This window comes from Ovis aries, chromosome X (genome assembly GCF_016772045.2).
Source record: "Ovis aries strain OAR_USU_Benz2616 breed Rambouillet chromosome X, ARS-UI_Ramb_v3.0, whole genome shotgun sequence".
Taxonomy (NCBI): Eukaryota; Metazoa; Chordata; class Mammalia; order Artiodactyla; family Bovidae; genus Ovis; species Ovis aries.
Window position 1 is genome coordinate 113,338,985 of NC_056080.1, and position 288,358 is coordinate 113,627,342.

The 288,358-nt window shown below is 41.9% G+C and overlaps 2 protein-coding genes, 2 long non-coding RNA genes and 1 other non-coding gene across 11 annotated transcripts; 3 read left to right on the forward strand and 2 right to left on the reverse strand.

The window, feature by feature from the left end:
- Positions 1–61,672: 61,672 nt before the first annotated feature.
- On the reverse strand, positions 61,673–130,272 carry SMARCA1 (SWI/SNF related, matrix associated, actin dependent regulator of chromatin, subfamily a, member 1). Of its 4 annotated transcripts, none has more exons than XM_015105052.4 (25): positions 129,971–130,272; positions 125,277–125,363; positions 123,345–123,511; positions 122,939–123,039; positions 122,731–122,831; positions 119,678–119,857; positions 113,826–113,981; positions 112,445–112,576; positions 111,024–111,092; positions 107,347–107,456; positions 105,783–106,009; positions 104,530–104,651; positions 101,938–101,973; positions 100,872–101,024; positions 98,814–98,946; positions 97,899–98,047; positions 96,353–96,472; positions 90,609–90,719; positions 90,237–90,350; positions 81,584–81,706; positions 78,784–78,916; positions 75,995–76,113; positions 75,658–75,870; positions 63,505–63,615; positions 61,673–62,403 (listed from the first exon to the last, which is right to left on the reverse strand). In XM_015105052.4, exons 1-25 carry the CDS (start codon positions 130,151–130,153, stop codon positions 62,332–62,334), a joined length of 3,222 nt encoding a protein of 1,073 aa, XP_014960538.2. In that variant the 5' UTR covers positions 130,154–130,272; the 3' UTR covers positions 61,673–62,331. The 4 variants fall into 4 exon arrangements, with proteins under 4 accessions (XP_014960538.2, XP_027819096.1, XP_027819093.1 ...); XM_027963295.3 differs by having other exon boundaries at positions 61,673–62,472; XM_027963292.3 differs by lacking the exon at positions 101,938–101,973.
- On the forward strand, positions 125,477–125,547 carry LOC114111843 (small nucleolar RNA SNORD112). Its single transcript, XR_003587581.1, has one exon. It is a non-coding gene; the product is annotated as a small nucleolar RNA SNORD112 (small nucleolar RNA).
- A 19,456-nt stretch (positions 130,273–149,728) lies between the features above and the next one.
- On the forward strand, positions 149,729–197,772 carry OCRL (OCRL inositol polyphosphate-5-phosphatase). Of its 3 annotated transcripts, XM_042242205.1 has the most exons (24): positions 149,729–149,936; positions 150,211–150,281; positions 154,645–154,724; positions 157,454–157,492; positions 165,440–165,550; positions 166,011–166,100; positions 166,808–166,928; positions 167,017–167,178; positions 168,446–168,547; positions 169,063–169,177; positions 170,247–170,363; positions 170,470–170,657; positions 172,635–172,746; positions 174,271–174,380; positions 176,613–176,748; positions 181,386–181,496; positions 182,106–182,271; positions 182,541–182,776; positions 189,658–189,681; positions 192,416–192,532; positions 193,443–193,527; positions 194,111–194,238; positions 195,006–195,117; positions 195,323–197,772. In XM_042242205.1, exons 1-24 carry the CDS (start codon positions 149,898–149,900, stop codon positions 195,445–195,447), a joined length of 2,697 nt encoding a protein of 898 aa, XP_042098139.1. In that variant the 5' UTR covers positions 149,729–149,897; the 3' UTR covers positions 195,448–197,772. The 3 variants fall into 3 exon arrangements, with proteins under 3 accessions (XP_042098139.1, XP_060264354.1, XP_042098140.2); XM_060408371.1 differs by lacking the exon at positions 189,658–189,681; XM_042242206.2 differs by lacking the exons at positions 149,729–149,936; positions 189,658–189,681 and having other exon boundaries at positions 149,984–150,281.
- Positions 197,773–245,371: 47,599 nt separating this feature from the next.
- On the reverse strand, positions 245,372–254,312 carry APLN (apelin). Of its 2 annotated transcripts, none has more exons than XR_003587364.2 (3): positions 254,211–254,312; positions 248,409–248,580; positions 245,372–247,829 (listed from the first exon to the last, which is right to left on the reverse strand). It is a non-coding gene; the product is annotated as an apelin (long non-coding RNA). The 2 variants fall into 2 exon arrangements; XR_003587366.2 differs by having other exon boundaries at positions 248,394–248,580.
- LOC132658851 (uncharacterized) lies at positions 253,599–283,187 on the forward strand. The gene is made up of 2 exons (XR_009598930.1): positions 253,599–253,827; positions 282,629–283,187. It is a non-coding gene; the product is annotated as an uncharacterized LOC132658851 (long non-coding RNA).
- Positions 283,188–288,358: the final 5,171 nt, after the last annotated feature.

Genomic DNA, 288,358 nt, shown 5'->3' on the forward strand with positions numbered 1-288,358 from the left:
GAGTATTCACAAAGATGTAGAAGACACAATCCTGCTCAAGATATTACATGAATCTTGCTAATCAGACTCCCCAACAAGTACAGGAGCCATAGAAAAATACAGAAGCTGATGAAACTTCTGTACTGAACTCTGGGTTATTTTCCTTTCTGTCTTGTTTTTTTCCCTGTCCCCTTCACTCCACAAATTTCCTGTCCCATATCTAATTCCTTGAACCACAGATCACGTTTCTTCTCCCCTCCTCAAATAATGACCCATTTTTTGTCCTTCAATATCTTTCCATCACTTAATGAAGATTTATCCCCAATTACCTGATACCTGGTACCTTCATCTATTCACAGGTATCACAGTAACCCAATCTCAACACATACACCACCAACAACAACAACAAAACAATGCAGCCTGTATTCTGAATTTTGAGACCAGGCAAATCGAAGAACTAGCAACCACTTGGTGGCAGCATACCCAAATTCAAATAGCAGGGACTATTTCTAAGTGAGAAAGAACAGTCTGAACTTACACAACTAAAGTTAGATAATGCTAGCTATGCAAAGTTAAAGTTAGAAAAAGATAACCATGTCACATCTATAAAGTAGTATCAGTTGTACCCAGGAAGACTGAAGTGAGAGTGTTGCAGTCCTGATAACTACAGAAGAGAGACACAGAGAATGCAAAATTTATTATGGGAGTAGGGAGTACACCCTCCAGGCTATAACCACAAAAAGAGCCCTGAGTCCTCATGTTTCAGTTCGAAATGCACAAAGGCTGTTATGCCTCCATATTCCCTTAGAGCAAACCGCAGTTAGACTAATAATCCAGACTATTGGAAACAATGATAAGCCCAATGAAAATGCATATATAGACATTTTTCTTTCTGGTATAATGGGTCATTAATAATAGGATGCCTAAAATAATACAAGCAGCAAATGTATGGCTTTGGAAACTGCACTCAAAGGGAGTCAAACCCTCCTCTGGGATTTGCACCAAATGTCAAATGAGCTCCCACTGATGCAAAGTTGCCCTCCTGATGCTCTTGAATTCTACAAAAACCCAGAGACTATATTCTATTCCTTAAGTAGCCAGAACAAGATCGTTATTAGCAGTCCGGCACAACAAACTTTCCCTGCTGTCTTTAGAAATATGGGGCTCAGAATAGCTTTGCAATTGGCCCCTTAGGCGAATTATCTCCAATTGATTAAGAAGTGCCTATGCTTTGCATCCTAAATGTCTGAAAAACAAACGGCTTCTCCCTTTCTCATTCGAACTTTTCTATTTTTAGAGGAGTCAGTCTATAGTTTTCATCTATATTAAGACACCAAGCCAAGAAGTTCAATGGTAAAAAGCATGCTCAGCTAGCATGCATAAGGCCAAAGTCAATCACAAAAACATATTGAGCTCCTACTACGAACCCATTCCCACGCCAGCTGCTATAAGGGAGACAGAAAAAGTTCTGGCCTAGTGCCTGGACTCAAGTGTTGACAATCTAGTGAGGAGATCAGATTAACATATAAAACAATTAACTAAAAGACAGACTGTGTTTTCAGTTGGATGGCTCAGAGACTAGGTGCTATGGCATTAAGAAAAGAGGAACATGAATGTGGGCTAGGTTGTTGTCAAGAAGTGTGAAAGGTCTGAGATTTTACCCTAATTACAAGCTAGTAAGTTAGCCTGTCACAGTTTCATGAATATGGGTAGAAAAGTATGACACTCTGGGATTAGAGATGAAGGAGAATTTATTGCTCACAGCCATAGCAGTAGCATGCATAGCGGCATTTCTGCTTCGGTTCCAGAGTCCCAGTTCCCACAGGACGACGTGAAGAGGGCCAAAGGACACCTGCTTGTGAAGTAATTTGCATCACAGGAGAACCTTGAGTTTAGGGAACTCAAGCTATAGAATCTTTTTTCAAAATTTATTTATTTTAATTGAAGGAGAATTGCTTTACAATATTGGTTTGATTTCTGCCACACATCAACATGAATTAGCCATAGGTATACATACGTCCCATCCCCCTTGAACCTCCCTCCCACCTCCCACCCTTTCCCACACCTCTAGGTTGTTACCATGCTCCAATTTGAGTTCCCTGACTCACACAGCAAATTCCCTTTGGCTATCTGTTTCACATACGGTAGTGTATACACTTCCATGCTATTCTTTCCATTCATCTCACCCTCTCCTTCCTCCCCCACCCCATGCAATGGAGATGCAGATATAGAATCTTTTTATAATGGGTAATAAGCATGTCTGGCCTTTGCTCCAGAGGGAGATACTACCTCTTTATTGAACTTCCTCTTTTTTCCCTTTATAAACATCCTTGGAAAAAAAAAAAAAAAGTCCCAAACAATGAACAGTCAGCCACTCAATTGTAAGATATTCAGATACACAAAAAATTCAGTAGTTAGGCAAGGTTGCAGATCACAGCACAAACAACTTACATAAACCCACGTCCATTGCAGAGCTACAGGTCTTCAAGATGAGGGATTTCCTAAAATGGCTAATCAGATCCTAAGGGGTCCAGTGCTGCAAAGATCTTTGTCCAACAGGCTCATTTTGCAGACACGGAGACTGAGTCCCAGAGAGGTCAAGTGTTCCTAACATCATTGTGTTGTATGAATATCTCGTGTCCTAGGGCTGATTAAACAGGTATATTCTGTGCCCACTGTCCTGCTTTCCATAGTAGGCTACTGGTTGAACATCTCGTTAGAAATAAAATCACCACCTCTATCAGCTTTACACTAATGCATTGACATCCAGAGCACTCGTTAAATGAACCGTAAATCCAATACATGGAAGTCACTTTCTACTAAATCAAGTCAGGCTTCCGTCAGAATTAGCATTGTGATACACTTAATGCCTGCCATTTGCAGGGGGTCTCTGACTAGATCATTTTAGACAAAGAGAAAAAAAGGTGCAATCATAAAATAGTGCTGAGAACATAGGTCACACTGCAAGCATCCTATGCCAGAGCTAGGGCTTTAAGGATAATCATTGACTCACACGGACAGCTTAGGGAAGCCATCTAAGGGTTCTCAGTTCTTTGTTTACTCATCTCTTTGTACTTTATCACTGACTCCAGATCGGAACTGTCATAAATACTACTTGCTGTGTCCAAGAATACCTCTGGCCCTTTTCAGTTTGCATAGCAACAGAGCTGAGGAGGGAATATAAAAACGATCCACTACTAAAACAGAACCCGGGGCTTCCCTCATGGCACAGTGGACAAGAATCTGCCCTGTAATACACTGGTTTGATCCCTGGTCCAAGAGGATCCCACATGCAATGAAGCAACTCAGCCCATGCACCACAACTACTGAGCCTGTGCTCTAGACTCCATGAGCCGCAACTACGGAGCCCATGAGCTGCAACTCCTGAGCCTGTCTGCCACAACTACTGAAGCCCATGCCCCTAGAGCCCATGCTCTGCGACAAGAAAAGCCACTGCAATGAGCAAAAGCCATCACACTGCACTAGAGTGTAGCCCCGACTCTCTGCAACTAGAGAAAAGCCTTCACAGCAACGAAGACCAAGCACAACCAAAAAATACAAGAAATAAAAAGGAGCCCGAAGTATAGATAGACCTTCTTTTATTTGTGGGGAATCTGGATAAGAATAATAATCCCAGAGCAAGAAAGTTAATCAAACTTAAACATAGTTTCTACTTGGGTCTCATTAGGCCTGGCCCAGAAAGTCAGGAGCATGTATTGAACAAATGAAAAATCTACCTGTGAGTTTCTGATTTTGTATGCAAATCATGTCATGGTTTGAGAAAATATAGCTCTTTCCAAAATCAGGAGTATACTGGCATATAAAAGCCAAACACGGAATGAAGTTATGTTTGTCCCTTGGCCCCCACCATCATTTCCCACCTCTAGGCTACCAATGCTCTAAGGCTGACTAAAAAGTCGTTGCCATATGTGTGAGTGTGTGCAGACTCAGTTGTGTCTGGCTCTGTGCAACCCTATGGACTGTAGCCCACCAGGTTCCTCTGTCCACGGGATTCTCCAGGCAAGAATACTGGAGTGGGTTGCCATTTCCTTCTCCAGGAGATCTTCCCAACCAAGGACTGAACCTATATCTCCTGCATTGTGGGCAGATTTGTGACTACTGCGCCACCCAGGAAGCCCTCATTGCGTTATGTTACTGGCTATAGATGAATTGACTTGTTTTGGCTTTTACTTGAACAGGAAACTAGTGTTGAGATCAAGGGAGATGATAATTGCATCATCATCGCACCTGGCAGTCCACACCTGAAGCATTCAGCTGCGGGCACCAGATGTAACAAGCAACTTTGAAAATTAGAGTTTGTCCAGAAAGGAGTAAAAAATATGATTAGGGGGCCTGAGATTCTGAGCCTTTGAGGACTAGTTGAGGGAACTAGAGATGTTTAGCCAGGAGACAACTTAGTGGGAAACTATTAGTAGTGTCCTCAAACCTTGGCAGGGTTATTTTTTTTTTTAGGGTTATTATTTTTAATAGACACTTAGTCTGGGTGGCTCCAGAGAACAAAAATTGGGCTACTGACAGGTTGAAAAAGAAAATAGAAGTTAACTCTGTAAAAGAAAGAATTTCGAAATAATTGAAACTATCTAAAAATGGAATGGGAACCAAACAGGACAGGATGAATCTTCTGAATAGGGCTCATTACACTTACAGGATCTGGGAGTTAGGACCTTAAAGCGGCATGCTTCCACTAAACACCGGGACACTCCAGCCTCTGGTGTAAGAACAGTTCATCTCTGAACAAAAAGCCCATATCTGACAAATAAAACGCTTAGTTTTTTTTTTTTTTTCCCTAGAGACTTAATATCACAGGGCCATAGGATGTTGGAGAAAAGAGACTTCTAAAATCACCTAAGCTTCTGATTAAGTCCATATTGCACACCCTTTGAATCAAGGGTGCCCAAGAAAGTTGCAAAAGAAATACCTGAGGACAACTTGAGATGTTACATCAACTTATATTATTCTTCAATCAAAAAATGGGCAGAAGATCTAAATAGACATTTCTTCAAAGAAGATGTACAGATGGCCAAAAGGCACATGAAAAGATGCTCAACACCACTAATTATCAGAGAATGCAAATCAAAACTACAATGAGGTATCAACATACACTAGTCAGAATGGCCACCACCAAAAAGTCTACAAACAATAAATTCTGGAAAGGGTATGGAGAAAAGGGAACCTTCCTACACTGTTGGTGGGAAAGTAAAATGATACAGCTGCTATGGAGAACAGTATGGAGGGTCCTTAAAAAACTAAAAACAGAACTACCACATGATCCAGCAATCCTACTCCTGGGCATATATCCAGAGAAAACCATAATTCAAAAGGACATGTGCACCCCAACTTTCACTGTAGCACTATTTACAATAGCCAAGACATGGAAACCCTCTAAATGTCCATCAACAGAGGCTTGGATAAAGAAGTTGTGACAAATATATACAATGGAATATTACTCAGCCATAAAAACAATGAAATAATGTCACTTGCAGCAACATGATGATAATCAGTAGAGATTATCATACTAAATGAAGTCAGACAGAGAAAGACAAATATCATGGTATCACTCGTATGTGGAATCTTATTCTTTTTAAAGATACAAATAAACTTATTTATAAAACTGAAGCTAATAGATACCGAAAACAAACTTATGGGTATAAAAGGGGAAATTTGGAGGGGGAGGGATAAATCAAGAGCTTTGGATGAATACACACTACTGTATATAAACTAGATAAGGAGATCAGCCCTGGGTGTTCTTTTGGAAGGAATGATGCTAAAGCTGAAACTCCAGTACTTTGGCCACCTCATGCGAAGAGTTGACTCATTGGAAAAGAGTCTGATGCTGGGAGGGATTAGGGGCAGGAGGAGAAGGGGACGACAGAGGATGAGATGGCTGGATAGCATCACCGACTCGACGGATGTGAGTCTGAGTGAACTCCAGGAGTTGGTGATGGACAGGGAGGCCTGGCGTGCTGTGATTCATGGGGTCACAAAGAGTCAGACACGACTGAGCAACTGAACTGAATTGAACCAACAAGGACCTACTGTATAGCAAGAGAACACTACCCAATATTCTGTGATAACCTATATGAGAAAAGAAACTAAAAAGAATGAATATATGTATATGTATAACAATCATTTTGCTGTACTGAAACTAAAACATTATAAATCAACTATACTCCAATAAAGTTTAAATATTTTTTAAATGTACATAATTCTTGCCCTTAATTCAAATTGTGGTGCTGAAGAAGACTCTTAAGAATACTTTGGACTGCAAGGAGATAAAAACAGTCAATCATAAAGGAAATAAATCCTAAATATTCACTGAAAGGACTGATGCTAAAGCTGAAGCTCCAATTCCTTGGCCACTTGATGCAAAGAACCAACTCATTGGAAAAGACGCTGACGCTGGGAAAGATTAAAGGCAGGAGGATAAGGGGGCAATAGAGGATGAGATGGTTGGATGGTATCACTGACTCAATGGACATGAGTTTGAGCAAACTCTGGGAGATAGTGAAGGACAGGGAAGCCTGGAATGCTGCAGTCCATCGGGTTGCAAAGAGTTGGACACAACTTAGTGACTGAACAACAACAATTATATATACTCTTAAGTCCCTTTAACAATAAATTTTTTACTTTTTTTCTTTGCGCCATGCTGACAGTGCCAATGGTTTCACCCTTTGCTTCTTTTAACATCTTCTATCAGTTCACTGGCAAGCCAAGGTGACTTGTAGATCAAGTCACAGCATCTACTCTGCTCTATAAGCAAGAGCCCCTGATACCTGTATGAATAATGCTCCCTGTAGCTCCTATTCAGAGAAGGCAATGGCACCCCACTCCAGCACTCTTGCCTGGAAAATCCCATGGATGGAGGAGCCTGGTGGGCTGCCGTCTATGGGGTCGCACAGAGTCAGACACGACTGAAGCAACTTAGTAGTAGCTCCTATCGGACTATAGACACTTCTGAATATCTTCCATACCCTTCATCCAGCTCTCTGGCCCAGGCAGTATACTGGGCGCTTCCCCTCCACTACAAAGAGCCCCATTGAAGGTATAGCAACTCTAAACTCAGGGTCTAGCCCACAAAGAACCAAGGAAGTAGATCTTCTCTGTCTCGCTACATTTTCCACCCACGTAAGTATGCTGTTGCTGTTCAGTCGCTAAGTCATGTCCAACTCTTTGCAACCCCATGGACTGCAGCACACCAGGCTTCCCCGTCTCACACTATCTCCTAGAATTTGCTCAAACTCATGTCCATTGAGTCGGTGATGCTATCCAACCATCTCATCCTCTGCAGTTCCTTTCTCCTCTTGCCCTCAATCTTTCCCAGCCTTATTGATTCAGGACTTATTTGCACAGTGAAGAGAGCGAAATTAGGACATGCATGTGGCTTCTCAGACTTTCTCACAACACTGACCTAGAGGAGGAGAACATTCTTCCTTTGTGTCTTATCAAGCCTGGTTGTTGATAAGCTAAAGCAGGAGATTTAAGGAATTTAGAAAAATCCTCTCTCAACAATGTGACGCTTTCAAGACTTATCCCCTAGTACAGAATTCTATTTTGAATGTCAAAAGCTGAAGGATAATGTTTTCTTACATATTTTATTCTCAATCTTTTTTCCCTTGGGGCTTCCCTGGTGGCCCAGACAGTAAAGAATCTGCCTGCAATGCAGGAGACCCAGGTTCAACCCCTGGGATGGGAAGATCCCCTGGAGAAGGGAATGGCGACCCACTCCAGTATTCTTGCCTGGAGAATTCTATGGAGAGAGGAACCTGGTGGGCTACAGTCCATGGGGTTGCCAAGAGTCAGACATGACTTAGTGACTGAACACAAACTTGCTCTGAGAAAAGGAGTTGACACACTCATTCACACTCAGGTCTTTGCCACCGAGTGACTAAGATTGAGGCATTTCTCCTGGGGAAAATTACAACTCAGTATATATCAACTTTAGAAACCGGAATGGCTTTATAATTAGGGGGTTGAATTTAAGACTCAGGTCTTGTCTCCCAGCACTTGCTAGGGATGTAATCTGGGGAAACTTATCACTTTGAGCTTCAGGCAAACTCATCTGCAAAATAGGGGAATAATAGCACATACCAAGCACCGATGTTATAAGGATTAACTGAGTTTGTTCTGTTAAAATTCCCAGCCCCAAATCTGTCACACAGTGCATGTTAAATATTTATTTCCCCTATTGCAAAGGTATAATTCAAGTTTTATTTTTTAACCCATAGGTGAGAGGAGTTTGGGGAAGTCCAGAGGCCCTTCCCGTTCCTCTGAAATTGTGTCATAGAAACACCTTATATGTAAACAGCCTTAGCATCTTATAATTTTTCACATAACATAGAAATTCCTTATATATGTAGCCTTAGCATTTCATAATTTTTCACATAGCATAGAAATGCCATATATATACATAGCCTTAGGCTCTTAGAATTTTTCACATACCTTAGCTCTTTCAATCATTTTAACAACCCACAAGGGAGGCAGTGCAAACCTTGTTAAGTGCTATTTCACTGGATAGGAATGCAGGTCTGGGAAAGTTGAGTCACTTTGCCAAAACTGAGGTGTTTTGCCTTTTAATCTAGAATTATCTTCTGATGGATAAGATCATATCTCTTGGTAGTCATGCTGGGATAGAAACCAGTCTCCTCTATAATTAACCACATGGAATTTTTTCTCCTCCTCCTTTCCCCACCACTAGGCTGCTCAGTTTGGGCAGTTTTCAGGGATTTGTCAAGGATATTTTTTAAAAAACGTCCTTTTTATATGAAACTTACTTCTGTAAAAGTAACAAAAGGTTATCTCCTTTGGTATTGATAACATAATTTTTATTGTTGTTTTAAGTGATATATTTTGCAAAGTAAATTTTTCAGTTGTAAATGTCACTCCATGAGGAATACATTCCTTCCACAAACCTTTGCTTCTGGTGTGTCTCATCAGGGATATGGTACCCTCTTGGGTGTCTCTGCTTCACTGATTGTCTTGCCCACCAGAAGGTCTACCTAAGGATCAGGCCTGTGTCTGATTTAATGCTGAAACCTCCAGCTCCCAGCACATGGCCTGGCCCACATGGTGAGGAACTAAGCCAATACTTGTTAAGTAAAGTGATCATTATACAAGGAGAAAACTGTTTTATTCATTCAACAATAATTAGAGGATGGTCCCTGCCCTCTAGGAGCTCAATGTCTACTTGGGAATGTTTCATAGCCCCTCATTCTAAGATCCTGGAGATCAGTGGCTGGGTTTTAGTCATCTCTGTATCCCCATCACCTAGCGTAATTCTTGGCACACCCAGTGCTTCTTAAACTTGCCCACTTAACTACCCCTAATGGTAGAGTAGATACCTATTCCTGAAGGAATATAGGGACCTACTTTGAAGTGCCTTTCACAAGTAGAATTTCCTTGGAAGTCTTGTGTTCTACTCTTAAAATTCATATAAATATTATACTATACTCCACAACAGTGATTTATACTTTTAAAAAATGCTTAAAATTACTTATTGCCAAGTAAAAAATATGCTCCAGAAAGATGCTCCTACAATGCTAACTCAAACATCCATACAAGCAGGTTAGATGCTCTAGGTTCAACTTATCAGGCTCAGTGGAGGGCTTGAGGGAAGTTTTCATGAAGGACCTGGTCTTTCCTGAGGCTAACTGGCACAATTAGGAGTGAGGTTGAATTGTGCTTAGACTTTTGCCTAAAAATGATTTCCCAGAAGGTCCTCAAATGTCAAGCTTCAGTTGGCAAACTATGCTACACTCCAGAAGCAGGGGAACATAGCTTTCCTTAAGGGAGGAGAAGCAGGGAGTAGGGATGGTGTAGAAAGGAACTGGTCTACCTGGGGGCATTTTGCTTTGCACCAGTTGGAGAACTCCAGTGGTTTAGTCGCTGGCCCCATCTGAAAGTATCTGCTCTGACAGCAGTGGACCTGAGTGTGTCACAGAACCATACTTAGCTGAAGGGTGAAGGGACATGGCAAATGAGAAAAGAGCAAAAACAACCTAAAAAGAAAGGGCCATGGGGGTACTACTTAAAATTGTTGTTCTACAGAGAAAAAACAAACAGAAATACCAGTTAGGATAAACTAAAGAAAAATACAACAGTTTTCAGGACCTATGATTCCAAGGCCAGTTTTGTTGTTCTATTTTCTGGCCCTAGATTAAGCCCTGATCACAGTCCTTCCCAAGTTCCCAACACAGACTATAGTCAGAAACCTAACCCCAAAAGTCATGTCACGAAGTGAGGAGTTGGCCACAAATAGGATAGCTAAAATAAGGTGAAAGATGCAGAAGAGACCAGCACTTCTCAACTTTAATGTGTATATCAGTCACCTGAGAATCTTGTTAAAATGCAGATTCAGATTCAGTAGATCTGGGATAGCTCAGCATTTTTACAAGCATCATGCCTGCAAATCCAAAGACTACATACTGACTGAGTTGCAAGGGTCTAGATGTAGACCTCTTCTCACTGATGCTCACCTCCTAGGTTCATTCTTTCAATGTTGATAGTCCCTATGTGAGCCCTTGAGATTTCAGAGAAAAGGTGCAATTTGAATTTATAGCAATCAACTTTTACTCCATGCTATCTTTACACTTAGGTGCTTTTTATTGAGCATTATGTACTGTAAATAATCCTGTCTCCCAGGGCTAAGAAAAATACATCTGGAGCAAAAGAACACAGGCAATAGAAACAATAACAATTTGGGCAAAAAATTATCTCCTAGTTACTAAGGCTCTGTGATCCGAGACACTAATACAAACCTAAAAAATGTATTATGAGATCAAAGGAATAAAATGTATGTTATCTACTATTTTGTAAGTACTCTCTTTCAGATATTGACAGAGACGGTTCAGTTAACACAACAAGCAAGGGTGGTCAGGGAAAGACGCTAAGCATGCTGCCAAGCACATCATAACTCTTCAGCAAGTAGTAACCTCTCGGTAAATCTTCAAACTAACAAAGACAGATTTCAGAAAGGCAAGACTGGCTTTGACAGGAGCAAGGATATATAATGGGAACCAGAAAACTTTAGAAATGTAGAGGAAGACTGTGTCAGCCAGGGTTCTTCAGAGAAACAGAACCAATATATTATATACTATATTATATGTAAAAGATATTTATTGTAAGGACTGTCAAGTCTTATATCTGTAGGCCAGTTTAGCAGGCTAGAAGCTCAGGCAGGAAGTGATGCTAGTCTCAAAGCAGAGTTTCTTCTTCTCCAGGAAAATTTTGTTTTTGCTCTTAAGGCTTTCAATTAATTAGATGGCTCCCACACACATTAGGAGAAGGCAATGGCACCCCACTCCAGCACTCTTGCCTGGAAAATCCCATGGGTGGAGGAGCCTGATGGACTGCAGTCCACGTGATCGTGAAGAGTTGGACACAACTGAGCAACTTCACTTTCACTTTTCACTTTCATGCATTGGAGAAGGAAATGGCAACCCACTCCAGCGTTCTTGCCTGGAGAATCCCAGGGTTGCAGGAGCCTGATGGGCTGCCGTCTATGGGGTCGCACAGAGTCGGACATGACTGAAGTGACTTAGCAGCAGCAGCACACACATTATGAAGCATAATCTCTTTTACTTAAAGCCAACTGACTATAGATGTTAACCACACCTACCAAATACTTCACAGCAACATTTATAATAGTGTTTGATTAAATAATTGGGTAATAGAGTCTAGCCAAGTTGGCACTTAAGTTAACTATCACAAAGACTATTCTAGGTCATTGTTTCTCAGCCCTGGTTTCACATTAAGATCACCTGAAAGTTTTTTTTTTCTTTTATCAATAAATACCAAAGCCAGACCTTACTCCCAAAAGATTCCATAATTTTTAATAGCTTGTCATGCAGTTCCAATGATTAGTGCAGTCAGGATGGACAACCACTAATTTAGAGACCAAGTCTCCTCATTTCACAGATGAAGATGATGAAGGCCAAGATGAAAAAAGAAAAAAAATTTTCCCAGCATCACTTAATAATCAGGGGACAGGTCTGGGATTCCTAATAACCCGGTATGTTCCCAACACTAGCTCTGTCACCTTCAGCTCCTGACTAGGTGAATTTACAAAAAGATTTTCCATAACATTATACCTTGAATTTTGCTTGAAAATAATTTGGTATTAAGATTGGACAGAATAGGCAGGGCGGTATAGGTAAAACAAGAGTGGCCATGAAGTGATTATCACTGAAGGCAGGTAATGTATACATGAGGGTCTTATATTATTCCCTTTACTGTTTTATTACTCTGAAATTGTTAGCAATACTTTTAAGATCAAAAACAAAAAAGGGAATCCCATACCATTGTCTATCTCCACACCAAGGCATCAGCTGTAATTAACTGACTTCCACTGGATTTAAAGAAGCCTCCCAACTTTTCAACTCTAAAACTGGAAGCATAGGAGAATGGTCTGTCAGTAATCATCATTTCCTTGTAACTGTAATGAGTATTCATTCCTGAATATAACCTGTCTTTAAAATAATAAATAAATAAAAATTTATCTCATGTTACTAACAAATGGGAAGAAGGTGCCTGTATAAAACAAGCTCAGAAGCAGAAGATATTAATAAGAGGTGGCAAGAATACATGGAAGAACTGTACAAAAAAGATCTTCACGACCCAGATAATCATGATGATGTGATCACTCATCTAGAGCCAGACATCTTGGAATGTGAAGTCAAGTGGGCCTTAGGAAGCATCACTACCAACAAAGCTAGTGGAGGTGATGGAATTCCAGTTGAGCTGTTTCAAATCCTGAAAGATGATGCTGTGAAAGTGCTGCACTCAATATGCCAGCAAATTTGGAAAACTCAGCAGTGGCCGCAGGACTGGAAAAGGTCAGTTTTCATTCCAATTCCAAAGAAACGCAATGCCAAAGAATGCTCAAACTACCACACAACTGCACTCATCTCACATCCTAGTAAAGTAATGCTCAAAATTCTCCAAGCCAAGCTGCAGCAATACGTGAACCGTGAACTCCCTGATGCTCAAGCTGGTTTTAGAAAAGGCAGAGGAACCAGAGATCAAATTGCCAACATCTGCTGGATCATCGAAAAAGCAAGAGAGTTCCAGAAAACATCTATTTCTGCTTTATTGACTGCCAAAGACTTTGACTGTGTGCATCACAATAAACTGTGGAAAATTCTGAAAGAGATGGGAATACCAGACCACCTGACCTGCCTCTTGAGAAATCTGTATGCAGGTCAGGAAGCAACAGTTAGAACTGGTCATGGAACAACAGACTGGTTCCAAATAGGAAAAGGAGTATTTTAAGGCTGTATATTGTCACCCTGCTTATTTAACTTATATGCAGAGTACATCATGAGAAATGCTGGACTGGAAGAAACACAAGCTGGAATCAAGATTGCTGGGAGAAATATCAATAACCTCAGATATGCAGATGATGCCACCCTTATGGCAGAAAGTGAAGAGGAGCTAAAAAGCCTCTTGATGAAAGTGAAAGAGGAGAGTGAAAAAGTTGGCCTAAAGCTCAACATTCAGAAAACGAAGATCATGGCATCCGGTCCCATCACTTCATGGGAAATAGATGGGAAACAGTGGAAACAGTGTCAGACTTTATTTTTTGGGCTCCAAAATCACTGCAGATGGTGATTGCAACCATGAAATTAAAAGATGCTTACTCCTTGGAAGAAAAGTTATGACCAACCTAGATATTATATTCAAAAGCAGAGACATTACTATGCCAACTAAGGTCCATCTAGTCAAGGCTATGGTTTCCCTGTGGTCATGTATGGATGTGAGAGTTGGACTGTGAAGAAGGCTGAGTGCCGAAGAATTGATGCTTTTGAACTGTGGTGTTGGAGAGGACTCTTGAGAGTCCCTTGGACTGCAAGGAGATCCAACCAGTCCATTCTGAAGGAGATCAACCCTGGGATTTCTTTGGAAGGAATGATGCTAAAGCTGAAGCTCCAGTACTTTGGCCACCTCATGAGAAGAGTTGACTCATTGGAAAAGACTCTGATGCTGGGAGGGAATGGGGGCAGGAGGAGAAGGGGACGACCGAGGATGAGATGGCTGGATGGCATCACGAGCTCGGTAGACATAAGTCTGAGTGGAATCCGGGAGATGGTGATGAACAGGGAACCCTGGCGTGCTGCGATTCATGGGGTCGCAAAGAGTCGGACACAACTGAGCGACTGAACTGAACTGATCTTAGTGAGTTGCAAAGCACTAGACTGGGGTGCACATATTAACCACGGAAAGATTATTCTGCTGTTGTTGGATGAATTATTTTACAGATGTCACTTAGGCCAAGTTAGCTGATAACATTATTCAAGTCGTATATAACCTTGCTGATTTTCTGCCTACTTCTTCTATTCATTATTAAAAGTAGAGTATTGAAGTCTCCAAAAATTACTGTTGAATTGTCTATTTCTTACTTTAATTCTGTTAGTTTTTGCTAGATGTATTTTGGAACTGTATTGTTAATATATTTACAATTGTCTGCCTTCCTGATGGACTGACCGTATTTTCATTGTAACATAGCCCACCATCTCTAGTAATTTTTTTTGTTTTAAACTTTATTTGTCTAATATTAGTAAAGCCATCCCAGCTCTTTTATAATTGCTGTTTGAATGGTATTAATTTTCCCATGATTTTACTTTGAACTTATTTGTATCATTGAATCTAAAGTGTATCTTTTGCAGACAATATATAGTTGGAACTTGTTCACTCTTAATCCAAGTTAACAATCTCTGCATTTTGGATGAAGTGTTTACATTAATGGTGATTACTTATCGTGTAGGATTGATGTCTGTCATTTTGCTATTTATTTTCTATATATTGTACCTCTTTTGTTCTTTTGTTATTCCTTTAAAGCCTTCTGTCTTAAGTGAATATTTTCCAATATACCATTTTGATTTAATGATTTTATTTTTAACTATATTTGTGAGCTATTTATTAGTGGTTTTTCTAGGATTTAAAACATTTTTTTTTAATTATTCAGTTCAGTCGCTCAGCCATGTCCAACTCTTTGCAACCCCATGGACTGCAGCACACCAGGCCTCCCTGTCCATCACCAACTCCCGGAGTTTACTCAAACTCATGTCCATTGAGTTGGTGATGCCATCCAGCCATCTCATCCTCTGTCATCCCCTTTTCCTCCTGCCTTCAATCTTTCCCAGCATCAGGGTCTTTTCAAATGAGTTAGTTCTTCACATAAGGTGGCCAAAGTATTGGAGTTTCAGCTTCAACATCAGTCCCACCAATGAATATTCAGGACTGATCTCCTTTAGGATGGACTGGTTGGATCTCCTTGCAGTCCAAGGGACTCTCAAGAGTCTTACCCAACACCACAGTTTAAAAGCATCAGTTCTTCAGTGCTCAGATTTCTTTACAGTCCACCTCTCACATCCATACATGAATATTGGAAAAACCATAGCTTTGACTAGATGGACCTTTGTTGGCAAAGTATTGTCTCTGCTTTTTAGTAAGCTGTTCTGGCTTACTTTGTCATAGCTTTTCTTCCAAGGAGCAAGAATCTTTTAATCTCATGGCTGCAGTCACCATCTGCAGTGATTTTTGTGCCCCCCACCCAAAATAAAGTCTGTCACGGTTCCCACTGTTTCCCCATCTATTTGCCATGAAGTGATTACTAATTATTAATTTATTATTTTTTTACTGTTCTGGGTCTTTGTTGCTGCATGGGCTTTCTCTAGTTGCAGAGAGTGGGGGCTTCTCTCTAGCTGCAGTGTTCCAGCTTCTCGTGGTGATAACTTCTCTTGTTGTGGAGCACTGGGCTCAGTAGTTGTGGCACACAAACTTAGTTGCTCTGCAGCATGTGGGATCTTCCCGGACCAGGGATCAAATCAGTGTCCCTTGCATTGTAAGGCAGATTCTTAACCACTAGACCACCTGGGAAGCCCTACAACATATATCTTAACATAGTAAAATCTACTTACAGATTTTTAATAACTTAAATCTAGTAAAATATAGAAACTTTGCTCCAATAAGCTCCCTTCTTTCCCACCTTTATACCATTACTGTTATATATTATACATCTATACATGTTATGAACACAAAATATATTGAGTAATAATTATTGCTATATAAATATTTTAAATAATTTAAGAGAATACAGGAGAAAAATACAGAATCTTTTATATTCACCTTCCTATTTACCATTTCTGGCACTCTTCATTTCTTCCTACAGAATTGAGTTAATCTGGTATCATTCCCCCGCCTCAGAATAGAGCTATTCCTTGTCCCTTGCTTTGTGCTATTGTTGTTATAAATGTTGCATCTATATATAATTCAAACAATATTCTTTTTAATTGGTATTTTATGCAATGGTTTTTTTTTAAATCAGTTAAGAGAAAAAAAGAGAATATATGTTGGCCAATCCCATATTTAGGAAGCCAGACTTCCTGGGTTTAAATCTCTCTTCTGCCACTTACTGGGGCTTTCCAGGTGGCACAGGGGTAAAGAATCTACCTGCCAATACAGGAAACGCAGGAGATGCAGGTTTGATCCTAGGGATGGGAAGAGTCCCCAGAGTAGGAAATGGCAACCCACGCCAGTATTCTTGCCTGGAAAATTCCATGGACAGAGGAGCCTGGTGGGCTACAGTCCATGCGACTGCAGAGTCGGACACTAATGAGCACAAGCAAACAACAGCCACTTATTAGCTGTGTGACCTTGGGCAAGTTACATAGTTTCTCTGTGCCTCAGTTCTTTTACCTGAAAAAAAAAAAGATATAATAGTAGTACCTACTCTATAAGGTTTCTCTGCTGGTATGAAATGAGTTAATTTTTTAAGTGTTTGGAAAGGGGTATCTACTATATATGTTTGTTAGACACATAAATTGCCGGCTGGAAACTAGTACAGCCACTATGGAGAACAGTGTGGAGATTCCTTAAAAAATTGCAAATAGAACTACCTTATGACCCAGCAATCCCACTCCTGGGCATACACACCGAGGAAACCAGAATTGAAAGAGACACATGTACCCCAATGTTCATCGCAGCACTGTTTATAATAGCCAGGACATGGAAACAACCTAGATGTCCATCAGCAGAGGAATGGATAAGAAAGCTGTGGTACATATACACAATGGAGTATTACTCAGCCGTAAAAAAGAATTCATTTGAATCAGTTCTGATGAGATGGATGAAACTGGAGCCGATTATACAGAGTGAAGTAAGCCAGAAGGAAAAACACCAATACAGTATACTAACACATATATATGGAATTTAGGAAGATGGCAATGACGACCCTGTATGCAAGACAGGGAAAGAGACACAGATGTGTATAACGGACTTTTGGACTCAGAGGGAGAGGGAGAGGGTGGGATGATTTGGGAGAATGACATTCTAACATGTATACTATCATGTAAGAATTGAATCGCCAGTCTATGTCTGACGCAGGATGCAGCATGCTTGGGGCTGGTGCATGGGGATGACCCAGAGAGATGTTATGGGGAGGGAGGTGGGAGGGGGGTTCATGTTTGGGAACGCATGTAAGAATTAAAGATTTTAAAATTAAAAAAAATAAAAAAATAAAAAATAAAAAATAAATTGCCGGCTGGGAAAGTTACTAGCTGTGTGATCTTAGGCACCAATGTCTTCATCTTGAATATAAGGACGATAGTACCTACACAATGTGGTTAAACTTATACATTCATGATAGGAGTACAAATTGTAGCTAGGCTTTTGGAAAACAATTTGTCTCTATGTATAAAAATCTTTAATTTTTAAAATTGAACAACTAAGCAAATAAATTTCTATAGCACTAGAAGTAATCTGAAATATGGTGGTAGTGGGGTATTTTTCCCATGAGTGGAGTCATTGTGAAAGAATTTATAATAACAAAAAGATGGAAGCAGCAATAGAGGAACTGTTACATAAATTATTGTACATTCATTCAGAAGAATATTTTACAACCATTTAAATGACAGTAATAAAGTGTTATTATAACATGGAAAAATGCTTATATAGCTATAGGAACGTCACTCAGTCGTGTCCGACTCTTTGCGGCCCCATGGACCGCCTACCAGGCTCCTCTGTCCATGGGATTTTCCAGGCAATAGTACTGGAGTGGATTGCCATTTCCTTCTCCAGCGGATCTTCCTGACCCAGGGATGGAACCCAGGTCTCCCGCATTGTAGACAGACGCTTTACCGTCTAAGCCACCAGGGAAGTCTGTTATACAGCTATAACCAGATAATAAGCTATACATATAGTAATATTCTAATTATGTTAGAAAATGATATTCCTATTTTTTAAAAACTTACCAAAATTATAAGAGTGATTACTTGAGACAACCAAACTAAATTTTTCTTCTTCTCTAATTTCCAAGCTGTCTTTTATTTTTTTCAATGTAGGTTTAAATCATACTAACTTCTGCCTTGTCTTCATGACAGACTTCATGTGAGGATTGAATGAGACACTGATAGGTATGAAAGTGCTTTGTAAACTCTCACATAACAATCTTATGTAAGGTGTTATTATTTCATAAAGAGTTATGTGCAATCTGAACAGACACACATCTGCACTAAATGGCATTTCCGGGTAGGGCTTTGCACATTTCAACATCAGGACACACACAGAACATGAACATGTTTGTTGGCATACTGAGGAGAATGAACCAGGTTGCTTGCCACCAGAGCAAGTGGTCAGGCTTCTGGCCAACCCTAATCCGACCTGAGGGTGAGAGGACCAACACCAAATGGAAATCTCTGCTCTATTGGCCTTACACTTTCTTTAAGAGAGGCTAGAGTCCAAAGATCCAACACTTTGCGCTCTTGGACCTTTCACTTTACCTCTCCTTTACAAATAGAGATATCAATGTTCCTTTCCTTCCCAGTCTCAGAGGCTAAAGTGAGTATCGAGGGGGGTGGTGGATGTCAATGTGCTTTGTTTGGAAATAAAAAGGACAGGGACTTCCCTCGCAGTCCAGTGACTAAGATTCCGTGCTCCCAATGCAGGGGGCCCAGGTTTGATCCCTGGTCAGGGAAGTAGATCCCTGGTCAGGGTACTAGATGCTGCAGCTAAGAGTTTGCATGCCACAACTAAAGATCCCACACACCACACAAAGACTGAAGATCCTGCATACCATAACTAAGCCCCAGTGCAGCCTAAATAAATAATAATAATTTTTTAAAAAAGAGAGAGAGAGAGGACATGTGGTGGGTGCTATTATTCTTTCACATTTAAACCCCAGGGAGGGCTTCAACATTAGGGAAGCCAGTGCGTTTTTAAATGAGACACATACATTGCTCATTTATTCTACAAGTGCTCCCTGTTCGCAAAACACTGCACTAGGTATTGAGAATCAAAATTTCCCATTCTCCTAAGAAAACACTGATTTGTTCTTTGGCCACAGCAACAAGGAACCCTTAGAGCCAATTTTAAACCCATTTCTTTGGTCAGTGACATGGGGTACCAATAGTCAGGCTTCTGAAAGCCAACTGATCAGTGATAAACCCATGCCTGAGAAAGTCAGCCAGCCCACAGCAGACACACTCCGGTTACTACATTACTATAGCTAAAGATGCCAAGTTCCTAAGTATTCTCGCTTCTGAATTCCACCAATCCCTGAATTCTGTGCTTTCCAAAATTCTATATGAGGTAAACTCGCTGCTTCTCTTAGAGCATCTACACCTTACAAGTGAAGCTCTCCCTTAGTTAAGCAAGCAATAGACTCAGCTTTTGGTTTCAGTCATTGAGTATTAGCCTTCAACATTACCAAAAGTACTAAAAGATGTATAAATGATCCAAAGGTGGTCTCTATATATTAGCCCTATGATGTTGACTTCTTCATAAGCAGGCTGGGATCTTTCGGTTCAAAAGCCAATAGGCATGGTGGGGGTGGAGGGATAAATTAGAAGTTTGGGATAAACATAAACATTACTATATATAAGATACACAACCAACAAGAACCTACTGTATAACACAGGAAACTCTGCTCAATAGTTTGTAATAGCCTATAAAGGAAAATAATATGTACATATAACTGAACCACTTTGCTATACACCTGAAATTAACACAGTATTGTAAATCAAGTATACTTCAAAAAAAGCCAATAGGTAGAAAACTCAAATTTTTACACATTCAACTGTTTCAAATATAGCCCAAACAGGGAGATACTTAGCTATTTAGAGCCTACTTGCTTTGCATACCCTGCAAAACCACACCTAACATCTGCTAGCCACAGGTCAGATAAACCTTATCACTATAAAAGACCACAAGCTACTGAGCTGTTAAGAGCTCTCTGACTCAGAGGCTTCCCAGCAACATCACCTAGATCCCTTCAGGCTCCTCTGTTTATGGGATTTCCCAGGGAAGAATACTGGAGTGGATTGCCATTTCCTTCTCCAAGGGATCTCTGACCCAGGGATCAAACCTGAATCTCTTGGATTATAGGTGGATTGTTTACCCTCTGAGCCATCAGGGACCTCTACCATTTAAAGCTGTCAAATTAGCACCCAAATCAATCTCATTGTGTGTTACTGCCGCCTTATGGCCATCCGCTTTTCCTTAATCAGCCCAGACAGGCCCTCAAGCTCACTACAAGGAAACATCAGGCTGGCTTGGCTTTCTGCCCTCCAGGAGTTCTCACGTTGATGGCGGAGTTGTGACAAATCCATTCAGAAAGCTATAACAAACCTAGACAGCATATTAAAATGTAGAGGCATCACTTTGTGACAAAGGTCCATCTAGTCAAAGCTATGGTTTTTCCAGTAGTCATGTACGGATGTGAGAGTTGAACCATAAAGAAGGCTGAGCACCAAAGAATTGATACTTTCAAACTGTGGTGCTGGAGAACACTCTTGAGAGTCCCTTGGACTCTACAAGGAGATCAAACCAATCAATCCTAAGGGAAATCAGCCCTGAATGTCCATTGGAAGGACTGATGCTGAAGCTCCAATACTTTGGCCACCAGCTGCAAAGAGCTGAGTCATTAGAAAACACCCTGATGGTGGGAAAGATTGAAGGCAGGAGGAGAAGGGGGTGACAGAGGATGAGATGGATGGGTGGTATCATAGACGCAATACACATGAGTTTTAGCAAACTCCGGGAGGTAATAAAGGACAAGGAAGCCTGGTGTGCTGCATTCCATGGAGTAACAAAGAGTCAGATACAACTTAGCAACTGAACAACAAAAAAGGTCAAACACAGCTACTAAGTTTCCCAGCTGGCAATTTATGAGTCTAACAAACATAGATGGTAGATACTAGGTGCCAGGCCCTCTTCCAAACACTGTGGCCAATTGATGGATATAAACCATTGGTGATCAGATTTGGGATGGAGAAAGAGGTCACCTAGGGCAGGAATGTGTCAGGACTGGCTTTCTGGAAGAGGTGGAAAAGGAATTGGACAGTGCAATGACTAAGTAGCAGAGAAGGCACTGGCAACCCACTACAGCACTCTTGCCTGGAAACTCCCATGGACAGAGGAGCCTGCTGGGCTGCAGTCCATGGGGTCGCTAAGAGTCGGACACGACTGAGCGACTTCCTTTTCACTTTAAACTTTCATGCATTGGAGAAGGAAATGGCAACCCACTCCAGTGTTCTTGCCCGGAGAATCCCAGGGATGGAGGAGCCTGATGGGCTGCCGTCTATGGGGTTGCAGAGTCGGACACGACTGAAGCAACTTAGCAGCAGCATGACTAAGTAGAGAAAACGTTTCTAGAAACCAAGAGAAAACAGGTCAAACCACTCATCAAAGAGGCAATGTTTTAAAATTCTAAATCTTGAAAGGCCTAGTAGACCTAGATTCCCTGACATGGACCAAATACTGAAAGCTAGTTTCTACCAAGTAGATCTGGGTCTAAGTAGTATCTCAAAGGTTTTTTTCCCCTCCAATGGTCACTAGAGTACCCTGGTAGCTCAGCTGGTAAAGCGAAAATGCTGCACATGAAAATGATCACAGGCTAAGTAATGTGTGGATCATGATATAGAACAGCTTGATGACCCATCTGTCTTCCTGGGTCTAAGTAACCCCAGAGAGAAATAACCTTTATAAACATAGAAGAAAGATTACATCCCACCATAGCTTTTCAAACACAAAAGAAATGCTCATAAATATTCTTGGATTTCACTGGTAACAGCAGTTGCTCACAGGAAAATAAAACCCTCCTTCCCCTGCTGTCCCCAATCTTCCAAAGGCATCCCACTGCTCTGATCAGGTTATCCTCCTTGAAACAAAGTAACTTTTAATAAAGTGGGTTGCTGGCAGGGAGAACCTGATATGATCACACACCTGTTATAATAGGATTTAATTCTACTTCAGATGTGCTAGTTTTAATAAAAAGGGATTGAGCAAATCGAAAATAAATTACATTGAAAGGTCAAGCTTATTGCTTGTACAGTTATGTTAACTCCCTCACCAACACTTTTAGAGACTATTTATGAGACCTTTTGATTTGGGAAAGAGGGGTATAAAATACATCTACAATTTCCCCATTATTTGCAGCAGTATTTCATTTTCAAGCATCAATTCCAAGCACTTAAGTATGGCATTCTTTAAAGGGAGTAAATCTAAAAAGTATGAGTTGTTTACAGAATGCTATTGTTCAATATATTAATAAAACAAGCTTTCCTATCCAGTGGAAAGTTAGAAAAATCTTTCCAGAGTTTATGCAGCATGCTAATTCACTTGAGCACATGTAGAGTATTTATTAAGAATATGTTGGCTCCCAATTTGAATGAATATATTCCTGTGACATAGTACCTCCTCTGCTAGAGGGAAGCCTGATTGATTTACTAACTAGGGATGATTTACTAACTAGGGACCAGTGATCCACCCAAGATTGTTTTCCTGATCTTTATAATGGGACATTCAAGTAGATATAGTGAATTTGTTTCTTTGTTCAGCTTCAGTTCAGCTAGAATTGTTTCCATATGTGATTCCAAATGTCCTTCCCTGTTCCCAGGTTGATTTCATAATCCATCCATCAACCATAACAGAATGTTGAAGAGGAATTCTCCTAGTGCCCCAAACTGCTGACTATGGTCCAAAACTGAAGATAAGTAATAAACAATAATAATAGCAAGTTTGCCTGACATTTATTATGTACCAGGCACTGTACTAAGCAGTTTATAAAGCTTAATCCAATTAGTCCTCACAATGACCCTAAGATATCTATATTATTATCTCATCATTATCCCCATTTTATTTTCATTTTTTTTAATCTTTTTTTTTTTTTTACTTTATAATTGACATGAATCCACCACAGGTGTACCTGAGTTCCCAACCCTGAACCCCCCTCCCACCACCCTTCCCATATCATCTCTCTGGGTCATCCCAGTGTCCCCATTTTAGAGAAGAGGAAACTGAGGCACAGAAAATTTAAATGATCTGCCCAGGGATACACAGTTTGTAAGTAGAAAATTCAGAATTTGAACTCAGGTGCTCTAGCTCCAGACTTGAGGTGCCTTATTGCCTAGATTGTCTCATAATCTAAAGAGAGCCACCAATAAATGAGGCCAGATATTTTCCCCAGAGCTTTCTGGACACACTGCCATCTTCTATCCTCTACTACTCTCCACCTCCAGTCTACTCCCCTGAGGCCTGGAGAAAGGGAGAGAGCAATTTATTAGAATTTTCAGCTTGGTGGAAAAGGAGAAAAGGTTTTTCTCTTCCCACCACCAAAACAGGGCATGGACCCTGGGAAGTAGGGCACGGACCCTATGAAGTAGGGCATGGACCCCAAAAGCAGCTTTCATAGATTTGAGGAGAAACTGTAAGAACAGGAGACTGGGATCTTCAGACTGGTATCACCCGACAGGATGCTTGAAGAGTGATGGTAGACCCTGCATACTTACTCTCATACCTTTGGGTGCAACAGGGTGAGAATCCTTAAGAGAGCGTGATATAGATTCTCTAAAGAAAGAAGTTGTGGGTGAATATTGAGGCTAGCCCTATTACTCACCTGGAGATTTCTGAAGGCAGGTGACTTGCTGGAATACTCCATCCCAGTAGGACATGAAAGGATTGCAGTGTAATGTAACTTGGAGGAGAACAAGATGATGCTCTGACCCACAGATCTCCACTGTGCATGAAAGTCACAGAAAAGGACCACAATAGTTATGTGACTCCACCCGAAGGAGCCTGGAGTAGAAGAGAAGGAACCTGAGTGCTACCCAGAAAGCTTCAGGGCCGTCAGTCATGGCAACCTATCTAGTGAAGGGGTTAGGCACATGGGCTTCTGGGAATGACTGTGAGAGACCAACTGCCCCTCTCTAAGCGAGTTCTTAGTCACAGAGGACATTTCAATAGAGCTAGCCACCCCTCCCATGGAAGTCACATATGCTGCCTCTGTTCCCAGATGGTAGCCCAGCAGCAGCAGCTACCCACAAGAGCTAGAAGCAAATCTAAGCAGGGTGAGGCCAGGAGCATCACCTCATGCCAACAGACAGCTAAAGTAGAAAGCAATAGCGAAGGAGCCAAAGGACAAACAGGAAGGGGAAGAAGACAGAGGAGGAGACGAATAGCACCCCCTGCATCTGCTCCTAGTTCTCCTACCCACCCATCTAGACTGAAATGTAGTAGAAACAGGGTATCTCTGATTTAGATATGGGATAGGAATTTTTAATAGACTAAATTTTACTCACTGACAAGGACCAGAAGATTATGAAATAAAAAAGGAAATCAACAGGGTCTTCCATGATGGTCCAGTGGTTAAGACTCCACACTTCCAACACACAGGGCATGGGTTCAATCCCTGCTTGGGGAACTACGATCCCACATGCTGCATGACCAAATAAATATTATAAATAATGTTTTTTTTTTTAAAGGAATGAGAAGTTGCTATATAACACAGGGAGCCCAGCCTGGCACTCTGTGATAATCTAGAGGGGGTGGGGAGGGGAGGGAGACTTAACAGGGAAGGGATATATGTTTAATTATGGCTGATTTGCATTATTGTACAGCAGAAAATCAACATAACATTTAAAGCAACCCCCCCCCTCAATTAAAATAAACTTTAAAAAAGGAACTCAACAAAGCAAGGTTGGAGTCAATGTTCAGAAAACTTGAAAACTTTACATGTTAATATTCTACTAACTTAATATTTCTGAGTGAACCAGTTACACCAGAATTGCATGGTGGAGGTGGAGAGAGGAACGGGTGCCCCTTCCACAGGCTACTGTAGGAGTGTGGAAATTACTCTTCCAGCCCTTCACCTCAAAGATTACAGGTCTATGTAAACATTCTGACCCCCTGGGGTTCATTTTCAGTCTGCTGTTCCTGGATTTATGAGCAATTGGTGTTGTCCAGACCATCAACCTAGTGGAGAATACAATCACCCAGAAAGCAACAGGAACCAATTCATCTGTCTCTGACTCAGTCCCCACGTGCAGAATTGGAGGAACTCTAGCCCCATCCACATACTTCCTTCTGGCTCAAGTTAGCTATGGTGAAGAACAGAAGAGGAAGCATCCTTGGAGTGTTTTGCAACTTCCACCTTAGACTGTATTTCCATATATTCCTGGAGACCAGGTCCTGAACACTCTTTCTGGAACCAACCACGTGGTCACTGCCCAAAGAGCCTACTGCTATTCGCTGCTTCAGCACTCCACCTCCATGGCACCGCTAGCGTCCTTGTCAGCGCTGTGGCAGGGCTCTTCTGTATCGGCACTCTTAATCTCACACAGAAACACTACCCCAGAAGGTGCTGCTACATTCCAGATATGATGTGGGAGCCTGCTCTCCCTCAGACTCTGACATTTGTCCCAGAGGAATGTGCCAGCAGTTCATATGAGTGTCAGCCTACCATGATGCCCTTGCTAATCCCTCTCCACACCACAGCATTTTCCCCACATTGGGTTTTATTCTCTCTGTTACTGAGGTGAGCTCCTAATAATATTACGTCTGTATTTAGCAAGTGCTCTGTGGTCAAATGCTGTGATAACTGTATTATCACACTCAATCCTCAAAACCACTCTATTAAGCAATTCCTGGTTGAGATTAGTTTTGCCTGGAAAAAAAAAAACAAATAAAAGGGAAGTAATAACGGTTTAAATAGCATGGTGCTTCATTTCCTCTCACATCCAGGTAAGACTGGTATGATACCCGCTGTGTCAGAGGCCTAGATTTCTATTCCATTGCTCCATCTTGAGTCTTGCTTCCAATTCCACTGTCATTTCACAGTCCTAGCTGGCTACTGGGGCTTTAACTGTGATGTCTCCATTCCATCCAACAGAAAGTGGAAAAGTAATGGGAAGTGTTTGCCCCTTCCATTTAAGGACATTTCCCACAAGTTGCACACACTGCTTACAATGCATTGGCTAGAACCTACTCACATGGTCACACCAAACTGCAAGAGTGGCTGGAAAATATTGTCCTCAATCCTGATGACTATGTGACCAGCTAAAGAAGTGGGGTTCTATTGCTGATGAAGAAAAGGCAATATATTGGGGGAACAATTAAAAATATCTGCCATAGGTAGGTACAAGGTTCCCACATATGATTGTACACTTTGTGGATTTAGAAAAGCAGAAAGATGGGAGATGAAATTTAGCCAGTGCCCACTAATGAAACCAGAGAGCCATAGGTCAAGGTTCAGTGAATCTAGAAGGAGTGCCTTTCATATTAGTTTAAGCCATACGAAATTATCATTCTCATAGATCAAAAACAATGCAGTATCAGCAATTTCATATAGTTCAACCTAATAATATAACCATACCACTGTTCTGCCTAATGGGGAAGGAGTCCTTATATCCCTATGGCTAATGGCTAAATGTTTTAGCAATCAGCTCTCTGGGGGCAAAAGCCCTTATTTGTAATATCTGCTGATTTCCATGAATAAAATATACTCCCACCTCAGTCAATCTCAAACCTCCAACTTGACATCACTGAAAACAGTCAGGAAAATATATGCAATAACACAAAATTATATAGCTATTTCCATATACAAATATGGAATTAATCTCAAGAGCATATAGAAATAAAATGTAGTAAAACAATTAGGAAATGATGAGTTTTGCACATTTGTTTTCAATACAGTTTTTAATAAGTTTATATAATTTAATTTTTAGCAATGTGTGTGTGTGCTCAGTCTCTCAGTAGTGTCTGAGTCTTTATGACCCCATAAACTGTAGCCCACCAGGCTCCACTGTCCATGGAATTTTCCAGGCAAGAATACTGGAGTGGGTTGCCATTTCCTACTCCAGGAGATCTTCCTGACCCAGAGATCAAACCTGAGTCTCTTGTGTTTCCTGCATTGGCAGCCAGATTCTTTACCACTGTGCCACCTGGGGAGCCCAATTTTCAACAATGGCTATGTTTAAAAATTGGCTTGCAAAATTTCCTGAAAAGTTAACATTGGTTCTTGTGAGCCAGAATGAGCCGGCTCCAGCATACACCCTTGGCCAAAGATCATAGTCCAATCATTCAGTCATTTGACCTGCCCAGAAAATTCCTTGTTTTCTTCTGTGAACCAATACTAAGTCATCCACCCCTCCAGACTTCCCGACATAGATGAGTTAACTGAATATTTATTGCTTGCCCTATACCCTTAGACCTCTGTCCATATATCAGCACTTATTTAACCTCTTTTATTTATCTTTTCAGCCTATACTATCCCTTGGAGTAATAAAATCTGTTTTTCTCTATGTGGCTACAGGTTTTATGCAACACTGAAGTTTTCAGAACTATCTCTAAGCTTTAAATAAATGATTATACTTGCTTTGGTTTTAAATGATATTATGCCTCGATGGGTATAGCAGTGACTTTAATACAGTTTGAGATGCTTGCAGTTGAGCCTAGTGAATTTTTAATTAGGTATCAATCAAATAGAGAGACTGGTTATAAAACATTATTTTCCAGTAAAGTCAGCAACATGGTAAATGATTTTATTGGTAAACCATGAGTTTCTTTACATATTTATTATTATTATGTCAATACAGTTTTCCTCTATCTGTGTATGTATAGCAGTTGACAATATCAGCCACATTATTAGTTTGGTTTCCTCTGCTTAGCTAGCTTTGCAGTTGTGGTAAGTGAAGTCTGCATTCCCTATCTCAGCACTTTTGAAGAAGTGGCAGTTACAGTAAAACTTATATTAACTTGCACCCAAATAACAAGCCCTCTGTTAACTGAAAATTTTCTGAACTTAGCTCTTATGAAAAAAAAAAAAGAAGCAATTATGTGAGGATGGACTGACAAACATTTTCCCCCCAGAAATGTCTGGCACTAGTCTATTCAACCCAATTTCCTGTACTATCTATTTCCATCTTGAGTTCCAGGAAGTAATGGGTGATCAGCACCTTGGCCCTTACGAAAAGCCTAGCTCTCTAGGTGCTGTGGGGTTCGAAAGAGGCCGGGAGAAATTGACATTTATTCAACGACCTCTGTGAGCATCCCTGGAAAAACTATCAAGAAACTGGTAACTATGATTCTCTTGGGAGGGAAACTGAGTCATGGGGGGACAGTAATAACAAGGAGGCTTATTTTGCACTATAGCCCGTTGTGTATGTTTTGAAATTTTGATCATGTACCTATATTACCTAATTGAAGAAATTAAACATTGTTTTAAATGTTCATCATGTTCTTTACATGATCTAATAAATTCCCATAATGACCCTTTGAGATAAGGATTGTTATCTCTATTTTTAGAGAGAGAAAACTAGAGCTCTGAGAATTTAGGTCACTTGCCTCAGCTCACACTAGTTAAGTAAGAGAACCAGAATCTGAACAAGGTTTTTGTTGCTGTTATTCAGTTACTAAATTGTGTCTGGCTCTTTGCAACCCCATGGACTGCAGCATGCCAGGCTCTCCCATCCTTCACTACCTCTCAGAGTATGCTCAGATTCATGTCCATTGAGTCAGTAATGCTAACCATCTTATCCTCTGCCACCTGCTTCCCTTTTTGCCTTCAGTCTTTCCCAGGATCAGGGTATTTTTCAATGAGTCAGCTCTTCTCATCAGGTGGCCAAAGTATTGGAGCTTCAGCTTCAACATCAGTCCTTCCAATGAATATTCAGGGTCAGTTTCCTGAACAAAGTTTTTATGTATGCTCAGTTGATCAGTCGTGTCTGACTTTTTGTGGTCCCATGGACTGTAACCTGCTAGGCTCCTCTGCCCATGGAATTTTCCAGGCAAGAATACTTGAGTGGGTTGCCATTTCCTACTCTAGGGAATCTCCCCAACCCAGGGATTAAACCCATGTCTCTTGAGTTTCCTGCATTGGCAAGCAGATTCTTTATCACTAGTGCCACCTGGGAAGCCACATACCTCACTCCAAAACTGTTCCCCAAAGAAGATGAAAACCCAATATTTATATTGAAGGACAATCTTGTTGGAGAACTAATACATAAAACTCTGAAGAATTCATTACTGTATCTCATTGATTCTAAGAAACACATTTTTAATGTTCTGAAATTATTAGGATGTGTCTTCCAATGGATGGCATGCTGTCATATATTTAGTGGGGTTTTATTTTTCTTAGTGATTCAGTAGATAATGGCGTGTTTTTTCACCAATGGTATCTTGAAGTCAGTGAAATATGGTTCCAATAGAATGTAGAGAATGGAAAAGTCAGTGGCTCCAAATGACAGCCATTCCTCATGTCCAACTCCCTCCAAGTCCAGAAAGAGGTCCCCACCTCAGCAGATGAACTTTCGAAAGGACATGTGAACAACCTCCACTGGGATTCCAATTTGCACCCTAAAAATGTTTGCAAAAATTTCTTCCCTGTGATATTGGTGGATAATTAACCACCTTTGAGCTCTGAATCCACACTGAGGATATCCACAGCACTGAGAATTTTTCTTTTGAAAACAAAAGGGAAATCAATTTCAGCCAATTCAGTTGTTGCCATTTTATGAAGCTAAGGTGCTCAATGTAAATTAATGTTTTGAATGTATGCCTTTGATCAATAGGTGTAATTATCGATTGGAATCACACAGAGCCGAAAGAAAACCAATCATTGCTGACACTATAGGCTTTATACCATGCAGATAAATCCCAAACACATCGACTTTGAGCTTGAAGCTAAGTGCCGCCCCCCCCCCCAACTGCCGTGCAACATTACAAGTCAACTCTTAAAAAGAATGCAAACATGTTCACTCTTGGCCTCCCTTCCTATGCAAACTCCTCTGGATTTTTAATTAAAAAGAATCCATATACCAGAGTGAGGCAGTTGTTCCTGACTGGTCACTTGTCCCGAAAGTGACTAATATAGTTCCTCATGCTTAGTAATGATATGGCTGCCAGGAAGTATATATTAAGCAGAATATATTGATGTAGAGTCCTCAGGCAAAGCTAGCCTGATTTTATTATTCTTGGAGGACCACGACTGAACAAAAATGACAACTGCAGCCCCTACCCCCAATCAAAAAGATTAGCCTATGAGCTTATTGTTTGTCATTGTCAGAGCACACAGAGGTCTTTTCCTTCTTAAGCCCCAGGATCCATTCTAAGTCCCAGGTCAGTTTCCCATGCTCTCAAGACTCTTTGCAACCCCATGAACTATCTCCATTTACAGATGAGGAAACTGAAGTCCAGAGGTGATACGTAACCAGTCCAAGGTCACAAAGCTACAAAGTGGTGACCAGGGTTCGAACCCAGATCACTGATTCCAGTGCCTATAGAAGCAAGATCTCTTTATTTTCTCTGCCACATATCTTAGATGCCATGCTCCTATCCTCCCCAAATGTCACCTTCCATTCTCTTTCATGGAGTTCTGCTAACTCCTCAAGCCTGGCCATTAGGTTGACACAAATACCTAGTTTCTTCCATCCAGAAGACCCCAAACAACCAGAAACAAATGATCATGGTAGGAAATTAAAATTGAATCATCTGGTAATAAAGGTACAGGATCCGTGATTTCAAGATTTAAGACCTAATATTGGCAGCAATCTCTCAATCCAGCACCAATACCATTGAAATATAGAGGAATCCTTGAAAGACATGAAGCAGGTGGGATGGTATTAGCAAAACCACAGCTCATGACACAGGCAGTAAAACTCTGCCCTGGCAGATAAGAGCAGTATAAAGAATGCTCCATGCACTCAGGTGGTGGAGTCAGGAAGGGCCCTCCCACCTTCTCCTTCCACAGGCCAGGTAGTAGGAACAGTAGTGTCTGTATCCAGGTGGGATCCATGAGTATGGGAGCTAGAATCCAAGAGACATCAATGCTTTAGGTACAAGATTGTCAGATGAATTACAGGACACCCAGTTCAATTTGAATTTCAGATACGCAATGAACTTTCCCCCTCATAACTATGCCCCATAAATTGCATGGGACATACTTATACTAAAAAAGATTCAGTGTTTGTCTGAAATTCAGATTTAAAATTAAAAATTCTAACATTATAAGATTTTAGCATGCAATATATGCATGCATGCAAGCTCAGTTGCTCAGTCATGTCTAACTTTTTGAGACCCCATGGACTGTAGCCTGCCAGTCTCCTCTGTCCATGGGATTTCCCAGACAAGAATACAGGAATGGGTTTCCATGCTTTCCTCCAGTAAATCTTCCTGACCCAGGGATCAAACCCACATCTTTCATGTTTCCTGCATTGGCAGGTGGATTCTTTACCACTGAAGCCTGTACAAAAACATAATGCCCTGTAGGCCATGTTGATTGCTCTCAATGCAATAAAATTGGACATCAACTACAAAAGGATAGTTCCTTAAAATCTTTCTACCTGGAAATTTTTAAAGAGCACAATTCAAAATAACTCTTAGACTAAAATATAAGTAAAATGGCAATTATATTTAGAGTAGAACTAATCTCAAAACATATACACAATGGAGTATTACTCAGCCATTAAAAAGAATTCATTTGAATCAGTTCTGATGAGATGGATGAAACTGGAGCCGATTATACAGAGTGAAGTAAGCCAGAAAGAAAAACACCAATACAGTATACTAACACATATATATGGAATTTAGGAAGATGGCAATGACGACCCTGTATGCAAGACAGGGAAAGAGACACAGATGTGTATAACGGACTTTTGGACTCAGAGGGAGAGGGAGAGGGTGGGATGATTTGGGAGAATGACATTCTAACATGTATACTATCATGTGAATTGAATCGCCAGTCTATGTCTGACGCAGGGTGCAGCATGCTTGGGGCTGGTGCATGGGGATGACCCAGAAAGATGTTATGGGGAGGGAGGTGGGAGGGGGGTACATGTTTGGGAATGCATGTAAGAATTAAAGATTTTAAAATTTAAAAAATAAAAAACTAAAAGATAAAAAAAAACATTAGGAATGGGTGCTCAACTACATTACTTATCATAGAAACACAAATCATAACAATAACCGTTATATAACCATATAAATATTTATCAGAATGGTTAAAGTGAAAAAAAGAAAAATACTAAGTGAGTTATGCAGAGCAAATGAAAATCTCACATACTGCTAAAAGGAGTGTAAATATTTAGTAAAATTGGAAATAAACACCTGAATACATACATACCCTAGGATCCAGCAATTCCACTCCTATTGTATATACCCAGTGGAAATGCATGCATGCTGCTGTTGCTGCTGCTAAGTCGCTTCAGTCGTGTCTGACTCTGTGCGACCCCATAGACAGCAGCCCACCAGGCTCCCCCGTCCCTGGGATTCTCCAGGCAAGAACACTGGAGTGGGTTGCCATTTCCTTCTCCAGTGCATGAAAGTGAAAAGTGAAAGTGAAGTCGCTCAGTCGTGTCTGACTATTTGCGACCCCATGGACTGCAGCCCACCAGGCTCCTGCATCCATGGGATTTTCCAGGCAAGAGTACTGGAGGGGGGTGCCATCGCCTTCTCCGAAATGCATCCATATGTTTACCTAAACATATATATGAGATGGTTCAGACCAGCTTTATTTGTTATTGCTAAAAACTGGATGGAAAAAATCCAAATATCATGAATAATAGAATCGAGTAAACTGTAATGTATTTGTACTCAGTCGCTCAATCGTGTCTGACTCTTTGCAGCCCCATGGACTGTAGCCCACCAGGCTTCTCTATCCATGGCATTATCCATGCAAGAATACTGGAGTGAGTTACCAAATGTAAATGGGGCTATGGACAGTAGAGGGCATGATAAGGCTCTTGGGTTCCTGGAAGACTCAGAATGTCTACTAAAAAGCAGGCCTCATTATTGTTGTTCAGTCGCCCAGTCATGTCTGACTCTTTACGACTCCATAGAGTGCAGCACACCAGGCCTGTATGTCCCTCACCATTTCCCAAAGTTTGCCCAAGTTCATGTCCATTACATCCGTGATGCCATCCAGCCATCTCATCCTCTGATGCCCTCTTCTGCCCTCAATTTTTCCCAGCATCAGGGACTTTTCCAGTGAAAAAGCAGGCCTGCTTACTGCCATTTTCCTTGTGCTTCCAACAATATTTTTTCTGGGTCTATATGATGACTCCTTGGTGCCACATGATATATAACTTCCTTTTTGTGCTATTTTTTTGCTCATCTAAAGAGATCTCTTGGGAGTGGATAGGTGCCTAAGGAAAAGGAAGGCAGGTGCTCTCATTTGTAAGCAGTCCAGTTTGGCATCATGAAGCACTACCTAGTGTTCAGCTCACATGTTGTTTAATAGGAGGCTGACTTTTGTCTTTTAAAGGACAGTAGGCTACCCTGGATATTAGGTAGAAGCTTTGAAAACATGGCATTTGGAATGAGTTGGGATATTCACTCTGCCTTTCTCAGAAGGCTGGCAGTGGGGCCCACCTCTCTGTCAACTGTGGTGTGATTTCCTTACTATAGACCTCCGGCTCAGGAATCCAGGAAGATCTTCTTTCAGCCAGCAGCTGTTGTCAAAGAGCTGGAACTAAGGCCACAGAGGCCTGACTAGAAAGCTACCTTGTAACCCTGCTAACCTGCCTACTGGTTAAAAAGGCAGGACTCTTTCTCCAGACCTTGAAACTGGCTCCCCCTTCTCATTAAAAATGAAATTCACAGAATTTCAAAGTTCATGAGGTTGGAATGTTCACTTGCTGAAACTGGCTCTTAATGTTCTCTCACTTCTCATCTGTGTCATCCTGTGTTCCAGCCTCCTGCCAGAATGCCCGTAATGCAAAAATAATAGCCCCTTCTCAGCAAAATATCTTGAGGTTCATGAATGACAAATAGCTGAAATGGGAGAGAACCTTATCTTAGTTGACTATGTAAGTTTAAAATGTGTCATCTTTTATTTTTAATTATCTTTTCTCTTTTAATTTCCCTAGTGGATTTTACAGAATTTAGGTAACCATAATTATAAATCAAAGGGAAGGTCTTCCCTAAAGAATAATTGGCAAGCTTTTCAACCATAATCATCTTGACCAAACATCTAATCATCATACATAATCATACCCTTGGCATTTGTAAAGATTTTCCAAGATCTAAAGAGATATACCTTTACATAAAAGGTATACATTTAAATAAAGATATACATTTAAATAAAAATATAAAATGAAGGAATTATGGCAAAGTTTTGTATTGTCACTATATTTTGTTAAGCCTTTTGAAACATTATAAGCTCTGATATATGTATGATTCATTCACTTATGTATTCATTCAGCAGATATTTTTAAAGAACTTACTAAATTTCAGGCAGCAGGTTACACACTGTGGTAGGCAAAATGGGCTCTGTCTGCACTGAGCTTATGGATTAATTATGAAGATATATTAATACAACTAAAGCAGCAACTGCAATAATATGTGATGCATTCTGTAAAATGTTAACCCCTCAAGGAGCTGTGAGACTATGATAGAGGGACATTTCTCCTGGACTTGGGAGTAGGAATGGAGTTAGAAAGACTTTCTGGTAGTGGGGAAATTTCAGCTGAGCTAGAAGGATGAGTTAGTCTGGCAGTATATGGACAGATGGGAGTTCCAGTCTGTAAAAACCCATACAACAAGCTAAAGCTGTGAGGCTTTGAGTAGGGTATGGACCGGGAACTGAATTAAATTTGTTATGGTTGGGTTATTAGTGTAAAAGAGAGAGTGGTCTGGTTTAAGCAAATGATGTTAAGTAAGAGGACAGAGACCTGGTCATGAAAGATTTTCTAAAATGTGTTAAGAAATTTAGACATTTTCTTTAGGCAATGGGAGAGCTACTGAAGGCTTTTGAGCAGGGAAGTGACATGATCAGATTTATGCTTTAAAAAGCACACTCCAGCTTCAGTGGAGAGAACTGACTGGAGGGGGGGGGGAGAGTAGAGGCAGGAGACCAATGAGTGAATTGCAGTAGTCCAACAGAGAAAAGACAGAGGGGAATGGTAGTCCATGGTGCAGTGATGGAAATGGAGAATAGTGGAGAGATTCAAGAGATATTTGGAAGACAAGATGAATAGGACTTGGTGATTGAATGAATATGGGAGGGGGGAAAAAAGGTGTCAAGGATGAGTCCTTGATTTAGGCACAGAACTCTGGGTGGTTGATGATGTCATTCACTGAGATACAGAACACAGGACAAGGTGTGAACTTGAAGGGCTCTGGGGAGGTGAAGGAGATGTGTTTAGTACTGGGAATTCTGAGTTTTGCAGCACCAGTGGCATATCCAGATGGAGATGCCTAATCAGTAATAGAGGAGAGGCTTGGGCTGGAAATAAAACTTGAGAGTCACCATCATTGCCTGGGCAGGGAATGTAGAGCACCAAGTAAAAAGGGTTGAGGCTCAAGTCCTGAGATATCCAACATTTAAAAATCTACATGTAGGAGAATGAGCACCCACATGAGACTGAGAGGGAGAGGCCAGGAAGAGGAAAATTAGAAGAGCTGTATCATAGAAGACATAGGAAAGGAGTGTTTGGCAAAAGGGAGTAGTGAACAATGTAGTAAGCTGCTGAGAAGCCAAGCAAGATGGGGACTAAGAAGTGCTCATTAGATTTAATGACAAGGAGATAATTACCTGTCCCCATATCTCAGGTGGGTTCATCTTGATCTTGCCTAAATTCAACCAAAGTATTTTCCCTCTTGTTTGCTTTACATATTGGGCTTCTTTATATAAGATTCCATTTGAAGAAAAAATTTCATGGATTAAAAATAATCTAATGGAAACAACAGGAAATAGACACTGAACTAGGAGTTCCAGGTTCAGCAGAAATATTAGTAATGCCTTTCCAGCTCTAATATTCTGTGATTCTATCCTCTTAAGATACATTTCAGTCTAGACTTATCCTATTTCACTAACATTATCTTCAAAGAGTTCCTGGGCCTTCGACCCTATTAGTCAGTCTCCTTTTATTGTCAACGTCTTTTTTCTCTTCTCTGACAACCAAAATTCTTCCAAGTCAAACTCTTTCAAAGGTGAAAAAGTTCACCTTCTCTGAAATGCCTTTCTTGACTTCAAGTGACACTGATGGTATGTTCCTCTGCCCTCACTTTAGCAATTATCGCATACTACTTCTACCTTAACGATTCTGTTTGAGATATGTCAGTCTTATCACCCTAGTGAGACTATAAATTCTTTTAGAGCAGCAACTATGTATTTACTTGCCTATCCAGTCCCACATGCCAGACACAGGCTATGTGCTCACCAAGTACCTAATAAAAACTATTTTCTCCTGAAACTGGTATTCAGCCTTCCTTTTTAGCTCTTAAGGCCATAAGACTAAGCCCCACTCTCTGTTACTGGTGGTATGCTTATTGCAAAGGATCTTCATTCCATGGCATTTCCCATAGTTAATGGGGTGAGACAGGAAGATGTCAATACTTTAGTTGTAGTAAAGCACACAAAACAGACAAATGCCATAGGGAAAAAACAACAGCAGTTACTGTGCTCAGGAATCTGGGACCCTTATCAGACACACTCAAACCCCAGCATGGGCCTGGCCTTGAGAGTGAACATTTCTCACTGAGAGACACTGATTTTTAAAGGAGGTCATCTTTGAGGTCATAGCTACTGGACTTTGGCCTCATATTGCTTTAATGGGGCCAATATAAAAATCATACATTTTTTAAACAAGGGCTGTAGGAATAACTTTGCCTTGGTTTATGATGCATTTACTCTGGAAGAGAAGCAGGTAAATATGGTTGAGACTTTCATTAAGCTATAAAAATTGATGGAGCCAATTATCTCCCTCTAAAACTCAGCCAATGTAAGGAGGAGAAGAGAAATGCCTTGAAAATGGAAATGGGACGCAGATAGAGCGATGAGTGGCATCAGGCAGCTCTGATTTTTCGAATGGCTCACAAAAAAGAGAGGGTCCTTCTGAGAGAACAAAAGTGGACTGAAGTCAGCTTTTACTAAGCATCTTTGGGCCCTAGAGGTCTTTGTGTCTAGTCCTTTTGGGGATAATATTAAAATACAGCATTCTTGTTCCTTCCTCTGTAGAATGCTATAGTATAGTTGGTGGAGCCAAGATAAAGATAACTCAAATAACAAAAGAAAATTTACAAAGTGTTACTAATGGAATCAAAATATAAATTAGCTTCAGGAACCTAGGAAATGGGGTCTTGAGGAATTACATGATGTGTGTGTGTCCAGTGTGTTTCCTCTTGTGCCATAGTCTGGGAAATGGAGCTTCATCTTGAGGAAGTGTGTGAACTAGAATGTGGAGGAAATGGAGCATTCGCTGTAACTATATGAGCAGTGGGCACAAAGGCAAAAATAAAATAGGGCATGTAAAGAAAAGGATTTTTAAAATCAGGCTATTTAGACCAGTGGGTCTTTGTGAGCAAGGCTGGAATTGGGGAGTTGGGCAAACAGGCATGCAAAGGTTGATAGTGGGGGAAAATGTTGGATTGATCAGTTGAGACTAATGGAAGGAGAGCTTTAAAACTCATGGTTAACATTATAATAGTGAAAGACTGAAAGCTTTTCCTCTCAGGTCAGGAATGAGACAGTGATGCTAACCAGCACCAATTCTATTCAACATTGTCCTGGTGGCTCTAACCCAGTTGATCAAGCAAGAAATAAAGGGCATCCAGATTGGAAAGAAGTAAAACTATCTCTAATTTAAGATGACATGATCTTGTACATAGAAACACTAAGGAATCCACTAAAAAATCTATTATAACTAATAAACAAGTTCAGCAAGGCTGCAGGATACAAGATGAATATACAAAACTCAACTGTATCTTGATGAACAAAGAATGAAATTAAGAAAATAGTTATATTTACAATAGCATAAAAAAACAATAAAATATTTGGGAATAAATTTTGAAAGAAGTATACTCCAAAAACTACAAAGCATTGTTATTGAAGGATATTAGAGATCTAAATAAATGGAAAAATATTCCATGTTCATGGATTGGAAGATTTCAGACTGTTAAGATGTCAATATTCCCCAAAGTAATCTACATATTCAACAAAATTCCTATCAGAATCCCAGATGATTTCTTTACAAAAATGTAAAAAATGATTATAATATTAATGTATTAGAATTATAATAGGGAATTGCAAACTTCCCAGAACAGCCAAAACAACCTTGAAAAGCAAGGACAAAGGAGGAGGAGTCAAACTTTCTGATTTCAAAACTTACTAAAAAAATGGTAATCAGGAAATCAGGACAGTCTGGTACAAGATAGACATATTGGGCAACAACCACAATAAAATAGATAATTTGGACTTCATCAAAATTTAAAACATTTGTGCTTCTAAAGATGTCATGAAAAAAGTGAACAGAGAATCAACAGAATGGGAGAAAATATTTGCAAGTCATATATCTGATACTTCCCTGGTGGCTCAGACGGTAAAGTATCTGTCTACAATGTGGGAGACCTGGGTTCAATCCCTGGGTCGGGAAGATCCCCTGGAGAAGGAAATGGCAGCCCACTCCAGTACTATTGCCTGGAAAATCCCATTGTCAGAGGAGCCTGGTAGGCTACAGTCCATGGGGTAGCAAAGAGTCAGACACGACTGAGCAATTCCACTTTTTCCAATATCTGATAAGGAATTTGTATCCAGACTATTTAAAAACCCTTATACCTCAACAATAAAAAGTCAAAATAACTCAGTTTAAAATATGGTTAAATGACCTGAATAGACTTTTCTCCAAAGAAGGTATAAAATGGCCAATTAGCACATGAAAAAACACTCAACATCATTAGCCATTAGGGAAATGTAAATTAAAACCACAATATGATACCATTTCATACCCCCTAGGATATAATAAAAAAGATATAAACACTAACAAATGCTGGGGAAAATATGGAGAAATTAGAACCCTCATACTTTCTGGTGGAAATGTAAAATGGTACAGCCACTATGAAAAACCATCTGCCAATTCCTCAAATAGCTAAATATAGTTGTCATATGACCCAGCAATTCCACTCCTAATTATATATACCTAAGAGGAACCAAAACATATCTCCACACAAAAGTTTGAAGACAAATGTTCACAGGAGCATTATCCATATAGCCCCGAAGTGAAGTGAAAATTCAAGCGTCCATCAACTGATGAATGGATAGAATATATATATATATATATATATATATATATATATATAAATCATCATACAAAGGAATATCATGCAGCTATAAAAATAATGGAGTACTGACATGGATCAACCTTGAAAACATTTTTCTAAGTGAAATAACAGTAACATCAGACTACATATTTTATGATTCCATTATTAAATGTTCAGAGGAGGCATATTTAGAGAGACAAAAGCAGATTAGTGAATGCTTAGGGATAGGGCAGGGAGAGGGAAAGTAGGGAATGGTTACTAATGGGTATGGAGTTTCTTTTAGGGGGAATGGAAATTCTAAAATTAGATTGTGGTGATAATTACACAACTCCAAATATACTAACAACCATAGATTGTACACTTCAATTGGTGAATTATAAGACATGTGATATCTCAATAAAACTGATATTATGAGTTGAATTGTGTCTTGAAAAAGACATGATAAAATCCTAAGCACTGGCACTTGTGAATATGACCTTATTTATACATAGGGTCTTCGCAGATTTAATCAAGTTAAGAGAAGTCATGGGGCTTCTCTGGTGGCTTAGTGGTAAGGAATCTGCCTGCCAGTGCAGGAGACATGGGTTCAATGCCTAATCTAGGAAGATCCCATATGATGCAGAGCAACAAAGCCCATTTGCCACAACTACTGAGTCTGTGCTCTAGAGGCTGGGAGCTGCAACTACTGAAGCCCAGGTGTCCTAGAGTGCATGCTTTGCAACAAGAGAAACCACTGCAATGAGAAGCCCGTGCACCACAATGAAGAGTAGCCCCAGCTTGCCACAACTAGAGAAAAACCCATGCAGCAACAAAGACCCAGCACAGACAAAAATAAAGTAAATCATTAAGTCATTTTTTTTAAGATGATGTCATTAGGTTGGTCCCTAATTCAACATGACTGGTATCCTTATAAGAAGAAGGAAACCTGGACAAAGATAGATACACGGGGAAAATGCCATCTATGCCAAAGGCACAGATTGGAGTGACATAGCAGCCAGCCAAGGAACACCAAGGGCTGATGGCCACTACCAGAAGCTAGGAAGAGACAAGGGGTGATTCTACCTACAATCTCAAAGGAAGCATGGCCTTGCTAACACCTTGACTTCAGGTTTCTAGCCTCCATAAATGTGAGACAATCAATTTCTGTCATTTTAAGCTATCTAGTTTGTGGTACTTTGTTATAATAGTCCTAGCAAAATAATACAGCTATTTAGAGCATAAAAAAAAAAAAAAACACAGAGTTTCAACTAGTATGGGATCAGAAATAATACTGGAAGAGTTCCCTGGCGGTCCAGTGGTTAGGATTCAGTGCTTTAACTGCTGTGACCTGGGTTCAAACCCTGGTTGGTGAGGTGTGAAAGAAAGAAGCGAAGGAAGGAAGAAAAGGAAGGAGGCAGGGAGGGAGGAAGGGAGAAATAACACTGGACTAAGAGTTGACCTCAATTTTTGTCCCAGTTCTCTCCTGACTCACTCTGTGACATTAAGCAAATCACTAACTCTCTGAGCATAAGTTTTCCCATTTATAAAGTTCAGGGATTGGGCTGCATAATCATTAAGGTCCCCTTAAGGATGACATTCCCCACTATTAATAGAGCTCATTCATTTTACAATTCCAAAAATGTTAGCATGAGGCTCCAAATTCATTTGAAACCAATAAAAAGTAGTGAAATATTTTATAATCAAATTAACTCCTTCCATCTTGAAGCTCTTTTGCTCATCTTGAGATCTCACCAGAACTAAAATCACCCACATTTTTTCATAGCTCCTACTGGACAATGAAATCATTCCCCAACCCTTGTGAGACATAATATATTAATAGTTTCTGAGACACAATTTAGTTGTGAATTAAACTCCATTTGTCCTTGGAAAGTTAGAATTTCCCTTCCAGCATTGTGTTTATATAAAACTTATGTGATACCCATAACTAAGCCTCATTTAACCAAAGAAAGAAAAGCAGCATTGTCCTAGTTCTTGTTCGCCTTGTATTCAAAGGTGCTTTATGTATTTTCTAAACCATTGGTTTTGATATACATTAAATAAATCTTGCGCTGATCTTCCTTTCATTATTAAAAATGTACAGAGTACTGTTGCACAGCATAGCAGGTGTTCAAAATGACTTCTCCCTCCCCTTTCTATATTTTAAAGGCTTGGAACATAATACTCTTTCCTTTATGTTTCCTTATAACTTCCTGTTATCTCTCCTGTGGTCCTTTCTGTTTGCAAAAAAAAAGTCTCTGGATACTCGACACTGGCAAATTCCACTGTAGCTCAAGAAATGGAGAATGCATCAGTTGCTGAATTGTACACATGCCATAAAAAGGTATTTTCTTTAATACATAGCTGCATATGAAGTTTAAACTAACTTCCAAGATCACCACAAACTAGCAGAATGTTTTTTCAGACTGAATATTCAGGAAGCAGTTTTATATTTAGCTTCAAAATAATGAACTCTAAGTGCCAATCATTGGTATTTTGACAAGTCATGATGGTTTCTATTTAATATTTTGCCTGTTGCACTTATGATTACAACTTACTGTTGTTAAATTTGTATAAAAATCTTTTATCCTGTAGGTATTTACAAAATGGCATTTTCAATTTCAGGCTACAGTAGTTTTGCATTCATTCATTCAGTCATTCAATCATTCAGTAAGTATTTGTTGGTTATGATGTGAAGCGTCACACAGACTGACCTTTTACAAATTAAAACTCATTTCAATACAATACATGAATGGCTATTTAGAAGAAATCCAGAGTGGATCCTTCTGTAAATAATAATTTGGTAAATGTGAGGTCAAGTGGGCTTTAGAAGGCATCACTACAAACAAAGCTAGTGGAGGTGACGGAATTCCGGTTGAGCTATTTCAAATCCTGAAAGATGATGCTGTGAAAGTGCTGCACTCAATATGCCAGCAAATTTGGACTCAGCAGTGGCCATAGGACTGGAAAAGATCAGTTTTCATTCCAATCCCAAAGAAAGGCAATCCCAAAGAATGCTCAAACTACTGCACAATTGCACTCATCTCACATCCTAGTAAAGTAATGCTCAAAATTCTCCAAGCCAGGCTTCTGCAGTACATGAACCGTGAACTTCCAGATGTTCAAGCTGGTTTTAGAAAAGGCAGAGGAACCAGAGGTCAAATTGCCAACATCCGCTGGATCATCGAAAAAGCAAGAGAGTTCCAGAAAAACATCTATTTCTGCTTTATTGACTATGCCAAAGCCTTTGACTGTGTAGATCACAACAAACTGTGGTAAATTCTGAAAGAGTTGGGAATACCAGACCACTTGACCTACCTCTTGAGAAACCTATATGCAGGTCAGGAAGCAACAGTTAGAACTGGACATGGAACAACAGACTGGTTCCAAATAGGAAAAGGAGTACGTCAAGGCTGTATATTGTCACCGTCTGCTTACTTAACTTCTATGCAGAGTACATCACGAGAAACGCTGGGCTGGATGAAGTGCAAGCTGGAATCAAGATTGCTGGGAGAAATATCAATAACCTCCGATATGCAGATGACACCACCCTTATGGCAGAAAGTGAAGAAAAACTAAAGAGCCTCTTGATGAAAGTTAAAGAGGAGAGTGAAAGAGTTGGCTCAAAGCTCAACATTCAGAAAACAAAGATCATGGCATCTGGTCCCATCACTTCATGGGAAATAGATGGGGGAACAGTGGAAACAGTGGCTTACTTTATTTTTGGGGGCTCCAAAATCACTGCAGATGGTGACTACAGCCATGAAATTAAAAGATTCTTGCTCCTCGGAAGAAAAGTTATGACTAACCTAGACAGAATATTAAAAAGCAGAGATATTACTTTGTCAACAAAGGTCCGTCTAGTCAAGGCTATGGTTTTTTCAGTAGTTATGTATGGATATGAGAGTTGGACTATAAAGAAAGCTGAGTGTCGAAGAATTGATGCTTTTGAACTGTGGTATTGGAGAAGACTCTTGAAAGACCCTTGGACTGTAAGAAGATCAAACCAGTCCATCCTAAAGGAAATCAGTCCTGAATATTCATTGGAAGTACCGATGTTGAAGCGGAAGCTTCAATACTTTGGCCACCTGATGTGAAGAAATGACTCATTGGAAATGACCCTGTTGCTAGAAAAGATCGAAGGCAGGGGACGATAGAGGATGAGATTTTTGGATGGCATCACTGAGTCGATGGACATGAGTTTGAGTATACTCTGGGAATTGGTGATTGACAACAGGGAGGCCTGGCGTGCTGCAGTCCATGGGGTCTCAGAGTCAAACACGACTGAGCGACTGAACTGACTGACTGAACTGATTATATTAAATATTACCATATTGATCAAAATAACCAGGATGGTGTGTACCATCTGAAAATCAACTTTGCCAGTCAATACTCTATATTCAAAATGTTCACCAGTGCCTGCCAGGCCCCAGACCTGTTGTGCAACTGCCCTATCCTTAGCCCCTGCTGCCCACCAGCCATGTTCTACACGATATTACTCTGCTCTGAACTGGCCACAGTCAACAGGACTCAGAACAGACTCACAATCCAAAGGCTGAAAATCCCTAGGCCAGCCAGCAACCCTTTTTGGCTTGACACAAAAAGATAACCTGGCCAGCCAATCCAATTCCTAGTATTAGCAATTGGAGTTAGGAAACACAAGTAGCTGTTGGTCCTTTCCTGGAAGGAATGGAGAATGGGAAAGGTGATAAGAAAAGGATCATGAAATACACAAGTGTCAGCAATTCATCACAGAACTACATGTGGACATCACAACAACCAGGTGCCAGGAGGGATGGGACACAGGGAGACCTCTGTTTGGGAATGACAAATATAGAGGTTCCCAGGCACACAAGTAACAGAAGACCTAGAGAAATTCTCCTGGATTGAGACTACCACCAAAACCCCACTCTTTTTTTTTTTTTTAATTTTTACTATTTGGAAAAACAAAACCCACTTCTACTTGACCACCAGAGGCCTGATTCAAGTACCCTAAAAGAACGGGTTTCAAAGTGTGATTCCCAGACCAGCAGCATCAACATCACCTGGGAACTTATTAGAATGCACATTCCCATGAAAGCAGGAACTCTGAGGGTGAAGCTCAGCTGTCTATGGTTTATAAGCCCTGCAGGTGATTCCAATCCAAGCTCCAGTTTGAGAGCCCAGCCCTCAAACTGGCTTGGCCAAGAGTGCCAGGGTTACCTGCAAATGCACTGCTGCTGCCCTCAGGGCATCTCAGGGGTAAGCCTCCCAGAGGCAGACCTCCAGTGGGTCAGATTTGCTCATCAAGGAAGTCACTTCTTTGCAGTACATGTATGCCTACCAGTTCCAGTGTAAAACCCACCACTCCCAAGCAGCTGCTGGATGCAGTATATACTCTGAACCAGGAGCCAGACAGGCCCAGGAATTGAAGATCTGAAGATGTCACCTAGGAGTTCTAAACACTGAGTCTGACGAGCAGCTTTTAATGTGTTCTTTTCATATTGTGTGTGTGTGTGTGCTGAGTCACTTCAGTCGTGTCTGACTCTTTGTGACCCCATGGACTGTAGCCTGCCAGGCTCCTCTGTCCATGGATTTTCCAGGCAAGAATACTGGAGTGGGTTGCCATGCCCTCCTCTAGGGGATCTTCCTGGCCCAGGAATCGAACTCGCATCTCTTGCATTGTCTCTTGCATTGCAGGCAGAGTCTTTACCACTGAGCCACTGGGGAAGCCTTTACTTCTAGATGAAATTGGGTTGTCCTTCTCCTGGAAGTTGGGGGAGCAGGTGTTTGTGGCTGAGGTGTGATAGGGAGACCCTTCTACACAGAGAAACTTGGGTCCCGCATGTAGGAGAAAGGTGTGGAGGAGCTGGAAGGCTTTAAGCAAATACTGAAAATATATTTGCTCCATTCATGACAAAGGTTGGAAGCTGGGACGAGCATAACAAAGGGTTATGAGTGTTCACTGAGTGCCCAAGGCTGGGAACGGATGACGAAGGGTCAATACGCCCGGCCTTGAGGCGTTCGAAGGCTTCCTTCTGATCACCTGTTTCTGAGAGCAAGGACTGTTGTTTCATGATAAGACTCCCTTTAGAGTTTCGCCAAAGCTATGTTATGGCTTGGGCGGTAGGAACTGTATTTTATGCTTGAATGTTTTAATGTTTATCTGGAATGGCTACGTGCAAGTCAGCCTTATGCTCTATTCCCTGAAAATTATAAAACTACACAACTGGATAATAAACTTTGTCAGTCCACTAGAGGGTGTCCCTGAGTGTCCTTTTCAGAGTGCGGTTCTCCGAGCCTTACAAAAGGTTAGTGGACCAGCCAGGCAGCAACCAACCAGAGGGACATGCCTGTTACCCACAGCCTGCCTTTACTATCTGCTGCTCAAGCTGCCAAGTTTTTAATATCACATGACCTTGTCCTCTAGCCACAGGGTGTGCCCCCGACCTGGGTGCAATCAGGTCAATCAAAACACTTACCTACAATGTGAGCTGATGTAGAAGAGGATCTGTATACCTACTAGTCTCCCACTCAGAAATGTGAAGGCTGAAACAGTTAGAAATGACAGCTGAAGCTTCCCAAAAAGGCCCTGAAGAGAAGAATCTATGAAGAGTCACAGCAAGGCAAACCGATAACAAACACAGAACTCTCCGCACAGCACGGGCTTCTAAGACCTAAAATCAGTTGGCCATCCATTAAGGCCATAATCACAGAAAGAAGCAGATACGGAGAATGACAGTGATAGGGACATCACTGTCAGACATCATGGAGTCCTGGAGAAAGATGGAAAGCAAAACTACCTGGATTCCTGATGGCTTTTTGTGGTGAGGTGGTCAGAGTTACTGGAATGCCTGAGGAGGGGGAGGGCTGTTTAAATGAATTTGAGTGTAAGAGCAGGTGAAGGCAATTAACAGGATGCTTGAGACCCAGAGTCTATTAGAAAGACAAAGAAAATAAAAGAAAGAAAGAAATACATGCAGACCATCAGAGACAAAGTGCCTACAGCTGCAAACCTTGAAAGGCTTTCTGTTGAGATAGGGTCATGGCCACAACCCCTTCTCCCAGGAGGTTAACCCAAAGCCCAATTAAATGAAGAATGAATAAATGAGTGTACCAATGAATACATAATAAATAAACACATTTTAAATGAATGTGTAGGTAATGACATTTGTCAGGATAGAGAGAGGGGACTCTGGCCAAGGTCCAGTGACAGCAACAAAGCTTCCAAGATCAAATCACAATGAGAGTACAAAGAGCACTGTGGGCCAGACCTTGTCCAATAGAATCAAAGAGGAACTGAAAGACTGAGTCTGTGGGGTGGAAAATCCAGGAACCAATTTCAGCCCGGCTCTTCTGGCATCCTGAAGAAGAGTTAGTTAACATTTTAAAGAGCTCATGTTCGGATTTCACACCATTTTTTACCTTTCCTCAGGAGTGGCCTGGGTGGGGATCTCACTCGGGGCCCCTGGAAGTGATGGAGTGGGGACATTCTGCCCCGGACATATCAGTTCAGTTATCACACGTGGCAACGCACAGTCCAGCACCAGCCATGGCTTCTGGGGCAATGAAGGAATCACAAACCTTGCCAAATTCAGTGGCAGCAAAAGTAGCATGGAAAGCCTGTTCTGAAACAAACAACTTAGCGTAACAAAGGCGGAGGTTTCCAACCTCAAAAGGGCTTATGCAAATCTTGGTCTAGTGCCAAGGGACAGGCACAGGCCCAGACAGAGACCTTGGGAAACCCTGTGGGGCCTTGGGGCATTCCCAGATAGTGCAGGACATTTGCTCCGAAGGCCTCTATTCTGACCCTGCCATTTTTGACCCCTAGAGCACTTTTGTTCTGAATTTTGTTCTTTCATCCACCCAGAAAATGGACCATTCAGGTAAGAGGAATTCAATTTTACTAGGAGTTTAATCCCTCTATTTCAACTGTTTTTCTTCTTAGAATGTATAAATAGGGATTTGATGCCTTGAAATCAGCTGAGCCCGGGAGAGGTGTGCTAACCTTCCCACAGATAGAGGTGGCACATGTTGCATTAGGGTTTCTTCTCAGAGTACTCCTGCTTTACCAGTTTATAGCCATGATAACCTCAAGCGCAGTGACTGAGAAAAGAGGGGAAAAAAAAAAAAAAAGGCAGCCTCTGAAATCTGAAAGCTGATGGCCTGGTGCTCACAGTTAGGCCATGTTCTTCTTCCACTGGACATTTTAATAAGTTCACATAAAACTTCAAACAAGTATTGTTTGAATGTGAGACAAAGAAAGGACACTTCATAATTTTGTCTTAAGCACAAGGTCAAAGTCACTGTGCTCCAAACAAACTACCAAACATCACTCCCTCTTGGCTAAATGAGGAACTGCTATTTCTTTACCATTTAGATGTAGTGGTCCCCAATCTTTTTGGCACCAGGGACTTGTTTCATGCAAGATGATTTTTCCATGGACCAGGGTTGTAGGGTGGTTTCGGGATGATTCAAGCACATTATATTTACTGTGCACTTTATTTCTACTATTATTACATCAATTCCACCTCAGATTATCAGGCATTAGATCCCGGCAGTTGGGGACCCCTGATTAGAGCTGTATCCTTTCTCTAGCCTGCCCTCCCTATAAGAAAGATTTCAATGAGATACCCAGTCACAGAATCATCTCTGATTCCTGACAGCATCAATCTAGAAAGAACCTCTGCTTCCTCAGACCCTCCCCCTACTTAACCAAAGCCCAAATCCTTTAATAAGTAGGTTCTTTCTGCTATCCTCTCGCTGAAAGACCCCCATGGCTTCCCAGGGTGTGCATTCAGCCTCTCTGTAGCAAGCAGTAAACCCAACCTGATCAACTACAGATGTGTTTCTGGTGGGCTTTAGCTGAAGGGCATTGCCTTGCCCCTAACATGCATTCTTTTAATTGATTTGTCTTTATTGCTTGTTTATGTGTGTGTGTGTGTGTGTGTGTGCGTTTTGCATGGAAGGTGGAAAGACAGAAAGTTTCAGTATTGTATTTATGATTTTGTAGAGGTAACAGAGTTTCATATTGAGTGTAAACTATCTACAAAAGGTTTAAGAAGAACAAATAACTAGTCATAATTATATTAGGAGAAACTGCCTGTTTACATGTTGTACTATGATAAGGAATGTTACTTATAAACCATGTGAGTCCGTTTTAATGAAATTTTGGTGGTATTTTAACAAAATGGCTGTCAATGTGGGAGCTCAGGGATGCATAACATTTTTTCCCACTTTAAGTAACGGTAATTGCAACTTTGATTTAGGAGGATTTGCCCCAAAGGAGAATGCCAGGAACAAATCACGGGTGGGAAGATTGTATTCACAAGCCTTGGATGTGCAATAGCAGAGATCCATCCTTAAGAATGGGGAAATTCTAGGACATCTGAGGGGAGTTGCACACAATTTCCTTGTGGGATCACCAAGAAATTATCAATTTCAAAGTCTTAATAATAAATATAACTGGTAGAACTAATCAACACAAAATAAAATGGTCATCACCCTAATACCAAAACCTGACAAAGATGTCACAAAAAAAGAAAACTACAGGCCAATATCTCTGATGAACATAGATGCAAAAATCCTCAACAAAATTCTAGCAATCAGAATCCAACAACACATTAAAAAGATCATACACCATGACCAAGTGGGCTTTATCCCAGGGATGCAAGGATTCTTCAATATCCGCAAATCAATCAATGTAATTCACCACATTAACAAATTGAAAAATAAAAACCATATGATTATCTCAATAGATGCAGAGAAGGCCTTTGACAAAATTCAACATCCATTTATGATAAAAACTCTCCAGAAAGCAGGAATAGAAGGAACATATCTCAACATAATAAAAGCTATCTATGACAAACCCACAGCAAACATTATCCTCAATGGTGAAAAATTGAAAGCATTTCCCCTAAAGTCAGGAACAAGACAAGGGTGTCCACTTTCACCGCTACTATTCAACATAGTTCTGGAAGTTTTGGCCACAGCAATCAGAGCAGAAAAAGAAATAAAAGGAATCCAAATTGGAAAAGAAGAAGTAAAACTCTCACTGTTTGCAGATGACATGATCCTCTACATGGAAAACCCTAAAGACTCCACCAGAAAATTACTAGAGCTAATCAATGAATATAGTAAAGTTGCAGGATATAAAATCAACACACAGAAATCCCTTGCATTCCTATACACGAATAATGAGAAAGTAGAAAAGAAATTAAGGAAACAATTCCACTCACCATTGCAACGAAAAGAATAAAATACTTAGGAATATATCTACCTAAAGAAACTAAAGACCTATATATAGAAAACTATAAAACACTGATGAAAGAAATCAAAGAGGACACTAATAGATGGAGAAATATACCATGTTCATGGATTGGAAGAATCAATATAGTGAACATGAGTATACTACCCAAAGCAATTTACAAATTCAATGCAATCCCTATCAAGCTACCAGGCACATTTTTCACAGAACTAGAACAAATAATTTCAAGATTTGTATGGAAATACAAAAACCTCGAATAGCCAAAGCAATCTTGAGAAAGAAGAATGGAACTGGAGGAATCAACTTGCCTGACTTCAGGCTCTACTACAAAGCCACAGTCATCAAGACAGTATGGTACTGGCACAAAGACAGACATATAGATCAATGGAACAAAATAGAAAGCCCAGAGATAAATCCACACACATATGGACACCTTATCTTTGACAAAGGAGGCAAGAATATACAATGGAGTAAAGACAATCTCTTTAACAAGTGGTGCTGGGAAAACTGGTCAACCACTTGTAAAAGAATGAAACTAGATCACTTTCTAACACCGCACACAAAAATAAACTCAAAATGGATTAAAGATCTAAATGTAAGATCAGAAACTATAAAACTCCTAGAGGAGAACATAGGCAAAACACTCTCAGACATAAATCACAGCAGGATCCTCTATGATCCACCTCCCAGAATGCTGGAAATAAAAGCAAAAATAAACAAATGGGATCTAATTAAAATTAAAAGCTTCTGCACAACAAAGGAAAATATAAGCAAGGTGAAAAGACAGCCTTCTGAATGGGAGAAAATAATAGCAAATGAAGCAACTGACAAACAACTAATCTCAAAAATATACAAGCAACTTCTGCAGCTCAACTCCAGAAAAACAAACGACCCAATCAAAAAATGGGCCAAAGAACTAAATAGACATTTCTCCAAAGAAGACATACGGATGGCTAACAAACACATGAAAAGATGCTCAACATCACTCATTATTAGAGAAATGCAAATCAAAACCACAATGAGATACCACTTCACACCAGTCAGAATGGCTGCGATCCAAAAATCTGCAAGCAATAAATGCTGGAGAGGGTGTGGAGAAAAGGGAACCCTCCTACACTGTTGGTGGGAATGCAAACTAGTACAGCCACTATGGAGAACAGTGTGGAGATTCCTTAAAAAATTGCAAATAGAACTACCATATGACCCAGCAATCCCACTTCTGGGCATACACATCGAGGAAACCAGAATTGAAAGAGACACATGTACCCCAATGTTCATCGCAGCACTGTTTATAATAGCCAGGACATGGAAACAACCTAGATGTCCATCAGCAGATGAATGGATAAGAAAGCTGTGGTACATATACACAATGGAGTATTACTCAGCCGTTAAAAAGAATTCATTTGAATCAGTTCTGATGAGATGGATGAAACTGGAGCCGATTATACAGAGTGAAGTAAGCCAGAAAGAAAAACACCAATACAGTATACTAACACATATATATGGAATTTAGGAAGATGGCAATGACGACCCTGTATGCGAGACAGGGAAAGAGACACAGATGTGTATAACGGACTTTTGGACTCAGAGGGAGAGGGAGAGGGTGGGATGATTTGGGAGAATGACATTCTAACATGTATACTATCATGTGAATTGAATCGCCAGTCTATGTCTGACGCAGGATGCAGCATGCTTGGGGCTGGTGCATGGGGATGACCCAGAAAGATGTTATGGGGAGGGAGGTGGGAGGGGGTTCATGTTTGGGAATGCATGTAAGAATTAAAGATTTTAAGATTAAAAAAAATAAAAAACTAAAAAAAAAATAAAATAAAATGGTCAGTGTCTAAGACAGCACATGCTAAGATGTATTAGAAACAAAAAACTGAAGAAAAAAAAAAAAAAACATGTCATTTGTAACACTGGAAACTGAAAACTGACCTGAGAAAGTTTAGACTTGGTGGAAATAACCACAATAGAAAAACATAGCAACTTGTAAAACTGCACAAGATAAAATTTGTTATTTACTATAATTTTACAAATAAAAATCACAGGTTCTCAAAAATTTTAGACACATAAACTTTGACCCGAGGAAACAGACTTTGATTAAAAAAAAAATAACATCCACAGACTATAATTTACAAAGCAAATTTTACTATGAAAAAGTTTATTGATAAAGCAAATCCTTACTGTGAACTTAAAATGAAACTAATGAATCCCAAAGAAAATATTGATACTTTCAGTAGAATAAAAATACAAATGGAAAAAAAAAATTGGTACAGTTTAGAAAATCAATCAAGGACTTTAGTTGGCTTAAGGGAATTTGTTTCAATAAGAATTGGCCCAATTAAAAAAAAAATCTATGTTGGGGTATTAGTTAGGATATAGATACCTATGACAGTCCAGATACCAATGACAACAAAAATCAAAAAGAGTGGCTTAAACAGATGGAAAACTATTTCTCTCTCAAGATACAGTTTGGAAGTGGGAGCACCCAATGGCTAGTCAGTTAGTTCCATGGTCATCGGGGACCCAGGCTCCTTGTATCCAGATGCTACACTATCCTTAACATGCCTCCACATTACTCAAGGTGGTTACTCAAACTTCAGCCATAATAAGCACATTCTAACCAGCAGGAAAGAGGAAAAGAGGAAGAAAACCTCTTCTTTTAAGGACACTTTCCAGGAGTTGCGATGTCACTTCTGTTTACATTTCACTGGCCAAACTTTAGTATGCAGCTATACCCAGCCACAAAGGAAACGGGCTAATGAAGCCTTTTAGACAACTGGTGATGTGAACAGCTGAAAATATAGTCTTATTACTAAGCAAGAAGTAAGAGATGTATGTGCTGTGTGTGCTCCATCGCTAAGTCGTGTCTGACTCTTTGTGACCCTTCGGACTGTAGCCCACCAGTCTTCTCTGTTCAGGGGATACTTCAGGCAAGAGTGGCTTGCCATTTCCTCCTCCAGGGGATCTACCCAACCCAAGGACTGAACCAACATCTCCTGTGTCTCCTGCATTGCAGGCAGATTCTTTACCCACTGAGCCATGGTGGAAGCCCCTTAAGACATATATAGGGAAGCAATTATCAGTCTCTTTCTCTTTTAGCATAATGGTGACATATATACATCCTTGTACTCAGAAATGGGGAGTCCAAATGTCCTTGTAGGCAAATAGATAAGGGATCCAAACTAGGGGCTCAAGAAGACTACTAGTTCAAGCGGCAGAGTAAAAAGGCAGGTGCAAAATATCTTGATGCCCTTCACGGACACATCAGGAAAGAAGGTTCTAAGTGATAGACTCTGGACTTTTCATTGAGCTGTGTACAAGGGGATTCCATGTTATAATTTGGGATACTCCTAGAGGACTGTTATTCGCACACTAACTATAAATCAGGACACCTCAACAGAAGCTCGTGGTAGATTCTTGTCCACCCACATCTTGTATTTAGACCTTTGGCCATGTAACTTTGCAGCACCTCTCATCAAGAAGTGGAGTCAATTTCACTATCCTCTAAGTTTGGTCTGGCCTTGTGATATGCTTTGACCAATAGAATCTAGTGTGGAATCCAAGACTGGGCCTCAAGAAAGCCTTCTAAACTCCTGCTCTTCTTTAGGATCCCTGCCAAGCTGCCATGTGAACAAGCCCCAGATAACCTACTGGATGATGAAGCTAGCCCCATTGCCCAAGCTTACAATCAGTCAATTCCCACAACTCGAGCTATTTAGCCAGTAGCTGACCATAGATATGTGCGTGAACAGAGCCAAGACCAAAAGAACCACCCATCTGAGCCCAACCCAAACTGCCAACCGACAGAATTGTGAGTTCAAGGAATGGTTATTTTAAGCCACTACATTTTAAGAGTGGCTGGTAGGAAAAGCTAACTGATGCAGAGCCTAAGTAAAGTAAAGCTAAACCAAGCTCAGTTACCCTCAAAGCCTAAAGCTAATTGTGAATATTCTCCTTAATGTATTAAACCCCTGCACCCTGGGAGGTACAGCCACTAGTTAACAGGTCCAAGAGGCTCAGGTATCTTGCCATGTATCTTCCCATGCTCCAGTACCTAGCATTGTGGAAGATCTCCACATGAAGAAAATTACAGCACCCAAGTTATTCACACACAGTTTATCTTGCCTTTTTAACCATAAAAGTGAATCTTTTAAAAACACAGTGTGTCCATATTTAAATTTTACCAGTAAATGTGCATTTATAATAGCATATGAAAGCAACACTTTTTCTCCTACTATCATGACTGGCAACAGTTGCCATCTCCCAGAAGAGAAGACTCAAAATACTGTGACACTCTCACATAATGGGCCATTGTTCTCAAGGACTCAAGTTCACTGACAAACTGTCTTACCAATAATCACAAAATATGGTAAATAAGAAATCCCATTTAGGTGATATGATTCTCACGAGAAGTTGTCAGGTTGGCATTCTGTAATGGTACTTCTCGTGACATTTTGTGGTCGTCAGTGTTCCAGCCATATATCAACATTAAATCAATCACAGGCTATAGAAACAGAGCTGGCTACAGAAACTGGATACCTAAGCAGTGCAAGCAGTGTCCATATTGGCCTCCAGGGGAAGGGGTTCAAGGCTCCTCTCTGATCCTCTTCCTATCCTCTTACACAAGTCATGGCAGAGTGCTCAACTTATGGGTTCAGTTCAATTCAGTTCAGTCACTCAGTCATGTCCGACTCTTTGTGACCCCATGAACCACAGCACACCAGGCCTCCCTGTCCATCACCAACTTCCAGAGTTTACCCAAACTCATGTCCATTGAGTCGGCGATGCCATCTAACCATCTCATCCTCTGTCGTCCCCTTCTCCTCCTGCCCTCAATCTTTTCCAACATTAGGGTCTTTTCAAAGGAGTCAGCTCTCTGTATTAGGCGGCCAAAATATTGGAGTTTCAGCTTCAACATCAATCCTTCCAATGAACACCCAGGACCAATTTCCTTTAGGATGGACTGGTTGGATCTTCTTGTAGGCCAAGGGACTCTCAAGAGTCTTCTCCAACACCACAGTTCAAAAGCATTGATTCTTTGGTGCTCGGCTTTCTTTATAGTTCAACTCTCACATCCATACATGACTACTGGAAAAACCATAGCCTTAACTAGATGGATCTTTGTTGACAAAGTAATGTCTCTCCTTTTTAACATGCTGTCTAGGTTGGTCATCACTTTTCTTCCAAGGAGTAAGCGTCTTTTAATTTCATGGCTGCAGTCATCATCTGCAGTGATTTTGGAGCCCCCAAAAAATAAAGTAAGCCACTGTTTCCCCATCTATTTCCCATGAAGTAATGGGACCAGATGCCATGATCTTAGTTTTCTGAATGTTGAGCTTTGAGCCAACTTTTTCACTCTCCTCTTTCACTTTCATCAAGAGGCTCTTTAGTTTTTCTTCACTTTCTGCCACAAGGGTGGTGTTATCTGCATATCTGAGGTTATTGATATTTCTCCCAGCAATCTTGATTCCAGCTTGCACTTCATCCAGCCCAGCATTTCTCGTGATGTACTCTGCATAGAAGTTAAATAAGCAGGGTGACAATATACAGCCTTGACGTACTCCTTTTCCTATTTGGAACCAGTCTGTTGTTCCATGTCCAGTTCTAACTGTTGCTTCCTGACCTGCATATAGGTTTCTCAAGAGGCAGGTCAGGTGGTCTGATATTCCCATCTCTTGAAGAATTTTCCACAGTTTGTTGTGATCCACACAGTCAAAGGCTTTGGCATAGTCGATAAAGCAGAAATAGATGTTTTTCTGGAACTCTCTTGCTTTTTTGATGATCCAGCGAATGTTGGCAATTTGATCTCTGGTTCCTCTTCCTTTTCTCAAACCAGCTTGAACATCTGAAGTTCACGGTTCATGTACAACTGATGGGTAAGATTCCTGAACACCTGTTGAACCAGTTTCTAGTGGGTGGAGCATTAGGAATATAAACAATCCCATATGGATGGAAAGACTGTTTCTGGATTCATTCCATCTGGAGCTGGTAGCTGTGAGCTTTTTGCTCATTGGAGTGGCAAATTCTGAAGTTTGATTTTGGCTTACAGGAAATGCTAAGCCATTCACCCTGCTTTACTTCTGAGTTGCAGGCTGCCTCTACCCTAAGCTGCCTTGTGATCAAGACCAGCTCAATAGAGTGCTGAACTAGGGTTTGGAGCCAATGTCGCAGTTAACAAAATGTTGCTTTGCAGTCTTTTGACACTCTTTTAAGCATATGTATCCTTTGTAGAACAGCAAGAGTGGTAGGGCCAAGGCAAGATAAGTATTCCTGAGTTCCCTAGCCTACTACTACCGTAATTCCACCTGTTAATAACACCTGGACCTTACCTCCATCCCTAATGCTAACATGGTCTCAGCAGACAGCAGAAATATGTCCTAGAAACTGACATTCATAGGGCAAGGTCCCACAAAAGAGACTGAAGTTGTCCTCAAACTACAGAAGCAGTACTGCTTCTGTAAACCCAAGCTATAATCTCCCATGTGTAATAGGCAGGTGTTGGTATTGGTGCAAATAATCATTTTAGGAGCTAGCCTTGTCCCTGACTACAAAGTTCGGGAGCAGGAATGTCTCTAACACAACCTAGGTCTCCCTACAAGAAGTGTGTGACATTTTGGGCCTATTAGATGGTTAGATACAAATAATCATATGGCCAACTAGATGGCAGGTCCGGGGGTAAAGAGAAAATGATGAAGAAATGAAATTCTGGTGGTATCATGTGCCTTCTCTGAAGTTTTCTGAGTCCCTTCTCCACGCTGTGTTCTCATGTTGACTCTGATTTGGGCATCCTCTAAATTATAATCTACGAATTTATAGAAAGATAAAAGGATAGAGTAACAAAAAATAACCATTAGTGGTCTGCAAGGTTTAATCAGAAGACAGTATATGCCCTGCAATGGTTTTTCCAATCAGGTATCTTCAGTGAGCATTGGCCAAGCTCCAGTCATGGCTGTGGATTTCAGAGATTTCCACTGTGGGATGCAATCATTGCAGGGAGGTAGAGATCACTAGTACAAAAGAATCCAGGTCTTTATTGCCTGGGGAAGGTAGCCTCTTGCCCTGACTTTGAGAATTGAGGTGGCCTGGACATAGTGGAAGGCCCTTTACCAGGTAGCATGATTATAGGATATTTTAAATGAACTAAAATCTCTTGTCCAGGAGATAATTTGAGCTGTAGGAGTGATGGGAGGCAAACTAGGAAAGAGGAAATTAAGAGAAAGAAGAAACCTTGAGATCTCAGAAACCAGGATGGATATATATGAAAGGAAAAAAGGACACACCTACAAGGATACACCCAGACTTAATTGTAATCAGCTATCATGAATGTAAAAAGCCACCTATCCAATATATACTGGGAAATAGTAGATGGAATACCATGCCAATATTAAAAGAAAAATGGGTAAATTATATTTTGGTAATGCTCTTATATGGCCAGTACAAAAACTAAATGGCGTTTAGAGACTTACAGTTGATTCTACAACAGAGACAAATAAGGTATCAATCCTAACTGATGATGACTGTCACACACCAAATACTTTAGCCAAGATGAGACGTTATTCAAAGATATTTTCTGTCTCAGATATAGCAAATAGGCTTTAGTGTCTACCACTGAAGGGGATATTAGTTCAAAACTGTATTAATGATGGAAGGTAGACAGTTGACAGGAACAGTACTCACCATCACCCTCCCATAGGTATATGGAGACCCTAAAAATAGGCCACATAATTTGATAGTCCAACACATGGACACATCTAGTATCAGATCACAGAAAGATCAGAAATTAACTAAGCATGTCTTAGGGGCAATATGGAAAGCAAGGTTGAAAGTCAAAAGAAAGATATAGCTTGAGTCTGACTTAGAGTGGCCTAAATCAAAGTTCTCCCAGTGGGAAAGCAATGTATTGGGGAAGGGACAAAACAATCAGGTCACTAGACAGACCAACAGATGGGGGAAAAAAAGCCTGTTATGACCAAGTTTCTGTAATGGCTATATGGAACAGTACAGTGAGACAGGCCAACACTTAGTCCAGTTACCTCAATGAACCACTGCTACAGGGAAGGGGCACCAACCAGCATGGAAAATGCTTGAGAGAGACAACAGCCTGGATACCAGCTCTGGCCTTACCAAAAATTTGGGAAGCTTTTAACCTCTTCCTGGTAATTCCCAGGACCATAGCTATTGGTGAGATGAAAAAGTCTCATTCATTAACAGAGAGAAATGAGAATCCAATACTTTGTACCAGTGCAAAATATCCTGGGCCAGTCAGGTCACACACTAACTGTCCACAGAGGGTTAGATCTTCTAGGAATCAATGATATAATATCGATCATTACTCTTCTTAAACACCCAACACCTTATTGTGAAATAACTAAGGGCTAAGAAGAACAGGGAGAAATATCAATAACCTCAGATACACAGATGACGCCACCCTCACGGCAGAAAGTGAAGAACTAAAGAGCCTCTTGATAAAAGTGAAAGAGGAGAGTAAAAAAGTTGGCTTAAACCTCAACATTCAGAAAACTAAGATCATGGCATCTGGTCCCATTCATTTCATGGCAAATAGATGGGAAAACAATGGAAACTTTATTTTGGGGAGCTCCAAAAATCACTGCAGATGGTGACTGCAGCCATGAAATTAAAAGACGCTTGCTCCTTGGAAGAAAAGCTATGACCAACCTAGACAGCATATTAAAAAGCAGAAACATTACTTTACCAACGAAGGTCCATCTAGTCAAAGCTATGGTTTTTCCAGTAGTCATATATGGATGTTAGAGTTGAACCATAAAGAAATCTGAGCAATGAAGAATTGATGCTTTTGAACTGTGGTGTTGGAGAAGACTCTTTAGAGTCCCTGGCCTGCAAGGAGATCAAACCTGTCCATCCTAAAGGAAATCAGTCCTGAATTGGAAGGACTGATGCTGAAGCTGAAACTCCAATACTTTAGCCACCTGATGCGAAGAATTGACTCATTTGAAAAGATCCTGATGCTGGGAAAGATCGAAGGTGGGAGGAGAAGGGGACAACAGAGGATGAGATGGTTGGATGGCATCACCGACTTGATGGACATGAGTTTGAGTAGGCTTTGGGAGTTGGTGATGGACAGGGAAGCCTGGTGTGCTGAAGTCCATGGGGTCGCAAAGAGTCAGAGACAACTGAGTGACTGAACCGAAGAAGAGCTATGCATACAAGGGGTTTTAATTTGGATTTCCTCGGAAGCAGACCCTGAGACAAAGATTCTAACGCAAGCAGTTTCTTCATGAGTTGGCCCCAGGAAACAGTCAGACAGGAGTGAGGAAGTGAGAGAGGGAAATGAAAGCAGTCAGTACAGAGCTTGTTATCAACACAGCCACAACTGTGGCCGACTGGAGCTTCGTGCCATGGGTAAACTCTGGGGAACAACTTTGTTTGAGATTTGATGGCAACTGGAGGATTTCAAAAAAACACCTGGAGAAAAAGCATGAGGACCCTAGTCTCATCACTGACACCGGCCCAGGAATCTGAACAAGGTGCGCTGGCTACGGCACCATAATGGACCACAGTGGAGAGCTTTGCCAATAATTGGGAAATAATAGCACTTTATTTGGGTGACAGTAGATATTATAGTTTCACCAGTTAGGTTTTCAAGCCAAACACCCAGCAACTAAGCTGCAAAGATTCTAGTTCAGTAACTTCTCTTAACTAGGTCTCATATAATGGACCTAATTTGGGGGCATACTTCATAGGAGAATGTGTAATTTGACAAGAACCCGGGTTTTCCAGACAGCATAAGCACGTGTACGCTGGGGAGCCAGAAGGAATTGTGTGATAACGACTGAGAGACAAGCAACTATGATGCAAATGAGAGACTGGTGAGCTCTCTATCTTCTTGTGATTTTAGAGTATCCAACAGATCAAGATAGATGCTTTACAAAGGCCTCTGCGGGAGCCTGGGGGTTACTGGAAACCCAGAGTCCCTGGTTCCCTCCTTGCACATTCTCTAAACAAGCAATCAGGTTAGGTCCGATTCCAGTACCATCTATTAGACCACTTTTACTGGTGGCCTGGAGCACTGTGCCTCTGTCAAATTGCATTCATGGATACAGCACTCTTCCACTGCTTCTGGTCTCTGAGCAGCTGACACGGTAACTGACTATCCTGTTCTTCCAATCCAACACGGCAGTCAGGTCCAGGGTTACTACCCCAACAGCCCAGGCCTCTGGTGTGAAACAGGATTTATTTGTTGGGACTTTTAACTTTTCTATGATGGTTTAATTTCTCTGTGGAAAATTGACAATCAGAGGGGTTTCCTATGGAGACTTGGGGCATTCTGCATTCCCAACACCGTATGGTTTGGACTGTGCTATCATCTGCTTGTTCACTGTGTGGACCTCCTTGGCAGGCTACATTCACCAGAGATGCTGCACATAATCTAGGAGAGCTGAATTTCCCATCTCTTGGGTCCAAGAAAGAGCCATATGGCCAGGAAAATGGTCCCATGAAAAAGCGTGGAAGAACTTACCTGCAGATTTTCTCTCCTAAAGTAGATAGCCATTACCCCCTTAGGGTTAATGGCTAAGTCATTACAGCTTAGTCATTACCCCCTTTGGGTTAACAGAAAAAGAACAAGAAGTAAAGATTGTTACATGTCCGTGAAAGAAGTTCAAAGATCCTAATTGTACCTGCTCCCATCCTGAACCTTCATTTCTCCCCAAGAAATGCTGAACTGATTGATCAGAGTCCAAGACCCTAATTGGGATATTGTTCAGTGCACAGAACTTGTGGGTATTAATAAGACTCTCTAATGTATAATTTTCTCCATCTCAGATGACTGGAACTTTTAATTTCACTGGAGTGGAAAATTCTGAGATTTTATTTTGGATTTAAGAGCTCTGGATTGTAGTTTGGAGCAAAGCACCAGCTAGTGAAGTATGACTTTGCTTACCTTTGCCTCTTTTGTGAACCTTATAGCAAGGGTGGTTAAGCCAAGGATAGATTTGGATATCTCTGGGTTCCTTGACCTAACATCATTGTAAACTCATCTCTTAATAGCAACCCAGTTTCATCCAAACCTTCAACAGAGTACAAGTCTCCTAATAGTGGAAACAGTAAAAAGAATCCAATCAGGAGCACGGCAGTAAGAAATATGAAATCTGGACAATGGAAGAGTCAAGAGTCTTCAAGACTTGGAAGAGTCCAGCAGACGATGGGTTGTCATTCTAGAAGACCTATTCCTATGTTGCAGAACCCCAACGACAATGAGGATGTGAAAGATGCTGACTTGCACCAAGCTTTGCCAGTGGTACACTAAACAGAGTCGGAGAGGAAATGCAAAAAGATCTTGGGTCAGGGAGAGAGCAACTCTTCAGTTGTCCAGATTTTGTTTTAATAACAAACACCACCATCCCACATGCCCAGCTTTACTTAACTGCTATGCATTTCACACTAGGCTCTGATCCATTTTCCCTGTTTCCTCATAACTTGATCTTGACTCTGATTAAGCACACACTAACAGTTTTGTGTGACAGCCCCTGTGGCAGAGGCAGTAATGTAAGGCATTCCATTTATTCTCCTACATTTGCCAGTCCTCTGGCACATACACAAGACCATGTGACTAGTTTTGGACAATGAAATATAAATGGGTGTGACATCTGTCTCTTCTGGACTGAGGCAATAAAGAGCCTCTATGTGATTCTCCAGACTCCTGTTCTCCTATGGTGGCAGCTGAATAACCCACATGTTCTAGATGGTACAGATACGAAACATGGGAGCCTCAGTCGGACTGGAGCCTGGAGTGACTGTGTGGAGCAGATCTCCTCCCATCTCACATCCCACTGGCCTGTGTGGGGGTCTGTAGTGTGGGAAAGATAGAAGCTCTTGGTATATAAAACCTCGGATACTCTGTCTTGTGAACTGAGCATACTTGCATTCCTATGGAAGACCTCCCCCTTTCTTCTGCATGCATGCTGCTTATTTCATACTCGCAACTGAGTTGTTAATAAATCTACGTGTTATACCCAGACTCCCCTGAACTGGCTCTATGTGATAAAAGATCAGGCACAAGTCAGCAAGCAAAGCTTTAACTTTCAACCAAATACATAGTTGTGAACAATACAATTCAGTAAACACAACTATTTTCTACTGCACAAAACACAGGAAATAATTAAATTTCTTATAGACATTTCTTTATTATACTTTCCCACTTGAATATTTAGAGAATAATTTAAATGTAATGCATACTGACAGCAAGCACAGTATCAAATATTAGTTTTTTTAATAATTTTCTGTTCTCACCCTTTATTCCTTTAGGAAAAAAATATTTAGATGACCTCAAAGAAACAATTATTATGCTAATCACAGTATGCAGTAACACGTACAAGCCCATACTCAATAGAAAAGAAAGCAACAAAGAAGTGAAAAAGTCTTTCTCCTCAAATCATTTTAATTCATTTTTCCACAGCCATATAAATTTAAAGTATGAAACAACAATAATACAGCTATAGAATCTAGGTTCTCTTTCAAAGCAGCGGCATATAAAACATAGAAAAGCTAAAACCTCAGCACAAGCTTCAAAAGAACAAGGACTGAGAGGATTTAGATGAAGACATGAAATACACAAAATACAGTACACAAAAATACTAGAATGCATAAAATCTAAAGCTACACATTTCAGGTAGAAAGCATTGTAAAATATATAAAATATGCAAGAAATCAAAACCAAATTGATTTTTCTTAGAGTACCATGAATACACTGGAACTGGCAATTAGCATTTGAAGATGGGAACAAGAAAATAGCAGTTTCCCATTTAAAACTTTATTTCTAGGCTTTAGGATTTCACCTTCTTGACATCCTTCTTTCCAGAGCTCTCAGTAGCTGACTCTGCTTTTCTTTTCTGTGACTAAAATGGAAACAGATTTAATGTTCTGCTCCAATATGCACATTTTTAAATGGCCCAACAATGTTAAATCTAGGATGTAAATGCATCAAAAAAAAATTTTAACATGAATATTCACTTAAATGTTATACTCACAGTTAATGTTCTATATAACCCAACAAACTATATAACCCAATGTAAAATAACCTCCAAACATGTTTTCTTGTTAAGAAAAGACATAAAATACCCATCAAAAATAGTCATCAAGTTTCTACTTACACATGATACTAAAAATGTATGCTTAAAGAACTACTTAATACTTAAAATTTTCTGGGAAAAATGTTAATTATGAGTGTATTACTTTTGAAATGTTATGATAGATGCTAAAATACCATATTTCATATATTCTATGATGCACACTTGTTTCCCACTTTAGCATCTCTGAAATCAGGATGCATTCTGGAATTGATGACAAATCAGTTACTTGGCAGCAGTTTTTCTTAGTAGCACATAAAATAATGCTTTGTCTTACAATGGAAGGCATCTTAGACTTGATGAAATATGGTAGTTTACTTAACCACACTCAAATAATATGTTAAAGAGTACTTGAAATTCTAACTATACAAGGCAACCTGACTGAGTTAAAATCATCTTACTATTAACAGTTAACTTATTACCAAGTAAATCAAGTAAAGCTTTGCTGTCTCCTCAAAGTTCTTATTTGTATTCATAGTTCCACAAAGATCAGAAAACTTATTTGATCAAATCAGAACTCTCAGTTTCAACCTCAGCCCCACCCCACCCCACCCCTCTTCTACTCCCCATGACAACTCCAGTCTCAGTTCAGAGGATTTTACTTGCATTACACTTCTGCTTAAAAGTAATGAGAAATTTTTAAAAATACTGAGCCCTGTTACTAGGGAGTTCCTAACCGTATACGCTACAAACAGATAGGAAACACGTGGTTGTAGTGTAATTCTTTTTCTGTCAAAAACAAATCAGCATTTCATAAAAACCAGTCTTTATAATAGGTATCACTATAGCATTAAACATAATATAGGCATTTTAATTATGTAAAAAAAAATGGGATCTACCTAAAAGTTAGGAAAATGCTGAAAATTTTACCATTGGAGTTTTAGTTGCCCGTTTCTTCTTTTCTGCTCTCTCTCTTTCCTCAATTTCCATATTTTCTTTCTCAATCAATGAAATCAGAGTATTACAGCGTCTCTGGAATTCCTGAACCAAATAAAGAAGACTTTTAATTTCTGCAACCCAGGTACAACCTTCAAAAAGTGGTAATTGTTCGATTCTATCACTTCTGTGACAGAGAATTTTCTAAATTGGTATTCTTCAGAACAATATTCAAACAGGCTATATTCCACTAAATATATGATAAGTGGATAAATATCATTCAGTGGGAGAGTGGGTAAACTGTGGTACATCCATATCATGAAATACTGCTCAGCAGTAAAAAGGAAAGAGCTATTGGTATATGCAGAAACCTAAATGAACCCTATCTGAGTGAAAAAAAGCCAATCTCAAAAGGTTACATAGCACAGTGTTCCATTTATATAACAAATTATTAAATGACAGAAGTTTAGAAATTGCCAGGGACTAGAAAAAGGGGGTCAGGGGGTGTGACTTTATAGAGCCAGCACGAGTAAATCTTCTGGTGGTGCTAGTTACATGTACCTATGTGTGATCAAATTGTACTGAACTACACACTCATGAGGGCACAGCAACCCACTTCAGTATTCTGGCCTGGAGAATCCCATGAATAGAGGAGCCTGGCAGGCTACAGTCCATGGGGTCACAAAGAGTCAGACACGACTGAAGCAACTTAGCACACACATACACACTCATCCACACACACAACCATGTGCACACACACCCACACACAAGAGTTCATCTATAACCAACGAAATCTGAATAAGCTCTTTGGATTGTATTAATGTCCATTTTCTGATGTTGACACTGTCCTGTGTTTATGGAAGATGTTGTCATCTGGGAAAACTTGGTGAAGGGTGCATGGGCCCTCCCTGGACATCTCTTCACAGCTTCCTGTGAATCTATAAATATTTCAAAACAAAAAGTTAACAAAAGTCACATTAAAAAAATGAGGGGATGTCCTCTTGTCAAAGTACGATTTGGAAGTACTCAGCTTACAAAAGTCAGATTTCTTTTCTATAGGGATGCTCAGAGCCTTTAAAGTTCTAATAAGCACTGTCAACCACTAGGGTAGGAGATGGAGAAAGCAAGCAATTCAATCAGCCATTCAATCAGCAGAAGTCTCTTCTCAAAGCATACCTCGTGGGATCAGAGTTCTGAGGAAACACTGCTGCAGTTGTTAATTCAAAGCAAACAATAGCTGGAAAGATTCCACATTAACCTTGCCACTACCTATATTTCACTGCCAGCAAATCAATGCATCCAAACTATAAACAGCTTTTATGAACGTATGGTGAACGTTAAATATATGATTCATTAATATGGACGCTCATATATTAACCTGGTATATTTTGCTGTATTTGAAAGGTAAATAATGGCTTAATATCAAAGGATAAATAACATTTAAAGTGGTTTCTTTTTGCATAAGCAAAAATATTTGATAAGATATAAAATAGCTAAATGCTCAAATAAAAATGTGGATTTATTAACAATTGAGAACTCCAACCAAAAAGTGGTCAAAGTACAAGAATAGGAAACAAAATAACTTTAAGTGTCCAAATATTAAGAACTTTTTTTCACTCAATCAAAGACATGCAAAGTAAAACAATGATATATTTATCAAATTAGCAAAGACATGTTCACATGTGTGTGATATGTGCATCCAGTGTTGGCAATAAGATGGTGAAATGGAAGCTCTCATTCACTGATGATGGGATGTCACTGTGAAAAAACTGTGTCCTCCCCAAATCTGTAAGTTGAAGCTTTAACACCCCCACAACGTGACTGTGTTTGGAGAGAGGGCCTTTAAAAGGAGGTAATTAAGGTTAACCAAAGTCATAACGATTGAGTCCTTCAGTGTAAGGACACAGGAAGAAGATACCATCTACAAGCCAGCAAGAAAGGCCTCACCAGAAACCAACCCACCTGGAGCCTAAGCCATGAGAAATTGTCACCTCATGTGGGTACTGTGTTATGGCAGCCCAAGCAGACTAAAATACTATCTTTCTAGAAAGAAAATTGGGAACATCAATGATGTATCCTAAAAATTTCATATTCTTTGAATGAACAATTCCACTTCTAGATGCTTAACGTAAGGAAATAGATATACACGAAGATTTACAAAACAATATTTACAGCAATGTGCTTTTTAGCAGAGAAATACTGGGAACTAAATTTTTGCTCATTTGGAAATTATGATATACGTATAAATACATCTTAGTATATACACACATACACAATAGAAATAGCTGGGAGAGACCTATGTGCAGAGTTACTGGTGGTTAACAGCATCTATTTCTGAATATAGAATCAATGGGAACTTTTATTTTCTTCTTTATACTAGCATGTATTTTCTAAATTTTTTTGTAATGAATATTGCAATCTGTAACATTTTTAAGAAGTGGCAAATTTTTTAAATACAGTTGTCTCCTTCCAAAGAAAAGCTAGAAAAATGGCATATAGAAATATTATCAACTATCCAAGCATCTTCTACTCTATAAAATTAAAGCCCAAAAGAAGGCAGAAAACCAAAGACAGTCTAGCCAGGAAAAAAAATTCTTCATTAACAAATTATTGTTTAACTATTAAAAATAACCATCCTCAATTACTCAAGGTTAAATAATTTAGGAAAAATAACATTGGAATTTTCCTTACTTACCAAAACAATAGCAGTATCTTTAATATGCAGACCAAACACTCTTCATAGCTTCATTCAATACCACACATACAAATTAAACAGCATGTTATTCAATTTATCTATTATAGAAAGGGCTAAGTTGACCCTGATGAGATTTGATTGTTGGTTTCTAGGGAGACTAGATAGAGTCTTTATGTGAAGCTGATTCTTGAATCATTAAGCTATAATACCCTCTGGCTATTATTATTCTCAATAAGTAATAGTTGCCTGTGACTGCAGATATCTTTAGATACATATTCATGGTTCATATGGGTGATTCAGGAAAAAACTAATACTTTTGAGACAGTTTCATATGCAGGGAAGTAGAATATCGCAAGATGATTATAAATAGACTCTATAATAAGTTCTTACCTTCATTCCTTTTAACCTGTCACTAACTACAGACAGAAAAATAATCTAACTCTCTGGAGAAAGGCATCAAGAAATGAGTAAGTCTGGATGTTACCTTCCTAGCGTAGGTAATGCCACTTTAAAGATACCAACCCCATCTTTTATTCACACACTTAAAGACTGCCTAACTAAGCAGATGGTATCATAAACAGAACACTAGCTAACACCAGAAATTTCTATAAAGAGGCCAGATTACCAATAAAACAGTGATTCATTTTTTGAATAACTAAATGACAATGAAATGATTCTGAGAAATTTTATGATGTCTAAAGCAATTTGATCTTATATAATTTCGTCTTTCACAAACATGTTCCCCCTAGATTCTTGTACTTTTTTATCTTCCTATTTTCCTTGGGAAGGAAAGTGGTTCACAGGGAGTGGTTCACATGGTCTCAAACTGTTTCCACAGTTCTGTGGTCTAATTATCTCCTTCTTTCACGATTTCCCTATGCTGGATTTAGGAATGAAATTGAAGGGAGAAAAACAGCACACAAGAGGAAGACAGGAGACACAAAAAACAAGAAAGACAACAGAAGAAAGTAGGAAAATGACAAATGGAAAACTGTTGTGCAGTGTTAATAGTTGTGGCCAAAGGAAAAAAAAAAAAGTACTTTGTGTTCACACATGCTCAGGAAATGCTAGGTTTTTAAAAGGTTAAACGAATTTTGTCATGGCAGGACTTCACAGAGCTCTTAGCAGTCTAATGTAGGTTGCAAGGGTCAAGGGCAGGGTTCAAAACCTTGTTTTGCATATTGTGTACATGCAAATCCTGGAACAATGTTTGGTAGAAACCAACTTGGAAAATGCTGTGCAGGGTAAGAGTGATGGAGAAGACTAAGTTTGAATCAAAATACAAAGAACCTAGAAGCTAGAAACAAAGAACTAAGCAATTTTACTTAATTCAGTTGACAAAAGGATCTCACTGATTATTTTTAAGCAGGAGGAGTCATGTAATCAAAGATATACTGTGTACTCCAAAATCTTCCCCTGATACAGAGTCTCAATAGGGGGAGCTCATAAAATTACAGACTCTCAAGATTGAACAAGACCTTTAAAAATCACTCAAGTTGATGCTGAATCTCTTCTACTAGGTCCTTGCTAATTAGCTGTCCAGCCTGTCTGAATTCTTCCAATGATGGGGTACTCATTACCTCACAAGATTGCCTAGCCCACCTCTGAATAAGTTTAAAATATCCCCTTGTGCAAAGCTACAATGTGCTACCTTATCGTTTCCAACAATTGGTTCTAGGTCTAACCTTTGCAGTCAGATTGAACAAGCTGATTCCCTCTTCTGTACAATCTTTCAAATATTACAAGGCAGCTCTCATGCCTCCATCTCAATCACCACCAGACCTGCCAAACATCTCTCCTTTAGGCTCAATAGGCTCCCCCTTTACCCATCATTCATTTAACATGTTTCCTAAAGGACTGTATAATGCTTATGTCTACCTTGGTTATATTATTTATTTTCTTCCAGTTTTCTTTTTTTTTATTTTATTTTATTTTTTAATTCTTTTTAAATTTTAAAATCTTTAATTCTTACATGCGTTCCCAAACATGAACCCCCTCCCACCTCCCTCCCCATAACATCTCTCTGGGTCATCCCCATGCACCAGCCCCAAGCATGCTGGATCCTGCGTCAGACATAGACTGGCGATTCAATTCTTACATGATAGTATACATGTTAGAATGTCATTCTCCCAAATCATCCCACCCTCTCCCTCTCCCTCTGAGTCCAAAAGTCCAGAACTGAAAGAGACACATGTACCCCAATGTTCATCGCAGCACTGTTTATAATAGCCAGGACATGGAAACAACCTAGATGTCCATCAGCAGATGAATGGATAAGAAAGCTGTGGTACATATACACAATGGAGTATTACTCAGCCGTTAAAAAGAATACATTTGAATCAGGTCTGATGAGATGGATGAAACTGGAGCTGATTATACAGAGTGAAGTAAGCCAGAAAGAAAAACACCAATACAGTATACTAACATATATATATGGAATTTAGGAAGATGGCAATGACGACCCTGTATACAAGACAGGGAAAGAGACACAGATGTGTATAACGTCCTTCCAGTTTTCTTACACATTCTTTAAATCAGGGGTCAGCACATCTTTTCTGTGAAGAGCCAAACAGTAAATACTGTCGGCTCCGCAGACCACACGGTCTCTGTCACAACTACTCGGCTTTGCCACTGCAGCATGAAGGCGTGTGGCTGGGTTCCAACAAAACTGTACAAACACTAAAATATGAACTTTGCATAATTTTCACATGTCACAAAATAGCCTTCTTTTGATTTTCTTTCAACCATTTGAAAATGTAAAAATCATTCCTGGCTTGCAGGCTGTACCAAAACAGGTAAAGGGCTGTAGTTTGCCCCTGGTTTAAACTAGACTTTAGATTGACTTTAAGCAAACTGTCTGCCTTGGTTTTCCATGTCTTTTTAATGGTTTATGATTCTGTTCAATGCAAAATCACCCAAGTCCCAACTTTTGAGTACTAGGACATGGATCTCTACCTTTATTTAATAAATGATGGGATGTTTACAGTAAGTGGCGCTGCCCTGTACTGTGTGGTGAATATCAATCACGCCAGGCACCAAGTTCAAACATCCTTTGCCCCAATACTCAGCTTGAAAGCATCAATTCAAAAGGCACAGAAAGCATCAGTAGACTTGAAGTGACTTATTGAAAGAGATTAAAGAGACTCCACATTACATTTCCTATGTACTAAAATCCTAGACACTAAGGCTGCCTAAGTCTAAATGACAGAAGGTCGGTGCCCACTACTGGTTCAAAGTCAAAAGCAGGTGAATGAGCAGGAGCAAAAAAAGTAAAGAAATTGCACTCCACATTGGCGCCTCAAAATTTGTAGGTAGTTCTACAAAGTCAGAATTTTCCTCTATAGGTCTTAGTAAAACAAAACTGGGAGGTTTTGTTTCCTTTGCTGTTTTGTAAAGTCCCTATACTTTACCTTCAGAATCAACACCTTCAACTATATATTCTGTGGTATATTTCCCAGGTTCTTTGTCACCTTGGAACCCCTCTCTTACTAACAAAAAGCAATGGCATTCTACGCTAAAATCTCAGGGCCCAAGCACACTGGCCATTATAATATAAAAATATCTTATATTTCTTAAGCAAGTATCAAATGTTATGACAGTTTTACCTAATTGTTCCTACTTAAACATCGTTATTTGTACAATGTCACGTCACTTCCTCGCAGGATAGCTGATGCTGCTATTTAGTCGCTAAGTCATGCCTGACTCTTTGCAACCCTATGGACTGTAGCCCAGCAGACTCCTCTGCCCATGGGATTTCCCAGGCAAGAATACTGAAGTGGGTTGCCAGGATAGCACATAAGCATAAATATTGAAAACAAACTCCTATTAGTGCATGTATCATATTTCAGATTGTTAGAACAATTCAGTCTTAAATCAAACACTACAGTTACTAATAAAACACATGATGTTTACAACTGTCTATTCAAACCAAAGCTTCAGGGGTTATAACCAACTAAAGTCCATCATTAGAGAAAGGTAGACGAAAAGAAAAGAAAGGAAGAGGAAAAAAGAACTCAAACCCATTGCTACATTTCTTCACATTCCATCCAAATGTGATCCAATGATAGGGTCTATGAGACAGAAGCCCACTGAAGAACCAAAGTTCCACACTCATTTATTCACTGAATGCCCACTTTGTGCGAGGTGTTATGCTGGTACCTTTAGATGTAACCATTTGCTCTTGAAGGTTAAGACAGCAGTAATAAAAAATGACTCTGGGGCAGATGGTAATATATTAGCCAAGGTGGGGGTGAAAACAGGAGGAACAGAGAAGAGACAGAGATAGAAATTTGGGAATTAGCCTATATGGGAGTTGAGGTAGACGTTTGCCCATTTCCACAGAGCAGTATTTCTATACAGTGAATCTGACCATGTCACCGCCCTCTTAAAATCTTTCAATGACTCCCCATTTCCTATGGAATAGTGATCAAAGTTCAACAGGGCCCCTGGTCATTTGGCTGCCAGCTCTTTCCTCATCTTTCAGGACTCTCCTACTCACACCCCAGCACACCAACCTACTTGCTGTTTGTGAATATGCTGAGCTTGTTTCTACCTTTGCACATGCCATTTCCATAGTCCCAGGGCCAATTCCTTCCCGGTCTTTCAAGGTTCATTTCCAAGAAGGACCTCCTCTGTGAAGCCATTCCTCTGATCTAACCCTTAAGGCAAAGTTAAGCACAACTCCTTCTGTACACACCTCTATATAGGATCTATTGGAAAATTAAGGCTGAAGAGGACATTTTAGTCTTTCAAGCACATGGGGAAATAATATATAGCTATAAGTATAAAAGAGTTGGACTGTGAAGAAAGCTGAGTGCTTAAGAATTGATGCTTTCGAACTGTGGTGTTGGAGAAGACTCTTGAGAGTCCCTTGGACTGCAAGGAGATCCAACCAGTCCATTCCAAAGGAGATCAGCCCTGGGTGTTCTTTGGAAGGAATGATGCTAAGCTGAAACTCCAGTACTTTGGCCACCTCATGCGAAGAGTTGACTCATTACAAAGGACTCTGATGCTAGGAGGGATTAGGGGCAGGAGGAAAAGGGGACGACAGAGGATGAAATGGCTGGATGGCATCACCGACTCGATGGACATAAGTCTGAGTGAACTCTGGGAGTTGGTGATGGACAGGGAGGCCTGGCGTGCTGCGATTCATGGGGTCGCAAAGAGTTAGACACAACTGAGCGACTGAACTGAACTCATAAGCATAAATATATTTTAACAATTCTATAGTCAAGAACTCATCAATAATTTTATATTTTACCAATTTTTTGAATAATGTATTAATTCATATCTTCACATTTCATTAAGAAAGTAATGCTCTAAGATACCAATATTAGCTGTTATCACACAATTAAGTACTAGTACATAAAATGAAAAATCATGAGTGGCCTTCCTTATAAAATTTCCTAGGCTACACTGCATAAGCAACAAGCAAAAGTGTCATTGTGACTACAGAATAGCTTGGAAATTTTTTAACTTGACTTCTGTTTTTCTAAAGTATCTATAAAGAAAATTCTTCTCTGACTGGACAGATAATTTATCAAATATCCTGTGCTTAACTAATAACTTAGTTAATGTTTACTATCACAGATAAACCTACAAAAAGGGAAGGAAGCTCATAAAAAGCTATAGCAATATTTTCTAAAAAGTCTTTTTTCTCCTACAACTCTAATGAGAAATGTCATGTTCTTAATTTTAAATAAGGAACACTTTCATTAATAATAAAGCTGTGATCTAAAAACAAACAGCAATAACATGAAATTTTTATTACATTGTACAACAGTGTGTAATTCTCTGAAATACTACCTAAAAAATTCATTTGAACTACCACAAAAGGCAAGGCAATTGTAATCACGAATTATTAATACTTTCATTCAACTCTAAGGTCCATGGCCACAGGATATGCACACAGAGCTTCTTGAGAGTCTAAGAGAGGAAAGAAAAAAACTCCGTAGAGTCTAAAAATTAAGAATATTTTTTGGCTAAAATGAAGAGTCAGAGCAACCTTGCCAAGAAAGTATAGTTGCTATATCAAGAAATGTTCTTTACTTCAGAGAGCCAAATTCTGCTTTTTATTCTTTGAGTACCTCAAAGAACTTAAGCAGGAGCAAGGACTTACTGATTAAACTCTGGATACTTTCAATATGTCCTTTCCAGTAAACTGACTAATGTGCTAGATCTTTTAGACTTCTCAGATTCTTTTCAAATATCCCAGTCATGTCAGTCTGTCACTAAATGAATGAAGATAGTGCCCTGAAATTCATTCAGTAAAAGGAATTAATGAGCTACTGTTGATAAAGGGATTGGCAACCTTATAGTATAAAAGGTACTATACAAAGTATTATCTTTTCTTCTTATAGTCATCCGGCAAAGATACTTCTAATTCCGATAGTTTTAAATGTCCTAAAACTAAAACCTCACTATAATACATTTTTTTCTTAGAAGGAAAATGGTAGGGCAATTCATATGCTCTGAGCTTAAAACTCTAAATTGATCATATCCTTCCTACTTGTTTATGTAGTTCAATAGAGACTGATTACTTACTTAAAGACCACACAATTTTTCAGAGAAAGAAATCACAATCTTTTTAGCACACAGAAATGGAACTAAAACTCATTTTCTCTTTTGTATAGCCAGCATTTTTTAATGGAAAAGAGCCTCACAGAAATTTTCAACCTTTAGCTGTAGGCTTTCAAAATGTGGCATATTCAGAAGTGAAGGTTCATGCCTTTAAGCATTTTAAGACTGTTAGTTAAGTCAGAAGCCGTGAATTCAGTAGTTTGAGATCTCTGAATAAAATATAACTACCAAAGTTTCTATTTTTTTTCTAAGTATTTCACACTATTTATTGGTGTCTCTGGGAAAGTCATCTTTAAGCAAGATTGTTTTTAAAGACAGCTTCTTTAGTAAGCCAAGTTTAAGGTTTAATCATTAACAAAATGTTAATTTGAACACAGTGACATACTCACACAATGAATCAAGTTATATCCTCTGTATTTTGGGGTTTTTCAATGAAGCAAATTATTTTAACTATGGAAATCACAACTGCCTCCTTCAAGGAGGAAGTTTCACTTCCTAGATTGTGAATGATCCACTATACAAGACCAATCATTTAAAATGAGGGGAAAAGAGATCATCTAGAAATAACAGTAATCCATTTTTTAATTCCCTAATGATTTATATTATCATGAAATATTCTAAAAAGATGGTCTAAATAGTCTAAATCCAGAAACATAAAAATTACCCATTAACTAGGAAGGAAATGATATAATGGAAAATTTAACAAAAACTCTGGATTAAAATATTTACTATGAAATAAGCTACTATACGTTTTTAAAGATTCTCTAGAAATCATAAATTCCACCTTCCAGAACATAATTAAGGACAGAATTGTCTTCGTTTTTAACTGGCAAAATAAGAGTTTCATCTTTCAGTCACATAAGTAGTTAATATCTACTCTTTGAAAAACATACATTAAAGATTTAAAGCTCTTGGTAAAGAAAGACGTAAATGTTTTGTAGAAAGATGGAAGAAAAGATTCTTTACAAGGGAGTTCAGAGACATCTAGTGGTCATTAACAATGCACTTGGTTTTTTCCTAGAAAATGAAATAAGGTTACATAGTTCTACAGTCATGTTCATATTACAAGTAATATAAGATTTCCCCTGCACTTCTGAATCTGCTTCACCCTACTGCTTTAGCTTAATGTTTCTAGAAACTGAAAACAGCATTAAACTCAACCTTTAAAAAGTAGTAAAATATCACTGAAATAATATACAAAACTCTGCAAATGTTCCATCACATAAAAGGGCATGTATGATTTAAAACACAATTCATCAACAAATGCAGGTGGGTATTTGTCTTTTACAAGCTGTTAATGCTGCTGTAAATTAGATAACTATATGCATAAAACCTCAAATGGCTAAAAATTTTAAATGCCTGGCTTCTGAAAGGAGTTCTCTTCTAAACATGGTCATAGATGCATCAAGCTAGAAGGCACCTTAAAAGGCCAACAAGCTCACTGACAAAGTCTTCAGACTGTCAAAATAGAATCTAATTTTCAAAGCTAATAGAAAAGCTATTCTACGCTGTTCTTCAATAGTCTATTTCAATGATCCAAAGAACCTGTCAAACAACTCTTCCCTCCAACATCAGTCCTTCATGCTACAGATTAATCCTCATCTTTTTTATTCTTTCCTCAGTTCTTTCTACTGTGTATTATTAACATTTCTCCCTCTTCCTATTCTTTTATAGAAGTACACCACTTTACATTCATCCCTATTACTGTCATGTAGCAAGGGAGATTCAATTGATTCATCATTACAATTTCTCTAGTTCCTTTTGTATTCTGGCTTGATCCAAGTTTGATCCAAACTTTTTGCTACCTCTCTCAGTATTACATATTCCATAAACTTGATAGACACAGTCTAATAACAATCCAGGAACACTCTAAATTTGTGTTAAGTTTTAACACAAAACATCTAATTTATAAAGCATCTAACAAAATTAGCACCTTCAATATAGCAAGTCAAACTTTTGTTTTCTTTTTATTCCATTTGAACTGAGAATATAAAATGGGTCAGACAAAATATCAAGCATAGCTTCACATCTCTATGAACTTTTGGCCAAAAAACATTTATGATAGAAACTAAAGAAAAACGTCCAATGTTTGGATTGTTGGTTTCTGGCTACTTTTAATGTTTTATTGTTGTTGTTCAGTCGCTCAGTCGTGTCCAACTCTTTTAGGCTATATGAATCTATTTTTGTATTAATTAACTCAACTAACAAAAGACTGACAGTGCCAACATTAAAAACATGTTGCATTTATTTCTGGCTTCCCTGATAGCTCAGTTGGTAAAGAATCCATCTGCAATGCAGGAGACCCTGGTTCGATTCCTGGGTCGGGAAGATCTACTGGAGAAGGGATAGGCTACCCACTCCAGTATTCTGGCCTAGAGAATTCCATGGACTGTATAGTCCATGGGGTCGGGTCGCAAAGAGTCGAACACGACTCTTTCCATACCAGCATTTATTTCCATACGGGCAAGAACACTGCTAAGCAGCATTAGGATTTAACAGGAACACAATTCACGTCAGAAAGTAACAGGAAATTACATCAAGCTAAAATAAAATCTCACATGATGTCTGTGACCTACTTTCAAATGGTTTAGAAACATAGATCTGTACATTAATAAATAGAAAATACAGATCTAGATTTCTGAATATAGCTGTGTTTCTGAATTTCTGAGTATAATATATAGATTCTATATGTATAGATAGATTCTATGTATGTAAGTACACACACATATATATGTACATATGCATATACTAGTAAGAGGAGAAAGCCAATGTGGCAAGTGTTAACAATTACAGAATCTAAGTGAAGGATATGGGACGTTTGAAATTTTTCAAAGTAAAAAGTAGGAGGAAATAAGCAAGAAAAGAATACATACCATGGCAGTTCTAGACTTGATAAACCAGTCAAATCTAAACTGAGGAGCATTCCGAACACACTGTCTCAATTCTTCATACACGTTTTCTCTATCAAAGCCCATTTTGTGTAACATACATATCAGGAATCTATCTTCTTCTTCAGTATAGTTCTTTCCTTTGCTAGTTCCATACTGAATACGTAACTGATGAAATGGAGCCTTGTATCTTGCAATCTATAGATTTAAACAAAATAGTGCTTCTAACTAAATGTGCGGTAATAATAAGTCAAAGCTAATCACCATTTAATCATCAATTGAAACAATCTATTGGTAATTTGACAATTAGGAAATATAGTACTTTAGCATCCAGGGCTTTCTTGATACTGATCCTTCGTTGAATTCTTGCTTCTCCACGTTCAATTTGAGCCATAATTTTCTCAATGTCCTGTAATTCATTGCAACGCTCCCAAAATACAGCTGAAAAAACAAGAGTTACTATTTCACACTTCTGTCATCTTACATAAATGAATCCAAGGAACTACAGAATGAAGAGTTAGCAGGAAAGGATACAGTGAACTTATACTGTTTATACTTAAGATTCAGAGTCATCAGTAGATCTAGACATATATATATATATATATATATACACACACACACATATGCTTCTGCTAAGTCGCTTCAGTCGTGTCCGACTCTGTGCGACCCCATAGATGACAGCCCACCAGGCTCCGCCGTCCCTGGGATTCTCCAGGCAAGAACACTGGAGTGGGTTGCCATTTCCTTCTCCAATGCATGAAAATGAAAAGTGAAAGTGAGGTCACTCAGTCGTGTCCGACTCTTCACAACCCTACAGACTGTAGCCTACCAGGCTTTTCCGTCCGTGGGATTTTCCAGGCAAGAGTACTGGAGTGGGATGCCATCACCTTCTCCGATATATACATATATATGCATATATATAGGGCTTCCCTGGTGGCTCAGATGGTAAAGTGTCTGTCTGCAATGCAGGAGATGCAGATTCGATCCCTGGGTTGGGAAGAACCCCTGGAGAAGGCAATGGCACCCTACTCCAGTACTCTTGCCTGGAAAACCCCATGGACAGAGGAACCTGATAGGCTACAGTCCATGGGGTCGCAAAGAGTTGGACATGAATGAGTGACTTCACTTTCACATGTACATATATACATATGTTCAATTATTAAATATACTTAAGGTATAATAAATGAGGGGTATTAAATACCTCTTTTCATTTAAAAGTAAGCCCTCAATAAGAAGGTTTTAGGTTAGCAATTTTCCTTTCATGAAATATTATGAAGCTTTTTTTCTATTTATTTATTTATTTTTATTTATTTGGCTGCACTAGGTCTTAGTTGCAGTAAGTGGGACACTCTATCTTAGTTACAGCATTGTGGGATCCAGTTCCCTGACCAGGGATTGAACCCAGGCCCCCTGCACTGGGAGAATGGAGTCCTAGCCACTGGACCACCAGGGAAGTCCCTATTATAAAGTTTTTAATTATCCATCTCAGATGACTAGAATTTCAAAAGACACTACAGATATTGATTTAAGCTATGCTTTCATTTGAACATTATATTCTCTAGCACAGCCCCAATTAAGCTGTCCTGAGTTAATCATCCTACCTGGCCTGGTGTCAATTTGAAGGAATATCTGACATAGTATCTTCTTTAATCAACTCTTTTTTTCTTGCAACTTCATACGCATTGATGCTTATTCCCCTTATCTTTTGAAGAAAATTCTACTTCAGAAACTTTCTCAGCACATATCTTTTTACACTATTTTCATTCAACTCTTGCTGCTAAAATTTAACTCTCTCCTCTATTTTACCCCTTTTTAAGTCTCCAAATGCCTTAAACTTATGCAGCAAATGGTAACAGCAGTAGTAATGTTATGCTGGTATCAAAGTAAAGAACATTCATAGACTTGATGTTATACTACATGAAATAACAACTCAATATAATCCATCTCTAAAGTCCCTGGCAATCCACCAGAAGGCTCTTTCACATCTCCAAAAGAAAAATAAAGTATCTGCTCCCTAATTAAACATACTTATTCAAGCACTAGCACTATAAATAAATTAAAAGTTGTTCCTAGTCTGTATTAATCCTTGGCATATTTATTTGTATTTCAATGTTTCCTCCCTACTATTTTTCACAGCAAAAATATAGAATTTCACTTGTTAGGCTAAGTAGGCTTTGAGGGGCTAGCACAGAAACCTAAACCTACTTTGTAACATTTCTATGGGGAGAAATGTTCTAGGTTCTATACAGCTACTGCTGCTGCTGCTAAGTCACTTCAGTCGTGTTCAACTCTGTGTGACCCCATAGACGGCAGCCTACCAGGCTCCCCTGTCCCTGGGATTCTCCAGGCAAGAACACTAGAGTGGGTTGCCATTTCCTTCTCCAATGCATGAAAGTGAAAAGTGAAAGTGAAGTGGCTAAATTTGAGAGCTCAACCTATTTGGACTTTAGAAACTTCCTATGTTCTACATAAAGAAAACTTACTACACATACTTGTCTATTTTAATAAGATTTCTTTTCAGAAGCCTTAGGTTGGCTGCACTGTGACATGGAAATCAGTATTTACTCCATATGCTTTGGCACATAATTTAGTTCTGGTCAAGACCAAAGACACAGCTGAGTAAGAGAGGGAGTTGATTCCAGGACCTGTCAACAGATTTATTTAAGCAGTCTTTTCAGATCTACTCCAGCTTGCCTGGAGTTAATGGAATTCATACAACCTCCCTGGAGCAAATGGAAACCCTGAGAGTGTCTAAGGATCTAAAAGAACCTGATAGGAATTCTCTACTTCAAGGACAACCTAGAAAAACACTAATTCCATCCACTGAAACTGAAGTCTTAGGCTTGACTTGCCCAGAAGATGATCATCCACTAGCTACCCTTGTTTTATCAGTGCTATACTTGGCTCTATTAGCTAACTAGCAGGGACAACAGCAATTTGTTTTTGTAAGTCTTATAATCTTTTCATAGAAATGCAATTATATTTTATACTTTCACCTACAGTTTATTCATAAAAGTCTAAAGGTCTCTGAACAAAGGTATAATTAAACTGACACAAAGAAATGCATAAGGTTACAAGTAAAACACCATTTTTGAAGTTATATATACAAACCTGAATATTCCATGACCTCCTCAGGGGATTTGCCCTCCACTTCTCGAGCTATATTATCAATGTCATCTCTTCCATATTTCTCATTAGCTTTAATGAACTGATTGAAATCTCGCTTAGTCCAGTTTGTGAATCCCTGTGAACAAAAAAGCAAGCATCATCAATAGAGGTTAAATTAACAAATCCAAATATTGTTCTATTTAGTTCTATACAACAATACATTAAAAACAGTTCAAAAGACAAAATTTTTCTTCTTATAAAATCCTAGGTATTTTTATGTTCGAATCAAAAGTTGAGTTAATGTTATTGCAAAAATAACTGCTTTTCTATCATAAAGAGAATATATTTCCCTCTAAGTACTAAAAACTGATTTATAGTTCTAAGATATTATATAGTTTTTAACTCCATATTTTATAGATGCCTACTACATTAAAATACAAATGCATGAAATAAAAATGCTAATATAAATGCTGAAGTCCTGGATATTCCAGTACTTCATTTTTTTCACAGACGTGTTCCCATGTAAATTAAGAAAAAAAAAATGTGGATGCTTTAAATAAAAAAAAATACATAAAGAAAAAAAGACTGAAGAAAATTTTTTATAACTCTTTACATCATTCCAAACTACTGTGAATAAATAATTTCTGTTCAAAATTATGTTCATAAATAAGATTTTTATAAACAGTGTTATTGGGCCCACTCAATTTCTTTCCTAAAAGGGAACAGTTTGACCAATCAGTGTTTTCAATCTCTTTGGTATTTATTAGCATGTCTCTGAAGTCACAAGACTAAATTTCTGTCTTCCATTCCTCATGTCCCAACCCACATAAATGTGATACCCTCAGCATAGCAAAACTCTATCCCTAACCTCTAGTTGATAAAGTTTTCTGCCACATTTTGTTCCTTTGTACTCCTGTGATTTTTTGAAAGATTAATTATTTAGAGCAGTACAGAAAAATGACTAAAGATGACTTCAAGTACTAAGAGAGGCAAAAACTTGATTTTGTTTCTAATTACAAACAAAAGCAATTCCTCAACTGAGACTGTATATTCACAATATGTTGTATATTTACAATATACTGCAAGCAAAGGAACATTCTAAGATCATAACTTTATTTTTGTGTTCAGGAAATAAATTTTGAAAATAAAACATGAATATTTAAATATTTTATTTTATTCTATGGTAAGTCCTAATATGATGGGGAAACAGTGGAAACAGTGTCAGACTTTATTCTTTTGGGCTCCAAAATCACTGCAGATTGTGACTGCAGCCATGAAATTAAAAGATGCTTACTCCTTGAAAGGAAAGTTATGACCACTCTAGATAGCATATTAAAAAGCAGAGATTACTTTGCCAACAAAGGTCCATCTAGTCAAGCCTATGGTTTTTCCAGAAGTCATGTATGGATGTGAGAGTTGGACTGTGAAGAAAGCTGAGCACTGAAGAATTGATGTTTTTGAACTGTGGTGTTGGAGAAGACTCTTGAGAGTCCCTTGGACTGCAAGGAGATCCAACCAATCCATTCTAAAGGAGATCAGTCCTGGGTGTTCATTGGAAGGACTGATGCTAAAGCTGAAACTTCAATACTTTGGCCATCTCATGCAAAGAGTTGACTCATTGGAAAAGACTCTGATGCTGGGAGGGATTGGGGGCAGGAGAGGGGGACGACAGAGGATGAGATGGCTGGATGGCACCACTGACTTGATGGACATGAGTTTGAGTAAACTCCAGGAGTTGGTGATGGAAAAGGAAGCCTGGCGTGCTGCGGTTCATGGGGTCACAAAGAGTCGGACATGACTGAGCAACTGAACTGAACGGTACTAAAGTCCTAATATTTAGCCAGTTGCAATTACATTTTCCAACTGAACTTTATGACTTCCAGGCATTTGGCTCAGAAACTTATGAATGTAATTTGTAAAAATTCATTCAATAAAATCACATGTTATAACAAAGAAAAGACCTATATAATTAATAAGATATAAATATAAAAATGAACTTTCAATAATTAATATGGAAAATTCTTAGCACTGTGCTTTGCATATTGCTCAAAAAAATTTGTTGAATAATAAATCTTGCTGGCTATTTTCTATACTAAGGTAGAACACATTTTTATTTATTATTTTGCAAGTACCTTTTGCACTGTAATTCTTTTTATCTTCTACAGATTATTTTAGAAGTATGTCACTCATAAAACTCATTAAAGCAACAATGACCAGAAAGCATTAATATATTGTTCAAATGAAAATGTTTATATTTAATTATTAGTAAATATAAATATTATTTAAATATTTAATAACTATTAACTTTTAACTATACAATGAGTATCTTTAAAAGTTTCAGAAATTTCTCACCACTGTATTAAAATTCTTTTCAAGAAAAGATATGAGGCATTTTGAGAATTATGAAGTCATTCCATAAATAAAAGATTGGTAGAGTATAATTTCAGAGGAGAGCTCATAATCAATAAAATAAATCTTTTAAGATATGCTAGTAATTATTGTCTATCAGGATTCATATGCGGGTTAAGTGACTTTAGCATAATTGATAAAATGCATGTCTTATTTCTAATAATTGACACATATCTTTCATTTATGTGTCTTTTAGTATTTCCAGTACTGTTTTATATAAGGGATTAAAAACTAGGGATCGTTCATCTAAATGTATGTCTACACTATGGCCCTGTGCTTTGCTGGTGTGTCTGATCAGGGTACCAGGCCCATACAATAAAAAATAAGTGTGATCTATATTTTCTTTTCTTCTACTGGTTGACTAGAAGTATTTCAATCACTTAAAATATTTTACTTGTGTGAGAAGTTTTTCTTTTTCTTCAGTCTCTTCTGGTGTAAGAGGTTCAGCTCCATCAATCTTTTTTTGTTCCTCTCTTTGAGCAACAGCTGGATTTGGGATATCAGGATTCCTTGGGACCTAAAGATCGAGAGATGTGTTATGAGTAAACTGTTGAGAGAAATTAATTAAGGGTATACATACTTGTATCAATATGTAGAGTTATTTCAACAGTAAATTATCATACCATGACACATGATTCTCTCCACATTTCTACTACCATGATATTACCAAAGTAAAAATTGTTCTTAAATGTGCCATGTGGTATTGTATAGTTAAAAACCCATTGCTAAATGCCACATTATATTCTAGATTTAATCATACTGTGGAACGAAAAAAATCCCTATGATATCGTTAATACATGGTAATAATATCATTATCCCCGGCACCAACATTATACAATAAAACCTCAAGCCCAGAAACAAAAAGTTTGGTAGTACGGAAAGAGTCCATATTCACCTGGCAATATAGACCAGGGTATAGAAGTGGCAAGGCACCTGAAGATTGCATCCAATGCTCTGATCAGTTCAGCGTGCAAAAAGAAAAGAGTGCTTTTACTGCCTGCCAGGGTATGGAAAGAGAGACCATCTTCACATAAAATGCAAAGACTGAAAGAACTGACAGAATAAAGAAGAAGCAAAAAAAAAAGAGAGAGAGAGAGAGAAAGAAAGAGACTATATATATATAAGAGGGAAGGGATAAGCAAAGCACACAAACAGCTGCGATGGGACCTGCAGTCAAGGGAAAAAGACTAGAGCAGCCGTGACCAACAGAAAGTGTAGTGTATACTATACATCTCTGCATAGTATAGAGAACTGCAATACACTGACAACTGAGAAGAAGAGAGCTCAAGTTCAAAAGACTGAGGACAGAAGCTCAGCTCTACAAGGAAGCAAGCAGTCAGCCAGTCATCTGTATGTCAAAACTGTAGCCCCAGGGGCCTCAGTGTGGCCCCATGAACACAGACAACCCGTATAGTTCAGCAGTATGGAGCAGCATTCACTGTATGGAGTGATAAACTAAGTTACTCAGCGCAAAGCCTCACATCATTTTTAAGTGCATCTGCAGTGACAATGCAGCACATTGATTTAGGAGGGCAGGTATATAACATAGATAGTACATTCTTTATAGCATTTCATTAAATATGGCAAGAACAGGATTGATGGGAAGCCTTCCACTGTTTGGAATGCACACCTAACATACATGACTCATCCTTCAGGGGTATCAGATACTCACGGTTTTACTGTGATATAATTTTAAATGCATATTAGGGTATATCTCTCTAATCATTATACATATTTCATAGCATTTCAACCACAGGGTTGTAACTTAAATGTTTTAAAAAACTATTGCATCCAGTAGTTGTTTAAATATGAAACCTACTAACTGGGCATTAAAAAGAAATACTGAAGGACTTCCCTGATGGTCCAGTGGTTAAGACTCTGTACGTCCAATGCAGAGGGCACAAGTTTGATCCCTGGTCAGGGAACCAAGATCCCACATGCATGGTGTGGTCAAAAGAAAATTTTTTAAAGAAATACTGAAAAAACAGATTCATTTGTAATCATCAGTATGAGACAATCAAATTAGTAAGTACTGACTAAATATCTATTTTATCCATAGCACTATGACAGGTGTTCACTGGAATATAAAAAGTAGCCAACATGGTTCTTGCCTACAAGGAGCTCACAACCTAGTTGTGGAACTCTGAGCTGTACTCTAAGAATTCTAAAGATCTGGGGGGATGGAAAAGAGAGAAAGGATATTCTAGGCTGGAGCAGTAAAGCAAAAACAGTGAAGGTAAAAACCAGAAGGAGCATATATGGAGTTTATGTTGAGAAGCGATAAGAAACAAGGCCAGGTGGAGACAGAATTAGAAGGCCTTCTCAAACCACACAGTAGGCAACAGCAAGCCACTGGAGATTACAAGGGAGTAGTGTTATATCACCTGTAAACCTTGTGCTGGATGGACTTAAGTAGGGAAGCAACTAGAGGCAAGAGAACCAGCTAAACTAATCTAGAAATGAGGTATGATCACCTGGCCTAGGATGATAGCAAGTGGAAATGAAAAGGAAGCTGTAAATTAAAAATGAAGTGTAGTTCAGTGATATGCATGGTTTAACATAACTTTTTTCAATAGCTAAATTCCACTGTTAGATTACCGGCACACCAGCAATTTCACTCTGAACTATTACAAAGACTTTTAGGAGCATGCTTACAACAGCTTTACTTACAAAAGCCAAAATCCAGAAAACAGTCCAGATGTCTGACAACAAAAGACTAGATAAGCAAACTGCTATTTCCTTACAATGGAATAGTACTCGGCAATAAAAAGGAATGAACCATTGATAATGAGACAACATGTATGAATCTCAAAAACATTATGCCAAGTGAAAGAAGCCTTACAAATATTATACGATTCCATTTCTGTGAAACTCTAGAACAAAAAACCTGATCTGCAGAGGGAAATAATATCAGAACAGCGAGTTTGTCTGGGGAGTGGGTTTGGGAGTTGACTGGAAAGATGCACTTTCTAGGGGACAGTAATGTTCTATATTTTTGTAGGGACTTCAGTTACCTGGGCATAACATTTGTCAAAATTCATCAAATGATACAGAAGATTTATATATTTCAATGCATATAAATTTTACCTTAAAAATCAAATAAATATTGAATTCTGACTAATGATATGCATATTGAAGTACTTTATATCTGCAACTTAGAAATGCATAAAAAATAAGGATATTCATTTGATAGAAAGCTGGAGAAATGGTTAAATAGGTGATAAAGCAAATACAGTAAGACATAAATTGGAGAATATATGTGGTGTTCACTGTATTATCATTTCAACATTTTTCTATATTTGAAATTTTTTCATAATAAAATGTTGAAAAAATTACAGACACAGCTTTAAAAGTTTAACAGACCCCTTAAATTGCTGGTGAAGTTACTTTGGCCTCAAATTTTAATTTTAATTGCGGAAAACCTATTTAATCTTAAGATATTGCTCTACCAAATAGCTTCAAACTTGGCATACCCAAAAACCCTTACTTAAACAAAAAATTTCACAAATACCTCATTTTTATGATAGAAAATGGATAATATATGCATACAAAATAACCTGCTTATTCCTATGTAGATATTCCCCAATACTAAAAATTCATCCCTTGAATTTTAATAAAGGCAAAATCAGAATATTACATTATACCCATTAGATTTTAGAATCCACTGCTCATATTTTTAATATAGCAAAACTTGAGAATGACATTTAATTTTACATTTACTATTTTAATTCTAAAAATTACTCAAAAATAGCTGCTAGAATTTTTTAATTAGAAATGACTCAAAATTCCTAGGTTCCTGTATCTCCTACAAATAATCTACTTCTTAGTATTTATTATTTTTAAAAGGTATTCATTTTTCACCTCATGAGGTTTTATGAGCATTAAGCTTCCCTCGATCTCAAAGTGCTATGAAAGAATTAAATAGACAAATTATAGGCCAAAAGACTAAACAGATACCTAGACAGTATCTCAAGTACTCACATTGTATATATCTCACTGATGGTCTCCAGCATACAAGAAGTTCTTAACATACAAGAAGTTATCTTTCAAGAAAACAGCTCAATTATTATTTAGATTTCTAGTCAGAATGTAAGGAATTTGTGATTAAGAGCTATGTTCCACGGAAAAGTGAAGAACTTTTTGGAGGGTCATGTTTCTTAGGAGTTTCAGCAAGCACTTCATAGAAATATGGAGTACAGAATTAAATGTGGCAACACACAAAAGGAAAGTAGTAACCTGAAATCAACTCACGTATTTTAGTTCTACCACAGCAAAACAGGTGGCCCACAATGACACATTACCAAAACTCACAAAGATCACAGAACTTCCTGCATTTGTCAAATGTTTATATCCACTTCTAAAGAATTTTTTACTGAAGATATATGTTAGAATGTTCTACAGCCTTCTTCAGCTTCTACTACGGCAAAACTCTTTCTGCAGGTCTTTAGACTCCATGGGACTTCTGGATACTCTGGATTTTTAAAATTCTGCAATTGAAATTTCAATTCAGTCACCTTCTTCCGACAGAAAAATTTCAGTGAAGAAGTAATTAAAAGTATTAGGGTAACTCCTTTAAGTCACAAGAGCAATGAAGCTTCGGAGTATGTCTAACTTGCAACAAGGTCAAAACTTAGACAGCACGGAAAACGGGCACATAATACACAGCTCTCAGCCAAGCGGTGAGAGTAAAACAACTACTTCTCTCAGCTTCAAATAAAACAAAACTCTTCAATTCCAGATCTTATTATCAACAATACTACTGTGACTTTGTCATGCTGAGTATGGAGCGGATAAAACACAATAGGAAATAAAAATGCAAATAAGCAGGCCCTGGAGAAAAATGCAATTTATCAACTGCTTCAAATCTACTGAGTCCCTCACTAGCTCCACCCCAAGTCACTACAGAACATGACTGTGGGGACTCAAAATGGGCAAAATGGAACCATGCACCACAGTGCCCCCAGCTTCACACAGAACCTCTAATCCCTGGGCTAACAATCATTTAGGAGAGAGGAGTCCCTTTTTGAGAGCTTAACTATGTACAGAATATCAGGAAACTCCACTACAATGGTCCCGTTTATCTGAGAACAAACTATTGTTCCATTCACTTTTGTGGCTCGGGTTGAGTTTTCTGGAGGTTTAGTAGGGGAAAAAAACATCAATGCTATATGTCCTTGAGAAGATATGCCCAACACTTATCAATACCACATCGTCCTTAACAGGAAGCTTTTGCAGATGATTAACATGCCATGCTCATCTGTCCATACAGTCGGCCCTCTGTATCTGTGGGTTCTGCATCCGTGGATTCAAGCAACCTCAGATCAAAAAATATTCGGGAAAAAAGATTCCAGAAAGTTCCAAAGAGCAAAATGTGAATTGGCTTTGGCTGCATGCAGGTAACTATTTACATAGCATTCACATTGTATTTATACCTATTTACATAGCAATTACATTGGATTAGGTATTGTAAGTAATACAGACATGATGTAAAATATATGGTCACATTTGCATAGCTTACATGCAAATCCTACACCATTTTATATAAGAGACTTGAGCATCCACGGATTGTGGTACCTGTGGGGGCTTCTGGAACCGATGCCCCGCAGATACTGAGGGACAACTGTACTCAAACACAAGATCCACCCAATTAAAGCACCCACCTTAGCTCAGGTCTGTAGCCCCTGGTAAAGAATGGAAGAGACAAGGTTCAGAAAGAACCAACATCCAGAATATTTTCTTCTTTGTCTTGTAAATCCTCAGCTAAGTATGCATATGGAGGACCAAGGGAAGTCTTAAGACAACACAAAGGTAATCCGGGATGGGGCTGAGAAGAGTTTGGGACTAGGAGTGGAATGCCAAGGGATCATTCTCCTTCCACCTCCACCCACCACCACACTCCCAGCCACCTCCATCTTTTCATCTTCACATTGTGGCAGCTTCCTGGCTGGTTTCCCTGGAGAAACTCACCATTCTCTGTGTTGCAGCCAGAGTGGTTTTTAAAAATGTAAAGCTGATCATACTCTACCTCTTATAAGTGGTTTGACCTTGAGCAAATTACTCAGGGCAAATTACTCAACCTCTCTATGCCTCAGTTTCCCCATCTGTGAAATAGGTATGTACTTCCAGGGCTCTTCTGAGAAGGATGAGCTAATCATTTTAAACAACTGAGGAGAGTAAGCAACACAAATAAAGACTAAATAAGCATCTGCTGTGATTATTCCATCACCCACCTACCCCTCTGCCTTAAAAGGCTTTCTTTTGCTCTAAAGTTCCACCGAATTAAATGACCTATAATTAATGTTCAATGCTCCACATGATCCAACTCAATCCACTCATCAGTCATTCTCCTCCTCACCACTCCCCAGCAACACTGGCCTTCTTTCAGTTTCTAAAGGGGCACTCTTCCTTCCTACAACACCTCTGTACCTGTGGCTCCCCAACCTAGTGCTTCTCTTCCACACTTCACTTGGCTAATTCCTATGCCTCTCTCTGATCTCAGCTTAAGTGCTGATCCTTAGAGACCACCTCTCTGACCTCCCAGTCCACATTAGATACCCACGTTATGCTCCTTCGTAGCACCCTTTATAAGCACTGAAACCAAATAAAGTCACTACTCTGTGCTTTCAGCGTAATGTCTGTGTCTCCCATTAAAATATAAGTACCATGTGTGAGGAACCCCCTTGTCTTATTCACCAGTTTATCCTCAGAGCCTGGCATAGAATCTGGCACAGGGGAGCACTCAATGAATATGTCTTAAATGAAAAACAGCCCTCCTTTCACTCACACTCCCTGTCTTGTCACTTCTCTCCAGGAGATGAAGAACAGATCACAGGAAGGTGCCATAGCATGGATTCCATGCCATCTTCCCTCTCATCACTCATCCTTTTCCTCTCTTCTCGCATCTTCCTCCCTGTCACCCTTTAAAAGTTGTACTTTCATTCCTCTCTCTTCTAAAGTTTCCTCTCTCCTCCATCTCCTTCCAGCTGGCCACTGCCCAACTGTTCATGTAAGACCCCCAACCCCTAACCAGAATTGCCTGTAATGACAGGCACTGTTTACATTAAAACCAGAGCTGTGGTGAGAATGTGGTGGGCACTATATTATCACAGGGAACAGAATTTCAGTATCTCCAAAGAAGGAGTATAAACAACTATATTAACAGAGGTGATTTTTTTATTGCTGCTACTTGACTACCACTTGGCTCACCTCCCAAACAACATGTCAAACCACTGCAAACACAGTCCTTATTTAGGGCTGCAGAAAGAAGCAGAGTTATGTCACATGCAGAAATAGCCCCGAATGTCTGAGTGGTAAGAGCATAGCATTTGAATGCTTAGAACCTGTGTTTGAGACCAGCACGTTTGGCAACTCTGTCAGCCACCTGACCTTGAAGAAGTCATTAAACCTCTCCGAACTTGTTTCCTCACCTATTATATAGAGGTGATAACAATACCTATCTCATAGCATTTCTTAGAAATCAAATGAAGTGGTAAAGTATTATTCAATTATAAGATGTTCTACACAGATATTTGGCTGATTACTAACTGAGGTCTAACATTTCAATTTGATTCTCCTCTCAAGTCTTACTAATAACAGTCAATAAAAGTAACAGAAAATAATCATCTAAAATGTTTAATAATCCCTAGTGGGGTCATGTATATTATGCTTACCTCATGAAATATTATTCACTACTTTATTAATTTTACTATTTTTATTTTACATTTTGAACCTATAATTTGTCTGCTTCTTCAAACGTATCACTGTTTTCCTTTCTTTGAAGCTGGTTTTATACCTGATCTGATGTTCAACCGCGAGTACTTTACTCTTCTACAACTTCCTAAAAAGGATTTTATCCAGTCCTGTTGGTTAAATACATTCAAATTTAATCACATTTCCCTAACCAGATTATAACTAACCACTTTATTTATAAACGTTTTCATTTATATTCACCCTAACTTTCTTGTTCCTATTTAGATTTTTCCATTTCCACTTAGATTCACCTTAAGTTTCTTATCCCTATTTAAATATATCTAAACTTTGATACACAAACAGCAAGCAAAACTTTTTTGTTCTATTTCAAAAGATAGTGCTCTAACTCTGAACAAATAGTAGAAACATTCCAGAGAGTCATTCAGTTCCAAAAAATGAACTAACTTATAAATATCTTATATATATATATGGAGGTCTTCTAGGCACATGACAGCTACTAATCAAAATGATTAGTAGTTCCATAGCTCCATTTATGATAAAGATTCACAATACATTTTAAAACACAGCTTCCAATTCATAAAACAAAAATCTTCATAAAATTATATTAGTGTTAATATCTGCATCATTTTGTTCATTCTATTGGTTATTATACCTTTGGTCATCTCTTTCCATTTACTAGGAAGCCAATTTCAACATAAAGAAATAGCCTGGAATGCTTAATCTCTCAGTGTGATAGCTTTAGTATCACAAACTTTAAATTTCACTCACTGTAAATAGGTTCCTATCTACCTATATAAATATGAAATTTGAATTCTAAAAGATCATTTTAAAATTCCACAATTCATTATCATATTTATCATTATTTTAACACCTAAGTGAACATAATCTACTAACCACGAACCGGGCTTCTATCAGTCTATGAGCAATCAACACGAAAATACTATTTCTTGGTCATTTTGAGGAAAATAATCAAAGATTTCTTATCATCTACCATACATTCACTTATATCTAAATATATACCTATTACTTATTCTACATATTCTTTGAGCACTTGAACACTAGCATTATTAAAATAAAATGAATTTTTAATATTTTTTAATATTTTTAAAATATTAGATAATTCTCCATTAATCTCATTTAGTGATGATATCACTGGTGACTGGGTAGTTTGATACTTTACTTCTAGTAAAAACCTTCTCTTTGGTTTTAAAAACACCACTATTTTTATTTACTCTTAGGTTCTCTCACATTAAAATGGAACACTTTCTAGTCTAGCTTAATACATTACATTAGCTTAAAAGATTATATTATGCTAATCTAAAAAACTGAAAAATTACCTTATAGCCTATTGTCTTCCTATAATAAAGAATTTCCTTTTCAAGGAGCTCAAATAAACGTGGTGGGAAAAATTGAAAATCCTGAACATTTGGCTGTTTTGGAGGTCGTGGAGCCTGTGGGGGAAAAAATGCATTACACACATTATTTGTTTTCAGTTCATGAAGTGAACTTATCTTTTATTATTTCTTATATATATAGAAAAATAAATGCAATGGAATCCATTCATAAGGCTAGGGCATATCAAGTACTTTTCTGTATTGTTATATTTTAGAGACTAAGATTTAGCACTAATATAAGTAAATCTGAATCAGAGACCATGCTACAAGAGAATTCTGCTATAGGACATGAAACCTGGCCTCATACTGCTTTACCTTTGGAACCTTCGGCTCACTAACACGTAAAGCCTCTCTGAAGTAGGCATCCACAGCATAGTTTGCTTTGCGTTCTCGTTTGGGAGGTTCAATCCATTCCACCATTCCAAGCTGTACACAAAAACAAGAATGCAGAGTTTAATTACTCCAAATTGTTTTATAAATATCCAGTACATCAAGGCTATAGAAGTGTGAGAAAACCAAAGCATTAGGAAGAATCAAAACTTGCTTTGTAAAACTCTCACTGGAAGAGACACATGCACCCCAAAAGAATCTGAAAAAATAACTAAATTATGCTGTACACTTGAAACTAACACGATATTGTAAATCAACTATATTCAAAACAAAAAGTGTTTTTAAGTCACAGCTATACATCACAAATTCCAAAACCTCATTCTATATAGCAAGTTTAGGTGCAAAGATGGTTTTGGTTTTTGTTTTTTTTTAAAGTATGTTTTAAGCTTAGCTCTTCCTTATTAGTAATTGAGAAGAATTTGTACAATCTGGTTAATATTTTATGTCAAAATAAATAGTGACTTAATACTGGAGGAAGACTAACATTGGTTCTGGTAACTCTGTTAAGTGTATGAATTAGAAAACAGTTGAAAAGCATAACATACTGAATATCAACATGACAGCCATATATCCCTTCAAATCAAGAGAAATTTTAAAATGAGACCTCTTGGTAAGGTAGTTGTGGGACAAGCCAGTGGAATCAGAAAGACTTGAATTTGAAACAGGTTCTGCCACTTTATCAACTGCATAACTTTGAAGAAATTATTTTTTCCATCTGTAAAATGGGAATAATAATAATACCTACCTGAGGATTACATGTGACCATATATCTGAAAGCATTAGGTAGACTGTCAAGAGCTAAATGTAAGCTATTATTAAACATCCAAAGTGGGGTGATTTGGTAGACAATGATTTGGTAGCATTACAAAACTTAATCCTGATATCAGCTAGAAAAAGTTATTTAAAAGTTAATATACAAATGTGACAAAATGAAGTTCTGGAGTCTGAGGTATGGTTTTCTAGCTCAGATATTTTTCTTGATTTCACAGTAACTAGCCTAGTGCCTTTACATAAAACTGGCCACTAATCTACAATTAATGGTCCCACTCTATTTGACCACATCTACAGGCTGAGCTTTAAGAGTGGATAATACATTTTAAGTATTTTTTAAGCTAATATATTTATTACCTTAAAAATAATTTTTTTAGTTAGCTTAAAAATTAGCTTAAAAATAATAATTTTAAAATAAAAGATAATACATTTTAAGGTACATTTTAAGAGTGGATAATAAACTAAGATGACTAGAATGGTTAGAAATCTACAAATTCTCAGTGTCTAAAGAAGTAAAGGCTAAAGTCAAATAAAATGGCAGTATCCACATATGGAAACGTCTGTGAGACAGAAAAAAACACTTCTTTGTTAGACTAACTGTCTCTTTTAACTCTGTAAGTTCGTAAGAGATGGATAGTATAATGTGAGTTTATGTAAAATGAGAAATACTCACAACAGTGAAATGAGCTGTGTTTTGTTTTTCCCCTCAGATGGGCTAATGTGAGATGACAGTAATGGAAAAGACATTTTTCAATAACCAATATTTTATTTGTCTCAATTGGGGTTAAAATAAATCAATAATAATGACTTTCTAAAAGTAATGTATCTGGCCATTTAACCTATACTTGTGTGAAGGTTTAGGTATTCAAATTTGAAACAAGTATTAAAGGGCAATGCCTGTACTTTCAAAAACAAAACAAATATGCTAAATTAGTTTTAGATAAGAGTACATTAATACAAACTTATTTAGGTCAATTTATTCAGAATCAATGTCAGCCACTGTGACTTAATTCATCAAGTATGGTTATGAACTAATGCAACTAGTTCAACAAATCTTATATGAAAATCTCCCTTACTGTGCAATTTCCATGATATGTATGAACAACATTTTTGCAGGTTTTCAATTCTTTTCAAAGGATGGTATGAACCTATTTTAAGAACCTATCTAAAAAATAACAAAACACATTATAATCTCAACTCAGAATATTCAGAAAAATTCTGATTTAATCATTCAATTATAAAAGTATGTCATCATAATTGTTATTAAAATTTTTTGTATCTGCACATCATTATTTTCTCAGAAGCACAGGAAAATATGTTATATTAGAAATGACAAATATTTTATTAAGCCTAATTTTCCCCTAAGAATGTAGATAAGATGCACCAGTGATGGTTAGACTCTTCACTGTTTAATATTTTCTACTTCAAAAAACACTCTTAAAACCAATAAGCCCACAGGAATAACTGCAAAATTAATTTTTAAAAAGTCACATAATGAGATCTAAAAAGCATATTAGGAAGGCAGTTGCTACACTGTGCATGCAGGCTATCACCTCCATCTCATCAGAGTAAACCATAAATGGTCTCAATTAAGGTTAGAGATGGAATAACTAGATAGATTTTGGTCAAGATACTAAAAACTAACCAGGAATAATGGTAGCAACAAAGCGCTATTACCATATTAGTTGCAATGCAAATTAAAATGACTCACCTCTCATTTTTCAATAAAATCAATATCTAAGAATAAGTTTTTATTATAAAAAATTCATTCTGTCAGTTTAAAAATATAGCAGCTTTATAGAGCAATTTCAGCAACAAAATAAAAATGACAGAATTGTATTATAACTAAAAAAATAAATATTCTTAAGTCCATGCTGATATAAATAAATGAGTATATAAATAAACGGGGAGAAGGGACTTTTCCTTACAGAAAAATCCCAATTAATAAATATAGATGGAATAAAGGAAATACAAAATTACCGTTAGGTGAACACCACAATAACTATTGTAAGCAAACTCCACCAAGAGATGCCAAAATCAGTGTGTAAAAGTTTGAGGAGTAGCTCCCCCCACCAAGATATCTATCAATTACAAAGAGAAATTCGGTAACTCTACAGTGGAAAAATCCAGCAGGCGCCACCTCAACAAAGTGACTAAGATTAAAGTTCCCAGTAACACAACATAGTGACATCATGTTCCCTGGTATGAAGTACTGAGAAAGACGTAACATCCCTTCCAAGGCATTCTTGCCAAAAATGCATAATCTCAATCAAATCATGAAAAAAAAAAAACCCAAAGTGAAAGACAAACTACAAGACAGCAGAAAAATACTGTTCAAAAGTGTCAATCTCATGAAAAACAAAGAAAGACTGAGAACTATCACAGATTAGAAGAGACCAAGGAGACGCAGCAATGAAATGCAATGTGAAGACAATGAGAAGACAAACCACAGACTGAGAGAAACCAATGTTTCATGTAAACTCTGAGAAGAAATAAATCGTCTTATTTAAAAAAAAAAAAAAGACAGCTGATAAAAGACTGTTATCCAAAATATACAAAGAACTCTTAAAACTCACTCAATAATAAGAAAACAATTGATCGGATTTTTAAATGGGCAAAAGATCTGAATAGACACCTCCCTAATGAAATATACAGATGGCAAATAAGCAAGTGAAAATATGCTCCACATCATCCATCAGTGAAATACAAATTAAAACAAAGACATACTACTACACTGCATGCTTGCTCAGTCGTGTCCCAGGTATCGAACCCACATCTCCTGCACTGGCAGGCAGATTCTTTACCACTGTGCCACCGGGGAAGCCCCATTCACGGCCCATGAGAATGTAAACAGTATGGCCATTTTGGAAGACAGGTTGTCAGTTTCTTACAAAATTAAACATTCTTACCATACAATCGGGGCTTCCCTGGTGGCTCAGTTGGTAAAGAAACTACCTGCAATGCAGGAGACCTGAGTTCTATCCCTGGGTCAAGAAGATCCCCTGGAAAAGGAAATGGCAACCCGCTCCAGTATTCTTGCCTGGGAAATCCCATGCGCAGAAAAGCCTGGTGGGCTACAGTCCATGGGGTCGCAAGAGTCAGATTTGACTTAGCAACTAGACCACCACCACAATGCAATCCAATAATCGTGCTCCTTGGGATTTACCCAAAAGAGTTGAAAATCTATATCCCCACAAAAACCTGCACATGAATGTTTATGGCAGCTTTTATTCATAATACCAAAACTTGGAAGCAATCAAGATGTCCTTCAGTAGATAAATGCATAAACTGTAGTACATCAGAAATGGATCTTAGCACTACAAAGAAATGAGCCATCAAGTCATGAAAAGATACAAAGCAACTTTAAATGCATATTACTAAGTAAAAGAAGCCAAGCAGGAAAGGCTACATACTGTATGATTCCAACAATATAATATTCTGGAAAGGGAAAAACTATGGCAATAGTACAAAGATCAATTGTTGTCAGGGGCTGAGAGGAGGGTGGGATTACTAGGCAGCACACGGAGGAGTTTTAGGGCAATGAAACTATCCTGGATGATATTATAATGGTGGATATCAATCATTTATAAATTTATTGAAACCCACAGACTGTACAATTCCAAAAGTGAACCCTAATGTAAATGATGGCCTTTGTATGATAATGATATGTCAATGTAGGTTCAACAGATATGAGATGTTGATAGTGTGGGAAGCTGTTGGGGGGTGGCGCAGATAGAATATGGGAACTCTTTGTATTTACTACTGCTTTTTGCTATGAACCTAAAACTGCTCTTAAAAATAAAACTGCTTTTAGAAACTGAAAAGTGGGATCCTGGATTGTAAACCCTGGAACAGGGAAAGGATACTAGGGTACTGGGGAAAAAGGTTAACTTTCTACACTTGATCACTGTAATATGATTAGGTAAATTGTTAACATTACAGTGAAAGCTGAGTAAAGGATATATGTGAACTCCGTACTATTTTTTTGCAATAAAGTCTAAAGCCATTTCAAAATTAAAAGTTTCAAAAATTACAGCCATAATTTCAATTTAAACAGAGAAAATAAACAAAATTTCCATTTTTTTCAAGGGAACTTTGTGGCCCATGAAGTATATTACAAGGCATTATTTTATGAGACCACCTGTAACAAAGTCCTTCCAGCATTTAACGTATATGTCAACAGTAATATTATTACTAAAATGTAATTATTACTAAATACTGCACATTTTGTTCTAATTGCTCTAAAATGTAATTATGACAACTTCCATTTGATTGGTGAAAACACTGATTATCTAAAGTCACTTGATTATGGTTACCAAGGGGAAACGGGAGGAGGGATAAATCAGGAGTTTGGGATTCACATATACACACTTCTATATATAAAATAGATAACCAACAAGGGCCTACTGTACGGCACAGGGAACTATACTCAATATTTTGTAATGACCTATAAGGGAAAGGAATCTGAAAAAAAATATATGTGTACATGTAACTGAATTGCTTTGCTGTATACCTAAAACTAACACAACATTGGAAATCAACTATACTTTAACTAAAAAAGATTTTAAAGTCACATAATTAGTAACAGAGTTATGATTTTAGCTTCAGAATCCAGCAACTCAACCAGAATCCTATACTACTTCTCAAAAACCAAAGTAGTGGTAGAGTAATAGCAGCAACAACAAAAATGATGATGATGATAGTGGTAATAATAATAACAATAAACAACCAGCAAAATATATTAAAGATATCCTGTGGATAAGATGATTTTGACCTACATCACTTCCACTCTATAGTAGAGTACTGTAACAGGTAAATGCCCATGTTTTGTTAAATATTTAATTGCTATAGGAAGAAATGCTAATCTGAGAATCTAATGGTTGACAGTAAAATGTTACCTTCTGTTTTTCTCTATAATCTTCTCCTTCAAACTTGTACAAACTTTGTTCAATGTCCATTCTAAAATTTCTCAGAGAAGACTCTCCCATTTTCTGCAAGCGTTCATTCATCTCTGCGGTCTAAAATTGAATGCATTGAAATTAGAAAATTATCACTGAATTACTTATAAAAATCTGTGAATTCTCTGTCTTTTAAAAGCAATTATTGATATGAAATATACAATCTGTTCATTTATAAGGTAATAATGCAATGCTAACATCAAACTTGAATATAAATTTAATTTAGCCCAAGTATTTTAAATATTTCAACGGTTCTTCTTAAGTGCTCTCACTAAGGCTTTCTCTAAAATCTTTCATCATTAAAAATGTAGCCCTATTATAATTTCTGCTGCATAATTTTAATGGGACACATGGTAATGCTAAAACAAAGGCAATCTTGGACTAAATAACACATCTGTACACTAATAGGAAACACAGTAATACAAGATTGCTCAAAATCCAACATATAACCTCAAATACCTGAAAAGATGCTCAATATCACTAATTGTCAGGGAAATGCAAGTCAAAGCCACAGTGAGATAGCATCTCACACCTGTTAGAATGGCTATTATCAAAAAGACAAGAAATAGCAAGTGTTGGTGAGGATGTGAAAAAAGAGGAACCCTTGTGCACTACTGGTAAGGTACAGCCACCATGGAAAACAGTATGAAGGTTGCTCTAAAAATTAAAAATAGAGCTACCATATGATCCAGCAATTCTAAATTCCACTTCAGGGTATTTATTTGAAGGAAATGAACTCATTAATTCAAAAAGATACCTTCACCCCCATGTTTGTTGCAGCACTATTTACAATAGCCAAGACAGGAATACAACCTAAGTGTCCATCAATGGATGAATGGATAAAGAAAATGTGGTGTATATGGATACAACGGAATATTATTCAGCCATTAAAGAGAAGGAAATCCTGCCATTTGAGACAGGATGGATGGACCTTGAGGCTATCATGCTAAATGAAATAAGTCAGGAAAAGAATGGAGAAGGACATGGCGACCCACTCCAGTATTCTTGCCTAGAGAATTCCGTGGACAGAGGAGCCTGGTGGGCTGTTTCAGTCGTATCCGACTCTGCGACCCTATGGACAGCAGCCCACCAGGCTCCTCTGTCCATGGAATTCTCTAGGCAACAATACTGGAGTGGGTTGCCATTTCCTTCTCCAAGATTATTTCTAATCCCATGCAAAAAGAAAGGTCGTAAAAAGCAGTCCTGATACAAGTGATTAAACAAAAAATTTACTTGGCTTTTAAGTACAGTAAATACCAATATTATAAGTATGAGGTATAAGGTCACTTGATTGTAAACTCTGGCCCTTAGTCTTTCTCACCAAAAATTAAACTGAAAAAATAAAAAATACTAAATTATCCCTAGATATAAATCTACAAATTCTTACAGAGAACATGTGTTATTTGAAACAATGCAATACAATAATTATGCTGAAGTATGTTGATTTTAAAGCAATTGATCAGGAAAAAAAGCCATTTTAACCTACCTTCTTTTCCCCTCTTTCCAGAAGAGTTGTAATGTCTTCATCTGTCAGCTCACTTTCTTTAGAAGCAAAAACATGGGTGGCTCCATGACGTATCATTTGCAACATTTCCTCTTTTGCCATCTTGTTAGACTGTTGGTCAATGAGTCTTCCTAATAATAAAAATAAAAATTGTATATATTCAATTATATTTCAGAGAAAGCATAGCATAATAGTTCTAATCAGACACTACTACATTTAACCATGAGTCTGCCTGCAATGCAGGAGACCTGGGTTCAATTCCTGGGTCGGAAAGATCTCCTGGAGAAGGAAATGGCAACCCACTCTAGTATTCTTGCCTGGAGAATCCCAAGGACAGAGGAAGCCGGCAGGCTACAGTCTATGGGGTCACAAGAGTCGGACACGACTGAGTGACTAAGCACACATTTAACCATAAGTAAAGCTTTACAGCAGAAAATTAGTGAACTTTGAAGTAGTTTTTTAAATGAATAACCCTGCAAGTTTTTCTTCTACCATACCTTCTCTTTCAATATGAATTTCCTTTTATAAAATTCACTTAAAACACAGGAGGACAAAAACATTTTTTCATCTTCAAACTTCATTTCTCAGATCAAATTTCTCTGAATGAAAAGGCACCCTCTAATACATATTTAAAATTTTTAAGCCAAACTTTATCTGCTACATAATATCAAGTTCTTCAAAAGACATGCCACTGACATTCAACTATAAGCTAGTGAGGTTAAACTACCTACCCCATATACTGAACACTAGGTTTCAAAATGGGGATTTTTTTTAAATTTGACTTTCTTCTCTAAGATTGCAGATTTTGGTCAACTATCATTAAAAGTAATCTCTTTTGAAGAAAACTGCATGTGTTTTTCCAAAGAAATATCTAAGTAAGTTTATACATATAAATACCTTGTTGTATGACAATTGAATCCAGTCTCAGTTTTATCTCTGCTCTTTCAACAATCCTTTCTTCAACAGTGTTGTCAGTGATGAGACGAAACACACGTACTGGCTTCTTCTGACCAATACGATGTGCCCGATCCTAGTAGAAAAAATCCTAATATAAGACACTGGGTATTCTGGATAAAATGTATGGTATAGCTAGCTTATGCTATAAAATTCTGAAAATAAAATTAGTTCCTGATCTCTCTAGACTGGCCACTTTTGAAAGAAGGATAATAAATATTAAGACTATCTAGAGAACCCTGGGAACAAATAAATCCACAAATATTCTACTGTATTATTAATGGAAATTTCCAGAAGGACAAAAGACAAAAGCCCTTGATAAGGTCTAAAAAGAGCTGAAAGCTTCTGGACTGAGTTACTGAGTAACTTTAAGCCATTAAATAAAAATATCTTCCACCCTAGCAAGGAGTTTTTTAAGTGAGGGGCAAAGTAGTTAACAAGGGTTGCTATGGTGGCAAAAGTCAGCTTTCTCTCATCAGCAAGCAGTTCTTTCTGCTTACTGAGGCAATTCAGCGATCTGCAGTAAAGGGTCATAAACATTAATGGGAGATTAATACCCTTACTGTATGGTCTAGAATTTAGTCCTGTGGTTTACAGTTGGTAAAGGTGACAGGTGGCAAGTTCAGATAACAGATAAACAGCTAGGGGGAGTATTTTTAAAAACCCCAGAAGCTCTCAGCAAATATGTGAAGGGAGAAGGGTAGCTGAGCAAAAGAAAAAAAAAAAAAAGCAAAGAAACAAGTTTCAAACAGCCCTGTACTAAATATAAAAACACCAGCACCAGTAACAGTTTCAACACAGCACGCTGAAAGAGAATGCAATACCCCTACACACATTTACATTTCAAACTCAAATCAGTAAATTGTGAAAGATCAGCTATACTCTAACACTTTTAAGGAAATGAAGTGTTGTCAACAGGTTTTCCAGTTCACTAACACTAATTTACCGGGACTTACTCCTACCGAGTCAGATCAAACACGCTAAAGTAGTAGTAATTGGTGCTAGTGGTAAAGAACCTGCCTGCCAATGCAGCAGACATAAGAGAGGCAGATTAGATCCCTAGGTTGGGAAGATCCCCTAGAGGAGAGCATAGCAAGCCATTCCACTATTCTTGCCTGGAGTATCCCATGGACAGAGGAGCCTGGTGGGCTACAGTCCAGGGTCACAGAGTCGGAGTCCAACTGAAGCAACTTAGCACCAGCAGCAGCATGCCAAAGCATGTGGATTTTAAAATGTCCTAATGTAAGTATTTTCAATTCTCTATTACAAAAGAAAAGGGAGGACTTCTAAGCTCTGCCTCATTGGCATATGATTTTGTTTCCAAAGACAGTCAATTGTCCCCATAATTCTGGGGATTTTGAATGCATAGCTATTCTGTATCTTTTTACTTCTGAAATTAAATTCACCTTACAACTTGAGTCACAGTGACTGAAGTTGTAGCTCTAGTTCAATAAATGATACCATGATTAAAAGTAAGAAAAGCTCTTTGAATTTTTTAGGGTGGAATAGTTTCTGATAGTGTCTCTAGGTAGCAAATGTTTTCCTGGAATATATTCCTTTGTTACATTTTCACCTTCTTGCTCCAGTTGTTTTATTACAGAAGTTAAAATCCTATCTCTCCCAATTTTAGTGCTAAGGATTTTAATATATTTAGTTGTTGAGCAGAATAATACTTAGAGACTAATTTTTAATCCCTTATCATTCAAACATGAATGTACCCTCTTCAATATTTAGGAATGGGGAAAAATTACATTTGTGTTTCATGATAAAAGCCAAAATCAACACAGAAATGCTACAGTTGGATTTGGCATCTATCTGTTTTCATTTCGTTTTTGCAATTAGCATAGCAACTTTTTTTTTCCAAAAAAAATCTATTTTAACATCTACCAAACCTCCCAAAGATTGCTACTACCCTTTCATCATAAATTACCTTCATGCTGTATAAATAGCAATAGTTTTCTTAACTAAGATAAATTTCTGTTATCATTAAAGATAACTAACCATAGCTTGCAGATCCACCTGTGGATTCCAGTCTGAGTCATACAGTATAACCACATCAGCACTTGCCAAGTTAATTCCGAGACCTCCAGCCCTGGTACTCAGCATGAAGATGAATTTGCTACTATTAGGAATATTAAAGGCCTCTATTGCTTCCTTTTTTTTAATTGATAGGAGATGGAAGAAAAAGAGAGAAAAATAAAATTATATTACCAGAGTTCTTAAGAAATAAACATTTTAACATGCATGCTCAAACCCCCACTTTGTAATATTCTTCCACCTTCAAAAATACTTAAGCATCTATCCATAAACTGCACTGTGTATACAGTAAAAAAGTATATTAAATAACGTAACTAATCTTTAGACACTTATACCAGTAAAGACAAACAATCACAAAGACAAATTTAACTAAGCAAGTGATAAATTGTTTTAAAATAAAAATAGTGAAAATGTTTTAATTGAGAGCTAAAATTTATTTAGGGGGTAAAATGTCAGATATCTCAACTTCATTCCCATTAATTTATGAAGGATTAATAAAGAAGATATAGTTTAGAAGACCAACCAAGAGAGGAAAAAAAAGTTTAGAGATGGGAATGAGAGCAACAGATAAAGGGGAGGTAGGTAGATTTACTACCATACGGTGAAAAGGAGCAAACAGGGAAGTAATGAGGAAAATCAGGAAGGTAATCCATGGATATTTAGTAAAGAGTCTTAAAAATTAATAGGACATTAATATCCTTACTATATAAAGATCTCAATTAATTAGAAAAAAAAAAACACTAAGACCCCAATAGAAAAATGAGGAAAAAAAAAAAGGACAGTACACAGAAGAACAAATACAAATGGCTAATAAACACAAGAATAATGTTCAGTCTCACTAGTCATCAAGTAAATGCAAATAAAAAAACAATACCATTTTTTGAAGATTAAAAGAATGATAATACTCAATGTTGACGAGGGGGCGATGAGACGGGCACTCTCATACATTGCTGCTGGGAGTGTAAATTGGTACAACCTTTCTGGAAAGCAATTTGGCAACATGCATCAAGAGTCTTAAATGTGTTCATACCCTTTGACCCAGTAATTCCACTTCTAGGAATTTATCCTAAGGAAATAATCAGAGATGGGCACAAAGATTTATGTAGAAGGACTTTTACTTAAGCATTATTTATAATAGTGAAAAATTGGAAACAACCTAAATGATCAACAACAGGGGGATAAATTATTTACGGTATGTCCACAGGATGAAACAGTACACTGAAATTACTTTTACGGTGATTTTTTTTTTACTAATATGGGGAAATACAACACAGTGTTGAGTAAAATGTATCAGGATACTGAACTTTATATGTAGCATATACAGTATAAAATTAATTACTTATATATTATATATGCATAGAAAGATCAGCCAGAACTACTTTTATTTTCCCAAAATTTCCTTGGCAATCATAGATCACTTTTATAATCATGAAATACAGGAAGTTCTATTTTTAAGGAATGGAATGGCATGGTCAAAAGCTGCAGGCAGAGAAGGCGACTCTGCTGCAGTCCATACAGCATGTAGAGGGGCAGTACAGAAAGCAGCATGGTGTAGTGAGAGGCAATTTGGTGTAGAGGAAATAGCAAAAACCTGGGTGTGAGTCATAACTCTACCATTTATTACACATGTGGTTCTCAGCAAGCATTTAACCTCTCTGGGACACAGTTTCAAGTGGAGCAAATTACTTCACTGAGCTGCTAGGAGAATTCAACTGGAACTATAAAGTTGCCTAGCTTATAGCTGTTGCTTGATAAATGTTAGCTCCTCTCCCTATAAAAGTGAGGTTAAAGTTAAGATAAGTCAAGGTTACAGAAGCTAGCTGAATTTAGCTATACCTATGGCAAATCTGAGTGCTATTGAGAAAGAACTGCTTATGAACAGCTCGTGAACAATTTGAGTAAGGAATCCAAGGTGGATTTCCACTTCTTATTGGGAAAATAGATGAAATGCTTATCTGAACGATGACATGATGGGAAGGCAGGATGTTTCCAAAATAAAATGAACAGCTCTCACTGTGCTGCATCTAAAGTCAAAACATGTGATTCCAACTCTCTGAAGGGAGAACATTATTTAGCATTTTAAGAGACCAGATAATTGGGGCATAATTAGGTAAAGTCCATATTATTCATGAGCAGAGAGATTAGTCAGAAATGCAAATTGGCTATTTGAGATCAGAAAGCACCTACTCTTCTGCTTTAATATCATCTTCATTCCAGGAAGAAGGGCCATCTTGAATGCTACTATATGGCCTATGCTTCATGTGGACTGGCAGAAATCCATTCTCAGGAATAAATCAGCAAAAGCCCAATAAAGTTTTGAGTTACCATTTCCAAGAGAGTCAGACTATAGAGCAGGGAACAGTGTAAGCTTTGAAATATCCTTATTTATAAATATTACCACAACTGTTTCCCCACAGTGGGTAGCAGGGAAACCCTTAATGTGAAAAGGGCCTATGCTTCTGCTATAGGAGGCACACAAGGGACAGAGTGCCCACTGCAGCGATGGAAGGACAAGGACATAGGCTGAGAGTCTCTGTGGCCTGAGAAGGGGTCCGAGAGCTGAGAAGTGAAAAGGCCTGTGTGCACTTTCATGACCTGTGATCTATACTACAGTGCATGGTACAAAAACTATGTTCATACCTATTCTATCCAGTGATCCTCACAACACTGTCAGGAAAACAAAAGCCTAGGCATTAATAGTACCCTTATAATATATACAGTTAAAGATACTGAGGCTCAGAGGATTAAATAGCTTGCACACATAATGGTGGAGTTGATGTTAAATTCAAGTCTTCAGAAACCAAGCTCAATGCATTTTCCACTATACCATGAAATCACGGTCTCTGCCCACAGCATGAGTATAGACTTAAAACAGAGGCCAAAGACAGAGCCCTGAAGGATCACAGAAAAAAGAAGATAAATTAGCAAAGCCCTCCCTCAGAAAAAGTGCTTTAAAGGGTTTTATATACATTAGACCCCTGATATTCATGAGAAATAATCTTAAAATCTGTAAGAATTTCCACGTTAACAGATACTGGGTGCTAGACAGGCTTCCTCATTAGCTAAGTGACTCATTCCTGCACACCAACCTTTTAGTCTTCCAAGATCCAACTGAATGATAAGCACCTGTACCTATGTCATTCAATTTCAGTTTTACAAAGTGTCTATTGAGATCATTTCCTTTACAAATTATTGTCTCATGAGTCCTTACAGTTGCTCATAAACTGAAAAAGTCTCAACTGTTCAACTCCATGAATAGCGAGGGTCTAATGTAGGAGGCAAATCAGACAAAGAAAATGACGTAGAATCAAGGGTCAAAGAGGAAGCTGAGAAACAGCAAGTCAAAAAGCCAGGGATAGCAGTGGTTAGAGGAGGTAAGGATGTGATGGTGCAGTGTCCTTTTGATAAGCGAGGATGTCTTTGAAAACCTTGGAAAGAATGATTTGTAAAGAGCCAGTGTAATGAAAGTCCAGCTGAAGATCTCAAGGACCAAAAGATGGTAGTGAGCAATTCAATGCAACTAGCTAAAGAAAAGGCCAAAATTCAAAACTACCTAATGATGAAAAATATGGCGTAACTGAACTCTGATTTTTCAAGTCTTGTTTTATTTTCTCTTCCTCACCTCTCTTTCTTCATGGGGGGTTTGTCCATCCAGTCGACAATACTCGTAACCACGCCACATACAATAATCCTCCAAAATGTCCAGCAAGCGTGTCATCTGGCTAAAAATGAGAACCCTTGAACCTAAAACATTTCACCAAAAAAAGGCAAGTTATTCAACTTATGTAAAACTAACTTGAAAGTTACGAAAATAAAGGCAAGCATCATATGCAATATAAATATTTAACACATGAACACTCATACCACTAACGAATACTAAGCCCCCTACACACATCTCTTCAATGGATACTATACAGAAGTATATATTTGTTGAGTTATACATTTTTAAGGTCTTCAAAATCCCACATACATATTGAGATGATTTAAAGTCTGCCTTTACTTTGTCCTAAGGATGTTTCTAGTCTCTCAGGCTCAGGAGGTACACCCCACATTGCTTTCAAGCTTCTCTTCCTAACATACAAGTCTGATTGTGTCATTCTCCACAGCCAAATCTTGTGCAATCACCCACACCAGCTTCAAAATAACCCAAAACCCATAAAGCATAGTTTAAATGGCCTTTTGTAATAGCCCCAATTCATCTTCCTAGACTCATCCACTGCCACTCTATCCAGATACCATAAGCTCCACATTCCCTTCTTTCACACCTCTGCTTCATTGCAGAGATGGAAAACCCTTGCCTTCCTTTTTTTCCACTGTTTACTCCTACACATTCTGCAGTGCTCACCCCAAATGTCATCTTTGTGAAGACTCCCTCAACCCCTAATATCTTGGCATATCAGAGCACTTATCAAAATGACTTGCAATTATGCCTCCTCACTGCACTGTGAGCATCTACAAGGCAAGGACTGTTGTCTTATGCATCTTTGTATACCCAGCCCATAGGGGCTTCCCAGGTGGCACAGTGGTAAAGAATTCACCTGCCAATGCAGGAGCCACAGGAGACAGGGGTTCTATTCCTGGGTTGGGAAGATTCCCTGAAAGAGGAAATGGCAACCCATTCCAGTCTTCCTGCCTGGGAAATCCCATGGACAGAGAAGCCTGATGGGCTACAGTCCACAGGGGCACAAAAGAGTCAGTCACAACTTATCGACTAAACAACAACATATACAGCCCACAGGACAATTCCTAACCAAAGAGTAAGTACTCACAATGTGTGCTGAATAAGTGAATGAATGAATGATGAATGACTAAGCAAAATGTTATTCATATACAATATTAAGTTATTTCACATTACTTTGAAGATCTGTAACTTACCCTGTTCTTTGAGTTTGGCCAATAGTTTATCAAGGACTACCATTTTACCACTGTTGCTAACAATGTGCTCATCAGTGGTGTAGGGGGGACCAGGTTCAGCACCATCAAACAGGTAAGGATGATTACAACACTTTCGAAGCTGCATCAGAATGTTTAAGAGTCGCATCTTGTCCATTTTGCCAGCAGAGTTTAAAACATCAATATCTTTCATCAGGATTTTTGTATACCTAAAAAATTAAACTATAATTAATCATCAACTATTATACAGGCTTAACACCATCAAGAAATGTCCCTTTGGAAAGAAAAATGTCCTTTTGATAATCTGCTTAGATTCCTATTTAAAGAAAAACAAAAAAAATCTGATTGGAGACTAAATCTGATGAGAAAAAAAACAAAAAACTAGCGAGGATTTGAGTATTTTAACTTGTGTGCTGCCTATAAACCGATTTCCTCCTGCTTTATCCATTGCTAAAAATTGCCATCTGTTGATAACAATTCAGACAACTGTGTACAATAATTATTTAATAACTACAATATTTGCTCAAAGTTGGCATCCAGCTTTTACTTGTTTGAGCTAAAAACAGTTGCAATTTCTTATACCTGTCTTCATAGGTCATTTTTTTCTGACACTATAAACATTTTTACTGCCTTTTCCAGACCTTCCCCCAGGAATAAAACAGATGTATGTATGCACCTGGGGAGTAGTAATATTTAATTCTAACAATAGCCAACTTGTACTGAGTGCAAGTGCCAGGCATATGAATCATCTTGTTAAATCTTCACAACTCTGAGATATGTACTAGGGTCACCACCACTTTACTGATGGAAATTCAGGCAGCTAAAAGAAGTGAAACAATTTATTCAGAGCCACAGAAAGGGACAAAGCAAGGGTTTGATCTTACTTCTGAGTCTAGAGAAATATGCTCTTTATCACTACCCTATACTGGCTTCAATAATAAAGAACTGTCTATATAGTATAAGTTACCTAATTTCATTTATATAAGCAACATTTTGCTTCTCTTATAGCATTATTACATTATTAACATGTTCAATTCATATCAAATTTATGATTCTGTGTGACTCCTCTTGTCAATTTCCTGTTTTGCTTGTATTTATCAAACCAATCCAGCTTCTATTTTTATAATATCTACAATCACTGATATTTTCACTCATTATTATGGTTATTACTATTTTCATTGATGGAAAAAGCAAGAATAACTAACAAATGTGCCAATGATATTATCCCCTTTAACTCTGACATCCTTCTTATAAGTATTATTATCACCATTTTACAGAAGGGAAATTGAGGTTACATAATTTGTCCAAGCTAAACAGTCATTAAGAGGCAAAGCATGGACTCAAACACAGGTCTACAGACTCCCCATACTCTATCCTAAAGGTTAAATAAAATACTCATCAACTTTATATTAAAATATTTGAACTACTTAACTTGGCACTTAAACCTAAAATGTACTTTCTGAACTAAAGTCACAATTGAAACACTACAAAGCTAATTTTTAATAAATCTTTATACATAAATTCTAGCAGAAATAAAATAACGCACCATTCCCGCTGCATTTTACTCAGTCCCAAGTAAATCTTGATTTCCTTTTTAGGAGGCAGACTCTTCTCCACATCAGTTTTTATTCGACGTAACAAAAATGGTTTTAAAACCTAAAAAGTGAGAGTTTTTATAAATGTTTATACAACATTCACTATTATAAACCATTTATTTCATTGATAACACTCTGAGGTGAAATTTACTTCTCACTGTATAATCTGAAAAACACTACCAACACCAGTTGCTACTTTTCTTGGTAAAAAAAAGAACCAAGTAATGGCCCATTAGCAAATCAGAATAGGGGGCCTAAATTAGACATCCATGATTTGATAGCACAAAAGACAATAAAAATTAAGACAACAAGATTACTGACTATTGAAAAAGTACCAAAAAAAACCTTTTTAAAATAATCTGCTGTCATATAATATTTGTAAACCTGAGAGGAAATCTGAAATCAGAGTATGAATCAGAGTGTCTCTAAAAATGAAATAAAAATTCAAGCCATTTAAAAATGGCTTTAAATATGTGAATGAGAAGAAAATGGTTCAATGAAAAAGAAGATCAGAACAAAAAGAAAAAAACATGAAATTATCCATGTATACCTACAAGGCAGATTCTACTACAAGAAAAAAACATCTGTAGGGCACCTGAATGTGCCAGACAATGTACCATGAACTTTAGATAGAGTATTAAATCCTTACAATAAGTCTCTGATGGAAAGACATTTATTTCAATTTTAGTAACATCACCAAAGTCACTCTGCTAGTAAATGGTAGAAACAGTAATCAAACCCACATCAGGCTGATTTACATTTAGCTCAGTCCCTGATTAGCAGTTGTAAACTGGGCAAGTTCTTTAACTTTTCCAAGCCTGTTTCCTCATTCATTTATCCAAAACATATAGATTTATGGTCTATACCTATGCTAAGCATTTTAGATGGGGGAAAAGATACCTATTTCCAAGGCTGCTGTGACAATCTGTGGTAGCACATAAGTAGAGTTTAACCACAACAGACATCAGTAAACTGTAGCTATTATTACTAGAGATCCATGGGAGGTAAGGAAAAGGGAAGTGTCAAAGAAGACTTCTGGTTTCCTGTTTGGGCCTCTTAAATTTGTCTAAGTTGCATTTTTAAGAGTTTAAACTGTCTGTGAGACATTTAGGCAGAACACGCACATGGCAGTGGGATATGTAAGTCTTGAGCTTAGGAGAGAGATAGGAGAGAGAAATTTGGGAGTTATAAGTATAGAGGTATAGCTGAAACTATGGGAGTGATCCTCCAGGAGAGCACATTTGAAAAAGGAAATCAAAGACAAAGCCCTGCAACACTAAACTTTCAGGGACAAAGAAAGAAAAGCCCATGATGGAGACAGAAAAGAGCCGCCAGAGATAAGACAAAATGTATCCCATCCCCAGACACTAAAGCAGGAAAGCACTTCAAGCAGGCATGGTTAGAGGTACTAAGTATTACAGAGAAGTCAGGGCACTGACCAAAAGGTATAACGAAAAATCACAAATACTTGTGAGGTTAAGTTTCAGTTGTATTTAATGGTCAGTGGATTCAGAAATGAATAGGACCCATCAGAGACAGAGTAGCCATTCCTCAGAGCTGACCAGGTTCCTGCTATGAGAGGCCCAGCTGTGCTGCAACTTGTATGACAGGATTCTTCCAAGATTTGTCTTCTACGCCTCTGCATTCTTTCAATAAGTTCCCTATTACATAAGCTCACTGGTTTCTGACTTGTTCTGTTTAACTCTAAATAAATATTTACATAACACATGATAACTGGTGGGGCTTCGAGTCAATAAATAAATTTAATGAGCAGTTACTCTGGACCAGGCACACGGGGCACAATGTGGTGGAAAACAGACAGGATCCCTGCCACATTAAGTTTACATTTTTCTGGGGGAGGGGGAGAGAAGGAGAGATGAGCAATACATGTTGTTGTTGTTGTTCTTTTTTTAATTTATAAACAAAGACTGAGATTCTCAGTAAAAACAGCAGACCAAAAAAAAAAAAAAAAGGCAAAACACATCTATACCATCTCACAAAACTCCACTGAGTCAATCAAAATTTAGTTGTACATTTTTAAAAAGAGTGAATACTGACTTCTCTGATAGTCCAGTTGTTAAGACTCGACATTTCCAATTTAGGGGGTGCAGTTTCGATGCCCGGTCAGCCGGGGAACTAAGATTCCCACATGCCACAGGCGTCACGGCCAATAAAAAAGAAGAGTGAATAGACGATTTGGTGGTGGATGAAGAGGGGAGAAACTAAACTTTCAAATAGCTTAGCCATCAAGGGAATAAACCAGAATCATAGCTTGAGAGGGACAGAGTGTTGAGGGAGTACTGTTCTGTGGATGTAGGGAGGAGAGTCTAAGTGTGGGTTAGGGTTTAATGAGGGAGATACTTGAGCATGTTTACATGTTGAGGGAGAAGAGCCAACATGGAGAGAGAGGTAGAAAATTCAGCCAATAAAAAGGAAAAATTAAGGAGAAAAGTCCCTAAGGAAACAGGAAAAGATGAGATCCAGGGTTCATGTTGGAAGAATTAGCCACTGCTCATGAATCTGAGCAAATTCTGGGAGATGGTGGAGGACAGAAGAGTCTGGCATGCAGCAGTCCATGGGGTTGTAAAGAGTTAGACACGACTTGTGACTGAACCACCACCACCAAGAGAAAGAAAACCTCTTCCACTCAAACAGAAGGTAATATAGATGCAGATATTCTTGGAAGATGGATATCCTTCAAGAGTTCCTGCCTAATGACTTTTATTTCCTCTTTGAGAAAGGAATGACGTTACTTGCTGAGAAAGGAGGACAGGGAACACATGCGTTAGAGGTCTCGGGAAGACTGGGGAAAGTCTGAAATAGCTCTTACAGGAAGTGAGAGAGAATACTAAAGAAAGCTACGAAGAAGGATCACCAACATCGTCAAATCCCAGAAGGGGAAGGTATTAAGGGAAAGGTATTAAAGGAAATCAAATCATGTCAGCAAACATGAAAATGTAGTGGTTCCAACCTGTACAGTGGGTGTCATCTTCTTTATCAGTCAGTATTGAGCAGCCTGAGTACAGAGCAGGTCAACTGCTAGTGGTAGAAGCTGAATTCAAACCCAGAGGATAGAGACACAGTTACATAATTGGTTTAGGGCTTTTAGGGCAGAAATGGCAGATCAAGAGAGCAAGAGAGTTTGAGATATTGGCCCCCAAAAAAGTGGTTCAAGTGATAGAGAACCTGCTCCTTGCTGGATACAGAAAATGTAACAATAGAAATGGGCTGAGGGATGAGGGTAAAGCAGAGGTCCAGGCACTGGATGTCCTTGCGAGATAACAGGACAAGTACAAAAGGAGTAACATGAGTGAAAGGATACAAGAAGGGAAAACTGGTATTCAAAGAATGCGATCTCAAGGATCCATGGAGTAGGGGAGAGTGAACAGCCTCTACGGGAGAGGTCAACACTGTCCATGGGACAGTGCCAAAGCAAAAGAGCTGTTCCACAGAGAGGCTGAGGATAGAGTGGGAGCACGCCTCCCAAAGAGGCTGTCAGAAAGGTTGAGAGAGAAAAACACTGAGACTGAGCTCAGAGGCACATCCACATGTTCCAACAGATTCAGTATGTTTTCCAGCTCGGTTACACACACGTAATTACTAAATTTTCCTGTCTGCTATTACTTACTGCGTGAAGTCTTTCCACAAGTTTTTGATCACCAAGACAATTTTTAGTGTCAAACCAAGAATCAAAGTCCTGTGGAGGGGTGAAAATTCTGCAGTAAGTGCATAGTTTTTTTTTTTTTTTAATAAATGTAACATTCTATAAATTCTTATATAACTCATATAGCAATAATTCATTTTAAAAGCACTGTCAAAATTATGTTAACTGTTATGGCCAATATTATTTACTTCTGAAAATAAATACTGGAGCAGTTAACAAAATTTGAACACCATTATACAGGTACTCCATCAGCAGTTTTTCTTTAAAAAAAAAAAAAAAAGGCTTTTATTAGGCTTCCCCATACCATAGCGGAGAAGGCAATGGCGGCCCACTCCAGTACTCTTGCCTGGAAAATCCCATGGATGGAGAAGCCTGGTGGGCTGCAGTCCATGGGGTCCCTAGGAGTCAGACACGACTGAGCGACTTCACTTTCACTTTTCACTTTCATGCATTGGAGAAGGAAATGGCAACCCACTCCAGTGTTCTTGCCTGGAGAATCCCAGGGACGGGGGAGCCTGGTGAGCTGCCGTCTATGGGGTCGCACAGAGTCGGACACGACTGAAGCGACTTAGCAGTAGCAGCAGCAGCATACCACAGCAGAATTATAACCAGTTAAGAGGAGTAGGAATAAGAATATAAAATGGAAGACATGCTAATGCAAATGTTAATCAAACAATAAAAATGAACAAAAGCAAGGTAAGGTATACAAATAAGTAGCTGAACTTGATACTTTTTATTATCAATTAATATCAGTAACGAGGAAAATCAAGCTCCAAAGTCCTTAAATCATTCAATTCTGTTGGCTGCACTGGCATAACCTTGTGTCAATGATAAAAACAGTATAAATCATATTTATAAAATATGTTGCTTTTCAAATCACATATTATAAGCTCTTTAGTACTCACCAAATGTTAATACCTGCAATAATTCAAGATTATTTCAATGACTCTACTTGCTAAACTAGTATGCAGAAACCCTTCCAATTTAATTAAAAGAAAATGTAGAAAGCATTATTCTGAACTCAGCCTACCTCATGTCATAAGTTGTGGTAGCAATGTGATACAGGAAAACTTTAACAGGATAATCTCAAAGCAAAGAAACTTATTTCTAAATATCCCCATTTGAAAAAATTTCTATTCAAGAGCTAAACCACAAAGAATCACAAATAAAAAAGAATTATCAATTTCCATCTATGGCAACCCACTCCATTATTCTTGCCTAGAGAATCCCATGGACCGAGGAGCCTGGTGGGCTATGGTCCACAAGGTCACAAAGAATCGGACACAACTGAAGCAACTTAGCACGCAGGCATACATTTTGTGTTTTGAAAACAGATGTCTGTGAACATAAGAAAAGTATACTTCAAATGCACGACTTAAACTTACTTCTGCAGAATTAAAGACATCAGGCAATAAAAAGTTGAGTAGTGCCCAGAGTTCATGCAGGTTATTCTGCAAAGGTGTTCCAGTCAGGAGCAAGCGGTTAGTTGACTTGAAGTCACGAACAATCTCTGAGAGCTAGAAAAATAAGTTATGTTAACATTGTTTTATTTATTAGAATGTTCAACATTCAGTTCTTCATCCGACGCAAAACATCTTTTGAATAAAAGTTGAAATAACTATTAATCCTAGTTCATGTGACATTGCCACAGTGAAGCACAGCTAAACAAAATATTATAGGGATTTCTACACTTACAAGAATGCAGATCACAGTCGCATCTGAGACCCTTCCCCCACTTTAAAAATTTTATTTTCTTCTATTTTCGGTCCACAGAAACAGTCAGAACTCTATGGAATCCAGGCTGGTCACTTTACAGCATAGAATCACCTTCTCCATGCCAATCATGTCCATCCACCACATCTCACCAACTTCTAACTTGGCCTGGTCACAATTTTTAAGCACCACACCTGAGCCCGTCTTCCCCGAATATCTTATGTTAACTTTCTAAATATAAAACCACAAAAATTAAAGCACAATAAGTAGAAATCATAGTCGCTCAGTCGTGAAGTTGCTCAGTCGTGTCCGAATCTTTGTGACCCCATGGACTGTAGCCCATCAGGCTCCTCCATCCATGGAATTTTCTAGGCAAGAGTACTGGAGTGGGTTGCCACTTCCTTCTCCAAGAAATCACAGTAATCTTATCAATAAAAGGCTCATTTTATATTGCTCTTAAATTAACAATTATTCTCTAACATGTATCCTCTTATCGAGTATTAACTACAAAAAGCACCACCTGGTGATTTTGCTTCAGTTCTGTCTCTGGTTCTCCCAAAGCAGACCAATGACCCAAAGAGAGGTTCATCATCATAACTGATGCTTTTTCTACTGCTGATGGAGTGTAATGGCAAGAAATATTGGTATTTTTCGGTGTTAACACCACACTCTAATTCACACAAGTCAAGTAATTCTAGAAAATGAGTTTTTTTCCTAATCCATAAGGTAGCTCCTCAATAAAAAATAAACCAAAGCAAATGACATTTGTACACCAAATATTGCAAAAATATTAAACACTGCAGCATAACAGAGTTATTTAGACGGCAACAGGTATAGTAAATGAATTTTCTTTACATTAAAAACTGGGTTCAATTTTCATTTATCTTGTAATCGATTATTAAAACTCCAAAATCATTTTTAAAACTGATTTTCATTCACATTCTGTGAATAAAATCACAATCTATCACTTTTTAAATTCTGAATAGAGAAAAGTAAACCAATAGATGTGGTAGTTAAAAGAAACTTTAATACAGATATTCAGAACTAGCTTACCTTAGATTTTTCATTCTTTATTCTGTGAGCCTCATCAATGACAAGGTATCGCCAGTGAAACTTTTTGAATACAGATTTTTCTTTAATTACCATCTCATAAGAAGTAACACAAACATCCCACTCTCCTGGCATCATTTCATCACGAATAAAAGCAGCCTGATGCAAAACAAAGTTCCTTATATTAGAATATGCTGACAAGATGTCACAGAATTAAAGCATCAAGAGACTATTCTAGAATCATTCGGTCTCATTCATTTTAGAGATAGGAATGCTAAAGCCCAAAGGTACTTTATGGTCAATTATCTGGATGACATGCTAATACTTCCATTAACGAAAGAGAAGCAAAGGTTTCCATTAAACAAGTACAGTATATTCAGTGAACTGGAGAAGGTCATATCACCAAAAGATGACAATTATTCTTCATACCACAAGGGAACAAAAGGACATGGGCAAAAGGAACTACTTTCTGAATACCATACTCTTACCAAGATCCAAGCACTAACCAACGTGATATCATTTTGATAAATGCTGCTGCTTCTGCTGCTGCTGCTGCTGTCACTTCAGTCGTGTCCGACTCTGTGCGACCCCATAGACGGCAGCCCACCAGGCTCCCCCGTCCCTGGGATTCTCCAGGCAAGAACACTGGAGTGGGTTGCCATTTCCTTCTCCAATGCATGAAAGTGAAAAGTGAAAGTGAAGTCGCTCAGTCATTTCGGACTCTTCCGACCTCATGGACTGCAGCCTACTAGGCTCCTCCGTCCATGGGATTTTCCAGGCAACAGTACTGGAGTGGGGTGCCATCGCCTTCTCCATTTGATAAATGAAAAAAGCTCAATATACATGAGTGATTCCAACCTTCTGAGATCTCTCCTAGGTTTCTTTCACTTTCTAGCAGGGATGAGTCATAAACTCTGTTAAAGGGTCATGAAAGCCCATTAGTGTTTTTGTGAAAATCCTAATGTTATGAGGCTACAAATGTGATTTTATAAAGGAGGCTTGCTCTATCTACTACAAGAATCTACTTTTTTTAAGTGAGACTGCTTAAAAGTATTTTTAAATCTTCATGTGGTCAATGTGCAATGTGACTGAAAGCACTTCTAATGTGTATTAACTGAATTCCAGATCATCTCTATCATGGGTTAAAACAAAACCAAAAAGGCTAACAAGGAGCAGCAAAATCTACACTGAGAAGGGGCTGATTAGTACTGTAAATCTGAAATGACAGTGCTCAAACATAACTAACTGTTCATCTCAAAGTCGTTATTTCATAAATTCAGTCGTGCACCAAACACACCAGGGACACTGTTAACAAATATTCAACGAGTGCCCACTATGTATAAAAGGACTGCCTGGACTGAAGGAGAGGACAGGAAAAAAAGTCTTCTGTAGATCTCAGCCTCACCCTGGGAAGTGGTCATAGTCAAAAAGTTAATTAAGACATTAGGGAGTTAGAGGCAAAATAAAAAGAACCAGAGCACCAGACCCCATCTGGTCCTGCAAATACTTTATCCTTATTAGAGTCTGTGAAATACTCAGTTTAATGGTTCCTCCTACAGTTTCACAGAACATACACATATTTTAATTTAAATTAGCTCTGCTTTGTAACTTGTGTAACTATTTGATAGTTTCAGAGTTAAATATCGACAGAACATTCAATATCACATAATCCAAAAGTTCTCATAGGTGACAAAAATTAAGGCCCTTTGAGATTCATTCAACATCACAGTCAGTAGCAAAACTAGAACTAAAACCAGATCTGTTTCCATGTCCATGACCTTTGATGCCTCTAGAGTAGAACAGGAAGGCATCAAAAACTATGTTTGGAGGACTTTCCTGGTGGTCCAGTGGCTAAGACTCTAAGCTCCCACCACAGAGGGTCCAGGTTCAATCCCTGGTCAAGGAACTAGATTCCACATGCCTGCTACTAAAGATCCCACATGCCTGCGCCTAAGATCCTGCTTGCCACAGCTAAGATCCAGTGCAACCAAATAAATAAAATGTTTTTAAAGAAAAGAATCACATTTAGGAATCATACCACTTCAGAACTACATTAGCTTCAAATAGGATCATGGTTTTCTCAAATAATTTCCTACCTCAATTAAATACTTACTGTAGGCTACATCAAATATTTTGTTACCAAATTGACCTCATAAAATGTTTACAGGAGGCCAGAAAAGTAAAAAGATCCAATATATCTACCCCATGCAGTACAAACGTTCAAATCTGTCTATAAGCAATGTTCCAGATTTTCTCTATACATAACATCAAACTTTAAGTGTTGCATATGGCACATTAATTATTTATGTAATTAACAATTACTGGTTCTCAAACTCTTTGACCATGGCCCACAGTAAAATTGTTTTTTAGGTTGTAATTCAGTATACATATGTGTTTGAGGACATGTTTTTAGAAAGAAACAATACATATTACATATTCTCACTCCTATTTTCTATTCTATCCTATCTCAGTGTTTCAAAAAATTGTTGTCACCACTCACAAAGCTGAATCCCAACCCATTAACGAGTGGTAACTTGCAAAACACCAACTCTGAAGGTTAGTTTTCATGATTAAGAAGTTTTTGAAGTCTCTAGAAGAATTTCAACCTCCCATGGGTTAGAGGTAGGGCGTGCTAAGTCTCTTCGGTCATTTCCAACTCTATGCAACGCTATGGGCTGTAGCCTGCTAGGCTCCTCTGTCTGTGGGATTCTCCAGGCAAGAATACTGGAGTAGACTCTCATGCCCTACTCCAGGGGGTCTTCCCAACCCAGGGATCAAATTTCTATCTCTTAATCTCTTGCATCATGCTGCATTCTTTACCACTAGCACCACCTGGGAAGTCCAGGAGTGATAAAGAGATAGGGCACACTCTCCGACATAAATCACAGCAGGATCCTCTATGACCCAGCTCCCAGAGTATTGGAAATAAAAGCAAAAATAAACAAATGGGACCTAATTAAAATTAAAAGCTTTTGCACAACACAGGAAACTATAAGCAAGGTGAAAAGACAGCCTTCAGAATCGGAGAAAATAATAGCAAATGAAGCAACTGACAAAGAATTAATCTCAAAAATATACAAGCAACTCCTACAGCTCAATTCCAGAAAAATAAATGACCCAATCAAAACATGGGCCAAAGAACTAAACAGACATTTCTCTGAAGAAGACATACAGATGGCTAACAAACACGTGAAAAGATGCTCAACATCACTCATTATCAGAGAAATGCAAATCAAAACCACAATGAGGTACCATTACACGCCAGTCAGAATGGCTGCGATCCAAAAGTCTACAAGCAATAAATGCTGGAGAGGGTGTGGAGAAAAGGGAACCCTCTTACACTGTTGGTGGGAATGCAAACTAGTATAGCCACTATGGGGAACGGTGTGGAGATTCCTTAAAAAACTGGAAATAGAATTGCCGTACGACCCAGCAATCCCACTGCTGGGCATACACACCGAGGAAACCAGAACTGAAAGAGACACGTGTGCCCCAATGTTCATCGCAGCACTGTTTATAATAGCCAGGACATGGAAGCAACCTAGATGTCCATCAGCAGATGAACAGATAAGAAAGCTGTGGTACATATATACAATGGAATATTACTCAGCCATGAAAAAGAATACATTTGAATCAGTTCTAATGAGGTGGATGAAACTGGAGCCTATTATACAGAGTGAAGTAAGCCAGAAAGAAAAACACCAATACAGTATACTAACACATATATATGGAATTTAGAAAGATGGTAATGATAATCCTGTATGCGAGACAGCAAAAGAGACACAGATGTATAGAACAGCCTTTTGGACTCTGTGAGAGAGGGCGAGGGTGGGATGATTTGGGAGAATGGCATTGAAACATGTATATTATCATATATGAAACGAATTACCAGTCCAGTTTCGATGCATGAGAGAGGGTGCTTAGGGCTGGTACACTGGAATGACCCAGAGGGATGGGATGGGGAGGGAGGTGGGAGGGGGGTTCAGGATGGGGAACAACACATGTACACCCATGACGGATTCGTGTCAATGTACGGCAAAACCACTACAATACTGTAAAGTAATTAGCTTCCAATTAAAATAAATAAATTCATATTTTAAAAAAAGAAAAAAAAAAAGAGGGCAGTAACCAATTAAATCCACTCTTTCTTGAAAACTCCCACAGACACTTCATGGAGCCCATGGAGTTCATATAGTAAAATCGAAAACCACTGGCATACATGTTGGTGATGGACAGGAAAGCCTGGTGTGCTGCAGTCCATGGGGTCACAAATAGTCAGATACAACTGAGCAACCGAACTGACTGAAGACATAATGAAAACACAGCCCAGATATTTCTCAATATCTATGATCTTCAAGAAGATTACAGCAAAACAAATCAGTAATTTAGAAATACAAAATTTTTATAAGGAATGGTATTACATTTAAATAATAGCAGCAATCAGAAAGAGTTCTAAGTGACTAATTTGCTACTGGGAAATATGAGGCATAGGGAAGAATCAAGCCTGTAATTCTAAATTTATGAGCTCAGTATTTCAATATTTAAATTATTTATAAGTTAAATTTAAATAAATTTAAGTAATTTTTCTTCAAGCAAAATGATAAGAATAAAATTACATAATTCATTATGTTACCACTCTTTTGAGAATATCTTTTGATAACCTATCTAAATATGTAAAATAGAATAAATCTTTACTCCAAACTATGTTCTCTGGAGGCAAATAAAGACCAAGTTTAATAATATGCTTTCTAAGCTGATTATTCATTTTGGTATTTTTGCATAATTCATTATTTTTAGATTAATTCAACAGTCCTAAAATAACTGTAGCCTACTAGATTGACAAATGGTTAATTTAAACAAGAACCCTTAATTTCTAATATTATCTAAGAATGTATGCAGACACCTATTCTTCTATTCAAAGATCAAAACTGAAAGCTGTGTCTATGCATAAACACAAAACACAAGGTTCTCTGTACAAGGAAAAAGGTTCCATTCATGTGTGTCTGCATGTGCATGTGTGCATGTAAACAAGTCAAAGTCAAAAGTAAAAAAATTAAACAAACTGAAATGCAAATTTATACACTTTTGGCATCAAAAGAGCACAAATGATAGAATCACTAAGATAGATGGTCAATAAAATACGATTTTTTAAAACAAAAAGTCACTCAGTGCAACTCAAAAGTGCTTAGATTAATGAGCTAGTTAAAAGTAAATGCAAATAAGCATAATAATGGATTTTCTGTTATGAATAGGTAATACATCTACCTCAGAAGAGTGTTGTGAGAATTAGCTCAATTAATATATGAAAAGCACTTACCTGGTACAGATGAACTTATCTGAAAGCAGAAATTGAGAGAGAAATGTAGAGAACAAACATATGGATACCAAGGAGGGAAGTGGGGGTGGAGTGAGTTGGGATATTGGGATTGACATATATACACCTCTATGTACAAAATAGCTAACTGATGAGAACCTACTATATAGCACAGGGAACTCTACTCAGTGCTGTGTGGTGACCTAAATGGGAAGGAAATTTTAAACAAAGAGAGGGGATATATGTATACATATAACCGATTCACTCTGCTGTACAGCAGAAACACAACACTGTGAAGCAACTATATTCCAATTTTTAAAAAATGTATAAATACATTGACAGAGATAAACACAAAAGTCGATAACAAGAAGTAAATGTGGTATTTTAAAAAAGCACTTACAAAAGAATCTAACACAGAGTAAGCACAACTTAAGTGTTATTCAGTAGCAGTAGTCAACTCAAATGTCTTTTATAGCAACAAAATTTAACCCCAGAAATGTTGTTATTCTTGATTGCCTTTTAAAACCTGTTTCTCACTTACTCTCGCATCCTTGTCTCCAACGAAACAAATAACACGAAGAGATGGGACCCATCGCTTAAACTCGTTCATCCAGTTGTGTAAAGTCGACTTTGGAACTAAAACCATGTGAGGTCCAGGAATGTTTCGGTAATGTTTCAGGTAACCAAGCAAAGCAATCGTTTGTAAAGTCTTACCAAGACCCTGCATTATCATCACAGAGAAAAAAATCCATAATCATGTTTTATTTAATGAAACATTTGTTAGTAGCAACATTACAAAAGATATCTGCCAAGTATCTCACATTGGGAAAAGTTAAAAGAATTTTTTTAAGTGAATAACCATTCCAATTCAATACTTAGGCTGAGCACAAAAAGAAGCCAAGAACTTGCAGTTAGAAAGTTGCTCAACAAAGCATTTTTCTATTTAGACTTTTACTCCTAAAGGAGTGAGCAACCCCTATCATTTTTTCTACTAGTTTGCAAAATTAGGAACTATGTGTATTTCACAAAGACACATTTCCTTTATCAGCCTGCTTGGTGTTAGTGGTGGTGGTTTAGTCACAAAATGTTGGACACGCGTAGCCCTCCAGGCTCCTCTGTCCATGGGATTTCCCAGGCAAGAATACTGGGGTGGGTTGCCATTTCCTTCTCCAGGGGATCTTCCCGACCCAGGGATCAAACCCGCATCTCCTAGGTCTCCTGCACTGCAGGCTAATTCTTTACAGACTAAGCCACCAGGGAAGCCCAGTCAGCCTGCTTAGATACCACTCTTTCTTTCCCATTGCCTTCAACATTATTACAGCCCAGGTTTGAAATATTCAGACTCTGCATCTCAAGAGGTCTATAGCTCTATACTCACATCTCATACCCTTGAAGACCTAAGGAATCATAAAAGAACAAAACAAAAGAACTTTGCAGCCAGAAAGGAACCTAGTCCAGGTGACTTTAAAAAAATAATAATAATATACTGAACACCCATGAACCCACTACGTAACCTACGGGAAAAGGAACTATGTCCTGTGTCACATGACCTTTTAAAACACTTTCTGACTTTGTCTCTAGTCAAGGTATATATTTCTTTTATAAACCTAAGCTAAAAGCTATTTTTATAGGCTTTATCCCGCCTGACATTTCACTTAGATAGATTTTATGGATGCTATGCATTAAAATCTTAAAATGAAAAAAAAACTTAAAATGTTTATACTCCTTAACCAAGTAATTCCACTTCTAGAAATACTATGGAAATAATCTGAGGGGTGCAGAAAACTGAATTACAAGGGTTCTCATAATAGTATTATCAGACATCAAGTAGATACATATATATCAACCAATATATACTATATACATATATTATATATACTATATATATATTATACATCAACCAATCCATACGAAATGAATAAAGTTATGTTATCTCCCTATAATTAATTATTATGCAGTAATTAACAATTATTTTTACCAAAATGTTTTAATTATGTGGAAAATATGTATGAATGTGAAGAAATCAGAATACCAAATCAAATATACAATATGACCTCAAAAATGAAAAATAAATAAAACCAGAGGAAAAAGACTAAAAAGAAATATGCAAACTGTTACGTATTGTTGTTTCTAGGTAATAAAAAAAAAACACTTACTTTAAATTTTTTCCTGATTTTTTCCCAAATTTTCTAGCATCATTAAACTTTCTCCTTTTTAATAATTAAAACATAACTGATATCAGCATAAATTCAACATGAAATATCTTTAGTTAATTCCTGTTTAGACAGGCTGCAGCCAAGAGGAGCTTGGGGCAAATAATCCTAGTCTTTCCGTTGTCCTGGAGAAGGAAATGGCACCCCCCTCAGGTATACTTGCTTGGGAAATCCCATAGACAGAGGAGCCTGGGGGGCTACAATCCATGGGGTTGCAAACAATTAACTAAACTCCTTCCTGCCTGAGCTGACTGCAGTTTTCAAGGACCTGCTACACACCTACCAGTTGCTTAGCCAGGGATGAGTACTTATGGAACCAACCACTACACTACAAGCTATGGAGCATAATTAGTCATGTGGCCCATATGGACAAGTGATTGCAAATATGGCTCCGGAGTCATTTTTGGAGTATCACTGCCCTTTCTTAACCCCTACCATATACATTTGGTCTTAAAATGTCAAGCCAAGTCTTCATATACTCCTCTGACCTGCTGAATTAGCATCTTACATGGCCTTACTTTTTCTCTTTGGTCATTTTTTTTTTTTTTTACACAGTGCGCCCTCAGAATCCACAGGTTTCACATCCAGGTATTCAACCAACCGCAGATCAAAATCCGCAGAGGGCCCAACTGTGCTATGCCATTCTACATGAGGACTTGAGCTTCCACAGATTTTGGTATCCACGGGGAGTCCCTGAACCAATCTCCCCCGTATACGGAGGGATAACTATACCTCCCATCAATCCTCAGCTCATTTCCTGACCCAGCTGGCACTCTACTATCAAGACTCAATACTGCTCTTCACTTTCTTGTTCTTTATTCCATCTATTCACAGTTTGTTTGATCACACACAGAGGCATTTACATTCACTCATGCATGCATTCATTCATTTAGCATTTGGCTTTTAGCCCCACCTCAGTCCCAAAAGGATTTCAGGTAGCCTACAATGAAAACATGGAACATAAATTAATGGTTAAAGAGAAATAAAGAGGGCCAAGGAAAGTAAAAGGTAAAGAATAGGAAAAGGCACAAAGGACACAATGGGCAGACCATTTAAAGTTACACAGATGTTCCATTTTGGCATTCACTATAGCTCTGAGCTCCTTGGAAGCCAAAGTGCAAATATCAACAAAAGTACAAGGAGGTTTTTTTTTTTTTTTAATACCATTTGAGGAAATTTCAATAACAAATTTAGGGGCCTGTAAAAGCATATGTTCCAGAGGTTAAACAATTCTAGACTTTACAAATACCTTGTATGTTACAGCTAAATAAAACATCTAGCCTCCAAACTCTGGGGCGGGTGGGAATTTCAGCTCAGGTATTTCAAATTTACATAAAATTATTGATAAGTGAGAATGTGTTTTTAGCTACCAACTCCTTACCATTTCATCAGCCAAAATACCATTGACTCCATTTTCATACAAAGAGATCAACCAGTTCAGTCCTCGAATCTGATAATCTCTCAGTGGTCCTCCTTTCACATCTGGAAAAAAAAAAATCAAGGCTCACATACTTTCATTAGTACAACCAAGTAAAATTTTTCTAAAACTAAACTGAAAACAAAAAACACCAACATGGTGAGGTACTTACAAGAAGGTGACACTTCAAATCTAACACATACATTAGATGTTTTCCGACTCTCTGAGAGGAGCTCTTCATCTTCTTCTTGTTCTGTGCGCCTGTGACGGTAGCTGAAACAGAAAAAGAAATATCTTCATATTCAATTCAAATGCTAAGTTGTCAATTAAGTCAGTATATTATGTTAATATCTTTTATGAAAAAAAGTTATCTAGAGTCTTGCATAAAAGTTGATAAAACCAGCTGACATTTTTATTGGTTGACTTCTACTGAGAAAAAAAAATATTGTCTCTAAAACATATTTATACAGGCGATAACCTTGTTTTTTAGATATAAAATCACACTAAATACATGAAGGAAGGCAAGTATGAAGGGCAGGAGGAAAGGAGGGAAGAAAGTTAGAGAGATGCCAACATACTCTCCAACAGAAATTAAGCTCTGCTTGTCATCTTTCTTTATTCGAGGGCGTCCCAATTTCATGTTCAGAGGAGATGTTGGAGATTTCTGCGCTGAAGGTTGAATGAAATGTGCAAAAAGCTCTGTCTGCTTCAGTAAAAATTCAAATCTCTTTGCTCGATCTGCTTTCTAATTTACAAGACAAAAGAAAAAGTAATGATTTCCTTTTATGTTCTTTCAAAATTTAACAATACACACATTGCACGTAATTTGTACTACACTCTAAGTACTTTAAACATACTAACTCATTTAATTCTTTTAATAAATCTATGAGGTAGTTACTAGTATTATCCCCATTTTACTGATGATAAAAATAAAACTGAGGCACACAGAGGATAAGTAACTTGCCCAAGCTCCCACAGCTAATAAGGAGAATTTGGAAATGGTATTTTCAGATTGTTTGAATAGAAGCCAAGTGATCTGACAGGCTTAATAAATGCCTCAATAAGTATTCTGCTTAAAGTATTGGGGTCAAAAAGCAAATTCTGAATGGTTTGGAAAGCCAAGAATTGTCATCTAGAAATAATTTAAACTCAGAATACAGTGTCATCTTCTCTCAAAATATTTTCAATGCTTTGGTACAATACATTTCTCTGTTCAAGTATAGTGATCTGCGGAATTGTGGTTTATGTTAAGAGTATATAAAGTTTCTCCCGAAAGTGAGGATTTAGAGAAAAAATACACACAAACACACACATATAAGTGAAACAGTTAATAACATTAGCAATTCAGAAGTGTATGTTATAAATTCTAAACAAATTTTAAAAGGTCATATAGCTTATAAAAATAAATGCAGTAAAATTTTTTCACTAAAAACATCTTAAAAGATCAAAAGACTATCATTCTAGATAAAGAAAAAAAAAAGGTGATTTTTTAATTCCCAGTCACTTTCTAACCACAGGGTAGACAATATTTGATTACCAATGAAGGATGCATAATTAATAACATAAAAATCTTCCAAGAATTCATTACCATAAATACAAGAATTAGACAAATACATTCAGACCAGTAGCTGGAAGGAGGCCAAAATCTTTCCATTTTATGTTATCCTCACTGGAATGTTGTTTCTAGAGTTGTTAAAACATTAACTTGTCCATGTTAGATGTGGCCTTAAGCGTTAAGGCACTGAGTTCTGTAAAATCACTACAAATGACCAAAAAATGTACTTTATCTCTACTTACTTTCAAAAACAACCCCTTGACAAAAAAAAAAAAAATATTCAGTTCCAACTGCCCATTTATTTCTCTTTTCAGTTAACCAAGTTCACTGGTTTTGAAAGATCCCAAGGCATGAAAGTCCAGTTAAAATTAAAGCTAAAATATGGGTTTTGGTGAGTAAAACTTAAATAATGAAATGTACAGCAAAGCACTAGGTAGGTGTATCTAAGGTTATATTGCTTAAATGTGTAATATTTTCATACACTGGGCAAATAGCCTTCCCTCAAAAACATATATTACATGTTTCATAATATGAAGCATTCATTCACATATCCAGAGCAAAGAGAGAGAGAGGAAAAGAAATACCAGGCTGGTTTTGTGACCTGCTTTCTCTCAGCCATACTGATATTGCCACTTATATTTTCACTTTGTGGATAAAATATTTCTAGCGTAAAATATCCTATTATGGGGTAAAGAGGGCTAAACAAAAATGAAGAGATGTGGCTTCTGGTCTCAACTATTCCGTATCATTTCTCCAATACTCTATTTCCTCATCTGAAAATTAGGAGATTCATTTATCCAACAAAAATCTATTATGATGGATTCTATATTACTTTTCAATTCTAAAGCCTATGATTCTGTATTCATCATATACAGACATGTATTTTTTAATTTTTCACATCTCCTCTATAAAAATCAACTACTGTATTCACTCTTCTACCCAAGAACATATTTACCATTTTCTCTTCATATTCTGGATCCATTTCCTTTTCAGATTTAGAAGCTTTAACAGCAAGTTTGAGTTGAAATGGAGAAACGTTTTTCTAGAATTTCAAAGAAAATAAATCATCAAATTGCAAAGCAAGGTCAGCATTCTCATTTGAAGAAAATAAAAAGTAATTAAATACTAAATAAATAAATCCACATGGGCCATGCATGGACCAATGATGAGAGCATGTCATGAACAGGGCTTATGATTAATCCAGTTCTGTGCACCTGAGGTCCAATTAAAAAAAAATCCAAAGAATCGTAAAGCCAGAGAAATAATACTAATTAAAAACCAAAAGGTGGGAAATGAGCCTTTGCACCTATTGTGTAAAGTGAAAGAAGTGCATAACCACTCAAGAGGACATTCAAAATCTAGGATATTTTCAACCATAAACCAAAGAATTCAAGGAAAGTAAATATTAATTCCAGAGGTACTTCTTTATGTAATGGAAACAAGCCAAACTTTCATGAGAAAAGACTGTGGTTTCTGCTCCTGAAAAGATGTAATTTTTAAATATTGTTTTTATATCTTAAATAGAACATTAAAACTTTTATGTACTGCAGTGTGATCATTTATATTTGAAACAATGAAATAGTAGTTTCAAACTTCTGGTTTATGTTAATTTTCTCCAACTGGACAGAAAACCTTTTAAAAGTATATATATGAATATCTTGTAAAGCAGTTTCTCATGGCTATTAACCTTTGATATTTAAAACACTGTAACTTAGTGAATAGCAACATAAATCAGCTACTTTAAAATACTGAAATTATCTAGGGGGTTATGTCATGTCACTCTATCCTTTTTAAAGACAAGCTTGTACTTATAAACAGATATGTAGAATATACCTCCATCCCTGTAAGAAATCAAGAAATAAAATAATACAAATATAAATCTACCCATTAGTACCAAAGTGGAGGCCATTCAAGTTTTAACACAGTCTGCAAAGTCAAAATACAAATCCGTGAAAACTGAAGAAATTATGTCCATTTGAGCATTGCTTTTTTTTTTTTTTTTCAGGAACAGCATGTTCCTGAAAGCTTGGGTCATAAATCAATAGAAGGATGTGATCTTAAACAAGAAAAATCTGGCTCCGATAGTTAATAAATGTTTTCCAACATTTATTAAAATTTCTATTTTGAGGAACTCCAAACTAAGATTATGGAATTTGACCCTGATCAGGGTTCTCCTTTGGAGCACTGATTAGATACTGTCCAGTTATTCTTAGCCCAAATAACAGCCGTCTTGATTTACAGCATCTCATATGTATATATGTGGGATGTTTTGAATGTAATTCTGGATGGATGAGAATAGAAACTACTAAAATGCCCTCAATACCACACTTTCAAACTGTCACATATGCTAGAAACTCTCTTTTATTTTCAAAGCAAAAAGTAAAAAAAGAAAATCCTTTATCATTCCTTGAAAAGCTAAATGAAATCTACAAGTTTCAAAAATTAACCTCTCCTCAAATACACAAGTATATATCTAATAATGCGGAATGCAAATTTCACTTACAGAAAACTAAAGCTTTAATATTAGAAAAACACTTGTTACGTTTTTCCTTACCTTGTAGTAGAATATCATAAAATTTTAATTCTATGATAATTAAAATTCCTAATTGTGAGCATTGCCATTTAAAGCAGTAGGCAATTACTTAATTGGCACTATCTTTCACAACAAATTTTAAAATACCTACCTTCAAAACCTTCCCATTTTTGTATGTGTATGTTTTTACAAATATACCTCTCATCCCAGAAAATATAAAAGGTAACTAAGATATTCTAATGAATTCCTTATGGGTTTTCTCATCTGGTAGTCTAGATGCTATAAGAATGCAGCACAAGGTCACCAAGATGTCCTGTTTAAAGACCATGACCTTTTTCTTGACATTTTCATTACCAAAAATACCAACTCCAATTGTCATGGTATTGGGTTATCCAACTGTCACTTAGAAAAAAGAAGTTCAAGAACCAGAAGGTAAAAAAAAAAAAGAAGAAGAACCAGAAGGTAAGCAAAAATACCCTTCTTAGCTAAACGTCAGAAGACAATCCACTCTCATATACTTTATGCATCGTGAAAATCCTCTCATTCAGAGCCTATTTTCTTTTATTTAATATATACACAATTCCAGCATGATTGATAATCTGGCTTCCCATTCTACAGAGAGTAAAAGCAGCCGCAAATGACCTGGGAACCACCATTTGAAGAAGACACCCTGGCAACAGCAAGAGGAATGGCCAAAGCCCAGGACTGAAACTTCAGTTCCACTACAGGAATAGCCCTTCTGCTGGGTGTTCAGGTGATTTCCCTCTCCCTTTTGGATCACTTGTAATTTTGTATGTTACATTTGTTTTATTTGAAATATTTTGTTACATCTATGTCCTTTATCATAACAGAGGATGAGATGGTTGGATGGCATCACCATCTCAATGGAGATGAGTTTGAGCAAACTCCAGGAGATGGTGAAAGACAGGGAAGTCTGGCATGCTGCAGTCCATGGGGTCGCAAAGAGTTGGACACCACTGAGCGACTAGACGCCAGTCTGACAACTGAGGGAGGAGATTGAAAAATTATGAAAAAAAAATCAACACAATATTGAAGTGTCTGGGAGATGGTTATTTAATTGAGGGGAAACAACCTCCTAGGTCTTAAATGCCTTTGTATCACTGTCAGAATACAATAACTGACACGCCTAAGAAAAAGGCATTTAATCTGCACTTTTAGGACACCAGTTAAAGCGTCAAGGCACCGTGTAAATATTTAGAATGGGGGGAGGTACCAGATTACTTTATTTGAAGGAATGGTACAAATGAAAGCACTTAAGCAGATGTTTTAGCTTTTCAGATTTTCAAGGAAATTAAAAAAGAAGTAGTGACTAAAGTAGTAAACTTCAGATATCCAGGAAGTAAGTTCCAGGCAGCATCTCATTTCCCTGTGCTGAACGGAGAGAGGAGGTACTATTAGGGCAATTTCTGATGAGTTATAGCAATATCTATGCCTCAACTCAGTGATTGTACAGGTTTTCTATTGATTCCCAATCTCTTCACAATCCAAAAAATTTAATACACCCTGGAAATTCGACAACCTTGACTGCCATACAAAAGACGGGTGAGTACTTACATTCGTCCAGTCTAGGGAATAAAAGACACCTAGACACACTGCTGAATTTCCCAACATTGATTTATATTGATGCTTGGTATTTGGCCCAGCTTTAATCACTGATATTGTCTTACCGATCCAAGTACCACATAGATCTTAAAATGCGTGTTTTCTATGGTTTTCACTTAGCACTACAACTGTCTTTCTGTTTAGTCAACCTTGTAATAGTAAAATATGTCACTTAAGCAACTGCTGAATTTAAAATTACTCTAATTCAGGGCGAAAGGTGTCAGTTTCCCTCAAAAGCTTTTCATTTGGTCGTATAGTATCATATAATGATTCAGACAAAGCCACTGGAGATCGCTAAAGCATAATTATAATTACCTACCTTTTTTTAAAAAATTGCGATATGTCTACTCGTAAATGGAAAAAAATCCAGCCATAAACAATTTTATTATACATGAAAAATCCTTATGCCCCATCCTGTTCTTTATCTTAATTTTTCAGCGAGTTTCCTAGTTTTTATTTGCATGTCTAGGTCCATACGACATATGCCTTATGGAGATAATACATATTTTTCTGGATCTGGCTTCAATGGGTGTCAGAGCGGTCCCCTTATGCACAGTAGCAGCAGTTCATCCTGGCGACGCTGGGTTTAAAAAAAATTTTTTTTTTTTTTAAAAACCTGCGTGTGTCCAGGAGCCAGCAGCGCCCACTAGGAAAGAGAGGCGGAAGCCTGGAAGGCTTGGGGCCGGATTGGGGGACCATTTGGGTGGCCCTGGAGTGAAACACTATACCGTCGGGGGCGGGGCAGGAGAGGGTGAGGGTGCACACGTTGGAAATTTTCCTAAGTCAGCGTCCACGGTGCCTCAGTTTGGGGTTTGGATTGGAAGGGGGCGGGGGTACAACGCAGAGAGCTCATTTTCTCGGGGTGACACCCCCGCCTCACTCAGCAGGCGGGGACCAAACGAACAAGAGATGATTTTTTTTCTTTTTTTCCCCTGCCACCCAAGGGGCCGACACTGCCAATCAAAGATGTAAAAGTCTCTCCTCTCTTCCTCCGCCTCCCCACCACCGGCACCTGGAAATTCAAATTTTAAAAAAATAAGCCTCCAGCAAACCCCCTTTTGCGCGAGTGTGGGATTGAAGGGCCCAGATTTCCCAGGCAGAGGCCGACGGGAAGGGGGGGAGAGAGAGCGAGAGGAGAGGGAGAGGCGGAGGCTTTTTCCTGCACGGCCCCATCCCCCACCCCGTTACCCCAGTTCCGGGAACGCGAAGGGGGCCGGGGGCTGTCGGGGGGCTCCCCAGCCCCCCAGCCCCGGGATAACGGGAACCAGTCACCCCGCGCCGCACCCGCGCCCCGCCCCCGCCCTCCCGGCGGAGAGAAGGGAAGGGGGAGGGGAGCGAAGCCGAGACTGTTCCGCCGCCCCCACCCCGCGCGCCCGCCCCCCAGCCCCGCCGAGCTCTGCGGTACCTGTCGGCGCCCAAAGGTCAAGGTTTGGGCCCCTCGGAGGGGCCGGGGCAGGATTTGTCCACCGCATACACACCCCCTTCCTATTTACCTCCTTCTTCTTCTCGCCCTTCTCCGTGGCCACGGTGGCTTCGGTGGCCGCGGTGGCCGCGGCGGCCGCTCCCTCCTCCTTAGAGGTGGACGGCCCCGGCTGATCGTCCTCTACGAGCACGATCGCGGCGGTAGCATCAGAGGCTGCCACGGTGCCTGCCACTGCGGCGGTGTCCGGCTCCATGGCGTTGGAGCGGGAACGAGGAGGGGGACGAGCAAGGGGACGAGGGCTCCGGGGCGGCGGCAGTGTCTGCACTGGAACGAGCTGGATGGAGCAGGGGTGGGGAATCACTCGCTTCCAACCCCTTCGCTCGGGCCCCCCTTCTTTAAATAACCCTCAACCCTGCCCCACTTCCGTCCACCCACCCTACGTCATGGCCTCCCCCCGTCACCCTCCCCCCTTCCTCCACACCCCCCCCCAACGATCGCGAGACTCCCCCTCCCCACTCGGAGCCCGGGCGGCCCCGCACAACCAACTGTTGCCTGAGCGTGGGGCGCGGACAGGGGTGGAGGCGGGAACCCACAGCCCGCGGCCCCCTGAAAATCTCGTTCCCCACACGCCCCCAACAGTCAGCCCGAGCTCCCCTCGCAGATGTGAGCAGAAGGAATCCTCTTCCCCTTAAATCTGCTCTTTGTACCTCGGGGCGCTCTCCCCTTCTTGCACAAAGAACTTTTCCTCTGCTTATAACTGTACTGTAGAAGGTCTGTCTCACCACTTGCAAGCCCAGAACCCCTCAGGGGACTGCCCTTTCCGAGGTCCCCAAAGAGGGACTGGTGGTCCCTTTCCCACCTTCGTAAATTCTGCAAAAGAAGCATTCCTTGAATCTCTTGATTGCAGCTGCAGACGTTCACTTTCAAGGCAAAGCATGACTCGGTCTGTTTTCAACTCTGCTATCTCTCAGATGGCCAGTGTACAGAAGCCCTTCTTTTGCGTTCACCCCTGAATTTTAAAAGTCCTGGGGGGCAAGGTCAAGGTCCACACAGAACCTTGGGCAATTCATGTTAGGTGCCTAATATTAATAATTAGATTGAGTTATTGTGGGTTTTTTTGTTTTATTCATACCCCTGTTGTTATTTAGTAGTAAGTCAACACCAATCATATGCATGATTGTGGATACAAAGGAATCTTGTAAAGGGTATGCAAATATCGTTATTAAATATTATTGTTTCTGTTTCTCCCCACGCATTTATTTTGATCAATAATGGGAAGATTTACATCTTAGTCTTAAAATTCAGTCATTAGGGGAAAAAAAGATAGCAAAACATATAGAACACAGTATACCAAGCAACAATCACAAACCTAAAATTTCCAAAAAGAAGCAAGTATTTTCCAAAGTGGAAAGAAGTCATGATTAATTTCCCTCAACACACCTTCCTAAATTATGAACCTGAAGTCAAGTGTGATTTCCGCAAAAAGAGGGAAAGCACACAATTGCCCCTTAAATACATCCCTTTTTCCTTGGGATAGTACCCTGCATTCATTTTTTGTTTTAAAGCTGTGACTCGTTAATGTCCAAAGATCATGTGACATTTCGGCTATTACACCTTAGTGTGAATGAATATGAGATCCTGTCCTGGGACTGGTTTTGAACAGAGAAAAGGAAAGAGCAAAGAACGAAACACAGAAGATGGAAGGAGTGAGCCACTGAGAAGAAAGGAGAGGCTGGTGGTGCTAGCTTTTCTCTGATTTTACTTTCATTATGTTCTTCTCATTTACTTTAGATTTTGCCCCCAGCGCCTACACATCTCACCCTGAAGTACACATGTGTACTATCCAACAGGTATATGGAGTCTCAATATTAAAAAATCGTCCTTATTTTTGAAGCATCAACTGCAATCTAAAAGTGGGATGGAATTAATTTACTTGACAGGTCGTTCTAAACACGACTTTTTAAAATTAAAATGTGCAAATGTATTAAAGAATGAACTGCAGAGTTTGAAGTGTCTCCAAATGATAGCTTGAAACTTCTAATTGAATATCCTACCGCTTCCCCACTAGCTGTTCAGTCTCTTCAGTCACTAAGAGTTGTCTGGTGGGAAAGTTCAAGAAGCACTGAAAGAATAATGCTATGGTACGTGCATCCACCTGACTTGAGAAGGACCCTTCCAGACAAGGGCAATGGAAGAGTTCCTTATCACCAAATTGCAGCTATGGGAGGATAGAATTCCTCTTTTCATTGCCTGGGGCATCCACAAAAAAAAGTCTCAAGAAATATTCCTTGTGTATTGATGTGTTCCTGCTTGCAAGGGTACTTTATTCGATTGATTTTCTCATTTCCAGTGTATGGTATTTCAGTTAAACTAGTGGTCTAAATGCACTTTTGTGAGGAGATGTGGGAAACTCACATACTTTCATAACACCTTTTCTGTAGGAACATGTATTCCCAGTTCCGAGAAAAAAAGAATTTAGAAATTAATTTGGGGGAACAAAGCATATTTGTATTTGGCAATTTTCCATGTATGTATTATGTGATCCTTCCTTTGCAAGATGACGTGGCTGAAAGTGCTACCAAGTATAAGTTTGGCTGGAAAGGTCAAGGCTTGGTCCACAGACCTTGCCACCGGATTCATGTAAATATTGCCCTTTGGCTTGTGGCAACAACTGCTATTTACAGAGCATGTACTATCCTTATTTGCAAATCTGTCTAAAATTCATTATCTGTAGACTTTGTTCTCGAGTCACCTTGTTTCTGATCCTACTCAGCACCTTGCCCTGTTTCTACTTTCTCCTATTATGTCTTTTCGTTTGAAATGGTCTTGAATTGTTCTTCCCTGTGGAGGCTGTAGAGCAAGGAAAGTTTTTATAGAGAACCGTGGAGTCATCTTTGAGAACCTCAAAATGAATCCTAGTCCATAGGACAGGACAATATGTCCTTTTTGGCCAACTGTGAACATTGTAGAAGTTATCCAGTAGTCATTTTCACCTAACCAAAGCGTGTCCAGTGGTGCTTTTAAATACTTTCATAAAGTTCATAAAGGCAAGGTCGAGGGCTTGGTGTTCCTTCTCTATCCTATATCTGAAATTCATCACTGAAACCCCAGTATGCCAAGAACCACATTGTGATCACATTGCTCAGTGTTCTTCAGAAGCTGGAACAAACACTTCTGGTAACAGTATCTTGCTTACCACTCTAGTGATCATTCTGTTCTTATCAGCAAGCTACTTCACGATTCTTATCAAAGACAGTTAAGCCAGTGACATTTTTTAAAATATGCAGTTTCTTTGGTACATTAAGGAAAAGGTAACATAGTAAAATGGCTAGTATGTCTATTGTACACTCTTGTATCAGGCACTGTGTTAGGCTCTTTATGTGTGATATTGCTAATCCTCCTGGTAATTTATGAAATAAGTATTTTATCCCTGTTTTACATATCAGAAAACAAAGAGGCTAAACAGCTCCTCTCAGGTCCCCCAGATAGTGAGTGACAGAAACCAGATTCAAAGCCAGACTGTCTGGCTCCAAACCTCATTTTTCCACTTCACCTTTACGAAGTTCTCTGTTTTTCACAAGGCTTCCTCGTTGACAGTAGAAATTATGTTGAGAAACAACTGAAAAATATTTCTGGCAATTGTCTTCATGGTGTTCACTCTCTGTTTATTAGAAGAAACTGTCACTTTTAAGACTTTGGTATTATATCAACCCAGATAATTTCTTTAGCTACACATAGAAGTTGTTTTAAGGTGGAAGTTAAAGACTAATTTCAGATTCTTCTTGTATCCAAATTAAATTCTGGGAACAGTAATGGACTCAGGACAGTTGGAATTCAGGGACGGGGGAAATCGAACAACTTAGATGTCCGAGAAGAAGCGTTTGGCAAAATATCATATAGTATATTCATAAATGGAATACATAGTGGTTATTTTTAATGATTATGTAAATATATATCTGACGACATGGGACTATGCTTCTAATGTATTGCTGAGTGAAAAAAGGCGAGCAGGAAAACAAAGTGACCCATTTTTGCAAAAAGAGAGAAAGAAATTATTTACATAAATAGATTTGCACAAAAGAAAGGTCTAAAAGGTACCACGCTAAATGTTAATAGTAGTTACAGCAAGATGGTGGGATTAAGTGTGACTTTTTCTTATTTTTTGCTTTTCTAATCTAATTTTCCTCCATGAAGGTATTCATACTTATATAATAAATAACATCATATGTATAAATCGCTTTACTGTACACCTGAAACTAACACAATATTGTAAATCAACTATACTTCAGGAAAAAAAATACTGAAAATAAAAAATCATTTTTCTCAGGTGAATCACAAAGCATTGCTGAAACCTGGGCAGGTTGAAATTATCCCTAATAGAAGGAGTAGGAAGTAGTAGACAGGGTAAGTAAAAAAACAGAACAATTTCACACTGAAGAGACAATGCAGTTATTTCATGTGTAATATAACAAAAGAAATATAAATTACTATGCTGTTTACAGTAATGCTACCTGGTTAAAGAACTGGGTTTTGTTGACAATATTTTAAGTTGCATATAAAAGAAGTATTTTACTTCTAAAAGTTATCACACAAAACCTAGCTCAGGAAAAAATATAGCCAGATTTTTTAAATAGTGAAAGAATTTTTTTACTTCTAAAAGTTATCACACAAAACCTAGCTCAGGAAAAAATATAGCCAGGTTTTTTAAATACTTCCCAACCTGAAATTCTACACACCCATGTATGCCCTAAAACATGAAACACAGGCTAAGTAATCTGAACTGGGTTTGCTAAAAAACAAATGGTGAATGTTAGAGGCAGAATAGCACAGTTATTACCAGCTTGGTCTCTATAGTCGAAAAGACTTGTAGTTCGAATTCTACCAAATAATAATAACCTCTCTAAGCCTCCAATTTGCAGCTGTAAAATGGATATAATAAAAGTCTACTTGAAATGAAGTGGAGGGAAGGGGGCCCAGGGGCTGGCTCCCCAGTGGTTTCCCCGCTCCACACATACCCTTCAGGTGTTATGTTGCCCTCTGTGATTTCTCCCACTTTTCCTCTTTTAATTTTGTCCTTAGTGTCCATTTTGGACAGATTTTATATGCATAATAATGTATTTATAGAACACTTCTCAAGGCTCTTTTTACAGCTTACCCACTCTGTGTGGAACAGTATATCAAGGATTATGATGACTGGCATAGAAAATGGATTATGTCCTTTCCAAAGAGCCTAGACCAGTGGTCTCAAAATTTCACATGCCAGCATTACTTGGAGGGCTTGTTGAACACAGATGGCTGGACCCACTCCCAGACTTTCAGAATTGATAAGCTTGGGGTGTGGCTAGGAATTTGCCTTTCTGGCAAGTTCCCAGGTGATGCTGATGCTGCTGGTCCAGGGACCACACTTTAGAGCCAGCGACCTAGAACAGAACTCAGCAAACTCTTTCTGTGAAGGACTAGATTATGAATATTTCAGGCTTTCTGGGCCAAAAGGTCTTTGTTGTAAACACTAAACTCTGGGGTATAGCATGAAAGCAGATATAGACAACAGGATAATCGTGAGGGTCCAAAAAATCTTTACTTATGGACACTGAAATTTGAATTTCATGTGATGACATATTATTCCTTTTTATAATTTCTCAACAATTAAAAAACATAAAAACCATTCTTAGGTCAAGTAAGTTAAAGTCGTTCATTTGTGACCCCATGGACTATACAGCCCATGGAATTCTCCAGGCCAGAATACTGGAGTTACACACTAGAGGTTACATATTGTATCATATTGTTACAATATGATATGTTACATACCCCCTTTCCCTTCTCCAGGGGATCTTCCCAACCCAGGGATTGAACCCAAGTCTCCCACATTGCAGGTGGATTCTTTACCAACCAGCCACCAGGGAAGCCCAAGAATACTGGAGTGGGTAGCCTATCTTCTCCAGAGGATCTTCCCAACCCAGGAATCAAACTGGGGTCTCCTGCATTGCAAACGGATTCTTTACCAGCTGAGCTACCGGTCCTTAGATCGAGGATCATATAAAAATGGGCATCTGGCTGTGTTTGCTGACCCCTACCTGAAAAAGACTCATTGTCTAAGGCAGATAAAACAAACACAAGCGGACAAGTGGGGGAAAGAGGCATAACAAAGCAATAAACATGTAAGTAGGTGTTTAACCTTGATAGTAACCAGGGAAATGCAGATTAAAACAGCAATGAGATACTACTATACATCCAATAGAATGGCTAACAATTTTTAAAGATTAACAATACCAAGAGTTGGTGAGGATGAGAAGCAATGGGAACCCTCATGTAGTATGGGTTGAGTGTGTACTTTGTGCAACCACTTTGGAAACCAGTTTGGCATTATTTACCAGCTCTGAATGCACATGTACCCTTGCATGATAGAGAAAGAGATGTGCCATCCAGATCCTCCTCCAAGGAAGGACATTCTGTGCAGATATTAGGAATGCCATCAACAGATAGCCTCCAGCTGCCAGCTCCTTGAAGGTCTACTTTAGCTGCAGAGAGTTGCTTTGCCCCAGGGTCATGCTCTTCCTAAGATGAATGAACAAGGTCAGAGTGTCAATGAGCCAGGCCAGATGCAGAGCACGTTGATGGGCACTACTTGTTCCACAGCTCCACACCAGGTTGGCTCAAGCTTTGTCGGACTTGTGTCACAGGTCACGTTCCCCCTCGGCCCAATCCTCCTTCCTCTGCCTTCCTTTCACAGGTGCTGGTCCTAATAAACATCTTGCATTCAACACCCCATCTCAGCTTTTGCTTCTGGATAGCCCAACCTATGACACCTTGGACCTAGAAATTTCACTATGATGATATATCCTAGAATATACCGTTCTTATGTAATCATCAAAATCTGTGTACAGGAATATTCATAGCAACTTTTGTTTATGAGAGCCAAATATTGGAGACCATGCAAATGCCCATCAACAGGGGAATGTATGTGATGTATTCATTGATGGAATATTATACTAATGAAAATGGCAGCTATATACATCTACATGCATGACACAATATTGAGTGAAGTAAGCAAGTTATAAAAGCATGCATACTGTATGATGCCATGCATATAAGCACACAATGAAGTAACAAAGCACTCAAAGTTCAAAAATAAGTGAGAGTATTTATGGTTACATTCATAATTGACAACTATAAAGAAAAGCAAATAAAATGATTAGCATGAAAATAAAGATAGTAGTAATATCCAGGAATGATCTTCAAAATTTTTAATGATTGTTATGATTCAAACCCTATTGGATAGATGCTTTTATATCTCATGAGAGTATGCAGGCTCAGTGCTAACATTGGTTTAATTCTAGGTGGAGAAAGAAGGGGTGGTCAGAGAGAGAGGCACTTGGTTTGGAGGTGCCTTCCAAAATGCTAGCAGTGCTTGGTTTCTTGACCTGGCTAGAGGTTACCTGGGCATTCACTTGGTAGTAATTTATTAAATTGTATACACACATTAAAAGCAGAAAAAATAGACATACTTTTATAGGAAAGCATGAATGCTTTATAAATGTTTACTTTTAAAAGTATAATATGGATGATTTGCATTGATATATGGAAGAAACCAACACAATATTATTTAAACAATTTTTTAATAAAAAATTAAAACAAACCCCCTGTAAAGCACTGAGGAGAGGGTGTGGGGAGTTAAGATAAGAATGATGAGAGCTCCTGCTTTGTTACTTCATTGTGTGCTTATTTGTTCTGTAACAATATGATACAAAGCAGACCTTGAGAAATTCCAATATGGTCTATAAGAGGTACACAGAGAGAAACATTGTTGTTCAGAAGAAGCAATATTCTTTTCCAGCTGAGAGGTAACAGGAGGAAAGCTCAAAGAAGGACTATTTGAGGTGAGCATTGAAGAGCAGTGACGATTCCAGCAGGTACAGCTGCAAGGGAGGTTGGGGGGAAAGGCAGCTTTCATGAGATGGAAGATGTGATTAAGAAATTAGACTGATGAGAGCAGCATTTCCCAACTTGTTTTGATGTTTAATATTCTTAGATGTTACAAAATGTAAAAAATTCTAAGTCACACATTATTTTTTGCAAGAGATACCTATACTGAATAACTACTGTGCTAGGTGCTAGATATACAGCCAAAGCAAGACAGACACAGTCATGGAGTTTACACTGGCTATATCAGGACTTAATTTCTTTCTACAGGCACTATTCTTCCTGAGAGCAGAAAACTATCTAGACTTATCCATGTAAATTCAATGTTTTGTGTGTGTGTGTGTTTCTGTGTGTGTGTGTGTCACTCCATGTTTGAACTCAGTCCCTCCCTCCTTCAGGACCTTCAAGTTGATTTTGAACTCTAGAGTTTATGTAAGACTAAAATGGCAGTGGTGAGGAGGCACGTCCACTTCTTGGGCTCTTGATCTATTCTGCACTGGCCTTCCCTGAGATGTACAGTCACCCTGTCATCCATTCCTTCTGCCATCTCTGAAGGTGGCCAACTCCCCATCAGGCTTCTAATGACCCCAATCTCTACAACCACCCAACACTGCTTCCCCTGGTCATAACTGCAAGACTCCAGCTTCTGTTTTCTTTTCCTACTCGCCTTCTTCTCAGTTCTGGGGCTCTCATCTTAGGATGGAAGGATGGATGGAGTGAGTAACATAACACGTCTTTCCCAGCAAGGATTCTTTCCAAATCTTTATGTCTTATATCGTGGACTGAGACATAGAACAATCTAAAAACCAGGAGTATGTTCTGTCCTTCTTTTGTGACATCTGCCTTGGAATGGAAACCATCCTCATGCGTCACTTCCTGCCTAAAAAGGTCACAGGGTTGGGACTTCCCTGGTGGCCCAGTAGCTAAGACTCTATGCTCCCAATGCAACAGGCCCAGGTTCGATCCCTGATCAGGAAACTAGATCTCATGTGTCACAATGAAGTTTGAAGATCCTGTGTGCTGCAACTGAGACCCAGTGCACCCTAATAAATAAATAGTGGGTTTTAATTTTAAAAAGATCACAGGGTTGAGGTTAGAAGAGGGCTTGGGTAATCTTCAGAGATCATCCTATTGGATCCATCATAGTATAGATTAAATGCCACAAATAGAAAAAAACAGTTTCAAAATGATTGGAATCCTTGAATTTTGTGCTTTAAAAAAATATCAGCTTACTTATTGCTTTTAGTAATTTTTGTGTTTAATCTTTGAATGATGACATTGGAAAGATGGTTCTACTTGGCAGATGTAGATATTTTTATTTCTGATAAACAAAAAACTGAGTTAAATTCAGCCATAACTCTATTTTTTTCTTTTAGGGTTTTCAAATTACTAGAGAAATCTTTAGGTGCCATGTAAGAATTTTGATCAGATAAATGGAGCCTAAGAGTCTGATGAGTATTACCTTAAGAATTTGTAGAATTTTAATCATTTTCACAGTCTGTATTTCAACATCAGCATCCTTTTGATTTGTTGCAGATATGTGTTAAACAGGTTATAGCCAGTAAAAAAAAAAAAAAATTAATACTTTAAAAAGGTCAAGACCAAGATGGCAAGTTAGAAGTATTCAGCTGGATGATCAAAGGAGCACCTGAATCATGAACACACCCATCTGACTGCCACTAACCACTGCACTTGTTCAGTTCCTAAGGGAAATATTGGGTAGAGCACAACATTTGTGAAAAGTGGATTTGGGAGGTAACTCTGGAAAGATGTGTTCAGGATAGAATCCTTTCTGATAATTTTTAACTCCAATTTCTGAGAGAAAGGAGGCTGGGCGATGTCAGACCTGGCTACGGGATTTGTGAAGCAGAAAGGAGATCCTAGTCAAGCAAAGCAAAATAGGGGAGGAGGGTGAAGGGAATTAAGAAACTAACTAAGGCATGGGAAATCCCTGGTTGCCTAGTGGTTAGGATTCCAGGCTTTCACTGCCATGGCCTGGGTTAAATCCAATGCACTGAGAACTGCATGCACAGTCCGGGAACTGAGATGCATGATTAAAAAAAAAAAAAAAGAAAGAAAGATAAAAGAAACTAAACAGGGCAGGAAGTGAAGTGAAGTGAAGCGAAGTGAAAGTGGCTCAGTCGTGTCCAACTCTTTGCGACCCCATGGACTATATAGTCCATGGAATTCTCCAGACCAGAATATTAGAGTGGGTAGCCTTTCCAAAATCACTACGGATGGTGATTGCAGCCATGAAATTAAAAGACGCTTACTCCTTGGAAGGAAAGTTATGACCAACCTAGACAGCATATTAAAAAGCAGAGACATTACTTTGCCAACAAAGGTCTGTCTAGCCAAGGCTATGGTTTTTCCAGTGGTCATGTATGGATGTGAGAGTTGGATTATCAAGCTGAGCACCAAAGAATTGATGCTTTTGAACTGTGGTGTTGGACAAGACTTTTAAGAGTCCCTCAGACTGCAAGAAGATCCAACCAGACCATCCTAAAGGAGATCAGTCCTGAGTGTTCATTGGATGCTGAAGCTGAAACTCCAATACTTTGGCTACGTGTCACGAAGAACTGACTGATTGGAAAAGACCCTGATGCAGGGAAAGATTGAAGGTGGGAGGAGAAGGGGATGACTGAGGATGAGATGGTTGGATGGCATCACTGACTCAATGGAGATGAGTTTGGGTAAACTCTGGGAGTTGGTGATGGACAGAGAGGCCTGGCGTGCTGCAGTCCTTGAGGTCGCAAAGATTCAGACATGACTGAGCGACTGAACTGAACTGAGCCTTTCCCTTCTCCAGGGGATCTTCCCAACCCAGGGATTGAACCCAGGTCTCCCACATTGCAGGCGTATTCTTTACCAGCTTAGCCACAAGGGAAGCCCAAACAGGGCAGGAATAGAGTAGCAAAGGGAAGGTGAGCTGTAGAGAGTTGGAGGAGGCTTTTCAGGGCCTCGTGCGTCAGAGACTAGCTGTGCCTAGTCCCTTCACATGAGTCTTTCTCACCCCAAATTCTATAAGGAATGGAAAGTGTAAATGGAGATACATAAATAAAAATGAGCTCTTTGTTATGCTGCTCTGCATGGAGCACAATATCTATGTTGGATTTGTGTATTAGAAAATCAAGGCTTTTCAAGTAGTGATGATTTAAAAATCAATGAATCATTTATGCCTCTGCTCAGTCTGTCTTCCAGCCTCTGGCTGCTGACTCACCTACAAGAATCTTCTTCCCCAGCCTCATCTATGTTAGGCAGGCTTGTTTTTGCCTTTGCAGGCCCTACACACTCTTTCTAGTGAAGGCTTCAGCCAGCATCATATTAAACATATTAAAATGCGTCCCCATCCTGCATTAAAAATTTATATTTTTGCTATAAATTTTTGAAAGGGCTTTTGTAATTTTGCTCTTGAAATTATGTGTCTGTGCATAACTAATTTAATTTATAATGGCTGTGATTTCTCCATAATCATTGTGCATACTTGGAAATTCTTGGGAAGTCAGAAGATCTAACCTAAAAATTGTTTTCAAAGACAATAATTTTTTTTTAATAAATGTAAAATTAAATAATTAATGAACTTGATAGAATGTTATATTTTGCGTCCTTTTAATTGAAATTATTTTTGAGTTTTTTAAAAGTATTTTACAATCTATTTTAAAGATCTCACTTTTATATTTTGAGAAAGCCCAGAAGTCCTAAGCACTTAGTTATAGTTGTTTGATGGATAAAGGCAGGCACTGAACACACATTTATTCATGTGTATGTGTGTTGAGGGGATGGTTATGGTGACAGTGAATGTGAGACTTGAAGCCAGAGTTTCATTTCTTTGAATTTTGTTCAATGACCATTTGATTCTTTGCATTGGATGCCTCTTGTATGTAAATACAAGTATAGGATATAAGACCTTTATTCAGTTAGGCAAAATGCCATCTGATGATAGATGAGAATGATCAGACCTATACATATTAAGGAATGTACTACAGAATTGACAAAACTTGAATTATTATCTATCAGAGATGAAGGAGATGCAGGGTTCAGGATAAATCTGGTTTCAAACCTGGTGACTAGATAAATAGTAGTATCATTAACAACCATAAGTAAGTCAGAGGGCAGTTACTGATAATATAATGACTTTGGCCATCTTACAGAAACGCTTAACACATACAGAATCCTATAACTAAGTGGGGTACTTGAAGTTATCCTAAAAAAAAGATGTACAATACTTTGCTGAAGTAGTAGGCCTAGGGAAATGATAAAAAGAATGAGTCCAGCTTGCCTTCATCCCCCTCTGCTGGCCCTAGGCTGAGTAGATACAAATTTTTACCCAACTTTGAATACATCCTAAACACCACTTCCGACTCCCTCACCCCATGACCTCTGCCTACTATACTAATCCCCAAGCCTAACGCACCATCTTGGGATATTTTCCCTACTCCTGCTTTCCATCTGCCAAGCATTGTAAGAGACAGTTAAAGACTCATGCTGCTTTGGACCACTATGGTAGTCCATGCCATCTGCCTCCAACTGGGCTCTTTCTGTCGCTCTAAAACCTTCATTAACTTTTCTGGATTCACTATCACTCTCTACCACTAACTGTTCCCTCCTCTACCTTCGTCATGTTCCTAAACCCTCTACTCTCAACTTCAGTTTTTCAGAAATTCCATCAGATGAAACGTGATCATTCAGGTAGAGCAGTTACCATAGTGCCTGACACATAGAAGTTTCTAAATAAAACGCTTAAGTTTGAATCCTGATTCTCCCATCAGCTAGCTAATGAGCAAGTTGCTAAACCTCTCTGACTTTCAGTTTTCTCATCTTGAAGATGGAAACAATATTTAGTATTCAGTTCAGTTCAGTCGCTCAGTTGTGTCCGACTCTTTGCGACCCCATGAATCACAGCACACCAGGCCTCCCTGTCCATCACCATCTCCCGGAGTTCACTCAGATTCACGTCCATCAAGTCCGTGATGCCATCCAGCCATCTCATCCTCTGTCGTCCCCTTCTCCTCCTGCCCCCAATCCCTCCCAGCATCAGAGTCTTTTCCAATGAGTCAACTCTTCGCATGAGGTGTCCAAAGTATTATCCAAAAGTAGCATAATGTAGTATTATACTATAATATAAAATATTATACAAAGTAATATAATATTATACTATAGTATAAAATACTATACAAAATTGCATAATATATAATATAATATTATACAAAGTAGCATAATATTACTACTTTAAAGGGATTTCCTGAGAATTAAATGAAAGTATGTATGTGAAGCCATGTAAAGAATGCCTGTCATAGGAATTCAGTGTTAAGCCACCAGGATTATTATTTTGTTATTTCTATTAAAACATCCACTTATTACTTTTAAAAAAAATCATCATCTCCCTTGTAAGAGACCACAGTTTTTAGTGTCATCACCTCAGTATATTTCCATTTCTTCACAACCTCTTTTTTTTTTTTTTTTTTTTTTTTGCCACTGCTAGGCTTGTGGGATCCTAGTTACCTTACCAGTGACTGAACTTGTGTCCCCTTCTTCGATGACTCCTCCTTTGCTTTAAGGAGGCTTCACATTTTGGCAAGAATTTTTGTTCAACCCTTCAAGCTAATTATACTAAAATTATATTTCATTCCTTTTTATTTCCAAACTCCCTCATTACATAGTCTCTTGCCTTCATTTTCTCTGAATACAGTCTCTCCTCAATTTCCTGTAAACTTGTTGCTACCCTCTCGTGCATGCTGCATGATCAGTTGCTTCAGTCATGTCTGACTCTTGGCAACACCATAGACTGTAGCCTGCCGGGCTCCTGTGTCCATGGGATACTTCAGGCAAGAATACTGGAGTGGTTTGCCATTTCCTTCTCCAGGGGATCTTCCCGACCCAGGGATCAAACCCGAGCGTCCTGTGGCTCCTGCATTGAAGGCAGCTTCTTTATCACTTAGCCACCAGGGAAGCCTGCTACCCTCTTATTGACCACTTATTGAAACTACTTATTTCATGGTCTCCAGTGAACTCCTTGACATATCCAAAGAGACTCTCTCAATTCTCATTTTCTTTGTCCTGTTTTCAGTGTTTGACAATGAAAACTCTAAACTCCATTTTATTTCTTTATTTTTCATCTTCATTGATTGCATACATTTTCAAATGTAGAAAAGTACATGGAATAACATAACCAATATATGTATCCTCCATTTAGTTCTATGGGCTTCCCTGGTGGCTCAGAGGTTAAAGCGTCTGCCTGCAATGAGGGAGACCTGGGTTTGATCCCTGAGTCGGGAAGATCCCCTGGAGAAGGAAATGGCAACCCACTCCAGTATTCTTGCCTGGAGAATCACATGGACGGAGGAGCCTGGTGGGCTACAGTCCACAGGTCGCAAAGAGTCAGACACGACTGAACGACTTCACCTCACCTCACCTCCATTTAGTTCTATCAAATCTGGCCAGATCAACTTTCAGACTGTGTTTGAAAAAATAAATATTTCAGATTATAGTTGATATTTCTTTTATGCCCTTCCCCAGTCTCAACCCTCTCCCTTTCTTGAATTTAACAATGATCATGCTCTTTCATGTTTATATCTTATTACTATTACATGTATGTAGCCATAAGCAATATATAATCTTTTCAAGCTTTATATAAATGGTATACTGTACATTTTTTTTATTTTTTCTTTATGCTCAACATCATATTTTTGAAATTTAACTCTGTGTATACATGTTGCTTGAGTTATTCATTTTAATTCCAAAATAATATTCAGTTTCATGAATACCAAGGTTCATTCATTTTTTCATTCAACTCCTGATAGACATTTAATTTGTTTCCTTTTTTTTTTTTTTTGAGATTACCAATCATGCTGCAATGAGCATTCTTTTACATGTATCCTTATGCACAAAGGTTAGAATTTTGCCCAGGTCTATAGCTAGAAATAGAATTTCTGGGTTGAAGGGTGTTATACAATGTCAAATGGCTCTTCATAGCAGTTCTATCAACCTACACTCCTTATAGCAGTGATCAGAGTTCTATCTGTTCTACATTCTCAACAACACTTGGTGTTGTCTGAATTTTTACATTATTGTCAAACCAATGATTGTGTAATAGTATCTCATAGCTTGAAATTTTAAAAAAAAACTTATTGGGGTATAATTGATTTACAATATTGTGTTACTTTCAGGTGTACAGTGAAGTGAATCTGTTATACAAATACATATATCCACTCTTTTTTAGATTCTTTTCCAATATAAGCCATTACAGAGTATTGAGTAGAGTTCCCTGTGCTATACAGTAGGTTCTTATTAGTTATCTGTGTTTTGTATAGTAGTGTGTATGTATCAATCCCAATCTTCCAATTTATCCTTACTGGCCCCTCTGTAACAATAAGTTTACTTTCTATATCTGTAACTCTATTTTGGTTTCGTAGGTAACTTCATTTGTAGCTTTCTTCTGGATTCCACATATAAGCGATATCATGCGATACTTGCCTTTCTCTGTCTGACTCACTCACTTGCTATGAGAATCTCTAGGTCCATCCATGTTGCGCTAATGGCTTGAATTTTTAATTTCCCTGAGTAGTAATGAGGTAAATCATCCTTTCACATCCTTTTGTCCTTTCATGTCCTTTGGATATCCTTGACTATGAATTGCTTAGTCATTTATTCATCTGTTTATTTTGGGCTGTGTCGGGTCTTCGTTGCTGCATGAGCTTTTCTCTAGCTGTGGCAAGTTAGGGCTACACTCCAGTGGCAGTGTACAGGCTTCTCATTGAGGTGGCTTCTCTTGTCTCAGAGCATGGGTTTTAGTAGTTTCAGTAGTTGCAGCCCCTGGGCTCTAGATCACAGGCTCAGTAAGTGTGGCACACAGACTTAGTTGTTCCACAGCATGTGGAATCTTCTTTGACCGAGGATCGAACCCGAGTCTCTAGCTTGGCAAGTGGATTCTTTACCACTGAACCACCAGGGAAGCCCCTTTATTCATATATTTTTTTCAGTTTTTCTTTTTCTTATTTTTCTGGGGAAAGGCATGCACCATGCAAGGCATGTGTGATCTTAGTTCCCCAGCCAGGGATCAAACCCATGCCCTCTGCACTGAAAGCATGGAGTCTCAACTATTGGCTCTCCAGGGAAGTCCCTGTCAGTTTTTCTACAAGGTTTCTTTCTTTTTTCCTCACTGATTTGTAGAGGTTCTTATACATTCAAGATACAAATTCATTTATTCATTTAATCAATATTTTTCTAGCATCTACTTTGTTCTAGAAATGGTTCTAGGTGCTGGGAATGCAAGAATATAAGAACTCCTGCCCTTCCAGAACTCACATTCTGATAGGGGAATGTAAACAATAAATGCAATTGATAAGTAAAATAAATTAATGAATAGTGAAAAATCTTCAGGAGAAAAAAATTAACAGGGAAGAGAGATAGGGGGTATGTGTGTGTGGAACTGGGAAAGGAAATTGTTGAATGGCAATTTTTAAAAAACCTTTATAAAATTTCACACAATGACTTTTATTTTTTTTTAATGTATTTATTTATGTATTTTTGGCTGTGCTGGGCCTTCGTTGCTGCATGGGTTTTTCTCTAGTTACAATGAGTGGGGGCTACTCTCCTGTTGTAGAGCATGGGCTCTAGGGCATGCAGGCTTCAGTAGTTGTAGTACAAAGTCTCAGTAGTTGCGGCTTCCAGGTTCTAGAACACAGGCTCGAAAGTTGTGGCACAGGAGCTCAGTTGCTTCTTGGCATGTGGAATCTTCCCAGACCAGGGATGGAACCCGTGTCTCCTGCATTGGCAGGCAGACTCTTCATCATTGAGCCACCAGGAAAGCCCCTGAACTGCAGTTTCAAGTAAAGTTGTCTAGGAAGACGTCTCTTAGAAAGTGACTTTTGAGCAAAGACCTGAAGAAGTTAAGAGTGCAGGCAAATCTCTCTGAAAGTGTTAGCTGTTCAGTCGTGTCCGACCCTTTGCAACTCCATGCCATTAACTGTTGCCCACCAGGCTCCTCTGTCCATGGGATTTCCCAGTTAAAAGTACTGGAGGGGGTTGCCATTCCCTTCTCCAGGGGATCTTCCCAACCCAGGGATCAAACCTGGGTCTCCTACATTGCAGGCAAGTGCTTTACCATCTGAGACACCAAAGAAGCCCAAGAGTGCAGGCAAAGTGAACCGCCAGTACAAAGGCCCTGAGGCAAGACTGTGCCTGGCAAATCCTAGGAATAACATGGAACAGTGTAATTAAGCAGAATGAGTTGGAGTGAGTGGTAGGAGAGTGAGTTAGGTATGACACCTAGAGTGTAGAACCTCATAGGTTATCCTTTGTCAGTTATAGTTACTGAAAATATGTTTTGCCAGCCTGTGGCTTGTCTTTTAACTTGTTGATGTTATCTTTTTTTTGCCTGTTCTGTGATTTATTCTATTCACCCAACAATATATACTGGCCAGCCTTCTGAATCAGCTAGTATTTAGAGACCTACCACTTTAATTTTTGCAGCTGCATAGCATTTCACACAGTATGAATGGACCATAGGTTCATTTGTATTTCTTTATATTCTTAAAAAAGAAATGCTCAGATGAACATTCTTGTACATTCTTCTTTGGAAACAGCTACATGTTAACCATATAGTAAATGTCTAGCAGTGCAATTTGTTTGTAACTAAGTATATGTGTCCTTTATATTCTGATATTGCCACGTTTCATACTTTCATGTTATCTTGAAGTGCATACATTTTGATATCTAATGTAGCTAAATGTGTCAATCAATTCCCCTACTTCCTCCTTTTTAGGGTCATAAGTAATCATTCCCATTCCCTAGGTCATAACAATATTCTCCTATTTTCTTCTGAAAGTTGTAAAGATTTGCTTTTCACAGTTAGATCTTTAACCCACAGGGAATTGACTTTTTTCCCCTCTATGGTGTGAGATAGGGATCTAATTTTATAATTCTCCATGTGGATTATCAATATTCCCTGCACCATTTAGTAGATAATCCATTTTCCCTACATTAATTTGAAAAGTCAAATATGCCACGTATCAACTTTCCATATGTGTGTAGACCTGTTTTGGGGCTCAGTATTTGATTCCATTGGTCTTTCTACCTCCATACCACACTGTGTTAATTAATACAGGTTTAAAGTCAGTCTTGATATATAGTTCATCATAGAGTCTTGTGAAGAAGGCAATGAGCACACCACTCCAGTACTCTTGCCTGGAAATTTCATGGATGGAGGAGCCTGGTAGGCTGCAGTCCATGGGGTCGCTAAGAGTCAGACACGACTGAGCAACATCACTTTCACTTTTCACTTTCATGCATTGAAGGAAATGGCAACCTACTCCAGTGTTCTTACCTCGAGAATCCCAGGGACAGGGGAGCCTGGTGGGCTTCCGTCTATGGGGTCACACAGTCAGACACGACTGAAGCAACTTTGCAGCAGAAGCAGCAGCAGCATAGAGTCTTGAACAAAAGAATCAGTTCAGTTCAGTTCAGTTGCTCAGTCGTGTCCGACTCTTTGTGACCCCATGAATCACAGCACGCCAGGCCTCCCTGTCCATCACCAACTCCCAGAGTTTACTCAAACTCATGTCCATAGAGTCAGTGATGCCATCCAGCCATCTCATCCTCTGTCGTCCCCTTCTCCTCCTGCCACTAATCCCTCCCAGCATCAGGGTCTTTTCCAATGAGTCAACTCTTCGCATGAGGTGGCCAAAGTATTGGAGTTTGAGCTTTAGCATCAGTCCTTCCAATGAACACCCAGGACTGATCTCCTTTAGAATGGACTGGTTGGATCTCCTTGCAGTCCAAGGGACTCTCAAGAGTCTTCTCCAACACCACAGTTCAGAAGCATCAATTCTTTGGTGCTCACCTTTCTTCACAGTCCAACTCTCACATCCATACAAGACCACTGAACAAAAGAATAACACAACTGAAACATTACTCTAGGAAGAATATTCTTATGACTGTCAACAGAGTAAAATGGTCAAATGAGATATCACAAGGGCTTACACTCCAGTGATGGCAGTGTGAATGGCAAGAAAACAAAGAATCTAAAAGTAATTCCAAAGAACATATTAATAAGATTTGTTGGCTGATTGGATACGGAGCAATCAGGAGAGCAAGCATATGGGGCTTCCCAGGTGCATGCATGCTAAGTCGCTTCAGTCGTGTCTGACTCTCTGCAACCCTATGGACTCTAGCTTGCCAGGCTTCTCTGTCCATCGGGATTCTCCAGGCAAGAATGCTGGAGTGGGTTGCCATGCGCTTCTCCAGGGGATTTTCTCGACCCAGGGATCAAACCTGCGTCTCTTCCATCTTCTGCTTTGGCAGGTGGGTTCGTTACCACTAGCGCCGCCTGGCAATGCAGGAGACACAAGCAAGCACATGGCTTTGAAATGTCAAACCTGCATCGCTGTGTGAAATAACCGTGGGTTTTTGTCATCCAATGTTTTGCCAACAATGAGTTATATTAGGCAAGGGATGTGGGCCAGGGATAATACATTTGGTGTTTGCCTGCTTACAAGTGAGCTTAAAGGGGGACAGAGAAAGCAAAGGTATGATCTCTGGGGATTTTTCCGATTTAGGGGGTGGAAGGATGGAGTGAGGTGGGAGGACATCTGAGCGGTAGGTCCAGCACGGTCCATTCTGTTAACCATAATAAGGATATTTTGAATGGAGGATGTGGGTCCTAGTGGCCCCAACACCTTTGAGTTATTTGATGGGTATGACTGTACTTTGTTTCTATGGCAACCTTCAAAGTCCCCCAAACAAGTCTGGCGTCACAGACAGCCTTGAAAACTTATCCCTTGCTGGACGTGGGGGAGACGCCCCCAGTCCGTCGGGTTGGCCTGCAGTTCCGCAGCTTGGCCGCAGGGGGCGGAATCTGCGGCGGCCTGGAAAACTGGCGGGGGTGGGAGGCGCCGCTCTCTCTCGGGTCAGGCTCCCGGCTCCCGGCTCTGGGCTCCAGGCTGCGGGCTGCCCGCGCCCAGCACGGAGCTGTTTCTCTAAGGACGCGCAGCCGAGGCTGAGGGGTGTGAGGACGCGGGAGGCAGTATCGTCGGATCAGCCCGCAGTCCGCAGCCCCGCCGAGCCTGGAAGCCGCCGGGATGGAGCCGCCGCTCCCGATTGGAGCCCAGCCCCTTACTGTATCCGCCTGAGAGAAGGGGGAGGGGAGGCCGCGCAGGGCGGGGGTGGGGGTCCGCGGGACTGCGGATCGCGGCGGAGGGGCTGCTAGGGGGCAATCGGGCCCCAAAGCCGAGCCGAGCGGGAGAGGGGGGCCAGCGCGGGAGGCGCTGCCTCGGACGCTGGGGAGGAAGGGTGGGCAGAGGGGCAGGAGCCTCTCGCCACCCTGCACCTCGGGTCCCCTCCTGGGCCGCGCTTGTAGAGAAGACCCTTGACTAGCGCCCGCATACTATCGAGGGTATGGAGATGAAGGGTCCTCTCCGGGAGCCCTGCGCGCTGACCCTAGTCCAGAGGAACGGGCAGTATGAGTAAGTAACCACCTGATACCCACAAAGGAGGGGAGCCTGCCATTACCTCCCAACCCCAAACCGCGACAAGCCACGCACCGTCCTCCCACTGAGGCCACGTGGGCAACAGGTTCGGCCCGGGTGTGAAGTGCCAGTGCTCTAACCACCTGGCTTTCTCCCCAAGTTTGCTCTGGCCTGTGGCTCAGGAAAGGGCTCAATGGGCAGGCAAGCAGGAAGCCTGGGTTCTTAGTTCCTGCCCCTGCAACTGACATGGGTTGTGTAATCCTGGGCTGGTCAATAAAGCTTTCTGGGTCTTAGTGTCCTCATCAGTTTAATAAAAACATGAACTGCCTTACCTTATAGCCTTTGGAGTTAACTGAGAGAATAATAAATATGAAAGTGGTTTACAAAGAAGTAAAAGTGTTGTAAAAACGCTTCATTGTTAACCTTCTCTTAATCTCATTCAACTGGTTCCTCCAGTCTCCCACCCCTTTATTCCATTTGCTTGAAGGCATATTCATTAATTCAGTCATGATTTTGTGTAGGCCAGTAACTGTTTCACTTACTGACTTGACTGCTAGAAAAAGTAATGACATGTATAGAAATGTAAACGACTTTTGGCCTTTCATCAGGGTGTGTTACCTCCCACTCTGCCTTGGACATAAGAGCTCAGTAAAGACTGTTGACTGGTTGATCAAAAGATTTTGATAAGCCATCACTATAGCTGCTGATCTCATTTCCTTGCCACTAATGTTTCATCTAAAGTATCTCTGATGACTATCCTATATAGGTAGGTCCCTATCCCTTTATGCCCCAGCCACCGCCCCTAGTTGTTGGCTGGTTTCTTGACATCAGTGAAGAATTGTCAATCACTTAAATCCTGCCATCCCCCAACAATGAATTCTGCTTAAAAACAACTTTTTTCAGCCCCTGCCTTTAGATTGTCCAGATTCAATCTTTGTCTATGCTGTCTAGTTTACAGAGAAGAAATTTCCATTAGCCTAGCCTGCCCTATTCTGAAACTCTTGGTGCCATTCAAACTGGATGTCAGCTGGTTCTATGGAAGTAGCTCTTCCCTAGATTCTGGTTGGTCAGTTCTGTTGATGTGATAAGTTCATTTTATTTTTCCCAGATTTCATCAAACTGGAAGACCAGTTTAATGAAAGTAAATTCAACAGAAAAGTGAATTGAAAAGTGGAACACCAGTACCACTTCCAAAGGCAAGAATAGAATGGGAAGATGTGAACCTTGGGCAAACCATTAAATTTTTTGTGCCTCGGTTTCCTCTTCTTTAAATTATGAGGATTAAATAAAAATAGCTACAGTGTTGAGATGACCACATCCCAGGATCTGGTCCCTTGGTTCTGTAGGTTTGGAACTGTTCGGCTGATAAGGGAACAAGCGGCTGGCCTTGAGAGAAACACCTCTTTCTATCTGGTCTCATATACTGGAAGCACTTTTAAACTTGCAGTGGTAGCTCTCCTGATTATTTTTATCTTCCCCCCTAGAGAAATCAAATTCTATGTTACAGTTCTGTATAAGTTATGAGTATAACACAAGTCACACTCAATGGCTTGATGTGTGTCAGGTACTCTTCTAAGCACTTGCATGAATTAGTTCATTTAACTCTCATGTGAGGATTGCTGTGAAATTGTAATATTATCATCGTCATCCCCTTTTCCTTGGTGTAGAAATGGAGGTTTAGAGAGGTTAAGTCATTTGTTCACAGTCAGGAAGTAACATAGCTGAGATTTAAAGCCATATAACATCTCAGAATTACATCATATCTGAGAAGTTTCTTTTGAAATCATTTATTGGAGACATTACATTATTGGAGACACCTCATACTGTCAAATCATCTGTATAATCCGTGTCTTTTGGGTGCCTTCTTTAGTTTTGTAGTTCCTGCTGTTAACCATAGGAGAAATTTACTTGAGAGACTAAAATTACAATTGAAAATGACTTTATTGCACACAAGGAATCAAACACTGACATTCTTTTTTTTCAAGGTAAATAGATTATGATGCAACCTGTTGTTTCATCTTTAACCTTCCTTAAACAAATCAGAGTATTTCCTAGGGAAATATTTGTGGACTTGACTTGAATTCCCAGCTTATGTTTTTTGATTTTGGGGGGGGTGGGTCTCATTTCTTTTTTAAATTGATATTTATAACATTATGTTAGTTTCAGGTGTACAATATAATGACTTGATATTTGTATACACTTTAAAATGATCACTACCATAAGTCTTTTTCTGTCTTTGTGCCACGTGGTATGTGGGATCTTGTTTCCGGGGCTAGGGATTGAACCTGTACCCCCTGTATTGGAGGCACAGAGTCTTAACCACTGAATTGCCAGAGAAGTTCCTTCAACATTTTTTTTCTTTTGATGAGAACTTTTAAGACATATTCTCTTAACAACTTTCAAATATACAGTACATTATTATAAACTATAGTCATCATGCTATACATTACAGCCTCAGGACTTAACTATTTTCTAGCTGGACATTTGTACCTGTTGACCCCCTTCACCCATTTCACCCACCCACCCCCATGCTCTGCCTCTAACAGCTGCCAATCTGTTCTCTGGGTCTTTGAGTTCAGTATTTGGGGGTTTTGTTTTTCTGTTTCACACATGAGATCATATGGTATTTGTCTTTCTCTGTCTGCCTTCTTTCATTTAGCATAATGCTCTCAAGGTCCATCCGTGTTGTCTGTTTTGTGTTGGTTTTTAACAAGACAATCCAGTTGAAACTTTACTGTTAATGTTCAACATCATTTCTGTATTACTTTACTTGGGGATTACATTGGTTTGTGTTCATTTTCCTTAAAGTAAGCTCTTTCTCGTTGACCATTATTTTGTCAGTCTTATCTAGTTTCTGGTCTACATCTGGGTTTATAGGACTCTACTCAACTCATGAACTTTGCAGTTTGAGAAGGACCTGCCCCCATATTCTTCTTTCTAATCACCTTAAACTATAAATCCCTGAAAGTTAGGCAAGTAGAATCAGAGCAGAAAAACGGCATTAGTACTTTTATTTCTCTTACTTCTATCTAAGCATTTCTTTCCCCCAAGTTACCCCTTCAAAGTTAACCAATTTGAAAAAAAAAATCAAAAAGCTAAAATGACAAGCCCCCAAAAGACAACAAAATAGAAATTAGGCCCTTCTAAAGAATGACTTCTAAAGTCAAAAGCTGACCAAGTATGTTTAGAAATTCACCTCTCTTTGTAGCTTAATTAAATGTTTATTCAACCAAAGTTATTGATCATCTATTAGGTAAGAGACAAAACTGAATATAATAGGGTCTTTGCTTTCATGGAGTTCAAATCTGAGAGATTCGCATGTAGTTTTTTGTATGTATGTATATAGTTATATATGTACCTGTAATGGAGTCTGTTAAGTGCTATATTTAAGGGACAGGCAAAGGCATGAGGCCACTAGTTCTGCCTGAGGTTACTTCGGAGGAGTTTCACAGGGGAGTTGATAGTTTGAGCTAGGTCTCAGAAGAAAAGAATAGTGCTCCTGGCTCAAAGAACCACCTGAAGAGTGATTTGGGGGAAGTTAGGAGATGTTCAGGATGACCTTTTACCAGTCAGTTACACCTAGATTCTGGACCACTAAGATTAAGTAGTAAGTGAAAATTAATATTTCAGGAATACATAGGAATTTGGAAATCTTGTGTTTCATACTGAGGGGCCAAGTTCAGTCATACTTACCAGAAATATTAGCATTAAATTGTAAACCATGATAAAAACACAGGGATATAAAAGCAATCTGGATGTGATATCTGCTACCTCATTGGTCACTGGATTATTTTGACTGATGCAGCTGGCTGGGCACCTCCTCTTACTTCTCCACGAACCTGTATACTTATTTGAAAAGATAGAATCATTCTTTGATAAAAGCCATGGGAATAAAATCAGAAAGCTAATTGATGAAATTTATAATCCATTTATTCAACAAATGTGAGGGACTGCTACATGCCAGGTGTTGTACTAGGTGCTAGAAATACTGTGGTGAAAAGACAGCCATAGTCCCTTCTCTCATGGTCTTCACACCTAACTGTTAGTTCTTCACTCTGGTATGCGTAATCTGAAGGTGTGTGCACTATAACTCATGCTCTTAAAATTGTAAACTGTTTTTAGGACATAGACTGTGTTCTCCATGGCACTGAACTGTGGGTATTCAGGTACTGATCATCACTAATATCCTTTTAGACCTCAAGCAATATCTACCATGATTCTCAGATCCAGGGAACAAGATCCAACAAGTCCAATAAATACAGACTAGATTTGTATAACAATATAGCAATGTATTTTGTTGTTAAATTTTTTTTTTTAGTTTTTCAGTATCTATTCGTTGATTCATTCTTCTGTTTCCCAGGCTAATAATCCGGTTGCACAAGAAGGAACAGCGTGTTCAAGATATCATTCCTATAAATAGCCACTTCAGATGTGTTCAAGGTACTAGCTTTAATTGCTTAGTTAGTTTTATAATGTTTTTTCCTTCGGTCATTATCTCATTGTATAATATCATACATCTTTAAATTTGTCACTGCACATAAAATGAAATGCATTACCCTCTGTAAATAATCTACCATTGAGAAGATGATAAATTCTTTGTCTAAGAGTACTGAAGGATTATATTGAAATATATATATTCTCACCTGCCACCCTGGCTGGGGTTAGAGATAGATGTGGTCTGTTACCTATGTAGGTAGTCTTTTATGCTGATGAACCTATATGTAGATTTTAATCACATTCTTGGGCTTAACTGATAAACTGCTCATTGTAAACTGTCAAGGTCACTTCAATTCACATGCATTCAGCACTTTCTCCCCACACTATTTTAAATTAAAACATTTGGCAACACGCCTTGCCAGATTGTAGTACCTTACACTCAATTGTGCTGATTCTCAAACCTTGACATTGGTGAATCATAAGAAAATCAACTCTTGGGAGGAAATACTTGGCTTCCTGCCTTCAAATTTGGGGAAAGGGAACAGAAAATCTGTTGTTTCATCTGCTACAATGAGACTCAAAAAATTGGGAGGTTTGTGTAGGAGGTGTTGCTTCTGTCATTTCACATTGCCCTAGAAAGGAAATTGATTATTAGAGAACAAATGCATTATGTTTCCGGTGGCTCCATTGGCTTATCAGACAGGCATTCTGTGTCGGCTACAGCTTCTTGGAAAACTTGAATCTTGCCTTGCATAAATTCTTTCTTAAACTACATGCAACTTTTTTGATCACAAAAGTAATATATGTACTGTAAAAAGTTGGGAAAGAGCAGAAAATTATAAAGGAAATAAGTAAAGTCAACGTCCTTCAGAGATAAATACCTAACAGTTTCCTTTTTTCTACACATGTAACTTTTAGGGTCGGTGGAGCTCATATGTATGTGTTTTTTGTCCATTCCATTTGCTATCATGTTTTGAGTGCTTTGACATGCTATTAATAGTTGTATACTATTCAGTTTTATGAGTGACCTCTACTGTAGTTATTCCCTGTGTTTGACATTTGAGTTATTTTTTGTTAGTATAAATAATGAATCTTCCTGCATGTCTCTTACTTCCTTAGAATTTATTCCTATAAGTAGAAATACTAAGTGGGCATGACTTTTTAAGAGAGCATGTATTAAGAATTAAAAATACCCACTGTGAATAGAATCCATATTGTGTAGTAGAATGAAGTCTTTTATTTAGCCTGCCCTGTGTAAGAGAGACATTGAAGGAGGCACCTGCATGCCAAAATAAGTTACTGTGGTCACCTCACTTCTGATAGCATAGTGCTTTTTGTTACATACTCAGCCCTTTAAGGAGGAGAAAAGCCAAAGACAATGATGTTAGTATCCTATTAACTCTATACCTTCTTTGTGCTACTTCTAGAATCTCTTTTACCCTGTTTCTCTTGGTATTGTCTTTAATAAGAAATAGATGGCAGATTGCTAGGTTGGAATCTAGGAAAATTTGTGTGCATGCACACAGTAATCCTCATGACAAAAGGAACAGATACCTCCTTGAGTTTTCACATCCTTTCTGTTTCCCAACCTGTACATCTATCTTGAAAAATCTATGAGTACTTGGGTTTTAAAGAATTAAAGTTACCAAAGAGCAGTTGTGAATTAATACCTCTGTCTTGAAGCACTGTTGTCCCTTGCTTCATTCATCATGCTAGTAAAAGTATTGAGACTATTCTCTAATATTAGACAACTTGGGGCATTATCAGTTCTTCTGTTGCACCTGAATAATGGAGCCAAATTACAATCCAGGCAAGTGAGGGAGCTAGAAAAGGCTGAGACTACTCCTGGCCAAGGTGGATCCAGACTCATCCCAAGGAGTCAGTGCCTGCGTGCTCAGTTGCTCTTTACGACCCCAGACTGCAACCTGCCAGGCTCTGTCCATGGAATTTTCCAGGCAAGGATACTGGAGTGGGTTGCCATTTCCTCCTCCAGGAAGGAGTCAGTACCCAGAGGGAGTACCCAGAGATTAACCAGCCAGGAGGGTCTGACAGGTGCCAATGGCCAAATCCAGGAAAGTCCAAGAGGAAGTGATGAGTTGGATCTAGACACTAGAGGTAAGGGAGGAAGTCTAGGTGAGCCATGGAGAGAAAATAGAACTTTGAACTTGACCCGTTTTATACTTGTTGGGTGTGGTAAGCCTTAGACCCACAAGTGTTAATGGTAGCCTGAAGATAACTTCAAGTATTCTGTGTTCCTGTATGGGGCAGGGGTGGAGGTAATGAGGTCATTGGAAAATTTTCAGAGACTAGATTTAAGAAAGTAATTTACCTCTAGGCTTTTGGGGTCACTTTCTTGGCTTTTTATAAGAATTATCTAAATGATACAGTTAGATTATATTAAGTTAGTGTGTTATAGTTGAGGGGAATTAAACTCACCTTCACTTGAATTAACATGTTATATTCCCTACTATTGTCATTGCTTGATTTGCTTTGAGGAATTCCATGTGATTACTTGTTCAATGCATTTTTGTTTTAGTTGAATTGCTTATAATCTTTAGGACACAGTGCTATTAAAATCCCCCTTTAAAAGTGCTAAACAAAAAAGCAAAGGATTGTTTTTAATGTGTTCTAAAACCTAGTAGTGGTGATTGAAAGAAGTAGTTAGGTTTGTACTTCTTTGGATTATAATGAATGGTTTTCTCTTCCCTGATCCTATTCTTCTTTTCCTTTAGAAGCAGAAGAAACTCTTTTAATTGACATAGCTTCAAACAGTAAGTATCTTTCTGAATGGAGTTGATTTTCATTCAACAAATATGTACTTGAAGACCCACTGTATGTAAGACACCTTTTTTGCACAACTTTTATCTTACCTTTTTATCTTATATTCTCTATTTTCATAAGGCAGCCATACAAATTAGTATTGCCTCCCCAAAACACTTAGCCTACGCTTAAGAAAAAGCAGGTGGCTGGCAAGAGTCTTTAAAAAGTTGAAAACGTGATCTGCTTTTCTGATGCTGAACTTCTTTGAGATACCAGTTTTTTGTTGCTATCAGTTAAGTCATTCCTGTGGAGTAGGAAATTGTAGGAAGGGCCGTAGAGTGTTTAAGGCACAAAAGGTTTATGAGGTTTTTTTAACTGCTATTATGTTTTAAGCTTTTTTCCCCTACCTACTTTTGATTTTTACATGTTAAATCATAATGTTTCCCTTAATTTATTATATTATTTGGGAGGCTACAGAGTCCCTTGTGTACCAGGGAAGTCTTTTTTTTTTTTTCTTAAAATAATTTTGGTCTTTTATTTAAGACCGTCTTCTCAAGGCATTTCTTTATCAGAGAGAACATGGTCTTCCTTCTCACTGTTTCCGTTCTCGCATTTTTTATCTGTTTGAAACAAATCATCTTAGACTTTCTGTGCAAGCTGTTCTCCATTTATCATTTAAAATTGTGCTTTGTTAACATGGGGAGGAAAAATTGGGCACTCTAATGCTACTGTATCTACTCTGTGGTTGCCGTGGGAAAGAGTATATGACGACATGAATCCAAATCAAATGGGGTGCTTTATCTCTTGGTTGAGTCCTTGGATGCCTGGGACTTGGCCCTTAGCTTGGGGCTATCAGTTCATACATAATTTTGCTTAGATATAGTCCCTGTCCTTGGCACTATTATTTTGTATTACACAGTTTAGGTACTTCTTCTGATTTGGATTTTATTATTCTTTCCTTTGGTCATAAATTTTGGAAGTCTTAAGGGCTGATCCTAAAAGGCTAAGCACATCCAACTTCTAGCTTCTACTGCAGATATCCAGGAGAGCAAGTAACCTAATATCTATGTCTTACTGTACTTAAAAAGGAGAAGGTAAGAGCAATACTAATAAAGCAAAATGTGAGCAAAGTTTGTTCAGCAGTGACTCACATTGGTGCTGAAATCTTCTGAAATTAGATACCTAAATGTCCTGTTCTTAGTATGGAAATAGGTATTTCCATAGCTGAAAAGTTAAACTGAGCTGTGCCTTTTTTCTTACAAACACCTAATTTATGACGTTGGTTTAGTTGGCCTCTCCTTCGTGGAAATTAACCATGTGTTGCTGTGTCCAGAGTTCAAGTTACTAGATTATATGGGAAGGAGTTAAGTAACCACTTGAAAAAAATCCTTCATTTCTGCCTATTTATTAATATTTGTACTGAAACTAGGTTTTTTCTTGATCCTTAGGCTTCACAGATAAACCTTTAGAGCACACAATATGTTGCTGGAGAAGACCTTGGGTTTGTTAAGCAAGGCTGATTTTACTGAAACTTTGTTTTCCCACTGTCTGGATGTTGGTATTAAACATTTTAAAATGTTTTTTCTGATTATAGAGACAATACATCCTTCATTAGGTACAATTTGTAAAGTTCAGGAAAGTTTAAAGTATCAAATTAAAATTACACTCCTGTGACCTAGAGATCACCACTGTAATTAACATTTTTATGTATCTCTTTCCAGTCCTTTACTTATATTTTTACATAATTGGAATCCTAATATATAGTTTTTATCCTGCATTTTCATTTAACAGATATTGTGACCTTTCCCATATCATTTAAAATAGTTTAAATGATTTTTAATGGCTAACATTTCACCATAGATATGCACCAAATTTTGTTAATTTAACTCCTTTGTAAAATTCAGTCACTGTCAAGGAACATGGTATATCTCTGCTTACCGAGGTTCTATCTCTCAGTAACACATTGTGGTTTCTTCATAGATAGCAAATATTTGTAGGTTAAGTATTTTTTGATGGATTTTTTTTTTGCTGCTATTGTCAGTGGAACTTTTTTTCTTTGGAAGCTTTTTTCTCTTCTATTGCTTACTACTAGTATACAGAGCAGCTGTTGGCTTTTAGATATTTATCTTTTATCCAGCCACTTTACAGAATTTTATTTTGGGGGAGCCTTTTATTTTCTTTTTTGGTTTTGATAGCCCTAGTCATCTGCAAATAATAGTTTTGTGTCTTTGTAGTAGCTATACCTGGAGAAGGCAATGGCAACCCACTCCAGTATTCTTGCCTGGAGAATCCCAGGGACGGGGGAGCCTGATGGGCTACCATGTATGGGTCGCACAGAGTTGGACACGACTGAAGCAACTTAGCAGCAGCAGTAGCTATTAGTTTTGATTCCTATCTCATTATACCAACAAGAATTTGGAGGTCAACGTTAAATGATGATGATGATGACATTTTATGTTTAGCTCCTGATTCCAGTGAGAATGCCTCAAGTGGTGCTTCACTGTTGAGGACATTATTGCTTATTGATTTGATAGTTTTATTTTTTAAAAATGTTAAGAAACTGCATATATTTCAAATTTGTATGAGTTTATTAAATTTTTTTGGCCATGGCATATGGGCATGTGGGATCCTAAATCCCCAGCCAGGGATTGAACCCACGCCCCCTGCAGTGGAAGCATGGAGTCTCAACAACTGGACCACCAGGGAAGTCCTTTGTGTTTTTAAAATGATGAATATATATTAAATTTTATCAAATGTCTTTTTAGTATGTATAGAGATGATTCTGTTGTTCTTCCTTTTTTGACCTATTGATGGACAGTATGATACTAATTCCCTAATACTGAGCCCTCTTTTATTCATTCTTCAACAAATATTTGTAGAGTGCCTTCTATTTGCCAGGCACTATTCTAAGTGTTGCACAATCGGTAGAAAACAACATAGATAAGGTTGCTGCTCCTGCTTTGGTTCTTGCTTCTGTGCTATTTGGTACTAGTGTCACATTGATGGCTATAATCCATTAATCCTTTCCATAAGCTTATGAATACCTCTTATGTGCCAGGCACTATGCTCTAGGGATACAGGGGAAAGCAGCATAGGCATGGTACCTCATGAAACGTAGTTCAAGAAATAGCTTTTAAACTGGTAATGTATGGTTACATAGTTACAGGGTTGTTGTTGTTGTTTTTTTTTTTCCCCTTGGCTTCATCACCCACAGCTTGTGGGATCTTAGTTCCCTAACTCGGGATTGAATCTAGGCCCTCTACAGCAGAACCCTGGAGTCCTAACCACTGGACTGCCAGGGAAGTCCTGATAGTTGCAGTTTTGATAAATACTATCAGGGAGAAATACAGAGAGTTGATAAGACTAAATTAGTCAAGGTCCTCAGGGAAGGCCTCTTTGAAGAAGTGACTTTTAAATTGAGACCAGAGGGGATAAGTAAAAGGTGAAAATGGGGAAGAGAAGATTCCAGGAACGTCATGGGCATAGGTCCCAAATTGGGAAGTAGCTTGATACTTTCTTTGAAATGAAAGAAGGCCAGGATGCCTGAAATAAGTCTCAGGCACTAAGGTAGGCCAGGCTAGGACCAGATCCAGTAGAACTGTAAGCCCTGATGAGGAATCTGGATTTTTAGAGTTTAAAAACTGAAAGAATATGAAGGATTTTATGCCTGTGTTGGGTTGCCAGGAGGCTCTTTCAGTGGTTTAAGCTAGAGTGCTAGAGAGTCTGGTGGCAGTAAGAATGGAGAGAAGTAGACAGATATGATAAATGATTTTGAAGAGTAAATCAACAGAGGTTGGTGTGGGGGTAGGGGGTAAGCTGAAGAGAAGTTGTCAAGGATGAATCCTAGGTTTCTGGCATGAATGTGGTTGGTGGTACCATTTGCAGAAATAAGAACATTGCAAGAGGAATGAGTTTTCCTGGGGTTTTAGCTATGTTTACTTTGAAATTTCTTTGAGACATTTCAGTGTAGATGATAAATTGGCAGTTGAATGTATACATCTGAAGCTCAGAAGTAAGGTCTGGGTCACTAGCACAAAGAGGGTATTTGAAACCATAGGAGATAGCTGTGCTATCAGTTATAGTAGCCACTAGTCATTTGTGCCTATTTAAATTAATTAGAACAAAATTAGAAAATCAATTCCTCAGTTGCACTAGTCACATTTCAAGTACTCATTAGCCACATGGGGTCATTGTTTACCATATTGCACAGTGTAGTTATACAGCATGTCCATCATCACAGGAAGTCCTATTGGACAGTGCTGATACAGAGTGAAGAAAAAGGTTTAGGATTGAACTCACTCTACTTTTTAAAGTTTGGGTAGAGGAGAAGATACTTCAAAGGGCACTAAAAATTAGTGACCAAAGAGAGAGAAATTAGATGAGTATGGTGTCATAGAAGCCTTTTAAAGAGACTATTTCAAGGAGGGATCAACTGTTGATTTCTGCTGATAGATCTGATAATATGACTGAAGAATATCCATTGAATTTAGCAATATGGAGATTATTGGTGACCTTAACAAAGCAATTTCAGAGGGGTAGTGGGAGCCAAAGTCACATTGGAGTGGATTAAAGAGCAAAATGGAAGGTGAGCAAGTAGTAACTTAACTATGTGTCTTTCAAAGCTTGACTGCAGAGGGGAATATAGAGATGAACTGGAGTTGGAGGAGGATATGGGGTCCAGGAAGGTCTTTTGTTTTAAATGAGAAGTTAGAGCAAGATTTATTTAAATGCTGATAAGAAGGAGACTATGAGGGAGAGGTTGAAGATACTGAGGGGAGGTGTCTAGAGAATGATAGAGAGGGTAAGATTCCTGAGAACCCAAGGGGTTGTAATTCCTCTGATCTTCTTCCTTGTACCAGAAGGGAAAGAAGATGAATAGAGATACAGGTAGGTTTTATATGATGGCTTCCATTTCCTTTGAAGTATGAGGTAAAGCAGTCTGCTTGGAAGAAAAGAGCTTGAGAAGAGTGGGATTCAAAGACTGACGATAAATGTGAAGTTGTGAATTGTTTTTCCAGATAGTAGTGGGAGACAAGTTGACTATGGAAACTTAGACTGATTCCTATCATACAGGGCTCTGTTGAGGTTAGCAGTCAATTTATAATGGGGTGTGTGTGTGCTTGTGTATCTGGTTTTACTCCCTCAGATATAAGTACAGAGAACGCAGTTAGTTGGATTTCTGAGTGTTGAAAGTTAGCCAGGTAGGCATTAGCCAGAACACAGTGAGTGGTAAGGCAGTTCTGGGTTTTTGCAACTGAGTGAAATGATGGCTTCTGTTTGACAAAAAGGAAAGCAAAGGGCTTCCTGGTGGCTCAGTAGTAAAGAATCTGCCTGCCATTACAGGAGCTTCAGGAGACATGAGTTCAATCCTGGGGTCGGGAAAATTCCCTGGAAGAGGAAATGGCAACCTACTCTAGTATTCTTGCTGAGAAAATTTCTTAAGCACAGTTGCAGGGTTAATGCCCTCACAAAGAAAGGGGGGGGGAGGGTAGTGAAAGCAAGAGAGAGTGAATGAATACTGAGAAAGTGAAGGGATCAGTGTGTCAGAGGTTCCCCTAAGAGCAGGTAAGTGGCAAGGAGTTCAGAGTGGGTATTTGAATTAAAGATTTATGAGGTGATGGTGTTTCTGTGACAAAAGATCCAGGGTATAACTGAGTAGTCCCAGTAAGACTGAGGGAGTAGGTGGCTGAGGTGGAGGGGCAAGGTCGTTGGATGAGGAAGTTGAAGGTGTTGACTGAGTTTTTGGTGCTAATTTTGAAGGGATGCAAAATTAAAGCAAAAGTGTGAGTTGAGAGGAAGTCTTATGAATCAGACCTGGATTCAGAAATTTCTGGGAGGTTGGTACATGGTCTCATGGAGGAGGGAAGGGAAAGCGCTGGCATAGTCCAGTGGGTGAGCCTCAAAGGAGAAGGGATTTTTCCTGAGGGAGGAGGAGAGGGAATGGTCTGGAGATGGCATTAGGACAAATAAGGACACCAGTCTTAAATTACGTAGCGTGTGAGAGACTATAAATAGCCTCTACTTCGGAGGGCCACAGGGGGAGCTACTCTCAGGGGCCAGCCAGTTTGCAGGTGACTGGTTTTCTGGATGCACTAGATCACCTGGGGGAGTGTTTTTAGAAACTGCCAGGGTCTGGGCTTCACCCCCAGAAATTCTGTTTGCTTGGCCTGGGGTGGGGCCCAAGTGTCAGTATTTCCTGAAAGTGCCTCTGGTAATTCTGATGCTCCCTGAGTTGAGAACTACTGAGAGATTCAGGGAGTATTCAGAGAAGTTGAGGAAAGAGGAGTGTTAGCTGATTTCAGAGGCCAGAAGGGCTGGCAGGGAAGAGAGTAGACAGTTGGGTGGAGGGGGTAATTTGTTCTCTTTCCCATGCAACATGGTGAGAGAGCATCTAGTGTTTTTTGTTTTGTAAGCAGTTTCTGGAATCTTCTGTTAAATGGGTCAGTTTATTTTTTTAAACTTGCTAAAATGTATCTTTCAAGATCCTGGAACAGAGAGAACACATGTTCCTGTTCTAAGTTTCTGTCCGATACAAACTGCTCTTTTTTTTTCTACTTTTAATATAAATTATCAGAGAAAGAGAGGACTATTTGTGTCCTGAAGGAGGTTTTCCCTGTATCTTGAAGGCAGTTCTAATTGACAGTCCTTATTCATGCCCTTTTTTTCTCCTTACAGTGGCAGCCTCATTAATTTTCTTATTGCTGGTCCTCTTGCATGCTTTTTTCCCCCATTTTAATCCTCTATGTTTATCTCTTTCTTCTGATCACTAAATCTGTGTATATAGAAACGTAAAGAAATGCAAAGAAAGAGTCAAAGATTCAGAAGTGGATTTCTACCATAAGATACTACGATTTTCATTTCATTTTCTCATCTCTGTTATTTACAAGTGTGAAAGAGTCCAGTTCTATAGTCATTAAATGCCTTCTGTCTGTGAAGTCTGATGTCATTATTATCAATAAAGTAACTGATGAGCCCAGTTTGCCTGGGGCTTTCCTGGTCTTAGCTTTAGAAGTCTTGAGTCCTAAGAAGCCCTTCTGTCCCAGACAACCCCGGGAGAACATTGAGAGTGTTGTGTTGGGTAAACCTTATGTGAAACCTCTCTTGCCCTCAAAGAGCTTATAGTTTCTAGGGCCATGAGAAAGCAGTATGTGTAATAAACCAGTTAAAATAAGAATATAAACAAGGACCTGGGTTTCCTGGATCACCATAGCCAGACAGTTGATACAGATGGTATATGTAAGGCTTTAGAAAAGGGGAGACAGTATGTTATATACATAAGAAACTGAAGTCCTAGGTAACTTTGCTTCTAATTACACTGTTTTCCAATTGGCTATACTTGAACCAGAACACTCATGGACATGGGTCATTATATTATTTTTGTGAGTTTTTTCAAGATGTAGATTTTTTACTGGAGGTAAATGAGGTATGGATGCTTCTTTTCAGAATAATTCAAGCAGCTCCCATTATGCTTTTCTTTTTTACTTAGCTTATAAATTCAGTTGCCTGAGTACAGTCTGTACCTAAGGAACAAACCATCCTATTTCCGTTTTTCCCTTCACACTTCAGAGATTCATATTATGTGATTTGGATTTGAAGTGGTAGGAATTTCCAGCTAGGAGCTGTGAGGGAGGTGGTTGGGGAATTGATCTTTTGCTAGAATTTGAAGGTTCCTACAGTGACATATGAGCAACATATCAGAATGTAGGAAACTATGATTTTATTATGCATCATGTCACTATATTGGGCTGCTCATTTACACAGTTCATTAGCCTACATTAAATTTTTCTCTGCATCACCCCCAATACCACCACCACAACGAATCCCTTGATCTTATAGGTATGCTTCATACATTAGAGGTCTGGAATGTTTGCTATCTGGATCTTCTTCTATTAAATTGGTAAGTTAAAAATATGATCCCAAGAAAACATTATATGTATATGGATTTCTATTCTTTTTAGGTGGCTGCAAAATTCGGATTCAAGGGGACTGGACCAGAGAGCGACGCTTTGAAATCCCTGATGAGGATCACTGTGTGAAGTTCGTCTCAGAAGTCCTTGCTGCTCAGGAAGGTGACTCAAACCTCAGCAGTTTTCTTTCTATTTGTATGGGACATGCATACAGAGACAGATGACTGTTAGCAGAGTACCTTGCCCATGGAGCCTTGATAGGTGATTTTTTTTGTTGTTCAGGAATGACCCCAGGGATAGGTTAGGGTAAGTCTATTCAGCTTTAAGGACCCTGAGTCAGTTTCCAGAATCTTCTGTTTCTTGCCATGGCCAGCTTACTGCAGACAGTAATCCTCCTCCAGCCCCAGATGGTCCCAGAGCTGCCCTCCTTTTCTTAGTCTCTTCCTTTGTGTTCAGGAATGGTGCTAAGTGAATGGCCTTTGGTGGTGGTGGTGGTTTAGTTGCTAAGTCGTGCCTGACTGTTGCAACCCCATGGACTGTAGCCTGCCAGGCTCCTCTTTTGGTTATGGTAAGTTCCATTCAGTGGAATGGTTGTTTCACTCTATGACCCCTATCTCTCCAGCTCAGTCACAGCTTCTTGTTCCAGACCAAAAGGAGTCATCCAGCTGGTACCAGAAATTAGACACTAAGGACAACTCTTCTGTTTTTTCAGGTACTGAAAAGATTCTTTTTTTTCCCCTGGTTGCTATGATGATTGCAGAGTCAGTAGATTTTACCTGGGCAGATAAGATAGTGTGGGGTAATGTCAATGTCAGATACCTTCTCCTGTGGAGTGGTTTTGGAATCTGTACTCACCACCTCATGTTCAGTCCTGTTACTTTCTGTGGCACATTAGCTCTTTTGGAGCCAGCTTAGCAGATGGGTAAAAAATGCAGACTCCAGGGGCAGACTGCCTGGGTTTGAATCACAGCTGTCTGACTTCCTAGTTATATGACCTTGGTCAAGTTACTTTGACATCTCTGAGCTTCTGTTTCTTTTTCTGTAACTTAGGAAGATTTTTTAATAGCACCTATCTCATGGGGGGTCTTTGTGACGATTAAATGAGATAGTGATATAATCCCTAATTATCAACCAGGCATTGTGCTAAAAGTATATAAATACTCGCTCTTTTAGTCACATTCCAAGTTAATGTAACTTACTAGTTATGTTTATCATTCTAGTTAATATGTCAGTGGTTCAGGGACAAATGTGCTTCTTCCCCTAGCTACGTTATCACTGTTCGTATACCTTTCTGTTTGGTAACGCTGCTGAGCAAATAGGGGTCAGACCAAAACCGCTGACCAAAGCAAAGTCCTATCTATCCTGAACAAGTTGGATGTTATCTTCCCCGGCTTTGACTCTGGGTTCTGCATCCTTCAGGGCTTCTTGGATTTGAGGATAATTTTTCATCTATGAATTTGGACAAGAAAATCAATTTGCAGAATCAGCCTATAGGGGTTCACCGGGAACCTCCACCCCCACCCCCTTCAGTGAATAGAATGTAAGTCCTGTGTTGAAACAGATTTCCCATGTGTGAGACTTCCCTGGTGAAGGCAGTTTCACTTCTGAATTGCTCATTTATTTGCTAGGCTTCCACGTGAAAAAGAAGCTTCTAACAAGGAACCCCCCAAAGTGACCAACACCATGCGGAAGCTCTTTGTACCAAACACCCAGTCTGGACAGCGGGAGGGTCTCATCAAACACATCCTGGCAAAGCGAGAAAAAGAATATGTCAACATTCAGACTTTCAGGTTAGTCTCTCTTCTACTTAAGGAGGTGAAACATTAGTTACCTTAGTTGGTATAGAAAAAATATTCTTTTGGTATTTAAGATATTAGTGTAATTAGCTTATTTCAGAATTAAAGCATAATAAAAAAGAATGGTGAGTTGATTCAAGCGCTTGTCTTTTTGCGGTCAGTAACCTACATATCCGCGATAATGCAAATGCTACAATTTCCCTTGGATTTTCTAATTACTAATAATACCACATCTACTAATACTATCCACTCTTAGAGAACGAAATCAAGCTCACATGTACTAGAGAATTGTCTCCTAGCACATTCCATAAGCAGGTGTGTTTATCTATCTGACCTGCTGAATTTCTTTTTGCCAGTACTGGCAAATTAAGTCCACTGTTACCGCTAGACCTTAATTTTCATTTTCCTACTTTGGTAAGTTAACTAAACGAAGTTTCACCCAATCCTCTTGATTGGGAGGCCTATCTTGAATTCTTTCCTCTATTATATTTTTCATTTCATTTTTACTTGTTGATATCCTCTTTCTTGGATTCACTGTGTGTGGCGTGTGGAATGGTGTATTGTGCCGTGTATCTCGATGTGCAGAGCAGCAACGTTTTTCTTTGTTATTTGCGAACAGCATGTACTCTTTTAGTCCAAGATTCCAGTCCCATCTGCTATCCCATTATGCCTCATTTATTCTAATTCAGTCATGACTATATCCCTGTGCTGAAGCCTCCAGTTCTTCAGATTCCCCAGGATGCTTATATTTGTATGTAAACAGTTAAGACAGTCATGAGTTTTCCCTTCTGCTTTCCCCCTTAATACTATATCTGTCTCAACAGAATTTCCTCCACAGATGTCCTTCTAATCCTTCAAGAAGTGAGTTTTTGGATTTAACTATGGTTCCTTATGGAACAGTTATCCATATTAGACATCCTTACAGAGTGAAGATACCTCTTTCCCATCCAGAAGCTCTCCCTTCAAATATGTTTGGATGGAATGTAAGAGGAAGGAAATGTGGTAGAGCCGTTAAATTTGTGTTTTTTAAATAGAAACTTGATTCCTTTCTGTAGGTTTACCTGCTGTGAAAGTTAGAGGGAATAAGCCCACTGCCTTTGCATTCTACAGGCAAGAAGGGGTTTTGGTATGTGTGGCAAAGCAGCTTGAGAAATTGCACTGGCTTATTGTGAATATACACTTGTATAGAAGTAATGAGAGAACTTTCTTTAGTTCATACTTTACCTTTGTTTCTAAATTATTTTTTGGTATTATGTATTAGATTTTTTGTTGGAACGTGGAACGTGAATGGCCAGTCTCCAGATAGTGGGTTAGAACCTTGGCTGAACTGTGATCTGAATCCTCCTGATATCTACTGCATTGGGTAAAATACATATCTGGAATTTCATTTTGGCTATGTGTTTGGTGTTACTTTATGTGACATTTTGCCCTTTTTTCCCCACTGTTTGTAAAAACCTACTGTAGACTATATATGAGAGCTAACTTGTGGGTCAAATTTGTGAGATCATAGAGGAACAGATATCTAAAATGGTGTGAGGAAGCATCTAGTCCTCTCAAAACCCATAGAAAACTATATTCTTCATAGAAACTGAGATCTGAGGTTAATTCTAATAGTGACTATTCCTAGGATATATAAGCAAAGCTCTGTTATCCCTTATGGAAGTTTTTTGTGTGTTTTGCTTGACCTATGCATATACTTGTGGGGGAGTCTTTTGAAAAGAAAACTACTTGTCCTTACTGATCACTTGAGCAGTAGAGCAGTTCTCTAAAATTCCTCTCTCCCACATTCCTTTTTTCACCTAATGTCTCAGAAAATGGGACAGGAGGTAGTCAGAGATAATTATGGGATGTAGATCTCACATCCTCTTGTTTTCTCAGATTCCAAGAGCTGGACTTGAGCACAGAAGCCTTTTTCTACTTTGAATCTGTGAAAGAACAAGAGTGGTCCTTGGCGGTAGAGAGGAGTTTGCATTCCAAAGCCAAGTATAAGAAAGTAAGCTGCATTTAATTATCTTTTTTAGTATATGACTAAATAGCACTCACTGGAAGTTACTCTGTTTATAGCTTGTTCCAAAAGAATGGATTAATTGAATTCTCCCCCATGTGTAATACCGGATAGGGCAGACTAATGCTTTTCATTCCTATTTCCTAGAAAAAAAATTCCCTAAGCTTCTCAATTCTATAGTTTCATTGCTTGGCTAAGTTTTAAGAGAAAGGAAGAATTTTACTGTGCTGATAGCAATAATTAACTCAAATGACATATAAGTGATTTTTTGCAACAAGAATTTAAGATTGAAATTGTTTGCTTACACGGTCAGAACTGGATGCTTTACAGAAAAGCAGTTTGAAGCATGTGGGTGCATTGGGTAAGCTTTAGAATTGGAGCAAGAACAGGAGTGTTGTGGAATTTAAATGAGTTTAAAACTTGGTTGTAAGTCAAGAGTAGAGTTGACTTTAGCAAGGTGACCCAATTTGTTGGTCTTTAGAAGGCACATAGTAGAGGCTACCAAAAGAGTTATTTTAATTATTCAGCTACCATATCAAGCCCTTCAAAAGGAGTCATCTGTCTGAGTAATTTTCATCTGCCCCTTCTTACACCTGATGTAGGTGATAAGACTGCTGAAGATGTTATTCCTCTCATATAGACTAATACATATTTCAGACATATTTCTAGTTCACAAAGTCAATAGGATTGTTATACATTTTATTAGGAAATTTACTAGGAAGGAGAGGCAAAAGGAACAAGCTGGGATAGAGGCTTTGTCTTTATTATTCAGCTTTTAAATACTGCTTACTCATGGTAGGCTAAAACGTGATTAAAATAATGAATCTAGAGCTGAGGGTACTTGTTGTCCCTGAAGACTTTTACTGGTCAGAGCCAGATTAGCGCTTTCCTGGAAAAATTTTGTTGCCTGTTTATGAGGTCCATTGGGAAATTAGAGGATTTAGATTCAAATTGAGGCATGATTATATCTTCTTGGTGGAAAATTACTTGTGGGAAGTTAGAGATGTGCAAAGAGTGGTATTAACACAAACCTCTTCTAATTTCCTGGAACTTAAAGGTTCAGCTAGTCCGCCTTGTTGGGATGATGCTCCTGATATTTGCCAGAAAGGATCAGTTGCGATATATCCGTGATATTGCTACAGAAACTGTTGGAACTGGAATCATGGGAAAGATGGTGAGTTAATCTGGAGTTGAGCTTGATTATGATTTCATGTCCATATGAAGTTCAGGTGCTCATTGTGTCTTTTGTACTAACTGTGAATAATTACTCTTGCTAACAGGGAAACAAAGGTGGGGTAGCTGTGAGGTTTGTATTTCACAACACTACCTTTTGCATTGTCAATTCCCACCTGGCTGCCCACGTGGAAGAGTTTGAAAGAAGGAATCAAGATTATAAGGACATCTGCGCACGAATGAGTTTTGTGGTCCCAAATCAGACCCTCCCACAGCTGAACATCATGAAACATGAGTGAGTGGTTAAGTCTTCTTTAGCCTTTGAGTAGCGGAGCTGAGAAGAGACTAACCATGATGAGAAACTATAGAAATGTGCAGAGTGAGAGATTACTGTTTTGGGATTGGGTTCACAAAGAAGAGGAAGGTACAACTAGCAGATGCAATGAGTCAGAGAAATTAGATTTGCTATCAGAGGAAAGCTTAGTTCTATCAGCGGACATCTGAGTATTGGTGGAGGGGGTCTGTCAGTTGTAATCAGTTTTCATTATTTTTTATTATAAAATAGAAATATTTATTATAAATATAATAAAAGGTGAAAGGAAAAAAATCCATCATTTCTTATCTCTGCTTTCCCCAGCCAGTCCCTCCCTCCAGAGAAAACCACTGTGGACAATTCAGTGTGTATCCTTCTAGATCTCTGCTGTCCAGTATGGCAGTCCAGTAGCCATAGGTGACTACTGGGCACTTGAAAGTAACTAGTCCAAACTGAGATGTGTGGTGAGCATAGACTATGCACTGAAATTATGGGGGAAAATGTAAACTATCTCAATTTTTAAGATATTGATGACATGTTGAAATGACAAAAGTTTGGATATATTGAGTTGAATGGAATTTGTTGTTAAAGTTATTTTCACTTGTTTCTTTTATTTCTTATATTCAGCTACTAAAAAATTTTAAATTACATTTGTAATGTGCATCCTATTTCTTCTGAATAGTGCTGTTCTAGACTTTTAACTGTGCACATGCACACACATACTCAGTATATAGGACTGTATTATCCTATTTTTTGTGAATTATTTTCCAAGCCAGTAAACATAGGTCTACATTATTCTTTTCACTGACTGTGAATCATTCAGAAAAGGGGCCATGGTGATTTAAAAACACCAGTGGTTAATATGAAAGGTTAGTGAATAATGGAATTTAATAAGAACAGAAACAAAAATCAGTTGAGGAATGGATTCTCAAGGAATCAGTTGAGAAAATAGCTGTGAGGAAATTAACACTAGTAATTGAAACTCTGAGAGGGTGATGAGACTTGGAATAAGTGGTTTGAGATAGGAATTAGCAGGAAAACAAAAGATAAATTGAGGGCTATTAGAATCAATAGAGAGTGGGGTAATTGAGGAAAGAGTAGGGCAAGATAGTGATGTTGGCCTGTTCATATTGTCTCAACATTTAGGATCATATGGAATTCTGCTTCACAGTGGTAAAGCAAGGCCTTGACATCAGTGGTCATAAAATTGACCTGAGATTCCATAAATTTATTTACCTGGGATTCCTTAAATTTCATGTTGCATCAAAGATTGGCAAGGAGACCCATTTAGAATTTGAAATAGCCTGTTTTGGTGCAGTCATTTCAGGGTCTCCCCTGTGGCGCTCTAAGCACACCTGGGGGTCTGTTGCTGTGATTGGGAGCCTGTGGGCCCCTGTGGGCTTGCCAGTCTTCTTCCTTCCTGGGACTTGGACTGTGGTTCCCGGGCAGGGGTAGATAGACTGACAACAGCAGAAAGCCCTGGACCTCTGTTCGCTAGTGGGCCCCGCCTGAGAGAGGTGTCATTCAGACTGTGCAGACCCTTGTGGAGAGCCTGTAGAACATCAGAGCTTGGAGAGGCAGAAAATGTTCAGATTCTCTTCCCCTAGAGACCTGGCAAGCAGCCAGGTGAAATTTTGAAGCTAGTCCAGCAAATAAACTACATGCTTTTCTGAGGCAGTTAACTCCTTGGCTACCGAGTCCCACACACACCCCATATTTCTCCATCTTTGTTCCTCATGCGTGCAGTGTCCGTCCTCCCACCTCTTTTCTCATCCCCTTGACCCTCTCAGGCGTTGATAGTACTCATCCCCAAAGGATAGTTAGCACTCAAACCCCTTGTCAGATAGTGATAAATGAATGCTTATCAGTAATCTACCCATTTTCCTTCTCTGCATTCTCCTCTCATTGACTTTTATGCTAATTACTGCTACTCTTACTCATATATTGCTTGATCCTCAGTGTCGTCATCTGGTTGGGAGATTTGAACTACAGGCTTTGCATGCCTGATGCCAGTGAAGTGAAGAGTCTTATTAACAAGAATGACCTTCAGAGACTCTTGAAATTTGACCAGGTAAGTAAAATTTTATCTTATAGGTTCTTTCTTACATAGCAGATAAAATTGTTAAGCCCCATGGGAAGTGTGTCTTAATCTAGAAGTAGATGGAAAGGTCTCATTGTCTTGGGAAAACATTGTGACTAGTGAAGCAGTGAATACACACAAGGTTTTTACAAAGTACTTGGATGGGAGGAGGGGAGATAATATTAGTGATAAATAGTCAATGTAACATTTATTCATTAAGTCTTTATCAAGAAGAGATTTCAGAGATTTGTATAAATGAGTTGGAGAATGGGTGGGGTTAATTGGAAAACACTTCCTGGAGGAAACAGGCCTTCAGCTATGTTGATGTGGTTTGGCAGATGGAACAGGGAAAGCTGCTCTATGATTACTTGGCAGGCTCAGCAACAGCTTGGAGGTAAAAGAGGGAGGCCCTATGAGGGGATTGGGGAGCATAGAAGAGAAGTTTGTCTGGGACAAATAGCACAAACTGTGGTCTAATGGGAACTGATCGAGAAGTTGAGACTAGCTGCTTTATAGATGTTAAAACTTGTCAGGGAAGCATTGATATGGTAGCATTTATATAAAACAATATTGAGGAACCTAGTTTTCTGGCAATTTGCCTCAGAACCTGGCACAGGACTTGGATTTTTTAGTTCAGCATATGGATACTGCTGCTGAAAGTGAATGCTTCTTATTGAGGGGAGAAAATGTTTCAAGTTGACTTGAATGTCTATTTTTTTAATGTCTTTAATCCTAACATGAGGCTTTTAACCTTCAGATATGGTCAGAATTCTGATGTTTTGCTGTAGAATGGTGTTTATAGTAAGCCTATCTTCACCCTGTCTACCTTCACATTGAAGTTGGCTACCTAACTTCTTTGCATTTTTTCCTCTGTCCTGCCTCCAAAGGGGGTACAATTGGCATCTTATGTAATTCTGGTGAAATACTTGAGTGAGGATAATTTTCAAAATGATCTCTAACTCTTACTGAATTTGGCTTTGGGAATTATCCAGTCAACATTTGTGTGCTTTTTTAAAAAAAGCTGTACTCAAACTATTATATATAGGATAAATAAGATCTTAGTGTATAACACAGGAAACTATGTTCAATATCCTGTTATTAACCATAATGGAAAGGAATATGAAAGAGAATATATGTATAATTGAGTCATTTTGCTATACAGCAAAAACTAAGAAAACATTGTAAATCAGCTATGCTTCAATAACTTAAAAAAAAAACATGCTAACTTCAGGGAACTTATGATTATTCAGGTTTCATTTTTCCATTGTACCCTGACCACCATTAGCAATAAAAAATTAGTGACATGCTTATATGAGCATCCTGTCTGTGGGTGAGTTTAGATGCTGTGGGAATGTCAAAATTTAATTCATAAGGCACAGAAATATTATCTATGTTCTCTGACAATTGCAAAAGATACAGAAACTAGATGCATAGAAAAATAACTGATCAACCTGATTATCACTTCTATTAAGATGGTGTTACCTTGGCTTATATGATACATTTTTCTATCTCTAGCTAAATATTCAACGCACACAGAAAAAAGCTTTTGCTGACTTCATGGAAGGGGAAATCAAGTTTATCCCCACATATAAGTATGATTCTAAAACAGACCGATGGGATTCCAGGTAAAATAACAAGAACCTCATTATGGAATAGGTTAAAACCTGATCTTACTTCTGTCCCTCTGAATTGCTGAGGGACTGGGAAGTTTGGGGGTCTTGCCAGAAGCAGAGATAAAAACGTAATGGCTCAGTGCTCTTAAAGAAGAGTTTTTAATTCCTGTGTACTCACAGGTGAGCTCATCTTGCTTGCTTCTGCTTTTGCTCAGTTGTGGCCGATTCTTTGCGACTCCACCAGGCTCCTCTGTCCATGGGGTTTCTCGGGAAAGAATACTGGGGTAGGTTGCCATTTCCTCCTCTAGGGAGCTCACCTTAAGAGGGTGTGAACTGCTCTGAAGTTTTATGAGCTGCCTGCAGTGCCTTATTCTCTCACCTCAGCAGACTGCTTATTTGATTTTTGCCTTCCTGATCTTGCCCCTATTTCCTTACCTAGTGCCCTATTCTGCTTCTTTGCCCAAACACTTTTTCATCTCTTTAACTCACGATACCAGATGTGAAAACAAAGCAGCATGAAAGATTTTTCCAGCACAGTGATTCTTGATCCTGAGTGGACATTAGATTCTCGTGTGTGTGTGTGTGTGCACACGCGTGTGCGCACGGCTGTGTGACTCTTTGCAACCCCATGGACTGTAGCCTGCCAGGCTCTTCTGTCCATGGGATTTTCCAGGTAAGAATACTGGAGTGGGTTGCCATTCCCTTCTCCAGGGGATCTTCCTGACCCAGGGATCAAACCTGTGTCTCCTGCATCCCCTCCATTACAGGTGGATTCTTTACCACTGAGCCACCAGGGAAACCCTAGAATCTCTTGGGGGACTTTTAAAAATACCAGTGCTGAGCCTGGCCTGCATGACCGCCAGAGGAGGCTGAGAATCCTGTCTAGTGAGGGGCTATTGATTTCCTGATCACCCCTAGTAAAGTGCCCCTGTTGGTGTGTGCCTGGTGGCTGTGTGTCTTCTTACTGTTTCTTCATTCACTATGGTTTCCTAGTTGTTTGAACCCAGAAGTTTGAAAGAAAAAGAGAATTCCCAGGCATCATCAGCTTCTTTAGACTTGGAGTGTGGGGAGGGAGGAGCCTGTCTCCCTGTCCTCTGAGGGAGGGAGCTGCTCAGCAAGTGAAAAGTGACCCTGACAGATCTTGTGCATGGCGCTTTGTTTCTTCCACTTGCCTGAGAGTCAACTGAAGAGCTACTGATATGAACTTTATTTGTGTCCCCATCTGGATCAGGTGTACACTGTTGCTTATTTTAATAGAATGATGAATAGGCTTCTTCCCTTCCTTTGGTATTCTTATAGGCTGTTATGTGTTCAAACTTGCATGTTTAGGTTTTTTAGTTCATCATTATTAGAAGCTCGACTTGTCCACAAAAGTCTAGGTTTAAAGAAACCTCTGAAAAAAAAAAAAAGAGGAAACCTCTGCTATTACCCATCTCCATTGATTCAACCCACTCTAGAAGTATAGGACTGGATTTTTAGAGTTCATTTGTTGTCTATCTGTTGTGAAGTGTCATTGCAGTTGATAGAGCAAACAAAGGGGAAGTATTCTGAATATAATCCTACCCTTCTGAGGTTATTTTAAGAAGGTGCTATTCTACTTTCCCTGGGGCAACATTATTGAAAATGTAAATCCTGACCTTAGGAGCACTGTTTACTCATTCCCTGATAGCTCAGTTGATAAAGAATCCACCTGCAATGCAAGAGACCCTGGTTCAATTCCTGGGTCGGGAAGATCCCCTGGAGAAGGGATAGGCTACCCACTCCAGTATTCTTGGGCTTCCCTTGTGGCTCAGCTGGTAAAGAATCTGCCTTCAATGCAGGAGACCTGGGTTTGATCCCTGGGTTGGGAAGATCCCCTGGAGAAGGGAAAGGCTACCCACTCCAGTATTCTGGCCTGGAGAATACCATGGACTGTATAGTCCATGGGGTTGCAAAGAGTTGGACACAACTGAATGACTTTCACTTCACTTTACTTCACTTCACTGAGCACCTACTTTCATCAGATCTTGTGCTAGGGGCTGAGAATTCAGTGGCAAACAAGACAGTCCCTTCACAGAGCTTGCAATAGAGTAGGGAATAGTTGAAGTCGTTAGGAAAGGAGAAGCAGATAACAAGGGGGCCGAACTCAGGTCTGAACCAGTGTGGTAGATATTCTACTCTTGCGTGGTATGTTCTCCTTCTAATCCCTTGCTGGTTTGTTGTTGTTGTTTTTTTGTTGTTTTTTTTTTTTTTTTTTTTTTGCAGTGGGAAATGTCGAGTGCCAGCCTGGTGTGACCGAATTCTCTGGAGAGGTATTAATGTTAATCAGCTTCATTACCGGAGTCACATGGAACTGAAAACCAGTGACCACAAGCCTGTTAGCGCCCTCTTCCATATTGGGGTAAACACTTGTTTGTTCACACAGTTGTTTGTTTGTGTGTTAAGTATCTATTCTTAGGGCATTATTCAGACTCAGAATGGATCAGTAATTCAGTGAACTATAAACGTTTTCAATTCATAACCGAATAATTGTTTGCAACATTGAGAAGTTAGAGCCCTTGACCCTCCTAAATGCTGTCCATATGGCCTTTTAATGACACAGATGTTTCTCATGCTGCATAATGTCTGGTAGCACCCTTCACCTCCTAAAGTTATTATACATAAAGAAGAGCTTGAAGCCAGGTTTTAAAGGATTATGAATAGCTTTGCATCAGAAAGATAGTGAAAAGTAGAAGCACTGGGAGAGAGGTTCCTGGTGGAGGGCTGGGGACAGCAGAAGCAAAGAGGCACAGACTGGTCAGAATACATCATCTGTATCTAACTCTAAGAGGCATACTGTCAGTCCTGCTAACTAAGATACTAAAGTCTTCCCATCCAGAAGCGTGGGTTTTTTTTTTTTTTATTGTTGTTTTAAATTTTATTTTTTTTATTGAAGGATAATTGCTTTATAGAATTTTGTTGTTTTTGTCAAACCTCAACATGAATCAGCCATAGGTATACATATATCCCCTCTCTTTTGAACCTCCCTTCCATCTCCCTCCCCATCCCATCCCTCTAGGTTGATACAGAGCCCATTTGAGTTCCCTGAGCCATACAGTAAATTCCCGTTGGCTATCTATTTTACATATGGTAACGTAAGTTTCCATGTTACTCTCTCCGTACATCTCACCCACTCCTCCCCTCTCAGGAGCACAGATTTTAAATTTCTCTTTAACTCTGTTGCATCCTGGGCTGGAATAATGGCCAATATTTGAATTGTCTTGTCTCCGTTGTGAGTAAAGTTTTTGTTTTCCTGTTGTATTCCTAGGTGTGTATTATTAGTACACAGGTTATATTCTGGGATCTTGTTGACTTAATTTAGTACAACTAGTACATTTAGATTATTCCATGTAGATTTTCCAGACCTGATGTCATATGATCTGACAGAATCTGTATAGGGCAATGCTTGATAGAATGGACCTTATAGCTAGGCTGCTTAAACTCTCATCCCAGCTCAAACTCTTTCTAAATGTAACCATGGAAAATCTATGCAACATCCCTTTACTCCAGCTTCTTCCTCTATAAAATGGGGATAATGGTATCTCCTCAAGAGGATTAATGAGTTCAGACATGCCAAGAGCACAGTGGGGTGGATTTCTTTCCTCTGTGCATATGTAAATTTTTTTTGACTTCTGAGATTGGTTCTCAGCAATATGTCTTATCTAGCTCCTGTCTTAGAGGGGAATGACTTTAGAGCATTTCCTTTATGTAGAAATTTAATTCTTGGTCTTAGAATAGATTCTAAATTTTATTGAGTCAATCATGACTTGACTTTCGTCCATTTTGATATTTTAAAATAATAATGAATAATAATAGTATGTGTTAGTCAAATAGTAGCTAGTATGTAGCAGACACCATGCTAGGCAATCTATACACATCTCATTTGCTCCTCACAACAATGCTTTGAGTTAAATATTTCTTGTTTAACAGATGTGCAAGTGAAAAACCAGTGAGTTTAAATAAACTTCCTTAAAAAGCATTTAGCTAGAAGAAGAGCTGAGATTCAAATCTTAAGCCTGTTTAATTCCCAAACTTACAGATGATCTTTCCACTACCCCTGCAAGGCCTCCAGAAGTCCAAAGAACTTACTGAGTACATATAGCTTCAGATACTACTTTTTGCCCACTTAATTTCTAGCTTAGACTTGTAGACTGCCATGTTTTCTTCATTTGAGTTCTCTTAATCCATTTTTAAAAGGATATCTTCCTCCCAAACACTAACTTTTTTAGTTTCATTAGCTATGCTTAGCTTTTCTGTGTATATTTTTTTCAGAACCTCAGAATATTTCTAATACTCCATACATATTAATTCAAAGCTCCCAGAAGGATATTTACAATTTTTCCATGCTTTCTGTGTGTTTTTGTGTATCTTTAATGTGGCTCAGATGGTAAAGAATCCGCCTGCAAGGTAGGGGACCTGGGTTCGATCCGTGGGTTGGGAATCTCCCCTGGAGAATAGCTACTCACTCCAGTATTCTGGCCTGAAGAATCCCATGGACACAAGAGCCTGACGGGCTATGGTCATTGTGGTCACAAAGAGTCAGACACAACTAAGCGACTAACACATACATATTAATGCAGAGCTCCTAGCAGGATATTTACAGTTTTTCCATGCTTTCTGTGTATATTTGTGTAAAATATATTATATCTGTAATAAAGGTCTGCCTTTCTAGTTTTTAATACTTTTTCAATTACACAGAGATGCAAACATGTTTTCTCTTTAAACTAAAAATAAGCAAAATTCACAGATAAAGCTGAGATCTTCACCTGTTCTAGCCTCCACTCCCACTTTTGCAAGGCCAACTATCCTTATGAATTTCTTTTCTTCCTAGACTAGCGCTCTCCAATAGATTTTCTGTGATGATGGAAATGTTCTAAATCTATCCTGTCCAGTCCAGTAGCTACTAGTTGCAGGTGGCTACTGACCACTTGAAGTGTGACTGAAATAACTGAATTTTCTATTTTATGTAATTTGGAATTATTTAAATGTGAATTTCCTCATGTGGCTACTGGCTGATATATTGGTTGGCACAGTTCTCAGTGTTTGCATTTGCTTTTCTGTTTACCCATACCCAATATGGTATTATTTGTGTGTTGCTGTGTATATATCATAAATGGTCTTATCCTATATGTGTCGGTATACAACTTACTATTTTTTAATTCAGTGGTATATTCTAGGATGCTATCCATGTCTTTCTATAAAGATCTAGCTCATTGTACTTATTTCTTAATTCTAATTTTGTTGGTAATTTATTTTTCTAAAATGGGTGTGTTAAGTGGTGACATTCTGTGATGACATTTTTCCCTTCATTACCCTTCATGTGCATTAAGGGTTTTGATCGTGATAATCCTCTGAGAAGAGCTTTGATTTTATTGGGTAACCACCCCATATTTTGGATTCTTAGGCATGCTATGATTAGAGGCTTTAAGAACCACATTATGTTTCTTACCACCATTCGCATCAGTGACTGTTAACAAAGGGACCAAGTGCTCAGGGGCCAATTAACTTAAGCCTTGCTGTGGGCTGGCTGAGATTAAGCTGAGATGGAGTTCCGACCCCTGCAATTGGTAATGGGATCTGTTGCATTCAGACTTTGGTGGATTTCAGAATTGCCTGAGAGCTTCAAAATGCATGGACCTTGTCCTCTAGAGATTTTGATCTGTGGGCTGAGGCATCTGTGTTTTTAAAACCTACCCAAGTCACATACCTGGTATGTTGGAAAGGGTCTTATGCTAGAGGTTCAGATAACACCTCTGCTGTTAACTGGCAGTGAGCAAATTAGTTGATTTTTTTGTACCTCGAGATTTTCAACAGCGAGAACAGTAATCCTTGCTTTGGTCACCTCACAGGTTGTTGTGAAAATAAGATGACACATGTAGAATACTTTTTGAAATGAAACTTGGAAAATGTTGAAGAAGAATTTAAGAAGTATTAAATTCCCCTTACCCTAATGATGGGTTACCCCTCAGTTCTCTAAGTATGGTTCAGATATGTAAAAATCTTTGAGATATTTGAGATACTTGGCTCAGCTTTGATTATTTTTCATGCTTTCCTTACAGCCTCTACTGTATGCATCAATCTGTTTTTTTTTAATTGAATTTGTAAAGTTTTCTATTCTGAAAAAGAAATCAGGATCTTAATAAGTGAAAAGGCTATGTTAATTTTGTTCATTTGGAGCATCGACTTGTATAAAGTTTTAACAGTAAAAAAAAAAGGCACAGCTGTGTCAGGAAGCTGAAAGTGCTGTGTCAGATGGGAGTTTTTTGATCTGTTAGTCAAAATGATTTGTTTGTCTGTTGTCACACTTTTACTCTGGGACATTTTGTATCAGCTGTTTTCTAAAATGGCTGTAGGGTCTATTTACTAACATACCTTTATCATATAATCTGAGTATCGATATTATGATTGTGCGTTGTGCATAACAGCTAATAGAGTTAAATGCTTTAGTAATTATTTTCTGCTATTTCAGTGCTTCATGATCATTGTTGGAAACAGGTATGTTTTGACACTGTCAATTTGTATAATGCTGGAAATAATATTTAAGCACAGTCATCACATTTTCTCCACCACTAAATTACTTAACAGTGGAGCAAAGAATATTCTTCCTAAATATTTATTGCCAAGTTTCTTAGCACAGAGGTGTAACTTTTCCAAGAAGTTAACCAATTAACCTTACCTCTACCTTGCAGTGTATGATTCTGTAACGCTTATTTAATTTCTGTTTGTTTTACTGACCTTTGAAAAATAGTTAGATTCTTCAAGATATATCAGTTGAGAGCACAGAAAACTAAATAAGGATCTATCTGGTTTTTTTTTTTTTTTTTTTTCAGATAAAAGGTGTGAATGAAATGAGATTTCAGAAAGTGTTTGAGGAAGTTGTTTGCACCACAGTTTATTTGAAATGATTGCTGTAATGACTGGTTTTAAGCCGTTAGGTAATCTCGAAGGAAGATGAGCTGTGAGCATGCAAGACTGAAAAGAGGGTTTGTTTTCTTTCAGGTGAAGGTTGTGGATGAACGGAGGTACCGGAAAGTGTTTGAAGATATTGTACGCATCATGGACAGAATGGAAAATGATTTCCTTCCTTCCTTAGAACTCAGCCGGAGGGAGGTGAGCATACCCAGCCACCCGTCTCCTGCCCATAGTGGTCAGCACAGGGGAAATCGTGTAACTAGCAGAGTTGTGAAGACTGTGTGAGCTGAAGGCAGACTGCCTCTGTTCCTGTCCCTGCGCTGCAACCTAGTAGACATATGACCGTAGGCACCTGTCCTACCCTCTCTGAGCCACAGTTTCCTTTTCTGGATAAAGGGACAGTTGTGAGGATTACTTGAGTTAATACATGCGAAGCCCTTAAAACAGCACTGGGCACAAAGTAAGCCCTCAGATGTTAGCTGCTCTTATTTAATATTTCAGATTTACTGGTTAATTCATATCTTAGGAACCAGAAGTTGATCATGGGATACGTGCCCTGATCTGAGGTCAGGTTATCCTCTCAGGATCCCAGGAACAATCAGTAACCTAGAGAAGTAGTGAGACGTGCCTCACTCCGCTGCCATTGTGAGAGGGGACGGTGGACAGCTGGCTCGCTTGGCGAGTACATCAGCAGTTAATAATGGTTAATAATGACCTTGTTCTTTATTCATATTCTCTATGGAATAATCCAACTGACTTTCTTCCCCTACTAGTGATGCATGTTTGTGTCTGTCTGTTATTCCCCAGTTTGTGTTTGAGAATGTGAAGTTTCGGCAACTACAAAAGGAGAAGTTCCAGATCAGCAACAATGGACAGGTTCCCTGCCATTTTTCTTTCATCCCTAAGCTTAATGACAGCCAGTACTGCAAGCCATGGCTTCGGGCTGAACCTTGTGAGGGCTACTTGGAGCCAAGTGAGTTTCCCCTTTACCATTGTCTCTGCTCGAGATGCACTGTCCCCTCGTGACTCCCATCCCCTCCCTTTGTTTAACTTCTTGTTTTCTAACCACACGTCTCTCACCTTCACTGTCATTATATTGGGGTTCCTCCCTTTTTTGTGTGTCCCATCTCTCCTTCATCACTTGATGATTTTTTTAGAGGACAGTTCTTCTGTTGGTTCTCATCCCCTTTCTGCTTTTCCACTGGAAGTTTCTGTTACTGTTTATCATCTCTTATATTTCAGATGAGACCGTGGATATCTCCCTTGATGTGTATGTCAGCAAGGACTCTGTGACCATCCTGAACTCAGGGGAAGATAAAATTGAAGATATTCTTGTCCTCCACCTGGATCGAGGCAAAGATTACTTCTTGACCATCAGTGGAAATTACCTCCCAAGTTGTTTTGGTACATCCTTAGAGGCTTTGTGCCGAATGAAAAGACCAATCCGAGAAGTTCCTGTTACCAAACTCATAGACTTGGTAAGAGGCATCGTAAAGCATGAATCTCCCTAAGATGGAAATTTAACAGTGCTTCAGTGATGTCCTCCTTGTCTCTGTGCTTTCTCTTTGGTCAGGGCTGATGGGAGGAGGTGGGCAGTGGACCACAAGCGGTGAATAAGAATGTCACTTTACTCTAGCACGCCTTTCATTGGATTAAGCCTAAAAGGAAAGAAAAGAGAGTAATCTGTAATTGACTCTTGTCGTGGCTATAATAGATAATACGAAGTTCACTGAGTGAGATTAAAGCCTCCCTTTTCAGAGATACAATGCTTAATTGTTACACTCTTCATATTTTCAAGTCATTTTTATATAAATTAACATGTATGTGAGGTCCAGTGAGGGGTAGGGCGATATTATCCTCATCAAACTTATAAGAAAACTGAGGCACAGAAACAATAACCTGCCCAAAGTGGAATAAGTTAGTGATGAGTCTGTCACCCAGATTTTCTCAGTCGCAGTCCAGAGCTTCTCACTGTATCATCATATCTGATCCAAGTCAAACTTGGCTGTTTGTTGGAGCCAAGACCATAATGAAGCACAGGGTACCTGCCTCAGAGCCCCTCGGGGTCCTTACCTAGGTGCAGGCCCATCCCCCTCCTCACCTGCAGCAGTGGAATCAGAATCTCAGGGTGCAGGGTCTGAGGATTTGTGTTTTTGTCTGCATCCCAGATGGTTATAATGTGCACTGAAGTTTGATGCAAGTTTAATATGACTCAACTGGAGAAAAAAGAAGAAGAGGATTTTCATTTCCCAACACCAAGCTATGTCCTTATGGAGGAAATGCTTATTACCTTCAGGAACATAAATTATTTAGTAACAACTGTTAGGAGAAGGAAATGGCAACCCACTCCAGTATTCTTGCCTGGAAAAGTCTATGGCCAGAGGAGCCTGGCAGGCTGTAGTCCATGACGTTACATGACTGAGCATGCATGTAAGAGGAAGGTGGAGGGAGATGGGTTGGTAGCAATAAACTGGTAGAACTAAAAAAAAAAAAAAAAAAAGAACCTTTCTTCTAAATGAAAATATTATATTTGTGTGCAGACCTGTCTGGGAAGTACACTCGGTCTTTTACCAAAGAAAATTAAATGATGTGACAGCCATATGTCATCATTACCACCAGTGTTCACATTGATCCTTTTGGCTTAGCTGGAGCAGTGATTGTATCATCTGGCAGGGAAGACTAGACCGGCGGGCAGGCTGCTGGCTTGTCAGAGTGTGATCTGTTCTGTTGCCGTGGAATTGTTGTAGCAATGACTCAGATGGCAGATTAAAACCCTTGAGCTCATTCACAGCGTTCTTTCTTGGAATTATGCTTGTTTCCCTAGAGCCCTCATGACTGCGTGTATTATTTTTCATGATACTTATTTTTTTCTTCTACCATCATATTTCAGTGTTTTAGATTTACTATTTCACCTTTTAGAATATAATCTAAATGAAGTTGTTTCCCTTTCTTTTTCCTACCACCTTGCCTCAATCCCAAACGCCATTTCCCAGCTTTCTTGTTCCCAACTTTTATTATGAAACTGGCACATGTGCAGAAGAGTTGAAAGAATGGTACAGTGCACCCACATGCTTTCCACACATATACCGACATATACCTTTTTTTTGCTATGTTGTTAAAAACTAAGTGGTCATGTGTCACTTCCCAGTGTACACTTTGACCTGCTTCTCAAGAAAAAGGACACTTTCTATATCAGCACAATGCCATTATGACACCTAAGAAAACTAGCCAGTCAATATTCAGATTTCTCCACTTGTCCCAATAATTCCTCTCATAGCTTTGTAAAGCCAAGATCCAATTCAGATTCATGCAGTACATTTGGTGAGGCCTCTGCAGTCTCTTCTAGAGAACAGTTCTTCCCTTTTTTTCTTTTGATGACGTTGGCTTTTTAAGAATCCAGGACAATTGTCCAGTCAAGGGCCTGCCATTTTAAAAATTTGTCTGATTGTTTCCTCTTAATGATTTTTTAAACTTATACTTTTGTACTCCCTCTAACTGGAACCTTTTGCTCAAAGTTGGCTTAGGCACTATATACTACCCTTTACTGAAATTGTCCCATCTTAATTAAAGGGATGGGAAGGAGACTTAACCAGCATTTAGGAAGGTTTCTTTAAGATATTATCAGGTAATTCAGCCACATTTGACCATGAATAGGAAGTAGCCAAAATCTTTAGTGGAGTTAATGGCTCTGTAGGAAGCCTTTTTCCTTCTTTTTGTGCACGCATGGTTCAGAGTTTGTTTGTTTTTTAAATAGAACCCTGATCATTTTTTCTTACGAAACTATTGAGTTCTTAAATTGTATGTGTGTGGTCACAATTTATTCTGTTTAAAGCTTTAATTTTGTAGGATTTAGAGTCCTGATTCTTTTCACAGCCTGTTGCATTTAATTATTATTAAATTCCTGGATCTCATTGATGAGGAAATTATCCATATTAGTGTGGGGCAACAAACAAGAAATCTAAGATTGTCTGTACCCCATTTGTAATACCTTCCCATGCTGGTTTGGCTTGATTTTGACCATCTGAAATGCTTCAGTTTGTTCTTGCTTATTGCAAGACCCAAGATGATAGTTCAAATCCCATGAGATGGTACCTATTGTCCTTTTTTGTATTATTTACTCTAAAATTTGAGTGAAACTAGACATGAGTTCAGTGCCTGTGTTGACTCTCCTGTGCTGTTTTCACCAAGATTCTTCTGCTACATGCTCTTCCCTGCAAGTGCAGAATAAACTAACTGGTATAAATCCTTTTCATTCTCCCTGATAGTGACTTTGCCGCTACTAGAACTGTTAGGATTAGCACAGGCGACAAACAGGATAATCTCTTTGTAATTATCTTTATTCTTTTCCAGAATTAAGGTAGATTTTTCTGGTTTATTAAGTAGTGTATACTCATCAATATGTATTCATTGTATATTTAATACAAAGTATTAGAGAGTTTATTGGGTTCCTATAATTCAGTGGTGATGAAATTTTACTTGTATTTACAGTATGGCTAAATTCTAAACCGAGGTTAATAGGAAGTTTGGTTAGAGATCATCTAAACATTAACTTCCTTTACTGGGGCCCATGTTCAATGTGTTTGGTAAGTCAATATTTTGGAAAGTTATTTAAAATGAGTCATTTAGAATGTGGAACTTGTAATTTATATTAACAAATAGATTCCTTTCCTGTGCTCCTTACTCAAGCCCTTATATGCTATAGAAGCTTATTGATTGATGAGCTAATTTCTGTGCAAATCAGTCTCAGAATCAGCCTATTTTGGTGTGTGAAGCTGACTAAGTAGGGTGGGAATGGGGGATGGAGAGTCTTGAAGTCAACAGATGAGTTTATACTGGAGCCAGAGGGCATCTAGACCCATCGGAAGTCTTTGATGAGTAGTATGTGGTTGTAAATGGTCACATTAGTAGGTGGTTATAAATAGACACATTTGGAGGGACATTCTAGTTTACATGTAGATTGGACTAGTGGGAAAGGAGACTAGGCTTGAACCCATCAGATTTAGCTAAAGGTTCGGCTTGTAAATACAGAGATGGAAAAAGTTGAGGGATGAGGGAACCAGCTGTATTTGCTTGGGGACCTGTCTATTAAGGGCTTTTCTGGCCACTCAGATGGTAAAAAATCCACCTGCAATGCAGAAGACCTGAGTTTGATCCCTGGGTTGGGAAGATCCCCTGGAGGAGGGCATGGCAACCCACTCCAGTATTCTTGCCTGGGGAATCCCAGTGAACAGAGGAACCTGACAGGCTACAGTCCATGAGGTCGCAAAGAGTCGGACACGACTGAGCGACTAAGCACATCACATGTCTATTAACAGAACAATATCAAAAATCTGAAATAGCATGAATAACAACTTGGTGATTAATTTGTTCCCAGTGATCTCTTTAGCAGACATTTATTTTGTCTTTCTGACCTAATGACCCATTTCTTATCTTATGAAGTTTAAGGTTTGTGTTTCTTTTTAGATTTCACATGAATGAATCCTTTCTAGAACTTCAGTATCTGTTCAGTTTTCTGCTTTTTATTTTTAAATTTGAATCTGCCTCTAAATGACTTTTTTACATGATTTTCATTGCATTTATTACTGGGAAATTTCCTCTAAGGCTGAATGCTGGGGTGAAGAACGATTCGCAGTGTATTTGTTATAAGCCAGTGTTCCTGCTGGGGACTCCTGGGCTCTTTTCCCCTTTTTTGTTTTGTTGAACTTTTTATTTTGTATGGGGTATAGCCCATTGACAATGTTGTGATAGTTTCAGCTGAACAGGGAAGGGGCTTAACTGTACATATACATGTATCCATTCTCCCTCAAACTCCCCTCCCATCCAGGCTTGGCTGCCACATAACATTGATCATAATATGATCAACATGTAATCTTTTACAGCCAGTAATCAAGTCAGTTGGACTAAGTGATTAGCAGCAATGGTAGGCCTGCGTTAGGAGAATGCTCCTTTCTGCTCCCCCGCCACTTGTAATGTCCCCACCTCGTCTCTACCCTTTAAAATCCTGTGACTCTTTTAAGGCCTAGTTGGACTTCTTCCTTTGTACAAACGCTGATTTTTTGTTTATGTATTTTTACCATTTATTGAGAACTCAGATTGGTGAATCAAAATAATGCCAGGCCATAAATTCTGGGCCTCTTGACCCCAACTCAGTTGCAAACCCAAGTCAAAGACCATGTCTTTCCCCTCTGTGTAGCCTCACTTTTCACACCTGCCCCCCACCACCACCCTTCAAAGACATTTAACTCAGTGTCTTGCACTGGTAGATAGTGCTCAAAGAAGACCTTTTGGATGGTTTGGCAGGTTAGTGTATAAAAACTCTGCCCGGTTTTACTCATCATATCATATGGCACATATTCACGGGAGGGAAGATAGAGAAGTCTGTCAGACAGGAAGATTCTCTGTTTGTTAACAAGTAGTTCCAAATTTTAAAAAAGATTGTACTCCAAAATTGAGTTAACCTAGATGTTTGGCCCTCCGAATTAACGTCCAAATATTATAATTACAATACTATAAATTTTGTATCCTTTATAAAGCACTATTGTTCTGATTACTTTTATTTCATTCTATATATGATATTTCATTGTATATATGCTACAAAAGCATGTTTAACTCATAATGTAGCTAATAGTGCTAAAAACTCTACCCATCATATGGAACAGTCATGTGGGACAAATGCGCTCAGCACCACTAGCTGGAGTGTCAGGGAACACATACTTCCCCACCTCCAACCTCCTGCACATTTCTGATGGTGAGAGCAGGATTTCTCCTTTCACTCTCAGACCGAGACATGGGATTTCTATTCAGGTTCTTGGAGGCCCCTGACAGGGTTGGGAATTGCTGGGGAGGTGCAGGGAGCTTTGAGAGACCTGGCCTGCTGCCGGCCTTTTGCAAAACCACTGCACACCCTCCGCCCCACTCCCCTACTCCGAGTTTTAGGCCACTTCCACGTGCCTGTGAGGTAAATGTTGTTGTCTCTGGTTAGAGATGAAGAAACCGAGGCTCTGTGAAGTTCAGTAGCTTGCCTGCAGTCCGTACAAAATGAATAAGAGGTAGAATGAAGATTCATACCCAGGACTGCCTGACACCCATGCCTGTACTCTTTCCACTAACCCTGCTGCCTTTTAACTGTCTTTAGCCTGCCGAGTGACTTCACTTTCACTTTTCACTTTTCACTTTCATGCATTGGAGAAGGAAATGGCAACCCACTCCAGTGTTCTTGCCTGGAGAATCCCAGGGGCGAGGGAGCCTGGTGGGCTGCCGTCTATGGGGTCGCACAGAGTCAGACACGACTGGAGCAACTTAACAGCAGCAGCAGCCTGCCAGAGAATAGAATACATTCTCGAAGAGTTCCTCTGCCTCTCTGTCTAGGAAGCAATCAGTTTATCCTTTTCTGAATTACCTAAGGGAGCATAGTGGTCATGACTGTGGAGTCAGTCAGACTTGGGTTGTAATCCAGATTCTGCCACTTAATACCTAATAGTGTGGCCGTGGGCAAATAATTTAATCTCCCAGAGCCTCAATTTCCTCATCTATAAAATGGGAATAGTATCTACTTTGCTTTTGTCTGCAGACTAAATGACACTATATGAGCCCATTGCAATTACCGCTACATGGCAGATACCCCTTAAGTGGTGGCAGTAGTTGCTGTTGTCTTTGTTAGATGGTAATAATGGTGAAACACAAAGATGATTAAAAAGATAACCTTCTTCCCTCTTCCTTGCTTCTCTTTTTTTCTGTTATGCCCTGTAAGAAAACACACTAGGGGATAATGATGAATCTTATGGTCCACAAAGGTCTGGAATGAAATGAATTCGTATTTCAGAGAGACTGTATATTTGGGGACTCTAATGGCCCTTGAGGAAGGGAGAGGGTACCAGGCGGGGGAAAGGAGTGAGAGAGACTGCTAGCTAGGCTGAGAGGCATGGCAGTGGAGAGGAGAGATGCTCACCATCTCCTTCTGCGTGGCTGCTCTCGGGCTCACAACCACATTCTTCCATTGAAGTGGCACTAGGGTGAGCGAGATGCCGCCTAGCAGCGCAGGAAGAGGAAACCCCAGTGGGCGTTTGGCTGATCAGCTGACATCTGCAAATGGACACCAAAGTCTAGGACTGCACACGTATGTTTCTTGAGCGATAGTCTCAACAAACTGCCCAAAATTGAATATGCATAATCGAGAAATTTGTATGTGAGAATGTGTTCCATTTTCAACAGAATTTATTTGCAGAATTTAAAGCTGTTTAAAATATGTGTATCTAGTAAGCTAGTGCATTCTAATAATACTGATCTGTTTCTAATTCTGTAAGTTAATTCTAATCATTTTCTATCTGTCAATGACTTTCTTTTCCTGCTCTGCTCTCAGGAAGAAGACAGCTTCCTAGAAAAGGTAATGCAATCCGTTGGTGATTATGCATTTCCCTGTGCTTGGTTAACATTTAACCATGGTCCTTGGAATTTATCCCTTGGCTTTCCCATATCAGAGACCTCTGACTCCATGAGAATCCCCCCCCAATTCTGCCAGCTGTGTTTAAGTGTGTCTAAAGTACAGGAAAGATACTTACTACACCTGCCAAGTCATTGAGACCCAGAACATAAAAGCAATAGGACCCAAAGTTCCAGATTACTGTTTTTTGAAATGAGAAGTAACTGAAGAGCTGTCTCGATGTATATGAAAGCTCATAAGATGGAGGAGGGTACCACTTAGCCATTCTCCATTTTCAATGGAGATAGTAAAAGCAGAAGTGAATTTCTGTTCTTTAAGAGTGATTTGGGGGAAGTGATAAGAGTAATTACCGAAAGAATACACAGATATGGTCAAGAATAGAGCATAGAATAGAATCCTAGACCTGAATGAGATCATAGGGATCATGTGGTAGAGTTCCCTGCCTTCAGACAGGGTAAGATGTCGTCTCCATTCTAATAGACAACCCAGGAAGGTTGAGAACCTCATTGAAGTCATCCTGCTCCTGACATCAAGGGTGTGGAGCACAGGGGACTAGAACCCGGGTCTCCTGCATACCCAGTACAGGAACCAAGTGAGCACTCCTTCTGTGTTGCTTGTGGCCCAGCTCTACACAGGGTCATCTAATAGAGAAATATGGGCTTGAAAACCATTCTTAAAACACTTTCACACAGTATCTAATGTGACCTCCCCATTTGGTGGAGTTTAATGTGTTTTGATGGTAGGCATGGCATACTGTTTTCGTGCTTCAGTTAACAGCACGAAGGTTACAGAGTGTGAACTTATCAAGTACTGAATGTGTCCCATTGAAAGAAGACACAGCGTGCCTGGTTTCTCTTTGAAAAATTAGAGTTCAGGATCATTTGTGGACTTTTTTTAAAGTTTGTTTCTTGGGTGTAATCTTTCTCTAGACTTCAGAGACAGCAAGCATGACATTTCATATTAGCACACGTGAATTTGAAAATGGATAGTGGATGGTGTATGTAACCTGGTGGCATTTTATTAACCTTTTTAAACCACTAAGGATTGAGACGGCTCTGCTTCCCAACCCTTTCCTGTTAATAGCAGGCCATGTGTCTTTTCATCTTGAATAGTGCCTTGTGTTGCCTTAATGCCTTAGTACAGGAAAAGTGCTAATTGGATGTCAAATTTTTTAAAAAGTACATGAATTGGTGCTGAATAATTTATTCTGCTGAAGAATCTGTACATGTGTTACATTTGGTCCAGAAAGTGAGCAGAGTGCATTATGGACAGTGTTTTGGCTCAGGTGTCATGTGGATGCCTGGATTTAATACTTGTAAGTAGAAAGAAGTTAATGGATGAGCCATGATTGAAGGTCTGGCAGCTCTAGGAGACGTGAATATAAAGTGATGGATTCCCAGGGAAAGAAAGGAAACAAAATGAATGTGAAGAAGATAGATTTTAAATGCTAACCAACTGTCATGCTTCCTTCTCTTCCTGATGCCCATAGAAAGGCACAGCAGCTTTAAAAGGTCACCCGTGCATGTTGAAGAACAGAATACTCTTCTTAGCCCTCTGTCTGTTCTAGTGTATGCGCTCTCTGGAAGTAGTGAAATACTTCTCTTCTTTCCCTTCAAGTGACACAGCTAAGGGTTGTGGATCAAATTTACAGCACTTCCTAAGTTTGACTATACATAATATGTGACCTTAAACCAGAGGTGTAGGAGATGGAAGATGCCAAAAACTGGTCACCATTTTCTGCACTAGATTTTGTATGAAGGCTACCTTCAGATGCCTTTTAACCTATTTCAGAAATCCTTGTGATATATTTTATATTTGACTATATAAACATGAAATAATTGAGTTTATTCCCCATTTCCAGGTTTAGTTACTGGTCTAACTTATATCACTTCTGGGTTTTCCTCTGAGATTCCTTCAGGAGAATCTAAGAGAGAGTAGAAAGTTAGGTGAATGGAGTCAAAGGCCTGAGAACTCTTTACTGAGCTGTTACTATAAAGAATAACTTCTGGACTCAGAGCCTAGACTTTTCGTGGTATTTCCGGCTCTTGGTATGCTGTGTTCAGTTTACTATTTTTGGATCTTAGGACTTTGAGTTTTAGTGCCTTAAGATTCGATCTTCTATCAAGCCTGAAATATTCATGCATGTAGGTCTAATGTGAATTGTCTTTCATTCTTGAGGACCAGAGAACGCCATTTAAATCAACAATGCAAGCTCTGATATTTGTGGTAAGACCTGAAAGAAGAATAAATTAAAAGTCAACAACTCAGTAGCTGCTGCTCTCTCCAAGTGCTCTGTTGACAATTGTAACTTAATGGTCCGTGAGTCTCCGGTAGTGTGTGGACTCTACCGTGACTATATTGCCGGTTCTCAGTGTCACCCTTGAAAGGATTTACAGCGCACAGTGCATCGACATGAGAAACATAATAAACCCAGATGGAATGCTTAACAGTCAAATGAAGCGTCTTGTTAGAAAAGGAGATCATTTAACTGTGGAAATCCATATTGAGTGCCTTCTGACCAGGAGCGTCCCAGTGAGGGGAAAAAAAAAAAAAAAACAGTCTTAAGAGCTGAAGATCAGATAATACCCATATAAGCAGAACTTGGGTGGGGGGAAGATGGTTTCACACAGGAATTTTTATTGAGACCCTTTGACTCTCACTGTTTTTCATCTATTAGGAGAAATCCCTTCTGCAGATGGTTCCCTTGGATGAAGGTGCCAGTGAGAAACCTCTTAAAGTGCCCAAGGAGATCTGGCTCCTGGTAGACCATTTATTCAGATATGCCTGTCACCAGGTGAGTGAGGGCAGGCCTCTGGGCACCTTTGGAAGGCACCCGAGTCTACTGGGAAATGATAGTACCTCGTGTCAGTATAGATAGTGCTTTTAACTTTCCCAAGCCACTTCTGCAGAACAGCACTGTCACATGAGAGCGCCTGGGCAAATGGAAGTATTCCCATGTATAGCTGTGAGAGCTGAAGCAGGCAGGCTAGGGGATTTACCTAAGACTATGGCATAAGTGTAGTGGCAGAGTAGAGCCCAACTGAGCTCCCCTGTCCCCTGGCCACACACGCTTTCCCCTGGACCACTCAGCACCTGAGTCCGGAGCACCTGCTTCAGCTGTCACCTTGGCATCACAGATTTCAAAGTCCAAAGCAAACTTCCATCCCATTTTTAAAAAAATTTGTCCTTACTTTTCAGTCCCATCTAAAATACCTACCATCCCCAACCCATTCTCCCAAAAAAGAAAATTTTCTTGGGACTACATTGAAAGATAATGTTGTCTTACCTACTGAAAAGTAACAGAACTTGAAAACAAGGTTTGGTGTGGACATACCCTTGACTCCTGCCCTAGCAGTCCGTGTGTCAATATTTGGATATGATCCCCTGTTTGGACTCCACCTTCTGTACCTGTCAGGAGCCTGGAAGTGGGAATGCTTGATGTCCCCGTCAAGTCATCCAGTCCCCTGCCCTGTCAGGTGCAGGCTGAAACCTTTGATGATAATCTCCTAGTTTGAAAGAAAATTTCACATGAATTACAGAGATGATAAAGGGAAAAGGTGCCATTGTCACACCTCTGTTCCTCATCATGAATGATGCCTCTTCCTTCCCCTCGCTTCCTGGTACTCTCCTGATCGCTGGGTAATCATCAGAACCTTAGGGCTGGTCATTTTGCGTTGTTCCATTCATTGTAACCTCTTTGGTAGGAGGATCTGTTCCAAACCCCTGGAATGCAGGAGGAGTTACAGCAGATCATTGATTGTCTGGACACCAGCATTCCCAAGACAATCCGTATCCTTTTCGACAAAGGCTTAGGAAGCTGGATGTGCACTCACCCAAACTCTTCTTCCCACCTGCGTGTGATTTTTGTGTTTTCCGTATTTATTTTATTCATAACTGTCTTTTGACTATACAGTTCTCAATTCCCTTTAGGAACTTTCACGCTTTCTCTGTATGAGATGCTTACTAAAAGGAATCAAAGGGTAGATAACCATGAATTGTAATTTGCATGGGACGTATGACCAACAGCCGTGGTGCTGCTCTGCTTTAGGCCAAGTGATCACTCCTGCCACAACACGACAGGGAGGAGGATGGGAAATCTTGATGATGAGTTTCCAGTGTGAACTGTCATTCTGCAGGCCACGTTCCCTTGACTCTCGAGTCAGGCCAAACCCCCCAAGAGTGTTCGATCAATTCTCTAACAACTCAGCTGCAGCACACCTGGACCACTAAAATATCAAACCCCAATTAGGATCAGGGTGCCCTGAATAAGAGGAAGAAAACCTCCCCTGAGAGAGCTTGAGGGAGGGAGCACATTGCGTCTAAGTGTGGCCTTTTTCCTGGAGCCTCTTTCCCTTGACAGAACGCCATCCAGCTGGCAGTAACCACTCAGTGGCTGAGGCACTGCTCATTTTCCTAGAAGCCCTGCCGGAACCTGTCATCTGTTATGAGCTCTATCAGCGATGCCTCGACTCTGCTCAGGATCCCCGGATCTGCCGACAGGTGAGTCTTGTTGCTCTGAGAATGTGTTTGAGGCAAGTTCCCCAACAGAGAAATCACTCATTTTTACAAAGCCAGCTGGACAACCAGCTGTATGCTAGGACAGGTCTTGATCTGTTCAGAGCAGGAAACCAGCACTGAGAGTTGGGACCCTTCAACTGTAGGCTGTGTTATTCCTATTATATTTGCCACCCTTTTCCAGTTAGCCCACTGAGTAGGGTGCACACCTCTTCTCCAGGGTAAGATTGGTAAAACTGATCACATGCGGCATTCTAGCCAACATGACCAGGAAGGGTGGGTGACACTCGTGAGCCTTTCTTTTTATCTTCTCAGTGTTTGTTTTTAATCTTGAAATGCTTTTGAGGCACAATAACTGAGAATACCTCTGAATCAGACTAGTGAGTATCAGGAGGTGCTCCCACCCATGCCAAAAGGCATTGCACAGAAAGCCATTCAGCTTGGCAGATGCCACCACCACCTGCCTGGGGAGGTTGGGAGAGACCAGGCTGACACCCATCTGCTCCTGAGGCAGGGCGTGCGTATGACTATGTGTTAACGTGGCCTGCTCATTGAGTGGACAGGGGCCAAACAGGATGACCATTCTGCCGTGTGAGTTACCATTCAACAGGTAGTATTGGTCATGAATCAATAAGGGAGGGGTCCTGTAAGGGCTGAATTATAAACTACTTTCATGGCAGCTGTGAGCTCTTCTTACTCCCTTCCTCCATGTTATCCTCACTGCCCACCCCCTTTTTTTAAAAAAAAAACAGGTGATTTCCCAGCTTCCAGGATGCCATAGAAATGTTTTTCGTTATTTGATGGCATTTCTTCGAGAACTCTTAAAATTCTCCGAGTACAACAATGTCAACGCCAACATGATCGGTAAGAACACTTCCTAGGAATGGCCACATGGGAGCATTGGTCAGGACTGTCCGTGGATGGTGGACACATGTATTCCCTTCTTCGTGTCCAGGCGTGTAACAGTCACTTCCTCCCACTGCCCTCATCCCCTGGCCCCCATCCCTGAGGTTTTGCTTAGGTTGTGTCTGACTGAGTGTTTTCCCCTTTTCTTTCTCTCTCCCTCTAGCTACCCTCTTCACTAGTCTCCTTCTAAGGCCTCCACCCAACCTTATGGCAAGACAGACTCCAAGTGACCGCCAGCGTGCTACCCAGTTCCTTCTGACTTTTCTACTTGGGAGTGATGAAGACTAATGATAAGCCTTTTCCTCTTACTACTCTCCGAGGTTCTAGAGGCAGAAGATCTTGGGCCTCGAGTATTTCAGAATGATTTCAAAAGTCATGCCACAGGAAGGGTCCGTTGCAGAATTTCGAGGCTGTTGGCATGAAAAAGTTCTGTTTCTAGTGTGAAAGGAAAAGAGTCTCCTAACCCCTCCCTTGCCATATTCTACGCAGCAAGATACTTTTAGACTTATATTGCCAAGCCAAAGTTAACCATATTTTGGTGTTTTTGTGTTCTCTCTTCATAAGGCAAAGAGACCTGTATTTACACTCCTTTACCTGGGGATGTGTGTGTTGCCCTCCAGCCCAGCCATCATGATTGTCCTTAGCACCTGAGACCTAGATTCTGAGGTGTACCTATTCTAGGCCCACAAGCACTACTTGCCATAGCTCAGACTTGTCTGTAGTCCTTGGTCTAAAGCACTTTGGCCCTACCGCCTCCCCATGTCACCCCTTTGTGCTCTACTCCACTAATACTACCATGACGAAGAAAGTCGGTGAGGCTAGTGACTCCTTGGGTGTCTCCAACAGTGAGTTAACCATCTCCATGTGGTTTTTACATGCATTTGTGCATTCCTACCACAATGGTATCTGTCCCCATCCCTGACATTGGCCTTTTATGGATCTATGATGAGTGGAAGCACATTCTCTTGTCTCAGACCACACTTAGTAGCAGAACATTAGGGACTATTAGAGATGACATCTCATTGATGTGAGAGACTCACAGAATGGAAGCACTCTTGAGTGTTTCAGGAGTGAGAATATTCATGTTCGACAGGTCCTGCTTCCTACTATCCCTTTTGGTTCTTATGCAAATTGTACACGAGAACCAACCCTGGGTGTCTGTGGGGGCCATACCCCACTTAGAAATCCAGCTCCAGAGCAACGCTTGTACCACAGTCAAAAATGGAGGCTGTACTCCAAGTGGGCCTCTCTACAGAAACTGTTCCTTCCCCCAGCAGGGGAATTGAGGATAACCCCAAGAATCCCCTCTCTGCTCTCCTGACGTACCGTCACCCCCTCCCACATCAGGACTGACTGGGGCTCTGCAGCCAGCTGCCCTCAGCTCCCAGTCATCTGTCCAGTGCTGCGTAAAAGAGACTGTGCAGTGGGACAAAGCAAGCACCTTCTCTCCCTCCCAAGACAACCCTCTGAGCTTGTCATTTACTCAAGCTCCCGTGGGGCAGCCCTTTTTAAAAAAATTAATCTATGTTGGTTGGCAAACCAGCCACTGACTGCAAAACTGCCTGATGTAATTGACTTCCTCCTGGTTTTCTTTCATTAAAACCACCCTGAGTTGACTCATTGTCACATGTTCACATGGAAACCCCAGGGCCGTGTGTATAGGCTGTGTGCAAGGTTTTAGGCATTGACTCCTGACTCTTCTAGAGCATCGAAGCAGAGAGCCAGGAAAGCACTGCCACTGAGTGGTTCTTCAACTCCCCTGTCTCCCATGCATTGAGTTCTTGGGAGGAAGAAAAGGTATGTATCCTGTGATATTCTGCCTAAAGCCTTTCCTGATTGAGAATTATGGAAGTAGGAATCAAGTTATTGGTACCAAATAGCCGCAGACCTAATAAGTCAGGGGCTGGGTGCTGAACTTAGTTACTGGCTGACTGAGCACAACCCTTTTGTCATGTCCAGTAGGTCAGAAAAGGATCTGAGGAGAGGCAGGTGATAGATAGACGCTGGGGCAAGGTGGTCACACAGAGACAGGGAAGTGCCTGTCCTAGACACATTTCCCGGTCAGCTACCACCTGGGGCCTTCATGTGGTCAGGGCTGTGGTTGGTGGGGGCCGTGGGCAGCATCTAGCTCACTCTCCGAAAGGCAGGTGCACTCGGTTGCTTCACTGCCTCCACCTTCTGTCCAGCTCTGGTCCTGGGATGTACACAGAGTCAAGGGTTTTAGACAATCTCTCGGGATGGGAGATCAGAAACAGAGCAGACATAAGAAATCTGTTTCCCTGTGTACTCCAGCACCCCACTCTCTAACCCCTAGGTGCCTCTAACGCACTGCTTCCTAGCACCTCTGAAGTAAGGAGTTTAGATCCAGCTGGTAGGAAGGACTCTGCAGCTATCGTTTTAGGGAAGAAATGGTTTAACCCCTCGTGATGATGTCGCATTAGTCTCCCTTTCACTGTTTCCTAATTTTTACCCTGTAATGAATGGTTTGTTACATTTCCCAAAAATGTCTTGGTCACTAAGCAAAGCTGCTAGTGGGATTCTGTATTTCGTGTCATCTTTTTTATTATAATTTATTGCAAATTTTTTCTGAATAAATATATGTTGTGTGAAAAACCAAAGTGTGATCTTAGGAAGAACTGAGGAGGAGGCTTATGTCGCCAGGTCCCACATGACTGCTGCCATCCCCCCAGCTATGCTTGGAGTGGCATTTCCTATCTTGAAAGGAAATAGCATCAGAATTCTCAGTGTACTTGCTGTTGGAGAGGAGAAGAAACCACATATTATCAAAAATAAAGCAGTCACAGTGCTTTCAGAAGTCAGCCAAGGATCCTTATTTTGACCCTGGGGATTCAGGCAACAAAATAACACTGTTAGAAGAAAAGATGCTGATTCTTGATGGCCACAAATGTCACACTGAGTCAGACCCATGATTGCGCCAGGCCCAGGAATCTGACAGGCTCTGTCATACACATTTTTGGAGAACCGCTTTGGCGTTGGCACCATAGCCTCAGTAGTTTACACTTGCCTCCCAAAGAGCCTGTTTTCACATCGTTCATTTGCAACTTTTAAAAAAAATCTGTTTTGAACTTGTAGTACCTCTTGGGGTGACAAAGCCCATAAAGTTAGTTGTGCTTTTTTGAACTTGAATCTGAGCTCTATCACTTGGAAGAGAAAGCCTCTCATTTGAACATAGTGCCTTTATTCCCCTGCGTCCAATCTCTGGTATGGATTTGGGCATTCTGATTCCTTTCCCTTCAGGACTCAAGAGGCCTCAGCTGGAGGCTGCTTTTCAATCAGGGCTCTCTTCCAGTCTGCTCTGTGAACTTGACCCAAATGTGTGTGCTGATTCAGTGTTGTCATGAACGGTTTTTGTAGCCCCACCCAAAGCCTTGGCAAAAGAAGGTGTTTCCTTTTGCAAGTGATTCCCCACAGTGGATGGAGCAGCAGGCAGTGTGACAGGGCAGCCTCAGTGACTACCCTCCTGGAGGTTAGAAACTGCCTGCCAGCTGCTGCTACAGGAGACCCATGGCGGCCTTCCTGAGTGCAGGGCAGGTGGAAGCCCTGTCTCTTAGTGTAGCCTAGCAACCTAAAGGAGAAGGCAATGGCACCCCACTCCGGTACTCTTGCCTGGAAAATCCCATGGACGGAGGAGCCTGGAAGGCTGCAGTGCATGGGGTCGCTGAGGGTCAGACACAACTGAGCGACTTCACTTTCCCTTTTCCCTTTCATGCATTGGAGAAGGAAATGGCAACCCACTCCACTGTTCTTGCCTGGAGAATCCCAGGGATGGGGGAGCCTGGTGGGCTGCCATCTATGGGGTCACACAGAATCGGACACAACTGAAGCGACTTAGCAGCAGCAGCAGCAGCAACGTAAAGCTACATGTTGCCCTGGCAAGATTCCTGCTAAGTGGTAGAGAACCTTGGTGGTGGTCTAATCCAATCCTGTTTTTTCTCATGGTCTAAGTCAGGCTCAGAGGGGACAGTGAGTGACTTAATGTCACTTAGGTTAGTGACAGGACATGGCATACTGGGGGAAAAAAGAGCTCCAGCTTTGGAGTTAGACCTAGTTCTTTTTTCTAATTTTTTTTTTTTTTTACAAAACTTTTCAAACATATAGAAAAGCTGAAAGAAGAGAACATGAACACCCTAGACCCCTAACCTGTGCTCACCAACTGTTAACATTCTGCCCTAACTGCTTTATCTCAGAGGGGCCTGGTTTCAGTCTGGGTTTGGCCACCACCTCCTTGTGCATGGTCCTGGACTAACTAACCTCTAGTTTCCTGGCCTATCAAATAGAATGGGCAGAGTACCAGTGTTGTATGACTTAACTACATCACTCTCATCACTTCCCTCTTGAAAACCCTTCAGTTACTTCCCAGTGCATTTAAGAAAAAAGGCCAAACTTTCCTATGGCCCACCAGGCCTTGCGTTATTAAGTGAGAAAGAAAGAAAGTGGCAAATGTGGTGCCTGGCACATAGTGGGTGCTGTGTAGATGCTACCCATCCCCCTTCCCCAAGCTCTGCGCCAGACAGCATGATGCTGGCTCTGCTGCCCTACCCAGGGCTTTCTCACTCTCGCTGTCATGTGATGTTAACAACCTTGGCTCAGTAAAATCTGACACCTGCTCTGCTGCCCTCCTCCCCCCACCACAGACACACCATCCAGTCCGCTTCCATACTTCCATATTTCAGTTTCACCACACATCTTTTTGGGAGTGGGACTGAAGTGTCAGTTAAAGGATGAATAATGAGGTGCCATCACCAGCATGTCACACCTGATTGCGGTGAGCCCTGAACCTTGGAACCCCACCCATGGCTCTGCCCGTGCCCACCGCCAGTTTCCTTTTGCTCCTTCCTGCGCTGCCCACCCCCAGTGCCTGGCTTCTAGCCCCACTTCCTCTGCCTGTGCCTGGGACAAAGTGCCCCCCTTGCCCAGTTACCACCTTTGCTGCTCACCTAAGTTGATCCTTTCCCAACCAATGCTGCCTTCTTCCTCACCTCGGTCCTGGTTCCCTGGGAGGAGATGAGGTCACACTTTGAAGCCATGGCTCTGTGCTGGTCAATGACCCCATCTTGGCTACTAGAATCATCTAGACCATGTTTCTCAAAGTGTGGGCCCCAAACCTCTATGCTGAGCACTGAAATGAATTCAATAAATATAATCCCTGCTGTCTACAATCAGGCCCCCAACCACTAACACCTAGAAACAGGTCTAAATCAGTGGTTCTCAACACTGACTGCATAACCTGGGGTACTTTAAAAAATACCAGTGCCTGGGCTCCATTTTGGACTATTTGCATGCCAACCAGTCACCATCCCCCATCCCTGCCACTCTACTGTGACTCTGTCCTTTCACTCCTCCCAATGAGCTAAGCTCTTTGCCACCCCAGGGCCTGTGCAGATGCTGTTTTCTCTGCCCAGAAACCCCCTCCCTCATGCACTTGAGAAAGCCTCAGCCTCCATCTTTGCCATGCTTAACCCTGAGTCACCACCTGCCCCAACCCGTGGTCCCCTTCACTCTGTGCTCCCATTCCTAGGTTCCTGGCACAGCATACTGGCTGGCTGGCTGCCTCTGGGCCTGCCATGTGCCACTTAGGCCACAGTCCTCCTCATATCCTCCTGATCCTTCATATACCCATGCCTTGGGGACCAGGGAGGCAGGGAACTGCAGAGGTTCTTCACACAGGCTCCAACAGCCAGACTGCCATGTCCTAAATGTCTGACCTTGGGAAAAAGTGAATTGACCTCTCTGGACCTCACTTTCCACATCTTAAAATAGAAGTAATGATAATGCCTTTCCTCATAGGATTGTCATGAGATGAAATCAACTAGTCTGAGGGGCTTGGAACAGTGCCTGGTGCATAAGTGCTAAATAAATGCAACTAGTACAATTATTCCAAAACCCTCCACTAGCCTCAGAGCCCAGACCCCTCTTTTGCTGCCCTTCAGCTCTCAGCAGGTGACTGCACCCTTTCCTTTGTGAAAATGTCAACGCGGTCAGCCGAAGCAGTGCACTTGAAGCCCTGTACTGCATATCAAAATGTCTCCAGGGTCCCCTCATCCCTCCCCCTTCCCTCCTGTCTTGGAAGTAAGTGATCTCCCCTGCCCAGGCCACTCCTCCTCCCCACCTCCTCCACCCTCACTGACCTTGTTCCTGTCACCATCACCCCTCCTTTCTCATCGTCTACACCAGCCATTCATTCAAGTATTTGCTGAGTCTCTCCCTTGCACCAGGTGCTGTTCAAGGTGCTGAGGACATAGAAGTAAACACGGTAAAGTGGCTGCTCTTGTGGTACTTTCTCCAGGAGGGTGAGGCAGAGCAGAGTCGATGGACATAGAAATAAACTGTGTGCAAGGTAACTGGAGATCACAGTGAGAGCTCTAGAGAGAATAAAGCAGGATGGTGTGCCAGAGGGCATGGCAAGGGGACTTGCTCAGGGACATTTGCTTTGAAGTCATGATGTCTGAGCTGAGATCTAAATCTCAGGAAGCCAGAAGATCCCGTATCTCGATTTGAATGAGGATTACAGAGCATACATACTCCCTTGTCCCAGAAAAAAGCTAGCTGCACAAGATCTGGCAAAGAACCTTCCAAGCAAGGAAGGAACAAATGCAAAGGTCCTAAGGCAGCAGAGAGCTTGCTGAGTTCAGGGGTCAGGCAGGCAGAACACAGCTGAGGGGTTGGACAAGAGGCAGGCAGGGACCTGACCAAGTGCGGAGCCCAGGAAGGAGGCTGTCTTATTCGCCGTGCAGTGGGAAGCCGTGATGGTGTTACTCAGGGGTCATGTGATTTATGTTCCCTCTCCAAACCTTAATAATCATAACTATAGCTATTCTTTGCCCCAAGTGCTATATGAATACATTTAACCTCACCTTAGCCTTGACAACCACCTTATAGGATACCACTTTATCCCACTTTCACAGGTGAAAAAAAACCTGAGGCTCAGAAAGTGAAAAGTGAAAGTGAAGTCGCTCAGTCATGTCCGACTCTGCGACCTCATGGACTGTAGCCTACCAGGTTCTTCCGTCCATGGGATTTTCCAGGCAAGAGTACTGGAGTGGGTTGCCATTTCCTTCTCCAGGAGATCTTCCCCACCCAGGGGTTGAACCCAGGTCTCCCACATTGTAGGCAGATGCTTTACCATCTGAGCCACCGGAGGCTCAGAAAGACTACCTAATTTGGTACTCGGATAGTGGCAGACCAAAATATGACCCCAGACCAAAATTTGTGCTCTAAAACACAGATACTATCACCCCAGCTGGAGTGGGGGTGAAGGCAAGGATGTTCCTTAAAATCTCTCTCTTTTCTAGCTTGTTGTTGTTGTTCAGTCTGACTCTGCACACCAGGCTTCCCTGTCTGTCACTATCTCCTGGGGTTTGCTCAAACTCATGTCCATTGAGTCAGTGATGCCATCCAACCATCTCATCCTCGGCCACCCCTTTTTTCCTTTTGCATTCAATCTTTCCCAGCACAGCGCAAGATTTCAAGTCAGCTGCATAACCTGCCAGTAGCTCAGATTCAACCTGACATTGACCCTGAGCAGTTTCCCCTGGCATCCTGCTCTCTCCCACCACTCAGACTTGACTCCATGCCTTGGCACCTGTCCCACTTCTAATCAGTAAACAATGGCAATCCAACAAGTATTAAGTTTCTGGTAAGCGTAGGCCACTATGCAAGGTTCAGAAGGAAACCTAAATAAGGAAGACTAATTATCATAAGGTAAGATATATGTGATACTTTTCTAAAGGAAGGAGAGAGGGAGAAAGGAAAGAGGGAAGGAGGAGAGGAGAGCAGAGAGGAAGGAAGAAAAGGTGGGATGGGACATCCACAGAAAAGAAGCTAAGGTCAAGTCATTCACAGTATCCATCCGGCCCCTCCTTGTCACTCCCCGCCTCCTGTGCCATACCACCGAACTCAAACCCTCATTACCTAATCCCTTTCTAACTAATTTCTCAGCTGCCTGTAGCTCTCCCTTTCAGTCTGCTCTACACACATCACTGCACAGCTTGATGTCATTCCCCTAAACCCCTCTGGGTCCCTCACCCCTGCTTACCACAGAAGTGCCAATTCTTCAGCCTGGCATTAAAGCTCTGGGTCTCTCCCACCCATCTCACCCACAGAATCCCCCCCTATTGATCTTCTCATGCCTGTGTCAGCCACCTAGAACCCTCCAGCCCCTACCCCTCCACCTGCTCAAACCCCACCACAGCCACTGTCACCTCGCCCTGGAAGCCTTTCCCCATGACTCCTGCCTCCCTTGAACTCTTAGAACCTTCCCTTTGTACCTCTATTTCTATCACACCACGTAACAAAGGGTGGTGTTACCACCTTTGTGAGAGTGGGGTTTCCCAGAAACCCAAGCTAGGCATATTTCGGGTTTCCCCATGATGCCTCACAGAGACCGAGAGCTCAACAACATTTGGTTAACAAATATTGTCCCTCAAAGCACTTAAAGACACAAGTCTATACAATAGGTGTTCCTGAAATGTGTAAACATTTAGTTATTCATATTGAGCTCTTTTAACTTTGGAGACACTCGTGTGTGTATAGTTAGTAAAGTATAGTAATGTAATACAAGAAGTTGATAGCTTTCAGCAATATCCAGTACTATTTTCTATTGTTTCGTAGACAAGAGAATTAGCCTTGCTGAATTTGCTTCCTGAGAGTTCTCAAAGTTCCTCAAAAATTTAAAAATAGAGCTAACATAGGAGGGATTTCCCTGGCAGTCATATGATCTAGCAATCCCACTTCTGGGAATAGATCCAAAAGAATTGAAAACAGAGCTTAAACACATATTTGCACACCCATTATTCACAATGGCCAGAACACAGAAGCAACCCAAGTGTGCACTGACAGATGAACAGAGAAACAAAATGTGATATACACATGCAATGGAATATTATTCAGCCTTTAAAAGGAAAGAAATTCTGACACATGGTACAATATAAATGACCCTTGAGGTCATTGTGCCAAATGAAGGAAGCCAGCCACAAAGAGACAAACACTACATAATCACACTTACCTGAGATGCCTAGTCAGCTTTATAGACATGGAAAGTAGAAAGGTGATGGCCAGGGGCTGAAGGGCGGGAGAAATGGGAAGTTGATATTTAACGGAGACAGAGTTTCAGTCTTGCAAGATGAAAAATTTGGGGAATCTGTTGCACACTACTGAACCGTAACCACTCAAAAGGGAAAAAAATAAAATTAACCAGTAGTGATAAATTTTATGTTAGTTGTTTTTCTTTTAACCACTATTTAAATTTTTATTTTAAAAATAGTGACTCTCAAAAGGCAATTTTGACCACACCACCCTGGTGTTTAAAACTATTTAGTAGTACTCTGGAATTTTTCCTGGGATCTGTCAATACATGGCCCAGCTGGTCTGAGCAGCTCTCCTGCAGCCTCCACCCACATTCAGCCACCGGCCACCATCCTCTTGGCTTCAGCCACACGGAACTTGTCTTTGACTGCTCTCTGCCTCCCTCACTCCAAAGCCAGCTCCCCCCGCCGCCCCGCACCCCCCCCCCCACCCCGCCGCCACACACTGCACTCTCCTCACACCCTCTCCTCTCTCCCAGATAACTCCTCCCAGTTTGTAATTCTACATTCATTATTTGATCAGGGTTGCTTTCTCCCTCTAAGTCAGGAAATCTGGGGAGGCAGACACCAAGTTCTTTTTTTTTTTTTTTTTTAATTTTCTTGCTAAGGTGTCTCCAGCATGCAGCCTACTGTTTGGCACCCAGTTGCTTACGTCTAGCATAGGCACAGGCGAGGGAAAATCCACACATCTATTGTTTGCCAAAGGGTAAAGGAGCCTCAACTTGCTAGAAGAAATATGGCCATGTATATCAAATAGCCTGGAAGCATCTGTACTATTGATGGTAATTCCTGTTTTAAGAGATGATCCTGGTGGTTCAGTGGTTAAGAATTCACTTTCCAATGCAGGGGACATGGGTTCGATCCCTGGTCCAGGAAGATCCCACATGCCAAGGTGCAACTAAGCCTGTGTGCTACAACGACTAAGCCCACATGCTCTGAAGCCTGCAAGACACAACTAGAGTCTGTGCACTGCAGTGAAGATCCCCCTCTGCCTCAGCTAAGACCCAGTGAAGACAAGTAAATTTTAAAAAATTAATTCATAGGTTAATTAAATATTTTTTTTTAAAAAAAAAGATCCTAGAGGAGCACACAGACATAGATCCATGGAAGTTCATTCCAGCATTTTCCATCAGGGCAAAACCTGGAAGCAAGTTACATAAACTTCCAAACTGGAAGGTGGATCTACACATTGCAGATTTATATGGATAAAATACTATGCAGCCTTTATAAATAATGTTTCAGAGGAATGGTGACATGGAAACATGTTAAGATGTGCCATTGAGTGGAAAATAAAATATAAGCAGGTATGTCCTAAGTGTCCTAAATTTTAAAAAATCAGATATAAAGATAGTACATAAAGATAAGATATATAATGTACAGCATGATGACCATAGTGAACAATACTGCATTGTATATTTGAAAGTAGCTAAAAGACTAGGTCTTAAAAGTTGTCAGTCATCACAGGAAAAAAAAACGGAACTCTGTGCACCAGTGGATTTTTTTTGCGGGGGGTGGGGGAGGCACTCGGCAGGTACGATCTTAGACGTGGAGTCTTAACCACTGGACCACCAGGGAAGTCCCGTGTGCAGCAATGGATGCTAAGGAGGCTTATTGTGATCATTTCATAATATATACAAACCTTGAATCATTATGTTGTACACCTGAAACCAATATAGTTATCTGTTAATTGTATCTCAATAAAAAATAAATTTAAGAAAAGATAACACACAGGCACAAAAATGGCAGACAGTAGTCACCTCCAGGTTTGGTGGCACTGTGGCCAGTGGGCCCTGCAGGAAGTCTATAATGGATGCTTTAGAAGCCATTCAAAGAGGGGCTGGGGACTTTCTCCTCAAACTGCAAGCTGCTCTGCTAGGCAAGCAGAGGTTTCCCTCAAGTTGCATGCGTATTTGGAGTGACTTTGGGGGTGCTAATGGAGGTTGCGGTAAAGCCCCCCAAGCCACCCTCTGGTGCCAACCTAAATGATGTTTTTCTACTTTTATATTTGTTTGGTTTCCTAAATGTTTTACAATGAGCATGCTTTACTTTTTATATCAGGAAAAGATTAAAGAAAACATTACTCCTTAAAAGAAAGAGATGTCTGTGTGTTGAATGAACGGACACAGTGTCCTGCTCAGGCATGTAGGCGGCTTCAGAGGGCCTCCTGGGCACAAAGGCGGGCCCACTGCTCACGGCTTCCTCGCATCCCAGGCCTGCTCTGTCCTCATCTGCAGCCTTCTCTCCTCTGGCTTCTAGCACTTCAGACCAGAACACCACCAGGCAGCCTCGGGGCTCCCTGGCTGGCCAGGGTCTCATCCTGACTGTGGGCCATGGGGCTCCATGGGACATGTCACCGTAAGTCATGTCCATGCACAAAGACATTTACAAGGGCCGTTCAGTGATCTTGTGCCACTGCTCTACCTTTAATTATGGTGGCCCTGGCTCCAAAGACCAAAGATCATTTATCGATTGCAGCTGTGGCCAATAGATGGCAGAGAATGACTGTCCCCAGTTGTAAAACTGGTATTTAAAGCTACAGAGACTTCTCATTTTCTGATAATTTCTTTCTATTTGGAGTATGACTATTATAATCTCTTACTAATGGCCTGAAAAATCCACAAAAACACCTTTTCAAGAGTGCATTGTAATCATCTAAAGTCCATGGAGGTGGCAGCCTTCTCTTTTGCTGAAAACCAGGTGGAATTAAATAGCATTTTCCTCCCTGACTCCTCCCCCGGCCCCTTCCAAGTTATTTAGAAATTTTCACGGACAGTCAGTGGGGAGGTGAATTTGTCACTGCAAGCTGAGGAGTTAGATCTTCTTTGGAGATGGGTAACCTGGGAAAGAGGGCTGGAGGTGATGACGCAGTCGGAGGCAGGGGAGATGCAGATGTGAATGGGGAGAGACAGAATGATCTCTGGCCAGCCAATTGGAGAGGAAGAGAAAACAAAGGAGAACAAACGGCTGGCTATTGGTTGAATTATGTCTCCCCGCTTCCAATAAATTTGTGAGTTAAAGTTCTAACCCCAAGTATCTTAGGTGCTCCAAGGCTTGTGGGATCTTCCCCAAACAGGAATGGAACCAGTGTCCCCTGCATTGCAAGGTGGACTGTTAACCACTGACTGCCAGAGAAGCCCCATCATCTGTTTTGTAAATAAAGTTTTAATGGAACACAGCCATGCTCATTTATTTGCATGTTGTCTATGGCTTCTGTTGTGCAGCAAAATCAGTGCTGAGTGGTAGGGAGAGAGACCATATGGCCCACAAAGTCTAAGATATGTAGTATCTGTGGCCCTTCACAGAAAAAAAATTTGCTGACCCCTCCTCTAGACTGGGGTGGTCTGAGCCACCCACCACTAGAGGCTGTGGCCCCTTAACAAAGCACCCACAAACCCAGAGGTTGGTCCTGGTGGTAGTTACACATCGCATGGCATTTAAACTGCAGGAATTCACGTGTAACAGAGAGATAAAAATCACTATTTTGTGCAGCAATTTCACCCTCTACCACTCAACGAGCAGATAGCTCGGCTGAGCATGAGATTCATGGGAATCATGACTCTGCTGTTCCCTCCATCTCAGTGCCCATGTGTGTCCCTTGCATGAGCATCTCCCCCACTGCTGTGCACAATTCTAAGTGTTGACTCTTTGCTAAGCTACCCCCTGGTGGCTCAAACAGTAAAGAATCCACCTGCAGTGCAGGAGATCTGGGTTCAATCCCTGGATCGGGAAGATCCCCTGGAGGAGGGCATGGCAACCCACTCCAGTATTCTTCCCTGAGAACCTCATGGACAGGTCGCAAAGAGTCAGACACGACTGAGCGAATGACACTCTCATTTTCAAGCTGTATTGGGGCACCATAGAGCTGGATCCAGACCTCGCACATAAACCAAGACAAATGCCCTTCATCAGAGACTGAGAAATTCTTTCCCCACCTGAGGAGGTCAGGTTGGAGACATGAATGATGACTGATGCCTTGTGGAACCCAGTGAAGGCAAGAAATTGCATTGATGGAGTTGGTCTGCAGCAGGTGGTCCCCTTGCTGAATAGAACGTGGCCCCTTGGGCCTTTCACCTGCGTATCTCTCAGCACTGGCCAGGAAGTGGAGCTAAAACACCATCTAGGATGGAGCAGGCCAGTGGCTCATGCAAGGTGAAAGACTCCAGAGCATGTGTTGACGTCACAAGCAGATCTCAGCCCCTCAGCCCAGGAGGTCAGGCAAACTGTTGTTCATTAGTTACTGGAAGATAAGTGGGGCGCTGCACTGCTCAATGACCATGACCATGGTCTCTACCCAAAGCCCGGCCAGATGCACACAACGTCTAGAAGTCCTCATTCTGAGAGGTTCACAGCCCATGGAAAAGATGGGCTGTTTCATTTTTCAAGCAGACAACTGGAGACCCAGTGACGAAGTAAAAGGAAGAGAGCTTGAGGCGCTTTAGACCCTAGCTGGTGTTTAAATCCTTGCAGAGACTCAATCTCACAGTCTGAGAAGTGCTCACCTTAACAACAATAACAAAATAGGTATTAACTCATGTAGTGATGAGGTGAATGTTATTGTTATTCCCATTTTACAGATGAGGCACATGGCAAGTTGCATGTTTGTCCAAAGTCCTAGGCCCTGGAAAATAGAGTCCAGGGCCCCCAGGGGCCATGGCGAACGCTGATGTCCAAAATCCTGCTAGAAAGCAAAGGGTGTGCTATTCCTGGAGGGTAGTTCACCATCTCCAGCCAGATAGCACTTGGTCAGTGGTCACCTCAGCCTCCTCCACCCCCCACAGCCTGGGGTATTCCCAGGCCCCCACAGCAAGTGCCTTGAGTCAGACAGCAAAGGTTAGAAGCTGAGCTTCTGGATCCGACTTCCTTTTTAAATTCCTCCAGACTAGTCTTCCGCTCCTGCCCGCAAGGCCATCTGAGGCCCCAGGTCTCTCAGCTCCCCAGCTTGGGGCCCAGAACCTTGGCTCTGGCTGCACACTCAAAGCCTCTGGTGTGGAAGAGAGAGTGGGTGGGACATTTGCTTGTTTCTTTCTTTCTCTGGCCGAGACCCCAGAGAGGATGGCGGCATGCTGGAGAGCTGGACGGTCACCCTTGATGATGGCAAGGCCCACTGTGTGGCTGGCAACATGGCCACGGTGGGGAACCCATCTGTCAGAGCCGCCACCCCTCCGCAGGCACGTATGGGGAGGGGATCCCCAAACACAGCTACCTTTATGGGTTTTTATCAAATATGGAAGACTGAGAATTTAAGGGACTCTGACCAGTTCAACCCTGAGCCCTGACAAGGACAGAGACCTCAGGGCCTGGCTGTTCAATTCTTCAGGTGTAACCTTGGGCCACCTCTCTACCAGCAGGTTGACGGAACAGATGTGGTGTTCAGATCCATAAGAGCCAAGGTGTGCTAACAGAACTCCTGAAGGATGGCCACAGAAGGGGCAGGACCACTGTGCCCTGCCAGGGGAGAGATCAGGATGGTTAACCTCTCCCTGTAAACCAGTCCAAAGACCAGTCTCCCATGTCACTTCAGGCTTCCCTGGTAGCTCAGACGGTAAAGAATTCTCCTGCACTCCGGGAAACCTGGGTTCGATCCCTGGGTTGGGAAGATCCCCTGAAGGAGAACATGGCAACCCACTCCAGTATTCTTGCCTGGAGAATCCCCATAGACAGAGGTGCCTGGCGGGCTGCAATCCAGGGGGTCGCAAAAAGTTGGACGGGATTGAGCGACGCACGTCCTCCCCTCAGCCTGCAGTGTGCTGTGTGACCACTGAGAGGTGCTGTTGGCTCACAAGAAGCTCTGAGAAGCCCTGCCACCATTCCAGTCCTAGCCTTCTGGTGGCGAGAAAGGCTCTAAGGAAACCTGTGGCTTTTGGGAATTGTTTGGGATTTTCCTCCCTTGTAGGAAAGATGTGTCCTAATCAACCTCAGAGGCCTGGGCTGGGCACCCCATGCCAGTCCTTGTGGAGTGTGAAACAGAGAGACAAAGAACAGAAGCCTGAAGGTGGCCCAGATGACACTTGAGGCTGCAGTCCATTGCTGATAAACTGGACCATACAAAGGGTGAGACCAAAATTCAGAACCAAGCAGATATGGAAGCCAAGGAGCTGGGCAGAGGCGAATGGGGAACTGCAGGACATATTGGCTCCTGGGTTCAGGGATCTCTAGGAGATTTTAGGAAGAACCCTTGACCTTGGTGTGTGTGGTGTTTAGGATGGGATGCAGTTAGAGGACCAGACACGGAGCAAGCAGCTCAGACTGAGAGTGGATACAATGTCTGACGCTTCCTTCTCACTTTCCCTCACCCACAGCATCTCCAAGTTCTTCCATTTCTGTCTGCAGAATACTTCTTGAATTTTTCCACTTCAATTCCAACTCTACTGCCTCCATGCTAGTCCAAGCCTCCATCATTTCTCCTTGATGACTCTAGGATAGGATTTCCAAATAAAATATGAGCTGCTCAGTTAAATTTGAATTTCAGATACACAATGATTCTTTGTATGTCACATACAACATTTGAGATAGACTTACACTAAAAATTGTTCTCTGTCTGAAATGTCAATTTTAGTGACATCCTGTTTTGTTTTTTTTTTTAAATCTGGCCACCCTCCCAAGAGCTTCGCCAGCCTTACACTCCTACAGCCCGTTCTCTGCAAAGCAGCCAGAACGAACTCATGGAAATTCACCTGTCAGTACCCTGCTCGGAGCTCTTCAGGGACTTCCCAGTTGCCCTGGGATAGGGTCTAAGCCATTCGAATGGCACACGAAACCCTCCACCCCTTGAACACCAGCCAGCTCTCAACGTCATCTCCCACTGTCCCCCCCCAACCCTCACCATGGCACCAGCATATGAAACATTCTATCATCACTTACATATGTGCCGTGCCTTCACATCCACACCGATCTCTATCCAGAAGGCCCTTAAAGAACGTAAAGCCAGTCATCAAACTCAACCACCACCTCTTCTTGCCAAGCTCTTCCTGACATGTCCCCTGTCCCTCCCTCAAGCCAAACATAATGACCTTTAACAGCCTTTATTTCACTGTATCAAAATGATCTCTCTGTGTGTCTGTCTATCCCTCGAGACTGCAGCCCCCTAATCAAGGTCCAGCAATGAAGTCAGGGAAGAAGTATGGGACTGTAGATAAAAAGGAGATGTAGCCAATATTCAGTTCATGACTCACCTGGTTTATTGCACAGGTTGGTCAGAGTGGGGAAAATAGAGGAGTAAGCAACCACTCCAAGGAGGAACCCGGGGATGAGGCATTACCACAGGAGCCACCGTCTCAGGTTCAGCCACAGTTCTGGCCAAGGGTCTCACATGTGTGAGCGGGGATCACCCTCTGCTCACGTAGTACCTCCAGCAGCGACCCTGTGAACAGCTCTCAGCAACACAGAGCCTGGTCTTCCAATGAGGAAGCTTCAAGTCGCTCAGCTCAGTGGTCCCTTTTTAAGAAGTCCATCAGTAGGGTGTAACAGTTATGCCCCAGGGTGTCTTGTCTCTATCAGTTGCTCTTGTTCCAGTGAAGTCTTTTTGTGGACGTTGCCAAATTTCTTATGTAAGTAACACTCTTCAATTTAAGACATTCTAAGACACTCGCAGTCCTATACCACATGCTTTAAAACCACTAATATGGAAGTTCTCATTGGCCACTGTGACTCCATTTAAACTGCTTAAGATGGCAGAACAAACGTATCTTAAATCCTGTGTTTCACAGAATATGAGTAGGAATCACAACACAAAAGAAATCACATCATAACAAGGCCCCTTCAGAGAGGAGTCCTAACGTGATTCATCTTTGTTCCCACAGTGTACAGCGCAGAGCTTGACCCAGAGCGGAGCCCTCGATTCGTGTGAGGCCTGAATGAATGGGTGAATGACCATAAGCGATTCTAGATCTGAAACCTAGCAGGCCCCGGCAGTGGCTGCAGTAGCAACGCAGTCCACCAGGGGACAGAATAACCTCAGTTTTGTTTGGCTTGTTGAGGGAGTGGTACAGAAAGCTGCCTCCCTGGCATTCGACTCCCTTTGCCAGTTCCAAGTTTTTGTTTATATTTTGTTTTGTTTTTAAATCATGGAAACACAGAACAGGAAGGGACCTTGTGAGACTATACAGACCAGCCCTCTGCTTTCAGTTTTAAAAAATTGTATTTCCATTTAATATCTGCTTTCAGACAGTTGGGCTTCCATGGTGGCTCAGCTGGTAAAGAATCCGCCTGCAATGAGGGAGACCTGGGTTCAATCCCTGGGTTGGGAAGATCCCCTGGAGAAGGGAGCAGCTCCCCCCTCCAGTATTCTGCCCTGGAGAATTCCACGGACTCTATAGTCCATGGGGTGGCAAAGAGTCAGACATGACTGAGTGACTTTCACTTCAGATAGTTTAAAATATTCTTTGGTTTCTTACAGATAATCACAGGGAGCTTAGGAGACCTACTCCAAATTATACAGCAAGAGATGGAACAAGGAGGCCTGTGGCCCACAGTTCAGCCAATGGCATCCCATTGGCTTCTCCTGCAGCCCTCTGAGGGCGGCACCACCATCACCTTCCACTTGAGGACACTCATAGAGAGGTTGTTCTTTAGCCAAGTCAGTCGGTGGGAGAGCTGGGCCTCAGACACAGGTCTCCAACCTTCCTTTCCACTGCTCTCACCTCCCTCATAGTCACAAAACTTTGCTTGACTTTTTTGGGGGGGTGCAAGGGTTGGAGGTGAGGGGTGCTATTTTCCGGGCAACTTCCTTGCAGGCCTCATCCGGGCTCCCCCTGAAGGAAAGTCTATGTCTGGGCCTGTCCTCCATTCCTCCAGCTGCTGGGTCAGCCTCACCCCAGAAGGGCCACAAGGAAACCACACCCACGAAAGCCCTGTGAAAAAAGCTCAGAGGGATGGAAGGCTTTCGGGGATGGAGTCTCACACCGTGTAACTGGTTTGTTGTGGAGTCTTGACTCAGTGGGGTACGGACATACAAAGCTTTTCTTTTGCTTCAGTCACTACCCCCAACCTGGGAACTGTCTGGGGGCCTCCCCATGTCAGAATGCCCTGAAGTGGAAGAAGCTCTTCAGCCATACAGATGACATCAAGTATGTAGAAGCCCTATAGAAACTGTGAAGTGCTGGTCCAAGGAGAAATGCTAATTATTAACCAATTAGAAGAAGCTGTGTGTATGTGTGTGTTAGTCACTCAGTCATGTCTATTCATTTGAGACCCCGTGGACTACAGCTCACCGGGCTCCTCTGTCCACAGGATTCTCCAGCAAGAATACTGGAGTGGGTTGCCATGCCCTTCTCTAGGGGGTCTTCCTCACCCAGGGATCGAACCTGGGTCTCCTGCATTGTAGGTGGATTCTTTACCAACTGAGCCACCACGGAAGCCCAGAGGAAACTGTTCATACCCTCGAAGAGCTTACAGGGATTGGGTGGGGGGAGCGCAATTCAGAACAGATGATAGCAGAAGTTGAACTGTGGAGGGCAAGAGAGTGTGGTGGTTATAGTAGGGGGGATCTTAGAACTGGATACACCTGGAATCTTGCAGGTTCTGCTGTGTGACTTTGTTTGAGTTTTTTGCTGTGTTTTGTTTTTATGGCCATGCCACTCTTGCAGGATCTTAGTTCCTCAAAGAGAGATCAAACCTGAGCCCTCGGCAGAGAAAGCTCACAGTCTTAACCACTGGACTGCCAGGGAATTCCCTACTGGGTGACTCTGGATAAGTCACTTGCCCTCTCTGAACTTATTACCTCAGATTTAAAGTAGGGATGATAACACCCTCTCCCCTCAGGTTCCAGAGGATCAAATGAGATGGCATTCATGTCGTACGAGCTAGTGAAGGGCTTAGTGTGTAGTGGTATGAAGTAAATGTTGGTTAGAGCTATTGGTATTAGATCAGCAGGAATTAGAAGGGAAGGGGGAGTAAGGGAAGGCTTGTTAGGGAAGGTTAGGGTTAAGCTTGGCTTTAAATGGGGAGACGAATTTGGAAAGTCAGATAGAAGAAGATTCTTGTAAGTCTTGCCAAGCATTTGAATGAATGAATGAATGAGTAAAAGCAAGGCCTCAAATTTCACTTCCATCCTCTCTCATGGATGGTCTGAAGACATGGTCACACAGGTGGCCTGACCCAAGAGGGGCATACCACTGAGAAGTCACAGGGAAACTGAAGTTTTGAAATGACCCTCTTACTCCTGATGAAATTCAAACCTCCCCATGGGTAGAGGAGGGGTAATCCTGGGCCAAGCTGTGTGGTCTGCCTGTCCCCTCCAGCCCTCCCCTGAGAAATGGATCCCTAAGAAAGTGCCTCCTGGTCGTTAGTGGATAAATGAGTAACGCCTTCCAGGGAACTGGTCTGTGTTTCAATGGGGGCTGTCTGGAGACAATGCCTTATCTCCCAGGGTTTCCCAACTTTTTAGCAGGGAGAAGTCTTGTTTTCTCACTTGAGAGCTCCATGAATTCCCGGAGCAGTTTACGTCTTCACTGTTGGCTGAATCCTGGGACCCAGAAAGCATGATTTTATTTGCGTCTGTTTGAATACCCTGGGCTCACTGGATCCACACACAGTCGTGAGGGGCAAGCTGGGCCAGAGGGACAAGCAATGGTGGCGCTCCTCTGCTTCTGCTCTTGTTTGGATAAACACGGTCTACTCTGAGTCCTTTTCTCGGCCGCTGTGCGTTGCTTTAGGTAGGCCAGGTTTGCAGCAGTGACGCAGAAGCCCTGCAATCTCAGTGGTTTACCACAGGAAAGGCTTGTTTCTTGTTCACGCAGAGTGTGATGTAGGTTGAGTGATAGGTAGCTGGGCTGTCTGGAACATGTGTCCTCCGAGAGCTCCACAGCAGGGAGGAGAGAGACAGGGAAGCGCGAATCTTAGTCATCTGGGGCAGCCATGACAGACTACCACAGACTGGGTGGCTGACACAACAGAAATCTACTCCCCGCAGCTCTGGAGGCTGGGAAGGCCAAGATCAAGGTGCTGGCTGATCTGATTCCTGGTAAAAGCTCTCAATGGACATGAGTTTCAGCAAACTTCAGGAGCCAGTGAAGGACATGGATGCCTGGTGTGCTGCAGTTCATGGGGTCGTGCACAGTTGGACATGACTTGGCAACTGAACAACAACAACAAGCTCTCTTCCTGGCTTGCAGATGGCCAGCTTCTCACTGCGAGCTTCCTGCTGTCTCCTCTTATCAGAGCAACTGTCCCATCAGACTAGGGTCTCATGCTCATGACCTCATTTAACCATAATTCCTTCCTGAACCCAAATACGGCCACCCTGAGAGTTAGGCCCTCAACATATGAAGTGGAGACACAGCTCAGTCAGAGCTGATAACAAGTCTTAAGCCCCTCAGCCCCCAAAGTGATGTACATGGCTTCCAACGACTCACCCTCAGTCAGAATTCCTCACGTGGACCAAACTTAACTCCAAGGGAGGCTGGGAAGCATTGGGGAGCAAGTGGATATCTGCTGAGCACGACGCTTGCCACGCATGGTCTGTTGGACAGGGTCAAGTGAAGAAGAAACATTTTGAGAGAGCAGCAGCACTGAGATATAAGGGAGGAAACAAATTCCTGACATGACCTTCCAGGCAGGTTTGAGGAGCCAAGACATGGAACCCAATTCTAAATAGGATTCTTGGGGGTGGGGGTGGGAGGGTAGGAAATTTGTCCCTGTGGTTGGGATATTTTGAGGTTTTACCGTGTCTCCTGCTCAGGATGTGGACACAAACGTTTCCTCACAGTTATATCAATAGGGACTCAGGAAATTCAGATGAATTGGGCAGTGACCAGGCTTTGGATTCCATTTTTTTTAAACTGACATATTGCATATTTCCCTTCCCAAAGCTCCATTTTTTATTTTTTATAAATTCATGTTCTACTGTATGCGTGTCTGCTAAGTCATTTCAGTCGTGTCTGACTCTTTGTGACCCCATGGACTGTAGACTGCCAGGCTCCTCTATCCATGGGGATTCTCCAAGCAAGAATACTGGAGTGGGTTGCGTTGCCCTCCTCCAGGGGATCTTCCTGACCCAGGGATTAAAGCCGAGTCTCCTGTGTCTCCTGCATTGGTAGGCAGGTGGTTCTTTACCACTAGCACCACCTGGGAAGCGCTTATGTTCCACTACACATATACAGACAAGGGAGCTAACAATCGCTGCCAAGGACAAGTCTTCAGGAAGCTACCTTAACGACTAGATACTTGAGCAATGTGTTCCGACAGGTTGTTTGAGGACAGAGTATGGGTCACGGCTTCCCTCCTGGAGGCTCACAAGGCCCACGCCTGCCTCTCCAACCTCACCCCTCTGCCTAACGACCCAGGCTCGCTGGCCTCCATTCTATTTCCAGAAACTTCAAACCCTTGGCTGCTCTGGGGCCTCTGGGTCTACTGTTCCCTCTGCCTGGAATGTTCTTCTCCCAGATCTTTGCAGTCTGCTTCCTTTTCATCTTTCAAGTCTAAGTTCAGACCACCACATAGAGGTCTGACTACCCACAAAAAAGCCATAAAGTCTCCCACCACGCCCCCCTCCAGCCACAGCATAGACAGATACTCTTTATCATCAGTAGGTTTATTTCTTTGGTATTATATCAATGATCACCATCTGCACCTACTTGGGTTTTAAAAATATTTTTAGTCCATTTATTTCTTTGGCTGTGTCAAATCTTATTTGGATGCGCAGGCTCTTTGTTGTGGTGCTTGGGCTTCTCTACTTGGGGCATGTGGATTTCTCTCTAGTTGAGCTGCACAGGCTCCAGAGCATCAAGCTCAGTAGTTGTGGTGCCACAGGCTTAGTTGCCCCATGGCATGTGGGATCTTCCTAGACCAGGGATCGAACCCACGTCCCCTGCACTGGCAGGTGGATTCTTAACCACTGGACCACCAGGGAGGTCCACTGTGCCTACCTGTTTGATTACTTCCTTCTGAATGGCTTGCAAGTGATTTCTCAGGTCTGGACCTATTGAACTGAATTTCCCCAGGGAAAGTAGAGGAGACTATGATGTCTCTATCCTTTGTGTCCCTTGTGGGAGGGAGGGCCAAGGCTGACTCACGTATAAGAATATTTGAGGTCTAACATGGCAGGAGCGTTCCCAAACCCCTGGGTAAAAGTCACATGTGAGATTCAGTTGAGCATATGCTGTGTATAAGCTTTATGCCCACTGTGTTCTAGGGATCTAGGCAATCCTGGCCCCTGCCTGCCTTCATGGAGCTTGCAGTTCCTATTGAAGGCCCATCAGTTCAGTAGTGACATTACATGTACCCCTCCTGCTCCGTGTTCTCCTCCTCATGACTGTTATATTGATAACAGTATCAATAGCAAACATATTCTGCTCATATGTGTCATTCTTGACGTGGTGGGGCAGAGGACAAAGATTCTCACCTCATACATTCATTGTCTAGAAAGAACTATACAAATAATAAGTGACACTTGTATAATGCTTATTACCTACCATGTTCCAAGCACCTTACATCTATTCATTCATTTTAAGCCCTACAGCGGCCCTATGAGGGAGGCACTATTATCATTTCCATTTTTACAACGATACTAAGGCTCAGAGAGGTCAAGTAAGTTGCCTGAGGTGGCCCAGCCAGTGAAAATGAAATGAGTTATTATTAGTCACTAGCCAGGGAGTTCCCCTGTTTCTGTTGTGGTCGTTGTTGACCTAAGTTGCTTAGGAAGTTCTCTATCAGCTCCTACTGCAGTTTAGATCCTGTCTGCTGGTAGTCGTGATAAACAACATTGCTGGAGGTGACCTGTGTGTGAACGGAGCACTCCTGAATTTTCTCATGGCTTTTGTATGTGATTGAAGAATTGAAACCTCAGTGAGGCCCTTCCTTCAGAGTGACGATTGCAGTAACTGATCTTGGCAGGGAAATCATGTTTATAAGATTTTTTTTTTTGTTTTAAATTAGGATCTCACCCTGACCATTTTACTGGCTGTATTCCCAAATACCAAGCCTGCCCCTCAGGAATGGCTGAGAATGCATGAGACTGTAAACACTATCATATTTTGCATCATGCTCAAAAATAGTAGCAATCAGTGAGTTCATTCAATCAACATTCTTCTTGAGCGCCAACTCTATGCAAGGCACTGTTCTTGGTACTGGGGCTACAGCAGTGAGCAAAACAGCCTAAACCTCCCTGCCTTCATGACCCATACAGTGTGCCAGAGAGATAAACAGACAATAAAGAAAATGAATAAGTATAACATAAAATTTGATGATAAATGTTGTTGTAGAAAAGTCAAGAAAAGAAAAGGAGAGCTGGGGATAGGTGCCCTTTTAAATAGGGTGGCCTGGGCAGGCCTCACTGACAAAGTGACTCACAGGCAAACCTCTGAAGGAGTGAGGGTGTTTCCTGTGGCCTAGCTGGAGACCTTTGTATACGCAGACCTAGGGCACTGGCTGGCTTGCCAGGGCCTGGGAGGTGGATGTCCTCTTTCTGATTGTTCCGCGTGCTCAGCAGCTAGTGGGTGGGGCTTGGCACCACTAGCTCAGACCAAGGGCACCCACCCACCCTGCCAGGGGCTTGGGAAGCTGCTGTGTTGAAGTGACCCCACCCCTGTGCTTCTCCTGCAACTGAAGGGATGGGTGGACAACCACAAGAAGCTCCCAAAGTTTTAAAGGGGCAACCCTCACTCCGCAGTGCTTTATTAGTTTCCTGCTGAGAGCTTCAGCTGTGTCTGTCCTTCTGACTTCGTATCTTTACTGTGGAGGCAGCCCTGCCATAGGCCCTCTGTCTCCCTCCGACCCCCAGGGGTGCACTCTGCAATCTCTTCCCTGCTGGAAGTTGTAACCTTTGCATCAAAAAGATGTTCCCAAAGCGTGGAATGTGTGTGTGTCCTGTGTGTGTGCACTCCGTGTGTGTACGTGTGTTCCGTGTGTGTGCATGTGTGTGCATGTGTGTGCCCGTGTGTGTGCCCCGTGTGTGTGTGTGTGTGTACATGTGTGTACTTTGGAGGGGGGGCTGTATTTCAGACCTTCACACCTATCAATTCCTGTCTTGTGCTTCGAGCACACGGCTGCTGATTGAGGCTTCTTGCCTTCATCGCACAGTGTAACGCGGGGCGATGAGCCTGACTCTGGCATCAGACTGACTTGACCCTAAATACCAGACCCACCACCACCCACATGCTCTATGGCCTCAGACAGGTCACTTGTAACCTCTCTGGGGATGCATTTTCTCATCTGTAAAATGGAGAGAAAAGCAGCACCTTCCTCACCGAATTGTCCAAATTAAATGAGATGAGCCAGCAGTAGCCAGCAGTGGCCAGCAGGGGCCAACTTGGTTCTGCTCCTCACCTGCCCAGATCCAGCTGCCGCACCCATGAGACCTTGCAGTCGGGCACTCAAGCATGTGGTGTGGCCCCCACAGAGGCCAGGCCAGAGAGAATCCCCAGATCAGTGCACCACCCACACCCGCATGGTCCACTCTCCCTCCAGTGCTAGAGCGGCAGCTAGGGGTGCTGGGAGCTACTCCCCCATGGAGGTGGTGCCGGCGTGGGGCCAACGTAACAAGGTCATTGTGGCTCCGTTCCTCTCCCCAGCTTCTGGGCCACAGGCAACGTGTCATCACTCTCTACCATTTTTTGGGAAACGGCTTCCTCTCCTTGTCTGAGACTTTTCCTATTCGCTTTTAGGCCCTTTTCTTTTGCCACCTGCCTGTCCCCCAGTCTCCCACTCCCCTATCCCCATCTTTAGTCATCCCTAGTCTTGGCAGCTAGTGGATCCCTCTTGTCATGGGGAGGCTCATTGGATCTCATCATATGTCTCACTGGGCATGAGAGCATGGCCCATTGTTGGGTGCTGTTGGTGAGAGAGGAGGATGGAGAGGAAGGGAGAAAAAAAGAGGGGACTTGGTCTTGGCCCTGGCTGATGGTGGAGGATGCCACCTCACGCAAGAGGGTGGGAGGAAAGTTTAGGAGGATTCTGTCCATAGCCCAGTGCTGGACTCTGCAGCCTGTACTTTACACAGCAGAAGGAGGATTCTGCACGTAGGGAGTAAGAATAGGGCTGGACGCTGCAGGAGAGGAGGGATTGGCATGGGGTGGGCAGATTGAGTTCTGGCCGGGTTGGGACGCACTCATCTGTGTGAGGGCTGGTGGAGGGGACCAGCAGGCCTTCAGTGAGGACGGAAGGAGATGTGGGTCAAGTGCAGGCAAGAGGGCGAGCAGCCAGGTAGGGGCAGAGGTAGGGGCAGCAGAAAGGCAGAGAGGGGCCTTGGGCCAGATGGCTGCAGAGGCCGTGAGGGTTGCCCTTTCTCCCCACCCCATATTCTCTTCTCTTTGTATCCTTAATTTTCTGCATGCATCCCTACTCTCTCTCCCTCCTTTGGGTCTCATCGTCATCCCTTTTTTCTTCTAAGTCTCAGTTATTTCATCTGCCGAATAAAGGTATTCGTGCTGGAGACTGCAGGCCCCCAGTGTCACTTCTCCTGCTTTCCCTTCAGCCTCTGAAATCTGATTCAATAAGAGCTGCTGCCTCCAGGCTGTGGATGTTCCCCAGGCTGGCAGTGGAGCACTAGGGTCCAGACCTTGGCTTCCCTGCCCCTGCTTGTGTAGCAGCGGTTGTGAAACAAGCCTGTTTCACTTCTCACCCAGGTTGGACATGGGAGAAGGTGCCAAATCTAGAAACAACTTTTCTTCCACAGTCAAATGGCTTCCTCTCAGCACCAGTCCCTTTAAGATGAGAGGGAAATCAGAAAAGGAGATCTTTGATGTTGTTCAATTGGGAAATCCATCAGGTGGGAGAGAGCCAGAAATGCCAGAGAGAAGGGTTCCGTGGTCACTGCATTGGCAGGCCCGCTGCCTGGACTTTGTTTTTGTTTTCGTTTTGATGGTAAATATCCCCTGACATAAACACAGGCAGAGCAGGGTAAAAACAACCTTTGGTCCTCAGACAAACAAAACAGGAACGGGACCTGCCTTGCACGGGCGATGGGTCTTACTTCAATGATGCAGCTCAAGGAGCCTTCACTGTGGAATTTCCTGCCTTGAGCATGATGGATTTTCCATTCTTGTCCCCGGATGAATACCCGCCTCAGCGCCTTTGCCCTTGGCAAAGCCCCCCAAGAACTGAACAGCACTGTCTCAGCTGGGCCCAGCTTCAGAGGGGTGTGCCTCCCCCTCTGGAGTCGGGGCTAAGGTGAGTGCCGGAGACTCATTGCTGTCAGATGCCTGACAATTTAACTGGAAACCAACTTCCTTTTCTGTCCCATCTTGGACTTCTCCCTTCATGAGCCAAACACTCCAGTCCTAATAGACTCATCTCTTCTTTCCAGGAGGGGGCCATCTTTTCCTGCATCCCTGACTGTCTGCTTATTCTGTTCTTTGGACCACTCTGCTCCCATCCCATTTCTGCCCATCCAAGAGACAGTGTAGTCTAGTGGTGACAAGCACGGACTCTGTCTAGATTTGATCCTGGACTCCCTTGCTTGCCATCTGTATAGCCTCTATGCCTCCATTTCCATACCCGTTAACTGGAGATAATAATGGTTCTTCTTTTGTAGGATTGTGGCTAACCCTAAATGAGTTACCATGTGTAGTGCATGCAGGAGAGTATCTGGTAAATCAGAAGCACTATATGAGGGACTAGTAATTCATATCCAAATCCAACTTCTTTTCAAAAGTCAGCTCCAATGCTACCTCCTCCATGAAGTCCTCCTGATCCACTCATATGAAAATACTCTCTCCCTCCTCTAACTTTCCACAGGCTTTTAATTGGATGTGTCCTGGGGACCCACTTGATGTCATAACAAGACACGTACAAGTGCCAGTCACCTAAGGGCTGCAATCCCTCCTGTAACTCCCACAGGGCCTTATATCAGGGAGGTGCTTATTAGGTCCTTGGAAAATGATTGCATGGAGTTGAGAAGGGGTGATAACGGGATCCAGGGGGAGACACAGTTGCTCCTCAGTCCTGGCTGGCCTCCCCCACAGGAAGGTGGGGGACCCATGACCAGGGAGGTATGAGTGCGGCCGCTGGGGCCGGCTCACATGGATCCACCAGCACTCCTTGATCAGGCCCCCCAGGCTGGGGAACAGTCGACAGCAGGCCCCATGTTGGCCTCTGACAGTAGTGGTGAAGTACACTCTGGACCACATTCAGGCTGCTTGATGCCTTCTCTCATCCTGGGATTCTCAGCCTACAGTATAGCCAGATTGACCAGGATCTCAAAGCCAAACCCCAGAGATTTCCTGCCCCCCACCCAGTGTAGCCTGCTCCCCTTCCTGCGTGGTTGACCCAGTTCTGCTGACCTTGGGCTCCAGATGCTCTCTCTCCCTCCTCCTCTCCCTCCTGGCCAGCGATTATGGACACATTTAGCATCTCCTTGAATCAGACCCATCATTCATTGGGGCTTTGGGCCCTATGAGGGTGCTGGGCTATTTTCTTGGTGGCTCCAAGCACCCCCATATACCTTTAACTACTCTACTCATATTTTTGTTCATTGCCTAGGCCACCACTTGCTGAAATGACTCTGTGGCCTTCAAGCAACTGTGGCTTTTCCGTCCACTTCATAGCACATGGCATGATGGAGTGAAAGTTTTGGCCTTGCACGCAGTAGAAGCTTCCTTAATCCTTTCTAGTCCAATTGCTGAATTAAGGCGTGGGAGGAGGGAAATACAGCTGCAGTCACTCTGATCATATTCTTCTTAAATTTGAAATTCTGACCATACTAGGGACCCCAGAGTTACCAGGTCACGCATGCCCCTTGAGATCTAAATGATATTACTTTGACTTCTCCCATCCCCACCCCCAGGCCATGACCCAGGCAAGTCAAGAACCGTGTCCAAGGTATTGGTCAACTTCTTAGGGTGGAGGAATAAGTAAGATTTATATTCTCACACAGGTTCCTGGAGCTTTGGGCGTGTTCTCCCTATTGATTTCCACCCTATCGACCAAGGCAAGAAACCTAGACCCTTCCCATCAAGAGAATAAGAGTAGAATTGACTGAAGGCCTTTGGTTGATGGACCCCCACGGAAGGAGTCACATCACACACAATTCACAGGCTTCCTCCAGCTCCCTGTCTCCTCTATCCCTCTTCCTCTCTGCTCCTTACTCTTTCCCTCCAGCGTTCCTAAGGTTGCCCCAAGTTCTTCCTCCACTCCCTGAAGCCTTTGGGATCCTTTTGTCTAAGTCTTTTTACCAACATAGGTAGTTCTTGCCCTGTGGATTCTTGTCGTTAAGGAATAAAATTTTTTCCACCTCATTATATGAGCAAGCTCCTTTCCCTCTCTGCGCCTCAGTCTCATGATATGTAAAATGGTCTACAATCACTAGATCAGCCCTGTTCAATAGAAATACAATGAAAGTCATATATGTAATTTAAGATTTTCTAGTAGTGGCATCAAAAAAAGTAAACAGGTGAAATTAGTTCTTGTTTATCCTCTCAGGTAGCAGTGAGGAAGCTACTAAAGTATTGTTTAACAACATCAGAGAGGTAAAATTGATATATAATAAACTGCACATATTCAAAGTGTACAGTTTAAGATCTTACATATGTGTATACCTGTGAAACCATCCTCAGGATAAAGGGTCCTTGTGCCTCTTTGTAATTATATATGTTTAATAGTATACTTTAAGTCAATTTATCAAAATAGTCCTTTTTACATGTATTCAATATGAAAATTATTAATGAGGTATTTAACATTTTTTGAATGCCAGATTTTCAAATTCCAGTGTATCTTTTCACCCTTTTTAAAAATTGAAGTATGGTTGATTCCCAATGTTGTGTTAGTTTCCTGTGTACAGCACAATGATTCAGTTGTGTATATATATATGTATATATATATACGCATTCTTTCTCAGATTCTTTCCCATTATAGGTTATTACAAGATGAGTAGAGTTCCCTGTGCTATGCAGTGAGTCCTTGTTGCTTATCTATTTTATGTATAATAGTGCTAATCCCAAATTCCTAATTTACCCCTCCCCACCAAATTCCAGTGTGTTTTACACTAACAAGGTGTCTTCTTTCACACCAGTCACATATCATGTGGCTGCTGGTGACTGTTTTGGACAACAGAGATCCATGGGATTTCTCAGCACCCTTCTCTTTCTCTCATTGAGGGGCTCTCTGTGTCTGTCTCTCTCCTAGGCATCGCCTGATGCATGCCCTCGTCTTTGGTCTTCAGACACTACAGCATTCTGTCCCTGGATCCTTTACTTGACCCTCTCTGAATGGGGTCCAGCTTGGTGGCTTATGCCTTGGGGGTGGTGAGCAGGCTGCTTCCCGGGGTTCAGTATGGCTTGAACCAAACTGTAGCTGTAGTGTGTATGGTCTGGGTGCTTGTCCCCTGGTGCAGCCCGCCATCTGGACTCATGGTCACCCCCACCCCAGTGGAGACATCCAGGAAAGGGCCACTCACTGAAACCTCTTATGCAGTTCAATTCAAGAGAAGGTTCTGGACGAGGCCATTTCCATCAATAACAGAGTTAAGGCAAATCAGCTGTGACGTGTGTGACTAATCATAGAACAGCTAAGTGTGCAGACTTTTTGTGATAAATGAGATTGGATTCAGCATCATTCTTATTTAAATAAAAGTTGAGTCAGAGTTCCCCCACAGAGCAGGTCACTTTCATCCCAGCAGGCCTTGTTAAATGGGAGAGAAAGTGGGTTATAGCTTCTGGGCTGGGAATCATGCATGACCCCCAGCCTGTCTTCCCACCCTTGAGCAACCATTGAGGATCATGAATAGGTGCAGCCATGATTACTACTTATGTCTGTGTGTAGGTTGGGGTGAGGGGTTGGTTGTTATCACAACCCAAGTATGTCAACAGAAGCATACTCAGAGTGATTGTGTTCAGTTGCTTAGTCATGTCCAACTCTGTGACCCTATGGACTGTAGCCTACCAGGCTTCTCTGTCCATGAGATTCTCCAGGCAAGAATACTAGAGTGGGTTGCCATTTTTTCCTCCAGGGGATCTTCCCAATCCAGGGATCGAACTCACATCTCCTGCATTAAAGGTGGATTCTTTACCACTGAGCCACCTGGGAAGCTTAGAGTGAGTTGCAATGCTTAAAAAGATCAAGGAGTCCTAGAACAGGGAAGTCAGGTGGGTTAGACTGTCCAGAGTGAGAGGCCTCCATTGGCCTGAGGCCTAGTGTTGTACACTGAGACACTGACATGAGGTGAAGACATGAAGGCCAGCAGTGCCCAGCCAGAGCACACTAGGAGGGGCCCAGGGAAAGCACAAGAGGGCAAGCAACCTTCCAGACCCTGAAGCCCTCAAAAGCAGCCCTTCTTTTGGCAAAGCAGAGCAAACCCAGGGTCAGACAGGCCCAGCTTTCCCTTAGGCCTATGGGGCGCCCTGCTGAGGGTTGAGGGAGCTGCTTGCTTTCCTCAGGGACAGGGAGGGAGGCTGGGAGGGGGACTCGACAGCTCCCAACCTCTACGACTGGCATTTGGGGCCAGAGGGAAGCGACATCTTTGCTTTTGCAGCTGCAGCGGCAGTGAAGAAAGCGGGAGGGCATCCTGAGGCGGGAAATGCCTATCAGTGTCATCCCCAGCTGCTTCCGGCTTCCTCCTTCAAGGATTCCATGGCTCCTCTGTATCCCCGCCAGCCCCTGTCCCCTGCCCTGGGTTCTGGCCGGCAGCTGTGAACCCCCCTCAAGGCCCACGTCACGGGGCCACTGAGGGGCTGTTGGCTCCCCATTGTTCTCGAGGCTTCTCTGGCATTCCTTTGACTCAGGAGGGGAAATGCCTGAAGCTTCCCCTCCACCTCCTCAGAGATGCTTGGCCAAATAGTCACTACCAATGCGGATCCCTCAGAGGACACTGCAGGGAGGGTCTGGCCACGCCACAAGTCCACCTGCTGGAGGCCAAGGACGAATCTGAGGCATTGACTTGCTCTCTGCTTCTTCAGCTGACCCTAAAGGCCCTTCTCTCCCTCCTGAGTGCAGTCACCCCACAGTTACCACACACACACCTGCACCCCTTGTTCCCATCCTACCCATTTCCACACAGTTCTGCACACACTGTTGTCCACACACCCCACCCAACCCATTCTCCCTGGAAAGCCGTCAGAGGTGGCAGGGCCAGAAGCTACTGCTGCTGCAGATGTGACTCGAGGCTCTTTTAGAAGCCTTCCCTGACGATAGGCACAGCTTCCTGGGTGGAGGCTGCCCCCAACCCCACCTACTGTGTGCCAGTTTCATAGACACTGAGAATGCAGTGCAGAGCACCCCAGACCAAACCCTGACCCCTCCGCAGTTATGCTCTAGTGAGAGGAGGTGGAGAACAATAAACAAAGCAGTAAAATGGACAAGAAGGCGGGGACAGAGGATGAGATGGTTGGATGGCATCACTGACTCAGTGGACATGAATCTGAGCAAACTTCAGGAGACAGTGAAAGACAGGGGAGCCTGGTGTGCTGCAGTCCATGAGGTCGCAGAGTCAGACGCAACTTAGCGTCTGAACAAAAACAAAACGGATAATATGACACATGGTGCTAAGGGTAATTGGATAAAAAATAAAGGAAGAAAGAGGAGTAGTGACTAGGAGAGGGTTTGCAGCTTTAAATACAGTGAGTAGGGAAGGTTGACCAAGAAGATGACATTTAAGCAGATACCGAAGGATGTGAAGGAGTAGACGGTGCTTATATCCAGAAGAACATGATGGACATGGAAGTGGGACATGCAAAGTCCCTGTGGTAGGAATATGCCTGGAACGAGCAAAGACTAACAAAGAAGCCAGTGTATTAGGAGTGGAGAACTGGAAGGAAGAGCAGTAGGAGGTGAAGCTAAAGATATAATGGAGGCCAGATCCTAAGGGCCTTATTTGCCATTGTAATGAGGGAGATTAGGGCCACTGGAGGGTTCAGAACGGAGGCCCAACCTAATCTGATTTAGATTGTAAAGGATTATTACAACTGTGGTATAGAGAATAGAATGTAGGGGGACAAGGGCAGAGACAGAGAGACCAGTTAAGAGCATCTTCCAAATAATCCAGGTGAAAGGTGATGGTGTGCCCCAGAGGTAACGGTGGGTGAGACATGGCAGAATCTAGATATATTCCGAAGGTAGAGTTGACAGGATTAGACAGGAGGGGTGGGATGTGAAAGAAAGAAAATAATCAAGGATGACTCAAAAGATTTCCACCTGATCCACTTGGGAGTTGTCATCTACTGCCATTTCCTGCAGGGGGAGCAGGTTTGGGAGGTGGGGCAGAATCAGGCAGGTGGTTGTGGCCATATTTGAGAAGCCTATAAGATGTCTAAATAGGCAGTAGGGTGCATGAGTCTGAAACTCAGGAAAGGAACCTATATTTTCTCTGTGAACATTTTTAATGTTTTTTTAATGCAGTGTGTATAAACAATTTCTATGATTGCTTTATGAATATTTAAATTTTATATAAATGATACCATGTTCCTGTTCGAGATTGATCATGTTGAAACATACAGTTCTTTCCAGTTAACTTTATAAGGTTATTGTATCATTATGCCCCAGTTTATGGACCCAGTCCCCTATTAATGGACTTAGGTTGTTTGAATTTCTAGCTTTTTTTTTTTTCTGATTCTATGGAGTGTGATGCAATGCTTTCTGCTGCTGGGCACACAGATACAAAGTGATTAAGTGCTTCTGTTTACCTCCATCTGTGTGTCTGGGATCATTAAGTCCAAGGTATTAGGAAATAAACCATATCTGTTGATTTCACTGCGCCCTGTTCTTTAAGCTGGGCCCAGCCAGATTTCTCCCTGATGACATTTGGTTAGCCATGTTGTCCAAACTGCTGGAAAGTAACAGCAATAACTTGAACTTCATAAGTTGCCCCCAAACTTCACAGCTTCAGATGACAGGCATTTTTTTTCAAACTTTAAACTTCTTATTTTGTATTGGGTTATAGCTGATTAACAATATTGTGGTAGTTTCAGGTGAACAGTGAAGGGACTCAGCCATACATATACATGTATCCATACTCCCCCAAGTGCCCCTCGCATCCAGGATGCCACGTAACATTGAACAGAGTTCCATGTGCTAGACAGTAGGCCCTTGTTGGTTATCCATTTTGAACATAGCAGTATGTACATGTCCATCTCAATCTCCCTAACTATCCTTTCCCCTGGCAACCATAAGTTCATTCTCTAAGTCTGTGAGTGTCTTTCTGTTTTGTAAGTAAGTTCATTTGTATCATTTCTTTTTAGATTCCACATATACAGGATGTCATACGATATTTCTCCTTCTCATGATAGGCATTTTTATCTCATGGTTTGTGTGGGTCAGGAATGGGGTACACTTAGCTGGACTCCATCTCAGGTTCTCTCACAGGCAGTCGAGGTGATGGCCAGGTACAAGCACCTCAAGGTTCACCTGGAGGATGGTCACTCTTATGAGGCTGTTGGAGGGGCCTTCAGGCACTCACTGGCTATTAAATTGAGAGCCTCTGTTTCTTTTTTTTTAAGTTTTATTTCTTAAAGTGAATGATAGGTACATGTATCGCTTTCTATATCCTTCTGTATTTTAAACATTGCCTAATGCAATTTTAATCTGAAGTACATTTAATTAAAATATAAATTGCTAAAACATATAATACCTCCTATGCTAAATTTTATTAAAACTTTGTTTAAAAATGAACTGGAAAAAAATCCTAACATGGAACTTTAAAACTGAAAACTACTCAGAGATCCCCTAGCTAGCTACTTCACATAACCAAAAGAATAAAACCAGAGAGGTTAAGTAGTTGGCCTATTCACCACTATAGACTGGATCTACTAACTTATAGTCTTTTTATCACAGGAGTATGAGTTGAAAATAAATTGACAGCAAACATTATTTCTAACACATATTTGGAACTGAGAAAATTAATTTGCTATGGATCATAAAATACTTGCTTTGCTATGCTAAGCAGTCCCTGTGCATAGTCTCACTTGACCTTATAAGGTAGGTATCATACTACCAGTATCCCCATTTTAAAGATCAGGAAACTGGTGAGCCTCTGTTTCTTGCCAGCTGTCAGCTGCCCTTACTATAGGGCAGCTCACAACATGGTAGCTGGCTTCCAAAGCACCGGCAAATGAGAGATGATGGGAGAGTGCAAGAAAGACAGGGGTCACAGTCTTACAATCTAACCTTGGACACAACAGCCCATCACCCTTCAGTTCAGTTCAGTCGCTCAGTCATGTCCGACTCTTTGCAACCCCGTGAACTGCAGCACGCCAGGCCTCCCTGTCCATCACCAACTCCCAGAGTCCACCCAAACCCATGTCCATTGGGTTGGCAATGCCATCCAACCATCTCTTGTTCTGTCATCCCCTTCTCCTCCTGCCTTCAATCTTTCCCAGCATCAGGGTCTTTTTAAATGAGTCAGCTCTTTGCATCAGGTGGCCAAAGTATGGGAGTTTCAGCTTCAACATCAATCCTTCCAATGAATACTCAGGACTGATCTCCCTTAGGATGGACTGTTGGATCTCCTTGCAGTCCAAGGGACTCTTAAGAGTCTTCTCCAACACCACAATTCAAAAGCATCAATTATTTTGTGCTCAGCCCTCTTTATAGTCCAACTCTCACATCCACACACGACTACTGGAAAACCATAGCCTTGACTAGATGGACCTTTGTTGGCAAAGTAATGTCTCTGATTTTTAATATGCTGTCTAGGTTGGTCATAACTTTTCTTTTGAGGAGTAAGCATCTTTTAATTTCACTGCTGCAGTCACATATGCAGTGATTTTGGAGCCCAAAAAATAAAGTCAGCCGCTGTTTCCACTGTTTTCCCATCTATTTCCCATGAAGTGATGGGACCATGATGCCATGATCTTCGTTTTCTGAATGTTGAGCTTTAAGCCAACTTTTTCACTCTCCTCGTTCACTTTCATCAAGAGGCTCTTTAGTTCCTCTTCACTTTCTGCCATAAGGGTGGTATCATCTGTGTATTTGAGGTTATTGATATTTCTCAGGGCAATCTTGATTCCAGTCTGTGCTTCTTCCAGTCCAGGATTTCTCATGATGTACTCTGCATAGAAGTTAAATAAGCAGGGTGACAATATACAGCCTTGACATACTCCTTCTATTTGGAACCAGTCTGTTGTTCCAGGTCCAGTTTTAACTGTTGCTTCCTGTCCTACCCTTGCTGCTGCTAAATCACTTCAGTCGTGTCCGACTCTATGCAACCGCATAGACGGCAGTCCACCAGGTTCCCCCATCCCTGGGATTCTCCAGGCAAGAACAGAGGAGTGGGTTGCCATTTCCTTCTCCAATGCATGAAAGTGAAAAGTGAAAGTGAAGTTGCTCAGTCATATCAGACTCTTAGCGACCCCATGGACTGCAGCCTACCAGGCTCCTCCATCCATGGGATTTTCCAGGCAAGAGTACTTGAGTGGGTTGCCATTGCCTTCTCTGGACCTGCCCTTGACCATATTCTATTTGTGAGAAGTGAGTCACTAGGTTCAGCCCATACCCCAGGCAAGAAATAGACAGGGGTGGGAATCTTCGGAGGTGGGGATCATGGGGACCATCATAGAAGCTGCTTACCACAGAAACCAGAGGGCTTAAGTGGAGAGGGGTCAATGAGACCAAGTGCCTGCAGAGACACACACTAAGAAGGACGAACGGTGAGGTGAGGAAGGGGGCAGAGCCAGAGAGCAGAGCTGGGGGACAACTCTGAGTTGAGCCGATGAAGGTATCTGGCAGAAATTCTTTTTCTCAGATTTGGCAGTGAGAGCAAAGTGCCTATCAGTGAAGGGACGAGAAGCTCCTAGCACATTTGAAGGTCAAGGCAAGGAGCCAGTGGAGAGGTGAACATTGCAGATGGTGGAGGGGGAAGGAGAAATTGTGGAGCCAGACCCCCCTAGGACAGGACAAAGGGAAACCTGTCAATTGCTGGGAGCATTTACATAGTGTGCTGTAGGCTACAGGTGCTTTTACATGTATGTACTTATTTGATCCTCATACCAACCCAGAAACATTAGCAGGGCAAGTTATAGCATCATCCCCATTTTACCCCTGAGGAAACAGGTGTAAAGAGGGGCTGTCTGAACCAGGGCTAGAATTCAAGTATTCTACCTCCGAGTGTTTCAAGTCCGTGTGGCTTCCTCACTGGGCCCCAATGCTCTCAGTGTGCTATTCCACTGCTCAACAACCAGCCTTGGCTCCCTCGTGCCTGTGAAGTTGAGGAGCTTTTCTCACCCCGAGGGGATGGTGAAGGACAACAGTTTCACTTAAGGCAGGGTTGCAGATGGGAAGGAGTAAGAATTCCTCAATTGCCAAGGGGGCTGTAACTCAAATTGGACAGCTTTGGGATGGGAGAGGGGGGTGGGGAAGACCCTGCAGAGTGGCCTGGTGACATATATGCCAGAGTCCACGGGATTCTGATTAGACACCGTGAGGCAGTGTATGGGGACAGTTGCCTGGTCAACGTGGACCAGCAAGGCCCCCAAGGCTGACTCTCCCAGTGGAGGGGTGGTCCCTGTGAGCTCCTCTTTCAGCCACTCAGCATGGCTGACTCTCCTGACTTTGGCAACATTTGGAAACTCACTGGGGAGATGTTGGCCTCCCTCTGGGAATGTCTGTCACCAGCTCCACCCCTCTCCCCCCACCGTGGCCTTAACCTTGCCCCAGAAGACCTGGAGCACCTTGGGACTGGGGGCTGTGTCTTGCCCAGCAGGCAGGGAAGCCATGCCCTGCCCTTGGTGAGCTCCAGGACATACATACAACACACACACAGCAACACACACAACACACACAACTCATCCTGACCCCAGGACAAGGAGCCAAGAACACCCGGCCATCTGGAACCACCTCAGCTACAAGGGTCCTCAGAGTCTTTTCAGAGCCTCATTTTTAGATAAGCAAAATGAGTCAAAGGAGAAGGAGCGACTGAGTGGCTGAGAGGGAGGCTGAATAGTCTGAGGGAGACGCGATGCTAAGGCAGGAGTACTGCTAAGGAGATGTGAAGGAGCTGATGTAAGCAATGCTTGAGAAGGCCTGGGAGTGGCATACAGTAGGTGCTTAACAAATGCATCATAAATAAATGAAAGAGATTCTTGCTGCAGGAGTCGGGGAAGGACCAGGCCACAGGGGTATAAAACTCAGTCCTGCTGGTTTCAGATCTGTGAAACTGGAATAGCCTGGCTGGGCTTTTCTTTTCATGGGACACAGCTCTGACAGGAAATGGGGGTGGGGACAATGAGGGGCGGGGTTAAAGGGAGGGAAGCCCCACCCTTAACTGGGGCAGAGAGCTCCCTCCTTGCTTTCTCCTACAATTTTTATGGAGCATTTAATTAGTGCCAAGCAAACGCATGGGCACACGCACACACACACACACACACACACACACACACACAGCAGTGACACACACGATCAACACCTCGGTATTATAGATCAGGAAACTGGGCGTGAGAAGTTCAGGACCTCGCCCATAGTCTCACAGCCAATAGTGGCCATTTGGTTTCAGTGCCTGCGCTCTTAACCCCTACACCACATGCCCTTCTGGCTGTAGGGACAGCAAGGGCCCTAAGGAGACTGTCCCAGGGAGGCCTGCAGTCACAGCTCCCAGTCTAGAGAAAGAGAGCATCTACCAGGAGTGCCACCGCCGTGGGACCAGGGCCCACACAGGAGCAGTGAGAGGGCCATGGGCACCCCGAAGAGGGGCCAAATCTAGATCTAGTCCAAGCCTGGTCTAGCATGCCAGGGAAGGTCTCTTTTGAGCTTTCAGCTGAGATCTAGTTTGATTCTTGCCACAGCCCAGTTTACAGAAAGGACAACTGAGGCCCAGAGAGGTCAGATGACTTGCCTGGGAACACAGAGTCAGTGAGTCACAGAGCTGGGACCCAGAGTCGAAGCTGAGACTCCCAGGCCCCCCCAACTGCCCTGCAGTAGGAGCAAATGCAGACAAGCTCCAGTGAAGGAGGGAAGCTGTGCCATGAAGGAGGGTGTGAGGCAGCGACCCTTGGAAAGTCTCTGGCTGGAGCCTGCACACTTTGGCAGTTCCTGGGGGCAGACAAAGCCGGACCACACCCACCAGACCACCAGCTGGGAGGTAACTCCACGTGCTTCTGCCCCAGACCTTCTGTGTAATGGACACGGTGTTCATGACACCTTCCCCTGAGTTTCCATGGCAACTAGGAATCATCTCGCTCCCCAATCACAACTCACAAGATGTTCTGCCTGTTGTGGCCAGCAGCTGTGTCAGGTTGTGAAGAATAACAGATGCCTGCCCTTTGAGACTCGATTTGTTCTCCAGTCATCTCCGATGGGGCAGAGGTAGCTGTGGTTTTAGTTAAGGTAGTAAGGGGTTTCTAATACCTCGAACGTATCCACCTGCCTCAGCTCAATGTCACTAGAGATAGACCATGATGAGCATTCATCCCACAATCCCCTGCTGGAGCTAGTAAGGCGATGTCTCTGCTGAAGACATGCTCAAGATTCAATAGACCCAACCTTAAGTTACCCTCGAAGATTCCATTTTCTCACCTGCTAAACGAAGATAATTTCTTTTTCTTTTTGGCTGTGCCACATGGAATGTCAGATCCTAGCTCCCTGACCAGTGATTGAACCCACGTTGCCTGCATTGAAACTGTGGAGTCTTAACCACTGGACCACCAGGGAAGCCCTGGAAGAAAATTATACCTGTCTAAATAGGTTATTATAAAGAAATAAGATGATATCTAGCACAGAACGTATGTCTTAGTAAAATGTGTAGCACACAGCAGGTGCTCAAAAATGTCAAATTTGGAAGGTCCATTCTAAACATTTTTGCCTGTCCCTACAGATCCTTATTAAAACCTCCACAAATAAGTAGAAAGACAGAAGCCCCTGGGGTCTTCGAGAATTCAAAGAGCCCAAGTTAGAGGCCAATCAGATATGCATAACACACTGGTTTATTGACAGTGGGCCTACTAGCATGAGAGTTCTGGGTTTTAGTCCTGGCTTCCCTTGTAACTCAGCTGGTAAATAATCTGCTGGCAATGCAGGAGACCTGTGTTTGATCCCTGGGTTGGGAAGATTCGCCTGGAAAAGGAAATGGCAACCCACTCCAGTATTCTGACCTGGAGAATTCCATGGACTGTACAGTCCAAGGGGTCGCAAAGACTAAGCTACTTTCACAATGATTGACTGTGGGGCATTAGGCAAGTCATCAGTCATCTTTGGTCCCCAGTTAGTCTTTCCATTTAGACTGGCTTAAGTAGAGGTTTTTCAGACTATGTTCCACAGCAGCTAAGGTTCCTCAAGGACACTGTGGTAGGGAGAAGGACAAGACTGAATGGGGAATGCCCCTGCCCATCCAACTTTGATGGAATTCATATGTGCCACAGCTTTCACAGTAGTTTGAAAACTCTGGCCTCATGCTCCTGGATTTGCTAGGCAGACATGGCGCCTTAGCCCAGAGGGTAGTGAGTCCAGTGGCCTGGCAGCAGCCATACCAGGATATGTCCCCAACCCCAAAGGTATCCCAGACTTCATTTCCGCCCCCCCCCCTGAAAAACCAGCCCGAGCCCTCTTCCTGCCCTGGCACTTCTCCCTGACAGCCCCAATGGCCCAAGCCCTGGTTGCTTCAGCCAGACACTCCAGACCAGTATGGTGAGGGGCCTGGGGCAGAGAGGGGGCCTCTGAGGCGGGACAAGGCCGGGCTGGCTGACTCTTCCCTTGGGGGAACAGCAGGAGCCAAGCCCCAGGACACTGGACCAGTAGTAGCCTGCCTCCCAGGGTGTTCTTGCTGAGTGTGGTGGGTAGGGGCCTAATCTGCATTTGGGACAAAGCCTACCCGGTGCTTGAGTGTTGTTGCCATGGAGACTCAGAAAGGTGTTATTAGCATCTTTTCAACTCAGTGGCCCTGTGTGGTCCAGTCCCGTGCAATCTTAGCAGTAGCACACCATCACCCTGGCAACCCATTAGCCTAGTGTTGTTACCATGGAAACCCCAGCAAGGTCGATCAGCCCAGGAATTCCCTGGAGGAGATGTGCGCTGGGGGACCCGCCCATGGCAGTGCTCACTCCTCAAGCCTCCCAATTGACAGTGCCCCACTCCATGGGCACCAAAGGTAGTTTAGGATCTTTTTTGGAAGAGCTCAGAGTCAGTGTGACAGGAAAGAATTTGGCCCTGCAGAGTGGCAGATCTATATGCTTCGTTACCATGGAAATGGTGCTTTTTAAGGATCTCAAAGCACAATGCAAAACTAACTCTTCCAGGGGACTGAGGCTGGCAGGAAAGGAGACTGTGAGCCTCATTCATTTGTGCAGTCACTCATTCATTCATTCAGCATTCATTGACTACCTATTAATACAGTGAAAGCTGCGTATGTCTTAGGTGCTTCCCTGGTGGCTCAGACAGTAAAGAAGCCACCTGCAATGCAGGAGACCCAGGTTTGATCCCTGGGTAGAGAATATCCTCTGGAGAAGGGAATGGCAACCCACTCCCAGGTGGCGCTAGTGGTAAGGAGCCTGCTTGCCAATGCAGGAGACATAAGAGATGCAGGTTTGATCCCTGGGTCAGGGAGATCCTCTGGAGGAGGGCATGGCAGCCCACTCCAACATTCTTTCCTAGAGAATCCCATAGACAGAGGAGCCTAGATGGCTACAGTCCATAGGGTCACAAAGAGTCAGACACGACTAAAGCAACTTAGCATGCAAATGTATGTGTTGGCTTCTAACTATAGAACCATCTTCTCACTCACTAACCCCAGTTGAAAGAGGACTAATGAGATGGGGGTAACTATCCTACTTCCTGCTTCAGTCTCCATTTGAGGAGAAGGTACTGGTATGCCAAAGGGAACGGAATCACAGGGCCTCTGTGTGTCTAGGGATACACGGAAAATATTTGCCTTCTGTAGTCTCCTGTTTTGACTTACACCCTACTTGAGTCTTCAGGAAATTGGGATCTTTGTGTAGTCTGGATCACCAAAGGCCTGGCCAGACATGTGAGAAGATTCTAGCAACCACAGTTGCATGAAGTCAGAATAGGCTAAGCTGGTGAGTAGTGAGCTCTCTGTCACTGGAGGTATGCAAGCAGAAGCAAAACAGATGCTCAGTGAAGACTGTCTATAGGCCATCGAGCACAATGATTAAGAGCACAGGTTCTGGGGGCCGACCGCCAGGCTTCAACTCTTGGCCCAACTGACTCGCTAGGTGACTTGGGGTAATTTTCCTAAGCTTATCAAGCTTTGGTCTCCTTGTCTATAAAATGAGAATGAAAAGAGTTTCTACCTCAACGGGCTGTTGTGGGGATTACATGAGTATAATATATGCCAAGCACTTAGAACAGTATATAATAAGTGTTCAATAAATAGTAGCTTCAATTATCTACTGATGGCTCAACTAAGGTCCCTGCCAACCCCAGGACTCTTGGTTACACCTTGGGGATAAAAAAGAGATTCTGGCAAAGCTAAGATTGCAAGCTCCCCTGTTGGGAAGCTGCCTGAGGGAAGCTCTCATTCCTTACCTGTTTCTAGCAACGATTTCCGTCTCCAAGTGCTTTGGGAATCAGTGACTCCATTGAGCCTCAAGACAGCTCAAGAGGTACAGTGATCATTGGCATGTTACAGACAGGAGAGGCCAAACTCGGAGGGGGAGGGTGACCCCGCTACCAAGGGGCAGAACAGGGATGGGAGCTTCCCTTCCATCACACTGCCTGGCAATCCTCAGGGCTGCCATATGGGGAAGATGGCAGTTGGAAGGGACATGCATGTCATGGGGCAGGCAGAGGAGGAGCCCTGCCCAGGCAGTAACTTGTGGAGAGCAGCTCAGCACAGTTCGCATTTTTCCTAGGAGGAGCTGAGGCCCAGGGAGCAGAAGAGGGTGTTTCCTAGAAATGCTGTGGGTGTGGCTGGTGTGCACTACCCACGGGCAAAGGACAAGGCCAGGCCTGTTCATGTGTTCTTACTTGAACCTAAACTTGAATCCTCCCGAGCGCCCATCCCTTTGATCTCACTGAGAAAGCTGGGCCTTTGGGCAAAGTCCAAGGGAGTCATTAGACTCTGATCTGACATTTCTGCTCTCAACCTAATGGCGCAAGTATTTAACTGATGGCTGGTGGCCTGAGCAAGTGATTTTGCCTGCTGAGACTAGTGAGGTGGACTAGTGTTTTCATGCCATTTGGAGACGTGATGAAGAAGGGGGCTGTTTAAATAGAAAAACCTGCTGTTAGGCTGGAGAACAAGAGTAATACTCATGGTCTCCTGAAGCTCCAGGTTAATATGTATATATATTACCTGGGAGTATAGGAAATGGACAGGGATGACCGATAATCTTTAATAACCAGCATGGCATGGCCACTAACTGATCAGAATGTTCAGAAACACCCAGGAAGGCGGCATTAGAGCACACAGGGAAAGAGCAGCCCTGAATTGGGCCTTGCCAGGCAGTGGGATGCTCCTTTGGGCCTCTCCTGGGAGCATGTGCAGAAATCAGATTTGTTGTTGCCTCCAGAGGCTGTGAGATTCCCACAGTAGCTGCAGGTGTACAGGGGTGTGCCTGCTGGGGGAGAACTGGTGGAAATGCTCTTTGGCAAAGCCCAAGACCCAGACAGCCTAGGAAAAGTCTGGTATGGAGGCAAATAGGGCCCAGCCTGGACTCAGAAAGCCGAATGCCACCTTTTGAAGCCACCAGCTGGAGAATTTTAGCCCGGCGCCCTTAGGTGTCAATTTCTGTCCCTCTTCCAGGCACAAGCAGGAAGCATGCATGCATACAGTGCATGCCGTGGAGCAAACACACATACCTGCCCAGTGTTCACACGCAGAGCCCGCCTGTGCGCATGACCTGTAGATACCTTCTCAAGTCATGGGGCCTCCACACTCACACCCACGAAATCATTCACAGACTCAGAGTCCTGCAGCAGAAGCAAGCAAAACAGTCAGTTTTCACTAACTCCAGTTGGTTGCCCTCCACATACACCTTGGTCTTTGCCCTTCCTCACACCTCCCGGTGAACCACAGAGTTGAGGTGACCTCAGGAACTTTCCTTCAACGGCCAGTGAGAAGTCCCTGCCATTCCCAGGCTCAGCCAGCAGGGAGCAGCCTCTCACGCCACACTGAATTTCTCCGGAGGACGGAGGGGCTAGGAGGAGAAAGAGAGGCGGAGTGCAAGAAAAGTCGAACATCTAAGAAGCGTGCCAAGTGTCCAGCCAGTCTGAGAGCTGGCCCAGGCACAGCCAGCCACCCAGTCCTGTGGGTGTGGGCCTCGCCCCTCCTGCCCAGCTGATGAAATCGATAGAGCCTTGGGCAAGCTAATGAGGAGATGATATTTTAGTTACCATAGCAGGGCCCTTCTGTCGATCTGCCCAGCCGAGAGCTCAGAAGGGAATCAGCTAACACACACGACTTGAATGGAATCTCTCATTTTGTGAATCATAGCGCCTCTCAGCGCCCACTTTCTGTCTGTGAAATGGGTTTAAAAATAAATCACACACGCTCACTCCCTCCAAGCTGTGGGCTCTCTCTGCCAGGACTTCCTTTTTCTTGCTTTATTCTCTATTCACCCTGATGTCTCCTGCCACATACTTCTCCTCAAGGAAACTTCTCGGACTCTCCTCCCCAACTGGATCCCACCACTTCTCCGAGATAAACTTCCTCGAGTCCTGTGCTTGCCCACAGGGGCCTGACACCATCGTGATCAGACCTGCCCTTGTGACTTTTGAATAACACAGGTCTCCCTCGCCAGGTTCTAAGGAATGTGGCACAGAGCAGGCACTCAAAGGCATTTCTTGAATGTTGAGAAATGAATTTCTACGGCCCCTGGCAGGAGACAAACTGGGCACCCTCTGAGGTAGGCATTGTTCACACCTGAATCACCTCTGTAGTGTAGCAAACTTTTTCACTTAAGGAACTTCAGCCTCTCGACAAGCCTGTGAGGAAGCTAGGGATTATCATTTCCATTGTACAAACAGTAAAACTGAGGCCCAGAAAGGTGACATGTGACCCAGGCTTAGTGCTTGGAGGAGCCAGGATTTTTAAGCCTCCAGATCCCGTGCTGATGCAGGTAGATGTAAGAGACGTGGGTTTGATCCCTGGGTCAGGAAGAGCCCCTGGAGAAGGGAATGGCAACCCACTCCAGTATTCTTGCCTGGGAAATCCCATGGACAGAGGAGCCTGGCAGGCTACAGTCCATAAGGTTGCACAGACTCGGACATGACTGAAGTGACTTAGCACAGCACAGCACTCCGTGTGGAAAGGAGCTATCATTAGATTCCCCTGTCAGTCATCACTTCGGGCATCATCCCCTCCATTGTGGTAAAGGTCATGCTCAGTCTGGCCAGAAAGTATATATTTGGCAAGGACACAGGCTTTGGTGAAGGAACAAGCCTGCCCGTGACCTTCAGGACGGGAGGAGCATCTGGTCAGGCTTCATAGGGGAGGCGGCCTTAGCTGGCACTTGAAGGACTGGGAGCATTAGAGAAGGCAGAAAGCCAGGGAAGGGAAGGCTGGGGAGACTAGAGGTCTCCCGAGAAATGGGGTTTGGGTGACAGGCCAAGTCCTTCCCAGCCTCTGCTTCCCGAAAGATACATGAGACGCTCACTGCATCACACTACTGCTGGGCCCAAGGCAGCAGCCAGGTCCCACCCTTGCCAGAGGCAAGGCGAGGAACAGTCTTCTCTGTGGTCACTCACCTACCATCCTGCACAAAGTAGGTGCTTTTTCTGTTGAGCTCATTGTCCAGGAGATTGATTCTTTTGAATCAGTCTTGGGTGGGGGCAGGCAGAACAGGTTTTTCTTGCGCTTTGGTTCTGAAAGTATTAGCCTCGGCTGAGGCGAGTTGGAGCTACAACTTGCATGGGACCTGAAACTTGCCAGGCCATTCGGAAGCTGGGATGGGGGTAGAGAGGGCTATGGGGCTAGGCTGTGGGGTAGCCCAGAGTCGCCTTGGAGTGGGATAGGAGGGGAATCAGTTTGAAACTCCTGGGGAAAGGAGTATCTGAGGTGATGGAGGTAGAAGGGACCCAGAGGTGAGCCCTCCCTCCTGAGATGCCTCCTTCCCACCTCCCCCATCCCTGTGTGCTCTCTCCCCTCCCTGCTTTGTTTTTCTTCTCTTATCATTCAGCTTCAGTTCAGTTCAGTTCAGTCGCTCAGTCATGTCCGTGTCCGACTCTTTGCGACCCCATGAACTGCAGCACACCAGGCCTCCCTGTCCATCATCAACTCCCGGAGTTCACTCAGACTCACGTCCATCAGGTCGGTGATGCCATCCAGCCATCTCATCCTCTGTCGTCCCCTTGTCCTCCTGCCCCCAATCCCTCCCAGCATCAGCCTTTTCCAATGAGTCAACTCTTCGCATGAGGTGGCAAAAGCTCATCATTCAGCTTAGGAGTTCCCAAAAAAGTGTGTGTGCTAAGTCACTTCAGTCGTGTATGGACTGCAGCCCACCAGGCTCCTCTGCCCATGGGGTTGTCAGGCAAGAATACTGGAGTGTATTACTATGCCCTCCTCTGGGGGATCTTCCCAATCCAGGGATCGAACCTGTGTTTCCTATGTTTCCTGCATTGGCAGGCAGGTTCTTTACCACTAGTACCACCTGGGAAGCCCCAAGAGGACTCTAGGCTATGAGAAAGTTTGGGAGTCTAGAGATAAGGGTAGGAAAGCTTATGACAGTGCCAGGGTCACTGACTCTTGTCCCCACACTTGCTGGGGAAGGAGTCCGAGACATCCCTACCTTGATGGAAAGATGGCTTCTTCATCCAGGCCAGGCCAGTCTCCCAGATCCCACAGACACAAGTATTGTTGGACTGAGGGAGTCAGAGTGAAGGCTTCCCCATCCCCGGGGAGTGACTGCTTGGCATTTCACTAGTGCCTTTGGCTTCCTTTAAAACAGTGTCACCTGGGTCCCCATTCCATTGCATACCAAAGAAGATCCTCAGAAGAACTTAGTCTCTTCGTGCCTCAGTTTCCTTAGCTGTAAACTGGAGTTAATGGGGACTAAGTCAGCCAGGGCAGGAAGCGCTGGCTCCCTAAGTGTCTGTCAGGACCGGCTTGGCGTGTCCCTTTAAGTGAGTCCCTTTCTTTTTCTGAGCCCAACTTTCTGTAAAAAAGAAGAGGCTCAGGAGACTGAATGGCCTCTCAGGAGCCTGCCAGCTCTGCCCTGCTAGGATTCTGTAAATCTGAGGGAAGGGAAGCTTTAATTCTTGTCCTGTGAAAATAGATGAGGGGGAACTGGGACCCCCAGATGACTTGCCTAGGGTCACACAGCCAGTTACAGGCCAAGCTGGGATTAGGATCCCAAGTGCTGAGCCACTAGCTTCAGGCCACTGGGCTGCAGCCTGCCAATTCTCTCACACTCAGTGAAGGTCAGAAAGCATTTGGCTTGCAAGATGGGAGAAGTATAACACGGAGGTTCCAGGGACTTCCCTGGTGGACCAGTGGTTAAGACTTTGCCTTCCAGTACAAGGTGTGCTGGTTCGATCCCTGGTCAGGGAACTAGGATCCCACATGCCTCAGGGTCAAAAAACCAAAACATAAAACAGAAACAATATTGTAACAAATTCAATAAAAACTTTTAAAAAATAAATTTAAATGAAGGTTCCAGCAGCCTCTGGGGCCAAGGGAAGCTTAGACAGACCCACAGAACCCAGTCATGGACTTCCTCACTGTCCAGGGGTCCTGTTTCCCACCATTTCTTCAATTTCTTCTCCCAGAGCACTGAGTCCCTCTGGAGAGCGGCCTGAAGCATCTTCACTGTTTTCTGGGACCCCAACAAAGCCCTGTTCACAAGCAGGTGCTTCCTACCCACCCCCTCTTTCCAGGCAGCCAAGGCAGGTGAGGAGGCTGAGACCCAGAAGGGACTGAGGGGAGACTTTGCCAAGCTGCCCAGCTAGCCCTGGGCAAAAACAGATTTGGGACTGGAAGTCAGGTTTCCGGGTCCCTGGCCTCTGGTAGAAAGGAACCTAGGGGCCAGGCAGTTCTTCTGGAGCAAGTGCCCAACTCCAAAATTCCGGATAAGGTGTTGCCCAAGGTAATGCTGCCACAGGGGAGAGTGCTGAGGGCCACCAGTGCTCGGGTAGGCCCTGTGGATTGTCTGCGTGTGCTCATGTGTGGTAAGTCTCTTCAGTTGTGTCTGACTCTTTGCGATCCTATGGACTGTAGCCTGCCAGTCTCCTCTGTCCATGGGATTCTCCAGGCAAGAATACTAGAGTGGGTTGCCATTTCCTTCTCCAGGGGATCTTCCCCACCCAGGGATTGACCAGTGTCTCTTCTGTCTCCTGCACTGGTAGGTGGGTTCTTTACCACTAGCACCACTTGGGAATCCCATGGGTTGTGTAGACAGCTAACCTGAGCTGAGAACGGAGCCAACTTTGAGACTGCCCTGGCCAGTTATGGCTCTCCAAGTCTGAACAAGTTACTTGACCTCCCTGAGCCTGTTATTCCATCTATAAATTGGGGACAATGATGGCTGCCCTGTCCACTTCTCAAGGTTAGACTGAGGCTTAGTGAGAATAATATTACTTCCCACTAGGGAGCTCATACATGAGCCAGGCATGGTGCCCAACACTTGACCTGCATTGTGGCATTCCATCCTGGCCATAGTGCTCAGAAGAAGCCAGAGGATCCTGTCCGCAGAGGAAATGGGACTCGCTGAGACACCGGCTTTCAGGTCTCACAGATAAGTGAGTGGTGGTGCTGGGAGTTGAGCCCTGATCTGACTTCAGACTTCCCCTTCCACAGACAGCCCTCTGCTAGTATATCTATGGTCAGATAGCATGGCACAGGAGCCAGCTCCTAACAAGTTGATTAACTGCTTTTAATTCTAGACCTGGCTGCAGAATGGGAGTCCTCCCTTTGGGCCCCAGACAAGGGTTCAAGGGCTCTGCTGGAGGGCTTGCTGATGCTCCACATGAGAAAGGCTTCTATGGCCCACCATCGTTTTTATAAATACAGTTTTGTAGCACAGCCACTGTGGTTCATTCACATTTTGTATATGGCCACTTTTGAAGGGCAATAGCTGACTTGAAGACTTGGGACAGAGACCTCATGGCTTGCAAAGTCAATTTGCAGCAAGAGTTCACTAATCCCTGATTTGAAACATTCTAGGGGGGGATGTCGTAGATGCCCCCCTGGCCTTTGATTGAAGTCCAAAGCAGCAGTCAGGAGTGTCCTTTTCTGAACACTGGCCAGTATGTAGGGAAAATTGGTTTTTCAAAGAACCCTGGAGAGACCTTACATTTCAGGGGTTCCAGAAAAATGCTGGCTCAGTCGGCAGCCCCTTCTAGGATCAGAAAAGAAGATAGTAAGTCTTCTCCACCACGCCCTTTGGCAGTCAGCTGAGAGAGATTCACTCTATTTAGAAATTTGGAGTTGAGAAATTTCAGTTGAATAAACTTCAGGCCTGAAAAATAGAATTCTATAAGCACCTCGGAATGACCGGCCCCAGTTAGCGGTACCGAGTCAGCCAGGGCTTGTGGGAGAATCTGAAATGTTACACATCTAAGTGGCTATGGCTCATTTTATACCACACCTGGGGTCCTGAGAAGCCTTGTATAGCCTGAGTCTGTTTGCCTCCCTAATCTCTGCCTTTTGGGGACTGATTTCCAGGTGGATTTGAAGACCTGTTGTTTTTCAGGTTTATCTGCACCCCCCACGCCCTTCCACGTCTTGGTCCAGTAGTAACCAGTGAACAAAAAGTGATTTCCTTTTTCTTTTTTTTCTCTTTTTCAAAAACAACCCCCCTATTCTGATTCTATTGTATTTACTTGGTCAAGATATCTCCAAAAGGTGGCAACCCTTATGTCTCACCTTCTTTGGGTTTGATGTCTAATTATACTTACAGATGGCTTCCCAGGTAAATAAAAAGAACCCGTCTGCCAATGCAGGAGATGCAAGAGACACAGGTTCGATCCCTGGGTTGGGAAGATCCCCTGGAGGAGGGCAAGGCAACTCACTCTAGTATTCTTGCCTGGAGAGTCCCATGGACAGAGGAGCCCGGCAGGCTACAGTCCGTAGGGTTGCACAGAGTCGGACATGACTGAAGTGACTTAGCACACATGCACGCCTATCTTTACAAAAAGCCACCAGCTTTACTTCTCCTCATGGTCCGGTCTAAGGAGATCAGACTTACCATCACCCACTAGCATCCAGTGACAACACATGCCTGGAGGACCCTGGTAGCTACTCCCCTTCCTTGCCCCCACCTCCACTGTCCACCATCCTCCTGCCAACTTTACCAAACGCAACTGGGTCTTCTGGGGCCAGTGTTAGCTGGTCAGCCTCCGTTAGCCTTTCTTTGATTCCACCAGTCCACACCACACCACCTATTTCAAGTGCACTTACTGGTGTTTAAGTACATTTTGTACTTAAGTCTTCTCTCTAATTAGGGGATCTTTCATAGTACTATAGGAACAGTTTACATTCTAGAATTCAAAGTCCAGATTCTAGATTCACTTACTGGCTCTGAGCCTTTGGGCAAGTTCTCTTAGCCTGTTTTCTCATTTGTAAAATGGGGGATCTGTGTTGTACAGTTGTTAGGATAATAAAAAGATTTGATATTTTTTCAAAGAGCTCTGTAGACTGCTAAAAGTCTACACACTTATGGGTCAGTATTAAGTTGTTCTGTCCTGCCACCGCCCACCCCCTCCTTGGTTTCATGTGAAATTAGAGCTTTGGGGGTGATTAGGGGAGATAACAGACCAATCAGCATGAAGCCAGCCCACCCCAAACCTCCTTGCCTAAAACCAGTTCCTTTGACGACCAGTTTGCCTAAAAGTCAAAGTAGTAATTTTGAAAGAAGGCATTTTGTACCAATTTTCCTAAGAGGCACTTCCAACATGATGTTTTCTAAAATCACTGCCACAATCTGCAACATTTTGTCAATGATAAGATTGCTGTGTGTGCTGGTGGGTGGTATTTTCTATTTTACCTTTCATTGACCAGCTTTACGACTTTTTAGCAAGTGTCTCAAGACCCTTTCTTCAAATTGTATATTTCTAGAACTAAATACCTGTCAAATCTGTAGAATTTCCCACAAAACTTGAAGGCACTTTTGGATCACTCCTGTCTCCTCTTCGCTGGGTTTTACTCTGGGTTGTGTATGCCTGTGTGCACCTAATGAGTTGATTAACCAAATTAGCATGTACCCAACGTTCCTTTCTGTTCTCCAAGATATTGGCATTTTGACAACAAATGTGAAGAAGTGTGACAGATGGGGCAGAATTGCATCGAACTCCTTGCATTTATTTCTCAGGCTATCTTGTGCATCAAGCAACTCTACTTTGTGAGACATAAAATGATACATACAAAGTCATTATCAAATGTATTTATTGCAGGAAACAGAACATTTCTCAAGAAAGGCAAACTGGCTAAAAAGTCCCAGGAGTGTTCAAAAGTAGATAAAAATAGAAGAAGGCACGCACCAAGGATATAAAACAATTTTTAGTAGAAATCCCACCTTTAATCAGAATGTTCTTAAATAAATTTTTTAAAGTCCCTTAAAGGACACTGCACATAACAATTAGGACACTCAAACAGATGCCAACACACTTAAAACTGGACTGCATGTTATATGAACTGGTCATTAAGCATCGCGATTCTTTTTGTGAGTTTTGGGCAATTTAGTTAGAAGCCATCAGACCTGGAACTGATATAGGAGGCAGGCACTTCCTTCCCTGTGCGTGAAGTTCATGGGCATTGCGGGGCAGGGGGTGGGGGGGACTGGGGACCTCAGGGGAGAGGTGTGCCCCTCCTGAACGTGACCTCCAAGAGTAAGGGCAAATTGTCAGCTTTTCATTCTTTATTATAAAGACATATTTACACTGAACAATCTTTACAAACACAGTGAACACAACTAGGGAAAGGGGATGCTTTCTTAATGAAAAGGGCCTTAATAACTTTGTATAAATTAGTCTAAGAATCACACACAACCACTTTAAATAAGACAGCCCCTCAGCACCCCCACTGCTCGTGTCCCCAGGCTTTCCCAGCCATCCCTTTCCATCTTGTTCCCCACAGGGCTGGGCAACTGATGCGACAGGAGAAGCAGAGAGGAAGAGGGGGAAACGGCCCAGTCCCTGGTGGGGGTGTCCATGACAGAAGAGGCTTTCTGGACACTGGTCAGCCCCCACTCCAGGCTGAGAGGCATTGGGGGGTCAGCGGGTGCCCAGCCTGGTTCCCCAGGGTGGGCCTTGAAGCAGCAACAGCAGTAGCGTTAGCAGCAGTGGAGGGAAGGGGAAGGGGTCAGGTATAGGCGAAAGGGATTTGTTGTGGGACTCGGGGGGCCCTGACTCCCCCTGCTCCCACACATACATGGGTGGCCATCAGGCTCCTGTCTTCCCTTTTCTCCTTCCCAGGCCTCTCAGAAGAAAGCCTGCTGAGATCCACACTTCCTCCCATCTTTCCTTCCTCCCTCCCTCCCTTTCTTTCCCCTTTCTTCCCCTCCCTTTCTGTCTCCCCCCTCCCCAAGGAAAGGCCACTGGAAGAGAAAGTCCTGTCAACATGAAGGGAAGGCTATTGAGTCCAGTTGGTTAAGGCCACCTCCTGGCTCCTGGGAGTCTCGGTGCCTGAGCTGCCACTATGAAAATACCTGGGGTCTGCGAGTGTCACAGGAATGGGAGTGGCTGGCCAGTCATAGAACTTTCCAGGCCAGGTTGGGGAATGGACCCGAGGCCAGGGAGGCTGGGACAGCTCCATCCCACCACGGGGCAACTCACAGCTAGTTCCCTCTCCCTTCCTAGGCACCCTGAGCCCTAACCCCGGGAGAAAGGCACTTCATGGCTTCGGAAAGCCTCATCAAGAAGGAAGAGGACGTCCCCACGTGGGAGCAGGAGACCTGAGCCCTCATTCTGGCTCTGGTGACACTGAGCAGGTCACCATCCCCCTCCAGGCCTCTGCTTTTTGCAGGAGTTTGCATAAGGAGGTGGAGCTAAGTGATCTCCAAGGTGCCTTTTGGCTCTGATAGTCTGTGATTCTTGGCAAAACCAAGTGTCCTGCTTGGCTTTCGTTCCTGGGAGGGTACAGAGCCGCCTCAGGCCCATCTCCTCTCCTCCAAAGCTGGAGCTGAAACTAGCTGGGGTAGGGGCAGAGGGACGGTCAGGCAGCGCAGCAAGGTGGTGAGAGAAGTGACAAAGTATCCATAACAGCTTTATGGAAAGCCCAAACGAACTTCTTGGCCAACCCAGTACAGCATGGCCCCTCTCCTTCACCTCTTTCCATAACTGGGCCAAATTCAAGGAGGAGGAAGACACCACAGTAGCTATTCCTCTCTTCTCTGGTGCTTCACCTCCTCCTTCACCAGAGCGCCAAGCCCCCATTCCCATGCCTCCCAAGGCACCCTGTCTGCATGCCAACACCCCATCCCTCTGCCCTCTCAATAGAGTCTCTCATTGCTTGGCTCCCTCTGCCCCTGTGGCAGCCAGGGGAAGGCTGATGCCCTAGTTGAAAAAAGGAGGGTTCCACCCAGCCCGCATGGCATACCTGAGGCAGGAAGGGCCAGAGAAGGGTTAGGCATTAGGGTATCAGACAGAAGAGGTAGGGCTTAGAGCAGGGGGAAGGCTGGCATTCCAGTGCGAGGTCTCCCAAGTCAGGAATCAGGGGCTGAATGGATCCTTGATGGGAAGGCAGGTGGGGGAGGAGAGCCAGCCGGTGAGCAGCTAGAAGAGGGGCCAGGTGAGGCGAATGGCTGTGAGGGCTCCAGAGAAGCAGGCCGATCTATGGAGGAGTAGAGAGAAATCGCAGGGGGTGGGCGTGTGGTGGCCCCTTCGGTCCTAAAGAGACAAAAATGACCAGAGAGGAGTCATTGATGTGTCCTAGGTCAAAGGAACCGCCTGGGGCGGGCCAGAAGACCACCTTCACCCTCCTCTGCGCAAGCCTGAACCTAAAGCCTCAGGCCCCTGAGCTGGTGCCCCTGTCCTGGAGACAGGGGGAAGGACAGCAGGTCACCTCTAACCTCTCCCCCCATAGCTCCGGGCAGCTCTCTTCCTGTCTTCTGCCTGCGGCTACCCCAAAGTTCCCTGCCTCCTTCTCTGCCTCTGGTGAGGATCCACACTCACACACATACCCTGGGGCAGCCCCCCCCCCCACCTCGAGTCTTCCAGAACACTCCACCTGGGCCAGCCAGCCCAACTCTAGGCAGCCGGGCAGATGGGAGCCAGCACCTGAGTCCTGGGGGAGCGCCAAGCCCCTCTCCAGCCTCGGCCCGCTGTCTGTGAGCCCCAGGGTTCTGTGTGGGGCTGAGACTGCCTGGCGCAGGTCTCTGGCCAGCAGTCAGCAGCAGGGCCACCCAGCTTCCAGACTCTTCCTCCCCTGCCCCCTCTGTGCCACCCACTCACCAGAGGCTCAAGTACCTGCTTCAGAAAGGCATGGGGCCCTTGTGGGAGAGGCGTGGCCGCTGGCGCCGGAACTTCCTCCGACCTCCCTGCCAGGGCCCTGGGCCGCTCCTCGCCCCCCTGGGCTGCACCAGGTAGCGGATGGTGCCTTCTTCCATCTCCTTCCCGTCAGATGTCTGCAGCAGGGGTCCTGTAGGAAGAAGAAAGCCAATCAAGCCAGTCATCCCCAAAAGCTGATGCAGAGGGCAGGCGCCCCAGGGGAGGGGAGGATTCCCCATGAGGTGGTGCTCTCATAGTTTGTCTTTCTTTTTCAATCCATGAACTGATGAACTTTTTGCAAGAGTTACACTGTTCTGGGGCAAATGGAACCCATGACTCACATCTTGCGAATTATACACCTGATTGATGTCCTTTTGATAGTCTTATCATGTTTCTGATGGGCACAAATACATGTTCTGTGTTCAGAACGTCATCAAGAGGTGCAGTTTGGGGTATCAGGCCTGTACTGAGGCTGGGGCATGGCAGACAGTATACCTCCCACTGCCTCCTAGCAACTGATACACTGAAAACATTTCAGACGCACAATATTTCAATGAAATGAACTCCCCCCATCACGTGGCCATCACCTAGATTCAACAGTGATCCAGATGGAGTTACATATGCTTTGGTTCTCCTGTTTCTTTCTTTGCGGAGGTATTCTAAAGCAAATCTGGAACATGATGTCATTGTACACCCTTTGATATGCAGGTGACCCACTTTTGAGTCCTAGAGCTATCAGACCTCCCCCCTGGGCATCTCATCAGTGTCTAGCCATCTTGGGGCTCACTTGCTCCCATGGCCTCCTGGTGGGTGACTGGAGGACTGCTGGGGGGGGGGGGGGCCAGTCTCTGATTCTCTGTGTCAAGGGGGCAGGGAAGTCTCTGACTCTGCCTTATGCTGGATTCTATTCAGGTTGTGACCAGATTCAGAGGCCAATAAATATTGTACAAATGAATGAGTAAACAAATGAGTGAATGCCACCTGAAGCAGCAAGTGCATCAGGAGGGGGCGGGGCTGCTAGAGTTGCCCCCCTTACCACACCTCTTTTCATCCCCAGATCATACCCCCATCCTGTATCTGATGCACATTCCTTCTATTCTGATCCCAGTTGGCTTTTTTTCTGCTCTAGGGGCTCCCCTCTACATCTGTGCACAAAGTAGAAACCTCCTGGTGCCAGAGCAAGCCTGGCCAATAGAATCCAAGTGGTGCTGGGTGTTCCTGGGTGCGATGAGGGACAAGACCCATGGGCCACCTCTCATGGAGGCTGACGTCCAGCCAGGGCAGGCGAGCTGGCACGCCACAGACAGGCCAGCTACCAGAGGCCAGCAGAGCGGGGAGTGGTGACAGTCCTGGGCGAGAGGCAGCCCAGCAGAGTGTTGGGCAATGCCCAGGATGCGGCTGCTCTGGGCAAATACAGCTTCTGAGGCCAGCGATCATGAATCCCAGTCTCCCTCTTCCCACACCAGCAGGTTCGCCTCCAGCTATATCCCTCTCTCTCGAGACCTGTTTCTATCCATCCAGGAGTCTCCACCGCTAGCTCACAGTTTCCATATAACCGCCCCTTGGCTGCCAGTTCCCCCATTATACCCCTGGCGGCTCTTCCTGTCCTTCCTCCCTGCCTCCAGCATCCCCATGCTCCAGTTCCTTCCTTGGCTAGTTGGCTTTTGTGATTCCTCCTCCACTTGCACACAATTTCCAGGCATTTCTCCTCCTCTTAGGCCAGAAGCAGGCGAGGTCTGTCCTTAGGGCCCTCCCTGCCCAGGCCCCTGGGGCCTGCCGCTCTCCAGCGCTGGCCCAGACACGCATGCGCACACTCTCTAGCCCTTCGCCCTCCCTCCCACAGAAGAGTCACAAGCCCATTAGGACCTCTCTGTTTACCAGCCACTCTTCATGCTTCTGGTTGGGGGTGGGTTAATGTGGCCCCCTAAACCCAGCACCTAATGTAAATTCAAACACAAATTGTCTTCGTGCTTTGGGGCAGTAGGGGCCAGGAGGCTGCTTCCTCCCATCGTGGCGCTACCTTCTGCAAAGGAGCTGGACCGTGTGTAGAGACAGGAGGGAAGCCCCTTCACTCAGCCCCCTACCCCAGCTGCTTCAGCTTCTGCCCTGTGTTTTGGAGCCCCCTCAAGGCTGCCCTGCCCTCTGCAAGATGATAGGAATGATGCTAACGAACAGTTAGTACCACAGAAACTCTCGGGGCAAAAAGGACTGTGCTGAGGTTGTGGCCAGGCACACAGAAGCACCCTAAGGACCATAAAGGTCTCAATGAGGTTTTGATTCTTGCGTCTGAAGGGTGACCAATGGCACAGGCTATGGTCCCAGGAACAGCAGGCATGAGAAGAGAGGCACAGTGCCCAGCTGCCCAGCTGGGAAGGGTATCATCTGCAAATGCTCAGACCCAGGGCTGTAAGTGGTGGTGGCAATCAGGGAGAGAGGCCTGGTGGGGGAGGCCCCTAAGAGGGAGGGAGGCCCAGAGCCAGGATGAGGAGCATGGCTGCTGGGCTCAGACTCTAGCCAGGGAGATGTCTAGACACTAGGGCTGAAGAGAAGAACTACCTAGGCTGACTGAGTTCTCAGCCAGACCCTGGAAAGCAGTCACCCAGAAGCCCCAGGCATCTTGCCCCCCACTAGGCAGGGGGCTCACTGTCCTCATAGCCAGAAGTTTGCAGTTCCTCTCCCACCGTGATCCCATCACCCACCTATTTCGTACTTTTGATTCTGAGTCTGGTTCACCCTAAGATAAGCTGACACCTGAAACCCAGGCCCCTTTGTCTAAAGGGGCCAATCAGAGGCTTATGATTCTCATCACTGCAGAGGACCTGGCTACACAAGAGAATTCCCCTGTAGAAATTGGGGCCATCCCCAGTGAACTTAAATATTTTCCTCTAACTCATCTGCTACTTAAAGGAAGGCTAGGGCAATCCAGCCAAGAGTTGCAAGCCTTCAGGGACCGAAGTGCCATCAGCATCTCCACTGTGAACCACAGTCAGGGGTAAACAGGGCTTGCTTTTCACACCACATGAACTCCAACCCTGCCAGCACACAATGAGGTGTGTGGCGCTTTTCAGGAACATGCCATCCTCACTTGGAATGAAGTATCATTTTTTTTTCTTCTTGCCATCCAGCCTGTCTTGTGATGGCTTTAAAAGCCCACACAACTGGCAGTGGCTGTGTCCCCTCCACTGCTCTGGGGTCCTGCATCTGTCTCCGGAATGAGGTGCTCCTCCTCTGTCTGCCCAGCCCCATGCCCTGAGCCATCTTCCCACACCAGCCAAGCCACTGAGGACACCTGCCCTGGCAACCCTGCTTGTCTGCTTCACCTGCGTTAGTCCCTTACTGACTCAGGTTACCTGGGGGCTTAGCTCTGAGGCATAGGGGATGGAGTGGAGACACCCCTTCCCTGAGTCAGAGAGGTCAGAGGCTGTCCTCATGCTGTCACGGTGGCCAGGCCTCAGCTGGGGCTGGGGAGAGGCAGGAGGGGGCCGGAGAGAGAGAGAGGTGCTCAGACAAAGACCAAGGGCTGCTTGGCCCTGGCTCAGCAGTTTGCAGACTCAGAAGAGCAAAGTGTATCCCAGGTCAGGAGGCAGCGGAGGAGTCTGTGTGTGTTAGTGGGGGTGCATTCCCAAGTCAGGGCAGTGTTGTGGAGGAAGCATGGATTTCAGGCCTGGAACTCTGGGGACTCGGGCTGCGGACAGCATGTGAGTCTGCGCCAGGGGTGAGGTGCTTCAGAAAAGCTCTTTTTCTGACCTAGGACAGGAGGCACAAACAGCAGGATCTGTGTCCTTGGACCCTGAGTGGTGGCCTCCTTGGCTCCAAGAGAGGCTGGGGGAGGGTTTAGAGAGGGAGAGGGAGGCTGGGAAGTTTCCAGTGCTTGGCTTAAGCAAAACGTGAGGCCAACGAATTTACCCAAAGCAGGCTGTGGAGATAAGGCAACCTAATGAAAAAAGGCGAACTGAAGCAGGACATGGCAGGGTCTGAAACAGACAGCGCCTTCCCTCCTGTTGAAACCAGCTCTGCCTTTACCTTAGTGCTACCCCAACAGCTGGACACCTAAAGGGTCCGAGTGCTGGTCGGTCAGTGAAGGGTCTCCCTGGAGGCTCTGGGGGAGCCCCAAGTGTGCCAATCAGGTAGGCCCAGCTTCCTCTGGGATGCCCTCTCTGCACCCACTCTCCCTGAAGGCACCACCTGGGGCCATTTGCCAGTGGTGGTGTCCTCTGGGTGTCTTGTCTTGCCAAGTTCTCTGGGCGGCAGGCTCCCGGAGGGCAGGTCCCTGCGGGGTCCTTCATTTGTATCTTTTGCTCACTTTCTGCCACTGTCTGCCTGACAGGAGTTTGTCAGGAAAAAGCCTGCTCCCCTTCTTCTCAAAGAGGTGGTTGAGCCAGGGCTCGGGCCCTGAAAAGAGAGACCACTGGATAGCTAGCTGAAGGCAGGTGGTGCCAGAGCCAACCAAGTCACCTTCCTGAGAAGCCAGGCAGGACTCCCTGGGGCCAGAGCAATGCCAAAGGCAAGAAAGAGCTGAGAAAGCAGCTGACCTACAAAGAGAGAGGTGGAGCCCCGCCAGGCCCCTCAGAGCCTCCAAGATTGCATTGTGTTCTGAGGGCCTGGAACCAAGGAGGACCCGGAACCAAGGAGGACCCGGAGCCTGCCTCTAGGGAACGTGCTGCCCTGCTCTCTGCCTCCCTCAGCTCCTACCTCCCGGAAACTCCAACCCTGGCACTGGCATTAGTCCACCTGGTCTTGGCCTTTCTATTCTGTGGTGCCAGTCAGGCAGCAGTGACAGCCAGATCACAGGACTGTGGCAGCTGGAGGTGGGAGCTGGCAGCCCCAGGAGACACTGACGCACAGACAGGCAGCCTGGACCGGGAGGCTGGGCTGTGGGTGGGGACCAGGCTTGGGGATGATTGCCAAGTATGCCAGGTGGGGCTGTGGTGCAGGTGGGGGCCAGCTACCTGGAGGTATCCACCGGGGTCAGGCGCTCTTGCCTTGTTTGGTGCCTGGAGACAGGGGGACTGAAGCGCAGCATGACCATGCCTGGGGTGAAGGGGAGGTGGGAGGGAGCCAGGATCTCGAAGAATTGAGTCCCTGCGATGGGACTGAGGCCTTGGGGAGAGTCTTCCCGTATGGGAGCAGGAGAGCAGACCAAACAGGACTTGGGGGTAAGGGAGGAGACCAGCCCGGCCCGGCCCTGCCCGGCCCGGCCCAGGGTAGGCTGCCTCAGCTCACATGCAGGCTGCAAGAAGCAACAGCTGGGCTCCAGGCCGCCGCCCCCGCCGCGCGCTCCTGCCTATGCAACAAGTGTCACGTCTGCTTCTTGGCACATCATCCCCAGTGGCCCGCGCCCCTGGACCGGCCGGCGGCCCCTAACTTTCCACGCGGGAGCCCTGCCCACCCAGCTCAGGTCAGCTCCCTCCAATGATCCACGAGGGGAGCGGGACGCGCCTCCCCCCGATTCCCTGCAGCACGTGGGGCGTGGGGCGCGGGACCCGGGGCGCACTCCTGCGGCCCTGAGCTCCTCAGACTGCGAGGGGCGACCGGGAGGGGCCAGGCTCCGGACCGGTGAGGCCCCAGGCCGAGCCGAGCCCCCCACTGCCCCAGAGGGAGCGGTGTCCGCGGCCGGCGGGCCCCTGACCCCGGGCGCCCTGTCAGTGGGAGGCCCGGCGCGTGGCGGCTCCGGTACGGCTCGCGCGCGGCTCCCGGGAGGCGGAGAGGGAGTGAGCGTCGGGGCGGAGGGCGGGGAGCGCGGGGTCTGCAGCGCGGACTAGCGGGAGGGCGCGCACTCACCTCCGCACACCGCGTTCAGGCAAAGCCAGAGCAGCAGGAGCGCCTGCACGCAGAGCCGCAGATTCATGCTGCTCCGCCGGCCGCCGCCGCGCGGCCCGGGCCAGGGGGCGGGGGTGGGGGGCGGAGAGGCCGGGGGCCGAGGGAGGCGCGAGCTGCGGCTCGGGCGGGCTGCAGGGCGCGGAGCTCGCGTGGCTCCAGGCCGCGAGACCGTGCGCCCCGAGCCGCGCCACGGGCTAGCCGGCCGCCGCCTCCTGTCTCCTGCAGCCTCCCTCTCCCGCCGCGGGGCAGCGCCGCCCAGCTGGTCTCGGCGGCTCCGGGGGCGAGCCCGTTCCAAATGGCTGGCGGCTCGGCTGTGGCTCCAACGGCCCGGGGCTCAAGCTGCCAGCGGGAATGCGCCCCGCTCACTCCAGGGGCTGCATTTTGTAGCCTGTGGCTTGGCCGCGAGCCCACTTGGTCATGTGGTCATCGGGAGGGCTGGAGGGGGGGCCAGGAAGAGGGAGAGGGAGCGAGCCTCCCGCACCGCCCCCCTCCCGGCACGCACTCGGCAGCCCCAGCCAGGGCGCGAGAGGGAACCTCGAGGTGGCCCCACAACAAAGGCGGCGCGGCCGCTCTGACAGCCCACAAGCGGCTCCCCGGACAATGCCCGCCTGGCCGGGGGCCAGAGGGTTCTGGAGACCTGAAGGATTTCAAACACAGGAAGCGTTTGGGGCGGTGGCGGGCACACTTAACCCTTTGTCGCCACGCTTCCTTAACAGCTGTCAAGGAACCGAGGCACTGCCCCCGCTCACTCCCTCTACCCCTGACTCGGTCCATCCGCACGGCCACCCCGCAGCTGTAAGGACTTAGCCGAGACCCTCAGGCACTGGCCCGCCTCTCTCCTCTGTGTCTTGACTGGGTTTGAACTGTGCCCGGTGCCCCCATTTCTCCTATCCCTCCAGGAGGCACCCTCTAACTGGAATGTCCCCACCCCATCCTTCCACTTATTCAGAAGACTTGCCAGGATAAAGGATAATCCAGAAGAGGCTGCCCGGGTTCCTCCTCGTCCTTGGGACATGCGGCAGCTCCTAAGAGAGGGCATCTGCTCTCTTGTTCCCCATCATCACAAGGAACCATCTACCGATTCCAGGCAGCCTAGGCTGAATTCATTTTGCATGTACTTGGGACTCCCCTCTGAAAGTGGGTCCCGAAGTTGTTTGCCTTGCCAGTCTAGACTGTCTCTTCCTACAGCCTGGGAGCTCCCAAAGACAAGGAACTGCGTTTCAGCGTCCTGGGAACCCCCTAAGATAGGACCTTGTCTTCTCATCCTTCTGCCTCTCTCCAAAGTCCCCAGTATCGGGCTCTGCACATAGGTGGCACTCAACACATGTTAAAAGACTAAATTGAAAGGTGTTTCCACATTTCAGCAGGCCAAGTAGTTTGCTTGAAGGGCAAGTCCAGATTTACACAAAAAACACCTTGAACGGTGTGTGTGTGTGACATTGAAGATGTAAGAGACCACTGTAGATTTAACATATTTTTGAAATGTTAAGACAATCCAGTGTATGCCCAACTTTTTAGGAGTCTCTGTCCACGGTAATTGTCAACTCCAGAGTGTGGGTCTCTGCTTTGTTCACAGCTGAATCCCCAGACCTAAAACAATGGCTGGGGCATAGTTGGTGCTCCTTACATAATTTTGAATAGATAAACGAACTATTCAAAACGCTTTCTATTGCCTAAATCAAGGTAGTGGGAAGGGGATAATATAGGGTTCTTGTCCATAGCCTACGGCCAGATTGGCCCCAGTCCAGTAGGAAAAAGGCAGAGATAGGAGAGGTAGAGGTGTCTTCACTTCTTCATCCGTGAGGCCCAGGTGGTGAGCAGTGGGCATTAGCAACATGAGATCGTTCCCCTTGTGCTGCCCCCTGGAAAGAGTCTTCCCCCTCCAAAAGGAGAAACAGGGGACCTCTAGTTTTCACCCTCAACGGCTGCAGGGCCTTGCTGTTGTCACCTAAATTTACTGCATCTCGCGGGGATGATCATCTCCGTGCTACCCCCTTCAGGGTTGTTAAGGGATTGAATGAGATAATGTACCTGAAGGTACCATGCAAGTCGGAAATCAACCCTTGCGGGATGCTTCTTAGGAACCGTGATCCTCTAACCGCTGATGGAACTAGCCCAGGCATTTGCGAATGAGCGCCCCCATAAGTCCGTTCATGGAAGTGTTCATATTTAATTGCTCCTTAACCAGGGTGTGGATGGGCTATTTGCTAAGTGGTTAAGAGCTGCAGTACTTGGATGCAGTCTCAAAACGACAGAATGATCTCTGTTCGTTTCCAAGGCAAACCATTCAATATCACAGTAATCCAAGTCTATGCCCCAACCAGTAACGCTGAAGAAGCTGAAGTTGAACGATTCTATGAAGGCCTACAAGACCTTTTAGAACTAACACCCAAAAAAGATGTCCTTTTCATTATAGGGGACTGGAATGCAAAAGTAGGAAGTCAAGAAACACCTGGAGTAACAGGCAAATTTGGCCTTGGAATGCGAAATGAAGCAGGGCAAAGACTAATAGAGTTTTGCCAAGAAAACGCACTGGTCGTAGCAAACAACCTCTTCCAACAGCACAAGAGAAGACTCTACACATGGACATCACCAGATGGTCAACACCAAAATCAGATTGATTCTATTCTTTGCAGCCAAAGATGGAGAAGCTCTATGCAGTCAACAAAAACAAGACCAGGAGGTGACTGTGGCTCAGATCATGAACTCCTTATTACCAAATGCAGACTCAAATTGAAGAAAGTAGGGAAAACGGCTAGACCATTCAGGTATGACCTAAATCAAATCCCTTATGATTATACAGTGGAAGTGAGAAATAGATTTAAGGGCCGAGATCTGATAGATAGAGTGCCTGATGAACTATGGAATGAGGTTCGTTACATTGTACAAGAGACAGGGATCAAGGCCATCCCCATGGAAAAGAAATGCAAAAAAGCAAAATGGCTGTCTGGGGAGGCCTTATAAATAGCTGTGAAAAGGAGAGAGGCAAAAAGCAAAGGAGAAAAGGAAAGATATAAGCATCTGAATGCAGAGTTCCAAAGAATAGCAAGAAGAGATAAGAAAGCCTTCTTCAGCGATCAATGCAAAGAAATAGAGGAAAAGAACAGAATGGGAAAGACTAGAGATCTCTTCAAGAAAATTAGAGATACCAAGGGAACATTTCATGCAAAGATGGGCTCAATAAAGGACAGAAATGGTACGGACCTAACAGAAGCAGAAGATATTAAGAAGAGGTGGCAAGAATACACAGAAGAACTGTACAAAAAAAATCTTCATGACCCAGATAATCACGATGGTGTGATCACTCATCTAGAGCCAGACATCCTGGAATGTGAAGTCAAGTGGGCCTTAGAAAGCATCACTATGAACAAAGCTAGTGGAGGTGATGGAATTCCAGGTGAGCTATTTCAAATCCTGAAAGATGATTTTGTGAAAGTGCTGCACTCAATATGCCAGCACATTTGGAAAACTCAGCAGTGGCCACAGCACTGGAAAAGGTCAGTTTTCATTCCAATCCTAAAGAAAGGCAATGCCAAAGAATGCTCAAACTACCACACAATTGCACTCATCTCACATGCTAGTAAAGTAATGCTCAAAATTCTCCCAACCAGGCTTCAGCAATACGTGAACTGTGAACTTCCAGATGTTCTAGCTGGTTTTAGAAAAGGCAGAGGAACCAGAGATCAAATTGCCAACATCTGCTGGATCATCGAAAAAGCAAGAGAGTTACAGAAAAACATCTATTTCTGCTTTATTGACTATGCCAAAGCCTTTGACTGTGTGGATCACAATAAACTGTGGAAAATTCTGAGAGAGATGGGAATACCAGACCACCTGATCTGCCTCTTGAGAAATCTGTATGCAGGTCAGGAAGCAACAGTTAGAACTGGACATGGAACAACAGACTGGTTCCAAATAGGAAAAGGAGTACATCAAGGCTGTATATTGTCACCCTGCTTATTTAACTTACATGCAGAGTACATCATGAGAAACGCTGGACTGGAAGAAGCACAAGCTGGAATCAAGATTGCTGGGAGAACTATCAATAACTTCAGATATGCAGATGACACCACCTTTATGGCAGAAAGTGAAGAGGAACTAAAGAGCCTCTTGATGAAAGTGAAAGAGGAGAGTGAAAAAGTTGGCTTAAAGCTCAGCATTCAGAAAACGAAGATCATCGCATCCAGTCCCATCACTTCATGGGAAATAGATGGGGAAACAGTGGAAACAGTGTCAGACTTTATTTTCTTGGGCTCCAAAATCACAGCAGATGGTGACTGCAGCCATGAAATTAAAAGACGCTTACTCCTCAGAAGAAAAGTTATGACCAACCTAGATAGCATATTAAAAAGCAGAGACATTACTTTGCTGACTAAGGTCCGTCTAGTCAAGGCTATAGTTTTCCTGTGGTCATGTATGGATGTGAGAGTTGGACTGTGAAGAAGGCTGAGCGCCGAAGGATTGATGCTTTTGAACTGTTGGAAAAGACTCTTAAGAGTCCCTTGGACTGCAAGGAGATCCAACTAGTCCATTCTAAAGGAGATCAGCCCTGGGTATTCTTTGGAAGGAATGATGCTAAAGCTGAAACTTAAATACTTTGGCCACCTCATGCGAAGAGTGGACTCATTGGAAAAGACTCTGATGCTGGGAGGGATTGGGGGCAGGAGGAGAAGGGGACGACAGAGGATGAGATGGCTGGATGGCATCACTGACTCAATGGACATGAGTCTGAGTGAACTCCGGGAGTTGGTGATGGACAGGGAGGCCTGGCGTGCTGTGATTCATGGGGTCTCAAAGAGTTGGACATGACTGAGCGACTGAACTGAACTAAGAGCTGCTCTCTCTAAGGACATGACTGAGCGACTGAACTGAACTAAGAGCTGCTCTGTCTAATGCAATTGGCCCCAGTGACATTTAAATTAAAATGAAAAATTCATTTCCCCGGTTGCACTGGCCACATGTCAATTGCTCAGTATCCATCTATGACTAGAGGCTACTGAATTGAACGGCACAGAATAGAACCTTTCAACCATTGCAGAAAGTTCTATTTGACAATGTTGGGCTAGAGTAGCTCAGTCATTCTTTCTTCTTTCTTTCTTCATTTGGCTGTGCTGAGTGTTAACTGAGGTATGTGGGATCTACTTCCCTGCCTGGGGATCGGACCTGGGCCCCCAGTGTTGGGAGCATGGAGTCCCAGCCACTGGACCACCAGGGAAGTCCCTCATTCTTTCTTCTATAATCCTTTTCCCCACCTTACTTTGTCTTCAAAATGCTCAAGGGAACAACATACAAAAGCAAAGCCAAATACAAATTTAAGACAAACAACTCTCAGTAAATAGAAGCTGCACTGTGCAGCTTGTGGGATTTCAGTTTCCTGACTAGGGATTGATCTCAGACCATCAGCAGTGAAAGCTTGGAGTCCTAACCACTGGAGCACCAGGGAATTCCCAAGACATGCATTGAAAGCAAGATTTAAAGAGCTGACCATGTGGGAGAGTTATGTTTTAATCTAATTCTTCTCTCCACTTCACTGAACTGCATCCATTTTTCCAATCCTGGATCCAAGATCACATCTTTTTCCTTTCTTAGTCTTCTAGATCTCATCTTTTCCCTTTCTCAGTCCACTCTTGCCAATGGTAACTTTATCTTCTTCTTAACAGCTATGGTTATAACTTTCATTGGCAGTTATTTCGGCCTGCACTTTTGTATCTGCATGCCATGTTCTGTGGGCCTGTGGAGAGGGTCCACCACCAGGATACCCCTTTCAGAACCAAGGCCTGTGAGGTAAGGGATATAACTCAGCTTAGTCATCCTGAAACCCTTGTGGGTTCCTGTATATCTCAGTAGCTTATTCAAATAACTAGTTTGCATACTTGTCTCCACCCATTGAAGGTCATCAGAATGATAGCAACTCACGCAGTGTGTGGCAAAAAGTTGGCATTGGAGGCAACTTGCTGAAGAAATAACTGACTGTTGGTAGAACTATGTGCTGTCTTTTGTTCGGAAGAGGACATTGCTGAGTTCATATTAGCAGAATAAATGTTTAAAGGTCTTTGCTATCTTCCCTGGTGGCTCAGACAGTAAAGCGTCTGCCTACAATGCAGGAGATCTGGGTTCAATCCCTGGGTCGGAAAGATCTCCTGGAGAAGGAAATGGCAACCCACTCCAGTACTCTTGCCTGGAAAATCCCATGGATGGAGGAGCCTGGTAGGCTACAGTCCATGGGGTCGCAAAGAGTCACTGAGCTACTTCACTTTCTTTCTTTCTTTTCTCCAAGGATGGGGAGGAGGTGCAAGCTGCTGTCCCCACCTTCCTGCCCTGAGGCAGCAGCATTCTTGCAATTGGAGCCTGTAAGGAGGGGCAAGAGTCGGTTTCCAATCAAGTTCAGAGGCAATTCTGAGGACCAGGGTAGATCCACTGTACTGTTGGAGACTGAGATGAGATATCGGACCCCTGTGAAGCCAGCCTGTGACTTGTTGCCCTCATGGGCGCTGTGCACAAGCTATTCCATTCTGCTTGGTGACCTCTGTATTCCTTCACTGCCAGCCTCTGCTGCTTGGTTGACTCCCTGTCCTCTAGGTTGCAGTGAGCAGTGTGGTGTATCAGAAAGAACTCAGTTTCTGGAATTTCAAATACCTGAGTTCAAATCCTGATGCTCAGCCTCAACCCTTAGTTGTGTGACTTTGGGCAAGTTTTTTAACCTCTCTGAGCCTAAATGTCTTCAGTTAGTAAATGGGGGTAATAATAGTACCTACCTAGTTATGTTGGGAGATTAAACAAAATAATGCCTGTAAAGTACTTAGCACAGGCCCCAGCCACAGTAGTTGCTCAGTCAATGTTAGTTTTCTCCTTTTACTGATAAGATCCCACCCACCCACCCACCTACCTTTGGGCTCTGGCCTCTGATCTCTTGGAACTGATCAGGAAAGAACAGCTCTATCTTTGCCCTGTTCCATCCATACCTCTCTTCTTAGTAGACATCAGAACTGTTCACTATCTTATTCCCCCAAAGCACCCATCTCTACTGGAGTTAATCTGATGAATACACTTGATCCAGGAAGTTAATGCATGACAAGAATTTGAGGTTTGCCTCCCAGGTATGGTATTATGATAGTAGTCCGATGAAGTATGTCCTATTCCCCAGAGTAGTATCAAGCTCCACCCTTTCAAGCAAAGAGGTATTCTCGTGACTTTGGCTCAAAAAAGACACTGTACTTCATTGCGGTGTGCAGGGCTTCTCTCGTTGCAGAGTGTGGGCTCTAGGCACGCAGGCTCAATAGTGGCATATAGGCTTAGTTGTTTCATTTGACTGCTTTATATAGAGCTCCAGCTTCCCTCGTAGCTCAGTTGGTAAAGAGTCTGCCTGCAATGCAGGAGACCGGGTTCAATTCCTGGGTCAGGAAGATCCCCTGGAGAAAGAAATGGCAACCCACCCCAGTATTCTTTCCTGGAGAATCCCATGGACAGAAGAACCTGGCAGGCTACAGTCCATGGGGATGCAAGAGTTGGACACGACTTGGCAACTAAACCACCACCATATAGAGCTCACCTTGCTTCAGAGTCAACTCAAAAAGGGATTCCCCTCTGACAACTTACAACCCAACCTTCTTTTAAAAAAAAATTTTTTTTGTTGGGGTAGAGTTAATTTACAATATTATATTAGTTTCAGGTGTACAACATAGTGATTCAACATTCTTATAGACTATGAAAGTGAAAGTGAATTTGCTCAGTCGTGTCCGACTCTGCAACCCATGGACTGCAGCCTACCAGGCTCCTCCGTCCATGGAGTTTTCCAGGCAATAGTACTGGAGTGGGTTGCCATTTCCTTCTCCAGAAGATCTTCCCACCCTGGGGATCAAACCCGGGTCTCCTGCATTGCAGGCAGACGCTTTACCATCTGAGCCACCAGGGAAGCCTATACTCCATTTAAAGTTATAAAATATTGGCCATATCCCCTGTGCTGTACAATATAATATATCCTTGTATTCGATTTATTATGTACTCAGTAGTTGGTGCCTCTTCATCCCCTACTCTCACCTTGCCACTCCCCCCTAATCTCCCCAATTGTAGCCACTAGTTTGTTCTCTGTATCTGTGAGTCTGTTTCTGTTTTGTTATATTCACTAGTTTGTTTTATTTTTAGATTCCACATATAAGTGATATCATACACCGTTTGTCTTTCTTTGTCTGACTTATTTCACTAAGTGTAAAACCCTCCAGCTTCATCCATGTTGTTGCAAATGGCAAGATTTCACTCCTTTTATGGCTAAATAATATTCCATTGAATATATACCACAGCTTTATCCATTCATCTGTTGATGGACACAGGTTACTTCCATCTTGGCATTTGTAAATAACACTGCTGTGAACAGTAGGGGGGTGCATGTAATTCTTCAAAGTAGTGTTTTTGTAACAACCCAAGTTTCAACTCATAGGTTCATATGCTGAAACCTCAGAGTGCATTCCTGTTGTAGCCCATTCCTCTCTTACTGTCCCCACAGAGGAGGAGGAGGATGTAGCTAAAATTTATTGAGCATCTGCTGCATGTGAAGCACTTCACATATGTTAACTCATTTAATCCTCATGCCCATGAAGTTGTCCTACTTCTCACCATTCCCGTTTTACAGATGAGGCAACGGAGGCTAACAGAAGTTAAGAAATTTTCCCAGGTCTGCTTAACCTGGAAGACCACACACTTCCCTCACTGAACTTTGAGAAGCAAATTCTCACTTCTCTGAGCCTAGTATATCACTTTATTTGCACTTCTTTTTTTAAGATTAACTTATTTATGGCCACATTGGCTGTTGGTTGCTGCGTATGGGCTTTCTATAGCTGTGGTGAGCAGGGGCTGCTCTTCATTGCAGTGTGCAGGCTCTTCTCGTTACAGAGAGCATGGGCTCTAGGCACGCAGGCTCAGTAGTTGTGGCACATGGGCTTGGTTGTTCCATGGCATATAGGATCTTCCCAGACCAGAGGTCAAACCCGTGTCCCCTGCATTGGCAGGTGGATTCTTAACTCCTGAACCACCGAGAAGCCCTATTCGCACTTCTAACACTGCACTTGTACTGTCTTGAATCAAATTAGGAAGCAGTGAAGCATAGTGGTTAAGCTTCTGGGTTCTGAAATAACACCACTGTCCCTAAATAGGTAACTTAGAGCAAATTATTTCTGAATTTTAGGTTCCTCATCTGAAAAAAAGGGGGGGCTTAGCTCCCTGGAAAATTGAAAGGATTAAACCCAACAATACCTAGGAAGTACTTGGTACACTGCTTGACTCTTCTAGTAAGGGAAGCATTATATAAATTTTATATATTCTCAGAGGTATTTGTGTATATCTTAACAACAGTAAGAGATAGTAAGGCTATGCCTTACTCATTTTTGTGTTCTTACCAGCAGTGCTAATGCCCAAAGCAAATAATAAATATTCATTGAACGTGTGTTAGTCACTCAGTTGTGTCTGACTGTTTGCAACCCCATGGACTGTAGCCCATCTGTAGGCTCCTCTGTCCATGGGATTCTCCAGGAAGTACAGTCATGTTAATAATCAATCTGGGTTTATGATAAATATCAGGTATCCTTATTTGGGCAAAATCATTACAGCCTGTCCAACAGGTTCTGAGATGGGTCAACAGCAAGAGTTAGCAGAAATAACACAAAGATGTGAACTCCCCCCACCCCTAATAGGTGGTGGCTATTTTAATAGGAGTAATATAAAAAGTGGAGTGAGAAGTGCACATCTGGAGAGTGATAAGCCTAGCCAGTACTCAGAGAACACTCCCTAACCGAAAGAATCCCAACCCCCTCATTATGCAGATAGAGAAACTGAGGTCCAGAAAGGAATAGTGACTTGCCCAAGGTTACACAGAAAGCCAGCGGCAAAGTCGGGACAGAGACCTAGATGTGATTAACTCGTGTCTCTTGCTTTTCCCTCGGTGCCTTCCCTGCATACAGCTGTCACTCACTCACTGGCTGAGCAGTGCCCCGGCTGACTGTGAAGCCACTCAGAACGGCTGTGGTTAGTCACCGACTCTCATTCACAGTCAGGCCTTCTGGAGCACATCATAATAATGAACCTTCCCAATATCACTCATCCAATTTGTTTCCTAAGACATAAGCTAAATTAATGATCAGAGAAGTTCAGTAGCAGCAACCTTGGTGAAAAGTCTTTAAGAAGAGCCTCAAAGCTTCCGCTGTCTCTGTAGCTACTTAACAGGAACTTGAAAAACAGCAGAAAAGGTTGCTGGTTGATGCCTCACTAACTAGCTCCTTGACAAATGATCTTTGCTTGGCTCAGCACCAGCAGAGAACATGAATTTTCACTGTCTCATTACTAAGTATTTGTCTTTCTGATTCTGTTGGCTAGAATTGAGCTTTCTAACTCATCTATATGCCCCAGAGCAACCAACACAATGTTTGCCATACAGTAGAAACTTAATATATCTTCAGGGATTAACTTTCCCACTTTGAGTGTGAAACCATGATGTTAATTACATGGAAACTAGGCTGAAACTTACTCTATAAATCAAAAGATCCTAATGACCAATTGGGGGGGGGAAAGTCGGTTGTTGGGATTTTGGGACATTGCCAGGATTTCTTCTTCAGCTAGCTGTATGATTCTCCCCTTGCTTTGGACCCTCCCAGTCTTTATCATCAACTGGATCCTAACCCTGGCAACAGATTAAGGTCTTGCCTCTCACACTTGCCCTTGCCCCAAGCATGCAGCGTCAAATACTAAACATTATAAGTTATCACTTTTGCAAAAATTAGAGAAGTAGCCATTTTGCAGCATAACCACACTACCTCTATTCACATCCCTGGCTTTAATTCCATAACTCAGTCCCCTTGCATGCTAAATCCTTTCACAGGGTATGTTTCTGCCACTTGCAAATAGGTTCCAAATGTCCCAGAAATGTTTATTCAACGTTTACATTTCTTCCAACTTCTTTGCAAACAACATACATTCCCAGTTTCTCTTATATATTTAAGAGATCAGGGGTTCCCTCACAGATACGCCTCACATTACACAGCTACATTCCTGAAAGGTATTATGGCAATGGAATTCAGATCACTGGCAATATATCAAATATTTTCAACAGACTGACTTCTCACTAGCGGGATCCAGTCCTAAGAGGGAGCCTCCAAAAAGGTAAGGAACTGTTCTTCCACCCCCACTGCCACCCTAGCCCCCAGAGTTGCCCCTTTTTCCTGCATCCTGCCCATTCCTTCTGATCCTTCAGCCTCGCCCAGACCCACACAGGTCCCCGTTCCTCCCGTTGGTCTTTCAGAGCAGTTTCATTTCCTCTGCACATCCTCTATGACGTCTCCCAGGAGCCTCCATCCTTCCTCTCCTCCAAGGTCTATAAATACACTGGTCCCCCGGTGTGGTGGTGAGGGGGGCTATGAATTCCTTCCTCAAGCAGCAAGGCCCTGTGAACTAGGATGGCCACGCCCAAATGAGCAGGTTTATCTCCAAGGTCCAGTGGGCCAGTGAACCTTTCTTCTTCTTGCTTTGCTGGCTAATCTTAACCAGACTTACATAAGGTGGGGTATTATACCACCTCAAATCTGGTACCTTTGTGTGCTGAGAGAGCAAAGATGGATGGGGACTAGGTGTTAAGTCTGTGACCAGTTTGGCTGTGTGCTTAGAGCTCTGAGATAATGAGGTTAAGCTAGCGAGATCATCTCGGTCAGCTTTGCTCCATCCCAGATGTGAGTTTCTACCCCTACGGTGATCAGAGATGGCATTGTCACAGCTTTGGTCTTAACCCAGGTCACAGACTGAGAGCTTCTTGATGTCTCACTTCTTCGTCTTCCATACATTTCTGGAACACAGAAAGAGAGAGCCCAGTAATGTATTAACTTTAAAAAGGTAACATTTGAGGGGGAAAAAAGAAAAAGAAACGTAGCCATTTTACAGCAAAATCTCACATATTACTTTCTGAAGGTGGCTGTAACAAATTACCACAAACTAGGTGGCTTAAAACAGCAGAAACTTATTCTATTCCAGCTCTGGAGGCTAGAAGTCTGAAATCAAGAAGGTTCTAGGTGAGAATCCTTCCTTGCTTCTTTGAACTTGTGATGACTCCAGGCATCCCTTGGTTTGGGGCTGCAACATCTTCACATGGCCTTCTCTCTGTCTGTGTGACCTCCGTCTGCCTCTCTCTTTTCTAAAATATTTATGTATTTGACTGCTCCAGGTCTTAGCTGCAGCATGCAGGATCCTCAGTCTTCGTTTTGGCACATGGGATTTTTAGCTGTGGCATGTGGGATCTAGTTCCCTGACCAGGGATGGAACCCAGGTCCCCTGCATTGGGAGCTCAGAGTCTTAGCCACTGGACCAGCAGGGAAGTCCCTGCTTCTCTCATTTACCATTGGATTTAATGCCCACCCGCATGATGCAGGCTGACCTCCTCTTGGAATCCATAACTTAGTTACATCTGCAAAGACCTTTTTCCAAATAAGGTTACATTCACAGTTTCTAGGGGTTTAGACATGGACATATCTTTTGTGCACTCCCATTCAACCTACTGCACCCACTACCTCTGCTCGCATCCCCAGCATGCTGGAATCGTAAAAGCATGAACTTTCTGTCCATGTTGCTTCCAAATCTCTCTCAAATCTGTATACTTCTCTACGTTTCTGTGCCCCATCCTCATTTAAGCCCCATCAGTCCTTGCACACCATTCTCCAAAGCAACCAGAATAGTTAGGCTGGCCTGCTCAGTTTGCCAGTCTTCCATGGTTCCCAGTGGCTCTGAGGGTTGAGACCCAACTCTTGGCCATGGCCTGCAAGTTGCCAGCCACCTGTCTTGCCTCTCTCCCTCTTTCTATCTGCAGTGTCATGTCCTTTCCTCTTGGAGAACTCTCTACTCCACCCCATCTTCTCCTGGCTAACACCCATCATGCATCAGCTCAGCTCTAAGGTCAAATACCACTTCCTTAAGTGATGCTTGCCTTGGCCCCCAGACCAGCTGAGAAATCATCATATCTCTCATAGTTTGCAATTAGATTTGCATTGTATCAATAACTCTCCTCACCTACCTTCCCCACCAACCCCAACTGATTGAGCTCCATGAGGGCCTGTGGCTGTCTGGTTTCATCACTGTCCTCAGAACCTAACTGGTGTCCAACACATAGTAGGTGTTCAGTCATTATTTGAATGAATATATGAATTAATTAATTCATCCAAACATCTGTGTTCTCATTGCTCGTGTTCCTCTGCTAGATTTGAGAGAAACAATGCCTATCTTACAGGGTTGAATAATGAGAAAAATGAGATCATGGAGGGAAAGGGGCTTTATAAACCATGAGATGCCTTACTCATTTAATCAGCCCTTTGGGAGCCAGGGAGGCACCCTGCCCAGGGTCTGGGGCAGCAGGAGATTCGAGGGTGGAAGCAAGAAAGGACCCTTTAGAATAAGAGTTTCTGTAGGAGCTCTGCTGGGTAGGATAAGATTACATGGACACTCCATTCCCCTGCTTCAGACTTGCAGCTCCTAACTTATCATCCTCTGGGATCAAAAGAAAATGCCACTCTCCTCAGGTGTAAAGATTGCCCTGAGTCACTCTGGGCATCAAGGGTTTTAATCGTCTTCTTTAAAGCATCTGCTCCAGGTGCGGGCTGAGGGGAGGGTGACAGCCTCCCAGGCTGGGTCCATCTCCGCTTGTGCTTTCCACGAGGTGATCCATCAACCTTGGCACTGGCTTCAGGCGCTGCCCAGCTGACAAATGACTTTGAAGCGTGCCTCTGGGCTTTTCATTCTTTCCCTTCCTTGCCTTCTTGGCTTTCACTGCCAACAGGCGGGGAGGGGATCACCTCCTTCCTCCTGCTCCTCTGGCACGTCCATCTAGAAGGCATCCCTGGAGGCCTGACATTCCAGTTCTTCAGTGTCTTGCATTTGATTTCCCCAGACCCTGTCAAGTCATAATCTCCTTTCCTGCAGGGAAGGGACACTTCCACCTCTTCCTCCATATCCTCTCAGCTCCCTGCATTTGGGTCAAGAGACCTAAAAAGGCCATTTCTCATTTCCACCTTGTCTTCCATTGTTTTTTCCCCTGGGATGTCTATGCATTCATGGTTCTGAGATGCCTCACTCGTCTGGAATGTCCATGACGAGCCGATCCTCTGAATCATAGACTTAAAGAAGTTGGAAAGAGCAGAGCTCATTAGGCTGTCGTTTCCCCAGTTTCCTCCTCTGACCTGAACGTTTTCCCACTGCCTGGAGGGTGTGCTTCCCTACTCCGTCATTCAACTGGGCTTTGGAGCTCTGTCTACACAGTCCAGAAAGTAAAGAACAAGGCCTGTTTCTGAATAATTCAAACAAAATCTTGTTTAATCTCAATTATTTGGGCATCCTATTACAAAGCACCATTTCCGTGCAAGGCTTTGGGATAATCCCCTCTAATAGCTATCACAGAATCAGAGCTGGAAAGGACCTGGCAGCTCATCTGCTCAAAAACCTGCTTCTGGGACTTCCCTGGTGGTCCCGTGGCTAAGACTCCAAGCTCCCAATGCAGGGGGCCTGGGTTCAATCTCTGGTCAGGGGACTAGATCCCACAGGCCGCAACTAAAAATCCCACAAGGAAGATCAAAGATCTCGCCTGCCGCAACTAAGACCCAGCGTGGTCAAATAAAAAAAAAATAAACAAACCTGCTCCTTTTAAAATTTTGTATTATAGTTTTACTTGAGAAATAATCAACATACAGTAACCTTCACATTTGCCTGCTGTACAAAATGTGTACAATTTGCTAAGTTTTGACATATGCATATCTCCATGAAGCCATCACCACCATCACATTTCCATCACTCCCTAAAGTTGCCTTCTGCCCCGTTGTAATCCTTCACTTCATCCCCTCTGCAGTCCCCCGTCCCCAGGCAACCACTGATCTTCTTTCTGTTACTATATAGTTAGCATTTTCCAGAATTTTATATAAATGGAATAGCACACTATGCATTTTTTGAGCTGGTTTCTTTCCCTCGGCAGAATTATTTTGAGATTCCTTTATGTTGTCTGTATTAATAGTGTCATATGCATCAGTAAGTTGTTTCTGATTTTTGACTGTTGTGATAAATGCTTCTATGAACATTCATGTACCAATTTTTGTATATATGTGTATCTTCAGCTCTCTTAGGTATGTGCCTATGAGCTTTTACCTTCATATGGTAACTATATTTAACCTTTTGAGGAACTACCAAACTATTTTCCAATGCAGCTGTCCCATTTTACAATCCCACCAACAAGGCATGAGGTTCCTATTTTTACTCATCTTACTATCTTATTGTTCTACTTTTTTTTTTTTATTCGAGCCATCCTGCAATGTAAACTGATATCTCACTGTGGTTTTGATTTGATTTTCCTAATGACCACTGATGAAAGTGAAAGAGGATAGTGAAAAAGTTGGCTTAAAGCTCAACATTCAGAAAACGAAGATCATGGCATCTGGTCCCATCACTTCACGGGAAATAGATTCGGAAACAGTGGAAACAGGGTCAGACTTTATTTTGGGGGGGCTCCAAAATCACTGCAGATGGTAATTGCAGCCATGAAATTAAAAGAGGCTTACTCCTTGGAAGGAAAGTTATGACCAACCTAGATAGCATATTAAAAAGCAGAGGCATTACTTTGCCAACAAAGGTCTGTCTAGTTAAGGCTATGGTTTTTCCAGTAGTCATGTATGGATGTGAGAGTTAGACTGTGAAGAAAGCTGAGTGCCGAAGAATTGATGCTTTTGAACTGTGGTGTTGGAGAAGACTCTTGAGAGTCCCTTGGACTGCAAGGAGATCCAACAAGTCCATTCTAAAGGAAGTCGGTCCTGGGTGTTCGTTGGAAGGACTGATGCTAAAGCTGAAACTCTAATACTTTGGCCACCTCATGGGAAGAGTTGACTCATTGGAAAAGACCCTGATGCTGGGAGGGATTGGGGGCAGGGGGAGAAGGGGACGACAGAGGATGAGATGGCTGGATGGCATCACCGACTCGATGGACGTGAGTCTGAGTGAACTCCAGGAGTTGGTGATGGACAGGGAGGCCTGGCATGCTGCAATTCATGGGGTCGCAAAGAGTCGGACACAACTGAGTGACTGAACTGAACTGAACTGAATGACCACTGATATTGAGCATCTTTTAATGTGCTTATTGGCCTTTTATACATCTTCCTTTGAAAAATATCGATTGAAATCTATCCCATTTAAAATATTGGGATAAGGAATTCCCTGGAGGTCCAGAGGGACTTTCACTGCCCAGGCGCAGGTTCAATACATGGTCAGGGAACTAAGATCCCCAACTGCACAATCAAAAAATAATAAATTTTTTAAATTAAAAAATTTAAACTGGCATATAATTCACATAAAATTCACCATTTTATAGTGTGCAACTCAGTGGTTGTTAGTATATTCACTAAGTTGTGTAACCATCACCACTATCTAATTCCAGAATATTTCCATCACCCTAAAAAGAAATTCTGTATCTATAAGCATTCAGTTCACCCCTGCCTCCATCCCCTAGTAACCACTAATCTATTGTACTTATATCTCTATGGATTTGCTTCTTCCATGTTGTTGTCGTTCACTTGCTAAGTCATGTCCAACTCTTTGTGACCCCATGGACTGCAGCCACACAGGCTTCCCTGTCCTTCACTATCTTCCAGAATTTGCTCAAACTCATGTCCATTGAATTGGTGATGCCATCCAACCATCTCATCCTCTGTCACTCCCTTCTTTTCCTGCCTTCAATCTTTCCCAGCATCAGGGTCTTTTCCAATGAGTCGGTCCTTCACATCAGGTGGTCAAAGTCTTGGAGCTTCAGCATCAGGCCTTTCAATTCAGGGTTGACTTCCTAAAGGATTGCCTTCTTTGATCTCCTTGCAGTACAAAGGACTCTCAAAAGTCTTCCTGGGTTGGGAGGATCTTCTAGAGAAGAGAAAAAATTACCCACTCCAGTATTCTGGCCTGGAGAACTATACGGTCCATGGGATTGCAAAGAGTCAGCCAGAACTGAGCAGCTTTCACTGGGGCTTCCCTGGTAGCTCAGAGGGTAAAGCATCTGCCTGCAATGCGGGAGACCTGGGTTCGATCCCCAGGCCAGGAAGATCCCCTGGAGAAGGAAATGGTAACCCACTCCAGCACTCTTACCTGGAAAATTCCACCGACAGAGGAGCCTAGTAAGCTACAAGTCCATGGGATCGCAAAGAGATGCACAACTGAGCAGCGTCACTTCTCAGTCCAAAGGACTCTCAAAACTCTTCTCCAGCACCACAGTTCAAAAGCATCGATTCTTTGGCATTCAGCCATCCTTATGGTACAACTCTCATATCCATACAAGACTACTAGAAAACCCATAGCTTTGACTAGATGGACCTTTGTTGGCAAAGTGATGTCTCTGCTTTTTTAATACACTGGCTAGGTTTTTCATAGCTTTCCTTCCAAGGAGCAATTGTCTTTTAATTTCACAGCTGCAGTCACAGTGACTTTGGAGCCCAAGAAAATAAAATCTGTCACTGCTTTCACTTTTTCCCCTTCTGTTTGCCATGAAGTGATGAGACTGGATGCCCTGATCTTAGTCTTTTGAATGTTGAGTCTTAAGCCAGGTTTTTCACTCTCCTCTTTCACCCTCATCAGGAAGCTCTTTAATTTCTCTTCACCTTCTGCCATTAGAGTGGTATTGATATTTCTGCCATCAATCTCAATTCCAGCTTGGGATTCATCCAACCTGGCATTTTGCATGATCTACTCTGCATAGAAGTTAAATAAGCAGGGTGACAATATACAGCCTTTACATACTTCTTTCCTAAGTTTGAGCCAGTCTGTTGTTCTGTGTCTGGTTCTAATTATTGCTTCTTAATCTGCATAAGGTTTCTCAGGAGACAGGTAAGGTACCTCTTCCATATATTTCATATAAATGGAATCATATACCATGTGGCCTTTTATGAATGGCTTCTTTCATTAAGCATCATATTTTCAAGTTTCATCCATGTGGTAGCTTGTTTCAGTACATCATTCCTTTTTATGACTGAACAATATTCCACTGTATGGACATACCACTATTATTTATCCTTTCATCAGTTAATGAACATTTGTAGTTGTTATCATTTTTGGACTACTATGAATAATGATGGTATAAATGTTTGTGTACAAGTTTCCGTGTGGACATGCTTTCAGGTCTCCCGTGGCTGTATATACGTTGGAGTGGAATTGTTGGGTCATGTAAGAACTCTATATAGGGCTTCCCTGGCGACTCAGATAGTAAAGAATCTGCCTGCAATGCAGGAAACCCAGGTTCGATCCCTGAGTTGGAAAGTTCCCCTGGAGGAGGAAATGACAACCCACTCCAGTATTCTTGCCTGGAGAATTCCATGGACAGAGGAGCCTGGCAGGCTATAGTCCATAGGGTTGCAAAGAGTCAGACATGACTGAGCAACTAACATTACTTCTACTATAGGAACTCTATGATTAACTTTGTGAGAAACTGCCAAAGCATTTTCCATAGCAGTTGCACAATTTTACATTCCCACCAGCAATGTATAAGGGTTCCAATTTCTCCACATTCTCCCCCAACACATATTTTCCACTCTTGCTTTTATTATAACTATCCTAATGCATGTGAGATGGTATCTCACTGTGATCTTGATTTGCATGTCCCTAATGACACAGGACTTCCCTGGTGGCTCAGAGGTTAAAGTGTTTGCCTGGAATGCAGGAGACCAGAGTTCGATCCCTGGGTTGGGAAGATCCCCTGGAGAAGGAAATGGCAATCCACTCCAGTACTCTTGCCTGGAGAATCCCATGGAGGGAGGAGCCTGGTAGGCTATAGTCCATGGGGTCGCAAAGAGTCGGACACGACTGAGCGACTTCACTTCACTTCAATGACTAGGTAGCATATTCAAAAGCAGAGACCTTTGCCAACCAAGGTCCATCTGGTCAAGGCTATGGTTTTCCAGTGGTCATGTGTGGATGTGAGAGTTGGACTGTGAAGAAAGCTGAGCACCAAAGAATTGATGCTTTTGAACTGTGGTGTTGGAAAAGACTCTTTCGAATTCCTTGGACTGCAAGGCGATCCAACCAGTCCATCCTAAAGGAGATCAGTCCTGGGTATTCATTGGAAGGACTGATGCTGAGGCTGAAACTCCAATACTTTGGCCACCTCATGCAAAGATTTGACTCATTGGGAAAGACACTGATGCTGGAAAGGATTGGGGGCAGGAGGAGAAGGGGATGACAGAGGATGAGATGGCTGGATGGCATCACTGACTCGATGCACATGAGTTTGGGTGAACTCTGGGAGTTGGTGATGGACAGGGAGGCCTGGCATGCTGTGATTCATGGGGTTGCAAAGAGTCGGACACAACTGAGTGACTGAACTGAACTGAACTGAATGATGTTTCATGTGTAACCATTTAGAGATTTCTTCGGAGAAGTGTCTGTTCAGATCTTTTGCCACTGTTTTTTCATGTATTTATTTATTATTCTATTTGGCTGCATCGGGTCTCAGTTGTAGCATACAGGATCTTCGTTGCATCATGTGAGATCCTTTCGTGGCCACGCACGGACTCTCTAGTTGTGTCTCTCAGGCTCCAGAGGTTGCTGGCTTCAGTAGCTGTGACATGTGGGTTTAGTTGATCCTTGGCATGTGGGATCTTTGTTCTCCCACCAGGGATCAAACCCAGGCCACCTGCATTGCATGGCAGATTCTCAACCACTGTACCATCAGCGAAGTCCCTTTTACTTGAGTTTTATCTTTTTATCGTTGAGTTGTAAGAATTCTTTTATATTGTGGGATACTAGACCCTTATCAAATGTATGATTTGCAAATATTTTCTCCCATTCTGTGTACTTTTTCACTTTCTTCATAGTGTCCTTTGATGCACAAAAGTTTTTAATGTTGATTAAACCCAATGTGTCTATATTTTGTTTGGTTGCTTTTGCTTGTGTCATATCTAAAAAACAATTGCCTAATCCAAGGGCATACAGATTTACAGCTGTTTTCTTCTAAGAATTTTACAGTTTCACCTCTCTTACATTTAGGCCTAGGATTATTTTGAGTTAACTTTTATGTATGGTGTTAGGAAGGAGACCAGCTTCATTCTTTTGCATGTGGATATCCATTTGTTCTAGCAACATTTGTTGAAAAGGCTATTTTTTCCCCATTGAATTGTAAACAGCATTGTTTGAAAACTTCAGTTTCTGGAACTTCCTTGGCAGTCCAATGGTTCAGACTCCACCTTCCAATGGGTTCAATCCCTGGTCCCACATGCTGTGGGCCTGCAGCCAAGAATTTAAAAAAACAACAACAACTTCAATTTCCAATTATTTTTGTTGCTAGTATATAGAAATAAAAAGTGATCTAGTATTCTGAAACCTTACTAATGTCACTTCATAGTTCTAGTAGCTTTCTTGTAGATCTCAGTAGATTTTCTACACAGATGATCATTTATCTGCAAATAAAGTTTTACATCTTCCTTTCTTATCTAGATGCTTTTTGTTTCATTTTCTTAACTATTTGCATTGGCTAGAACTTCCAGTAAAATGTTGAATAAGGGCAGACATCCTTGTCTTGCTCCTGATCTTAGAGGGAAAGAATTCAGTAGTTGACCATTAAATGTTATGTTAACTGTAGGTTTTTCATAATACCCTTCATCAAGTTGAGGAAGTTTCCTTCTATTTCTAGCTTGCTGAGAGTTTTCCTTAGGAATAGATGTTGGATTTTGTCAAGTTCTTTTTCTGCATCTATTGAAATAATCATATGCTTAGAGTTTTTTTGTTCATCAATATGGTGAATTACAACTGCTTGATTTTCAAATGGTAAACCAAATTTGCCTTGCTGGAAAAAAACCACACTTGATGTGGTTATATTCTTTTTATATATTTGGCTACATTGATTTGTTAAAGTTTTACATCTGTATTTATGAGAGATATTGGTCTGTAGTTTTCTTGTTATGTCTTTTTCTGATTTTGTTATCATGGTAATGCTGATAATAAACACAAATCGAATTAATGGGGAACTATGTTTTCCTTTTCAACTTTCTGGAAGACTTTGTATAGAATTGGTATTACTTCTTTAAATTTTTTTTTCTGTTTTGCTTTTTTAATTTTTATTTATTTATTTATTTTTATTGGAGGCTACTTACTTTATAATATTGTATTGGTTTTGCCATACATCAACATGAATCCCCCATGGGCGTACACATGTTCCCAATCCTGAATCCTCCTCCTACTTCCCTCCCCATAGAATTCATTAGTGAAGCCATTTGGCCAAGAAGATGTCTTTGTAGCATGTGTTTAACTATAAATTCACTTTCCCTAATGGAGGGCTATTCACAGTACGCATTTCTTCTTGAGTGAGCTTTTGTGTTTTCCAAGAGACCTGTCCATTTCACCTAAGTTGTCAAATTTATTGTTTATAATATTCCCTTAGTATCCTTTTAATATCTGTAGAATCAGTAGTTATATCACCTCTGTCATTCCTCATATGGGCAATTTGTGTCTTTTTTCTTCTTTTTCTGATCAGTCTGGCTAGAGATGAACCATTTTATGGATCTTCTCAAAGAATCAGCTTTTGGTTTCATTTATCTTCTCTATTGTTTATTTCTTTTCTATTTCCTCAATTTCTATTCTGATCTTTATTATCTGCTTTTGTCTACTTACTTTGGGTTTTTTTCAGTTTTTTTTTTAAATCTTACTTTACAATACTGTATTGGTTTTGCCTTACTTTGGGTTTCATTTGTTCATCTTTCTCTAGATTTTTATTATGGAAGCTGAAAATCATTGATTTGAGACCTTTCTTCTTTTCTACTATAGACATTTAGTGGCATCTCACAAATTATCTTATGTTGTGTTTTCATTTTTATCCATTTCATAATAGTCTCTACATTTTTATTTCTTCTTTGCCTTGTGGATTATTTAGAAGTGTGTGATTTAGTTTCCAGATATTTGGGAAATTTCCAGAGATTTTTCTGTTATTGGTTTCTAATTTAAATTCATTTTAGTCAGAGAATATACTTTGTATGACTTAATTATTTTGAATTTTTGAGACTTGTGGCCCAGAATATTATCTAGCTTGGTAAATGTACTGTATGCTCTTGAAAAGAGTATGTATTCTGCTGTTGTTGGATGGAATGTTCTATAAGTGACAATTAGATCAAGTTGGATAATGCTGTTATACTTATCTTCTAGATATTTGCTGCTGATTTTCTGCCTACTTATTCTATCTATCAATGAAACATGAGAGTTGAAATTTTCTACTGTAACTTTGAACTTTTCTGTTTCTAGCTGTAGTTCTGTCGGCTTTTGCATCATGTATTTTGAAGTTCTGTTATGTGGTGCATAAATGCTTAGCATTGTCATGTCCTCTTAATGAACTGATCCACTTATCACTATGAAATGACCTTTACCTCCGATATTAACTTTTGCTTAATATCATTTAATATTGCTGTTCCAAATTTCTTTTGATTAGTGTTACCATGGTATATCATTTTCCCATACTTTAACTTTTTTAACCTATTTTAAACTTTATAGCTAAAATGCTTTACAGACAGTCCCTGACTTACAGTGATTTAACTTGTGATTTTCGACCTTATGATGGTGTAAAGCAATACATATTCAATAGAAACCATAATTCAAGTTTTGAATTTTGATTTTTTTCCTAGGCTAGGAACATATGGTACCATACTCTTGTGATGCTGGATGGTGGCACCAAGTCACAGCTCCCAGTCAGCCATGTGACCATGAGGGTAAATAATCAATACACTTAGAATTATTCTGTATCCAGACAACTGTTCTGTTTGTAACTTTCAGTATTCAATGAACTACATGAGATATATTGATATAAAACAGACTTTGTGTTAGATCATTTTTGCCCAACTGTAGGTTAATGTAAGTGTTCTGACCATGTTTAAGGTAGGTTTGCCTAAACCATGATGTTCAGTGTTGTTGTTGTTGTTCAGTCACTAAGTCACGTCCAACTCTTTGCCACACCATGGTCTGTGGCACACCAGGCTCCCCTATCCTTCACTATCTCCTGGAGTTTGCTCAAACTCACATCCATTGAGTCGGTGATGCTATCTAACCATCTCATCCTCTGCCACCCTCTTCTTTTACCCTCAATCTTTCCCGGCATCAATAAGTTAGGTATATTAAATGAATTTTCAACTTATGATTGGTTTGTTGGGACATAAGCCCAAAGTATGTAGAGGAAGATCTATACTTGTTCAGTTCAGTTCAGTTCAGTCGCTCAGTCGTGTCCGACTCTTTGCAACCCCATGAACCACAGCACGACAGGCCTCCCTGTTCATCACCAATTTCCAGAGTTTACCCAAACTCATATCCATTGAGTCGGTGATGCCGTCTAATCATCTCATCCTCTGTCGTCCTCTTCTCCTCCTGCCTTCAATCTTTCCCAATATCAGGGTCTTTTCCAGTGAGTCAGCTCTTCATATCAGGTGGCCAAAATATTGGAGTTTCAGCTTCAACATCAGTCCTTCCAATGAACACCCAGGACAGATCTCCTTTAGGATGGACTGGTTGGATCTCCTTGCAATCCAAGGGACTCTTAAGAGTCTTCTCCAACATCACAGTTCAAAAGCATCAATTCTTCTGTGCTCAGCCTTCTTTATAGTCCAACTCTCACATCCATACATGACTACTGGAAAAACCATAGCCTTGACTAGACGGACCTTTGTTGGCAAAGTAATGTCTCTGCTTTTTAATATGCTGTCTGGGTTGGTCATCACTTTTCTTCCAAGGAGTAAGCGTCTTTTAATTTCATGGCTGCAATCACCATCTGCAATGATTTTGGAGCCCCAAAATATAAAGTCAGCCACTATTTCCACTGTTTCTCCATCTGTTTGCCATGAAGTGATGGGACCGGATGCCATGATCTTAGTTTTCGGAATGTTCTATACTTGTAGGCAGTATATAATTGGTTCTTGCTTTTATATCCAATTACAATCTCTGCATTTTATTTGGGTATTTAAATCATTTACATTTCAATTGATTATTGATATAGTTAGGTTTAAGTCTATCATATTGTTACCTGTTTTCTATTTGTCCAATCTGTTCTTTGTTTCCTTTTTTCTTTTTCTTATTTCTGTCTTTTCTGGGACTAATTAAATATCTTTTGTGATTCTATTTTATCTCATTTATGTATTTATCAGCTATGACTTTTATTATTTTAGTGGTTACTTTTAGGTTTATAGTAAACATCTTTAACTTACCTCAGTTGATCTTCAAATGGTATATGCCACATAACCTATACCATGAAAACATATTTACAATAGTAAATATATGCCCTTTTCTCACTGTTGTCATACATTTTGTTTATGTACATTATAAATCCCACACTGCATTATTAATTTTTTTCTTAAATAGTCCACTACCAAAGGTATTTAAATAATTTTTCAAAATCTTATATAATTACCCATATGGTTACTATTAATATTTCTTTCTTTTGCGTAGATCCATATTTTCATCTGCTATCATCTTCCTTCCATTTCTGGTAGTATGTGTCTGTTTGGTATTTCTTTCTTTCTTTTTTTTTTGACCCTACCAGGCAGCTTGCAGGATCTTAGTTCCCTGACCAGAGATCAAACTTGGTAGTGAATGGGTCAAGCCCTAACCACTGAACCACCAGGGAATTCCCTGGCCTTCCTTTTTGAAAGATATTTTTGCCTGATATAGAATCCCTGCTTAACAGGGGTTTTTGTCTTTGTTTTTAAAAAGATTTTGCTCTATAGTCTTCTCATTTGCATTGTTTACAATGAGAAGTCTTATCTTTGTTTCTCTGTACATAAAATGCCCTTTTTCTCCGGCTGCTACTAAGATGTTCTATTTATCACTGATGTTGAGAAATTTGATTATGATGTGTCTTGGTGTCATTTTCTTCATCTTTCTTGCACTTGGAGTTACCTTGGATCTCTGAGTTTATAATCTTCATCAAATTTGGAAAAATTTTATCCATTATTTCTTCAAATATTTCTGTTCCCTTTTGTCTCTTTTTCTCCCTCAGTGACTCCAACTTTTTTAGATTATGCCACTTGAATTTTTCCTACAACTCACTGATGTTCTGTTCATTTTTTAATTCTCTTTTCTGTGTGTATTTCATTTTGATTCCTTTCTACTGCTTTGTGTTCAAGTTCACTAGCCTTTTTTTCTGCAGTGTCTAATCTGCCATTAATTCCATCTAATGTATTTTTCACCTCACATGTTGTAGTTTTCACCTCTATAAGTTTGATTTGGGTATTTAAAAATACCTCCCATGGCTCTACTTAACTTTCTGAACATCTGGAATGCAGTTACAATAACTGTTTTAGTATCTTTGTTTACCAGTTTTAACTATAAGTCAGTTCTGATTTGACTTCAGTTAGTGATTTACCGCCTTCTTATTGGCCATAGTTTCCTGCTCTGTCAATGCCAGGTAATTTTTTTTTTTAATTGGAGCCACACATTGTGAGTTCTACTTTGTTGGATTCTTTACTATGACTGTATTCCTACAAGCAGTGGTTCCCAACCAGGGATGGCTTTGTTTCTCTGGTCTTGGTATCCAATAAGTAGGGCCAGGTATCATGGTAAACACCCTCCAATGTACAGGAGAGCCCCCACAACAAAGAATTATCTAGCTCAAAATGTCAGTTGTTCTGAAGTTGAGAAACCTTGCTATATATACTCTTGAACTTTGTTCTGGGACTTAGCTACGTTTCTTGGAAATTCTTGGTCCCTCTTGGGTCTTGCTGTTAAGCTTTGTTAGATGAGACCAGAGCAGTGCTCAGTATAGAACTAATTACTCTCTAATACCAAGGCAAGACCCTTCTGTGTACTTTCGCCAATGCCTCAGTTTTAGCTGGATGGGAACCAGCATTATTCCCAGCCCTGTGTGAATGCTAAGCTCCAGTCCCTCTAATCATTTGGCATAGTTCTCTCCCCAGCATCAGATACTTTCCTCACACGTGTTCATGAACCTACGTAGAGTTTGTTCTGTTCCTACTTCACTCACCGCATCTAGCCTACCTCCACAGGATGTCCTGGAGATACCCCACAGTGGCTATGTCTACTCTCACCCCCCACCTCAGACCTACTCTTCCTTCCATATCTCAGCCCATGATGCCAGTCCCCTAAGCTCAAAATCCGGAGTTCTCCCCTGCTGCCTCTTCACTCCACCATTCAGCCAGCCAATTTGGTCTCGCTAATGTCTCCAGCATTCTGTTCTTACTTTCCATCCCCACTGTCCCTACCTTAGCTTGGGTCATCATCATTTCTTGCTTGAACCCTTCACAAGAGAGTTCCATGTAGCATCCCCTGCCACACCTCCTTATATACTCTCATCTCTACTACTACAAAAATTTTCACTGCTCATCAAGCAGGCCACACCCTTTCACAACTTTACGCTTTTGCACATGCCACTCTTTTTGCCTCCCTTCTTTGTCTGGCAAACTCCTTCTCAAGCTTCAAGAGCCAGCTCAAAAGTCACCTCTTCTGTCAAACCCTCCTTGATTTCTATTCACTCCTGCCCGTCCATTCTCCTTTTGCCTTCTGTTCACACTTTGTTAACAATACTGCTCGCATCTGGCTAATTGAGGTCATAAGGGTGGGCCCTAATCCCATGGTACTGTGGCCTGATAAGAAATGGAAGAGAGAAAGAGAGAGAAATATCCCCCTCCCCTAGGCCACATGAGGACACAGTGGATAAAGGCTGCAAGCCAGGGAGAGTCTCACCAAGACCTTACCATGTGGGCACTTTGATCTCAAACTTCCAGTCTCCAGGACTGTGACAAATAAATTTCTGTTGTTTAAGCCACCCAATCCACGGTGTGTTAATTATGGCAACCTGAGCCGACTACTACAGTGCTTAATACCTAATGTTGTTGTTTAGTCACTAAGTCGTGTCTGACTCTTTTGTAACCCTATGGACTGTCCTGTCAGGCTCCTCTGTCCATGGGAATTTCCCAGGCAAGACTACTAGAGGGGGCTGCCATTTCCTTCTTCAGGGGATCTTCCCCACCCAAGGATCGAACCTGTGTCTCCTGCAGCTCCTGTATTAGCAGGCAGATTCTTTACCACTGAGCCACCAGGGAAGCCCTAATACCTGATGAGTGCATTTATTTTTTAAAAAAATGAATAAGGAAGGAAGAGAAGGAGAGATGGAATGAATGGGGAGAGATGATGAAGAAAGCTGGAGAGAACAAGAGAAGAGTAAGAAAAACTTAAGGAAACAGGAGAAAGAAGGCAGGGAGTGAGCTGACAAGGGAGCCAATTTCTTAGTGGCAACCAGGCCCATGCCCAGGGAACCACTGCCAAGATGGAGGCAGGTGGGTACAAGCCTCAGGGCCAGTGCTGAGCATCCAGGCACAGGATTTTATAGATATGTTTTCCCAAGAAAGGGGCCACAGTCTGCTTTTCTCAGAAGCTATGTGTCCTCCAGGGAAAGACTCAGTGCCTGTGGCTTTTAGAAGGAGGCACCTTGGTTCTTTGGCTGAGAAACTACTGGGTGCCCTGGCTTCCCTCAGCTGCTGGAGAGACAAGGAGAGTGTTTACCCAACCATCCCAGTGTCCTCAGAGGACTCAGCTCTCAGTTACATGGCAAACAGCTGGCTCTGGAGGGGCTGTGTCCTGGGCGCTGCGACTCGGTGCCTCCAGTGATGTGAAAGCCTCCTCCACCTTGGGAATGCTTCCTACACTCTCACCCTCCTCCGGTGGGGTTGGGGTGGGCTCATTTACGAAATGGGACCCGACAGGTGGCTTAAAAAAAAAAAAAACAACAACGCTGCTTCTAGCAGAACACTCCCCGAAAGGAACACAAAGTTTTTTGGTCACCCAGGGCTTGTGCAAATTGGTTTCAGACTCTGTCACCCGCTGCCACAGCAGACAACAGCCGTCTTTCCAGTAAGAAGACATTTCCTGGCCAGGCAACCGGACCGGCGGGCGGGCGGTGGCGCAGGCAGTGCCAGACCGCCCGGGAAGCCACGCGCTCAGTCCGCCCCCCGGGGACAGAGCAGCCCGCCGGCGCCCTGGGGCCTGCAGCCAGCCCCGGGCTCACGTCTCCCCTAACCGGCTGGGTCTAGGCGAACGGGGGCAGCGTGACGCCCAAAGCTGGGAGCCAGGCAACGAGGGGGTCCCGGCTCCACCTACTCGGCCCAGCCCAAGAATTGGGCCAAAACCAGGCAGACATTCGGAACCTGTCTGATCGCTTTGGGGAGGGGAGGGGAGAGGGGTGGGGTGGGGGGGGGTGGGGGAGAGTTGCAGGGAGCTGCAGCTCTGAGAGCCATTCCCTGACAAGCATCTCTGCTCAGCAATGCGGGCAGGGGTTGCGAGGCCCAACCCCGCGGGTAGTTGGGTGCAGGGACGTGACGGGACCGCGAGGGTTGATGCTTTCTTCTATTGTTCCCACTCGTCAGAGAGGGCTCCTGGCAAACATACTCTGCTCTTCCCAGCTCTCCCGATGAAATCCAGAGCTCGGCTTTGCTGCCGCTATCCAGGACGGGATTTTTGGTCCATGTGAAGACCTTATTTACGCTGCTACACTAGGATGTCGACCCAGCAGCCTGGCCAAACGCCGAGGCAGCCGTGAAGTTGGGACTTGTGGAGGAGTGGAGACTGGCTCCCAACCAAGCAGCCACACACTCCCCTGGAAACTGGGGGCACCTGAAAGTCCACACTTTGCTGCCCGGCTCCTTGGCCTTGCTTTTCAAATGTTATCGCTTGGACAGATGGCTTGGGGTCCTTGTTAAAGTGAAGATTCTGATTTAGGTGGATGGGGCCTGAGACTCTGCATTCCTAGAAAGCTCCCAGCTGCTGCCGTAGACCACACCTGGAAGGGCAAGGGGCAGAGCATCGCTCTTGCCTGCAGCTGTGCCAGTTTAAATAACCTGGGGAGCCCAGTACACTTGAATTTGGTTGAGAGTCATCCTAAGTGTTCTTGCCATAAGAAAAATAAAAAGATACTATGTGAAGTGATGGATTTGTCAATTCCACTGTGTAATCATTTCACAGTGTATACATAGATCAAATCATCATGAGGCACACCTTTAAGAAAACATTATATTGTACAACCAAAACATATTAATATACACTTTTAATGTTTTGATCATACCTCAGTAAAGCTAGGAGAAAAAAACTAATCAGGCCCCACCCCCAGATGTTCTGATTTAAATAGTCTGGGGTGGGGCCAGCTTTTTTTTGTTTTTTTTCATTATGCTTCTCTGGTGATGGTAATGGGCAGCCAGGATTAAGAGCCAGTGGTGGAAGCAGCTGTGAAAAGGGACTTAGGCTGTAATCAAGGATATTGATTCCATACTGGGCCCAACCACAGGGGTTCAGTATATGACCTAGATTAGGAATTCAGTTGTGATCAAAGAATATAATTGGCTCATATGGTTTCATATACCTCATCTTACCTCTCATTCATTCAACCATTAAATATTTATTGAGCCATTATATTGTGGTGGCCACTGTGCTAGCTAATAAGAATTCAGCAGTGAGTGACAGATATGGAGCTGACAGTTTAGTAATCAATTAACCACTGAAATAAAATGCAAATATATGATTGGATGACTGCTAGGAAGAATCTGATTTAATGTGTACATGGGAAGAGGGCTAGAAAATGACAGTTAATTACCTGTAATCTGAAAGATGAATTGTCACTCTCTAGGTGAAAGGGGTCGGAGAAGGCGATGGCACCCCACTCCAATACTCTTGCCTGGAAAATCCCATGGACGGAGGAGCCTGGTAGGCTGCAGTCCATGGGGTCGCTAAGAGTCGGACACGACTGAGCGACTTCACTTTCACTTTTCACTTTCATGCATTGGAGAAGGAAATGGCAACCCACTCCAGTGTTCTTGCCTAGAGAATCCCAGGGATGGGGGAGCCTGGTGGGCTGCCATCTATGGGGTCACACAGAGTCGAACACGACTGAAGCGACTTAGCAGCAGCAGCAGCAGGTGAAAGGGGTGGGCTGGAGAAGAATGTTCCAGTCTGAGAGACTAATAGCAGGGCAGTGTGGCTGGAACAGAGTCAAGATGGCCATGTGTGCCATCAAGAAACTGGAGTGGTAGGTCGGTACCTATGTAGAGCAGAGGTTCCCAGTTCTGGTTGAAAATTTAAATCCTCAGAGAATTTCAAAAATATACCCAAGTTTGGCTTCCTAAAAATTCAGATTTAGTGGTCTGGGTTTGGACCTAGGCATCAATATCCTGTTTTGTTTTTGGTTTTGTTTTTATCGTATGGGCAGCATGTGGGACCTTAGTTCCCTTAGTTCCCCTACCAGGGATTAAACCCATGGCACAGAGCCCAAACCACCGGACCACCAGGAATTCCACTAGGTATCAACGTCTTAAAGTCTCCACAGGTGGCTCTAATGTTGAGTTAAGGATGAGTATCTTATGATGAACATAGAGCCATAAGTCTTTTGACCTTTATCTTAAGAAGCATGGAAAAGCATTGATATGTTTAAGCAGGCAGGTAACATGATCGGATTTGCATTTAAAACACTCTGGCTGCCATGTGAACAGACCAGAGGGGGCAGATGTATGGAAAACTAATTCATTAGACCAGGTAAGAGATGATAACTGGGGCCAGGATGGTACTGGAAAGGACTGGATGAACTCAAGAGTTACTTAGGAGGTGAAATCAGCAGGACTCAATAATCTATTGGACATGGGGAATGGAGGGGGGGCAGTAACTGTCAAGGATAATTTCCAAGTTTCTGATTTAGACAATTGATATTGGTAGCATGGAGATAGGGGATCCCCTGGAGAAGGAAATGACAGCCCACTCCGCTATTCCTGCCTGGAGAATCCCATGGACAGAGGAGCCTGGCGAGCTACAGTCTATAGCATCGCAAAGAGTCAGGCATGACTGAGCACACACACGCAGCATGCAGAAGATGGGAAGTGGACCGCACTTGGAAGGAAGGTCATAGATTTGGTCCAAGCAGAGCAGCTATCAAGTAGGCAGTGGGATAGGCTGTCTGAAGCTCAGGAGAGAGATCAGAGCTAGAGATATTCATTTGGGAGCCATCAGGAGAGGTATTTGAAGCTGGGGAGTGAACTGGTCAATTGGGGAAAGATCAGAGAATGGCAAGAATTAGGAGAGACCTTGAAGGATGTTTAATGGCTTGGTCTCCCAAAATCCATATTATAAGGTTGTATTAACCTTTCCCCTTCCCAATCCCTGTCATCTCTCCCCACTCCCTTTCATTCATTAAAGACTTTTGGGAAAACAGTTCATGATTTTCTTCTCCTCCAGAAGCGCCCCTGCTATCACGGATGACATGTCCATACGAACATGCCTTTCAATGCCTCAGTCTCTGCGTTCCTTAACTTCCTCACCTTTATCTCTTCTGCACTCCTCCTCAAGCTACACTTACAGAGTCACACTTAAGCCCTGATATTGCTCTCAACTGTGAAGTGAAGTGAAGTGAAGTCGCTCAGTCGTGTCCAACTCTTTGCGACCCCGTGGACTGTAACCTACCAGGCTCCTCCACCCTTGGGATTCTCCAGGCAAGAATACTGGAGTGGGTTGCTATTTCCTTCTCTAGGGGATCTTCCCGACCCAGGGATTGAACCTGGGTCTCCCACCTTGCAGGCAGACGCTTTAACCTCTGAGCCACCAGGGAAGCCCGCTCTCAACTGTGCCACTTTAATAAAAGTCACTCTTCCAAGATGTGATACGTATATACGATGTAATATTACCCTGCCATAAAAGGAATGAAATAATGCCATTTGCAGCGATGTGAATGGACCTAGATATTATCATACTGTGTGAAGTCGTACAGAGAATAACAAATATATGATATTGCTTATATGTGGAATGTAAAAGCAATGGTACAAATGAATCTATTTACAAAACATAAACAGACTCACAGGAAAAAAAAACATAGATGTAGAAACATAGACACAGGAAACAAACTTATGGTTACCAAAGGGGAAAGAGGTGGGGGAAGGATAAATTAGGAGTTTAGGATTAGCAGATACACATTTACCTGGTGGCTCAGATGGTAAAGAATCTGCCTGCAATGCAGGAGACCTGGGTTCAATCCCTGGGTCGGGAAGATCCCCTGGAGAAAGGAATGGCAACCCATTCCAGTATTCTTGCCTGGGAAATCCCATGGACAGAGGAACCGGGAGGGCTACGGTCCATGGGGTTGCAAACAGTTGGACATGACTGAGCGACTAAGACTTTCATATTAAAAATAGGTAACTAATAAGGACCTACTGTGTAGCACAGGGAACTCTACTCAATACTGTGTAATGACCTATATGGGAAAAGGATCTAAAAAAGAGGGGATATATGTATATGTATAACTGAGTCACCTTGCTGTACAGCAGAAACTAACACAACATTGTAAATCAACTATACTCCAATAATTTTTTTTTTTAAATAAATAAAATTCACTTTCAAGTCTCAGCTCTCTGCTACCTCCACATCTTCCAGTTTGCTTGTTTATTACCAGGACTGTTCTTCCACCTCTTTGGGGGTCTGATCCATTGATGCTTCTATTTCCCCTACTTTATCAGTCCTCTGCTTTCCTCACTTCTTTATTATCCAGCCTGGAGTCTATGGTCTGTCACTTTATTACCATGGTGACTGAGCTTTCTCCAAAGATTAGTGTTGGGAACCAGATGCTGGGTACATGGGGTCTAGGCTGAACTCTTCGGTGAGTATTCAGAGGGCAGGTTTCTGTGCTGCAGATTAAAACTCAGACCTGGGTGCTCTGCATACCAGGAATGGTGAACCAGGTAGAGGAGTTGCCATCTTGTTTTGAAAATGAACATGCTCTCCTTTCATTCTTGCCTGGACAGAAGGCCACTGCCTATCTCAAGCTGCTAAAATGCTTGAGGGCAAAACCAATATGTTCCTCAGAGAAGCAGCTGAGGATCAGCTCAAGTGTTTGAGCAAGTATTCAGTGGGGTTCCAGAACATTGCGTCTTGAGGGCATGAGTGCGTGCTCAGTCATGTCCAACTCTTTGCCACTCCATGGACTGCAGTTCACCCCCAAAGATTGGCACCAGGCTCCTCTTTCCATGAGATTCTCCAGGCAAGAATACTGGAGTGAGTGGGTTGCCATTTCCTTCTCCAGGGGCTCTTCCTGACCCAGGGATCGTACCTGCATCTCCTGCATTGACAGGCGGATTCTTTACCACTGAGCCACCTGGCAAGCCCCTTGAGGGCATGAAAACATGTTATTAGCCCATATGGTTGAAAGATCTGCTGTTTGAGTAGCATGGCCTTGGGCCAGCATTCTAGCCGGAGAGAATGGCAGAGGCGAAGGTAAGAAGGTAGGATGTGTGAAGCTCTCCCAGGGAACAGTGAGCAATTTAGTTTGGATGGTACAGTGTGTCCAGGAAGGAGTTAGAGACCCAATGCCTGCCCTGATCAAACTCCCAGGAAGGAGTTTGAGACCCTAGGCCTACCAGTCATTTGACAAATCAGTTCACAGACATAATGACAGAAGCTGAGACAGTGGGGAAGGGGGGTTCCCCCATCCAGGAATGGAAAGAGTCTGCCCCAATCCACTTAGCACATGCTGGTGTGGAGGTTCCCATTGGAAGAAGTCACCAGAGAGCTGGGGCCGATTGCAACCACACAGCTCATGCTCTAACCCAGAGCTCTTGGAGTTTTTTTGTGCCACAGACCCCTTAGCAGTCTGGTGAAGCCTGAACCCTCCCCCCTTCTCAGAATAATGTTTTTTAATACATCAAATAAAATACAGAGGATTATAATGGAAACCCATGAGAGTGAAATACAGCCAACATATTTTTAAAATTTGTGATATATGTGCCTCATTTTCAGCAGATTAAACAACAAGATCCAGCAGTGAGCCTTACAATTATCATAATTTCACAGTAGTGATGAGCATATTGGTATTTTAAGATTCACTCACTATGATATGAAAATATATGAGGTTCCTGTTGGTGGCCGAGTCACAGGCCCTCTGAGAACATGGTGGGTTTTTGCCTGCATTCATGATTGAAGGAACTGATAAAATGGAGTTGAGAGAGGGCAGAAATAAAGATGCAGCTTTCCCCACCCAAGTTCATGAGCCCTCTGAATTCTAGTGACAGATCCCTTCCAAGACCAGGGGCCCAGGTAGAGGAGCCATGCAGCCTCCCTGGTGCTCCTTTGTG

What these genes read in the sequence shown, in the direction of transcription:
- SMARCA1 (XM_015105052.4), bottom strand. Translation starts at nt 130,153, where the DNA reads ATGGAGCCGGACACCGCCGCAGTGGCAGGCACCGTGGCAGCCTCTGAT. An exon ending in TCAAGTCTAGAACTGCCATG is followed by an intron (nt 63,616 to 75,657) that starts GTATGTATTCTT and finishes TATTTGGTTCAG; the next exon opens with GAATTCCAGAGACGCTGTAA. An exon ending in GGGCAACTAAAACTCCAATG is followed by an intron (nt 62,404 to 63,504) that starts GTAAAATTTTCA and finishes TTTCCATTTTAG; the next exon opens with TCACAGAAAAGAAAAGCAGA.
- OCRL (XM_042242205.1), top strand. Translation starts at nt 149,898, where the DNA reads ATGGAGCCGCCGCTCCCGATTGGAGCCCAGCCCCTTACT. An exon ending in CCACTTCAGATGTGTTCAAG is followed by an intron (nt 154,725 to 157,453) that starts GTACTAGCTTTA and finishes CTTTTCCTTTAG; the next exon opens with AAGCAGAAGAAACTCTTTTA. An exon ending in CTGGAATCATGGGAAAGATG is followed by an intron (nt 170,364 to 170,469) that starts GTGAGTTAATCT and finishes TCTTGCTAACAG; the next exon opens with GGAAACAAAGGTGGGGTAGC.